We start from the raw sequence: 288,358 nt of genomic DNA on the forward strand, positions 1-288,358 counted from the left end.
ACTGATGGCAGTTAAGCTCCATCCACAAAAAAATTTAATCAGCCTTTTTTTAAGCCACTTCATCAAAACCTCTCATAATGAGGGTGGGGGAACGGATTCCGACAGCTGTTTTTTTGCCGTCGGATTCTGTTCCCCCCCTCTCATTTTTCTTAGCAGTGAGGTTCAAATACTCAACAAACTTTTGTTGCACTTGTCCCCTATAGCCTAGTAGTCTAAGCACTGACATTTAACACTTTTGGGATTTTGACGACCAGAGTTCAAGTCCCGGGTCATGTTTTTTTTTTTTTTTTTTTTTCATACTTTTGGGATTTTGACGACAGGTCCCGGGTCATCGTTTTTTTTTGTTTTTTTTTTATACTTTTGGGATTTTGACGACAGGTCCCGGGTCATCGTTTTTTTTTTTTTTTTTTTCATACTTTTGGGATTTTGACGACAGGTCCCGGGTCATCGTTTTTTTTTTTTTTTTTTTTCATACTTTCCTATCATGGTTAAAAGGCTAAATATATTCTTTAAACTGATGGCAGTTAAGCTCCATCCACCAAAAAATTGAATCAGCCTTTTTTTAAGCCACTTCATCAAAACCTCTCAAAATGAGGGTGGGGGAACGGATTCCGACAGCTGTTTTTTTGCCATCGGATTCTGTTCCCCCCTCTCATTTTTCTTAGCAGTGAGGTTCAAATACTCAACAAACTTTTGTTGCACTTGTCCCCTATAGCCTAGTGGTCTAAGCACTGACATTTAACACTTTTGGGATTTTGACGGCCAGAGTTCAAGTCCCGGGTCATCGTTTTTTTTTTTTTTTTTTTCATACTTTTGGGATTTTGACGACAGGTCCCGGGTTATAGTTTTTTTTTTTTTTTTTTTTTCATACTTTCCTATCATGGTTAAAAGGCAAAATATATTCTTTAAACTGATGGCAGTTAAGCTCCATCCACCAAAAAATTGAATCAGCCTTTTTTTAAGCCACTTCATCAAAACCTCTCAAAATGAGGGTGGGGGAACGGATTCCGACAGCTGTTTTTTTGCCGTCGGATCCTGTTCCCCCCCCTTTCATTTTTCTTAGCATTGAGGTTCAAATACTCAACACTCTTTTGTTTTGCTCTTGTCCCCTATAGCCTAGTGGTCTAAGCAATAACATTTATAACTTTTGGGATTTTGACGACCAGAGTTCAAGTCCCGGGTCATCATTTTTTTTTTTTTTTTCATACTTTCCTATCATGGTTAAAAGGCTAAATATATTCTTTAAACTGATGGCAGTTAAGCTCCATCCACAAAAAAATTGAATCAGCCTTTTTTTAAGCCACTTCATCAAAACCTCTCAAAATGAGGGTGGGGGAACGGATTCCGACAGCTGTTTTTTTGCCGTCGGATTCTGTTCCCCCCCTCTCATTTTTCTTAGCAGTGAGGTTCAAATACTCAACAAACTTTTGTTGCACTTGTCCCCTATAGCCTAGTGGTCTAAGCACTGCCATTTAACACTTTTGGGATTTTGACGACCAGAGTTCAAGTCCCGGGTCATCGTTTTTTTGGGGGGGTTTTTTTCATACTTTTGGGATTTTGACGACAGGTCCCGGGTCATCGTTTTTTTGGGGTTTTTTTCCATACTTTCCTATCATGGTTAAAAGGCTAAATATATTCTTTAAACTGATGGCAGTTAAGCTCCATCCACAAAAAAATTGAATCAGCCTTTTTTTAAGCCACTTCATCAAAACCTCTCAAAATGAGGGTGGGGGAACGGATTCCGACAGCTGTTTTTTTGCCGTCGGATTCTGTTCCCCCCCTCTCATTTTTCTTAGCATTGAGGTTCAAATACTCAACAAACTTTTGTTTTGCTCTTGTCCCCTATAGCCTAGTGGTCTAAGCAATAACATTTATAACTTTTGGGATTTTGACGACCAGAGTTCAAGTCCCGGGTCATCATTTTTTTTTTTTTTTTTTCTTACTTTCGGGATTTTGACGAGAGGTCCCGAGTCATCGTTTTTTTTTTTTTTTTTCATACTTTCCTATCATGGTTAAAAGGCAAAATATATTCTTTAAACTGATGGCAGTTAAGCTCCATCCACAAAAAAATTTAATCAGCCTTTTTTTAAGCCACTTCATCAAAACCTCTCATAATGAGGGTGGGGGAACGGATTCCGACAGCTGTTTTTTTGCCGTCGGATTCTGTTCCCCCCCTCTCATTTTTCTTAGCAGTGAGGTTCAAATACTCAACAAACTTTTGTTGCACTTGTCCCCTATAGCCTAGTAGTCTAAGCACTGACATTTAACACTTTTGGGATTTTGACGACCAGAGTTCAAGTCCCGGGTCATGTTTTTTTTTTTTTTTTTTTTTCATACTTTTGGGATTTTGACGACAGGTCCCGGGTCATCGTTTTTTTTTGTTTGTTTTTTTATACTTTTGGGATTTTGACGACAGGTCCCGGGTCATCGTTTTTTTTTTTTTTTTTTTCATACTTTTGGGATTTTGACGACAGGTCCCGGGTCATCGTTTTTTTTTTTTTTTTTTTCATACTTTCCTATCATGGTTAAAAGGCTAAATATATTCTTTAAACTGATGGCAGTTAAGCTCCATCCACCAAAAAATTGAATCAGCCTTTTTTTAAGCCACTTCATCAAAACCTCTCAAAATGAGGGTGGGGGAACGGATTCCGACAGCTGTTTTTTTGCCATCGGATTCTGTTCCCCCCTCTCATTTTTCTTAGCAGTGAGGTTCAAATACTCAACAAACTTTTGTTGCACTTGTCCCCTATAGCCTAGTGGTCTAAGCACTGACATTTAACACTTTTGGGATTTTGACGGCCAGAGTTCAAGTCCCGGGTCATCGTTTTTTTTTTTTTTTTTTTCATACTTTTGGGATTTTGACGACAGGTCCCGGGTTATAGTTTTTTTTTTTTTTTTTTTTTCATACTTTCCTATCATGGTTAAAAGGCAAAATATATTCTTTAAACTGATGGCAGTTAAGCTCCATCCACCAAAAAATTGAATCAGCCTTTTTTTAAGCCACTTCATCAAAACCTCTCAAAATGAGGGTGGGGGAACGGATTCCGACAGCTGTTTTTTTGCCGTCGGATCCTGTTCCCCCCCCTTTCATTTTTCTTAGCATTGAGGTTCAAATACTCAACACTCTTTTGTTTTGCTCTTGTCCCCTATAGCCTAGTGGTCTAAGCAATAACATTTATAACTTTTGGGATTTTGACGACCAGAGTTCAAGTCCCGGGTCATCATTTTTTTTTTTTTTTTCATACTTTCCTATCATGGTTAAAAGGCTAAATATATTCTTTAAACTGATGGCAGTTAAGCTCCATCCACAAAAAAATTGAATCAGCCTTTTTTTAAGCCACTTCATCAAAACCTCTCAAAATGAGGGTGGGGGAACGGATTCCGACAGCTGTTTTTTTGCCGTCGGATTCTGTTCCCCCCCTCTCATTTTTCTTAGCAGCGAGGTTCAAATACTCAACAAACTTTTGTTGCACTTGTCCCCTATAGCCTAGTGGTCTAAGCACTGACATTTAACACTTTTGGGATTTTGACGACCAGAGTTCAAGTCCCGGGTCATCGTTTTTTTGGGGGGGGTTTTTTCATACTTTTGGGATTTTGACGACAGGTCCCGGGTCATCGTTTTTTTGGGGTTTTTTTCCATACTTTCCTATCATGGTTAAAAGGCTAAATATATTCTTTAAACTGATGGCAGTTAAGCTCCATCCACAAAAAAATTGAATCAGCCTTTTTTTAAGCCACTTCATCAAAACCTCTCAAAATGAGGGTGGGGGAACGGATTCCGACAGCTGTTTTTTTGCCGTCGGATTCTGTTCCCCCCCTCTCATTTTTCTTAGCAGTGAGGTTCAAATACTCAACAAACTTTTGTTGCACTTGTCCCCTATAGCCTAGTGGTCTAAGCACTGCCATTTAACACTTTTGGGATTTTGGCGACCAGAGTTCAAGTCCCGGGTCATCGTTTTTTTGGGGGGGTTTTTTTCATACTTTTGGGATTTTGACGACAGGTCCCGGGTCATCGTTTTTTGGGGGTTTTTTTCCATACTTTCCTATCATGGTTAAAAGGCTAAATATATTCTTTAAACTGATGGCAGTTAAGCTCCATCCACAAAAAAATTGAATCAGCCTTTTTTTAAGCCACTTCATCAAAACCTCTCAAAATGAGGGTGGGGGAACGGATTCCGACAGCTGTTTTTTTGCCGTCGGATTCTGTTCCCCCCCTCTCATTTTTCTTAGCATTGAGGTTCAAATACTCAACAAACTTTTGTTTTGCTCTTGTCCCCTATAGCCTAGTGGTCTAAGCAATAACATTTATAACTTTTGGGATTTTGACGACCAGAGTTCAAGTCCCGGGTCATCATTTTTTTTAAATTTTTTTTTATACTTTCCTATCATGGTTAAAAGGCTAAATATATTCTTTAAACTGATGGCAGTTAAGCTCCATCCACAAAAAAATTGAATCAGCCTTTTTTTAAGCCACTTCATCAAAACCTCTCAAAATGAGGGTGGGGGAACGGATTCCGACAGCTGTTTTTTTGCCGTCGGATTCTGTTCCCCCCCTCTCATTTTTCTTAGCATTGAGGTTCAAATACTCAACAAACTTTTGTTTTGCACTTGTCCCCTATAGCCTAGTGGTCTAAGCACTGCCATTTAACACTTTTGGGATTTTGACGACCAGAGTTCAAGTCCCGGGTCATCATTTTTTTTTTTTTTTTTTTATACTTTTGGGATTTTGACGACAGGTCCCGGGTCATCGTTTTTTTTTTTTTTTTCATACTTTCCTATCATGGTTAAAAGGCTAAATATATTATTTAAACTGATGGCAGTTATGCTCCATCTACAAAAAAATTGAATCAGCCTTTTTTTAAGCCACTTCATCAAGACCTCTCAAAATGAGGGTGGGGGAACGGATTCCGACAGCTGTTTTTTTGCCGTCGGATTCTGTTCCCCCCCTCTCATTTTTCTTAGCAGTTGAGGTTCAAATACTCAACAAACTTTTGTTTTCCAGTTGTCCCCTATAGCCTAGTGGTCTAAGCACTGACATTTGACACTTTTGGGATTTCGACGACCAGAGTTCAAGTCCCGGGTCATCATTTTTTTTTTTTTTTTTTCATACTTTTGGGATTTTGACGACAGGTCCCGGGTCATCGTTTTTTTTTTTTTTTTTCATACTTTCCTATCATGGTTAAAAGGCAAAATATATTCTTTAAACTGATGGCAGTTAAGCTCCATCCACAAAAAAATTTAATCAGCCTTTTTTTAAGCCACTTCATCAAGACCTCTCAAAATGAGGGTGGGGGAACGGATTCCGACAGCTGTTTTTTTGCCGTCGGATTCTGTTCCCCCCCCTCTCATTTTTCTTAGCAGCGAGGTTCAAATACTCAACAAACTTTTGTTGCACTTGTGCCCTATAGCCTAGTGGTCTAAGCACTGACATTTAACACTTTTGGGATTTTGACGACCAGAGTTCAAGTCCCGGGTCATCGTTTTTTTGGGGGGGGTTTTTTCATACTTTTGGGATTTTGACGACAGGTCCCGGGTCATCGTTTTTTTGGGGTTTTTTTCCATACTTTCCTATCATGGTTAAAAGGCTAAATATATTCTTTAAACTGATGGCAGTTAAGCTCCATCCACAAAAAAATTGAATCAGCCTTTTTTTAAGCCACTTCATCAAAACCTCTCAAAATGAGGGTGGGGGAACGGATTCCGACAGCTGTTTTTTTGCCGTCGGATTCTGTTCCCCCCCTCTCATTTTTCTTAGCAGTGAGGTTCAAATACTCAACAAACTTTTGTTGCACTTGTCCCCTATAGCCTAGTGGTCTAAGCACTGCCATTTAACACTTTTGGGATTTTGACGACCAGAGTTCAAGTCCCGGGTCATCGTTTTTTTGGGGGGGTTTTTTTCATACTTTTGGGATTTTGACGACAGGTCCCGGGTCATCGTTTTTTTGGGTTTTTTTTCCATACTTTCCTATCATGGTTAAAAGGCTAAATATATTCTTTAAACTGATGGCAGTTAAGCTCCATCCACAAAAAAATTGAATCAGCCTTTTTTTAAGCCACTTCATCAAAACCTCTCAAAATGAGGGTGGGGGAACGGATTCCGACAGCTGTTTTTTTGCCGTCGGATTCTGTTCCCCCCCTCTCATTTTTCTTAGCATTGAGGTTCAAATACTCAACAAACTTTTGTTTTGCTCTTGTCCCCTATAGCCTAGTGGTCTAAGCAATAACATTTATAACTTTTGGGATTTTGACGACCAGAGTTCAAGTCCCGGGTCATCATTTTTTTTAATTTTTTTTTTATACTTTCCTATCATGGTTAAAAGGCTAAATATATTATTTAAACTGATGGCAGTTATGCTCCATCTACAAAAAAATTGAATCAGCCTTTTTTTAAGCCACTTCATCAAGACCTCTCAAAATGAGGGTGGGGGAACGGATTCCGACAGCTGTTTTTTTGCCGTCGGATTCTGTTCCCCCCCTCTCATTTTTCTTAGCAGTTGAGGTTCAAATACTCAACAAACTTTTGTTTTCCAGTTGTCCCCTATAGCCTAGTGGTCTAAGCACTGACATTTAACACTTTTGGGATTTCGACGACCAGAGTTCAAGTCCCGGGTCATCATTTTTTTTTTTTTTTTTCATACTTTTGGGATTTTGACGACAGGTCCCGGGTCATCGTTTTTTTTTTTTTTTTTCATACTTTCCTATCATGGTTAAAAGGCAAAATATATTCTTTAAACTGATGGCAGTTAAGCTCCATCCACAAAAAAATTTAATCAGCCTTTTTTTAAGCCACTTCATCAAAACCTCTCAAAATGAGGGTGGGGGAACGGATTCCGACAGCTGTTTTTTTGCCGTCGGATTCTGTTCCCCCCCCTCTCATTTTTCTTAGCAGCGAGGTTCAAATACTCAACAAACTTTTGTTGCACTTGTGCCCTATAGCCTAGTGGTCTAAGCACTGACATTTAACACTTTTGGGATTTTGACGACCAGAGTTCAAGTCCCGGGTCATCGTTTTTTCGGGGGGTTTTTTTTCATACTTTTGGGATTTTGACGACAGGTCCCGGGTCATCGTTTTTTTGGGGGGTTTTTTTTCATACTTTTGGGATTTTGACGACAGGTCCCGGGTCATCGTTTTTTTGGGGTTTTTTTCCATACTTTCCTATCATGGTTAAAAGGCTAAATATATTCTTTAAACTGATGGCAGTTAAGCTCCATCCACAAAAAAATTGAATCAGCCTTTTTTTAAGCCACTTCATCAAAACCTCTCAAAATGAGGGTGGGGGAACGGATTCCGACAGCTGTTTTTTTGCCGTCGGATTCTGTTCCCCCCCTCTCATTTTTCTTAGCAGTGAGGTTCAAATACTCAACAAACTTTTGTTGCACTTGTCCCCTATAGCCTAGTGGTCTAAGCACTGCCATTTAACACTTTTGGGATTTTGACGACCAGAATTCAAGTCCCGGGTCATCGTTTTTTTTTTTTTTTTTTTCATACTTTTGGGATTTTGACGACAGGTCCCGGGTCATCGTTTTTTTTTTTTTTTTTTATACTTTCCTATCATGGTTAAAAGGCAAAATATATTCTTTAAACTGATGGCAGTTAAGCTCAATCCACAAAAAAATTGAATCAGCCTTTTTTTAAGCCACTTCATCAAAACCTCTCAAAATGAGGGTGGGGGAACGGATTCCGACAGCTGTTTTTTTGCCGTCGGATTCTGTTCCCCCCCTCTCATTTTTCTTAGCAGTTGAGGTTCAAATACTCAACAAACTTTTGATTTGCACTTGTCCCCTATAGCCTAGTGGTCTAAGCACTGACATTTAACACTTTTGGGATTTCGACGACCAGAGTTCAAGTCCCGGGTCATCATTTTTTTTTTTTTTTTTCATACTTTTGGGATTTTGACGACAGGTCCCGGGTCATCGTTTTTTTTTTTTTTTTTCATACTTTCCTATCATGGTTAAAAGGCAAAATATATTCTTTAAACTGATGGCAGTTAAGCTCCATCCACAAAAAAATTGAATCAGCCTTTTTTTAAGCCACTTCATCAAAACCTCTCAAAATGAGGGTGGGGGAACGGATTCCGACAGCTGTTTTTTTGCCGTCGGATTCTGTTCCCCCCCTCTCATTTTTCTTAGCAGTGAGGTTCAAATACTCAACAAACTTTTGTTGCACTTGTCCCCTATAGCCTAGTGGTCTAAGCACTGACATTTAACACTTTTGGGATTTTGACGACCAGAGTTCAAGTCCCGGGTCATCGTTTTTTTTGGGGGGGTTTTTTCATACTTTTGGGATTTTGACGACAGGTCCCGGGTCATCGTTTTTTGGGGTTTTTTTCCATACTTTCCTATCATGGTTAAAAGGCTAAATATATTCTTTAAACTGATGGCAGTTAAGCTCCATCCACAAAAAAATTGAATCAGCCTTTTTTTAAGCCACTTCATCAAAACCTCTCAAAATGAGGGTGGGGGAACGGATTCCGACAGCTGTTTTTTTGCCGTCGGATTCTGTTCCCCCCCTCTCATTTTTCTTAGCAGTGAGGTTCAAATACTCAACAAACTTTTGTTTTGCACTTGTCCCCTATAGCCTAGTGGTCTAAGCAATAACATTTAACACTTTTGGGATTTTGACGACCAGAGTTCAAGTCCCGGGTCATCATTTTTTTTTTTTTTTTTTTTTTTTTTATACTTTCCTATCATGGTTAAAAGGCTAAATATATTCTTTAAACTGGTGGCAGTTAAGCTCAATCCACAAAAAAATTGAATCAGCCTTTTTTTAAGCCACTTCATCAAAACCTCTCAAAATGAGGGTGGGGGAACGGATTCCGACAGCTGTTTTTTTGCCGTCGGATTCTGTTCCCCCCCTCTCATTTTTCTTAGCAGTTGAGGTTCAAATACTCAACAAACTTTTGTTTTGCACTTGTCCCCTATAGCCTAGTGGTCTAAGCACTGACATTTAACACTTTTGGGATTTCGACGACCAGAGTTCAAGTCCCGGGTCATCATTTTTTTTTTTTTTTTTTCATACTTTTGGGATTTTGACGACAGGTCCCGGGTCATCGTTTTTTTTTTTTTTTTTCATACTTTCCTATCATGGTTAAAAGGCAAAATATATTCTTTAAACTGATGGCAGTTAAGCTCCATCCACAAAAAAATTGAATCAGCCTTTTTTTAAGCCACTTCATCAAAACCTCTCAAAATGAGGGTGGGGGAACGGATTCCGACAGCTGTTTTTTTGCCGTCGGATTCTGTTCCCCCCCTCTCATTTTTCTTAGCAGTGAGGTTCAAATACTCAACAAACTTTTGTTGCACTTGTCCCCTATAGCCTAGTGCTCTAAGCACTGACATTTAACACTTTTGGGATTTTGACGACCAGAGTTCAAGTCCCGGGTCATCGTTTTTTTTGGGGGGGTTTTTTCATACTTTTGGGATTTTGACGACAGGTCCCGGGTCATCGTTTTTTAGGGGGTTTTTTCCATACTTTCCTATCATGGTTAAAAGGCTAAATATATTCTTTAAACTGATGGCAGTTAAGCTCCATCCACAAAAAAATTGAATCAGCCTTTTTTTAAGCCACTTCATCAAAACCTCTCAAAATGAGGGTGGGGGACCGGATTCCGACAGCTGTTTTTTTGCCGTCGGATTCTGTTCCCCCCCTCTCATTTTTCTTAGCAGTGAGGTTCAAATACTCAACAAACTTTTGTTTTGCACTTGTCCCCTATAGCCTAGTGGTCTAAGCAATAACATTTAACACTTTTGGGATTTTGACGACCAGAGTTCAAGTCCCGGGTCATCATTTTTTTTTTTTTTTTTCATACTTTTGGGATTTTGACGACAGGTCCCGGGTCATCGTTTTTTTTTTTTTTTTTATACTTTCCTATCATGGTTAAAAGGCTAAATATATTCTTTAAACTGATGGCAGTTAAGCTCCAAAAAATCACAAAAAAATTGAATCAGCCTTTTTTTAAGCCACTTCATCAAAACCTCTCAAAATGAGGGTGGGGGAACGGATTCCGACAGCTTTTTTTTTTGCCGTCGGATTCTTTTCCCCCCTCTCATTTTTCTTAGCAGTGAGGTTCAAATACTCAACAAACTTTTGTTGCACTTGTCCCCTATAGCCTAGTGGTCTAAGCACTGACATTTAACACTTTTGGGATTTTGACGACCAGAGTTCAAGTCCCGGGTCATCGTTTTTTTTGGGGGGGTTTTTTCATACTTTTGGGATTTTGACGACAGGTCCCGGGTCATCGTTTTTTGGGGGTTTTTTCCATACTTTCCTATCATGGTTAAAAGGCTAAATATATTCTTTAAACTGATGGCAGTTAAGCTCCATCCACAAAAAAATTGAATCAGCCTTTTTTTAAGCCACTTCATCAAAACCTCTCAAAATGAGGGTGGGGGAACGGATTCCGACAGCTGTTTTTTTGCCGTCGGATTCTGTTCCCCCCCTCTCATTTTTCTTAGCAGTGAGGTTCAAATACTCAACAAACTTTTGTTTTGCACTTGTCCCCTATAGCCTAGTGGTCTAAGCAATAACATTTAACACTTTTGGGATTTTGACGACCAGAGTTCAAGTCCCGGGTCATCATTTTTTTTTTTTTTTTTTTTTTTTTTATACTTTCCTATCATGGTTAAAAGGCTAAATATATTCTTTAAACTGATGGCAGTTAAGCTCAATCCACAAAAAAATTGAATCAGCCTTTTTTTAAGCCACTTCATCAAAACCTCTCAAAATGAGGGTGGGGGAACGGATTCCGACAGCTGTTTTTTTGCCGTCGGATTCTGTTCCCCCCCTCTCATTTTTCTTAGCAGTTGAGGTTCAAATACTCAACAAACTTTTGTTTTGCACTTGTCCCCTATAGCCTAGTGGTCTAAGCACTGACATTTAACACTTTTGGGATTTCGACGACCAGAGTTCAAGTCCCGGGTCATCATTTTTTTTTTTTTTTTTTCATACTTTTGGGATTTTGACGACAGGTCCCGGGTCATCGTTTTTTTTTTTTTTTTCATACTTTCCTATCATGGTTAAAAGGCAAAATATATTCTTTAAACTGATGGCAGTTAAGCTCCATCCACAAAAAAATTGAATCAGCCTTTTTTTAAGCCACTTCATCAAAACCTCTCAAAATGAGGGTGGGGGAACGGATTCCGACAGCTGTTTTTTTGCCGTCGGATTCTGTTCCCCCCCTCTCATTTTTCTTAGCAGTGAGGTTCAAATACTCAACAAACTTTTGTTGCACTTGTCCCCTATAGCCTAGTGCTCTAAGCACTGACATTTAACACTTTTGGGATTTTGACGACCAGAGTTCAAGTCCCGGGTCATCGTTTTTTTTGGGGGGGTTTTTTCATACTTTTGGGATTTTGACGACAGGTCCCGGGTCATCGTTTTTTAGGGGGTTTTTTCCATACTTTCCTATCATGGTTAAAAGGCTAAATATATTCTTTAAACTGATGGCAGTTAAGCTCCATCCACAAAAAAATTGAATCAGCCTTTTTTTAAGCCACTTCATCAAAACCTCTCAAAATGAGGGTGGGGGACCGGATTCCGACAGCTGTTTTTTTGCCGTCGGATTCTGTTCCCCCCCTCTCATTTTTCTTAGCAGTGAGGTTCAAATACTCAACAAACTTTTGTTTTGCACTTGTCCCCTATAGCCTAGTGGTCTAAGCAATAACATTTAACACTTTTGGGATTTTGACGACCAGAGTTCAAGTCCCGGGTCATCATTTTTTTTTTTTTTTTTCATACTTTTGGGATTTTGACGACAGGTCCCGGGTCATCGTTTTTTTTTTTTTTTTTATACTTTCCTATCATGGTTAAAAGGCTAAATATATTCTTTAAACTGATGGCAGTTAAGCTCCAAAAAATCACAAAAAAATTGAATCAGCCTTTTTTTAAGCCACTTCATCAAAACCTCTCAAAATGAGGGTGGGGGAACGGATTCCGACAGCTTTTTTTTTTGCCGTCGGATTCTTTTCCCCCCTCTCATTTTTCTTAGCAGTGAGGTTCAAATACTCAACAAACTTTTGTTGCACTTGTCCCCTATAGCCTAGTCGTCTAAGCAATAACATTTAACACTTTTGGGATTTTGACGACCAGAGTTCAAGTCCCGGGTCATCGTTTTTTTTTTTTTTTTTTTCATACTTTTGGGATTTTGACGACAGGTCCCGGGTTATCGTTTTCTTTTTTTTTTTTTTCATACTTTCCTATCATGGTTAAAAGGCAAAATATATTCTTTAAACTGATGGCAGTTAAGCTCCATCCACAAAAAAATTGAATCAGCCTTTTTTTAAGCCACTTCATCAAAACCTCTCATAATGAGGGTGGGGGAACGGATTCCGACAGCTGTTTTTTTGCCGTCGGATTCTCTTCCCCCCTCTCATTTTTCTTAGCATTGAGGTTCAAATACTCAACAAACTTTTGTTTTGCTCTTGTCCCCTATAGCCTAGTGGTCTAAGCAATAACATTTATAACTTTTGGGATTTTGACGACCAGAGTTCAAGTCCCGGGTCATCATTTTTTTTTATTTTTTTTTTATACTTTCCTATCATGGTTAAAAGGCTAAATATATTCTTTAAACTGATGGCAGTTAAGCTCCATCCACAAAAAAATTGAATCAGCCTTTTTTTAAGCCACTTCATCAAAACCTCTCAAAATGAGGGTGGGGGAACGGATTCCGACAGCTGTTTTTTTGCCGTCGGATTCTGTTCCCCCCTCTCATTTTTCTTAGCATTGAGGTTCAAATACTCAACAAACTTTTGTTTTGGTCTTGTCCCCTATAGCCTAGTGCTCTAAGCAATAACATTTAACACTTTTGGGATTTTGACGACCAGAGTTCAAGTCCCGGGTCATCATTTTTTTATTATTTTTTTTCATACTTTTGGGATTTTGACGACAGGTCCCGGGTCATCGTTTTTTTTTTTTTTTTTCATACTTTCCTATCATGGTTAAAAGGCTAAATATATTATTTAAACTGATGGCAGTTATGCTCCATCTACAAAAAAATTGAATCAGCCTTTTTTTAAGCCACTTCATCAAGACCTCTCAAAATGAGGGTGGGGGAACGGATTCCGACAGCTGTTTTTTTGCCGTCGGATTCTGTTCCCCCCTCTCATTTTTCTTAGCAGTGAGGTTCAAAGACTCAACAAACTTTTGTTTTGCACTTGTCCCCTATAGCCTAGTGGTCTAAGCACTGACATTTAACACTTTTGGGATTTTGACGACCAGAGTTCAAGTCCCGGGTCATCGTTTTTTATTTTATTTTATTTTTTTCATACTTTTGGGATTTTGACGACAGGTCCCGGGTCATCTTTTTTTTTTTTTTTTTTCATACTTTCCTATCATGGTTAAAAGGCAAAATATATTCTTTAAACTGATGGCAGTTAAGCTCCATCCACAAAACAATTGAATCAGCCTTTTTTTAAGCCACTTCATCAAAACCTCTCATAATGAGGGTGGGGGAACGGATTCCGACAGCTGTTTTTTTGCCGTCGGATTCTGTTCCCCCCCTCTCATTTTTCTTAGCAGTGAGGTTCAAATACTCAACAAACTTTTGTTCTGCACTTGTCCCCTATAGCCTAGTGGTCTAAGCACTGACATTTAACACTTTTGGGATTTTGACGACCAGAATTCAAGTCCCGGGTCATCGTTTTTTTTTTTTTCATACTTTTGGGATTTTGACGACAGGTCCCGGGTCATCGTTTTTTTTTTTTTTTTTTCATACTTTCCTATCATGGTTAAAAGGCAAAATATATTCTTTAAACTGATGGCAGTTAAGCTCCATCCACAAAAAATTGAATCAGCCTTTTTTTAAGCCACTTCATCAAAACCTCTCATAATGAGGGTGGGGGAACGGATTCCGACAGCTGTTTTTTTGCCGTCGGATTCTGTTCCCCCCCTCTCATTTTTCTTAGCAGTGAGGTTCAAATACTCAACAAACTTTTGTTGCACTTGCCCCCTATCGCCTAGTGGTCTAAGCAATAACATTTAACACTTTTGGGATTTTGACGACCAGAGTTCAAGTCCCGGGTCATCGTTTTTTTTTTTTTTTTTTTTTCTCATACCTTTGGGATTTTGACGACAGGTCCCGGGTCATCGGTTATTTTTTTTTTTTTTCATACTTTCCTATCATGGTTAAAAGGCAAAATATATTCTTTAAACTGATGGCAGTTAAGCTCCATCCACAAAAAAAATTAATCAGCCTTTTTTTAAGCCACTTCATCAAGACCTCTCAAAATGAGGGTGGGGGAACGGATTCCGACAGCTGTTTTTTTGCCGTCGGATTCTGTTCCCCCCCTCTCATTTTTCTTAGCAGTGAGGTTCAAATACTCAACAAACTTTTGTTTTGCACTTGTCCCCTATAGCCTAGTGGTCTAAGCACTGACATTTAACACTTTTGGGATTTTGACGACCAGAGTTCAAGTCCCGGGTCATCGGTTTTTTTTCAGTTTTTTTTTTTCATACTTTTGGGATTTTGACGACAGGTCCCGGGTTATCGTTTTCTTTTTTTTTTTTTCATACTTTCCTATCATGGTTAAAAGGCAAAATATATTCTTTAAACTGATGGCAGTTAAGCTCCATCCACAAAAAAATTGAATCAGCCTTTTTTTAAGCCACTTCATCAAGACCTCTCAAAATGAGGGTGGGGGAACGGATTCCGACAGCTGTTTTTTTGCCGTCGGATTCTGTTCCCCCCCTCTAATTTTTCTTAGCATTGAGGTTCAAATACTCAACAAACTTTTGTTTTGCACTTGTCCCCTATAGCCTAAACTGTTTAGTTTACTCTTGTTTAGATAGCTCTCTTTTGTTTTGTTTAATAACTGCTCCATTTGGATTCAGAAAAAAACTTTTCTTATCATTATCAATGTTGAAAATAGTTATGCTTATTTTTCTGGCAGATACGGAAATACATTTTTGTCAGGATTCTTTGATGAAAGTTCAAAAGAACAGCATTTAATTTCATTTCATTTCATTTTTTTTTTTTTTTACATTTTAAATGCATTTACAGTCACTTTTAATCTAGCCTATATTTGTTGCATCATTAGTGAAATCTAAAAAAAAAAAAAGTTTGTTAAAAGTAACCACAGCACCCAATGGACAAAACACATAAATTTGAGTTTGTTTTTGAAATACAAAACAATCAATGTATGATTTAATAATAATGTCCTACATGAAGCAGCATCAGTCTGCACTTACTGAACACTGGTTTATGAATTCACTGAGAACAGAATGAGTCATTTGTGTAAGTGCACTCCATGATTTCCTCCAATTTCTACCTCTTTCATCATCTGAAAAGGACAAAATAAGGCACAATAATACTTGTTCCTTTAGTCGTTGTGAACTGCTCTGTGCAACTGTGTGCATCCTGTTTTTGTTCTTTACTGCAGCATCTGATTTAAGTGTATTGATTACACACAGAAGTACTTATCTGCATTACGTTCTCATAGCAATTATAACCTCTTGTTTTCCCTCAGTTCAGGTGTGGGAGTGTTTGCTTTCCACCTTCTTCTCCATCTCAGAGGCATGAGTATTCTGAATATATTTGATATAAAAGCACAATTAAAATGTATGTATAGTGGGAGATTCATTTCTAATGGCTGAAATGCCACAAGCCAAAACTGTATTCAGCTGAACTTATAAGAAACAGTTCTCCAAAATGAAAAGCTCTCATTATTTACCCGCTTGCTCTCATGTTTATTTCCATAGAAAATAAAGATATTTTGAAGAATCATCACACACACACAAAATAAAATAAAAAAACGGCATAAAATGTTGGTAACACTTTTCATTAAGGTTTCAATTGTTAATATTAGTTAAGTTAACGTGAATGTGGCATTTATTAATCTTAGTTAATGTAAATGTCAATAATACATTTTTTTAAGATCAAAAGTTGTATCTAACATTAGTTAATGCATTGTGAACTAATATGAACATTTGTATTAACTAACATTAATAACAGTAGGAATATACTGCTTACTGTTAGTAAGTTTTTAGTTGTAAAGTTTTACCAAAGTGTCAATATGACTATTATATAGAAAAAATATATAAATTTGTGTTACATGGGAAACAGAATATCATGCAAGCTTGGAATGACTGAAGCTGAATAAACAATGACTAATTTATTTTGGGGGAACTCTTCTTTTTAAAGTGAAGAAAAATACAGTAAAAACAGTAATGCTGTGAAATATTATAATTTTAAGATTTCTGTTTTCTATTATTATAATATAAATTAATTCCTGGGATGGCAAAGCTGAATTTCAACAGCGAGTGTGTAATTTCACATTCCCATATAATAAATCAACAGAAACAACTTCCAAAAAAAAAAATACCTTAATTTCCCAAACACTTTGCTTGTATAGTCTATTGATTTTTTTAATAAGAATACATTATCATCTATAACTCATCAAAACATAAGATCGTGTAAGCTATACAGTCTTGAACATATTTTTGGGAGAATGCACTTTCTTGCCAATCAACAAAGAAATAACCAATGAAATGTAGAATTTCAGGACAAGTCTGTCCCAGCATGTTCACTGTAACGCAGAGACATCTGGAGAATAAAGGGGAGGGAAAGCAGAAGAAAGTGTCACAGGGACTATAGAGAGTCATTGACAGACCATAGGACAGACTGCACATTATGCCCGTCTTAATTCACATGCTGTTTGTCAATAAAGAGCACCAGGGCAAGTCTCAACGCTTCTACAGCTTACGATGTCGAAAGCCGTTTCTAACTAATTTTATTCAAATGCACATTTGAGCGAAGACTTATTTTAGCCAAAATCAGCCATATTTTGGCCAGTATCACTGATCAATAATAGCGTTCAAGTGGTTAAAGTTATAGAATACTATGAATATTCTATTTGAAGTTTGGTCACATGAGCTAATGAAGCAAGATTGATTAGTCCTCCACGATGAGCAGATCCCATATAAAAGACTGGGAGATATACAGATAAAGCAGGGATGTCCAAACTCGGTCCTGGAGGGCCACTGTCCTGCAGAATTCGGCTCCAACCCCAATTAAACACACATGAAGCGGCTAATCAAGACCGTGTGTTGAGGCAAGTTGGAGATCAATTCTGCAGGACTGCGTTTGGACACCCCGGAGATAAAGCCTCTCAGGAACATGATACAAATGAAATCAAGAAAGGATCAGGTAGAGAAGATTATTTTAAAGAAAATGTTCATCCAAATGGCAACTTATGTCATTATTTAATCACCCTCATCCCATACCGCATGCTGTATTTTTTTTTCTGAGGAACACAGATTTCAAAAATAAATAAAAACACCATTAAATGTACCATACAAGAAGTCCATGTGTGTACAATTTAACTTATTACTGATAATGGTTTATACCGTCAACATTCTGAAATGTATTTAGAGTTGCAAGATTAAAGTAAAAATGGACAAAACATTTTTTAATGGAATATTGCAGTGTTTATTACGAATAATTTTTCCGGACACATAATTTTTTCACATAAACACATAATTATGTCCTCATAATCTATATCAAAACAACTTCACCCTCTCACAGCGACATCACTTCTCTTCTCTGACATGTTTACTGGTGCGAGGGCGGGACAACCTGTCACTCACATGAGATCCACCAATAGCAAACCACAACCATCCAATCGATTCCAGAAGTCCCGCCCTCCATCTTTTCTTGTTTGAGAAGCCGTTTCACTCTGATAAATTCACAATATGGAATATGAAAAATACATGAAAAAATCATGTCGCAACTTCTGTTTCATGACGAATTTAAAAATAAAAAACTGTCCTGATGATTTTGAAACATGCTGTAACCAAGTGTGCCACACACATCATGAAAAGTGAAGCCAAAACATTTTGATCGACCCCTGGTGGTTGGCTGCAGTATAAGTCATAAAACATACCATCTCCATGTAATCGAACGGTACACAAGCCAAATCGAATTACTCTTAAAAATTTTTTTGATGTTCAAGTGTTTGTTCTTCTATAGCAAGTTTGGTTTTAGTTAGTTATTTGATACTATAAATAAAATGGGGTGTAACATTGTGATTGACAGCTATGCTTGCAATTCTGTCTGCAGGAGCCCTAGAATATTTTTTTTGTATAAATATCTGAACATGCAACATATCAAAAGAAAGAACAGAGCCTCTGCTTATATTTATATTTATATATATATATATATATATATATATATATATATATATTAATTCTAACTTCATGAGGGTTGAAAATGGGTCATTTTTATAAAAAAAAAAACTTAATTTTGAACAAAAAGCTGAGAAAATCTTGTTTAAAAAAAGAGAGAGAGACTACAACGTGCATAAGGAATAATTGTATTGTTTGTTTCTGCTCCTTTTTGCCTGTATTTTGATCTGGAGATTCAGTACTCTTTCAGAAGATGCATAATAGCGTCCTCTACTGTATAACTGAAAACAAAGTAAACCGGAAAATCACGTCAATGGCAGGGAAGCATTGTCATAAATGACAAAAAATGTCATCAATGGCAGGGAAAGAGTTAATGTCAGGACAGACTGCATATTTAGCCTGTTGGTATACTCTTAAAAAGCTTTTGAATGAGTGTTTTTTGTAGTGACACCATAGAAGAACAACTTTTTGTTCCCCAAAGAACCTTTAAAGAAGTATAAAATAAAATTAAAGCACCTTTTTCTTCCTATATTGGAATTTAAAAAAAAATCCTATGGATGTTAAAAGGTTCTTCATGGAACCATCAATGCCAATAAAGAATCACTATTTTTAAGAACGACAGAGTTTGGTAAATCTGCTATTGATAAAGATACTTCGAAGCTTTTCTGAAAAGAGTCTGCATGCAAACATTATCGGATTTGAATATGGATTGCGTTCAAAGAGATTTAATGCATTTCATTCAGCAACAGGATCCATATTGTTAGGAATCCTTTGAATTCAAATCAACAGCACTGAAATCATGGTCCGACTGGTCCAGTTCATTACTCATCTTCATAGAGGACTTCATCAATAAGAATATCATGTTCACCCACTGGGACTTCAGCACACAGCTGCTCTTTGAAAGCCAAGGCAATGGTGTACGGCTTTCCCTTAGGGTGCGTCCTACAGCGCTCCAAATACGTGTCATAGAAACCCTTTCCTCTGCCAAGCCGATTCCCGTTCTTATCAAATCCCAAACCAGGCATGAGGATAAGATCTAGTCCTCCTGTAACAAAATTAGAAAGGAAAGACAGTAATTAAATAAGATTATGTGGATTATGCAGATTTGTTTCTGGAGCTCAAATTACAGCACAATACAGTGAATTTTAAGTTCTTAAGAACCAAAAACATGCAGAGAAGCCAAATATTCACTAAGTAGAAATTTAGACAGCACAGACTAACATCTGAGTGCTTACAGACAGGTGTTGGAAAGATACATGTGTTTAAGAGAATCCACATTCTTTTCTGTTTTTTTTGCAAACATATTCTGGTTATTTGTATGCATCATGCATATTTCCTAATTGACAGATATAATAACCAATGCATGTCTACTTCTGACTTAGCTACTTGATAGTTGCAGATGCAATGACAGCTAATTAGTGGATAAATGTGGTATTATACAAGAATGTACCAATAAAAACATTGTAAAATGTAATTTAAACTAAAAATTTAATTCTGAAATAATTGTTATTCTGACATTGAACCTCTCGAGGAAGAAAGCTTGTTTTGCAGTCTATGCATAGCCAAAAAACATTCTACTTTCAAACTCACACAACGAGCCTCATGAAATGTGATCACATTTCTGTTAACTGTTTATAAACCCATTTGTATGTAAAAAGTGCAGTGCAAAGGTTCGCTTGCGTATAGGCGGATCTTTTGTGATGTCATTGTTTATGTTTGTCACGTTGCATCATGGGAATCGTGTGACAGGAAACACCGCTAGATACCTGTAATTTGATTGTTTTGCACGTTTGGAGGAGGATTTAGACAAGAGGATGGTTCACTCTTGCTGTGTGGTCGAATGTATGGCTCGTTGGGGACCTGATAAAACGTTTTTTCGAATTCCATCCGAAAAGGATCGCGAAAAACGAAAGAAATGAAGTGGTTGTGTGCAATTAGGCGATTGAACCTGGACGCTCCGAAGAAGTTCCTGCAGCTTCTGATCGAGTTTGTGAGGCTCATTTGTTCATGGTTAATCTTAGTAACTATGTATTTATAGAAGATTGAATAAAAAAATTAAATAAAACTGAGTCAAATCAACCGAGTCATATGTTTTCGCGTTCTGATTCAGGTGTCTTTTAGCACGATCACTGCTTTCTGTTTGGCAGAAAAGACCGGCCCAACTTTTCGAGAAACAAAATAATCATAGGCCTCCAGACTTTTGAAAGCCTTTAATCTTTCATGAGTGAAGGGTCCAGGGGTTTCTATTAAATAAGAATAAATGTCTCCCCAGCAGATTGGTGGCCAAGACACGGGCGAGTCGGACCAACGTTTTTTGTCATCCCAGATCTCATATGGGCTTTGAATAACTTTGATTTTGTCACCAATACAAATTTTGAGCTTCTCTCCAAACCTCCTCCGGCCTTAAGATGTTAAAGTGCTTATATGTTGTGGATTTCGCCCGCTAACTCTCTTGAAAGTGCTCGTCGCGTCTTTACAGCCCACCATACTGTTTGTTTTGTTGCCACACAACTACTCGCGCATGTGTACAAAGATGTCAACAAAGATCCTCCTATAGATATAAGATATACACTATACATTTCAAAATCACTCTTTGGGCCTCAAACAAATTGTACAAATCATCCGTAAATCCATATGTACGCAAACTATTTATTTACAAATGGATTCAAGCACTGATCATGTAGCCAAAAACACTATACAGTTTCATTTCACAATTTGGAACCATGAGTAGAACAAACGTATAGGTAAACAGTTTGTAAACCAATTTGTTGCAAAAGAAAGGCAAGTGGAACCAGTTTATGCATATTATTCATACATCCATTAGTATGTAAACGGTCTCTGAACTGCATACACCAACTTATGTACAAATGACTTTACTTTCTGCTTGTGTAGAGAAGCAAACAAACACTACATATTAAATTCACACAACCAGCCTCCTAAAACACGAGCGGATTCCTGCATTAACTGTTTGTGAACCCATATGTGCAGAAGTGTTGCATAAATGTTGCATTCAGTTCAATACAAATAGATCTGTGTTCTGCTGTAGCCAAAAGAACTCTACATTTCTAATGAGCATTCATGAATAATCAATGATTTTCTGCATTTTTGTAAATGCATATGTATGTAAATTGTACTTGATTTAAGTACAAAAGGATTTACGTTCTGTCTACATAAGGCCCATTGGATATAAAGGCCTTACAAATTTGCCAATTTTGAAGATAAAACAAATGACAGTGGCCAGACAGTCTGATATATGGTTTACATGAAATATGTTACGAGTACTGAATTTCAAACACAAGCAAAACCATTAAATATTAATATCAATGATCTCACAATTGCAGCCTGTTCCTGCACCTCGTTCCATATTTCACTCTCGGCTCTGTTCTAATAAGCCTGTCTTCAACAGTCATTAATAATGTATCTACGCAGAATTATTACATACATATTATTCAACTCATACGATTGTGTTGACAAATCGTAAAGAGTCGCTTTAAATAAAAAGTGTTATTAATGAGCCTGAACCAATTAGACCATCTCCAATATAAACAAGACAAGGTATTTAATGTACAAGCCATCACAGATCCTATTCTTTGACCAGTTCTGCAAAACATGTTTCTCAGGCCTGCAGGCTTCATCTCAGAGCAACACCTACTGTCCAATACCTCCAAATCAATCCCCGTTTTGTCGCCAAATTGCTCAAGGTTTCAATCTGAAAGCGCATCAGTTCTTTGCTGGATTTCAAAAATTGTTCTTGTCTTTTTATCTCTTCATCTCATCTATTTATGTGCCGATCCCAGTTCACGATCCTCTGGTGTAAAAGGTGAAGTAGAAAGGATCTGAAGAAACACAGGAGTTTGCCGATGGGGATTCCACAGCTTTTTTCCTTTTCTTTTTTCACATTAGATGAAGAGCACGCTTTTATGATTGCTTTCATTTTTTTCCCAATGATAAACCTTTAGTCATATTGTGCTGCTAAAATGATAAAAGAGATAAATTGAGAATATTCTGCAATACTCTTTTTGCTGTAAATACATATATATTTTATATATATACATATGTATTTTAAAATTAAAATGAGTACATTTAAATACATTTTTTATAAACTATATATACATTACACTACCGAGCAAAAGTAACAAATAATTGGAATAATTAAGATCTCAGACTCACCAAGGCTGCATATATTTGATCAAAAATACAGTAAAAACAGTGAACAGTAAAATGAGTAATGGTTCTTATTATTATCAATATTGAAAACATTTGTCCTGCATAATATTTTTTGTTGAAACTGATGCATTTTTGATAATTTGATTTCAAGTTCAAAAACACATTTATTTGAAATATAATTATTTTTATATCATGCCTTTACTGTCAATTTAAAGCAAACTTGATTATTTAAAAGTATTGATTTGTTCTTTTTTTAATCTACTTACCACTTACTTTTGAATGGTAGTGTATCAAGATTTCCACAAAAATATTAAGCAGCAATAAATTACAAAATGTAATAAATTACATTTTAATTATTCAACAACAACAAAAAAAACTATAAAAAAAGGTATTTGTAAGGTATATATATATATATATATATATATATATATATATATATATATATATATATAAACATATTTGTATATATATATATATATATATATATATATATAAACATATTTGTGTAATATTGTGAAATATTATCAAATAAATGCAGCCTTGGTGAGCAGATTTTTATTTTTATTTTAAATGACCTCAAAATTTGGAACGGTGGTGCATTACAAAAATTAAATAACATTATACAAGTAATCCACAAATGGTACTTACAACTAAAATTAATATACTACCTAAATAAATTATAAATTAATAAAATATACAATGATAAACAAACCTAAAGGCTATAATATTGATAGCAATATTATATCATAGATTTTGATTAGAAAAATCCCTAATTCAGAAGTAACGGTGTTTAATATCAGGAACTAACTCGCTTCTAATAAACTATCACACACAGATACACACATTTTTCAACAGCCACATTTGTGCGAGACTCATTTCATACATAATACTAACAGCTGCATCTATGAGATGCTTTTACAACTGCAAACGGAAATGTGAAAGTCATTTTAACCAGACAGCACAGGTCATTAAGTCCAAATGTTTGTTGGAATCTCATAAAAACTTGTTGATTTACAAGCGGCACCGTTTGACCTTAAGGGAAGACAGGTATGGAGTGTTATTGCGGTATTAAATGCTATCGGAGCACCTCAATCAGACACACCAACAGATAGGCAATGAAGTGCACTTCGGTGGATTCAAACCATTCAGTCTTGTTAGTACTTAGTGTCACAGTGATGTACTACCAATACAAGCGTGCAAAGATTGGTCAGTTTACACACACAGATTCAATGCTTGTCCCTCCTTCAAACACACACACCTGACATTTTCATCTAGTCTCAGCTCTCTTTCATTTCTTTTTGTTGGCAACATTTAAAATCAATGTCACCTTAATCATAATATTAACCTCAGGGAATTCCATTTTCTTTTCAAAATTCCATACTTTTCCAGAATCAAATTTCCAAACCTATCTGTAGATTTTTCAGACCATATTTAAAATGGTTCATACAGCATTATTTTCAGCATTATATTTGGTATATAGTACGGTACTCTGTAACATTTTTATTTGACCCCCCCATGCGCTTACATGATGAGACGAAACCTAAAATGCTTTATAACCTGCATGATTATATATAACCTGCTTGCAAGACAAATTTATTTTTTAGAAATTCTTAACTTTATATTTTAGAAAACTGAATAGTCTCGAAACACAAATATTTTCCTATACTTATCCAGACCTGGAAATTACTCAAATCAAATTCCATACTTTTCCAAACTGTGTAGGAGGAACCCTATAACCTAAAAAAAAAATCTAAATAGCTATAATAAAGTTCATATTATATAAAGGAAAGTGATTTCAGAGGTTAGATTAAAATAAATGAATAACGTGCACTGATGAATTATCCACAATAAAGGTCCGTTGAATCACACCAACAACAATAAATATAAAGATAGCATTTGCGATAACTATATTAGCGTCCACACCAGCGGACAATATCGTTCGGTTTATTATAAGCACTCACTGCAGTTTTGTCGTATACTCAAGCTCTTAAAGCAGGTTGAATTCTGATTGGCTGTCAATGTTTTTATCGTTTATCAACTGGGACATTTTTTTTCTCAAACTGATTCCAACAATATTGTTATCAATATTGTGTCGTGATCATTATAGTTGTGGTGTGGACTCTGCCATTCTTTTATATTTAGAAAGATTTTTAAAAATATAAGTTAATTTGTTATCGTCCTTGGTGCGAACGGGCCTAGGAAAACAAGTAAGGTCTTTTTTTTATTTTTTTTTATGTTGACTTTAAAGGCAAGTAGCATTAAAGTCCAAAGAATGTCCCGAGCTCAAGGTCACGGTTTCACTCTGCGGGAACAAAATGCACAAAAACACCCACCTTCCTCTCACACTGGGACAGTTCAGTGCGCTTACACCCCTTCCCATGCGTGTTTCACATATCAACCCCCATTTCTATCGCAGTTTCTCCTGAATGGCTGTATTTTTCATCCGCTCCTCTCTCTCTTTAATGCACATATACACAAACACCCCATCAAATGTGTGTCTAAAACACACAGACTTTAATCTCAGAGTTATTACTTACTCAACAGGGGCGAGAGGCTTTGGTCTGCCTCTGCCGTCCTGTAACACCTGCTCAGATCTGCCTAGTTTATATTCTCCACCACATCGACACAGTGAGACGGGGTGATTTCTTTCCTATTTGCTTTATAAAACAAGCATTTCTGCTAAACGTAAGATTTGACTTAAGCTATAATTAGCCTGATGATAAATTACAGAGATAAAGTAAACAGTACAGTTGTATCGATGAAAAATTAGGACGATTCGAAAAAAAAAAAAAAAAGCACGTCCTTGGTAAACATAAACAGTCCTCAGTCACAAACCCCATAAATACTAGATGTGTGCAGGAAACAGCATGATTTATGAGTCATAATTCACTTACAGCAATTAAATGTGGGGGAATAAATTAAATATGATGGTAAGTTCCTGACTCAGGCACTATAACATAATATACAACACGAGTCTAACAATAAACAATCGTGTCAATTAGCCTACTAAATCACACATTAATGAAGAAATAATACACTCATTAAACCTCCTGCTAATGCTTCAATTTCAACATTTATTTTCTTAATACAGATATCTGGCTTATTGTGCATGATTCATTGGGGCATATTATTCGAAAGAAACAAATACACCATCTCTAACCACCTGATTGATTCCCTTCTGGTATTACCCACTTTTCACCATCAATTTATGAAGCAATTTCTGCATTCATTGAAATATAAAAAAATTATGGAAGTGAAATTTGTTTCAAAGTGCATTTCATGTTTGATATATGACTTTAATCACACATTAAGAGAGAATATATTGGGATTACAGTAAAACTAGGTGCCGATGTGGTCTTTTAGTCTATTTCTAAGCCGTAAACTCATAAGGGACTTTAAAAAACATGATTCGAGCAGTTTGGTGTAACTACTACTACTAGTCAGCATGTGTAGTCTATAACACTGCAATGCAGTAACCCACCTTTTCTATCTTGTGCAAATGCTCAACCACAATATGCAATATTACAGTATCAAACTGTAAATAAATAAATATCCTAATGTTAATGTTTAGATGCAAAATATTGTGTTCTATTATACAAAGCATCAAAATCTGATTATACTGTAAGAAGTGAATATGAAGCCAAATGAACCTGTGGGGTGAGAGCACCATCTAATGGTACAATACATTTCCTTTTCCACACTTCATACCTTTATAACACTTTCCTCACATTATAATTATAATATATATGATATAATTATCAATTATAATAGCTTTGCGAATGTGTGCTGTATTTTGAATTTATTTTTGCACATTTTATTACAAGTAAATTAAATAAGTCCAACAAGGAGAGGAGCTCGCACACATAATAGTAGAAGATTTCTTACAAACAATACTTTATTTAAAGGTCAAATGCAATGACAAAACGTTTGTGTATTATGTGTGTGAGCTCCTTGCCTTGTTGAACTTTTGAGTTTATTAAGTATTTTTTCAGTATTTCACTCGGACCTTCTACGGCCTTTTGGCTGTTTTCCCTGTTTTTAAGTAAATTAATTAACAGATGTTTGATGGGATCACTTCCCCTCACCTTAATATATGTTACAAACTGTGTTTTAGACTAAATTAAATGCAATAAATCAGCTAATAGTTCCAACTAAAAGTATGAATTAGGTTGAGAATATAGTCAACAACACAATATCTGGACAAATGTGCAGCATTCGGCTGTTTTTTAAACATGCTTTTTATTTTACGCGTAATTTAAAAAATTGTAAGAGGGTAGTACGGAAACTGCCACAGATATATAAAAGGTAAGTGTGGCTTTCTATCTCACAATTTGAATTTCATATACTGACAAATGTTTGTTTAGAATTTGCAATTCTGAGTTTATAACTGAACTTCTGAGAAAAAAACCCATTAAGAATTGTGAGTTTATATCCTGCAATTCTGACTTTATTTCTCGCAGTTCAGTTTAGAACTCTTATTTTACCACAATTACTAGTTTATAGCTCGCAATTCTGACATTTTTCTCAGAATTTAGATATAAACTTGCAATTAAAAAAGGTAACTGCGAATTTTAATCTTCCAATTCTGACTTTTCTCACCATTGCGAGTTTATATTTCACAATTCCAACTTTATTTCTCACAATTAGAAGATTATAACTCGTAATTCTGACTTTTTTTTTTTTTTTACTTTTGTGAGAAACCCTTTTTTTCCATGGCAGAAACAAGTTTCTATAGGGCAGGTCCATTGTCTAAATCTTCTGGTCTAACCCACCTGTATCTAGGGCTTCCTCTCTGTCGGTGTCCTCGTCTGCTGGCTGCCGGATGTCCCAGGACGTGAGGGGCAGCGTGTTCATGTCCTCCATGTCTTGAAGTCGTAACATGTCCATATGACTGCTCTTGGTGAAGTATCTGGGAATGAAGCACACTTTGCCCCTCTTGAAGATGTCCTTGATGATGTCCTCTGTGCGCACCTCATCATGCATGTTCAGGAAGACAGCGACACGCTGGCTGGACAGGTATTTGGGATGCCTGAACAACTAGACATAAGTTTGGATAGTAGTTAATAAACACAAACCATATTTACAATCATTTATTTATTTTGTAACATGCTTAACATAAATGTTTTACTGCTATATATGATTACAGTAACATAGGCCGTGTTTCTTAGTTGTATTTTGCTCCATATATGATACTGTATGTAATTACGTAATGTCTCTCTTTATCTCTTTATGAAATAATGTATTTCTCCTATACACATTGACCACAATTAATGGGATCCTTTTATTGAATACTTCTTGCAACCGTTTGCCAAGGTAACAGCTCTGACTTTAACAACATTAAAGATCCAGCCGTATGGATCTGGATCAGTATGGATGGATAAAGCCTTTTTATCCCTGTTTGCACCAAACCAATCTGGTGGGTTTGCTGCCAAAAAGTTATTTTTTTTTCAGTTTCATCTGACCACAGAACCAGGTCCTGTTTGAAGTCTAACTTCTGAATGTGTGTGTTTTTTTTAAAGGAGAGCAGAGGATTTTTCTTGAAACCTTCCCAAACAACTTGTGATGATTTAGAGCACCTATTATATATTTGTAATGCTTTCTGACCCCAAGACTCAACTATTGTTCTGCAATTCTACATCTGTGATCCCTGAAGAGTCTTTGGCCACTCAAACGTTCATCCTCACCGTGCATTAAGACACACGTCCTCTTCCTGGCAGATTCGTAACATTTCCAGTTGTTTGGAACTTCTTAATTATTGCCCTGATGGTAGAAATTTGGATTTTTTTTCCCAATGCTTTAGTTATTTTCTTACAGTTACTTTCTGTTTTGTGAAGGTCAACAATCTTTTTCTGCACATCAGAACTTTATTCTTTGGTTTTACTATGATGGATTATTATGGGAATTTGGCCTTCATGTTTCCTCATATTTTTACTCTTGTGAAATGACAATTTCATGTTCCTAGTCACTGGTGGGCTAAAAACTGTAAATATGAAGAGGAAATATACAGAGACTTTACTCATACGAATTTCTAGGGGTACCTATAATTGTTGCCAATGTGTATTAGAGAAAAAACATTTATTTCATAATGTGAATTTCTTCCCACATTCATTACTTTTACTCTAATGAAAGGTTGTTTTTTTGTGTGTGTTTTTTTATGAAAGATCAAAAGGATAAACATTGCAAGTTTATTTTCACAGCATTCATTGATTATATTTACCATGGGTTCCAATAATTCTGACCATATATGCGCGCATGTATGTATATGTATATATGTACACAGTAGCTACTGTGCAAAAGTCTTAGGCACGTTAGTATTTTCACACGCACACAATTTTTTGTTTAAGCCAGTCATTTAAATGTTCTGCAGTAGTGTGTCCGTAGGAAATATCAGTTTACATTTCCAAACATAATCAATTTACGTTTACATTTCCAACCATTATAATCCAGTAAGATTTTTGTATGCACAAGGAGACTGACAACAGCCGGTATGATCCACACAGAGATCTGATCTCACCATCATCGAGTCCATCTGGCATTACATGAAGAAACTGAAAAAACTGAGACAGACTAAATCCAGTAGAACTGTGGCAACGTCTCCAAATCGCTTGAAGAAACCGACCTGTATAGCCTATATTTATTTAAATACATTTATTATTATCTTATTTTTAAATGTATTTATTTTTTTGTTTTCCTCTAAACATTTCCACCAACACCCCTAGCACAAAAGTTTGAAAACCTCAGTGAAAACTGTCCCTATACAGGGACAGAAAGGTAAAGCCATTGAAGAAGAAATGAAAAGAAAAGAACAGGTATGAGACCAGGAAAACTCGGTGCAAAAGTCATCTGCAGAAATACGACTTATTTTATATCCAAAATCTCAAAAGGAAATTGGTGGTAGTAAAATAGTTGTTAATAACGTTAAAAAAAGAAAGAAAAAAAGTGAGACATTACATATTCAACATTATAAATAATAAGAAGTTAATGTATTTGTGCATATTTGCTATGCTCTAAAATGTTTGCAACAAAATAACATTTTTATGGTGGATATAAAGTTACTAAGTAGCCAACTAGCGCGTCTATATGTGAAAAGTATAATCCAACTACTGTTCCGTATTACAAGACCCCTGAAAGATCGTGTCGCTCAGCTGACACATCGATGACATTTACCTTTTGTGAGACAACTCGAGACTGTCTGAGTTTCTCCTGATCGCTCACTGCAGCCACTCGACTCTTGATTTCTCTTCTTAAAGCTTGTTTTGCTGCACGCAAAGCTGCCATAATGAATCTGCACTGCTCAAATCCACTCAGACTGCAAACAGACACATTAAAATACAGATCGTTGTAATCATTGTAGCAACTCAATTAATTATTAACTCGTGAGAAAGTGATAACATCAGTGGAGTCTGCACATGTGCTTCTAATCTATTCATACAGGATAGATTAGTCGTCCTGAGTTGGCGTGACCAGTGTAAAAATGGATTAGCCATCCTGAGTGGGCGGAGTCAGTTTACAGCTCATGCCTTTCGAGGAAAGGTAAACATTCAAGGGAAAAGCCTCACCCCCAAATTAAAAGTCTTTTGAAAACCCTCCCTCATGTTGTTACAAACTCGATTTACTTTAATTTATTCCGTGGGACACATAATAGGATTTTTGCCAGACTTTTAAGGACTGACAGCCTGAGTTGCCCTTCTCTTTTTTGGCACAGACCATTTGCCCAACCTTTGGTGGACTTTATTTTACCAGGAATATGTCCCATTGAGATAAAAATCTCTTCTTCTAGGAAGTCCTGGCCAAGATGACTGTACCAATAGTTTCACATAAACACACAACACAAAATACACATTAAAATAATAAAGTATATGTGTTTGTAACATCATTAGGGTGACAGCGAGTACATGATGAGAGGATTTTATTATTAATTTATATTATAATTCAGACTAATTATTGTATGATTCATATCATAATCATAATACGAAGCAATTTTGAGGGTTATGTTTATTAAATAATTTCAAATTTTACCTGGTAATAAATATACATTTTTTTAAAAATTCACCTGAAGCTTACATACATGTTTGGACATCATACTTGGTTTTGTTCAAAAAGTAACTTTAAAAGAATAACAATACAACAAGATTCTGGACTAAATATATTAACAAAAAGAGTCCAAAATATGTTTTTATAAACGAACAGTCCCAAAGAGATACACATATTCATTGGGAGTGTCACAAAAGTGCCTCTATGTCTATACCTTAAAAAAAAAAAAAAATTAAACATGTGAAACGATGATGTGTCACATGGGACAGTCTATACTGAAAACTATAAAGTCCCATCATGACGTCACTGGGTAGGTTAAAGTGGGGGCTGGAGTGTCAAAACTAACAAACAGGCTGTTTCTCGGTGGGGGAAGGGAAGCTGGTGAACGCCGAAAACACTTCGCAAACATTTTAATAGTGCAAGACAATAAACCAAACTCTTTTAACCCAGCGATATTGATATAGTACTCGTCAGGAGTCGGGAGGTGAGTGTAAATGCGAATGTTAATCAATTGAATCAGTGAAACAGCTGCGGCGTTTTGTGATCTGTTAGCCAACTTGACAAGAGCAAAACCTGTTGTTGTATAATATGGTCGCGTGGCGAAAGCTACTTAATACTTACTTATTTATTCGTAAGAGAGGAAATAGTCGTTAGTTATAAAAGCTAGTGTGTACCTTTGTCACTAACAAGCTAATGGCGAGATCATTAGTTGGAAAAGTAAACTAACATTGGTGCAATGGTAACTAGTACGTTGTCCATTTGCTAGTTTGTATACTGCCTTTTAGTTTACAAGGTCTGTGCAAAAAACTGTCTCTGTCTACAAGAAATCTGCATGCCAGATGTTTAAACTTCTCTTTATATCTTTAGGGAAGTAGCTGTGATGTTAATAAATTTTTTAACATTTCCCATATATTGTGAGTTGTTGCTGATAATCCGTAATGATCCCAAAACCGTCCACGACATCAATCAACATGCACCTTTCTTTAACTTTACGCGTAAAATAAAGAAAATAGTGATGTCTGATTCGTGAGGAATCGTTCTGCGGAGTCGATTCCAACCAATGAATAGTTTAAACCCGTTCACAAAACGGTCTGAACGTTTCTTTACAAATCGGACCGAATTGACCTTTAAATGAACTGTTCAAATGAACCGATTCGCTAAAATGAGTCGGACTTAACATGACTGGAAGGCTATCGTGATGCACGTGGGCGTGGCTTACAGTACGCAGCCAATAGCGTTTCGGTGGGCGTGTACTACGTAACCCTTTCTATTATTACTCAATGTGTTTTACGATGTCCAGCTTTCATTTAAACAGCTAGCGACGTTACTTAGTAGATAAACAGAGGTGTTCACTATAAACCATTTACCAGGTAAGGAAGGCAAACGTATCGACATATGAGCGAGATATTACGTTGAAATCTGCGTCTTGTGGTGTTGTCATTTACAGTATATGATTATTTAAACAAAGGACAGTGTAAATAGTGCAAGAGTTACCGTGGAAACGTGATTACCCCCGTTGCTCAGTTCCGACTGTTACAAGTTTTATTTGTAGTCAGTCTAATTGATAAAGAAACAAACTCATTGTGATTAAAGAAGACTATAGGCTTTGTCCTAAACAGTGAGTATTTACAATGCACTCAATTCTGACTGCAAACCTATTACAATGTAATCACATTTGTTTGAAAAATCCAGTTACACAAAATTTGGACAATGTTTAGACCTGGCTTTATCGCATTTGTTATTGGATCACCTGAGACAGATGTCCATTCTAATTGTAAATGAGATGAGTTTCTGACCTTAGGAAATGAAATGCGCTCAACTTCCCTGTTCCCTATGTATGTAAAGTACAAGTAAATAATTTAAAGTATGTGACAAGTTACACCCCAAAGTTTAATATTCAGTGTTAGTAGTTCATATTGAACTCGAGCAGTAATAATTTTGATGGTTTTGGTTAGTGTTCTTGACTTCTGTGATCTTCTGTTGCATGGAGCTGGAGAGAAACTGAGTGTCTTTATCTGACCTTTTGATCTAGTGCCAGGGCAGGTCTTAATAACCTTCTCACAGGGCAACACATGTGAGCACAGCGGCTTACTGTACACTAGCCAGACAGTGTAGGTTTTTCTGCACCTTGTTTTTGATGAGTATGATTTTGAGTAATTTAATTGTTCTGAAGCAACTTCAATTGCTTGGCTCGTGTCAGCTCTAGGTCCAACTTAAACCTGTTTGAAAGTTGATTTAAAGCTGCTGTTTGGCTTAAACATTGACTGAACTCTGATATGCTTAAGCATTGTGTTTAGTTTCACTCTAGTGCTACTGAAATCTATTGAGTGTTTGTGTAATGCTAAAGTCAACATGGAAGCAGTAGTGACTATTTTCTTTTTTATGTTTCTAGTGTTGTTTTGCATCTATATGGAGTTGTACCTGTGTTAAACGAAAAGCATCCATCTAGTGTGATCCGATCTCAAGCGGGCAGGCAAGACAGATCAGTGTTTATACCTTGTATTTTATTTAATAATACTTTTATGCATATTTAATCAAATATCTGTCTGTCTATTTTTCTTTGTCTCTCTGTCTTGGCCTGTCTACCTGTCTGTCTGGATCTATCTTTCTGTCTTTCGCTCTATCAATTCAATTCAATTCAAAATTGCTTTAAAATTCTATCTATATGCCTGTGTCTGTCTGTATCTATCTGTCTGTTTCTCTTTGTCTATATGTCTCTGTCTCTCTTAGTCTATGTCTGTCTGTCTGTCTCGGTCTATGTCTGTCTCTGTCTGTCTGTCTCGGTCTATGTCTGTCTCGGTCTGTGTCTCTATCTTTCTGTATGTACAGTGTGTATCTTTCTATCAGTTTGTTTGTCTCTGTCTGTCTGTCTGTATGTATCTTTCTATCTGTTTGTCTCGGCCTATCAGTCTGTCTGTCTGTCTCTCTCGGTCTGTCTGTCGGTCTAGATCTATCTTTCTGTATCTTTCTAGTATCTATCTGTCTGTCTCTCTCTCGGTCTGTCTGTCTCTCTTGATCTATCGGTCTGTCTGTCTGTCTCTCTCTAGAGCCCCTTTCACACAGCTCGTTGATCCTGTGAAATTGCTAGAGTGCTAGATACACTTTATCAGTGTATTTTGCAGAATCTCTGTGTGAAAGGGGCTTAGGTCTATCTGTATCTATCCATTTATTAATGCCCCCTTTCTCCCAACACAGCGAGGATACTTCCTGTACAGTATGAGTGTGAGACAGCTGTAGAGGTAGTCTTAGAAACAGACAGACCCTTACAAGCAGGTGCAGGGAGACAGTTAGAACATGTCAGAGGAATATCAGATAAGTGTCTTATTCACTCAAACATCTGTACAGTGTAATTCAGCCATATACTCCGTATTCAAAGCACAGATCGTAGACTCAGAGCTCTTTTAAAGTGAAACAGACCATTTGTTTCTCATGCATGCAATTGTCTGTTGTCTAGCTCCAAAAAGGATAAATTCATGAATTATGGATTTTGCCGTCAAAGTAACTGTTACTCCGATGTGACCAATTTATTGGTGAAAAGATTTCTAAAATGGTACCACATACAATTGTGGCTTTTTAATATTAATCTCTTGTTTTGTTCTCGCCACAGGAAAGGGATATGGCTCAGGAGACCAATCAGACCCAAGTGCTTTGTTCTAATGGTTGTGGGTTTTATGGGAACCCACGTAATAACGGCATGTGCTCGGTCTGCTACAAAGACTCCTTACAGCGGCAGAACAACAGTGGCAGATCCAGTGATCCAGGTGAGTCAGAAGTCTTACAAAAATAGACTCCTTTCCAACTGTTCTGTGTTAGCAAGTACCGTTTTACTTTTACATATGTAAAAATACAATGGTATTTGATCATGTCAGGCAGTGGCATCAGTTCACCAAAAGCTAAGGTATGGCAAACGCTGATAACATCATCAACTCTTACTCCCTCTACATGACAGTCCCACATGTTTTCTTTCATGCATGACCCTATACATGCTGCTGCAGCAGCCATCCTCAAATATCACAACAACAAGTATACATCTAAACATATTGAAGCCATTTGACAAATTGAAATGCATGAAATTTAAATTCATGCAAAGGTATAGCTATAGCGGAGAGAAAAACAACCAAAATGCTGTTGACGAGAAGAACACCAACCTTAAAATACGACAAGTGATGAATAGATTTTTTTTTTTTTACATTAGACAGTAAAAGCCTTCTCTTACTTTTGATCAATTTTATGCATCCTTGATGAATAAACTGGTTAATTTCTTTTTCAAAAAAAAATACTCGTCCCGAACTGCAATGTGTCTATCGCTAACTCTGAGATTTTGTTCTAATTACTGACACTCAACAGAACATTTAGTCTCATTATAGTCTTACTTATAGTGTGTGTGTTGTGCTGTGCAACACTGCCCACAATGAAATATCATTGGACCAAAATCCTGCTTATCTACATCAAAAAGTTTTTGATAAGCTGCAATTTAATTATTCTCTACAGCATTTAACCTTCATTCAGGAATGCAATGCCACTGGAAACTTGTAAGTTGTTCCGTCATGCCTGGTCGGGACACAGTGTGATTCTGAAACGGTGTCTCAAAAAACAAACCCTCACATAAGGAGAAGTTAAATTGGAAGTGTTGACATTTTGGGTTTCCTGCTCTTTCATTGCCTGCAGTGTCTTCCAGCATAAGCAGTAAAGGAGAATCTATGACTGTACAATCGACGTCACAGCATGAACAAAACAGGTACAACATCTTCCTCTTTACCACTCCTCCAAAATGTATCATAGCAGTTGTGTAAGTTGTTGCAATTGCATAGGATCTAGTTTATTCGTGCAACTTTTAAATCAGAAGCTTGTTTTCAGCCCTATGTATCATTCTGCTCTACCATTCTATATGGGTTCTACGCAGTATGGAAAATGTGGAATTTGATTATTTTCCAGGTGGATAAGTATGGGAAATATTTGTGTTTCCAGTCTATCAACCCTATTCAGTTTACTAAAATATAAAATGAAGAATTTCAAAAAACAACAACAAAAAAAACAAAAACATTTATCATACAAGCAGAGTGTTTTCATGACAAAAATTTAGTGATCCTTTTGTGATTGCCGAACACAATTGAATAAATTCAAGGCACACTTTTATTATGTAAAGCTCTTTGTCTTGTACCATAAGCGAGTCTCTTTTGAACTTCACTAAATGAATGTGCGTGTGTCACTCAAACCAGCAACAGATAAAGGAACGAACAATCATCTAAATCAGACTGTACTTTGCTGTTTGGTGATCATTCAACATCAAACCATGATTACAGTATCAAACCGATGTGAGGTGAATATATGCAGTTTATAAAGTGTTTTATGTTTTGGTTACACTTTATTTTAAGGTATCATTTAAGTACTGAGTAATAATAATTAACTACATGTACTTACTATCGGGTTAGGGTTAGGAATGGGGGTTGGTTTAGGGTTAATTGCATGCAATTATGCATCATTTATAGTTATTACTACAGTAACTATATGTAATGTGTAACAATGACACTGTAAAATAAAATGTTACCTAGGTTTCTTCAGATCATGTAAGCGCATGTTATCACTTCGAGAAAATCAAAGAAAAAAAACGGGGAAAACAATATTATATTTACAGATGACTGTCCTATATAACAAATGTAATGCTAAAAAATAATGCTGTATGAACCAACAAATGTGGGCTGAAAAACCTAGAGGTTTGGTCATTTTAATGTGGAAAAGTATGGAATTTTGAAATGTAAAATGTGTAGGAAGTTTGGAACCCCGTATATAACTATAGATATATTTGTATGGTTATCAGTGGGCAGTTCTAAGGTTTTGATTCTTTTGTTAAACTCTGGTATTACATATTGCATAACGTGAAACTGTTTTTGCCCTGATGCCAGACTTGCTCATTTATAAAATGTCCAGTTCCAATTAAATGTACAAAATATGCCAATCAAATGAGTACCATTTATTTGTAATGTATTCAATTAACAGGATTATCCACAAATAGGCATTACAGCATGGTTATTAAAATATTTTTATATTTATTTTTCCAGCTGCGATATAAAATTATTCATCCTGTGATATAAGGTTTTGGTCATAGCACCCACTCCCACATGTTTTACATTGTTATGATGTATTTTCACTTATATAACATAATCTTTTCTCATCATCATCCTCTCCAGTCAGTGTTTCTCAACAACAGCAGCAGCAGTAGCAGCAGTTACACATAAAGACGGTGCTTCAGTAGCAGCTCAATCAGGCCTGAAAATGCCAGGTACCTTCCTTTTTTCACTTTGACCTGTTTATTATGTCATCCACCGCTCCAAAACCAGACACTGAACAGATTACCATGACACAGAAAGACACAAAAGCTCTCCAAAATTTCATAGAAACAGCCAGACATCATCTTTCAAATGCATCTGATTGTTTGCTTTGGGACCAGGCTAGAAAGTGTTCAAAGTTCACTTTTTACATTTGATTACGTCGTCGTCTTTTTTTGGGGGGTAAACGGGCGCACATTTCTTTGTCTACTGATTTTACTGATCATAAGACTCTTGTTTGTTACTTAATTAGGTAGAGTTGTTTATTAGAGAGATTCATTATGAAAGTCACTAAATAGAGCACACTGGTTTAGCAAACTTAACTTTTGCTAGCAAACTAATGCTAGTTGAGTAGTTTTTTACATATGGGCTGTCCACATTTGAAATTGTTCATCCAGGGTCGTTCATCGGGTGTATTCCCTTCGCTGTACTGTTTGCAACACTGACACTGTTATTGATCTGAATTGAATTAACATTTAACAGACTTAAGCTGAATAATGGCACCATTGTGACACCTACTTATGCTCTTAATTCCTATGGAAGCAGTAAGGGTGTACTTCGTTTTTCACACATGGCTTCTCCGTTTTGGCCTAGTTTTTGTTAAATAAACCATGACACTGTGTAATGTCATGTGGTGTTGTTCATCTGAAGCTATATTTACCTAATTTTAAGACCTGCCAAGGACCAGATGTTTTTTTATTATTATGTCCTGATACGTAAAACCATCGAATTCAAAAGGGTGTACTTTCTTTTTCACATGACTGTAGCTCAATTAAACTAATTTCATAATAGATTAACTTTGCAATATCAACACAGTTATTGAACTGAATTGAAACAATATTACTAAATTGAACTGAATAATGACACTATTATCTTCTGTAGAGCTGCTTTATAGTTGAATTGGACTTGACTAACATTTCTTATTTGCATATATATATATGAATCCGAACATAGCAGTCATCAAGTTTAGTACATCATGAATATGTAATACAAAAAAAAACAGTCTCAAGTCTCTGAGATAATGGACCCTTCGTGCAGATTCTTTAGGGAAAATGACTGCATGTTTGTTTGTATAGAAGTATCATGCAGTAAACTGGCGAGAAACGTTCAGGAATCCACCACGGAAAAGCTGCTTACGGCAGGTAGCTCTTCACTGGAGGATGGCACATCGAGAGGAAAGAGAAAGTTAGAAGAAACTTCTGAACCCACGGAAGCAGTGTCCGGTGAGTACAGAGTTCATACTTATCGGTTTGATTCATGCTTGCCATAACTTATGAGAACACACGTTCTGATCAGTAATATCGGACTCTAACCTCGTGCCAACAAAGAATTGTTGATTGATCTTTAGAATCTCATTGAGATGTTCTTCTTGTTAGCAGCATTTCTAAATCTTTGCCACCTGTATTAAACTCTTAACAGCCTCAGAATTAGATGTCTCGGAGCAGACCTCAGATGTGCCAGAGCAATCCAAACCCAAGAAGAACCGCTGCTTCCTCTGCCGCAAGAAAGTGGGGCTCACAGGTATGCAAAATTATATACTTTACATTATTGATTTATATTTATACCATGGTCTGTCTGAATACTCTATTCTGATTGGCTGGAAGGTGTGCATTAAAACCGTCTGATGCACAGATCGTTCCAGTCAGTTTATTCTTTCATTAAAGTGCACAAGTCACTCACACAGCGGAGATATACCAACTCTCACACACACACACACACACACACACACACACACACACACACACACACACACACACACACACACACACACACACACACACACACACAATGTCTGATTCAAAGCTGGCAGAATGCTAGATTTAACGAGCCGTAACTGATGAAAATAACTGTCATTTGTACCCTTACGATCGAATATTGCGCTGCAAACATCAATAACAGCTTTAACTTGTCAATGCTGGCAAATGACCATGGTATAAGAGAAGCAATCCATAGCTAGCTGTGCATTAAACGATTTGAATGCACTCCGCTTGGCGTCGGGGGGTTCTTTGCCTCCACGTTGTGCATTAAAATTGTTCAATGCACAGCTAGCCGTGGATTATCCCTTACATACACACAGGCTTTGTTACAAAACCTTGTTAGCTACCTAAATGCTTTGCTGAGATTGTTGCATTTAAAGTATATGACCTTTTTTTTCTCTCTGTATGAAGGTCTCTAACTTTTGTTTCTATCTGACAGGCTTTGACTGCCGGTGTGGACAGTTGTTTTGCAGCGTGCACCGATACTCAGATGTTCACAACTGTAGCTTTGATTACAAGGCTGATGCAGCTGAGAAAATAAGGAAAGAAAACCCACTTGTCGTTGGGGAGAAAATCAAGAAGATTTGAGCTGAAGATTGCTGAGAATTTTTTTTTTTTTTTTACCCTTTCCCACAAACACCCTTTACAAGATCTTGAATTGTGCATGCTACAATGAAACATTTACGCAAATTTGTTTTGTCCCTTTGTTTCATTTTACACCTCAAATTTATTTACTTACAAAATATGTTGGTATGTAAACCGCAAAATATTTATATAATTGCAGTAATTTAATTTGCATTACTAAATAGGTCTAAGTTCTCACGTTAAGACGACTTTTCGGGGTGGCTGTGTATTTCTGGTGATGAACAAAGCTTGCATGTTAAAACCATTGCCAGAATGTGTCTTTATTTTTATTTTTCATCTTTCTCAATAAGGATCGTAAGCAAGAAAATGAGACAATTTACTTAATATAAAAGAATACATGTTTTTAATATACAAGTTATTATGTGCGTGACTGCGATCTCTGGTTTAACAGATTTTTTGCACTTCATTACAGACTGTGATTTACATTTTTCCTATAGTTCATTTATCGGAGTGAGTGAAAGTTGCGAGTGATATTATTTATGTTTGTGAATACACTGTGTTCATGTTGAATAAAGTTTTACACGTCAACTGTAGTAAGGGCTCTAGTGAATCAATTTAGCTCAGTGTACATGCCCTGTTTCGTTTAATTACATTAAATTACATACATCTGTGTATACTGTTAGTATTAAAAGTTATTGTAAGACTGTTACTTAAACTGCTGAAAAATCTTGCCTTTGGTTTGCACATTGTGTAATATTACCGTTTGGTTTCTGACAGTACGTTGAATATAATCATTACTACATCTGTGATATCATTAGTAGTAATGGTACATCTACTACTTCTACATGTCAGTTGTGGATTATAAAACTTTTTAAAGATGAAAGAAAAACAAACCCACGGAAAGGTTGAAATGATCTGCCAAAAAATGTTTTAGTCTGAATGACGGGAGTAGAAAAGTGTGAAACATGACAAATTGTAATGTAGTACTTGCCTTGCGAATGCTGTAAAGGATAATTTACATATTGCATGCGTCTGTAAGATTGTCACACTATGCCTAACCCTGGCTTGTATTTATGAACCATGAAACTCACTATTCAGGACATTAGAAGTAATGAGAACGTAAATTCTGTGCTGGATGGGGGTTTATTAGTGTTGGGTAAGTTACTCCAAAAAAAGCAATAAATTGCTAGATACTATTTACATTTTCAACAGTGTAAATAGATTACTGTACTAAATAATCTCTCTAAAAGTAGTGCCTTATTTACTAATTACTTTATACAGCTGATATCAACCTCAACCAGTTGAACAATACAAGAATAGAAATTAAAGTACTCCTTTAATTCCTTCAAATAAATATTATAAAATTGCATAAATTATTTGTGAACTGACCAACTTTTTAAAGGAAGGTTACATAAAAAAAGTGCATTATATTCATGTAAAATCCATATTGTTTATATAGAATTGCTCTATAGTCTATATAGTTTTAATGCAATTACATCATAAGTAATTAATTAAATTATAGATTTTTTTGTATTCTTGGTAATTTTTCAAGGGAAATGTAATTAAATTACAGTAAATAATTACTAAGTAATGCATTACACCAGACACTGGTGTTTATTCAATGTTATCTATCAATGGGAATGTTAGCTAGTTCATGGTTATAAAAAAATCCTCAGAAAACTGTTAGACAATGTTATGTTGTAAGTAACACAACAACTGTTTATGGTTACCAAAAAAAAAAAAAAATCCTAAAACATTAGAAATTGGTTAAAAATAATGGGAGCTATTGACTGGAGCTTAATTAATTGCAGAAAAGTTTGATTAATGATAAATTGTAATGCAATAGCCACTTGCCTGGTAGGTGCTGTATATGATCATTTACATATTACATGCATCTGTATGATTTTCTTATACGCTTTCCCCTGGCTTGCATTTATGAATCATGAAACCTTAGGCTTAAAGTAATGTTCTTAGGGAGTTAGTACAAGGTACAGTAGTAATTCAATAACTCTTGGTTGTGTTCTATTGGTTATACAAATAAATAAAAGCTAAAACGTTAGACAACTGTGTTTTTAGGTTGTCATAAAAACAGTTTACCAAAAAGTATGTTCCTAGAAAATTAGGAATTTGGGAATAATTGACTGGAGCTTAATTAATTGCAGGAAATTGTGAACTATGACAAATTGTAATTCAATATTTAATTTGCAGGTGCTGTAAATTAATATTTACATATTACCCTACAAGTATGATTTGCTTAACCCTGCTTGTAATTGTAAACCTAAAACGCAACATATTTAGAGTGTTAGAATTAAATAAATAAAGTTTCAGTGTTGGATGGGTGTTTAGCCAATTCAGTCTATCAAAAAAAAAAATATATACTCTGCTTCTTTTCTTGGAACATTAGGTCGCCACATGAAAACCGCTTATGGTTGCTAAAATTAACGTTCCTACAACATTAGTAATTGTCTAAAAAATAATGAGAACCATAGGGTTCCGTTCTGTGGTTGGTGTTTTTCTGCTGAGTCACGTCGAATCGAGGAAGAGTTCTTGACGTTGGGAGGATAGAAGGGGGCGTCTCTGATTGGCTCGCCGCTTCGACACGTGAGGCGGTAACTTTCATATGTCTCAACTGGGCATCTGGAAGAAGTTACTTGCGCTTTTGTTGACTCTGAGAAGTATTTCAGAGTACCATTGTAACTTCAAAATGTCTTTCGTAAAAGTTGAGGAGAAAAGTGACTTTTCTTATCACAATTTGCCTTACGGAGTTTTTTCCACGCCAGATAATGTGAGTAACTTGCACAGTTTATTCAATCCTAAAAATGTCTATGTAACGTTAGCCTATGTTTGGTCGAACCCAATTACTATAGTCTTGTTATGCAATGAGAGTGTGTTAAACATTATACAACTAAATGATTATTATACTTAGAATATTACTACTTGCACTGCAATTCTGTGTGTGGACACAGTTGGTTTCAAGGGTCAAGGAACACATTGAAAATCAGGATTTAGAATCTAAAGTAAACCCTCTCTGTCAACAAGGCTTTATTTGGCATGATTGTCAGCATTTAAAATATTGCCTTAGCATATAATTTAAAGTATTAAAGTAGGCAGTGCAAAATGATAATAACATTTGTGACCATGTAAACTCCTTTATGCTCTTTGAAACATGCAGAAGAACATTATGATTGTTTTTTGAGAAAACTAAAGACACTCAGAAATTCATGCAGAAATGTTCTAGTCACAAGATCCTTCCTAACTTGTATAACATATTTGGTTATAACAGCCAAGGCGCAGAGTCGGCGTAGCCATTGGAAACCAAATTTTGGACCTTAGTGTTATCAAGCATCTTTTCAATGGACCAGCTCTTGGGCCCCACCAGGATGTTTTTAAACAGGTGAGCTTCATCAGTTTAGCTTTGTATTACATATTATGTGTTATTATGCATGCTTACACTTGTTTTTCCCCCCCATCAAAGCCCACACTCAATGCATTTATGGCTCTGGGGTATGACGCTTGGAGAGAAGCGAGAAAGTGCCTCCAGATGCTTCTGGCTGCAAATGAGTCCACGCTGCGTGATGACGTCAGTTTAAGAAGCAGGTAAATGTCCCTCCCACATTATGACTATTAGTCTATTCGTTAGTGTACTTTATATTGGATATTATTACTAAGAATGCACTGTATACTGCCTATAATAAAAAAAAAAAACAGTACACATTATGCAGCAACATCAAACATTTTAAATAGTAGTATGCATTTTATTATTATATAGCCTATATATATATTATTCTTTTTTTGCTTATTTAACATTTATTTATTTAAATCAGGAGATGACCTTTAGAAGAGAAGCTGAAGAAATTTCATTATGGCATTCATTATGGTGTGTGTGTGTGTGGTCTTGGTAAACCCTATGTTAATAAAGATGGCAATATTTGAAATCCCTGTCCTTATGGGGACTTTTTTTCTGGTCCTCATGAGGGAAAAAACATATAAATCATACAGAATTTGTAAAATGTAAAATTTGTAAAATGTAAAAAATGAAGAAAGTTTTCTGTAATGGGTAAGTTTAGGCTTAGAGTTATAGAAGGGATAGAATATACTGTTTGTACAGTTTTAAACATCATTATTTTTCTATGTAATGTCCCTGTAAAGCACTGGAAACCCAATGTGTGTGTGTTTGTGACTTTGTGATCTCCAGGGCGTTTGTTCATCAGAGTTCAGCAGTGATGCATATCCCAGCTGAGATAGGTGAGTGTGTGATGGCCTGTCTTATACTCAAACTTCATATTTCCATAACATAGAACCATATTTCATCTATTACTCGTGTTTTATATCAACTCTGCTCCTCAATTTAGATTTAAAGTTGACATGAAATGCATTTTGCAACTGTTTTACTTCAATTATCATTTGTATTTCAGAATAAAACAAAATAATCATCTGGAAAAAAAAATGATGGGCGGGACTTTTATTTTATCCATAAGTAATTGATGGATCATCATGACATACCAAAATTAGGCATGCCGGTGAAGAATTAAAACAAAAGGGTCTTGTCATGTCAGCCAAAAACTAAAGTTGTTTTAGAGGCAGGGCAGGTTATTTAAGACATTTATTTTTTTTACTTTGGAAGAACATACACTCATGAATAATAAATAATCAACACTTTCATGCTGACTCTGAAGTTAAAACAGTCTTAAAAAGTATTTGACTATGAATTGGATCGTTTAGGATGCGTCATACAACTAGTGTAATTTATGGTTATGTTCCATAATGACCACTAGAGTGCACTGTTCACTAACTATAGCTTTCAGAAACCTTAAAACCCTTTCTCATGCCATAGAAGATAACATTAAAAGTTACTCATATATTTAATTCACTGTAAATAATTTACTTTTTGTCAATTTTGCCATGTCATTCCAACCCTGAATTATTTTCTTTCTTTCATGAAACTTTCTTCCCCTGCACCGGAGCTCTCAAATCACTTTTAGGAACGTTGCATCAGAATTTGCATAACTTATACCTCATGTCATTAGTTATCAATTGTCACGTGACCAATTACAAACCTAAAATTGTGAATGAGATTTAAGACCGCGAGGTGGCGATTATAAGTGAATAACTAAAATAAATGGAAATTTCAGACATAAGTATAAAATTCATTTTCTCACACAAAGCGATCATACATCTTTGAAAAAATGTATTAACTAAATAACATTTTTCAGTCTAGTGCACCGAAAACAGAACTGAATTCTAAAAGGTACATGGGGGGTCAAATTATGATTTTTCACTCCTGTCACTACATGTGTTTATTTTTCCTCATTAACCCCCATACTCATTTTCCATCATCTTTTATTCTCCCTTCTCTCCAACAGGCGACTACACAGACTTTTATTCATCAAAAGATCATGCCACCAACGTTGGAATAATGTTCCGTGGAAAAGAAAATGCCTTGATGCCCAACTGGTACGTGACAGGCCATTAATATTCCTCACCCTCTTAAATACTAACATCCGAAGCAAACAGAGGAAACACAATCACATCATCACCAGCTCCTGCTGACTTCATTTCACTCATCTTTTGAGTTAGCAACCATATGCGTTCAAGCTTTAAACACCCAGCAAAGTTCCTCTAAGTTATACCCATAAACAGTCTCTTTATTCTTTCCCAGCATACGCCTGTCAGGCTAAATAATGCACCTGCGTAGTTTCCAGCTCGCTGTGAAAAATGTCTTTTAGCAATAACTCTTCCCTCCAAAACAGAACTGTATTTCTTGTCACATTTTCACTTACAAGGCCCAGAGAGGGGGTTATTCGCCTGGAGACAGAACAAGGACTCGTGTGGAAATGGAAAGGGAATAAAAAAAAAAAAAAAAAGAAGTAATTTCAGTCACCTACCTGAAGTTCCCCTCGCTCAGTCAATCTGTCACTGGGACTTTTCAAACACGAGACACTTCTTCAGGAAAAAATGAGAATTAGTCTGGAAGGAAATGTATAGTTTATTTACAAACGCGGGCCTGGGGTTTTGTTTTCTGGGTGATCTTTGGAGTTGGATGAAATGTACAAGGTCACCCACAAGTGTAAATTCTGTCGATATTTACTCACCCTCTAGTCACTCCAAACCCGTTTGCTTGTAATTTATTCTGTGGAACAGAACAGGTTTATATATTATTATTATTTTGCTCTTTTCCATACAACAAACCATGACTAAACTCAAAGGTGTAATTTTTCAGACAGATATTATGCATTTATGTTGGTTTTGTGCTTTTGTTGTTACTCGTGGGTCTAATACAGTAAAAAGGTTACCCTAACCCATTAAATTACAACTGAAACCATACTTATGCTAACTGGAAAGGTATACATTATTTTAAAAACCAAAAACAGGAATGATTGGAATTCACCTGCATAGAAAGTATATCTGACCATTTTTATTTGTAAGAAAAAAATGACATGACATTGAATATGTAGAGAATGCTTTTTTTTAAATGCTTACGGTTTTATTTTTATATACGATTTTTATCTGGAAGCCTAAATACATAATGTTTAGGTAACTGATGAGCCTTTACTCCCTGAAATTTAAAGAGGACTTTTATATAAGAATGTTTATGTATATGAAATGTGTGTGTAATAAAAATAAAACGCAACTGGTTCTGATTAGCTCAAATGTGAAGAATGAGATTTATGAGCAGAGAGGATGATTTTCAGTTAACAGCTCATATTTATAAAACTTGCAATATTTATAAAACCATAAATGCATCAAATAATAAAACGTTGAAAACTACACAACACTGGGCAGTTTTTCTAGATAACTCTTAGCTCTTTTCCATTAAACATGATTAAGAGAAAGAATGGTTATATAGTTCACCCAAAAAGAAGATTTTTGAAAAATGTCTCCATGTTGTTGTTTTTTTCATACACTGAAAGTCAAAATTCCTTATAATATTTTCTTTTGTGTTCTGGAGAGCAAAGAAAGTCATACAGTTTTATATTGGAACAAAAGAAAGATTATGATGTGTCGTGTTAAAGGGAATGACATATTATCCTGTCCTGTAGGCTGAGACTGCCAGTGGGGTATCATGGGAGAGCTTCCTCTGTGGTGGTCTCTGGAACACCAATCAGAAGACCTCAAGGACAGATGAGACCAGATGCAGGTAAACAAAGGACGTTGGACAAGCTGTGGACTTGTTAACAGATGTTATTCAGCTGCGAGGTAGCTTAGAATTGATACAATTGAAAATAAATGCATGTTTGCTTGCACATTAAAATGCCATTAAAAATCTTTTTTATATCCTTAATTTTTTTTTAAATTGGTCCTAAGTTACCCAGCTAACAGGGAACATTCTCAGAACTTTGTCTAACATTCTGGCAAGATTCTTTCAAAGTTCTGAAAAAAAAAAAAAAAAAACATTTTTTCCAGTAATGTTAATAGAATATTTGTTCAAAATTATTTAGTCATTGATAATGTTCACAAAACAGTTTTCTTTGCTAAATATTTTTAGTTTATTTTTGCAGTTAAATGCAAATTGAAACATTCTCTGTTTAAATAATATGTTGTGCATTAACATACAGCACAGTCAGCACATTAACAAAACTAGACATCATAGCAATGATTAATGGCATCATGTTTTATGAAGAACCTCCATGTGGATGATTGGGCTGTTTTGATATTTTCACTTATGTTAAATGATTGCTTTCATTGGTCAGCAAACCCGTGCTGTTCATTATTACAGCCTTACTTGAGAACTGATCTGACATGTTTAAGTGAGAACTATAAATTTGAGGTAAATTCAGTCTATAATGCACTCTGCTGATTTATCCATTAAAACAGCTGTAAATCTGTTTGTTTCATAACTATATTTCTCTGTCTTTCTCTTTCAGCTCAGCCGCCCATCTTTGGGCCTAGCAAACAGCTGGATATAGAGTTAGAGATGGTGAGTAAATGTTGTATGTGATATAGTTCATTAGTTTATTAGTTGAGCATGTTATCATAAGTTCTTGCTGATTCAGTCCTGTGCAGAAAAGACTTATATAGATCTCATTCCTTCCCCATTGTTCATATAAACAAGGCACATAATCTCAGGAGAAATGTCTTTACAATAAATGTACTTTCAGTGGAAATGTTCCCTAAATGGCACTCAATTTATTGATTTCTCCTTTCAGGTCTTAATGTTTTGCAGCTGATGTTCGATATGCACTATATTGTATTTGCTCTGAAATGGCTCTAACTGATTTTCTATGCAACAATGAAACATTTGAAAATTGTGCTTTTACACACATTGCACCAGGTTTGGTGTTTTTCCTGTCACTTTTCCCCCTCCTAAATATAGCCTACAGTGGCGTTGTGATATTTTTGTGCATGTGGTGCAATATCTTATGCAAGTTTTAAGAAAGAGGAATGAAGGATGTTTTTGTGTTTGTTTTTCAGGCGTTCTTTGTGGGAAAAGGGAACAATCTGGGAGAGCCCATCCCAGTGGAGAAGGCTCACGAACACATCTTCGGCATGGTGCTTATGAACGACTGGAGTGGTGAGAATACATGACTTCTGTCTTCTGCAATACATATTCTCCCACATCATCTTATATGATTTTATATAGGCTTAAAGTGCCCCATTTATGCTTTTTCTGTTATTAACTTTGATGCAGTGTGGAATACAGCTGTTTGTGAATGTAAAAGGTCTGGAAAGTTTCAAATATCAAATTGCACAATACAGTGGGGAGAACAAGTATTTGATACACTGCCGATTTTGCAGGTTTACAAAGCATGTAGAAGTCTGTAATTTTTATCATAGGTACTCTTCAACTGTGAGTGACGGAATCTAAAACAAAAATACAGAAAATCATATTCTATGATTTTTAAGTAATTAATTTGCATTTTATTGCATGACATAAGTATTTGATACATATCTTGAACTTCTTCCATTTTCTAATAATTGCGCCAACAGTTGTTACCTTCTCACCAAGCTGCTTGCCTATGTCCTGTAGCCCATCCCAGCCTTGTGCAGGTCTACAATTGTATCCCTGATGGTCTTACACAGCTCTCTGGTCTTGGTCATTGTGGAGAGGTTGGAGTCTGTTTGATTGAGCGTGTGGACGGGTGTCTTTTAAACAGGTAACAAGTTTAAACAGGTGTAGTTAATACAGGTAATAAGTGGAGAACAGGAGGGCTTCTTAAAGAAAAACTAACATGTCTGTGAGAGACGGAATTCTTACTGGTTGGTAGATGATCAAATACTTATGTCATGTAATAAAATGCAAATTAATTATTTAAAAATCATACAATTTAATTTTCTGGATTTTTGTTTTAGATTCCGTCTCTCACAGTTGAAGTGTACCTATGATAAAAATTACAGACCTCTACATGCTTTGTAAGTAGGAAAACCTGCAAAATCGGCAGTGTATCAAATACTTGTTCTCCCCACAGTAAATGTAGTTAGATTCTCCCTAAAGAATGAACCGATTGTGAACTACCTGAAAGGAGGTGAGAATTTTTATTTTTGGGTGAACAATCTCTTTGATGGCCTACATATGGTTTTCATTGGATGCCCTCGAATAACGTCTACTTTGACCCGCCCTCAAACACTAGTTGTAGCTGAGGCTTAGAAGAGTTTGGTTCGTGTTGTCAACATTTCAAGGAGACGCTGGTTTCTGTTCTGCAAGAAGAAATGCACTTTGCATGCACTTCCAAAGGATAATTACTCTCACTCGAATTGATATGGTAAAACGGACGCCATCGTTACTCATTTTATCGCTGTGCATCAGCAGAAATTCATGTTCATATGGTAATGGCCGTATCATTTCCAACAAGCGCTGTAAGCGGTAGACCATTCACAACAGACAGGGCCGTATGACCAATCAGAGTAGAGTAGGCTTGTGGAAAGGAGGGGTTTAGAGAGACTGGATTCTTGATCAAACTGTTTCAGACACTGAGGGTAGAGGTGATGCTGCTATGAGAAAATGGAAAAAAAAAAAGTGTTGGTAACACATAATTAACAAATTTTGATGGTCCCTTTTGAACTTAATATCTGCTAACTCTTTTTTTTGTGATGGTCCTCCAACAGGCATTCTACTGACTATAAGTAACGTTGCAACTACATGTCAACTTATTCTAACCCTACCATTCTTCTAATACTCTCTACTAACACTCTAATGAGAGTTAGCAGACATGTAGGTGCAATGCTACTTATAGTCAACAGAATGTGTTAAAGGGAACATCAAAATAAAGTGAAACCAAAGTGTTTTTTTTACCTTGGATGCATGGTGGAGACTTTAAAATAGCATAGTAGGGCCACTTTAAAGGAAGTTTTCCCCCTAAAATGAAAGTTTTCCCATCATTTACATAGTTTTCCCAACAATAATTGAATACCAGCTTGAAATTATATAATAATATCAAAGTGAAATGTAAGGCAGTAAACAGAACTGGATGATGATTTAAGGACAAAAAATACTCTAAAAAGATCATAACGGTAGAATCAGTATGAGATTACAGTATGTAATTACCGCAGTCTCGAGATGACAACACGTGATGCTTTATTCTGAGCTGTTCTCAGACTGGGAACTATGCTTTTCTATGGCAAAACTATCAGCACCAGGTGGTGCAAGTAGGAGCTCTCAGAAATTCCCCATCTTACAAGCGAGGTCGTGAACGCTTTCTGCAAGTTTAAATCTCGTAATTTTGGTATTAAAACATAGCATAAATGCACCTATATTCCAAATCTTCTGATGCCATACGACAGCTTTGTACGGAAAATAGCACAGGAGATTTGAGAGTGACTGAAAAACAGGATACAATTCCATACAACAGTATTATCATGCACTGTACTTGTATAAAGGACTCTTGTAGAGAAGTTCCTGTCATAAAACCATATTGCACTTGACTATCTGACAACCCCTATCTCTTCCCAAACCTATATGGTTCCTTCTTGAGAACACTAAACACATTGCATTTTTATGAGCCGTTGAGCAGATTTCGAAAATGAGAAACACTTTAGGCCGAGAAGGCACTGGGTGATGCTTGGTGAAGCACGCATACGTCCATTTACACAGCAGCTGTTTAGCTGTTAAGTTTCCATTCACAGAATACTGTGTTTTGCAGCAGAAAACTCTTTTGACTTTGTAATGGGGAATTTGTACCAATTGTATTGTATTTTTGAGCAGTTAATATTGGCTGACATCAGTATGAAAGCATTAATATCACAAGATGTTTGGAAATCAAATGTATCCATTTTCAGGATATTTTTTTATTTGCTTTTTATATTTTATATTTGCTATTATTTTGCACATGCATTACTGAATGCATCTGCTCGGTTTCAAAACAGTGAACAATTGTTACAAAACTGTTCTGAGTAGAACTGTTCTTATGGAGATTACTCTCCATAAGAGTAATCAAGAACAGGCAAATGGTAAAAAAAACACACTGCATGTTACATGGATTATTTTGACTACAGAGTCCAAGAAACCGGCAAACAGCGCAATCCAGGACACAAGCAGAAGCTAAAAACAAATGGACATGAATCTAAAGTACAAGTGCTCAGAAATTCAATCAGACCAACAAGACTTCGCAAAGTGAGAGTCAACACACAGGGCTTATATAGGCAAGCGTTAACAAGGTACTGACACTCAGCTGAACGTAATCACACCATAATGAGCACAGGCAATGGTTTATGGGAAATAAAGTTCATGAGGGGAAAGCAAAGGAGTCTGGAGGAGTGCCCTCTGGTGGATATCATGGGCACTCTAACTGGTGGATGTAGACTGCAGAGGAGAGAAATACTAATATATACAACATTTAAAAAATAATATTTTTGTATTATTGATGCAAAATACATAAATAAGTTGTGCATTTTAGTTGCAGTTTAAAAATGTATTAGTGCATTTTTAATGACAGTCTCAGGAATGCTGAGGACTTTTTATACTGCTTCATTCCAGATTTTACTTTACATTTATTTTTCATTGCATTTTTATTTTTTAGAAAACCTCTCTTTCATCTCCAAAGTTACTTCCTCACCAGCCGCAAGCATTGCTTAGAAATGCTACCTGTCTTCTAGTGAGATTCTCTCAGAATTATGCAGAGGGTAGATATGTGTATTTTATATGAGTACAGCTCAGAATATTTTGTCCTGTTTGGAACAGATACTAGAAACCGTCTGTGTACATGCAGATGCAATGACGTCTTGATGGTGCGTATTAGTGTCTCTTTGGCATCTGTTCTGCGTAAGGCCATGAAAAATACTCTAAAGCATTAATCTGGATGGGATTTCTGGGCTGTATCAATTTCAGATGTATGAATGGATTTGAAACGCAATGAATAAATAAAGAACTGACACGGTAAAGAATATCAGTGTCGTGAGGCGGCAGACTTTATGAAAGCTTGCGGGTTATAAATTCAATAATATTGCTCAATGCGATCAAATTTATTTGTCTGGACAAAAGCTTTATAAGACTTTCTTTGCCAAGAAATTATGTAATATATTAAATTATATTGCACTATAATGCATTATGGTGAAATGCGAGAAATTATGCTGCAGCAAATTATTCCTTAAACAAATCAAATGTAGTTTTGGAGAGTTTATCACTAAGATAAGGCTCATATGCTCTGCTGCAAAAAACTTAGTGAACTACATGGGCAGCATTTTAAGCGATCATACATATTCCTAGACGGCAAGGCAGTTCGCTAGGTTTTGGAACACAGCTTTTGTGCCTCAGTAGGGATATGTACAGTGAATAATTGTACATTTTATTTGAAGAAACTAATTGAATTTAGTCGAGGAAGAAGAAATGCCACAAGTAATGATCCATACCCGTATCCAGGCAAGAAGCAGAAGAGATCAAGTTTAAAGAGAAAGCAGTGAGAAGATCATTTCACTAAATGGCATACAAGTTTCAAATGTATATGCATCTAGTTATTCAGGACACAGACATTTAAGATGTTTTCTTACACAAAATAAAGGATTAAGGGCCCAAGTAATATTTTTGCAGTTTTTGAAGAAAGTTTAAGTGGTGTTTTCTCCTGCAATCCTCGCCTCCACAATGGCATTGCATGATTTGTATAGATTTCTTGCTGTAGTGTCTGTTTCTCTCTGTTGTTGCAGCTCGGGATATCCAGGCTTGGGAATACGTTCCTTTAGGTCCATTTCTGGGCAAGAATTTTGGGACCACCATCTCTCCCTGGGTTGTTCCCATGGAAGCACTGATGCCCTTTGTTGAACCCAATCCTGTCCAGGTAAATTGGGTTAATTCTGATAATGAAATGACACTGTAAATTCAGACAGTTATTTGTTAAAATGAGTAAAAAAAAAAAAAAAAACTCTGACGTGCATGCACAATACATTGGCTTGTTTTTTTTAGGTTTTGGCCAAGATTTTAGTACAGATGTATAAGGGCCATACCATCAACATCATTTTCATATAAATGCTGTTCTTTTGAACCTTCTATTCAGAGAAGTATCCTGAAAAGAATGCATCACAGTTTCCACAAAATATATTAAGCAGCACAACTGTTTTCAACTTTGATAACAAAAATATTTGTTTCTTGAGCAGCAAATCATATTAGAATGATTTATTGATCATCTGACCCTAAAGACTAGAGTAATGATGTTGAAAATTCAAATTTGAGTTAACATTTTAAAATATATTTGAATAGAATACAGTTATTTTAAATTGTACAAATATTTCACATGAAATGGTCTTGGTGAGCATAAGAGACTTCTTTCAAAAATGAAAACCTTTTCAAAAAGCCTTATAAGTGACTGATTTGGATCTCTCTACATAGGCAACAGCTCTGTGTCACGCAAACTGCCCTTCTTCATGCAAAATGGATGGGTGTCTTTAAAAGGCAGCATATTTATGCTTCTTGGTAGCAGCCCTTTTGCGATCATGCTTGTGTTGCCTTTGAAATGCTGCCTACATAGGCTTTGGACAAAGTACCCGCTTAGCACCTCAGCAAGGGCCATTGCAAACCCATTATCTTTAAAAATGATAGTCAGAGTTTGCTTTTATTCCTCTTTACAGTCCTGTTACAGCTCTGAGGAACGGACACGTCATCATCACAGACGTCAGAGTGCAGACTTTGCATATAAGCGGGAAATGAGACGTGCTAAAGGCCATTCTTTGAGTTAACTACTTTCTTCTTTCTGTAAAAAACCAAACCACTATAAGCGAATGAGGCAAAAACACATCTTTATTCTCTTTGATGCATTCATTTGTTAGATCAGTGATTCTCAATCGGTGGGTCGCCACCCAAAAAATGGCTTGCAGGTCTGTTCTGATGCTTATTTTCCAATGTCGTTCTTTTTCAATGAGTTCAACATGGACTTTTTAACAGCAAATATTTTTTACAAAAACATTCTCTTTTTCCTGCATACGGATGTAGTTTCAGTATCTACAAGCAGGGCTATTTGGACCAAGCAAACCTGACAAAACCTTGACCTCTTGATGCAAACGTTGAATTCGGATGAGTCTCCATATACTGGCCAAGATGTGCACTTAATGTTTGGTGGGGTTTTTCTAATGTTTTTTATTTATTTATATGTATATCATTTTAGGATCCTGTGCCTCTTCCATACTTATGTCACGATGACCCCTACATGTTCAATATCAACCTCTTCGTCACTGTGAAAGGTGTGTGTCAGCATCTGTAACATCTGTCTGTCATTGTGCTGCTTTTGCACATGTGACACTTTAAACCTTTAAGTGCTCAGTCTCGTTTTCTTCATCATGTATTTCTCATCCGGCCAGGTGAGGAGATGCAAGAGGCCGCCACCATTTGCAAGTCTAATTTTAAGGTAAGAAATGTTTTGCATTTGTTTTGCGTTTATACATTGCTTTTTCAAGAGTAACAAACTCATACTGACAAGTAGGGATGCACCAATACCACTTTTTCCTGAACTAGACTGATACCGAAACTTTTAATTTAGTACTTGCCTTTACCGATATACCTGTATATATATTGCATTTGTAACTTTTAATTATATTAAGTAGAGAAATCAAAATAATATGAATCATTTTCATTGGTTTAATCATGCTGTTAAAAGATATTGTACATGCTTATGTTACTTTCGCTGTTCATTCTATTGCTCTATTATATTTTATCTTTCATTTAATAGCACAGCACGTTTTAATAGCTGCTGCTTCAGCAGCGTTCAATGCTAAGGATTTTTTTCCTACTGGCTAGGAAACATGACATACTTTTGTGTGAATTCGTCAGTTCAAACGCAAGTAGAAGTGAAAGAGAATTCAATTCAGTATTCAAGTACTTTCTGAGACACGGCTTTCTGGGCGCATGCTTCTGATGTGTGTGCTCACTAAACTTCTTGTCCTGTATTTATATACGGAATCACTTGTTATACATAAATCACGTAACAGTTCACGTTTTTACTTGCGTATACGATTTAGTTTTAATCCAAATGACACGTGTGCTAAGTGAGCTCTCTCTCTCTCTCTCTCTCTCTCTCTCTCTCTCTCTCTCTCTCTCTCTCTTTACCGTCATGCTTAATCCACTCCACGTGTTTCACTTATCAGCTCGTGCACAGCGTAAATATTTAATTTGTTTACCATTCTATTTATTCGATACATTTACTTCATAGACATCCTTCTCGGATATATCAATTCTGCTCTCTGTTTGCTCTGTTGTCTGTTTCTTTGTCACAAGCACCGTACTCTACACGCTGTGTAATATCATTTATTGGTATCGGAGCATTTTAATGACTATGAGTATTGTACAGGAGTGCAGTACCAGACCCTACTGCATCCTTACTGACAAGTGACAAGTTACTCTTACTGTGTAGGCTATCCATATGATTATACATGAATTTCCCTGGAAAAACTCTAGCACAAGCCAGATGAAAAATATATAGAGGAATTGCATAAGGCAATGACAATTATACTACACAAATATTCAGACTGGTTGGCCAACATATTGTAAGCACGTTGTCATGCTAGGACAAGAAACAGCAAACTACTGAAAACGTGGGTAAGAAAATATTTTAGCATTTTTATTTGATCACCATTTGAACCCATTAGAGATTATTTTTATCCCAACTGGGATTGTTTTCGGTGTCTTTGTCTTTCCATAAATACATCAGTGCATGTGTGGTTTTGCATCTGTTTGCCTCGCCGTAAATTGCCATGTGCAAGATTTGCAACTTTGCACCATTGCCTGATTTGCATAACTCCATTAGTGAATCAGGCATTAAAACAACACAGGCTGTGCAGTGCAAATAAACAAAGCAATTCATTCTTAGTGAACCCCGCCTCTATCTCTCAGCGCCTGCTCCGTGTTGGGCTCCTTGTGTTATCAGTTCTGGGAAAAACCCATTCCGTTGCAGCAGACAGAAGAGATTACGCCATTCTTTCACATACAGAGAAAGACGTTTTCTCTATTTGTAATGGACACCAGCTGCTTGTAATGTGTTGTGTGTCTTCACAGTACATGTACTGGTCCATGAAACAGCAGCTGGCACACCACACAGTCAACGGATGCAACGTCAGAGCGGGCGACCTGCTGGCATCTGGCACCATCAGTGGAGCGGTACGCGTGTGTGTGCGAGCATGTCATTGATATAGAGTATATTAAAGAAAATAGTTCACTCGAGAAAGAAAAGTCTGCTGTCTCATGATGGGCCTAAAGAGACAAATTTGTTATGTTATGACCTTAAACTATTTTTTTTAAATTAATTAATTCAAGTAGACACACTTGAAACCACATTTATATATTTATTTTATTTCAGTCTGTTAAATTAGTCAATTGTATGCAATAATTCACTTTAATTATTAAATGTAACTATAATTATGAATAATAATTGTAAATATACAACTTAAAATGAACTACACTGGAAACCACATTTATATATTTTTATTTCAATCTGTTAAATTAGTCGATTGTATAACAATTACCATAAATTATTAAATGTAACTAATTATTAATAATTATTTTAAATATACAATCATTTATGAATTTCAATAACTGCACTGGAAGCCACATTCATATTTAGTTAGATTTAAATCTGTTTTATTAGTAAACTGTATAATAATTAACTTTTATTAAATGTAAATATAATTATTAATAATAATTTTTAAATGGTTAATTTAAGTAACTACACTGGAGACAACAGTTCTATTTTCTTTATTTTAATCTGTTATTTTCAGTAAATAATATAATAATTAACTATACTTATTAAATGTAATTATATTTATTAATAATAAATCTCATTTCAATCTGTTAAATTCAGTGAATAATATATATAATTATTAACTAATTATAAATTTTTCTATACTTATTAATTATAATAATACAACTAATTTAAGTAAATAAACTGTAAGACACATTTATATTTGTTATATTATTTCAATCTTTTAAATTTAGTAAAGAATATAACTTAACTTGTATAACTTTAATTATTAATTTGAACTATAATTGTTTATAATAGTAATATGTCAAGCTTGTTCGTTTTCTGGAAAAAAAAAAAAAAAACCTAACTAGCATATTTCTGCACAGAGCTGTATTGTACAGTACTGACTCTGTGTTTGTGTGCACAAAGGATCCAGAGAGTTTTGGCTCTATGCTGGAGCTCTCATGGAGGGGATCCAAGACTATTGACCTCGGCAATGGAGAGACAAGGACCTTTTTGAAGGATGGAGACGAGGTCACTCTCTCAGGTGGGCTTTTAGAGTCTGTGTGCGTGTGAATGTTTGAGGGTTTCTGCCACATCGTTTTTTACCTGTTGTTGAGTTGGAGAGCTATAAGTTGATAGAAATGTGATCCCTATTGCTCTTTGCTGAAGGATATGAACTCTCTCTCTCTCTCTCTCTCTCTCTCTCTCTCTCTCTCTCTCTCTCTGTGCAGGTTATTGTGAGGGCAGTGGCTATAGAGTGGGATTCGGTCTGTGTGAGGGGAAGATCCTTCCTGCTCTGCAACAGTGAAGCACCTCTTGCTCTCCCTCCCTACTGTAAGCCAGACAAAACACATGGCATCTACAGTATTATTCATCCTCTAGTATTCATAACCTGTTTAAAACCTATTTAAAGGTCTTTAGGACTTTTAAAAATTACGTAAAACTCTTTTTACACTTGTAATCTGGTGAATTTCTGGGTGAAACAGAATTCATTAAGAAAAAATACAGGACGGGACTTGATTTTGTCCATCGGAACTGGTTGGATTGTGAAAAGTGGGTGTTAAATATCACAATGAAGGAGCTGAAATGTATAAGTGATTGTCAAACGTTTTCTTTAGATACCTGAAAATTATGGAAAATCAGTCTTCATGGGCTTTAAAGCAATTCAGCTAGTTACTGCAGAAATGACACGCATGAAATCGTTTGCTATTCTGTTATTGAAAAAAATAATTAAATAAAGTTACTGATTCCTTTTAAAATGCCTTAAGTCATGCTTTTATTTTGTAACATGATGTCCATAAAACATATGCATGTTGCTGAGCTATTGACTCAATACAATAAAATGCATGGCACCACACAAATACTGCGTAAAATACAACAACAAAAAAATTACACTAATAATTATTTTTTTTTACTTTCTTTTTATTGATTGTTGCGAACTCCATGACACATTAAATGCAATCTTAAAGTCTTGGATTCAACCAGCATTGTTCTTGTTGGAGTGACAGGGCCTGGATGTCAGAGACTCTCAAACAGGTACAGTGAAAAATGCTCCCACACGGAGAGATTGACTGGCAGGTCACTGCTTGAGCCATTTGTCTTTGGTTGTGGTTTTGTCTAGGATCAGCACAGCATTAATGAGCCTTCTCAAGCCTTTGACTGAAGTGAATGTTTCTGTAATTACCGACGGAGCAGACCTGATGTGTGTATCGATGAACAATGCTCTCTAACTCACACTGTCAAATATTACCTGGGAAATGTAACAGTAAATAGTGGTTCTTGTTAAAGTAGGCATTCACTGTGATTTGCAATTGCTCACATTTCAGGTTAAACATGTTTTTTGACAGTAATATTTTTTGTACTATGATCTATTCCATGGTACTACCTTGTTTTTGTTTGTTTGTTTCGTTTTTTGGACATGTACCATGACAATAACTCACATATATTCCACCGGCCGTTAACAAAAGAGGGCACTCAGAGATCTGGCAGAGGAGGCAGAAAGAGGGAGATTCTGGAGGTCCGTCAGGCAGCGATTTACTGCCATGTCTTTCCCTCCTGGACGAACCTGCTGCACCACCGTACTTCATTTTCTCTCTTATATTTTTGACATATGTTGTTACCATGTCTTTTGGACTTCTTATTTTAATTTATTTACCATATTACAACACAGTTCTTTCTGGAAATGTACCTGCACCATGGTTTTACTTTTTTTTCACTCACATGTCCTATGGTTCTACAATGTTTTTGTTTGTACATGTACCATGACAGTACCATTTATTTTGCACATTTACAATTTTTATCCCCAATTTTTCTGGACATGTACTTGTACCATGGTACTACTTTTTTGGCATATGTACCATAGTACAACCATGCATTTCAGATGTGCACTATGCCAATACAGTTTAGGTGTTTTTCACAAGCTATTCACTGAATTATCTCTGATATTTTAAGTATTTATGGTATAGTATCTGATGCCATGGTATCACCACAGTAAGGGCAGGTGGCACATTTAAAATGACAACTCAAACTGAAAAATAAAACATACGATGTGAAATATGCTTATTATAAATAAATTGTTGTTACAGGCCCTTTCATTAGGACTTCCTCTGCAGTGAATCATTTCTGCTGTGTTCTCATGTCCTGCTAACAGATGGTGCTGAGCGTTTGGAGCCGTGCTGCTGGAGATCACGAGGGCCCGCCTGTGAGTCATTGAGACATCAGAGGTCAGATGGTCTGTGATTCTGTGCTGGCATCCACGACTCTTTCAGCGTATGTGTGAATGTGTTTTGGTTTGGAAACAGAGATGGAGGGATATCCACCTCACTCTTACTGTGTGTCTCTCCCCCTCTGTGATCAAACCTTTATCGATGTGTCTTGTCGGCCTCACAGATGCACTTTAGTGCTTTGACCTTTCACTTACTGAAGGAGAGGCAAGCGATAAATCTCTGAAAACAGTGTGTGTCCTGTATACTACCAATAAGACCGGTACTGTGTGATGGTGTTTTTATCACCCAACAGGTGCGTAAGGTATTTTATTGAACAGATAAATTGCTGTATGTAGCTCTCTAACAGAGTTCATTGTAAAGCATTATCTATTGTGATTATGGTTGTTTGTTGCGCTGTCCTGGAATTTATCGTGTCTATTACAGTTTTTTTGGATTGCTTACACACTAAAATTAAAAGTAGTACACTATTAGCAAAACCTTACACTCAAGAAGCAAAACATCAGCCCATATTTGCACAACTATAAGCACATTGTCAACCTCACACTTGTTGCAAAACTCTACACACAGTGATTTGCAAAACACTAAACACACTTAACATACATTACACACAAAAATCTATCATGAAGTCACTTCCTTGCAATACCAAAGCACTGACTGTCAAATTACCGGACCGTCAAACCAATTGGTTCAACACAGTCATCAGGTGTGCAAACACTTGTTTGCTTAATTGTAGACACACCAATCAGGTGTATAAGCACTATAAAAAGCAGCAGGTGAGTTCATCGGTCTTCAAGCACAATGGAAAGAGTCAGATAAAGAGTAAGACGAGGAGGAGAATTAGGAGAACAAGGAGGAGGAGGAGGAGGAGGAGGAAGGGGAGGAAGATGAATCAACAGAGGAAGAGGAAGAGATGGAGGCCATGCTGGAGGTAGAGGAAGAGGGAAGACAAGAGGGTGCTCAAAGAGGACCGAATCTGACAAATGAGATCCGCGCAACACTGGTTGACCACGTTGTCAACCACGGCCTGACGCTGAGGGAGACTGGGCTGCGAGTACAGCCAAATCTAAGCCGATACACAGTGGCAAGTGTGATAAGAACATTTCGATTGGAAAATAGGTACTAGATCTACACTGAACTACACAATTTTGCCTGACACTGTTCTTCAGAGAGTTTTACGAATGGATGGAGAGGAGATCCAGCATGAGTTCATTTACGTAGATGCGGCTGGGTTCAACCTGACGAGAACACGAAGGAGGGGAAGAAACATCATTGGCCACAGGGCTATAGTCAATGTCCCAGGGCAACGTGGGGGTAATATAACACTGTGCAGCCATTACACAGAATGGGGTCCTCCACCGCCATGCCCATATGGGCCCTTACAACACAGCACTCATACTTACATTATTGGACCAATTGCACAACGTTAACAGCAGCAAATCAAATCGATCATATGCAGAGTTCATATGCAATACATTGTTGTCTGGGACAATGTGTCTTTCCACCGCTCTGCTCTGGTTCAGAACTGGTTTCAGCAACATCCACATTTCACCGTCCTATATCTTCCACCATACTCTCCATTCCTCAACCCTATAGAAGAGTTTTTCTCGGCATGGTGGTGGAAGGTATATGATCTCCGTCTCCAGGCTGAGATACCCCTCATCCAAGCCATGGAGGAGGCCTGTGACCAGATGGAGGTAGCAGCAATGCAAGGATGGATTCGTCATTCAAGATGTGTCTTTCCAAGGTGTCTTGCTAATGACAACATTGCAACATTGCTTGCGATGAAATTCTCTGGCCAGATCCAGCTAGGCGAAGAGACAATGACTAGTTTATTTTATTTATTTTATTTTTTTACAGTAAACTTACAGTACAATACGTAAAGTGACATTTTGTTACAGTATTATGAATCTCCATGTCAACATTTTGGGCGTGTTGAGAAATAAATGAGTTTCTTCAGTCTGCAACATTGTCTTGTGTAGTGTTTGGTGAATTTACATTATATATACTTTGTTGATGGTAGCCTACTCTAATCATAGGGAAGTAGAAGTGCTAAAAGTGTTTTAGGTTTATCACAGCAGAGTGTAACTCGTGCAAACAGAGTATAGTAATGTGAAACGTGTGTGTTTCATATGGTAACAAAGTGTGGTTTTTAAACAGAAGTGTATATTTTTTACAAGTGTGTTTAATTATGCAAAGGATCTGTAGTGTTTTGCTAATTGGGTGTGTGGTTCTGCTAATTGTGTGTAGTGTTTTGAAAACACGGGCCCTGTTTTGAAAATCGTGCTTAAGCAATCCAAAAAAACTGTAATGGGTATAGCTACAGTGACGTCTTCAGCTAGTCAGTTTGAGATCCTTTCCATCTAAACTGGTTTTATCTCTTAATCCTATAGTGCATGTTTTATGATCAGTAGGAAAACCTCTCTCGCTCTTTTTTTATTTTAGTTGTGAGAAAGAATCATATTCATCTGCTAAGTCACGCAGAGACAAAGCACAACCAAAACAATGTCCTTCCACAAAGAAAATGCAGTTTTGTTTTTTAACCACTAGAGGACCAAAAGTTATATAGTGCACCTTTAAACTAAAAAACAAAACACTTAAATTAAAAAACAAAAAACTTTGCCTTGGGCAACTAAATTAAATATATCGTTTACTGAAATATATTGGTTTAAGTACTAAAAATAAAAGAAATATTAGAGCTAAATAGAAATATAAAAACCAAAAACATCAAAAGCACATATAAAATTTCTCAAACTTAAATTAAAATAAACACTGGAAATGGTCTGGAATAGTTTATTACTATTTTGCGGTACTATACACAACCTCCAAAGAAACAAAACTTGTAATACTTTCATAGTGGGGTTGATTATTAAGCTGTGTGTGTGCGCGCATACGTGTGCGTGTGTGTGGTGTGGTGTGTTGTGTGTGTGTGTGTGTGTGTGTGTGTGTGTGTGTGTGTGTGTGTGTGTGTGTGTGTGTGTGTGTGTGTGTGTGTGTGTGTGTGTGTGTGTGTGTGTGTGTGTGTGTGTGTGTGTGTGTGTGCTTTGAAATGCCACCAATCAATTGGGCCCCCTGGATCAGAGTGTTATATATGAAATCCACGAGAGGCGTATTTAATCAATGCAGAAGTACATTATAAATGCAAATGTACAAAACATGAATCATTTTCATTTCACACTGTATTTCAAAACATAATAACATCAGATTCCAAGCACACAAGTACGTTTAAAGATATACAAAGGGCTATAACAGGTGCTAACAGCATAGCTACAGATACTTTTGAGACTTTGTTCCATTTTCTTTTTTAGAAAGGACCTTTATTATTATTACCATCATTATTATTATTAGTAGTATTGTAATTATTATTATATTTCAAATGATGTTCTGTTAAACTTTCTATTCATCAGCGAATCAAGCAGAAAATCTACATATTCGAATTATGAAGGGTCATGTGACACTGAAGAGGTGAGTAATGATGCTGAAAATTCAGCTTTGACATCACAGGAAAAAATTACATATTTAAAAACATATTCACGTGAAGGGTTATTTAAAAATATTCACAATATTATTGATTTTACTGTATATTTTACCAAATAAATCCAGCCTTGGTGTGCATAAGAGATTTCTTTCGAAAAAATGGTACTGATCCTAATCTTTTGAATAATAGTGTACATCGGCCTTAACAGCAGCACATGATTACTGTTAGCATAATTCAGTTAGCTCTGCTGAGAGCTTTTACCCAGCTGCCCCTCATGAATCATGTCCTTATAGTTACTGTTACTGTGCCTCTAAAGTTAATAGAAGTATTGATTTGTGTGTGTTCTGTGGCAAATGGAGCAGTGCTGTTGTAGTGTGCGTGCGTGTGTGTGTGTGTTTGGCTGAAAGTTCTGTTAGTAGCGCACAGCTAATCTCAAAGCTTTCAAACAATTGCCTGAACACTGATGTAAACACATTTACACTGATTGGAAATCAAATAATTCAAGTATTTATAGAATGGTGACATACTGCACACTGTGCATGTTTTGGTAAGATGATCATTCCTACTATGCAGTACATGTTGATGTTCTATCTTATCATATATTTAATTTTACTTTTTAAAGATGTGTTCTTTTATCACAATACCAGTTTAATATTTTTACATATTTCTGTCCTTTCTTGAAGCAACTAATATAGAATTCTCTATTTCATCTAAATATAGAAATAAAAACAAAAAGTTAAATAAACTCAAAACTTAATATTGTTTTAGGTATTGTTGAACTTGAAATCTTTCAAAATTTCTTAAAAATATTCCCCCATATTTATATTTATGTAAATTATAAAAATTCCATGATGACATCCTCCTCCAGAAATTACATCAATTTGGAGGGAAAACAGATTAATATTATAGATTATAATTATTAACAATGGATTTGATGAATTCTGTGATGTGTTTTGTAGTTATATTGTGTAACTTTAAAATATTCAATCTGTTCTATAAAATTATGAAAATATGGTTATAAAAATGGAAAACACAACTGGAGCCGCCTCTCTGAAATTCACATTGGTCAACAAATGCATATCAGAGTGTCTATCCCTATTTTTGTAAAATAATCCCTCTTCTATCCCCTCTTTTTAAATACATCCTCCTGGTCTTATTATGCTAAATCCATCAGTTTGTGTTAAAAAAACAGAATTTTTGACAATTTTAGGCTATGAAAACCAGGTCTGATGCATTAGACACATAGCCTATGTTGAAGTAAGACCTCAAAACAACAATTATCTTCTCATTTGATTACTAAATGCTCCATTTAGTTTCATACTGGAAGTTGGACATTATTATAAAAAAAAGGTGACCAAACATTACTGGGCTACACTTGATGAATATTTCCATTAGATGAATGTACTCTTAACAAAATAATTATATCGAATGTAATTGAATCCTTGAAAGTGTTGATTGATCATTTCAAAAATGAACTTTGCATCATGAACCACCACCTGTTCTAGGGTAATGATGTATTTTTGTTGTATTTCAAATCTGGACAGTTTAAGACACCAGTTTGTATTTGGACTGCACAAACTCTGTCATGAATGGCCCCCCACCCCTAACTAAAATGCAATGCAAACATAAGAGTTAAGTAACATGTTGGCCACACTGCCAGGAAATGTATTTGTAGCATTTAAACGAATTGAACCGCAAATAAAAATCTGAGGTATTCTTAGCTTGATCGATCGCCCATATGGCCAAAAAAAAAAAACGTTGAGAGGAAAGAAACTTGTGGTTCTTATGATGGACAACAAAGGCTCTCACTGTCACTGTGCTGAATCATCGGGTCATTTTGTAGGCAACGAGATAAGGAGTTACGCGAGGGAAAAAACATCAGTTTTTAATGAAAGAGATCATAACACAGCAAGCGAACAGAATTTATGTCACGCTCCTCAATGCTGCTGTATGTGAATTTACAGCATATGCAATTTGTTAGTGTAATCATGCTTTATTTTGTAATAAACTCTACAAGAGAAAAGTTAAAAATCAACAACCAAAGCACTTCTGGTTGTCTAGATAAAACCTTCTTCTCAGATAAATGTCTTGAGGTGCTGTAGACGTCAGAACTTTGATTCGTTGTGTCAGCGAGGCTTCCATCAGTGGATGACATATAGTCAAACCAATCAGTTTTGAATGGATTTTTTCAATAACTGCTTCGTATTTAGTTCACCCCAAAAAAATGAAGATTCTGTCATCATTTAATCGCCCTTAAGTTGTTCTAAACCTGTATGGATTTCTTTCTTCTGCTGAACACAAAAGAAGATATTTTGAAGAATGTCGGTAACCAAACAGTTGTGGGGCACTATTGACTTCTATTTTGTTTCCTAAATAAACGTTGCTTCACAACTGATTGGTTTATTCCAAATATCTTCTTTTGTGTTCAGCAAGTAATTCATACAGGTTTGGAATAACTTGAGGCTGAGAAAATTATGACAGAATTTTCATTTTTGGGTGTACTTTCCCTTTAATGCAACACTGAGGTCTTATGCATATTTGACAGAAAAATGTACTCATCAAGGCCACCTACGATGTTCTTCCTACACCCAAGAATCTTAACCAGTGGGTTGGAGATGATCCAGCATGCCCTCTCTGTCAAACCCCAGCAACTCTCAGGCACATCCTCACCGGCTGCAAAACCAGTCTGTCCCACTCCCAAGACCGTTACACCAAGTCCTACGCCAACTAGCAGTCATTCTGGAAGGAAGGAGATCCTCCATCAATGCCCTCCCTCACCCAACATCCAGACACTCATCCACTATCCCCTTCGTGAGAGCAGGACAATGCCCAGTGAACAGCAACCTTTTGGATGCCGCACGGGACTGGGAGATGCAAGTGGACCTAGATTAGCAACTCAAGGTTCCACCTGAGATTTTAAACACCAATCTCAGGCCGGATCTTATTTTGTGGTCAACTTCACAGAAGTCCCTGTTCATCGTAGAACTAACTGTACCATGGGAGGCTGCAGTGGGAGAAGCGTATGAATGGAAAAAGCTGAAGTACACTGAGGCAAAACAACAAGGCTGGTGTACACAGGTACTTCCGGTGGAGGTTGGTTGCAGAGGATTTGTGGCCACATCCATAGCCAGGCTCCTGAAGGGGGTGGGAGTTCGGGGACAGGCCTTCAGGAAAGCCATCAGATTACTGTCGGAGGCAGCAGAGTGAAGCAGCAGGTGGATCTGGATAAAGAGGAAGGACCCCAACTGGGCTGCAAAGAACAATAAAGAGGGGTAAAAGCAGATGGGGGCTCACCTGGGATGCCAGGAGTTGCCGTTGAGTCCTCTGGAGGTGTCGTGGGCCTATCAATGAAACACCGGTGAAGGAGGGTATTAGTGGTGTACGGTGTGGTATTAGTCCCGCCCCTCCTCCACGCCAGCCGCGTGAAAAAACACTTTGGTGAACACACGGCCTTACCCCTCTCCCCACTTAAAACAAGGAAGTGCTGATTACTAGGGATATTAGCATCAAGTCCTATGAGCTGAACTGCTTATCGAGTCAAGTATGTTTGGTTCAAGTAACATTCTCGGTTTTAGGAGTTGTGAGTTAATTGTTCATTCAAGAACCACTCGTCTTGCACTGATTCATCACGAGTGACTGAAATGTTACCCTGAGAATCACGGATTTTAAGATTCGCAGTGTATTCACCAATGGTTGGTGATGGTTCACCAAAAATATTGGAATCAATATAATATTTATTGTGGTTCAGTACAGACATGTAGCACAATTGCATTTTCTCATCAGACAGGACACATTGGCATTTTTTTTTTCTGTGCCCATGTATGAAAGATACATTCATTACTTCATTTTTATGACTTCAGCTGAGGCACTTGACATCATGCAGTGCAGACTATAGCTCTCTGCAAATGCGTACAAAGACAACAAAATCAAACCACATCAGGGAATCAGATTGAGATCGAAAGAGACCGATACTCTTGTAAAAACAATGTTAAGATGAATGAAACAGTTTGTGGTGTTTTTCATCTTAAGTATTTCGTCCCAAGGTTTATCAATGGATTGCAAGTATGCAGTTCCATTGTACAAACTCCACTTGTAGGGGTGATTACAAAGTACTCAAGGGGGCGATAGAGTTAACTGCAAATCTGAATGTCTAAATAAACATGTTTACTAACTTTGCTCCACTATAAGTAAGAGAAGATTGACAGTAGAAGAAAGTTCATGTCTGCTATTGCACCCCTTGTGGTAATGCTAAGAATGCAGCTTGGTTTTGCGTACAAAATGTAGCTTGCGTAGCTAGAAGTGTGTTCAGGTGTGTATATCATTATGTAATATAAAAATATAAATTTTGCTCCCATGTTTCTTATTATAAATTCAGGATGCATTGGTTGTGAGAACAGCTGCATCAGGTGTGGTTTAGTAGTGTCTGATTTTGGTTTGTTTGGTCTGGTTCTCCGGCCTTGTGCGCTTTCGGTTTTGGAGTGGTTTCATTGGGTGTCATTTCAGGATTCATGCCTTCTTGTTTAATAGAGTTAGTTGCAAAAAATTAAATTCAGTTTCCATAAAGATGTCTTCAGCTTGGGAAACTTTGTGATCGTTATAGCAGAAGATGACTAGCAGCTTAGATATCCCATAGTCATCTTGTACTGGTTGAAACATGGTGTTGGTGCAGACTCGGATCTGTTAATCATCCAAGTGCTGCTCCTCCCAGGTGGACGTGGGAATGGCGCTGTATGGGTCCATGATGACTTTGGCACAGCGGATGATCATTGCCACCAGCAGTAGACAGAGGAAGGCGATGCATGCCAGGGTCAGACCCTGGTCCACATCCACAAAAGCAGGGTCTGGTGTTGGCTCCTCCATCGCTTCGGTCTGTCCTCATCAGTCCAGGCCTCTGCTACCATCCTGATCACTTATCTGAGGGTGGGAAGATTGAGAGACAAGTAAATCTCTGCCTGCCAGAAAGTCCAATAAAATGAACTGGTTTAACCAATCTGTGGCCATATGTGGCCTGTTGTCGAATTACCACAGATAACATTGTAAAATCTGAAATTGATTTGTAAAGGGGCCATTTGCTCAGGATGTGTCCGTTTTTACATTCAGTCTGAGCTATCTTTAAATTATTTGACATTTGAAAGATTTTCAGTGTCTCTATGGAGTGAGAGAGGAGTCATTTGTGCATATGATTGTAGAACTGTAGAATTTAGAGACCAACAACCAATTTTAGCGCTGATGTGTACATGGTTTTGAACTATAAACTTGTGACTAACAGTTCTAACCCTTGCCATATTGAGTTGGGCACAATTATCAGCCGATGCTGATAACTTTAAAATGGCAAAATATAACTCCATTAGATATAAGGGGATAAGTTTGCCTTTTTGGCACATAACAGTAATTTCCAAAAAAATGTCCAACAGTCTTGTCAATGGATAGAGCAGGATAAAGCTTATTTGTGTATATTTTATTAATTGTTATTAAATTGTATTGTTTATATACGGTATATTAAATTGCATTATAAAAATTTTGCCTGGTTAGAAATGAAAAGTTTGGGGTCCGATTTTTTTCCATTAATATTTATATTCAGCACAATGCATTACATTTAAACACATTTACAGTGTAATTAAGAGGCACAACTGTTGATAATTGATAATAATCAACATCGATAATAATAAGAAATGTTTCTTGAGCAGCAAATCAGCATATTAGAATGATTTCTGAAGGATCATGTGACACTGAAGAGCAATGATGCTGAAAATTCAATACATTACTTTCTAAAATATTTATTAAAGTAGAGAACAGTAATTTTAAATTAGTCATATTGCTGTTTACTGTATGTTTGATGTGTGTGTAATAAAGTCCACTGAAGACAGGCTTGACGAACCCAAATGCAGTATTTAACAAACGTGTACAAAATAAACTGACATGACATGACAGTGGTTACACGAACAAAGCTAGACAAAGACAATGGGAACAAGAGGGCTAATTATCCACATGGACTAATTCATTAAACAAGGAACACCTAAACACAATGAACCAATAAACCAGTGAGGAAACAACTGAAGAACCACATGACTAAACCAACTAATGAGAACAACACATGAACCAAGGGAAGCACATGGCAAACAGGAACCGACTAAACTTCAAAATGGAAGACATGCAAGCAAGAATGAACAAAACCTAAAGTGGAGCCGAGGAGACCCTGGGCCGTGGTGCAGAGGCGGGCCTAGATAGTGGAGTCGTGGCAGGCCTGGGTCGTGGAGCAGTGGCCAGCTTGTCTATGGACCTTGGTACACATAGGCTATGACGTGAAGGGGCTCAGGCTTGGCGGCCATGTTGGCTGAGGACCCTTGCGTGGTGCCCATGGCGAGGCTCTGGCGTGGCATCCATGATTGTGATTGCAGGGCACCTCATCCACAGTTCCCACAGAAAATGATGAGCCACTGAACAGCAAAGCATAGTGGAAGAATTCGGCTAAAGAAAAATGGATTTTCCCTCCAGGCATCCGGGAACAAATGGGTTCACTCAAACCCTTCACAAATATCTGAACGCCACATCATTAAAGTCCACCATATAACAGAGTCCACAAAATTCCTCGACATAAGCCTCTAGGGGACGATCCCCCATGTAAGCGGTCTAGCTTTCTGTGATAAAGTCCACTGAAAGCGAGCTTGACGAACCCTAAATGCAGCATTTATTTAACATAAGTGTACAAAATAAACACTTGACTAAGCATAACTTGACATGACATGACATAGCATAACACTCACCAGTGGTTACACGACCAAAGCTAGATTATGGATAGTGTATGTATGTATATATGGAGAGAGTTTAGAGTGCATTATATATATATATACATACATATGTATTATTTGATCAAACATACAGTAAATGGTAATTAAATATTATTACAATTTAAAAGAACTGTTCTCTATTTTAATAAGTATTTTATAAAGTACTTTTTTAGTTGAATTTTCAGCAGTTTGACTTTTAATTTTGACTGCATTATGCACACATCTAAAGACTATTCTCTTTGCATTGCACCACCTTTCGTGTTACTTTCTCTTTTTGGCGTTCTTTTTCTTCCTTTCATCATGTTCTATTCTCTGTCAAACAAATAACTGTAAATGTTTATTTGTCATCTGCTGTTTTACCATAATGTGTTTTATAATTTGTAATCATGCCGTGTGCTGCATTTTTTGAGTTTAACATGAATCATTGATGAGATCATTAAACCGGTATTATGAATGTGATGTTCAGCCATAATAGTGCCATATTAGTAATTCAAAAGAAGTGCATGCATAGTGATGAAAATGTTTTGCATGATAAGAGTGCACACAAAACACGCATTAGTCACGTTTAGTTCAGTGCAGATGGCTGATGTAACAGATGATTACTCACTAAACAACATTAATTCAGATACATCATTGAGCGAAGATGCCAAGTACAATTTTATAACGATTTTATTTATGTCTAGATATGAAGACAGGTGTATAATCGATTCCTTTTCTATTAGAAGCGGGTTGCTTGCATGTCAATATCTGCCGCATCAGTCAATTTCATTGTCTGCACACAAAAAGGAAATAAGTACGGTTGCTAATGCATTTCTTAGAAGCATCGATTGACTTTTTACCATGCTTTGATTATGACTGGCTGTGAAGTGGATCTGGTAATGGTTACTGACTCTAGTATATGTTGCATGAACTTCATCTGTTTAAGGACGCTTTTCTCATCAACAAGTGGTAGTTAAATATATTTACACAAACATATTTAAAACATTAAATATACAACAAATGCATTAAGATGGGTGTAGCTTTTTAAGGGAGCATGGTAAATGTTGATTTTCATTTGAGAATGTCTTGCTTTCTCATGATCTCAAGATAATAAGGGCTTCCATACTAAATTTCATTCAGATATAAGTTAGGAAAGTTCTATATGCGGAGACAACTCAAACTTCTAACTCAAAAATACAACGTTATTTTATTGTACTTTTACAATAAACTAACTTTTATTTACAATAAAACTAGTTATTGTTTATTTACAATAACTAGTAACTTTTACTATATGTATTTTATAGGCAACACTGACCCTAAAATTACAGATTTTTTTCTTTTCTTTTTCTTCTTCTTCAAGGTTTGTTATGATTCATCTCAGAGCTGGTTGTGTTGGTTATTCTCTTTATTGAAGATGTTTTCATATCTGTGGAAATAAAAGAATGGGGAGATGTTTCTGAAACCAGGAGTGCTGAAAAAGTCACAGTTGCGCTCCATTAGTCCTGCTGGGTAAGTATGTTCTTTTGTAGACAACAATACTGAACATGTACAGACATTGTCTGAGATCATTTTAAGTGACGTTATGTGAAGTTAATGGGGGAACACTGAAAGGATTTAAACATCACTTTAAACCCAAAACTCTCTCTCTCTCTCTCTCTCTCTCTCTCTCTCTCTCTCTCTCTCTCTCTCTCTCTCTCTCTCTCTCTCTCTCTCTCTCTCTCTCTCTCTCTCTCTCTCTCTCTCTCTCTCTCTCTCTCTCTCTCTCTCTCTCTCTCTCTCCTTTTTTAATGCAAGAACAACATTTATTTTTAAATATCAGTCTTGTTAAAATGTTAATTTAAAAAAATGTCCCAAAGAGCCTTAGATTTCTTCATATTGTAACTGTATAGAAAATCTCATTTATCACAGTGAATCCCAAATTCAATACGTGATGCTTCGCCGAATCTTCACGAGGAGGCATGAGGATGGATATAATCATTATGATGATAAAGCGCTATTTCAAATTTCAATTTCAGTACATTTAACCCTTAAATTAATGAATGTTTCAGAAATCATTATTACATATTCAGGTCTTTAGCGACCCAGATATCCAACACGGACGGATCTCTTCCTGTCGCTATACTATAAAACTCTCTTGATATTAGAGTAACAATTACAGGAGAATAAAATAAAGCATATTTTGTAACCTTTTAGAGGTGGGAAGGGTTCAGTTTGAGCAGATATTTTATACCATGATCACTGTCCTCGTCAGAACTCATTTCCCAGTGCATTCAGCATGGCTCATATTCACAATCTCAAACATATTCTCAAGACTATCATTTTCAACATCTTCAAAATCAATATTTTGATCGCTGACAGCTTCTTCACCAGATCCACCATCAAGTGACAGTGACATTAATATCTCATTGTGTTCAGTACTTGTAGCCTAAATCGCTGAGCCATTTCAAGTTTTGTTGATGATACTTCCTATTCTTTTGTTTTCTGCCTGCGGCAACTATGAGTGAAATATCTCGTCATCATTGTGTATCAGACATTGCCACCTTGTGGAATAAAAATTAATTGCATTTATTCAGTCACCAAAGATTCAATTATTGTTGTGCACACCTCGGGTCTTTAGCAACCCTATAACATTTTTACAAAAAATAAATGGGAAAACAGGCATTCTTTTATAATTTTACTATTTATTTTCTTGTTATATTATAATTAATTGACTGCGAAATACTAAGAATGTCTAACTTTAAAAAATATGTCCCGGGTCACTAAAGACCCGAGGTATGCGTTTAAAGGGTTAACCATAGAATACTAAATAAATATGCTGGTATAAGTAATTTTATATCAAATGATCATGTTGATATAGTTCATTCTACTTTAAATAAACATTGTAGTGTGTAGTTTTAGATGGTTCAGTTTTTTTTACTTGGAGCTTGATGGACACAAATTAGAAGATTTAATAAATAATTTTGATTTATTTATAGGGTTGCATTTTATTTTACAGTACGCAGACTTACTTGTACTTACCTAAGAAAGTACTGGTTTTAATAAGTAATACATTTGTTATAAATATGGCTATAATAAGTACAAGTACATGGGGAACAGGACTGTAAAATAAAGTGTTACCATTTATAATTTAAATTGTTAAACGGATACTTTCAACTCTACATTCTGATTGGATGAGCCATATTCAAAGCTCATATTTACACATGTATTCACAAATCAGTTGAATCCTATATTAATGTGAGTACTAATGTTACTCTGCAAATGTTTGTTTGTAAGCTCTTCCTTATCTTGGCAAATCTCACTCTGTATTTTTGTTACTCAATGTTTTGGCATCACTTTTGCGAGTAAATAATGTAAAGCAGTACTGAACAACCTGATATCCTTTCAGTCAATATCCTGTCTCATTTATATGACCCTTAGCGCTATTGAAAAGAAATCTACTTTAATTCTGAAACAAATTTCCAATCTGAGAGGCCTTGTCTGGAAGAACCGTACCACATTCCACCTCTGTCAGCATGTTTGTGGATTATCCCTGCATTCATCAAGCCCACGAGCCCTTTCAGGTCTTCGGTGAGGTCTGGTCTTTAAGCGGACATGCTGTTTGGGAACAGTAATTAGTGTTCACTCAAGGACGCAGGCAACAGTAACCATGGCAACGGCATTAGCAATTTAATGGAGAATTACAGCTGTCCCCTCCGACCAGGACATGGAGAAGGAAACCTTTCATCTCCGAATTAACCCCGGTGTGGACACGGGCTGCGGCTTTGAAAAAGAATCCCTAAATCATTTAGAAACCTCTTTGTTTGGGGAATAAAGCTCAAACACAGATAGTATGAAACTAAAAGTGTCTGCTCAGAGATTCTCTCCGATAACCAGCTAATGATGACTTCTCCATTTATCTATTCGGTCCATTTCTGGAATGGTCACATTTGAAATGAGATGAAAACCTGATAAATTGGTTTACTTTTTCGGTGTTTCCTATTGAGAATCAAAAGCAATTATTGACAAGCTGCTTTAAAAAAAAAAATCACTTTCAATATGGTGCATCAAGCAACTCTGAGAATATATCAAACAGACTAAGGCAAATTTTAGTCTGATTAATTAAAAGCAAAAAGGAGACAACACAGAAAAAACACAGAGCAATTCATAGAGTCTACTGTCTAAAACCCAGAAATTAGCATTGTTGCACTTCATACAAATGCCACAAAATATCTTCACATTTTATTCTACGGCATAAAATACATCATTAATACCCTATCCGTGAGTTTTTACATGGTTGATAACAAGTGACTAAATGGGACTACAGAGGTTGTCAGGGACATTAAAGGAATAGTTCACCCAAAATTTCTGTCATCATTTACTCATCCTCAAGTTGTTCCAAACCTGTATGAGTTTCTTTCTTCTGCTGAACACAAAAGAAGATATTTTTTAAGAATATGGGTAACCAATCAGTTCTTGGGCCCCATTGACTTCTATAGAAAAAAATATAATATGGAAGTCAATGAGGCCCATCAACTGTTTGGTAACTGACATTCTTCATAATATCTTCTTTTGTGTTAAGCAGAAGAAATTCATACAAGTTTGGAACAACTTGAGGGTGAGGTTCATTTTCGATCGCTGACACGAGATAAGTGCTTTAAAAATTCTCACAAGTTGTTAACTCCATCTCTGTCAAGATGCAAGGTCATTGATTAATAAATCTTTCATTTTAAATGATTATTGTTCATCAAAAATTTTGGTTGTGATTGAAATGTGGCTTGATGATTTGAACCTAAGTCGTTTATTGAAACTTTCTCCCTTTAATTATTTAGTTTTTTAACTCTAGAACTTCTGGGCGAGGTGGAGGTTGCAACAGTGTACAAAAATAATTTTGTCAATGTTGTCAGATGCCATCTGGGACTTTTACCAGCTTTGAAATGCAATTATTTAGGGTTGACTCTGCCTCTTCGTCACTATATGTACTTATTTATAGGCCTCCAAGGTACAATAAGGAATATATTAATGACTTTTCAGAGTTTTTGTCTTTCACAGTTCCTGTCACCTGTGATCATTTTCTTATTCTTGGTGATTTTAATATGCGTGTTGTCCTTCTAACCCATTGGTTAGTGAATTTTTGCAGTTTGTTATAATATCCTTCCTCGGCTGTTGTTGTAGGTACTACTATTCAATCTCTTTTTAATAGTGATCAATGAAAATGTTCCTGCCTGTTTTAAACATGCAGTATGCAGCCACTTTATACTATAAGAAACCAAATTTAGATCGTACAGTCTTAAGTAACTACCGACCTATATCGGAATTACCTTTTTTATCGAACATTTTAGAAAAGGTTGTTTTATCACAACTTGTTCCATACTTAGATGCTGTTATAGATATGTTCCAATCAGGTTTTAGGTCCCTTCATAGTACAGAATCTGCCCTCCTTAAGATTTTTAATGATATTTTATTAGCAGTTAATTTTGGAAAGGCAGTTATCCTTATTCTACTCGATCTCACAGCTGCCTTTGATACCATTGATTATTGATTATTGAAGATATTGGCATTAAAGGGATAGTTCACTTTAAAATGAAAATTCTGTCATCATATACTCACCCTCAAGTTGTTTCAAACCTGTGTGAATTTCTTTCTTCTGCTGAACACAAAGAAAGATATTTTGAAAAATGTCAGTAACAAAACAGTTACCAGGTCCCATTGACTTCCATAGTATTTTTTTTTTCCTAATATCCCTTTAAGGGTACAACCTGGTTTACATTGTAGTGTGCAACAGGGTTCCATACTTGGGCCTATTTTATTTTCTTTGTACACGTGCTCTTTATAGGCTCAATTTTTCGTAAATATTATGTATCATTTATATGCAGACAACATTCAGTGATAATAGATCCGAAAGGCTCTCAATCTTTTGATGCAGATGTACAGTGCTTATGTGGGATTCAAGCCCAGTTAGCAATTTTCTTCATCTTAATAACAATAAGACTGACTGTGTTGTCTTTGGACCCTCTTCTGCCTCTATAAAAATAATAAGTAGGTTGGACTCTATGTCGATAAGTGTTTCAGATCATGTCAAGATTTTTTTTAGATAAACAGGTCTCTAGTGTTGTTAAGGCTGTTTTTTATCAACTCAGAACTATTTCTAAGCTGAAACCAATTCTCTCATTTAAGGACATGGAGACTGTTATTCTTGCATTCGTATCATCGCGCATTGATTACTGTAATTCTTTATATATAGGTATCTCACAGGGTCAATTATCTCGTCTACAATTAGTGCAAAATGCTGAAGCCAGACTTTTGACTCGTAAAAAGAAGAGAGAGAGAGAATTACCCCAGTTTTGGTTTCTTTACACTGGCTGCTTGTAAAATTCATAATTGAGTTTATGGTTCTGTTGATGGTTTTGCCCCAAAATGTATTGTTGACCTTTTGATACCTATCTAAACACAAGAAATGTGAGATCTTTTAGTCAGAGGATTCTTGATGTTCCTAAAACTAGATTCAAATCAAAGGGTGATAGGGCGTTCTCTGTGGCAGCTCCACGCTCATGGAAACCTCTTCCAATGCACATTAAATCTTCCCCATCTGTGGAGGCTTAGTAAAAGTATAAAAGTTGTGTCTTTCATATGGCTTTTAGAACTGATTGAGTGAACAGGATTTCCTTTTTGTTGTGTGACTTTATGTAATTGCTTTTGTTGTATTATCTATGCTGGTAAGCACTTTGGTCAATGGCAGTAGTTTTTAATATGCTATAGAAATAAAAATTTGTATTTTATTGTTTTGTATTTAAATGTTTGGGTGAAATATCCCTTTAAACATCATCACGGCAAACAGGTAAACTCATCTACTCACTAATCCACTTCACAGCTTCAATGTGTTTAGAATCACACACTCAAATTATTCTAATTCAAAATGTCCAAATTGTAGATTTCAAATAAAGATTGAAAAGTTGTCAAAGCTTAATGCTGGCGATGTTAAAGTCATGCAACCATGCAGATCATTTATAGCCCAACTTTAGCTTTTTACTTCTGGTGATTGTATTTATAGGCTTCAGATTTCATAAAAGTAATCCAAAACGCAATGGAAAAATCCTATTGGTTTTGGTTAAGAGAACCAGGTTGAAGCTATTTTCCGGGTTAAACTACAAAAATATATCACTTCAGCTCTCTATTAAAGTGTGCTTCACAAATGGAAGGCTGCATATCTCGGCTGCCATGTCATCAAGCGCCGCCGAAGGCCGTCTCAATTCGAAGGATCCTTGGAAGGCAGCCTTTGCTCTGCGTCCTTCATTCAGTTCATTTAGAAGGATGGATCAAGTGAATCCTTCACGTCTTTCAATCACCTACAATCCTTTGCACACATTCCAATTAGCGGAAAATAACTGAGCTTGTCTGAGTTCATTACGAAATGTAAGACAAAAAGGCTTAATTCCTGCATCAGGTTGTAGTTACAAAATAAACCAGCGGGTGCAAACTTGACCCACTGGTTTTGGCTCATTTTGACCCACTCATTTTCTGCAAGGACATTATCCGTTAGTTTACAGACATTTCATTTAACCCTAAAAAACAAAACAATGCAATGCTTAAAGCTGCAGTCCGTCGTTTTTCCTCTTTGTCGCCATCTCTGTTAGAAATCTGCAATTGCAGTTATTCGCGGAATTATTAACTGTGCGTGGGTAGTAAATCGGCATGAAACAGCGCGGATGAACACAATGTATTGAGGCTGTCGCGTCGCTGTGGATACTGTAACGTTACTGTCATCAGCAATCTCAGAGTATACTTTTTGAAAGTGTCAACATTAGAATTTTCATCGGAAAATGTCATCTGAACAAGTAAGTAACATACACGTTTGTTCTGACCAAATTCGGGGGGTGGGGGGAAGCATTGCAGTAGGCTATATCATGCTGATTAAATCTAACGATTGCTTATATCACGTCAAAACGTGAAAAATATATTTTTTCTGTAGCCAATCTGAAGTCCGAAGTCTTTGGGTTTTACAACTGGTGAATCTCCAGTTGTTCCTGGTGATTGTCGCTTTAAACTTTCGGGATCCGCCATACCAAGTGCTAAGCTAAACCTCCACCATCATCCACACACGCTAGCCGGGGACTCCTTCTCTATGTGTACAGAAGTGACGTAATGACGCAAAGACATGCTCGAAATTCCCGCGGAAATCCACCAGTACCACTGGAATTAAAATCATTATTACAAGCTTACCGTTTTGAATCGAGGTAAGGCAAGCAGATCGTTTTGAACACTGGCTGGTTACGTTTTTTTTCAAAAATGTCTTTTTTGATATTTTTAAACCCAAAAAAGTGCCGGACTGCAGCTTTAATTGAAAATGCAAGTAAAACAAGATCAAGGAAAATTCTTTCATATTAATAGTTACTTACACTCTGTATGTTTTTACACTCATTCCAAAGTCGTGTTTCAATAAGAAATAAAGAAAGACAATTGGCTTGATGCACAGCTGCACTACTTCCTGAACTTCAGGCAGCTCCTTCGTTTCCTGTCTGTCATTATTGGACAAACTGATTAATCCAGGTGTGCGTGACCAATAACAATAATCAGACACATCTGGATTAATCAGTTTGTCCAATAATGGCAGACAGGAAACAAAGGAGCTGCCTGAAGTTCAGGAAGTAGTGAAGCTGTGCATAAAGCCAATTGCATTCAGCAAACTATTTAATGGTGGTTTTGATAAAAAAAAGCATGCAGCATTTAAAAAGCGCCAGCTTCTCATTTCAGTAGCACAAATGATTCTGATGAGTTATAATCAGAACTTGATTATCCCAATCAAACACTGCATATATTTTAGCATAATTCTGAAACAACAATGCAAAAAGTTTTAATTGTCAGTAACTCACAACATTCAGGTGTGAGAGTTATTAGTTAATACAAACGCTAATGCATCGCAATCCTTCAGAGAAATCTACCATGGCAGTCTAGTTTTTGGCCAAAATACCATACTCCAGTTCTAATTAATAAAGTAAAACTGTGGTAACTGTGGTCTGAAACTTTAAAGGGATATTTACCCAAAAAAATGTATTCTTTCATTTCATCGCTCCAAACTCATAAGACTTTCGTTCATCTTCAGAACACAAACGAAGATCTTTGTGATGAAATCTGAGAGCTTTCTGTCCCTCCATCGATAGTTACGCAACTACCAATTTGACACTTCAAAAAGTTCCTAAAGAGTTCGTAAAACGAATCCATATGAATTGGTCGGATTAAACAGATTAAATGTAAACTTTTATTTACATATAAAAATGTATCAACTCACATATCAGTTGTGGTAAACGGAAGCTCAAACATGTTCTGATGTTCGCTTGACGTCCAAGAACCAATGAGGTTCATTCTCGTGTTACGCAGCACGTTTGAGCTTCTGCAAGAACCAATGAGGTTCATTCTTTGCGTATTACGCAGCACGTTTGAGCTTCAGTAAGAACCAATGAGGTTCATTCTTTGCGTATTACGCAGCACGTTTGAGCTTCAGTAAGAACCAATGAGGTTCATTCTTGTGTTACGCAGCACGTTTGAGCTTCAGTAAGAACCAATGAGGTTAATTCTTGTGTTACGCAGCACGTTTGAGCTTCAGTAAGAACCAATGAGGTTAATTCTTGTGTTACGCAGCACGTTTGAGCTTCAGTAAGAACCAATGAGGTTAATTCTCGTGTTACGCAGCACGTTTGAGCTTCAGTAAGAACCAATGAGGTTCATTCTTGTGTTACGCAGCACATTTGAGCTTCAGTAAGAACCAATGAGGTTCATTCTTTGCGTATTACGCAGCACGTTTGAGCTTCAGTAAGAACCAATGAGGTTCATTCCCGTGTTACGCAGCACGTTTGAGCTTCAGTAAGAACCAATGAGGTTCATTCTTTGCGTATTACGCAGCACGTTTGAGCTTCAGTAAGAACCAATGAGGTTCATTCCCGTGTTACGCAGCACGTTTGCGCTTCAGTAGGAACCAATGAGGTTCATTCTTTGCATATTACGCAGCACGTTTGAGCTGGTGAACTATCCCTTTAAGGCGAGTATGCGAATGAACGCACTAGGCCTACTAGTTATGAATATGTCATACCGCAATTCATAATGCAATAGCATAAACTGTGTTCATCTTCAGTCAGTTTTCTCTTTCAGGCCAATTACTGTCATAGTAGAGCAACAGTCTGAAGAGAATCTTACTAAGCATAGGTAAAAAGTTAAACCGTCAACATATTACAGCTGCCTGAATAAAAAAACATTTTGTCACAGATATTATCACCACAACAATGCAAGAGAGCATGTGAGAATATTCAATGCACACTTGCAATGTATTGGCCAAGCATCCAGGTACTTGCATCCAGAATGTTTCTGGCCTTAGTTGAGTCTTGTACCCACATATTTCTGTGTTTAAAGGGTCTAAAAGCTGTCACTGGAGATAAATTCTTTTCCAGACTGTTATCATTTAAGCTGTGATAGTGTGCGACATTTGCAGTATTTTGATAATTGCATGCTGTGATTAACGACTCAGCCATTGAGGGTGTTAAGCTGTCGAAGCTGGGATGGGAGATAACGGGAGTGTGTGTGTGAGAGAGTGAGAGAGTGTGTGAGAGTGAGAGAGAGAGAGACCACAGTGCCACTCAGGCCTGACATGAAGAACAACTCAATTTACGAGTGACTAGAGGGGAAATACATTCTTGGACCTCTTTAGACACTCTTGTGTATAAGCCTTTGTGTGTTGGGTTGTGTTGCATGGAAAAAATGGAAGCTAGCAGCTAATAATATCATTCACCATGGCAAGGGATGGGAATCGGAGGGAATTTTACCATTATTCTGACTCGGATTAAACTTTTCCATTTTTTCCATTTAAAAAACTATTCCTTAGGCTTTTTTTAAGGAAAACGTCCAATATTTATTTCTAAGTGTCCTAAACAAAACTTCTGTAAAAAGAATAATAATAAACATAAATATTCATAATTTTTATTAATTAATTCCATTATTCATTTTAATGTATTGTCTTTTTTTCACCAGTTTTCCAGTAATATCTTTAAATCCTTAAAAAAATACATACATTGTTTGAGCTGCAACACTGCATGCATAAAAGATTAAAAGCATACTACAAATAACAATATGAAAAAGCAACTCATGTCACAAACTTTAAATAAATATAAACAATTTAAGGGTGATTCATTAATCTTTCTGACTGATTCAAGAAAAATCATTAGTTCATAAGAGTCTTTTGTTCACGGATCAGACTACACAGGTAATGTTTTATGGTTCCTGTTGTGTGCGACCAGTGAAAACAATGCAATGTAATGTTGTGAAGAATTACTGAAGTCTTTTTAATGTATTGTGTCTAACAGTTTTTTAAATTCAGACTGCATGCTCAAACATCATTTCTTTTGTTGTTTGGTTGTGGATTCAAATTATGCTGCTGGAAACACAGAGTATATTTTAAACATTGTGCTGTGTTGAAAACCCTGTAACACCTTTTGTGTTTCCCGTCAAAAATGACCAGCCGTTTAAAAATAGCTTTTAAATCGTTTGTCATGCTATATTATCACAAAATATTGGATTCAATATTTTTGTCAACTTGTTTTCTTTCAATTAGGTGACTTTGTGCCTTTTTGTACGAGATACAAGCGTTTCAAAACAAACTTCCTGGTTAAACATTAAAGCACATTAGTGTGATCATAATTTTTTAAAATTTGATTCAATATTTCCAAAATGACCAACAAATAATGCTTTTTTTGGTCATACATTTAGGTGCATAAGCTCAGATAAAGGAGGCCTATACGATCAATCAGATTAAAAAATAAATACAAAAGTTGACAAAAAGATTGAATCCAATATTTGGTGATAATATATAGAGTAATGAGATAATTGTGTATGCCTCTAATAAGGAACACAACAAGTGTAACAAGGTGGGAAACTCACAAAAAATTACTGAAAATATTTATACCTTAGGTGTGAGTAAAGTCCGTAGGTTTTAGTGCAATGCGCTAATGTTAACTAGCATTTTCGGGGAAAAGAAAATCCTCTCCGGGTCAAAATGACCCGAACACAAATACAGTGTTCCATGCGCTTTGGCAGCAGAATACAGACGTTCAAAACTGTTAATCAAACTGAAAGTCATGGAAATCATTCTGTTCCATTACTTTTTAACAAATGCAACTGGTTTCCAATTCCCAGCTGTAATCATGGCCATCTGTCAGAGATGAAGACCAGAGAGAGCGCATCTGTTTGGGACAATCCTGCAGCATCAATACACACTCACACTTTCAGTAGCGTAACCTAACCTTTTCTTGCGTACCGGCACTTCTCACATGTTGATATAGTTATATGCTGTGGACGATATCAGGCCTTAAGGCATAAGTTAGAAAGAGCTTTAAAATATGGACCTTCTTGAATTATCGACTAAACAATTGGTTTTCCCTATGTGTGTTCTGCTAATAATGACAGATATTAGGAAAAACCTGCTTTCAGATATTCCATGAGATGACAGGAAATTAACATGTTCAGTGATTGTTAACTATAGGCTACTTTATTGCAGTTATGTTGTCAACCAATTTGCATGTTTGGACCATTTTGCAAAAGACCATTTTGCAAAAAAAATAATAAAATAAAAATAAATAGACCTCACGAGGGAGCATGTGCCCTGGGACCCTGTTAAACGGTTCACACTTCAACACCCCAATGTTCAAACCAAAACTACTGAGGGAGACAACCAATCAAAGCCCCGCCCCCTTTGGTGAGTACCGGCTTTATTTTCCCCACTTCAAGCACTGATTACAGTTCTGTTTGTTAGTGTGTTTGCATTCAACTCCAGGGAACAATTCTATTGCTATACCGCACACTTTTCCCTTCACCCTCCCCTTTTCCTCTTTATTATGTTCAATCTTCTCTCTCGCTCTATTCCCACTTGTTTCTCCCTCACATTCTCTCCTCTTTCCACAGGATCTATCTGTCTTTCAAAAAGTACTGCATCATCAGGTTGTTCCAAACTCATTTATTTTTAATGTAGCACAATAGGAGAATTTTATTAGCACTTTTATGTTACAATTCTGGGTCCAATAGTTATGTTACGAGTCAAATTGATCCTGATTGAATTTAATACAATTCAACAAAGAATCACATTATGAAAACCATCAAGAGCAAAAATCGGGTAAAACAGTGAACCTTGCACATTAAGAAATCTCACACATTACAAAAAATGCAAACATGGGAACATGATTTTTAAAACTGTATTTACTGTAACAACAGTTACAACATTTATTTTTCACAAAATTAATCATATGAACAATATGTAAATACCTTTTTATTTAAAAATATGATTAATGTGTGCTGTCCTAAAGCTTAAACAGTAGAGCTTGGCGCTAGCAATGCCAGGATCAAGGGTTCGATTCCCAGCAGATTTTGGGTGTCTTTTAAAATTGTAATATAAATTTTGCATGCACATTCCACAAAAGAAATAGTCTCACAATTTTCCGACAACTCAAAAACGTGTTGCGGGTCAAATTGACCCGGAAAATAACACAAGGGTTAGAACCATGTTCCTGACTCATCCTTCCTCCAACCGCATCGATAGCCATGCACACATGCTCATGATGCATTGACACAGTCAACATAAGATGTACTGTAAGACACAATCGAACACTGGTCTTATAACACTTCACAGCTTCCGATCATTTGATTTCACATGCTTCTCTGGATCAAATAAATGGAGGCAACTGAGTTGATGTGATGTGTTTTAGCAGAGTGAGTGGGGAATCCAGCCAAAAGGCCTTAAATCAATTCCTCCACAATCCCAATGGCAATAAGCCCACATGAGTTCACTTTTTCTCACTTTCCTGCTTCTCATCAGGATAAGCGAGCCTACGGTACTGTTCTTCTGACACAGAAAAGCCTACAATTCAAACAAACGGCTTCATATTAGTGTCAGGTGTAGATGTTTAATATAACATCATTCCTGAGTGAATTCCCAGGCGGACTATGGGATTTGTATACTGATTTGTAAACTTTTAAGTCACTGATTCAAGTCATTTAAGGTCTAAGGAAATATTTGGCTAAATGTTGCTACCTGTTTATTGCCTGTTTTTAAGTTGCATTTAGTATAATCTTGTTTGTTCACATTTAAATGTTCTTAATTGAGATCATGTTTATTCATCTCTCCCCTGTGAAGGATCCCTTTACCACTCTACAGATAAAGCGTTGTCGGGATAATTTCGGTTTCGTATATCTACCCCGAAGTGATAAAATTCCGTTTTAAAATTTTAAGGCCAGACAATTAGTTTAAAGCTTGGTTTGTAGGGAATTACAAACCTGCGCACATATATTCAAATGGGCATAACTATAGAATTAATTCTTAATGCGCACGTCAGCGTCATCAGTGTTTCTCATAGGTTCGCGTTTAAAGTCTGTGTAGAGAGAACAGTGTCGTCTTAGCGGTCTCGAATAACTAATGATCCTTGCGACGGAAGTGAATCAATCAAAACTAACTTTAGCTGGAAAATATCTTTATTCAAGAACCGGTATAAAGACAAAACAATCTCTGTTACCTTAAATTATTTGTTTATCTCTGTAAAGCTGCTTTGAAACAATCTACATGGTTAAAAGCGCTATATAAATGAAGATGACTTGACTTGACTTCATAAAAAAAAAACCTTACTAGAAAATACTGTTCAAAGTTTTGGGTCGGTAAGATTTTTCAAATGTTTTGAAAAGAAGTCAAGACTCACCAAGGCTGCACTTATTAAATAAAAAATACAGTAAAATAGTAATATTGTGAATTATTATTGCATTTTAAAATAACTTTTTCATACAAAATAAAATTTTCAATTTGAATATATTTAAAAATGTAATTTATTCCTGTGATGCAAAGTTGAATTTTCAGCATCATTACTCCAGTCTTCAGTGTCACATGATCCTTCAGAAATCATTCTAATACGCTGATTTGCTGCTCAAGAAACATTTCTTATTATCAATGTTGAAAACAGGTGTGCTGCTTAATATTTTTGTGGAAACCATGATGCATTTTTCCCCCAGGATTTTTTAATGAACAAAGTTCAATTTATTGTATTTAAAGTTCAAAGTATTTCCAATAGAAATATTTTGCAACATTATAAATCTCCTTACTGTAACTTTTAATCAATTAAAAGCATTCTTTTTTAATAAAAGTATGTTAAAAAACGTACTGATCCCAAACTTTTGAAAGGTACTGTATGTTTAAAAAGATACTCAAATGTAGATATCCACTTTTTTTTAGTAGCTTGTTATGTACGGTACCTAACTTTATTTTTCAAAGGGAACGTCACCATTGTAATGCCTGAGGGCTGCTTTAAAGTAATGAGCTGTTACAACGTTTGGCTGCTACAATCAATCCACAAGAGAATCATCCAGCTCCTCTGGGCCAGCAGGGATTTTTAATATTGACCGCGGGACAACATGAATTTTCCTAACCCTCAAAAAAGAGATGGAGTCTTTACCCTCTAAAATTATTGGCTTTTATGCAAGTACACAAACACAGACACAATCTCCCATTTTACCTTATTTTGCATAATGTGTTTATGTTTGTCTCTGCGCAAGTTTAGGCTATAGTTAACATTTCCAGTAAAGCACACACACTTCATTTTAATTGTAGTTTAAGATTGAGTCATTTTTATGTGCTTTTGTCATTTTTATCAGTAAAAAAAAAAAAAACTCTTTATCGGGACTCTCCAGACATAATCATCTATCACATACAAATTTTCAGCATTTTAACATTTTCAAAAATATCACTTAGTATGATTTATTAACTGTTTTCCCCATGGGGACCAAAATATGTCCCCACAAGGACAAAGATTTCGGATATTGCCATCTCTGTGGGGATATTTTGTCCCCATAATGTACACAGCTACACACACACACACACACACACACACACACGCACGCACGCACGCACACACACACACACACACACACACACACACACACACACACACACACACACACTTATAGGCGTGTTTCCAGGAGAGCATTGATCAATGTCACATCTGTTTCCACCTAGTGCTTATTCCAGATAAATCACATGCCAATATTGATGCGTTTAATCATTTCTAAATAGCAGATGGAGTCTTATACAGATCCTCACATTGGCAGTCCAATGGTTTCATTCATTATTAAAGCTGCAGTGGGTTTTACTGCATCCACCAAACAGAAAATACCATTTTTAGCTGCAATAATAGGGTTTTCAAAAAAAAAAAACATGACCTGCCAATGTCAAAACAAAAGAAAAATTGGTTATGCTATTCAACTTGATGAAAGCACACATTTTATGGTTCCAAGAGTGTGCATGCATGTAAATGCAAAAATACAATAAGTGCAATGACAAGCTAAAGAAAAGCTATACAAAAAAGGGATAATGCAATTAACATTAGACACTAATATTTCAATATATTACTGATGTTTTCTAGTGACATATTCTGTTTTAGAGGCTCTTAAAAGCATGAAATGGACTTTTAATTTAATTTGTAACTGAAATTGCGATGAATGAGAATGCTAACATTTCTTTCCAGATATTATAGACTTTCAGGTCATTTAAACAAACACTCTCTGTCTATCCTAGTGGGAAAATAACTATAAATGTATTTAAAATACATTATTTCATACTAAGTAACATTAACATATTTTACATAATACTTGAGGCTTACTGATAAAAAATATTTTAATTAAAATTTGGATACTTCTTTATTGCTCAATACACATTTCTTGATATTAAGCCTAAAGTGAAGTTTTGATATCACTAGTAAAGATAGCATAATATCTCTGTATGATATCAGTCTTTAAAATTCAAGATATTTAAAGTGTACCTAAAGTATAACTGTCATGAATTGCATGGAAGCAAAGGCGGTAGTCGGATCTAAATGCAGGAGACTTTAATTAACATAAACTCAGAACACAAAGATACTCGTGGAGCGTACATACATTCAATAACTGACAAGGAACAAAAGAGTACACAGGGTTTAAATACACAGAGGGGATCAGGGAATGAGACACAGCTGGGGCAAATGAGAACAACGAGCGGGACCATACAAACTAATAGGACAACACACCTGAAACAAGGGACCTAATAATTAACATGACTAGGGATAGTTAACAACTATAACAATTAACAAGGCAGAGAAACAAGGTACAAACTGAATGAAAAAACCCAAAGACAGTGAAACCACAAACATGATATAATAAACAACACTGTTACAATAACAAAGGAAAATTATTTGTTACAATTTATCAGACTTTAAGTATACAATTTAGTATACTCAGAGTACAATTGCAGGGTATTTATATTAAGTACATAATGTAAATGTTTTTGTAGTATACTTAGCATAAAATAAATGTATTTCAAATACATTTTGAGAGATTTATTTTTCACTATAGGGCTCTTATTATTTAGTCTCTTATATATTATCTCTCTCTCCTTTTTCTTCAGATCTCTCTGAGAGGATAGTTCATATCTTGGTGCCCAGAAAATATTCCGTAAATTAATTTCCTGTATGACCTCCATTCACCCCAATAAACCTCAGGTCCAAACTGGAGAGTTTAAAGCGCAATTTCCATTTTATCATCATTGCTAAAGTCTGCTGACTATAAGCGTCTTTACTTCCACAGGTTTAAAAGACTGTAAGACTGGAAAAACTGGTTGGAGAGATAGACTGGTCTATGAGGAAAGACCAACGGTTTTATTTTGAGGAAGGAGAACATTAGAGCTGATTCAAAATTTCCAATGAGATTATTAGCAAAAACCATCAAAGTGTGAGTTCAAAAGAAGCAGGCAACACTTTGATCTGGGGAAATAGTGAAGGTAAAAATTATTAAGCTATGGTTTAATAAATCATATTCGTCACGATTCCAGGCACAAATCGATGAAGTGTGTTTGCCAGTATAATCTTTCATCTTTAATAGTCTGGCACCAACACACATTCTCTATGAGGAACATTCTTGTTGTCAATATAGGCTCTCTGTTAGAAAATGGTGCTTTGTTGTGGTTATTTCATGCAATAACAGAGTACATGTTTCATATTAGCAACTATTAGTGGAATTTCTCCTCAGTGTGCTTTTTCTTTGGCCATTAAGTCTCGTAAAGACTGTGACATTAGATTATTTCTTATCCTTCATTATGTTGCCACTCGTATTCCATTCAAAGTCAAGAACATTTTGATTTCCATAATTTGATGCATTTTCTGATACAGAATAATGAAGGACTGTATATTTTTTCTGATTGGATTGTGAAATGTGTCTTTTTTGACGGAGGGGAGGTGACGGCTGAGGAAAGCTGTTTCAGAGACAGAAAAACTGCACGATTTTTAAAGGGATAGTTCACCCAAAATGTTTAATACTGTCATTAATTACTCTTATGTTGTCCCAAACCCGTAAGATTTTTCTTTATCTTTGGAATAATGAAGATCAACTGAAGATATTTTTTATTAAATCTTTCTGTACTCTCCATATTAGCAGCTACGCAACTACCACTTTGACCGTTAAAAAAGTTCATAAAGAGATCGTAAAACTAATCCATATGAATTGAGTGGTTTAGTCCAAATTTTCTGAAGGGACACGATCACTTTTATATGATGAACAGATTGAATATAGGCTGTTACTCACATATTATCATTGATCAGCGAAAACATAAACAGAAGCTCAGAACCTGCTTGACGCGCGAGACCAAACCTCTTGCTGAAGCTGAAACGTGATGCGTAACACGAGAATGAACCTCATTGGTTCTTGCTGAAGCTGAAACGTGATGCATAACACGAGAATGATCCTCATTGGTTCTTGCTGAAGCTGAAACGTGATGCGCAACACGAGAATGAACCTCATTGGTTCTTGCTGAAGCTCAAACATGATGCGTAACACGATAATGAACCTCATTGGTTCTTGCTGAAGCTCAAACCTGTGTAACACGAGAATGAACCTCATTGGTTCTTGCTAAAGCTCAAACGTGTATAACACGAGATTGAACCTCATTGGTTCTTGCTAAAGCTCAAACGTGTGTAACACGAGAATGAACCTGATTGGTTCTTGCAGAAGCTCAAACGTGTGTAACACGAGAATGAACCTGATTGGTTCTTGCTGAAGCTCAAACGTGCTGCGTAATACGAAAATTAACCTCATTGGTTCTTGCAGAATCTCAAACGTGTGTAACACGAGAATGAACCTGTTTGGTTCTTGCTGAAGCTCAAACGTGTGTAACACGAGAATGAACCTGATTGGTTCTTGCTGAAGCTCAAACGTGTGTAACACGAGAATGAACCTGATTGGTTCTTGCAGAAGCTCAAACGTGTGTAACAAGAGAATGAACCTGATTGGTTCTTGCAGAAGCTCAAACGTGTGTAACAAGAGAATGAACCTCATTGGTTCTTGCTGAAGCTCAAACGCTGCGTAACATGAGAATGAACCTCATTGGTTCTTGTGGAAGCTCAAGAGAAGAGAAGAAGGAAGCTCTCAGATTTCATCAAAAAGATCTTCATCTGTGTTCCGAAGGTGCATTATTAATGCTATTACTATTTATTAAACTTATCAGGTTATTAAAATTAACTGAAACGAAAACTAAAACCATAAAAACATATTTTTGTGGTTTGAAATACAATAAATGTTAATTAAAATAAAGTAAAATGTAAAAAAATTAAGTTAACTAGTCAGCTAGTTGCTAAGGCAACATTTCTATTTTCATTTAGTTTAACTTTTGACATACAAAAATAACTAAATCTAAAACTTAAATAAAAATGAATAAAAACCATATAAACATAAACAAAAGACAAGAATACATAAACTAAAAGTAACTTAAATTAGAATGAAAATGGGAAATATACAAATAAAAACGAATTTAAGATATTCATAAAAATATAATAGTATCTCAATGATACTACACTAATAGTTTCATGATGATTTTAATAGCGTATCTAATTAACTATATAATCGAATTATCTGTGTAATACATTATCTGTATTATGTGTGTGTGTGTGTGTGTGTGTGTGTGTGTGTGTGTGTGTGTGTGTGTGTGTGTGTGTGTGTGTGTGTGTGTGTGTGTGTGTGTGTGTGTGTGTGCGCGCGCGTGCATGCGTGCGTGTGTGCGTGTGTGTGTGTACATGAAATGCAATTTTCATTTGATTGATAACTTCTAAAATCGATCTGCAGTATAACGTTCCTACTGTAATGTTTCTTTTTTGTGTGTGTTCTCAGAACATTTTCAGCATGCTCATGTCACTCATGTATTTCTGTGCTATATGTGATCATTAATACAGCACACCTTGAAAATGTTGACGGTCGGTTTTTAATGCCAGAATAATGTGTTTGAAGCAGAAGTCTATGAGAGACATAATTTTCAAGATATTTTAAAGATTCATTCTTTCAAATCAGTCATGCAATTTGTATTTCAAAACTAGTGTAGTGTTATAATTGTCCTCAAAATCGCAGCTATCAGCAACAGTTAGCATGTATTCTTATTAAATATGAACAAAAGATCAAATAAACAGTACATAAGTTTTAATTCAAAGGCATCAACCCTTTAGACAGGAGAAGAAACATCCTAAGAAAAAAAAAATCAAAAATCAAAAATCAAATAAAATTTCTCACAGAGTAATAAAGTCACAGTTCATTTCCTCAGACAGAAAGATTGTATGATAAATTGTGAAATTGAAACGGTTACAAATGCCTCTGGTCTGACTGAACAGGTTTTTTCATGGCGATTGCATGAAAGATTCACAGGCAAAAGCATCACAGATGCTTTCAATCCTCATTTAAAGATTGCAAAAACTTTCTGCATTACCTTGGCCATGAAAGACAACTCAGTTATTAAAACAAGATGAAGTCGACATCCTCAACATCATTATCCAGCTTTAAACAGGTAAAAGTGCTCAAACCACCTCTCATTCAACGAAACATGCAACAATTATTTGGTCCTCTTACAGGAATAAGACGAGAAACACTGTGACCAGACTCCTGGTTCTGGTTTCCCAAGGCGGATACGAGGGATCGGGAGCAGAAGAGAGACATGACAGAAGGAAAGAAAGGATATGGTCCTACCTGAACTCACATCCCGTGGAGCAGAAAGTGTGGATGAAGTGTTTCTTGATGCATGCTGCAGAGCGTCTGACACTGAGGCTGTGGATCCTGCTGCAGCTCAGAGCTCACTCGTACTGCATTGCTTCTTAAAACAGACTGAGAGAGAAAGAGAGAGAGAGAGTGTGTAAGAGCACGAGTATTTGGGAATGGAAGTGAGGGACTCCCACTCCACATACTGTACATACACTTACAGACAACATTTTCTGGTTGTGACCAACGTTTGAGCATATCTCACTGTCTTGACATCTGTCTGTCTATCCACCATTCTATCTATCTATCTATCTATCTATCTATCTATCTATCTATCTATCTATCTATCTATCTATCTATCTATCTATCTATCCATCCATCCATCCATCCATCCATCCACCCGTCTGTCTAGTATTTATTAATCTATCCATCCATCCATCCATCCATCTATCTGTCTGTATTTATCCATCTGTCTGTCTGTCTGTCTGTCTGTATGTCTGTCTGTCTGTCTTTCTTTCTTTCTTTCTTTCTTTCTTTCTTTCTTTCTTTCTTTCTTTCTTTCTTTCTTTCTTTCTTTCTTTCTTTCTTTCTTTCTTTCTTTCTTTCTGTCTGTCTGCCCATCCAAGGTATTGCAAAATATTAATATGATGCAAATATAGTTTGTAAAAGATGTCTGTCTAGCACTTGTTTACATACAAACACAATAAAAAGGAAGTGCAGTGGAATGCAAAAATGCCTTCTTTGTGAATTGCCCCTAACGAGTATCATGTTTTTCCTGATAAATTATCGAAACATAATTGAAACAAAAAATTAGGGCTGCACGATATTGAAGAAAAGTGCGATATGCGATAACTCATTAAATAATGCGATACTCGAAATGCGATACGATAATGCTTTATTTTACACACTTACGATAAGTGTGTAAAATAAACTTAAATTATCTTTAAAATATATTTAAAATGAGATAACCTGCAGTTATTTACTGTACAATAAGAAGTGTTATTTTAACAGAAGAGTAAACCACACGGTTTAGGGTTTCAGGTAGGCTTAGGTTTATTTAACAACATAAACTGAATAATCAAATGTAAAAATAAAACACTGCTTAGTTTTCACTGTAAATTAAATGCTGAATCTTTTTAAAGCTACAAAAGTTATTCAGCCAAGAGTAGTGAGTGATTTTCTCTTTGTCTTTTATTCATGACCCCAGTTATTGCAAGCTGATTTGCGATATTTCAATTAGGGCTGTAAACGATTTACATAATATAAATATTTGTTTACATAATATATGTGTGTATTGTGTATAATTATTATGTATATATAAATACACACACATGCATGTATATATTTAAGAAAATGTGTTATTTATTTATAAAATAGTTATATTTATATATAATATAAATCATATAAATATATGCAGTATATAAATGCAAACATTTCTCAAATATATACATGCATGTGTGTGTATTTATATATACAAAATAATTATACACAATACACACACACATATATTATGTAAACACAAACTTTTATTTTGGATTCGATTAATCGCGATTAATCGTTTACATTCCTAATTTCAATAATTTCAATATAGCCTATTGTGCAGCCAAAAGCAATGGTGCTTGATTTCATAGATTTTATGTCAAAATATTTTTTCCCTTATTTATACTTGGGACATATTGAAGTGACATTCTCTAGTAAAACATATTTCTCAATACTTAGGTCATTTTTTTCCACAAATCTCTTCACACAGCTAGCACAACATCAGTCTATGTGAGCTAAACAATGGATTATTTATCATTGCTATGGCACAAAAAAAATCCATTCAGTGACTACTTCTTTCAAATTACATGAATTATTTTCTTACTTAGACACAACACCACCAAAACGTTATGTACTAGGCCAATTTGCACATGTAGCCTACTCTTTTAAAACTGTTAAACTTAGGCTACTTAAGTCCAAAACCTACCATAATAGGCCTACAAAAATGAAAAATACATAATTTTGCAACATTTCTGCAATAGGCTACTATATTGAAATAAATTATGAATCTAAAAAATCAAACACTATCAAAGCAATATAGGCCTAAACAAGGACGCAGCCATCTTTAGAATATTGTCTTTGAACCTCGTTTTGCGGTCGCTCTGTGTATTTCAATGGGATCGCTGTCCAGGAGTAATTCGCTTTTAAAGTGGATATACTTAAATGTAAAGTTAACGACATATATCATGAGGATTGTAATGTTTGGAGCAGATGTCTTAACAAATGTCAGTAGACCGAGAAGATTTTAAAACGAGCCGTTCATCATTCATAAATAGCCTATGCAAGATCGCTGTGAAAACACAGACCGGAAGTCAAAAGACAACGCGCGCAGAGCTGAAAAGGGGCGGGGCTACATACGGTCAGGTCTAAATTTTATGAATGACAAAGTGTGTTTGCTGGGTGTTATGAAAAAATGGCTTGATTTGATATGTGAAACTAATTGCTGTACCAAGTTGAAAATTGTTCAAACTGTTTGAAGAGTTTTGGGGAAAAATACCCAAGTATTGAGAAATGTGTCCTAGCGATTGTGAAAAAAACCCTGTAATATTAATCTTATGTAGCGATATTTGAAGAAAATTTACTGGAAAACCAGTGGAAAATCACTGACATATACAGAAGCAAATAGGCTACCTCAGAGCTCATGGCAGATCATAAGATGTTTACACGGTCTTGAAACATTTACATATATGACATAGTATCACTAAATCATAGTGATAGTTTGAAGGTGGGTGTGATTGTGACTGCTGTGGACTATTAAACCCACTGAACATGAGGTTATGAGCGGTCATATGTATCAGAGAGAGGCCTGTAGTGCTAATGGAAGCAGACAAGCAGAGGAGGCACTCTCACCATCCTCCTGCATTCTGGATGTTTCTGTCAGCAGTTAGTGCTGTCGGTACAGGTGCGCCACTCTGTCTGCCTGTCCCATAAACATGCTGCCTAACAAGGACAAACAAGAGAGCTTTGAGCAAGTGAGGTTGGTGCAGTGTAGAAGATCATTTTAATGCACTTTGTCATTTGCTGGGTATCTCGATCTCATGGTGAACAGTGTAAACAGAAACTTGCACTTAGTCAATATCTTTATGGAAACTTGCACGTAGTCAATATCTTTATATCGACATTCAGAGCTCAATTTGCTACCTGACATTATTCAAAATTGCAAATGTGCTTCAGGGACTTTTCAACATGGCTGTTTTCATATATTCCAAACTGATGCATAAAAATATGACATTGACTTTTGCTGCTCCCCTGAAGCTTCTCAACAATGTCTCAAAGTGAGCGAGTTGATACCAAAGTATAAAGTCTCAATATAAACTCAAACATTTCTCATCAAATAAAACATGTTCTCATCTTCCAAAACCAAGTAATCGGTGCTCCAGTCCACAGTATACTCTTAATGTATGTCAACAATTGTTAATGTTCAATACTATTTCTCTTATTTTAGGATTTTAGGAGAAATATCTAAGACAAAGTTATATATTATTTATACAATCGATATTAATAATAAATGATTCTTGAGCAGCAAATCAGCATTTTAGAATGATTTCTGAAGGATCATGGGACTGCATAACTTATAATATTTCACATTTTTACATGTTTTTACCATACTGGCCAGTGCCACAAACATTTGAATGTAGTGTATAAAAAAATGGAGAATGAAACTTGTATAACCTTGACATGTAAGAAATTGATAGCTAAATTTTAATTTTAGGGTGAAGTATTCCTTTATGCTTATCAGTTGGTGAATTACTGAAGCAAGTGCCCAGAAAGGCCATAATAGTCATTCAATTGGGATCAAAAAAGAAAAGTAAATGGAATTCCTTTTTGAAAGCTGTTCTTTGATTGCTAAAATATAATCTCAAGATTAAAATGCGTATAAAATTATGTCCGTTCTTATATTTTACAGAGGGGCCGGTGAGATGAAGACGTTGATGGATGATGTAACAACATGCAGTAATTTCACTTTTGAAGTTTACAGGGCTCAAAGTTTGTTCTGACTGCTGAATATTAAAATTCAATGAACACCCCTCGTTTAGTTTGGCTTTTCAGTTTGATCTGTCAACCCTGCCTGTTGTTAAAGCACAGGCTAGTTTTTCTTTGCCCGGAAAGCATGTTTAATAAAGTAGAGGTCAGCAAAACGTCTTATGCAGGTGTTTGCAGTGCAAGAGCTTATTAAACCAGGTCAGAGCAGCACTGCAGAGAAACCAGAGGAGGAAAACTAGCACAAACCTAAACACTGCTGCAGAACACATATCTATCTATCTATCTATCTATCTATCTATCTATCTATCTATCTATCTATCTATCTATCTATCTATCTATCTATCTATCTATCTATCTATCTATCTATCTATCTATCTATCTATCTATCTATCTATCTATCTATCTATCTATCTATCTATCTATCTATCTATCTATCTATCTATCTATACATCTATCTATCTATCTATCTATCTATCTATCTAGTCATCCATCCATCCATCCATCCATCCATCCATCCATCCATCCATCTATCTATCTATCTATCTATCTATCTATCTATCTATCTATCTATCTATCTATCTATCTATCTATCTCTGTAGCCAAAGTTATACCTTTTACCTGTAAAACAAAAACGCACTAGTGTAAACAGGGCCTTAGCAACACCCTAGGAACATCATAGCGATCACTCAGAACTCCATAACAACCACCTAGCAAATGTCTTGCAACCACTTGGAACACTTCAGAAAAATCCCTAGCAACGCTCCCAAGTAACCATCTAGGACACCCTAGCATCTGCCTAGCAACACTCTAGAAAATAATCACAACATTCTAGTGTATCAATGGGATCTCTTTATTGTCCTGATTATATTACCTTCCAACTTCAAGCTTTTAAAACTTTCAAACCAGGCTATGGCAAGCATTACAATTTTACCTTGACAAACTTTTTTTCTCTCTCAAATTCAGACTGTATATATAATTAATCTAAAAGAGTCAAGCATTGTGTCATCATAGTGTATACGTGTGTGTGCATTTTCTTAAAATGTCCCCATAAGATCATCCTCCAGTGTTGATCACTCATTGTTTGACCCTCACTTCATCTAGAGGGAAATTGTTTATCATAAATCATAAAAAGAGTTACTGTATGGAACACTGGAAGATTAATGTTTTCACTGTGTTTGTGTTTCATCATCTTTATATAAAAAGGGCACCATCACTTCTGTGTGTCGGTGTAAGAGATCTGCATAACAAGATGGAGTCGACTGTTTCAGTCCAAAACAATGAGCACTACTGTACCTCACATCTGTTCTGATAAAGGAACCTGCGTTTTAAAGACACTAACTTTGATTTAGGGTTTAGGATCTTATTCAGACTAACTTGCGTTGAACAATTTGTGATGATAAATGATTTTGGAGAAGTGTGATATGAGGGGTCACTGTATGACATAATTTTAAAGCCAGGGGATTCCTTGGGAACTTGACCTCAATAGAAATCTATTCACGGAATTCATCATCAGATCGTCTCCAGGCACATTGTTAATCAGGTAAATCCCTATGGAAATAATACTAAAATTACATTACACTCTTGATGTTCTGATCCCTGTCACGATTTAGCTCAATTAGAAAAACTAGATCATGTGACAAACAGATTTACAGGTTTTTTTTTTAAATGCTTATAAACTTGAGGCCCACTTAGTGAAATCATTCACTCATATACCTAATTTTTAGACCAAGTCTGCAAAACTGCAAGCACATTATCTGCTTTACACTCAGTTTGAAATTTTGTGAAACAAACTTTTTTCAAAACTCTAGTTCTAGACACAAAACTCAAAACTACCAGCTCTTGTGTTTCATTTGGAAATCACTGCAATTTAAATGCCACACTCGTTTACTGATTACCTACACCGATCATGTGTGAAAACATTTGTACCTATAATTTTGTTCACTTAAAAATCAAAACTCAATGTTTTGAGAAAGAAATGATTTATTTTAACCCAAGTGCATGTCTGTTGATAGTGTAAATAGACATAATTTGATCACTTAGAAATCAAAACTCAAATGTTTTGAGAGACAAATAAAATGTTCACCCTTGGATTTCTGTTTATTTTGTAAATACATGCATACAAGTCAAGTCACCTTTATGTAGCACAATACAAATTGTTTCAAAGCTTCACAATAGTAACAAATTCAAATTCTTCCTCAAAGCAGCTCTAACAAGTGTCATTATACAGGTCAAGTCAGTTGTGTTGATTCAGTTCAGTTCAATAACTGTCAAGTTTATCAACTGTGCTGCAAATATAGTATAAATGATATGATCAATAAGCTATGACAACAAATGTTTTTTACATTGCTCATCAAAATAAGTTAAGCCATTTTCTACTTTTTTATAAGTTATACAATAATACAATTCAAATAAATTTGGAAATAGGTGTGATAATTGTATTAAGTTAGACCAACAAGCTATTTTTTTGAGTGTCCTGTACCTGTGAGTGATAAGACAAACTCCTGTACACTCGACTGCAAACTGAACAAACAAAAGACACAAGATAGTAGTGTTTTACATTTACAAATCTGTGCGTTTGGCGTGTACGTGAGTGACTAATCATTTAATGGTTTGTGTGTATTGTCACAAAAACAAAATTTTAAAAGAGTTAAAATAGTTTTGAATTAAGTGTTTGCTTTTGCATCTTGTGTGCATGTTTTGTGGTTATGTGTGTTTTGAGAAATGGAGCCATTGTTTCAGAAATTGGGTGTAAGCAATTGAAAAAAAAAACTGTAAGGGAAATTCAAGACCATATTAAACACTGCAATATAGAATTTAATTGACGCAAATTAGTTTACATAAACAGACATGCTTTTGTATATGACAGAAAATATTATAAAATGATGGCATAAATCGCATTATGGACACAAGTCTAAAAGGATTGACAAAACAAACAAACAAACAAACAAACAAACAAACAATTATAGACAGCATCATTGTTGCCCAGGAAAAAATCTATAGTTCATTGAACACACTGACCATTTACACAGTGGAATAATAGGCTATGATTGATCCATAATTAATGGGTTTTTATTTAAACAATAAAACTATGAAAATTAAAACATTTTAGAAAAACAAATAACTTCGCAAAAAAATATGAACACATTTTCTAATAAACTCATGGTTTTTAACTATGAGTCTGAAACCAATATACAAAATAGAAAACTCTACATTTGACTATTATACGGATCTCAGAATAGGCAGTGATGTCTAAGCGCACACGGCCATAGCAAAGCAACAACGCACGAGTGTATTCCAGCCCGGGCTGAAGTTCTTGGAGGGCAGAAAGGCGCCGAAGCTGCTGCCTGGATCCTGCATTCATTAATTCAGTGAAGTCTCGCGGTGTTCACGCAACCTCTCAGACATCTTGCGTTTGTCAGACGAACTGCTACATGCACGAACAGAAACGCAGTAAAATCTCATCCAGCATCGCTCGAACGCCATCACCTCTTCACATGCGGGGCTGAACTGAGTTTGCGCGCTTGAGACACTCGGAGAGGATCGCGTGCGGCGTTATTTTCGTATTGTGCGTCATTTCTGCATTTCTGCGTTTCCACCCAGGCAATATGGCAACACCCGCTGCTGTAAACCCATCGGGTGAGTAGCAATTTTATCGTTGTGCTTTTAAATATATTGTGTGTGGTGTTTAAAGGGAAACCGAACGTCGGGGTTTTCCCCAATATTGTGTATTCGCCTTAACAAAAGAAACCGCGACGGTTTAAACGCACGCGAGCACCCCCTCCCCCCTGCACAAGTAACAACAGCGACATTTAGAATAAATATTGAAATGCTAGGCTACTGTATCACGGCTAAATCGTGAATATAACGTTTATTAATTCGTGACTATAGAACATCGCGCGACTGTATTGTGACGTCAGAACGAAATGTATCACGTTTGGCGTTATTCTGCCGTGGCTTGTTGCTAATGCAAATTAGATGCTGAATAAATTTCCCCAAGCCAGTACGTGATTTGATTTCCTTGATACGCAGCTATGAATCTGATACGTTGCTTATGGGACTATAATTGTGATGTGAGGTTATTTGTTATGAGCTGCTTGAGTATGTAACACGCATACACAGCTTTACTTCCTCAGCCTGTTGATTCCGTAGCCTGTTAACCAAATATGTAATATGTGCAGTTTAGTATAGCACGTGAGATTTTTAATGTTTCTGTGAAACACTTAAAAAGTCAACTGGCAAAAATGATCATGTAGTACAAATAGCAATAAAATAGGAGCAAGAATATGAAACAAAACGATAAAGTGACAGTGCGAGATGTAAACACGAGCACTGGATTGTTGTGCAAGACTGTCCTGAGCTAATGTAAGTTTACATGAATGTGTGACATTTTTAGTTTGTCACTGAATATTTAATGGTGCTAAACTGTTGTGCCACCACAGTCACGATTATGTGGGCATTTGTGGTCTATTTTAGACACCACATAATGTTTCAGGTTTAGTTGTTGACTAAGAACAACAAGCTGGATGGAAAAGATGTAACGTTAGAAGGCCAAATTATTAAATTAGCAGGGTCCCACAGATATAGAAATGTTGCTTCAAAGTGAAATCAGGCATCACATTTGAACCCTTGAGGAGGAAAAAACACCTCAGTTGTATTCAGAGGCCCAACCTGAGCAAAAATATGCAATTTGGTGCAGATTTTGTTATTTATATGGCCAAACAGTTGATATTCTAATAGCGTAGGCTAACTGAATTACACAATATGCATCAGACAGTTTACACAATATGCATCAGTTGTCACTCTATATATCCCAATAGTATAATATAAAATGCTTAGTTTTATGACCAAGGTTCTGTAGGTTTTATTGTGGGGGCAAAACATATAATGCAATGCAATACAATTATGATTGAGAGATGTACGTTCCTCAAAAGCCTGATGTATCATATCATATCGTATATCATAAAAAAGTATAGCTAATCAAGTTAATCAAACTGGCTTCAATCCAGTAATTGTTCATCTTGAAATATTTTTAGCTGTATGGAAATGTATTTAATGTTTACTTTATAAAAATAAAATATTTAATAGCAAAAAGACATTTTCACAATTAGACTAAAAGGGATTTTACTTGCTAAAAACTGTCAATCAAGTGAAACTGTCAAAAACTGAATGCATGTAGTAGCCATGTTGATAATTTAGAGGCCCTAAAAGTTCATATAACAAATATGTTTTTACATACAATAAAAATAGTCTGAATTGGTAGTAAACTTTATGCAACAAACTTGCTGTACAAATCAAACAAACTGGGTTAGTGATTGATAGAAGCATGTCACAGAAACCTACTGCTGCTCAATTTATTCAGTCTGCACTTGCTAAAGTAAATTACCCCATGAACACTCTTTTCCCCCCCAGCGGGCAATTCCTTTCCCGCCACCTCATTTTAAATGCAAATGAGGTGAAATGAATAAAGAATGTGTGTGTTATTAGCACCTGGTTGACACACAGAGCTGCCAAGCGTGCTTTAAAATGCACGAGAGCATTCTGGGCTGAAGTCACATGATTGTAGTTGAACTCAAGGGCACTTTGTTTTAAAGTCAGCTTGCTTTTATTTTGCTTGGTTAAGAAATATGTAGGCCATCTGTACTTGTACCGTTATGCCCACAATGCTTAACAAAAGGCCCCGGTTGCAGCATGGCTGCGATAAGAACGTGTTTCGTACAAATAGCAGTTGGCGTTTGTCAATGAGGATTACAGGCACAGTTGATTAGCAACAGTTCAGACTGTTTGCCGACCTCTTGTGTTTGTGAAGGAAGCCTTTCTATTGAGAGGAAGGATGGATAACAGGGCTGACCAGAAGTGTAGCATTGCTAAGAAATACTTGTGTGTTTCTAGAGCATATGGTGTGCTACATCAGCTAGCAAATTCGAATCACCTGTTGACAGGATTGACTTTATTTTTCTTGATAGAAAGGGCTGAGTATATGAATATATGATGTATGTAATGTGAGACTGTAGAAGTGTCAACCTGTAGATAGTTTGCTTTACCGTTTATACCACATTCAACTGATGTATGTCACTGGTCTGTGTACACCACTGTTCAAAAGTTTGGGCTCAGTAAGATTTTTTTTTAAAGAAATTCATAACTTCTATTCAGCAAAGGCACATTCAATTCCTCAAAAGTGACAGTAAAGGCATAATGTTGCAAAACATGTCTGTTTCAAATAAATGCTGTTTTCAACATTGATATAATAATAAGACATTTTTCTTGAGTAGCAAATCGGCATATTAGAATGAAGGATCATGTGACTGATGCTGAAAATTCAGCTTTGATAAAATTGCATAATAAATATATTCAAACAGAAAACAGTTCACAATATATTCAAATGTAGCCTTGGTTAGCATAAGACACTTCTTTCTAAAACATTAAAAACAAAAAAATCTTACCGACCCCAAACGTTTGAACGGTAGTTATTGACTGCTTTAAATTTTATAGTCAGATCTACTCGTTTTATAATATTAGTTTCACTGTTTTGAGTCTCTTGTGTTTAGCTCAAATGTTTCATAATGTACATTTTGCACTGATGTCTTAAAGGATAATTCCGGTATTTAACACCTTGAGTCTATATTGTAGTTTGTTTTGGATGAACAAGAGTGGTGGACAACATTTTTTTGTCAATGGTTCCTCTCTCGAGTTTTTGACTATAATAGAATTGGCCATGGACCCATTTAACATTGGAGTCAATGGGCATGTCCGAAAATGTCATTAAAACAGCCAATAATGTTCGTTTACAAAACTGTTAAACTCACCGAGTGGTTAGTGGTGTTCGTTGATGATTATAAACAATATATCTTCGCAATATATGATTCCAATCCGTTTATTTTGCTATAGTGGAACTATTTGTTCAGACACTTCACAACCGTGTAACTTCCGCTCAATATTTGAATCTGAAGCGTTAGCACACTCCCGACCACTTGATGGCGATAACCGATGTTTATGTCTCGTGGGACACTCACGGTCACAGTCGAGTTCAACTTCATATTGCACTGGTCAGTGGTCACGTCTTTCAATATGGTTAGAATTTTGTTTATTTCGCTTACTCTCCCGGAGCACAGTTGCTCTGCTCGCTAGCCTTACGAGAAACGGAAGCGAGCAAAAAGACTACATCGACCAAATGTAAACAGCCCCCTTTCCGTTTCCGGTAGCGCATTTATATTAACGAGCACTCAGTCCTTCAACAGAATTCAATGGGATTTTACAAAATGACGAATAAAACACGACAGAAACTGTATTTCGCAACACTTTTTGTTTCTGGAACATCAACTAACATCACTAATCACTCGGTGAGTTGCACAGTTTTGAAAACTAATGTTAAAGGTTGTTTTAATGACATTTTCGGACATGCCCATTGACTCCAATGTTAAATGGGTCCATGGCCAATTCTATTATAGTCAAAAACTCGAGAGAGAGGAACCATTGTCAAAAAAATGTTGTCCACCACTCTTGTTCATCCAAAACAAACTACAATATAGACTCAAGGTGTTAAATACCGGAATTATCCTTTAAGCGTCAGCCACGCTTGGGGAAAGTGAGTGAGAACACACACAAACACACAATTTTATCAAATCGTACATCATCAATATCGGTTCACTTCTGCGATTTAGTACAGTTGTGTTCATATCAGCAGTAAACTGGCTGGAGTTCATATGAACCGTATACCCAGACCACCCTTTTTACGTGGACTCTGGTACGGTTCGTGGGTGCGCACCCGAGTTCGGAAAACAAGTTCACATCATCCAAACAAACCGAACTATGGCGTCATTTGAACCCAGATACGCACCAAGTGTAAAAGCACCCTAAGAGAGTGTAATTGTAGTTCAGTTGTTTTGGTCCGGACCAAAAAATAAATAAATACATTTAGTCATGGTGCGTTTAGCGTTCACACTGTAATTTTAAGACCGAACCTAAAGATAAAAAATAAAAAAAGCCTGTATTTTGCAACGGAACTTAATGAACATCCAAAACAATGCTGTGTTCTGGACTAAATGCGATCGTTGTATGTGCGTACACTACATATGATGACCAGCTGAGGGAGAACTCATGAGGAGTTTATAAAATGTGTAAAGGAGTCAAAACAGAGGCAGGAATTCCTCTGTAGCACACAAACAAAGACCTGCAAGGAGACAGCGTTTGGTTTATTTAGATGTCTTTGGTCTGTGTTGCGTTCAGTCGAACCGCACCAGAGTTTGTTTGGAAGCGGACCGAGACCCATCTTTTCAGGGGACTCTGTCCGCTTGTTTGTGGGTTTGGATGGCAGCGTTCACACTTAATCAAATGAACCGCCAAGTGTGAACACACCCTTCTATGTAAATGCCTGTCTGTGATGAAAGACGGCAGTATTTTAACTTGCATTTTTATGTGCTGCAAGTCCAATATAGATTTTTAAAAACGGCTCCATTCTTCAACAACAGCCTGTTTGTAAAGCTGCATGACATTGTAACTGATTCCTAAAACAACGATGTGGGCGAATCAAGTTTCTGATCAGCCAGGCATTGTTGACTTATGTTGTTTGTTAATATTGATTTACCTGACATCAGAAAGTTGGATTCTGAACAAGTCGGTTTTGCAGCTTAGTTTCAACAAATGCTTTCCCAAAGTTTTTAGCTCTGAAAGTTACAGTATGTTTTCATAGCTTATTGAACTCTTTGAAAATTGACATTTGAATGCTGAGTCCATTCTTGCATGAAACATTAGTAAGTGATGTGAGTTTTTATGTGTGTTTTAAAAAAAAAAAACTTCAGTCAAGAAATACAGCATTCATTTCTGAAAACTCTTGAAATTAGAATAAAGCTAAAAACGTTACTGAGGTCAATTGCACACGCATGCATTATTGAAGAATCTCCGCATGTTTCCGATTTTTCTGCTGACCATCATGTCTGAAATATGTAGCACTTTTGGCAGCATGAACTTTGGCTGTGTAACAATAGACCAGAAGAGAAGAGAAGAGTCATTGTTCTTGACATATTCGTGCTATTGGAAAAAAGGATTTGATCATGTTAATTAAATCGTTTGTAGATTCTCCCTTTAAACTTCTTACTTTCTGATCCATTCCTGCTCTGAATCACTGAATTGAGAAACTCTTTTCTGCACGGAAATAGGACAAGTGTCCCTTCAAACTCATCTACACCCTGAAATCATAATGCTTCAGCTGCACTGAATCACCCTTTTCACTCTCTTTTTAGTGCTGGTAGAGAATAGAAACTAAGGGGCCGCTTAGACGAGACACATTTTTATGCGTTTTGGCTGCTCATTTACACATCAGCGGCATTTTGGTGCACTTCAGAGTGCAAGTTTTTGAAAACGAGACCGTTATCATCTCTGCGTAAACTATGGAGTCAAAATAGGGCCATATATATCTGCAAAAAAAAAAAATGTTTTGCAAAAAAAAAAAATGTTTTGCAAAAAAAAAAAATGTTTTGCAAAAAAAAAAAAATGTTTTGCAAATAAAAATAGAGTATTGAGGAAAAAAAATGTTTTTTTTGCAAGTAAAATAAAATAATTGCAAAAGAAAAGTTAACCACTGAGAGAAAAAATAAAGTTTAGCAAAGTAAAACTTCAGCAGCATTGACTGCAACACATATTTCCCTTTGCGCCGCTCCTTTAAATCCGCGTTTCTGTCATCCGTGCCTCTGCGGTGCACGCTTTCCTTTGCGCTTCCTTTTTCTTTGCGCCTCGCTTTGTGTCCCTGATTTGACGTGGGGGGTGGGGTCAAGAGGTTGGGGTGTGTACAAGGGACGAAGGCGCGTCCTTCTCGCCTACGTCATCAGCGCGAGCCCCAGACCGAGTGGATCGATCGAAATGGCGGATGGGTGATGGATCACAGGTATGTATTATTGATAGCTTTCTTATTATTATTATTAGACTCCTATATTATTAATAACAGATACTGCTAAATACCACCCTCTAGCCGGTCTGAAGTATCTGTTATTAATAATATAGGAGTCTAATAATAATAATAAGAAAGCTATCAATAATACATACCTGTGATCCATCACCCGCATGTCTCTGCTCCGTAGAGTTGTGACGTTCGCGAACGAACCGATTCTTTTGAACGGCTCATAAACATGAACGATGGGAGCCGAGTCGCGGCTGGAGGGGAGCCGTTCTTTGTCGTTCTTTTTTTCCTATGCGTGTTTCACACAGATGCACACAAAGGCTGTTACACTTGGCATTAACATGCGATCACCATGATCTGATCAAGCAGATCGGATCATTAGCCAATCAGGACACCGTGCGTTTACATTTGTTCATATTAACAAATGTATCTGGATAACTGATCGGATTTCTGTTTCCTGCATAATATTTAAATTATGTCTGTAGCACGACACCAATAAGATAATACAAATTAAGCAATGTCCCAATTGCTTTCACTCACTCACTTTACTTTCCTGTGCAATCTCCATCCTTAAATCAAATTACGTTTTTTGAATGAAGGAATATTTCCAGAGTTGATCATACATAACCATATAAGTTACATCATCGATCATCGGGTGATGTCCTATTTGCAAAGTTTACAGTAGTAATAGTGGATTGTATGTAGACATTTCCATTTTATTTATTCTAATTTCATCTACAGTATATATTTAAAACTTTAAATATCTTTTGTTTTTTATCAAAATGTTCTTGTGTGGAAGTGTTTGTAGTAAAAGCTGTTTTGCACAGAAATTCATTGCAGCCGGCTTTGTTTTTGATGTTTATTTGTGAGTAACGTTAGGTATTGTATGAATAACATAAGTCAACATAGCTTTACACATACACACACTTTGTACTAAAGGAAAATCCAAAATAGTGATGTCACTTCCTAAGCAGAGGGATGTTGTGCAATGGAATATAGTCCACACATGACAAATGAGGTAATAATCAATATTTCAGAATAATTCAACTATTGGTGTGTGATATCTGAGTTTTAATTATTTGACTACAAATCTCACCTCATCATTCCTCCCAGTGAGGATAAACTAAGATGCTCCCAAGCTGGCTTCTTAAAACTGACTAAATATTTAAAAAGAGCCGTTCTTTTGAACGGCTCTTTGAAAGGAACGGATCCCCTCAAAGAGCCATAAATCCCATCACTACTGCTCCACCATTTCGATCGATCCACTCGGTCTGGGGCTCGCGCTGATGACGTAGGCGAGAAGGACGCGCCTTCGTCCCTTGTACACACCCCAACCTCTTGACCCCACCCCCCACGTCAAATCAGGGACACAAAGCGAGGCGCAAAGAAAAAGGAAGCGCAAAGGAAAGCGTGCACCGCAGAGGCACGGATGACAGAAACGCGGATTTAAAGGAGCTGCGCAAAGGGAAATATGTGTTGCAGTCAATGCTGCTGAAGTTTTACTTTGCTAAACTTTATTTTTTCTCTCAGTGGTTAACTTTTCTTTTGCAATTATTTTATTTTACTTGCAAAAAAGCATTTTTTTTCTCAATACTCTATTTTTATTTGCAAAACATTTTTTTTTTTTTGCAAAACATATTTTTTTTTTGCAAAACATTTTTTTTTTTTTTGCAAAACATTTTTTTTTTTTGCAAAACATTTTTTTTTTTTGCGAAACATTGTTTTATTTTGCAGATATATATGGCCCTATTTTGACTCCATAGTAAACTACAAAAACAGGAATCTATGAAAATGGTGAATGCCTGTGTATTATGTGTCAAAGTTACATTGCAAACTCATGTCCTGGCCTGGCAGTGCAATGCAGCATTTTTAGTCGTTTTCATGGATCCATGTGAACGGGGATCGTTTTGACAACTTTTGTCATCTGTACAAAGAAAACACTTTTCTTTATTTTTGTGCATAGTTGTTGTGTAAATGTTTTGCTACCAAACCTTCCAAGTTGAAGAGGTTGAGCAATTTAGCTAATATATTCAAAGTTTTAAAGTCCATTCTTAAGTCAATTCAGACTTTTATTTAGTTGTAACATTTCTATGTTTAGCTTATATAATAGTATACAGGGCTGAAACTTCTGTGTGCTCTGCGACTGGGGACTTTCAAGGACTAGAGAAAAGGTTTTTATTTTTAGTGTTTATTTGTTTTTCAAATAAGCCTCTTTTGCTCACCAAGGCTGCATTTATTTGTTAAAAAATAGGGAAAACAGTAATATTGTGAAATGTATTTATTACCCCAGTCTTTACCCCAGACATCTGATCTTTCAGAAATCATTCCAATCTTCTGATTTGCATATGAAACATTTCTTATTTTCAATGTTAAAAAAACAGCTTATATTTATGTGGAAACCGTGATACATTTTTCAGGATTCTTTGATGAATAGAAAGTTCAAAAGAACATAATTTATTTTTTTAACGTTACATGTGTCTTGTCACTTTTGATAAATTAAATTCATCCTTGCAGAATAAAAGTATTAATACTGACCTCAAACATTTGAACAATGGCTCTCAAGCATTGGCTATTGCAACACCAAAATCGACTGACACTGCCGCAGCACAGACCCACAATCCAGTGCTGAACCTCAAGTACCGGTACTGATAATCCAGACCTGAATCATCCCTTCAAATAATCAATTTATCTAAGTTTAATCTGTCACAGCATCCATAAAGATGGCCACGGTCCAAGAGACCGTGGTGTTCTGGGAAGGTTTCCTCTACACTTTGATTGAAGTGTTTGTTTAATTTGGCCTGTTTTTGTCTCGATGTAGTTCACTTCTCACGCAAAACACACATGAGGCGTGCTGTCCACATTTCTAAAGAGCTCAGACATTACAGGCGGGATCCCAATGGACGGGCGCCATGTAGATGTTTTGTTTTGGGGCAGATCTGGATGGCAAACGGGCCTTTGACATTAGAATGAATGAGTCAGAGGAGAGAAAAGAGAGAGCGGAGCACGAAAGCTGTTGAGTCCGTGATTTAAAATGAGAGACAGCAGCATCCTATCTGTCGTCTATCCTTCACTCCATCCCACGAGACAGATTAATGAGTTTGTGACCTGAGGGCTTTCTGAGAGACAATGACTGAATGAGGGACGTTTAGAAAGTTCTGGAAAGCAGTAAGGCATTTACAATGGAGATATTTTGAAGAAGGATCACACAGCTTTTGCTATGTTGCAAACAAAATAGCATTGTTGATACATCAGGCTTTTTTGGCTCATGTAGTATAGTGAGAATATAGAGCTAATCAAGGAGAAAAATCCTACTTTTTTTTATTCAGAGATCCAAACTGTGCAAAAATATGTGATTTGGTGCAGTTTGTGATATTTATGTGGCCAAAAAGTAAGATGCAATTCTGATAGCTTGTAATGTAAATCATTTAGATCTTTATAACTGCATAAAATGCATATACAATTAAATTTGTAACTATATCACCCAATAATATGATATTTAAATGTTTATTTTTATGATCAAAGCTTTGCAGTCTTTAGTGTGGGGGCAAAACATATAATGCAATGCAATCCAATATAATGATGATTGAGAGATGAAAAAATAAACATTCCTCAAAAGTCTGATGCATCATATTTTAACACAATTATTCTAAACAAAAATGTACTGATAATTAAGTAAACACAAGTTTCTTCAGTCTAGTAAATGTTCATCTTGATATTCTTGATCAATCGTTCAATATTATGGACAGTTTTTCATTTTTATATTTACTTCATAAAAATCAGTAAATATTTCACAGCAACAAGACTTGTGCCACAACCTTAAAGGCAATGTTTTTACAATTACACTAAAAGGCCTTCAAATATGATACCATAGGCTTTATTAGGGTTCCATTACATCATTAAAGTAGTCAAAAATGTGTGCATTATAGTTCAAGTCTTTTGAAGTCTTTCAATTGCTCATTATTCGCTGAAAATCCCACTGCTGCAAACATCTAACGTTACTTAAATGTTGGTATTTTCATTTCAACGTTTTATATGTCTTCAGAAGACATTTGTGCACAAGTAGACTAGGTGATACTTCTTTTATGCTCAGATAAAGTTTGTGTATAATTTACTGATAAACAAAAGTCTAGTTATGAGGCTAATTTAATTCAAGTCAAAATACATATTCTGTCATTTATGCTGCGTTTACGGCACGTGCTATCGTAAATGTCCTACTCCCACTTCTGAAGTCGTGATTACGAGCTCATCGAATTAAAATTTTTACTTGAGAGGGTTCATGTCTAATGTTTTAACTAGGAAACTAGTATTTATGATAATTCCGATGATTATGATTTCTCACCCTCATATCGTTCCAAACCCGCATCTTCGGAACACAAATGAAGATCTTTTTGATGAAATCTGAGAGCTTTTTGTCCCTCCTTAGACAGCTACGCAACTGAAACTCTAACGCTTCACAAAGTTTGTAAAGAGATCGTAAAACTAATCCATATGAATTAAGCGGTTTAGACTTAATTTTCTGAAGAGACTTGATCGCTTTAGGTGATGAAAAGATTGAATTTAGGCTTTATTTCACATATAAACATTGATCAACGAAAACAGAAGGCAAGGCAAGGCAAGTTTATTTATATAGCACATTTCATACACAGTGGTAATTCAAAGTGCTTTACATAGAAGAAATTGAAATAATTACATAAATAATAAAAGAAATAAGAATAATTAAAACAGTTTAGAAAATAAAATACAGTGCAAACAGTCGGACGAACAGTGGCACAGTGCTCATTCAGTGCAAAGCTAAGCAGTGGTAATTCAAAGTGCTTTACATAGAAGAAATTAAAATAATCAAAAGAAATAAGAATAATTAAAACCCTATCTGAGATGGAAGTGATTGAGCAGGTTTGCGGTGCCACTGGACCTACAATCCAGGGACGTCCTCTGCTGGGGTGGTGTCCCCCACAGAGCACGTTCCCCTTTTGCTGTTTTAAACAAACAGCGAACCTCTATACTCTCCGTAGTATAGATAATCTTCACTCGCCTCATCGGAGTGAAGCTCTCCCGTTCCCCTTCAAAATCTCTTCCAATCAGACAGCCCTGATAATTAATAAAATCTTCCTGAATCACAGTTTGGAAAATAAAATAATAAAATACAGTGCAAACAGTCGGACATAAATTACATCAACCGGTATCTTTCTTTTAAAAGGATCTTCTTACGACTTACATGTATCAACTTTCTTTTCTCTTTCAATCTTCTTACGACTTCCATCTATCAACTTTCTTTTCTCTTTCAATCTTCTTACCATCTATCAACTTTCTTTTCTCTTTTAATCTTCTTTTTTTTATGTTCAACCGATAAAGCTTGACGTGCGAATCAAACATTTTGCGGAAGCTCAAACATGCTGCACTGGAGAGTGATCCTCATTGGTTCTTGCAGAAGCTCAATCGTGCTGCGTAACACAGGAATGAACCTCATTGGTTCTCGATCCGAGAAAATTCGTAGCAAACTGCTCAATTTTATGATCTCTTTATAGCTTCAGACTCCAAGTATGTTGAACATTTGTGAATGGAGGGACAGAAAGCTCTCAGGTTTCATCAAAAAGATCTTCTGAAGATGAACAAAAGTCTTATGGGTTTGGAACGACATAAGGGTGAGTAATGACAGAATTTTCACTGCGTTTTTCCACATTTTGCATAACATTTTAACATTAAATTTAACTAAATTAAACGTTTTGCAACCTTAAATAGTCGTTTGCCCATCTGAATTTGCTCTTTGGATTCACGGTTTCTCTTGTACCTTCATATGAACTAAGGTTTGAAATCGGGTGTAAGTTTGTTAACCTCATAAATGAATTGATGAGAACTCACTGAAAGGCTTTACTCAGCTTTAGAGTACAGGAGAAGTGGAAGGCAGACTTGAGGGCAGATCAAATATTAATATGATTCTTAAATCAATGGTGCTGAACGTGTCAGTATGTGTTCATTTTCTTAGTCAACTGCTGTTGGCAATGTTAGTCTGAGCTGGTGTGTGTTACTTATACTGATGCTATAATGGTTTTTGGTGTATTTGTGTCTTGCTATGTGACCAAAAACACACAAATACAATATTTTAAGCTATTACTTTTATTTAAATAGGGATACATTAAATTAATGAAAAGTGACAGTGAAGTAAATAATACACTTATAATGGTTTCTATTTCAAATAAATGCTGTTATTTCTATTCATTAAAGAATCCTGCATGTTTCGTGGTTTTCACAAAAATATTTATCAGCACAACTGTTTTCAACATTGATAATATTAAGAAATGTTTCTTGAGAAGCAAATCAGCATATTATAATTAAATTAAATTCACATTTATTTGTATAGCGCTTCTCACAATACACATAGTTTCAGAATGATTTCTGAAGGATCGTGTGACACTGAAGACTGGAGTAATGATGCTGAAAATTCAGCTTTGCATCACAGGAATAAAATAGAAAACAATTCATTTAAATTAATTATATTTCACAATATTACTGTTTTACTGTGTTTTGCTCTCATAAATGCTCAAAATAAAATGCTTTGGTGAAAATAAGAGGCTTCTTTCAAAAACATAAAAAATCTTACCGATCCCAAACTTTTGAACATGTTTGCACTATGCCTGGATTGTCTGATGGGACTGATTTCACTTTCATTTAAATGAATGAAGGAGAGTGGGAACATAGAGTTGGTATGCATACAAGTTTTAAGTTTAGTCAACTTTAAAATATTTGTATAGCAAATATGCGTCTGATAAAGAATACAAACAATGTATAAAGACTAGGTGGTATATTTACCATTTATTTGAAATATATTACTGTTTGTGATTTTATTTGTGGGTTCATTTCATATCCTTAAAGCCTAACCTGACATGAAATTTATTGCATTTATACACCAGCTGAATGTATGTGTAGTCATAGTTTCACGTTGTTGATTGTGAAGATGTTTTTGGTCTTTTCAGAAATGGGCACGGATCTGCCGGGTTCGGTAGCCATGCCAGGCGCTGTGGGCGCGGGCCAGGTCAGGATGGCGGGCACCATGCCAGGGCGAGGAGGCAAGCGGAGATCAACGGGGTGAGTTATTTTGCTAATCATCGTATTATTTTCATATTTACAGATTCTCTGTTCAATATCACGGTTCAAAGTTCAATTTGGTGTTTGCAAATAAAAAAAATATTCGTACAATGTCAGAATGATCCATTTTCAGCTGTGTGGTTTAGTTGTTTGAGGGGGGTGGGGGTGGTGGGGAGAGACAAAAAAACATATTTTTTATGAAAAATCAAATGTGAAAAATATCTCATCATCACAACATAATGTGTAAGAGAGAGAGATACACAATTAATGTGTCATTATCCATTTACACACATTCTGAATTTTGACTATTAGACTGTTGTTATTATTATTATTATTATTATGTTATTATGACTGAATTAATAAATTATGAAAGGATTGTTCATTCAAAAAACAGCCCTCATAATAATCACAAATACACTACATTTCTATAAATCAGTTTTTATGAATAAATGGCTTGTTCTAACTGTTGCTCTGGTCTTCGTCAACAACACACGCTTGCACCCCCTGCTGGTGAGGTTGATTAACAGCAGATGGAGATTATGCTCGGTAATCTACTGCTTTTCCTGCAGTTCGTGGATGTCAATGTTGAATTTACTGTCGAATTTCAACCACTGAATTTGTGGAAGCGAATTTATAAAGCGAAATAAAATGGACCGAAAAATTGCTTGTTGAATATTGTAGGTTGTATTTTTAAAGTTTAAATATTTTGGAAGTGAAATATGAAAGGTGAATATGGATTATTGAATTTTTATTAATGAAAATGTGTTTGAAATGTTTTTAATTGAAATATTCACAGCTTAAATATACAACCATGTTGAATTTCAGCCCATAAAAATGCAAGCCCTAAAAATACAATGCATTAAAATGCAAGCATGGTTAATGCAATGCATGTTTTTTTCAAGTAGTGCAATTCAACAGGCTTTTTTATTTAAAAAACATTTGGCATTATTTTACTTCCATAGGACTACAGTTCCCAGAATGCACCACAGCATGAATAAATCATGCAAACTACTGCTCAGTTCTATACTTATTAACTGTGTTGTATGTGCATCATTATAATAGTTTGAATCTAAAATGAAGAACGTATGGTCTTTTTTTTTTTTTTTTAGGTTTTCATATTAGAAAAATCACTCACACACACACACACACACACACACACACACACACACACACACACACACACACACACACACACACACACACACACACACACACACACAGCGGTGGCTTTGAATGTTTCTTTTTGAAAATGTATTCCTACTATAAATGTAATAAAATTGATGATGGTCGTGATCGTTCTTCTAAAGTGCTGCTTTTGAGTTCGGTGCACATTAATATAGTCCACTAACATGATATGGTTTTCATAGAAAACAACCTTGACCTGCCCACACAACAACATCAGACTGGTTTCGTTTTGAGATTGTGCTACTTTATAAAACCTCTCTCATAGTTTATGACTATAAGCCTTGGTCAGATTAGATGCCATATTTAATTTATTACTAATGAAAGTAAAAACACCTGCAAACTTCTGTCCCTCACAGCCTTGTTGTCATTCACATCAAAAATAAAGCAAAATATGGTTCCAGAACCTCCTTGTTGTACTTTCTGATATTGGACAACAAGCCAAGGTATCCATCTGCAGTATGTTGATCGTATTTTATATAACTGACTGTAGAAGTTTCAGTGTTACTAGCTAGTGTAATAATCTGCTTTTTTGTTGTCGGTTTATGATTGTCTGCTCTTAGCCTATCTGTATTTGTTTGATTGCCTTTTCTGTTTTCTGTGTTTAGCCTCTCTGTTCTATTGTTATATTTACTTTGTCTATTTACTTTAAGTATATGAAGCAGTTTTTCTGGTGCATCACCTGCAGATATTGTTTTTTATTGATGTAGATTTTTTTTTTTCTGTACTATGATGGATGTATACCACAAAATCAGCCCTGCTATGCAAAATTTATATACAAATTCATGTTATTTTCTTTTTTAGGATGGAATTTGATGACGAGGACGGAGAGGGACCCAGCAAATTTTCAAGGTAAACTTTTCACATGTTTGCAAGCTTTTTTTCAGACAAACGAGTCAGTCCATGCGCCATGTCCTTTCTTTTATATTTTCTATTGTTTGACCATGTCTTTCAGCTGTGCCACAGAGTTTGTGCCATTTCAAGACATCTCTCATGTTTTGTTGCCCTCAACTTATGGTTTCCTTTCAGTTCATGTTCTTTTTAAAGGAGCTGTACCCATAGTTGCGCTGCGACTGACGGTAAAGATGCTTCACTGTTAGCTGTAGCATTAGAGTGGAGACACTGACTCCTGCTGGTGGAGATACAAAAAACACTCCAGCTATTTACACCTAGAGGAATGAACTTACTAAAAAATAAATAAAATGCTGTCTTTATTTACTAAAACGTTACCATTATCTTGTTCCAATCCAATATGCCACTCTCTTTTTCTTTTTGGTTCAATTAAACGGACCAAACCAATGCAGAAAAGTCATTCCCACATGTGTACTATATTTCTAGGATTGAAATTTATGTTGTCAATGACCAAGAACTTTGATTGACATCATAAATCTCATAAAAAACAACAACAGCACACATGTTTGGAACAACATGAGGGTGATTTAAATGATGACATATTTATTTTAGACTAGAGTGAGCTTTTCCACTTAAACATTACAAGATGGCCATATATATTTAATATGTAGTCTTTTAGGTTGTTTGAAATGTACTAGAAATGTGTCCCTTATTAAGTGGCATAGTTACAGACATTTTTTTTTCTTAATCTCTTTCATTTTTCAAAATTCTTAAATACAAAGGTGCCAAAAAGTATTTTCTGCTGACTAGCTTTAATATTTTATGTAATGCAATGTCAATTGTTTTGTATATAATGCAATACATTTATACATTTTTAAGTGTGACTGAAGCAGGGTTATTATAGTGTTAACTAAAATAAAATTACAAGCAACATTTCTCATTTTCATTTAGTTTAACTTGATAACAAACTATAAAAAATATCAAAAAATCTCAATTAAAACTATTCGAAACTACATATATATATGTGTGTGTAGTTTCGAATAGTTTTAATTGAGATTTTTTGTTATTTTTTATAGTTTTACTAATATATATATATATATATAATTAGTAAAAATGATAAACATAATTACTAAAACTTTAACTAGAATAAAAAAGGGAAAATACAAAAATAAAACTAATAGAAAAATTATATATATACACATTGTAGTAGTCTCTAAATTATACTATATACTTCTTTTCAAGCAATTTAGGCAAGATTAGATTATATTCTGGGATACAGACACCTCAGATTGTTTAGTTTGTCTTTTTGTTTTGTTTTTCATTATCCAGTGATCTCAGTCCATTATTATATTACCATATTCACACACTATCTTTAAGTCAAGCCATTCAACATCAATAAATATAGTTCATAATCATTTCATTTTAGCCGCAGTCCTAAAACGTAAAAAATTATGTGACGTTTTCAGGCTTTTTTTAATTTGAATCTTCTTCTTTTTTCTTCCATCAGGTATGACGATGATCAAATTCCTGGTGATAAGGAGCGTTATGCCAGGTAGGGCTGTCTCGGGGAAGTTCCCTCAGGATAGCTTGAACTCAGGCCCCTGCTGATGTCAGGACCAACCTCATTCTCTCAACCTCAAGCGAGCGCCTCTGTTTAGATCTAATCTTAAATGGATATTTAATTGTCCTCCGCTGACACTTTCTTCTGAAATTGTTGCGTTACTTTGAGCCATTGCACTCTGTGGAGTAATACAGCGTCCTGGCTTCCGAAGATTGGTTCGCATCTGTCAGCGTTCAGTTTATTACTGAAGTCTCCGCTAAATCACAAGAATGAAGTGAAAAAGTCTTATATTATACACTCTGGCACTTTTTTTAAATGAATGTTTCGGGTGAAGAAGTGTTGCAGTAGATCAATCCAAATAACTTTTATCAAAATTTGACAGGAAAGCACATTTTTTTATTTCTGTATATTGAAAGTAAAGAGCCCTGAACGCCTCCTTTACTATAATTCTTAATTTTTTATTTATCAATCAAAGTTAACGACGAATGCATTTAAGTACGTGAGGGCAGCCATAAGTAGGTGGCATTTTATTTTTACAATTGTAATTCCACAAGTGAAAGAAGGGTCTCAAAAATGCTGCACACTCACAATATTTTTACTCTGTATAAAATATAAATCAAAGCTGTCGTTTTTTAAAAATAAAATCAAGCTGAAGTTAATTAATATGATATGATAAATTAAAATATAATTTAAAAAGAGAATGTTTTCTGTAGTAGTGCTGTTATATGTAGTATATCATTTTAAAAGATAACATTTTAAATGTATAATTTTATTTATATATATATATATATATATATATATATATATTCTATTAACATTATGTATAACAAGAATAAATAATATAACGTATATAGAAATTGTTAATGCTAATATTTTAAAATCATATATTTGTATAAGTGAATATTAAATATTATTTATATATTAATAAAAAAAATTGAAAAAAATGGGAGTTTTGACTTTTGACATCCTTGATGGTAATTGTCCAGTACTGGTGGTCCAAACATAGTTGTTGTAAAAATGTGTTGTGCGTCTCATTACATGCTAATGATGGCAGTATTGTTCCTCTCTCCATCCAGAGAGAACCACAGTGAGATTGAGCGTCGCCGGCGTAATAAGATGACCCAGTACATCACAGAGCTGTCGGACATGGTGCCCACCTGCAGCGCTCTAGCGAGGAAACCAGACAAGCTCACCATCCTGCGCATGGCCGTCTCACACATGAAGTCCATGAGGGGAACGGGGAACACGTCAACCGACGGCGCTTACAAACCCTCCTTCCTGACTGAACAGGTGACGAATGACTTGTGTGAAACATTTGATAGACATCAGTGCATCTCAACTGATTTTGCTTGGTTTAATTTTTTTTATTGAACACAGGACAAAATCAAACATTAGCATTTATTAACCCTTATTGCTTATTGTATCATATTTGATACGTACATTTCTAAAGCCGCTAAATTTAAATAGACATGATCAAATTTGCTGAAAAGGCTACCATAATTTTATCTTTATGGCCATATAAATAATAACATGCACTGAATTGCATATTCAAAATGCAAAACTGAGGCTTTTTCCCTCCTTGAGTATGAGCTCCATATTCTTACTTTATCATACTGTATTAGCCATAAAAGCCTGATATATCAAATATGATACTCAACACAAAAGCAGTTTAGTTTTAGATTTTGTCCATTCAATAAATATTGTTACATTTAAAAAAGAAATAATAGATTTTTTTCAGACTATTTTTATTTTATATGTCAGGCTGTACAGGGTTAATATTACCATGATTTGCATAGACTCAAATATATACAAAACGTGCAACAAAACACTGTTTAAATAGGAGAATTCAGGCATTATAGATACTCAAAGGCTGCATTTACACTGCAGGTCTTGATGGCCAATTCCGATTTTCTGACTATATCCGATTTTTTTTGACGACCCTCTTAAATCATCTTTTAAAAGTGACCCGTAGCCGATATTTGCATTTACACTATACACTGCCGAAACAACCCAATGTAGACGTTCTGACCCGGAAAATTAAGTAAAACAGCGCGATATGTCAAGTAATAAAAATAACATTCTGATTAATTTCGGGTGGGTCGCAGGTGGATATGATAAATCATTATTAACGAAAATATGAACTACATTCTCTCAAATATGAGCATGTTCCATTCCAGTTTAAGTTTCAAGGGAGTAAAGCCTGTTTATGCCATTAAGAAAATTAAATTCTGTCAAATACATTTTGTTTTAAAGAAGTTAATTTAAAAGCAGCGCTCGCAGTGTATTATACCAGAGATGCGCGCATCAACCGTCGCTGAGTCCACTTTTAGAGATCCATTTATCCTCACGCGTTACAACACATAAGAATAATAGTAATTTGACCAACAGGTGCGGATACTTAAATAAGAGAAAATGATTGGTGCGGGTGAGTGGCAGGTGGATGATTTGTTTTTGGCTGCGGATTCGGGTGACGTTGGAGCGCATCCGTACATCTCTAATTATCCAGTGTTTTACTTTCCGCACTATTTTCAAAGGTCAGCAAAACATTGCTCTCGTAAGGTGGAGAAAAACTCAAAGAGTTTGATAAGTTGATCACAGTTATCTGAGTTGACGTCCCCTTTTTAATAACGTACGACTCGCATTTACTGGGGAATATCCGATTTGTGTGCTTACATGGCAGACGCAAATGCACGTATCTGATTCATATCCGATTTATTTCCACATATGAGTGAGGCCTGAAACCGATATGAGAAAATCGGAATCCATTTGCTTTATTCCTGCTTACACGTTCGCCGGTCATATCCAATCTGTGTGCCACATGAGAGAAAAAAAATCGGAATTGGGTCACTTGAACCATGCAGTGTAAATGGGGCCTAAATGTCTCTTGAAAGTCCTATAGATGGCATTTGAAACTCTATATTTACTGTCACAGGAACTGAAGCACTTGATTCTGGAGGCGGCAGACGGCTTCTTGTTCGTGGTGGCGGCTGAGACGGGTCGTGTCATCTACGTGTCGGATTCTGTCACTCCTGTTCTGAACCATCCGCAGGCCGAGTGGTTTGGCAGCACGCTCTACGAGCAGGTCCATCCAGATGACGTGGACAAACTGAGGGAACAGCTGAGCACATCTGAGAATTCAATGACAGGTGAGAGACAGACACTTATTAATGAAAGATGCTTGGGAACAGGAAATGATTGGGCTTCTCTCGCTTCAGTGCCGCAGCTCAACATGTCCGGAGCACGAGCACTAACTGCGAGACAATGGCTACCATAAATGTCAAGCTTTAGTCATGGTGTCAGACTCAGCAGTTTGGAATTAGCTGATCCAACACATTTCCATCCCAGTCTGGGTGAATTCCTGGCAATTCATATTTTTGGGGGCCTACAACTTGTGTGTTGTCATTTGCAATTTACTACCTACTGTCTTTACTATAACTTTTGATCAATCCAGTGCATCCTTGCTGAATAAAATTAAAAAGAATTTATATATATTTTTTATATCTTACTGACCACAACATTTTAAATGGTTGGTGTGTGTGTCAACAAAGATGGCAATATCCAAAATCCTTGTTGTCCTTGTGGGGATTTTTTTTTGTCCCCATGAGGATAAAAGCTTATAAATCATACAGAATGGTTCTTTGAAAATTTAAAAATGCAGAAAGTTATCTGTGATGGTTGTGTTTAGGGGTAGGGCTAGGGTTAGGGTGGGGATAGAAGAATAAACAGTTTGTACAGTATAAAAATCATTATTTCTATGGGGAGTCCCCATAAAACATAGAAATCCAACGTGTGTGTGTGTTTGTTTTCACATATACATACAGCCAGCAGTTTGTCGTTTACTGCTCATACTCTGTGCGTGTCATTATATATTGTTTTTATCTGCCTCAGAACAGTAAAAAGTGGCCATATTGTTTTAAGTCTGTAGTGTGATTGGCTTATGATATGGAGATCATCAATATAAGTAACAGGGTTGAGAATCCCCAGCGATGCTTGTGAGTTAAAGTAGCAACAAGACACACAAGGCTAGAAGTAAATTATGACCATTTTATTATTGTTGATGCAAGAAGCTTTTTAAGTGAACATCAAAGATGTCCACTTGTTCAGCAAGAGCTGAATATGTCCTCTTTAATATTTCTCCGCAGGGAACATTCAGACGCCTCATTAGTATTTGAGGCGAGAGCGAGTCAGCGGTAACTTTAATCAACTGTGAGATTTTCTAACAAACCGCTGCTTGTTTATGACAATTTGCATTCAAAGTTTGAACAAACAGTTGAAAATCGAGCTAATGAACTTTGTATTAGAACATAACTTGAAAAAGTTTGCTTTTCATTTGAAAATAATGAAAAGATTTTTTTGAAAATAAAATAAAAACGTGTTTTTCATGTACATGATCAGAATCCTAAAATTAGTTTAGTACCAAAGGATTTAGTGAACTTAAATGTATGAAAGCCATTCAAGACTAACAATGTTGAGGTAAATGGATGATCGTATGCAGATGTTGTACTGTAATGTTCAAGTACAGATTATTCATTTAAATAAAATGGTTTGTTTGTGTAGAATTTGCTTTGATTGAATCTCATCACAGAGGTCAGGACTTTGACTTTGACTGGCAAACTCAATCATTGTGAGGTTGCACGACCCATCTTATTTTTTTTTTTGGTGAATTTAATCATAGACAGATGCTTAGACATTTTGCTGCCGGATTTACTGGCAGAATTACATATTTCCTCTATGCTTAACACCATGCTTTGCAGTTCCAGTGAGGTTTTGGTGTTGGAACCCCCTGATTTATTTTCTGCAGATATAAAGCTTTGTTTGTTCTCCAGAAACGTTTGTTTTTATTTGTGCATTGTTCATGCAAGATCGTTTTTTCCATCACCGAATAAAACAACAAAATGGTAATTGTGACGAGATCTTTTTTTAAAATCACAATTCCGAGTTTATATCTTGCAATTCTGACTTTTTTTCTTGGAATTTAAACTCTTAACTGTTTGGGGAAAAATTCAGATTTGTGAGATAAAAAGTCTCAATTACCTTCTTTATTTTTTATTTTTACTAAACTAGTCTTTCCATAAATTACTTTTTAGAAAGCAGTATATATATTTTTTCATTATAGAACCAATGAAACAAAATGTATCTTCAAGTTGAACAGGCTTTTAGTTGGCTTTGATTACAAATGTTTTTATTGGAGTGTCTAAATGATTGTTATTAGATGAAGATTAGATCAGATTTTTTGGGCAGATGCAAAAGTTTAGATATTTGTTTTTCTACTCTGTACTCCGTGAGGTTTGAACAATTTCCCATTTCCCAACCACACAAGGAGTTGTATAATATCAAGAGAAAGCCACCCATCAGCATTCCCATTCATCTTATTTGCAGTTGAAGACCTCTCTCATGCAAATGTATTCACAGGCAAAGAGGGTTTCTGTTTGGGCGGACCGCTCTCCATTCTCTTTTTGTTGATTACTGAGGCTAGTGATTTCTCAAGACACCTTTTTCCATGATATCTGGCATTTTCTCCAGAGTAGTCTCCAAAATTGCTTGCAGCACCTTTAATGCTGGTTATTTTTTATTTTTTTTAAAACGAAATGTATTTTCAGACTAAACTGTCTTTTGTATATTATAGGAAGATCAACGGCTTAACCTCCGTGCAAAACAGATGCATGCTTATTGAATCAAGCACATGTCCTCAAATACTCCAAGTTGAACTTGCCCACAGTAAATGTTTCTCCACTAGATGGCGCTACATACATACTGCAAACACAGGGTCTTTTCTTCTTTGTGGACACCCACGTTTTTTTATAAACCACAAGATAAATTATTCTCCTCAGATACAGAAAACATTTTTTTTTACTGTGGGAAATCTTTCCATTTCGTCCTCTTTGAAATGCGGATGAATATTTTGAGGGACTCATGTAATTTTAAACGCATTATCTGTGAGATATTCCTCTAAACATCAGATATGCAATGGCAAGGTTATTGTAGTGTTGCCTTTTTGGTTTTTATTTTTAATAGTATTTTCAGGTTTAAAATTCAGAGTAGATTCTGAAATGGCTTTGTTAGTCTTGGTTCAGCTTTTATATACGGGACAAATTTATATTTTAACAAATTTTTTTTACTTTTATGCATTGGAAGACACTGTTATCCTAAGCGACTTACCGTACATTACATTCAAGATGTGCATTTCATCAGTTCAGGCATTCCCTCATTGTATATATTTTTTCTATTACCGGTATATTTATTTCAGTTTCCGTTTTAGTGTTGTAGTGTTTCAATTAGTTCATTGGAAATGGACCATCAAGTTGAGTGCATTGAATTGTGGGAAACTGTTTTCTCCCCAGATAGTGCTTTGTTGTACTCCAAATGTTGTATAGTTCATCCAGGTATTCCATCCATACAGAAAATGTGCATACTGTACACACAATAATTGCAGAAATTGTATGTTTCAAACATAGTTTTACATAAAAGATAGTTTTTATTTTTAGTATACGATAATTACCCTGAAACGCTGACCTCCTGAAGCATGCTATGACTTTATAATTTAATTATAGTGATAGTTGGAATGATCCAGTGTGGTCTCGGTCTCTCACAGCCCTTTTGTCGTTCTTGTCTGATTTTCCCTTTATTAAAAAGTTTCAGTGAGCCGTATGATAATATCCACCCAAGTAATAAAATGTCTCTACAGTCAGACAAGGTGCGAGCAGGGCATTGTCACAGTTCATTATGCCAACCAGTCGTGAGATGATGATTATTTTGAGAGGACCAGTCGTTGATGTGGCTCAGACCACATTTAAATAAGACTCGGGGTCAAAGTGTCTGCTGTTACTTACCACAGTAATATGAGCACTGTCAGAACTCGGGGGATTCACTTTAAATGCAAAGAGGCATCTGTATTCATCTCTGTATGATTTTAGTTGTGTAATTGTATTCAGCACATCTAGCTTCCTGTGGTTTGGCTGTGACATGAAACACACTAATGTGTTTGTCTGTAATATGAAAATGATCATGTTCCCGGTGCCTATTTAGTGGGAGCCAAAAATCTGAGACTGCGTTGGAAAACTGAGATTTCTTTTATTTAGTGCTGGGCAACGATTAATCGCATCCAAAATAAAAGTTTGTGTTTCCATAATATATGTGTGTGTACTGTGGATAATTATTTTGTATATATAAATACACACACGTGCATGTATATATTTAAGGAAAATGTGTTATTTATATATACAATATTTATTTTTATATATAATATAAATTATATATAAATCTATACACAGTATATACATACAAATATTTCTTAAATATATACAAGCATGTGTGTGTATTTATATATACAAAATAATTATCCACAGTACACACACATATATTATGGAAACACAAACTTTTATTTTGGATGCGATTAATCATTGCCCAGCACTAATTTAATTTAAATATGTAAATGTAAACCTTTTTAAATGTTTTTGACTTAAGTCTCTTATCCTCACCAGTGCTGCATTTGTTTGATCGAAAGTAGTTATAAACAGTAATTATTATTATTAACAGTAATATTGTGAAATATTATTACAATTTAAAATGCCTGTTTTCTAATTTAATTGATGTAATCTATTCCTGAATAAAAATATTAATGGGACAGTTAACCCAAAGATAATCTTTTACTCACCCCTATATTGTTCTAAACCGGTATGATTCCTTATGTTTCTTTCTTCTGTTGAAAGAATGTTAGTAACCAGACAGTTGACAGTAAAAAAAAACTGTCCTACTATGGAAGTCAATGGCTTCTGTCAACTGTCAGGTTTTGACAGGTTTCAACATTCTTCAACATATCTTCTTTTTAGTTCAACAGAAGAAAGAAACTCCTACAAGTTTGTAACAACTATTTTGAATTGAATATTGTACAAATGTGTGCATCTCCAGAAAAGGGTTGTCATTTTTCTTTTGAAATTTCCTTTCCCATCAAAGAAACTTGCAATTTTAGAAGGAATTCCGTTCTTGCAGAAGGTCCAGATAAAATATTGCGGATAAAATATGGCGCTCTTGATGAAGTTTTGATAACCTCATATGTTTTAGTGATAAAGTGATCAAATGAAGCGGCCAAGGGAGATATTTTCCACGTCTCCTCAAACTATGCTCCACTAATGTGTTCTCTGTGCTGGAATGTTAAGGGTTGGCTCTGCATACATAATTGATTAAGAGTGATTTTGGCTGCTGTGTGTGTGTGTGTGTGTGTGTGTGTGTGTGTGTGTGTGTGTGTTTCCCCCTGAAGTGGGAAATGATGGCTGGAGACATCAGTGAGATCTTGCACACCATCCATCAGACCACACAACACACCTGTGTGAAACTACACAATCTGTTCTTGTCTCATATACATATTAATATATACCGGTACATGGAAAGCTTTACATGAAGCCTGCATATGTAATGCATCAAAGTACTATCCTTTATGCATTGTGATTTTATATACAACACTTCATAATCACTGTTAAAATGCATTATAACCCGTTAATGGTTATGCTTTTAATGAGTGTTCTGAATTGCAAAACATAATATAATATAAATAACACAACAGATTATGTGTTGATCTTAATGCATTATACAATTTAAAGCTGTAACTATTAATATAAAAGTATTACCATGTTTCACTAGCACATGGAACTGATCCTAATGTGTATTATAAAGCATAATGAATGGCCCACGGAAGGCATTTCTGCCATTAAGAGCCATTTTTACATAACATTAGTTATGCACATAATGCCATGAGTCACAAATTCTGTTGAACTATCAGAATTTTTACAATGCAATTCATCTTCATGGTGACAAAATAAAATATTTTCTCATCACTTATTAAAGCGAGCATTGCGACATGCAAAGAATGCTCAAATTAGTTTTTGTTGCCCGTAGCCTACGTATCTAACCTGTTTACAAGTTTTGTGAGCTATGAGCTGTAACATGGCATGAAAACGAATGACTAATCTTAAGACAATAACTGCAAATATATGAGAAAGCGGCTGATTTGAATAATAATATATGTATTATTGTTTGTAAAGCATGGTGCAAGCGTTTGCCAACATCACAGTGTTGATTCCCAGGGAATGCATGGATTGATGGAATGATGGTTGAATATAAATCAAAGAATAACAGAATACAGCTTTCCTTAAGGTTACAGATTCAAGCAAAATCCTGACCAACAGAAATTCTCTGTGGAAATTAAATGTGATTGCCAAATTTAAAAACCATTTCAGAGTGCCTTCAAACAGTGTTACAGGACTTAAACTCAAAAGAGCATTCTTTAGTCGATGACTAAACTGACCCATTTTTCCTCAGTTTATTTTTATAAACATACTTTGCTGATGAAGATAACGTTCCATTCGGATACATCCTTGAAGGACAGCTATTATTTCTCTGGCAACACTATTTGTTTGTCCTTCCATCTACGACAGTCTTGTCGACGGCGACTGCCTCCTAAATATTTAGCTTGGCTGTGGTTGGTGGCCTGGGATATTTGCCATTTTTTGTTGCTTTGTTCATTTTTAGAATAATAATGATACACTTGCCCACAGAGGAGAAACAATGGAGTCTGTGTGGCAAAAATGGGATATATATGTGCTACGCGGCCCTTTATGCATTCTGTAATGCTAATGAAACAGGCCTTTGCCCAGATTCCACATTGTGCCTTTTTCTTCTCTGAGGATTTGGGGATTTTGCTTGGAAGTCCTTGTGGTTCTGGGACCGATCTGGGAGTTCTGGCTAACATTTCCTCGTTCCTCCAAGTGTTGTCCTTAGATCCCCTTCAGGTGGTCACGGAGTTGAAGTTGGAGGACTCATGCTTGTCAGGAGGTGATGTTCCCATGCCTGCTGTTGGAGTCCTTCAAAGATCAACCAAAGTTCTCCGTTGTAGAAGCGTCCAGGGATCCTGCTCCAAAGCAAACACCACCTGCTGAGCTCTGCTTTGGGAAGCAGGAGGCTGAGAAATGGTCATCCAAACCCACGCCGGTCTTCAAAACAGCAAATCACCATGCATATATGACTAGCACTTACTCATACCAGTGCAAACAAGAAGATTGATTGAGATGCGATCAAAGAGAGTTACTGTAAAACCGGTCAATGGCTTTTATGAGGTCATGGCTTGAATAAGTTATTTTTACCAGGTTGTAGGTGCGGCCATATGTATCTTGAATGTGGCTTTTGGTGTCATTCTTTTCCAGTTATTTTACCTGTACCAAACTGTACCTGTACTTACATTTGACAATGTCGTGTTTATATTCTGGGCTAATCTGCTTGCCTGTATCAATCTTATTTTGCAATGAAGAGTAAGCTATTTTCAATGAATTTGCCAGACTTTCGATTCATTAGCCGCTATATACCTAGAAGAATATCAAAGTGCAGTAAACGGTAAAACTATTTGCACTACAGACTATTGTGTTTTGTAATTACGACAGTATTTGAGGTGTGTGAGCCTTTAACCTTAGACACATTTTTATCAGTAGCTGATAGAATTTTTGAATACCAGTTTTCAATATTAAGCTGCATAATAGACTTTTTGTACAGCTAAAATAACTGGAAGCAGATGAGACTGGAAGCTAGACACGTTAAAAATGGCCACACCCTTAAAATGAATATAAGGTGAAAATACACATGGTGCCTTGATGTTTCGTTACTTTCCTGTGTTATCTTGAAGCATTCAGTGCCAAACTTAGTGTTGGCACTTTATCACAATTTCTTGTCATCCCACATCACACAAAATCCCATTTCGACCACTAGAAGAAGTCAGAAAGTCAAAAAAGTTCAACGTCGGGGAGGCCGAGAGGTCAGAGTTATTGTGGAGGTGATTGTGGAAAAATTCCTGTCTAATTTGACATCACTAAACTGTTATTATATTGTCCTTGAAAAACCTTTTAGCGTTTGAAATATTTTTTCCCATTTCCAGCGAGGTTTGCCTTGTTGAAAGGCTGATATTACAGCATGTCTGACCTATTCTGTGTTATTGGGTTGTTGGTAGCAGCGTGCGGCTGTACTCAGGGCAGTGGGTCGCCATCTGGAAGATTTACGATCATAGTCCAGCTTCGTTTATCATCTCCATCTAGTTTTTCACCCAATTGTTTGTACAACAACAACTACCAAGGGCCTCTTTCTTGATGTTCTTGAACTTATTGAGTGGTTGTGTTGTTATCCGTCTTGGAGAAGAGTATTAATAGGTTTTAAATGCTTCCAACGTTCTTGGCGTCTGTCCTTCAGACTGGAAAGACTTCCCGACAATTAGATCTGCTCCTGAGGGCTTTCGCAGCTGTCACTGGATCAGTTCGGAGACCGCTTCTTCTCCGCTGAAAGGCATGTCAGCTAATTTGTTTATGGAAATAACTTCAGGCTTCAATAATCCTGAGCTTTTGTCCTATAGGTATCAGCATTCCGAGAAGTATAGCTCACGCTTTGAATATTGTTGTGGGTGTTTTGCTAAGTCAATAACGTTTTTTGGCTGCTTTGGATTGTGTTCCTCCCTTATTCTAGCTGTGCTGGATGGGGAAAAACAACTTTAAAATTGTTGTGATTTGATTATTTTATCCAGTCTTCTGTGCCGTATAATCGAGCAGATGTTGTAGCAGTGGACGGGATGGTCATAACACTTAGCGTGCATCTGAGGGTGTTTGTGGGCGCATTTGTTGTTTGTTATGGGGTGCATCAGGATTGAAAGGCCCCTGAAATGCACTTCTGTGAACTGTTACTGTGGTATCTTAGAAACGTATTTTGTAACTTGAGGCCATCATGGTAATGATTTAAACTAAGAATGTGAACGAGTAGTCAAGTAAAAACTCAGTTCGAGTAACACACATAGCTTTTCCTTTGTTTCCTACGGCAGGCAAATACACAACTTATAGCCCAGCTAAATTGCTCACAAAAATCTTATCTTTAACGCTAAATGTGCTGGGTGGCATTGTGGATGCATGATGTTGAAGTGATATGAGTTGATAGCAGGTGCATCCAGTGATGAAGGCGTATTAGCTGGAATACGTTGGTGTGTGGATATATGTAAATGTTTTTTTAAATGTTATAGCCATGAATAAATAAAGGCTTTTTATTTTTTACAAGTTCTCGAGTGCTTGGCCTTATATGATTTTTGCTGGTTGTGTGGCAATATTTTGATTTGTATTATTGGTATATGCGGTCCTTGATATAATCATGTATCCCAACGGATGATGATACACCTTAATGGTTGAAAGAACGTGTGTGAAACCAAAAATGTGGTAACCTTTTTACATGTGCATAACCCTAGTGACATCTATATATTATTTTCAGTTCTCCTGGAGTGTATTGTATTTATTGGAATGAAGTGTTATTTTTTTTTTATTAAAACGATTTTTAAAATAGTCTCTTAAACTCACCAAGGCTGCATTTATTTGATGCATGAATAATGAGGTAATAAACTATATATATAATGTGAAATGTTTTCAAATAAATGTTTTCTATTTAAATATATTTTTAAATGTAATGTATTGCTCTGGGACAAAGCTGAATTTTCAGCTCCAGTTTTCAGTGTCATGTGATTTGCTGCTCAAGAAACATTTCGTCTTATTATTAATAGTGAAAAAAAAACCCAGTTGTGCTGCATAATGTTTTTGGGAACCGTAATACACTACCATTCAAAATTTTGGGTAAGTAAAATAAAAAAAGAAACAAATGAACACTTTCATTCAGCAAGGACGCATTAAATTGATCAAAAGTGACAGTAAAGACATTTATAATGTTATGAAATACTTCTATTTCAAATAAATGCCGTTCATTTCTATTCATGCTTTCTATTCATCAAAGAATCATGACAACAAAATGTATCATGGTTTTATAATATTAAGCATAGTCTAAAATAGAATATTTTGAACATTGATGATAATAAAAAAAAATATAACAAACTTTTGACAAGTAGTGTTTATAAATATTTGAGTTATTTTATTGGCGATGTAACATTTGTAAATAAAACATTTACATTTTCAGGTAATTCAAGTGATTTTGATAGAGAACTGTACCACAAAATATGCCATTTGAAATGACCATTCCTAATTTAATCTATTACGTCTTTTCTCTTTTTTGTTTGTTTGTGTGTTTATACATTTTAATGCATATCCAGGGCGTATTCTGGACCTAAAGACGGGGACGGTGAAGAAGGAAGGACAGCAGTCCTCTATGAGAATGTGTATGGGATCCAGACGTTCCTTCATCTGCAGAATGAGGTACAGTTACAGTCTCAATGAGCTCACAGATCTCATAATCACACGGGGTGGTATGATGTCATGGTTAAAGTCAACGGTTATAGTCTTTTCTTCCCAATTTGATGATTATCTGAGTGAAAGGACTTCTCGAACAAGAAAAAATTTACGGCGGGACTTGATTTTGTCCATGGGGAATTGATTGGATGGTTGTGTTTTGCTATTCGTTGATCTCATGTGAGTGACCGCTTGTCCCGCCCTCACGCATCATCAGAGAAGAGATGTCACTGCAAGAGGGAGGGGACGCTATTTTGATAAAAAAAAAATTCAAGGCATGTGAATTAAAAAATATATATATATGCACAGATAAATTATTTATAATAAATACTGCAATATTCCATAAATATAAGGATTGTCAGTTTTAATTTCATGGTGACTTTAAGAATCAGGACTGGTTATGGAAGAGAATAACCTTCTTCTCAAGAAACGACGTGCCCTTTTTGTTTAGTTATTCTGATACCTTTTAGAACTTTTATCAGGTTGGACTATTTCTTGTGGTGTGCCGTTAACATTTATATCACTGCTTATAAATAAATCCACACATAGGTTTATTTCGGCGTGAAATTACTCTCTACTCGAACAAAAACGTTGTGGAATCACTATTATCAATCTGCACAACATTAATAGACTGTCTGCATGTTTCCCTTGCAAAATGATCTTCAATTATGTTTTGTGTTGATCCTTTATGAAGTATTTCCCCGTTTATCCAAGTGTTGTTTGTTCATCTGTTATTCTGATCATAACAATATAATTTTGCGGTTACAGTTTAAAGCCTGCATGACTTTCAAGACAACAGAATGCATTTATAATAGGATTTTTTAGCAATGAGACAAACAGAAACCAAGACTATTATTGTCGCTGAAAATTCCTGTCCATCCCGCATTATGTTTAAAAGGTGTTTTCAATTATGATGTTGTTTTGAAACGGTCTATATTTAACAACAGATGGAAACACGCATTTCCCGAATTTGTTTCAAATGTCCTTGCTAGTTCAAGATATAAACCATGACGTGCAAATTCCGACATAACGTATGATTAAGCCTCATATGTCTTTGTGCTACATTCAGCACATAAGTATGAGAGTTGGCAACATCAAGAATGTGTTCGTGTTTAATGTTTTCTATTTGTGGCCGTCTTACAAATTGAAACCGCATGTTAGCGGATGAGCACATTTGTCAAGTGTGTGTAAAAGCACTTGAGATAAACAGAACCCCTTAAAAACATGATCGTCATTCTTAAAGGTTTTTATGCAATAGTTTATGACATCATGACTCCGACTCTGAAGGACGTTTACTTTCTTGTTGTGATCGAAAAATGTATGTGCTGTTTATTTGCATACCTTGCATTCATGAACACTTGACAAACTATTTGACAAAGACCTGAGGGACAACAGATTTTGTCATGCCAGGTCTAATGGAAATGAATGTGGAGGAATAAACAGCTCAAGTTAAAACAGATGTGAACTATTTTCCCCTTTAACAGTGTCAAGAGATCTCAGGTCACTCGTATTGTCTTTACTAGCTGGATTCACAAGATAACAGTAGATAGATATAGTCCTATAGACGTGTATGGTAATTAGAATATTAGATATCTTGGTAACGCTTTACAGTAAGAGTAAGGGTTCATTTGTTAACATTAGTCAACTACATTAGTAAACATGAACTAAGAATAAACAACTTTTATAGCATTTATTACATAATGTGAATCTCAACATTTACTACATATTTTACGTATCTGTTAACATTAGTTATTGTGAACTAACATGATTTTTTTTTATAAACTAACATTAACAAAAGTTAATAAATGCTGTAAAAATATGTTGCTCATTGTTTAAACTAATTTAACAAATGAGACCTTATTGTAAAGTAACAATATATTATATTGTATCTAAAAAAAAAACTATATTATAGTCACTAATAATGAACTGGGTTGTAAAAATCACATACACTTTTTTGCCTTTGCCTTTCCTTTTAAATGTGTTAAATTACTTTCTGGTTAATGCAACTCGGAGTACATTTTATTTAAACTGAATCTTCTTTACTGATTGTCACATTCTAATTTTATATTTGATCTTTTTTATTAACATACAAATGTTAAAATCTTTTTTTAATTGTAAGTGATAATTTGTGCCATAGCGTATCATAATTATGTTGAGGTTTCCGAACTTTAAAGTTTAACAAAACAATTTAATTATCTGTCTAATTATCTGTCTAATTTGTTAAATTAATTTCCAGTTTTTCTCTTAGTACATATTATTTAAAATGAATCTTTTTTTGCCGAAAGTACCACACTTTGATCTTTTTATATATATATATATATATATATATATATATATATATATATATATATATATATATATATATTATTTATTTTTTTACATAAAAGCTTATAATTAAGTTGAGGTTTCCAAACTTCAATGTTTAACAAAAATGTATTTGTGTTCTTTTTAATTTATGATGAGAAATTAACTGTTTTTAAATGTTTCTCTAGGTGTGGCAGTGCACCATTGGATCATATCTCACTGAATCGGTTGTCTAGCATGAGAAAGAGATACAGGTATGGATCTCTCTTTTTCCAATGGAGTTTTCAAATCTTAAATTTGCACCCAGTTCTGCAGTTATTCAACTCTACTGTATTAAACAACATCCTCGATTTCAAAATAGAACTTATGCAGTTGTTCTTAGCATTACTAATTCAATTGTTATGTTTGGCCTTACTCTTATTTGTTTGTTTGTTTATTAGGGACAATATATGTTAATGAACATCAGTCTAAAACACAAAATGTAAACATGTCGGATTATAACAACATTGCTAATTTACATCCATAGTCCCAGGCAGGTAAAACAAAGACATTACCAGAGACCATATATAATTATACAATACATAGATGGCACACATACAATTCCAAATACCCAAGGTCATGAAAAAACACCTGGTCACTTCATGCATTTCTTCTGATCAGCTATCGGATCGTGAAAATATCAAGTGTAAATGCCCTCCGAAACTGATTTAAATCACTCAAACCACTTCAGGAAGTGGTCTGAGACGCATTCCAGACAAAACTGGACACTTGAAAATGCAAGGTGTATATGACATGTTATAGCCCGATATGACAGCGTTACAGATGCAACACGCATCGCTGCAGATGAGTAGCTGAGTATCTCTCCAGTAAACAAAGGCGCAAATGAAACTGAAATTAAGTCGCAGACGCTCAACTCCCAATCGTCTTCATTAAACGTAGTGAGACTAAATCATCTTGCCAGTGTTGATGCCGCTCTTTCTCCTATTGCGTTTTTTGATCTTGAAATTAGCTGATAAATAAAATGAAGCGCATCTCTGTTGCTTTCGTAGATGTGAACGTAAATTTAGCACGGGAATTGAATCGGATTTATATTCGTTTTGCAGAGACACATTTATTTGGCCAGGTGTAAATGGAACCATTTCAAATCAGATATCTATCCGATCAGTAAAAATGCATTAAGTGACCAGGTGTAAACAGGCCTTTTTATGGAAAATCTTATCTGGGAATCACAATTTGTCTTGCGGCACTTTTCAGCGTCGATTTGTCAACTAGGACAGTTGGCATTACATTCTTAGGAACGACTTCTAGGAGTTTTGTTTCTTCAAGAAATTTCCTAGAATTTGTTCTAGGATGTATACTGAGAATACCTGAGAATGTAACGCCAATGTTCCCATTCATTCCTCCGGAAATTCGCCCTTTGACCCCTGATGCTGAACCCACTGCCCTCCTCTCCACAGCAGGCATGTTGTTTGTCTGCATCAAACTTGCAGCGCTGTGTGTTTTGCGGGCCATAACAGCTCTGGAATGCAGGAATCACCTCTTCCAGGAACATCTGTGAGAAAAGTACATATCAGATGTCTAAATGATAAATGGCGTACGTGTGTCAAGCTTTTATGCAAAAATGAATAAGGGCTGTCGTACAGTTCACAAAACACACAGATGTGAGAAGTACCAAGTGGATGAGGGATGTTGTTGGATAATAAATCTTAAACAAAATAAATATTCAATATTTCAATTCACCCATTTTGCAGATGCTTTATCCAAACTGACTTGGATTTTGCATTCAAAGAATACACTTTATCATTATGTGTTTTCCCTGGGAATCAAACTTATGATCTGGTGTTGCTTGCGCAATGCCCAACCAGTTGAGCTCATAAACAAGAGTTAAATAATGAATTCAAGGTAAATGCCATGGCGTAGCTAGCACCATGCTCTGCTACTTGAGCTAATTAAACATTAACAAATGAATTATAGCAAATTAAATGGAATAACTATGACTAATCTTGGCTGATTTGACAGGGGGGTGGGAGTGTGCACAGAGCGCATGAAGAACATTATGAGAAAGGCACACAAATTTCTTTGTAGTAATGGATTGAGTAAAAAAATGTCTGACTCCGGGTTTATGGATATTGTGAAAATTTGGTTACCCCTTGCTTTTTTAATATCTCCTAAGCTCAGAAGCGCCGAGTGAATGTTATTTTGGTTCCTCAGGAGATTGCTCAGGTGAATTATATGTATATACTGGTACCTACCATTAAGGTCAAGACCTCTGCATTTTTCGGAGGAGTATATAGTGAGACTTATAGAAATAATTGGCCAGTATTAACTCTACTTTAGTGCTGCAAGGATATTACACAACGCCAAGATAACTACCCTTCTCACCTGAGCTGCCTCCGCAGTCAGATAGCGCTCGTCAATGTCTAAATGTTTGAGATGACAAATCAAATGAAAGTAGGCGGGCTTTATGTTAACAGAAGCTTCTGAGCGCAAATTCCACCGCGATGCTTCAGTTCATAAAAGTGCGAGATAAGATGCAAGTAGCTAAACTAAAAATTTAATATTTGACAGATGTTTTACGATAGTTTATTTTACGATAGAAATTTTAAACGATCAACCGAAATAATCAAGGATGCAAACTAATAAACTTTTGTCTAATATCACCATTTTGAGTTGATAATATACTGCATAATTTACGTGAATCGTGTTATGTAATTCGTAACTGTCAATGTGACGGGACAAGAAACATTAACAAAGCTGTTTTCATCATATTAGGCGTAAGATTAAAATTAATTTGCACATATTGTTAATTCATTTAATAAGTTACTTAATTTTGCCATACATTCTGGTACCTCTGTATTTATAAAACCCTTTATAAATGTATGAAAAAAACATTTATAAAAAAAAATGCAATGTGTCAGTACTACAATTCATTACAGTTTTTTTCTATTCATCAGAGAATCCTGAAAAAAAATTATCACAGTGTTTTCGCAAAAATATTAAATGTTTCTTGAGCAGCAAATCAGCAAATTATAATTATTTCTGATGGAGCATGTGACTCTGAAGACTGAAATGATGCTGAGAATTCAGCTTTGCATAACAGGAATAAATTGCATTTTAAAATATATTAAAATAGAAAACTGTTATTTGAAGTTGTAATAATCTTTCATGATATTACTGTCTTTACTGTATTTGTGATCAAATAAATGCTGCCATGGTGAGCAAAAGAGACTTTTCAAAAGCATTAAAAAATCTTACCGTCCCCAAACTTTTCAACAAAGTGATTTGAAGATGGTATTAAAATACAAACTTTGGAAAAGCAACACTGAAATAATCTTGATGTTTGCAGATAGCCATGTTGTTGTGCTTCTGTGTTATATTTTGATGTGAAACGTTGAAGGGAACATTTTTGCTGAGGTTCGTGCCGGCTTTCCAAATCAGATCCTGCAGACCGTTATCCTAATATGACCTGAATGCCAACTTTAATGTACCAAACACGATTACCAGACATGTTTTGTTTGTTTCATTTCTCTTTGTTTCGCAGAAATGGTCTTGGCCCATCTAAGGAGGGGGAGGCTCAGTACTCTGTTGTGCACTGTACTGGCTACATCAAGGCCTGGCCGCCAGCGGGTACGTACACAAACACGCTCACATCTCTTTCAGTTCAAAGCCACTGAATCAGAGAGAAACTAACAAATATACAAACAATTCTGAGAGACACAAAGAAATACTCAGAAGTGTAACGGTGTTGTGTAGTAACTAGCTAAAAGAACACATGAAATCAATTGATGCTAATCTATAAGCTAGTGTACTTATTTGAAAATATTTTTTTATTCTATTGATTTTTTTTTTTTTTTTTTACATGAGTAACACTTGACAACAAGATCCTGTTAAATAATATTAGGTAATGGATTAAAGGTGCTGTATGGAGTTTTTCTACTAAAATGAATCCATTTTTTATTACCTGTGTGTAAAGGGGTTGTAATCTCACAATAAAATGATCCACTTGGCGGGTTTTGCTATTACCTCTGAAAGCAAGTATTCCTATTTCTATGTGAAGTCTCCGGGTCTGATTTGCCGCGAAATCCAGTGACGTGACTGAGACCTGCATGCGCGCTCCCGAGCGTCTCGCCTCGTCTACTGACTTTGCACTCAACAGCGACGACACTGTAACTTTATGACATGGAGTCTGCTAATACTAGGAAATGACCAGCACAACAGACTCCAACACAAACTCCACATAATAATAAAAAACAAAAGAAAGCACGCGCACGAGCACTCGCTTGTAAACGTTTTGGTTGCAATTTGAAACATCACCGCTAGATGCCGCTGAAAACTCCATACAGCACCTTTAACTAACAATGAGCAATACATAAAATTTCTCTGAATTTAACCAGTGTAACATCCCTCCTCAATGCATCGACTGTCAATGTCGTCATGTCCGCTGATCCTCTGTTTCCGCTTTTACTGCCGTAGAAACCATGGCAACACAGTGTTGCTGCATCCAAAAATCTAATTCTTCCCTACTATATAGTTTTCGAAAAACAGTATGCCAAAATAGTAGTATGTCCAAATACATAGTATTTGAAAAACAGTTGGCGAAAAGTCCTTGGATGACTTACTACTTCTGGCAAGATTGTGAAGTGTGCATTTGATGGACCATTTACTATCCCGTGAGGCCACAGAAGGGTATTTATGAATGGAATTAAAGCAACACAAATTATGCTGGTAGGTCACGTGACAGTGACAACATGGCGGATGTAGTACGTCTGAATTTCATTCATACTATATAGAGCGTACTTTTTTAACGGCCATGAAATAAATTCAAATTCAAATGTAGTACCGGTACCTACTCAGACATTATGCAACTTCGGACGCAGCGTGAGTCTCATGAAAAAATGTCTCATAAGTAGTAGTTATAGCATCTAGCACATCACTCTGTTTTGAATATACGACCTCTAGTGGTGAAAATTACATACTGTGCCTTTAAGTGTTAGTTTATGTTAGCTCAGGTCCTTTAAATAATATTAACAGATACAGCTTTTAATTTTAAAAATGGATAACACTTTAGTTTAGGGTTCAATTCTCTCTATTAACTAGTCGCTTATTAGCATGCATATTACTAGGATATTGGCTGATTATTAGTACTTATAAAGCACATATTAATGCATTATTCTGCATGACTAGATTCTACATCCCTTAATCCTACCCAATACCTAAACTTAACAACTACATTATTATCTATTAATAAACAGTAATTGGAAGTTTGAGGCAAAAGTCGTAGTTAATAGTGAGAAGTGTGACCTAAAAATGTATTAGTAGATGTTGAAATGAACATCAGCTAAAAGTATTAACTAATATAGTTAACTAATATTAACAAATGCAACCCTATTGTGTTCCCGATACATGTAAATTAACTGGTTCCAAAAAATATTAATTGAATCATGTTTTGATGTTAAATATGACTTAATCAATATCAGAATCACAAGCAGATGTATTGTGGAACTCACAATCTGAATCCTCGTGGCAGACATTGAACATGTGTTTGAACTCCTTGACATATTAGAACTCTGGAATTTGGTGTTAAATTCTTTTAGAGTCCTCCGGTCCACAGAACTGTCTGGAGTTTTGGATGACTCCCATATGACACCGGCACGCAAGATCCCCCCCGGCCTGCAATTCCTATTAGTACAACAGCATGTGTGCTGTGTGAAAGGAAGACATTGACAGAGAAAGAGCAGAGAATTGAGCAACCCTAAACTCAAAAGCCCACATGTGAACTTTTTGCCTCATATCTTATCTGGAGGTTCTCCAGGTATCCTCCGAGCACATCTCCTACAAATTTGCCATATGTGTGTGTCATAAAAATTAATCGCACATGCACGACATCCTGTTTGTTGCATAACGGCACAAAGTAAGGATAAAAATAACCTGCAACACTTGATTGTCAGCCAATATTGTGTCATATTGGAATGTGGTAATCTAAGCTAAGATTGTATCATTTTCATCACACTGAATGTTAATCAGTGCATTAATGGTTAGTAAGCGCTCTGGCCACACCAGATGTTCCTGATATGGATTGTTGATCGGTTTCATATCGTTCGCAAAACACATTATGTGCTCTTTATTACTTTATTATTATATGCGACCAAATGAATCCTGTCTGCTTGTATAATGTCAGTTTTTAATGTCAATTAAAGGCAGTAAATTAATTCAAAACTTTGGTGCATCTGTCTGTAGTATGCAGCCTGTTTGTAGAGAAGTTTTTTTTTCTTTTTTCTGAATGTCATTTATGCAGAGTAAACAGTGATGTATATATATTTATATATATATATACAGCTGTTCCTGTTTATTTGTATTACAGAGTCATTCGTTTTGGAAACTAGCGTTCCTTGCACTGCCATGCGCCTCTGATGAATTGAGTTGTGTTTTACTCGAGGTGACAGTTTGCAGTATGAATGTGGTAACAGACCATGAAATAATGGCAATGAGATTATAAATGTCCCATACTATACATGTATTATTCTGTAAATATTTATATGTTGTCTTTGCTGGATGCGCATAAAAACAAACATGCAGTTTCATGAAGTCTTATGAAGGGATTCTTTAAATGAATTGACCAGAATCACAAGCTACTGGTTTGAAACCATCATACCTTGAGAAATCTATCCACCATTGAGTGCAACAGTGCCTGGCCACTTCTTTAGCATCCTTGGTTTCAGAAGTATTTTTTTCCCATCATTTTTTAAAAAAGTCTTTGTGAAAGAGTTGCCATTAACCAAATCAACCAGTTATGAGGTGAATCACAACATTACAAGCTTTCCTGATTGGTGGAGATTTCAGGGCAGAATCAATGTCGCTTTTCATGGATTCTCCTGTTCATAACACTGTCATTTAAAAATGTTAAAATAAAGTGGGCTAATGGCTTCAACAAAAGCATGTAACATCAATTAACAGCCTCATAGCTCACAGTAGCTCTGTCTTAAAAGGTTTACCGGTATATGTTATTGTTCAAAATCTAAATTCCTTTATAGAGAATTTTTTTTTTTTACTTCCGCAATCCATTGCATTCTATTGGCTGGACAACCCAATAGTCTCGCCCCTCTGTCACATGATTGGTTGAGCCCAATTTTTTTTGTATAGAGTTCTTTTGAAGATAAAATAAGCTAAAAATAGGCATTTAGTGTAAAAAACATTTAAAAACATTATTTTTAAAAAGGTATTTTACTTCTTTTGTTCTTTCTCACTCTCGTATTTGACTTTTATCTTGAGTCATTCACAAAGACCCTTGTATCCTGAAAAGCTTTTTAGCCATCAACCGTAATGAGGTCAAAGCTAAGAAGGAAGTGTGTCAACGAGAAACCGTTAATGTAATTAAAAAGAGATTAAACGCTTTGTTTTTGCTTAAACAAAACTCCAGGACAGGAATCGCTCCTCCGCCCTGATCTCCATCTGCCGTGACTTCATGTAGCGTTTATTTCCGATAAACACGGCATGGCAACGTCCAAAAACAACCACCTTGCTACTGGTTTTGGGCGAATAAAGTAAATCATTACGCATAAAAAAAAAACTCCTGGTGACTCAGGGAGACATTTACAAAACAGACAAGCAGATGCTATTAGTGGGATCGAAAACACGTTTTGCGCAAAGATTCCCAAACAGGTCCTTGTGTGGTGTTGCAAGAGTTCTTCTCATTGGAAAAAGGAGTTACGAATAAACAGTTTAGACATCAGGACAACGCTAGAGCCAGCCAAACTGTGACTATTTCAGATCTCTTCACATGTCTTCAGTGTGACATCAGTGCTTGTTCGGACCAATGACTGTTCTTGTGTACGTGTCTTTTTCAGGCATGACTATTCCGGATGAAGATACGGAAGCAGGTCAAACCAGCAAATACTGCTTGGTTGCGATTGGAAGACTGCAGGTACGTATGCCAACCTTAAATGCTGGGATATCTGACATACTGTATATGGCAACAAAAACATGGATATTATCAACAAACTAGAACACCCCATCAACCGCATAGCGACATATTAGAAAGCCTCCACAAAACCCTAGCAAATGGATTAGATGAGAACTGAACTGAGCTGCACGACGACATCACTGTTTTTCCGCAGAACTGCTTTATAGATGAAATTAACTCATTTAATAGTTGATTATCTTTACAACTGAACTGAATCAACACTGAACTGACTTCAGCTGAACAATGACACTATTTTTGGCTGTACAGCCGAAATGAACTGTTTGCATCATTGAATATTTTTCCTGTTATCACTGTAAAGCTGCTTTGAAACAATCTGTATTGTATAAAGCGCTATATAAATAAAGGTGACTTGACAAACATTGCTTGCTAAAACCACTCATAAAAGGCATAGCAATGTCACAGTTACCACCCACATCTCCATAGCATTGTTTTGCATATGCAAGCACCACATTCATTGCCTTCATAAAATGTAAAAGTCTATTTTATTTTCTTTTTTTACAACTACCGGTACTTCTTTTCCAATAAGAGAACCCAATTATCTAAGGTGCATTTATCTTTGATTCAACTTGTTTGTGAAAATGATTTATCTCGATGAGTTATGAGTCTGGGATTTCAAAATGTAAGTAATACTTTGCACAGAAGAAATATTAGGATATGTTGATTCTGTCGTTTACCAAAACGTATATTTCTTGGCACATGCTTTTTCTGGGAACTTAATTCATCTGTCATAAAAAAGTACCTCGTCAGCTCTCATATAACAAACTCATTTGTTATACTCAAGTGTCACTGCGGAAAAGTATTTCTTGCTTTAATAAATATCAGCAACTTTTGAGTACTTAAAGGTGCACTATGCAGGATTTGCACAGGAAGTGTAGACTCATAAAAAAACAATGGCTCTTAAATCATTATTTATGATCTATTAGAAGTGTGTGATGGTGTTTGTGTCTAAAGACTGATCATCCTGACCATCTGTTGTGTAAAGATCCCTTTATCTTGTTCCTCAGGTGACCAGCTCTCCAGTTTCCATGGATATGAACGGACTATCTGTGCCAACGGAATTTCTTTCCCGTCACAACTCGGATGGCATTATCACGTTTGTGGACCCTCGTTGCATCAATGTGATTGGCTACCAGCCTCAGGTCATTTTGATTAAACGTACAGCATTATATTATTGCACAGTTGCAAATTATTAAGGCAGTGTTTTGACAGTATTTATGTCCTATTTGTTTATTTGTGATGCATATATGTCCTTAATCACAGATTCATTTTCTGAATAATAGAGAACAATGGAGGCTTATCACTGCTTGAAATAGTCCAAATGTTCCAGTTATTATTCATTATATAACCCTGATGCTGTATATATATATATATATATATTATATAGTCATATAAATCAAGCATTCATATGACTGTTCATTTTAATTGTTTACACAGGATCTTCTTGGGAAAGACATTCTAGAGTTCTGCCATCCAGAGGACCAGAGCCACCTGCGAGAGAGCTTTCAGCAGGTACGTCAACCAGACCACACCCAACAGCCAATGCTGATCTGGTCTCACACACACACACACACGCACACACGCACATTGGTGGTGGTTGAGGAGATTCCCCCCCTTCAATGTAAAGCACTTTGAGGTCTCAGACAAAGCGCTATATAAATGTAACTAATTAATTAATTAATTAAAAGTTGTATATTTGTATATTATGTAATGGACCTGTGTTGACATTAACTAACAATGAACAGCTGCATTTTTATTAACGTTAACAAACACTGTAATGCATGTATTTCTCATTGTTCGTTAATGTTAATTAATGATACCTTATTGGAAGGTTTTAAATCTTCTTTCTTAAGATTTTCTGAAGAATCTGGCCCAAAGGCGTATTCCCTTTAGATTGATTCCTTTAGATTCCACAAGAAAGAAAGAGTGCAAATGAATGCAACAGACCGCTCCAACCATCTTGAGATAGGCTCTTTAAAAAGAAATATTTAAAATACACTTCACATTAGAAAATGCGGTGCTGAGTGCTGAACTCCGTTAAGTCAGTCGCATTGAAAATAGTGTGCGCTTATTGTGATTATTCCGGTAATCTGAGAGCAACGCAAGAAGTCGACCTTTGGGGTGTTTTTCATGTGATGTTGTTTCATGTCAAGAATTGCAGTTAGTAAGAATTCTCCTTATTTCAGGAGAAACTTCTAAGACAAGGCTACATAACTGAGAACTTGATTGTCTCCAAAGCTATGAAACGGCAACCTCTGAGCTCTGGGGTGACATTGTGTGAACTTTGCTTGCCAATAAAAACAAATTCTTCTCAACACGCCCCACACTCCTTAGCTTCCCCTCTCCAGTCAGCACTAGGAAGTGAACTCAAGTGCTGTTTGGTTAGTCATTCAGTACCAGTAGCTGCGGCTCTCCTTGGAGTCAGATAATAGGTGTTGATTGGCCACCGTGAGGGTTTCTCAGAGTCCGCCGAGTGCCTGTGGAGTATGGCCAAAGGGTGGTCGAGTGGTCTCTTCCACGGTCCTCTTCCGCAGTTTTCACCATTTCTTCTGTTGGATTTAGTCTTTCTCTTGTATCACTTTGCCAATTAAACCACAAGCTGGTACTCCACACAGGTCTTTTTGGCTTCGCCTCTTACTCTTCCTGTCGGGTCGTGTTTTTCCCTGCTCTTTTCCTCATCCTACCTCTTTATCTTTGGTCTTTTACAAAAACTCACTGTCTTTCTTTTATCCTGCTCTTTATTCCCCTAGCTTTCAGTCTTTTCAGCCCCTTTTTCTTTGTCTTCAACTTCCTGTCAGCTATCATCAGTATTCTCTTCACATCCTGATATCCACACACATTTATGCCAACTGTGTGTGTGTGTGTGTGTGTGTGTGTGTGTTGGTATTCCACCCCATGGGATGATATTGTGGGCACTTGAAGGTGGGCTTTACTCCCTAGATGATTGTGCCCTCTATATTACGTGCTCCGCTTCTTAAAAGACCCTCAAATTCTCCGCCTCGCTTTTCCCAGAAGGCCAAGGTTGAGTGGTCAGGTACGCCACAAAGAGATTTGTCAAAGTACTTTCCCCCGTTTCTCTGCGTAGGTCTGTTGACGGCTGATAAAGACCCCTTTGGCTGATATCCAGAAAAGCCTTCAGATAACTAGACTCCTTCGAAACTCGAGACCACACATATACGTTGTCGTGCACAAGCAAACGCTCACATAGACACCTGTTTCTGAGTCTTATCTGTGTCTTATCTTGTACTTTTGAAGCCAAGTGGAACAAAAGTCGACAATTTATGCGTAGCGAGACGGTGAAAGGCTGGAGATTGTGTGTTATTCTTGGCCTGTAGTTTCGATATTAAGTCCCGGAAGATGTCAGAGGCTAGAACAATATACATTCACTGGGTTGCTCAAAATCATTTGATTTTGAGGACTACTGGATTCTTACTTGACAGATTCTTTACCACGTGAAGAAGATGAAGAGACCATTTGTCATAAAAGAATGAAGAATGAAATTCATAGAGAGATATAAATCTAAGTTCCTGCCCTGATATATCACAATCCAGAATTCCCTGAAGTCAACTTAAGCTTTAAATTGACCTTTCAATACACATTCCTGGTTTTATAATTTTTATCTAATCTGATTTAATAACACTTTGATATTAAAAAGTTTCCCCTATTTGGTGGAAACCACAAATCCCTATTTTTCAGCGTCCCACCCTCAAACTCCCATCTTCATTCTGGTTAATGTTCACAATCCATTCAATTGCAGATCGGTAAATCACAGCTAGGGAGGCAGTATATCTGCGGTCATGTGACTTAAGTAAAATAATAAGCTGATGCATTTAATATTTAATTATAGGCAAATGGTCATGGGACATCATATTCATTCTAATTGGTCTACCTATTTTTAACCACAAATTAAATCAAATGTTTTCTTGGAGCCTGTAAGATTTTTTTTCCCCCCTTTGCACCCAGGTATTTTGTTGCTTTCTTTGTTATCAGGGTAATATTTGTATTATTTATATGCTATTTTAGTGTTCATTCATATTTTAATAACTTTTAAAATTAATATTTCATCATTATAAATAATTTATAATACAACTTTTTTCTATTTTAATTTTAGATTAAGTTTTAGTGTTTTGTTATGTGCTTTTGTAATTTTTTTTCCAATATTTCTATTTAGCTTTAATTCAGTTCTAGTAATTTTAGTACTTCAACCTACTTAACTTTTTTTTTTTACCTATTTCATTTAGTTGCCAAAGTAACATTTCTCCTTTTCATTTAAGTTTTTGAAGTTTAAAACTTTCAGCTATTATTTTGTTTTAGAGTTTTATTTCACTTAATGACATTTATTTTTAATTGTTTTATTTTTAGTTCTAACACCAACAACACTGTTTGTTGTACATAGGCATGTATCATTTCTTTAATCCAGTGGTCCATTGTACGCATGCATTTGCTAATTGATTCAATTGTTTTCTTTTGTTGCATCGGTTTTAAAACTAAAGGCCATTTTTCACTTTACATTTATTATAAGGTGAGCATATTTTTTGTTATCAGTCTCAAAGAATGTAGATTTATATCTAAAATTAACCAATATATCAGTTATTGGCTTCAAAATGCAAATGATTATCAGTATTGGCTATAATTTCCATAGTTGTACTTTACATGACATGATTTACATTGATGTTTTTCCCAATATATTAAACTCTGTGGCATGGAAATTGTAAATCTTTGAGAACACGCTTAGTAAGGCTTTTTTACATTCTGTTCTGTCTAAAAGCAACCACCAGGATGTTTTTCAGTGTTATACATGTGCTTAATGAGTACACTTCTCAGTACTTACTACCAAGATGTCTACTATAAAAATGGCCCTTTAGTGACTTCAGACACTCTTATAATATACTATAATATAATAGATATAATAGAATATTATAATATACATATATAATATAAATATAATAGAATAACTTTTTTTTGGTTTTCCAAAGAACCTTTTTCTTAAAGAACTTTTTTTTTCTTAGTGTGAAGGACATTTTAATAATCTAAAGAACCTTTTGTGGAATGTAAAGGTTCTATGAACATTAAAGGTTCTTTAGACCCATTGATGCCAATAGAGAACCTTTAGTTTTAAGAGCGAGTAAAAAAACAACAACATAAATGTCCAAACAGCGCAAGGTGCTTCTGTTAAGAGGTCCGTGTGAGTCATGTGACCTCAGGTTTGGTTTAGCTCTGACACTATGAACTCTGGGTTCTGTTTCAGAAGGAGGTGACGTTCTGAAAAAAATGTTTGTGTCTTTCCCTCCCTCCTGAGATTTCTCAAGGCTAAAGGGAAAGTGGACTCTTGTCGCCAAGAATAATATTCCATATCCTCTCTCCTCTCTCAAAGCAGGATATACATCTAAAAAAGTCAAGTTTCTCTTTATTTTCTTTAAACTCACTGTATTTTTTATTTGACTCACTTGAAGTGCTGCCGGCTGTGCTGTTTGTTTAAGAGAGCCATTTTCGCCAGATACTTTATAAGGTTTTTGAACTTAGAAGATCTTTCTTGTTGTCTTTCATGCTCTGTTGAGTGGAAAGTTGTTTTCTCTGGGCACAGCTTTTTATTTAAAGCAATCTCTGTACTTGGATGGGCAAACATTGCTTTAAGTGACAATAGAGGTGACTGTGTGGCGAGCGTGTGGATGCAGTCCAGAGTCTGACATTTGCTCGAGATGAGCCAGTCTTGTTCCTCATACAAATGTTTTTTGCATCCGTAATGTGAGGAATACTCCTCCTCATGCGTTGCCTCGTGGAGCTCTGAAAGGGAAAACCCCCTTTATGCATCCACATAAACCAATAATGGTAAACGTTAGTCGTTGATGTTGTCTGTAGAGGGGTTTGTTTGTCTTCTGTATTTAATTATTAATTATAATTCTTGCATAAAGCATGTACAATTTTAATGTTCTTAATTCCTGTGTTCACAATTGTAATACTCTTAATTTTGGTTTCTGGTGGGGTACCTTATTAATACATTTGGTATTTGCTTTAGGAACCGTTTGGTTAGATTTAGCTTGTTCCTTATGTCGAGCATGGAAATAAAGATCAGTGTATATGGTTGCACCAGCTATTCGTAAGTTCTTACATAAACTGGAACATAAAGTCCACACTAAGCTTTGTAAATAGCTAGTTTGTAACTAACTCTGTACCAGTGTTATTTTAGTTTTATTATAGTTTCATTCATATTTTGAATTAGCTTTTATTTTTATATTTTTAGTTTTCATGTTTTAGTAATTTCATTATGTGCTTTTGTCATTTTTTTATTATTATTATTTTAAATAGCTATTTTAAATTTCAGTTATAGTTTTTATTTATTTCCAGGTGAAAATTGTAGTGCGTAAACTTATTTCAGTTTATTGCCAAGGCAACATTTCTAATTTTAGTTTACTTTTACTTTTAGTTTTTAAACTAATATTTATATTTTATTTTATTTTATTTCATCTTTACCTCAATTAACATAAATATTTTTTATAGTTTTAGTTAATAACAATAACCCTGCTTAATTTGGTTTCACCCTTAGTTCTTAAGGCAGGTTAGGGGTTAGGGTTAGATCGTAAGGAAAATTAAATATGTAGTTACATATTATGTTTTTTGCCTTCAGTAATGCAATAGCATCCTTTAATTTGTGAGCAGAAGTCGTTTAAATGCTGTGAATTTCAGTTTATCCTGCTTAATCTTTTGCCTCACATAACTAACAGTAAAAATAATTTTCCATTAAAATACGAACAATACTTGGTGATAAAATAATATGTATTTTATATGTTAATGACACTCAGAAATTGTATTTGAAATTAATAAGGAGCAGTAAATATAAACAGATACAAAAAAACGTGAGCGGAACGATGCACACATGCACACGCGCTGTTTAGAGTCATTCATTCACATAATGTTCTCTTAACGTAAACGAGTGTAAACGCCAACATCATCATATCGTCTAAAGGGTTTAAGTCAGTCAGGTAAAATATGAGCGTGTTGATGCAATTTGATCACTCTACAGTTCTATTCCAACATTTGCTCCTGAGTCGGTATGAAACTGAAATTGTGATAGTCTTTTGAAACTGCTTCTAGAAAAAGAAAAAAGTCAGGATGGGGCTTGATTTTGTCCATGGGGAATTGATTGGATGTTTGTTTGCTGTTGGTCGGTTCAACAGTGAAGAGATGTTGCTGCAAGAGGCAGGGGACGTTATTTTGATTAAAGATTATGAGGGCACATGAATTTTAAACAGATAATGATGTGCACTGATTAATCAAATACTGCAATTTACCATAAAAAGGCAAGAGGTCTGAATTTTGTTTTAATTACGACTTTAACACGAACACATTTAGTAGTGCATAAGTTGTAACTTAGTGCCCCTTTAGAGCTACCCGGCGCCCCCAGTCTGGTTCAGGACAGTCTTACACATTTAAATTTCTAAGATGTAAGTGCATGTGATGTGAATTGATGTTCCCTGTCCTCCCGTGTTTCTGTTGCGTTCAGGTGGTCAAGCTGAAAGGGCAGGTTCTCTCAGTCATGTACCGGTTCCGGATGAAGAACCGAGAGTGGATGCTCATCAGAACCAGCAGTTTCACCTTCCAGAACCCTTATTCAGACGAAATCGAGTACATCATCTGCACCAACACCAATGTCAAGTATGTCCAAACCTTTTGTCATCTCTTTAAAGGCTGTTGCAATAGATTTGTCATACTTTGTTTGGAACAACTAAAATCCTTACTGATAATATTATTTCAAATATTGATACCCTAAAATTTTGGCAACTACAAATATTTGGCTGAAAATGATTTTTCGGTTTTGAGGGCCGAAATAATTGTCCGATGTGGTCATTCAGCTTTTCTCCAATGGCACGTTTTGAGTCTGTCAGCATCTATTATGTACACACAATGTGGATAAACAACAGCAAGCTGTGTGGAAGCCAGGGCTGGGTTAAAAATATCGATTTCTTGTTTTAATGGATCTTCATTTTGATGAACCGGTGCTGTTTTCAGTTGATGCATGAACAAAACTTCACTAAACATTATTTGTAGTGTGCCTACCATCCAGTAATCGTACTGAAATGTATCATGTCTCATGTAATTGCTACAGCAGTGTTTTAGCTGCAGAAAGACTTCAATAAAAGTGTTTGTCAGCAATATAATGTCACATTTACCTCAGGAAAGCCATTCATTGTCCACAGCTCGATAGTCAGCTAGAAAAAATCACTAGAGAGGTGCATTTTTCTAAATATATGCACTATATTACATTTTTACTTAAACTGTTGTCTTCATTATTTAATGTAAGTTTAAATATATCCGTCTTTAAAGTTTTTATTAGAGCCACAATTTAAATGTTCATATTTCAATAACAAATTTGAGTAGAAACCTAATTATATAATTGACATGTCTGTGTACGTATTATTTAGGGGCCAAGCACTGAAGGTGCGGGCACCTATTGTATCTGTTCCCGTTCTTCTTCTTCTTCTTTTTTTTCTTTTTCCGACTGGGCGTCTATGGCAGCCTATAGAACCGTTTGCGGGAAACTTATGAAAATTGGCACAGTGATAGAGGACAGCCTGAACTATCACCATAGCAAATTTGGAGTCTCCAACTCATTCCCTCTAGCGCCACCAGCTGTCCAAAGTTTCACTCATGTTTATGCTAATAACTTTTGAACCACAAGGGCTAGAAACAAAATTCCTTTTTCCTCTGATTCCTGACTGAGCTCACGACGATTCGAATGCATCATATGACGTCTTTTTCCGTCATAATAGTTTTCCCGCCATTTTGAATTTTCCGAAAAACCTACTTTTTCGAACTCCTCCTAGGCCGTTGCTCCGAATTTCACGAAAAATGAACCAGATCATCTCCAGACCTTGACGACCAAAAGTTATGGAATTCAAGTTGATTCGAATTACCGTTCTCGAATACCGCGCAAATAAATTTTACGTAGCGCTTCCGAAAACAGACGTAAGGCCGTATCTCCACAACGCTTTATCGGATTCAGACCAAATTTGGTACATGTCATCACAAGCATGACCTGAGGCTACATGTTGCGTTTCGGCGCAGCGCCACCTACTGGTCCGGAGATATGAAGAATTTATGTTTTTGCTTATAACTTCTGAACGGTTTGTCCAAAAATTACAAAAGTGGTCTCGTTAGATTCAGGGCGTCGTGCTGAGTTGACTGATATTCAATTTCCCCATATCGGCCATTTTGGCTGTCGGCCATTTTGAATTATGTGCTAAAATGCTGTATTTTATGAACGCATGAACGTATCGTTACGAAACTCAGTGTGGGTCATCAGTACAACGCCCTAAAGGTACTCAAAAATTTATGAGACAGCGCCACCTTTTGGTCAAAAGTTATAATGAAATTTCCAAAAATGCGAATAACTTTTGAATACATTTGCCTATAGTAATGACACTGATCTCAATAGATTCCTTGGGTTATGCTGAAAACATAGATGCCAATTTTGCCATAGTCAGCCAAACTTCCTGTCCGCCATCTTTATTTTCTTTTAAAACCTACTTTTTCGAACTCCTCCTAGACCGAAGGTCCGATTTTCACCAAAATCGGTTCGTGTCATCTCCAGACCGTGCCGAGTAAAAGTTATGGATTTCGTGTCGATAGACAAAACCGTTTTTGTATACCGAAGATGCAAAGTTGAGGCATGATGCCAAAATGACTATTCAGGCTTTATATCTGCAATGCCTTGACATATTGACACCAAACTTTGTATGTGTCATTGTCACTTCACTCTGACCACATCACATCAGTTTTGTAACTGCGCCACCTATTGGTCGAAAGTGAAAATCTTTTAAATCATATTTTTAAGTTAATGCATGTGATTTGTCAACCATTTTGCCAAAATTCATATTTAAATGTCTTCAATTGCTCCTTGCTGCAGTTGATCTCTCACTCCCAGCCACTTTGGCACGTCTTGTCGTCTTGCCTTGCGCTTGGCCCCGGTGATTGCTGCTTGCAGCTATATTTGTGTTAATTATTACAAGTGAATAATTAACTAAATTATGAATTAAATAAACGTTATTTTTGGTTTCAGTTCAGCTAAATGAAAACATTAATTTTGGTTTCAATGTTTAGCTAAAATGGTGTTGGTGCATCACTAATTCCAAACAGGTGCTCTTCTTCTGATGACTGATGGTTTTAGGTAATTTCTGTAATTAGCACCAGTCAGGCACATCCATGTGACCTGCCTCGAGACATTTGGTCCTCCGGCATCAGGTCTGAAATCAATACCATTCATTCTCCTTCTGTTTAACACTTTTGAAATATTTGCCTGTTCAGCTGGTGTTGGCAAAATGGGGTTGATTTATGCCCACATTAGTCCTGTGAACTTGTAGATATGCATTTAAAGCAGGTTGTTTATAGTTTGCCCTCAGGTGCTACTTTGGATATTTATTTATTTATTTATGTCTTTTAGAATGGGCTTATCTAAGGACATGGTCCAGCGAGGAGAATATAGTCACCAAATGTACTTTGAAAATAGAAGCATTTAGTTCGCCTAATCTAACCTGTCAATGCACAAAACATAACCTGTTGTCAGCTGGCTTCTGAAGCTGCTTTCCACTATCACTATTGACTGATTGTTGCATTTTTGTCGTCTCGTGGAAGTTGCACTGAACTTTCAAATTGGTCGTGAAGGAGCCTTTATCCTCCACTCCGAAAGTGATTGAGCGTGAATATATATATCCACACAAAACAATGATGCCAATAGTTTTGAAAGCATAGTTGCTTTTTTAGGGCCAATGAGCATAAATAATTATAAAATATTCATTACAGACATAATTATTTATCAAATAGTGTAAGGATTAACGCTTTAGAGGAGAACAGTTTTTTGCTCTCATATGATTAGCATACATCACAACCAGTCTGGTAGTCGCATACGGTCAAGCTGAAAAAGTTCCGATATTTTAACGCACCTGAAGCTCAAGCTGAAGTTCTACTCTCCATTTGAAATTAAACCTCATATAAGTGACTAATTTGGCAAAACATTTTGATTTGAGTTTGATTTCCACTCCCTTTTAGCCCATGTTGCTAAGCTAACAATGGAAAAAAAGCTCTGAAAGCTTAAATAGTGAATAAAGCAGTTATTTTTTTAACGAGAATTAGAATGATCTCTCTCTTTATACTTTTCAGTTCTGCATGAGTGATATTTAAAATTAGCATTTCTCTCCGCTTCATAATGAAGGCTGTGTAATTTTGCTACCTGCTGTTTGATGCCTTTGCGTCAATAGCATTTCAATGATGCTTAAACATCTAACTATGGTTTTGAAACAGAGCTTGTGTCCCTTTCTAATCCAGAATCAGTTTGAGGGAAAACTCTGTGAGAAAATACTATTAAACTTAACTTCATTGTCAGTACAGGAGCTATGTAGCATATAGCATAGCTTCCCAGTAATTAGCAGAGTCATGATGTAGCATGAATACTGCTACATTTCTTGGTATTTTGAGCGAGTATGAGCAGTCAATTATGGGTATAGCTTGGCAAACAGCGGTTGCAAAGTAGCTTTCACAGCACTGCTAATGAATGCTACTGAAATCGAGTCTGTTACAAAATGGACATCCCCCTCTTCCATGGTCAATAAACTTTCTCATCATTTCATAATTTCCTTGCCAGTAATTCTCTTCACACAATGGAAAAACAAGAGAGTATTTGCACATTGTAATGTTTGAGCTCTTGTTAGGTTCGCTGTGTGTTTGTTTTGTGTGTGGAATAAGTGTTCATATCCTGCTCTCTATTTCCATGTTACTAAACACAGAAAACAAATATGTCACCCACGAGAGAACCTGCCTTTTCAACAATTTTAGGTTGTATATATTATGAAAATCAGTTATGTTTGGGAGAGTAGTGTGCTGAAATTAACTCGGGAATGCTGTAACTAAAGTATTTTGATACCTCTTTTTTTATTTATGAGGTATTTTAATAATGTTGTAGATTGTTTCAATCAAGTTGAACAAAAAGCCAAACAATAATATGTTGTTAGAAACATTGGTTTACTTTATTTATTTGTGTAAGCAATCCAAATATTTAGCTTTTGGGGTGCTGCGATCCACATCCTTTGTGGAATAAGGTGTGTGCGAATGCAGCACTTCAGTTTGTGTGCCTGTAAACTCCTGAGTGATTGTGTTTGTGTGTTGTACTTTTGGGAGAGTGTGAATATATGGGAGACATTCATCACACATGGCATCAGCTATATCCCAGACTCCCCAGTCCATGACACGTGGAAGAATGCTAGAATGAGTCACCCTGGGGGCAAGAAAGGCAGATCCTCCTCAAAAATTAAATTGGATGATAAAATGATCATTTTTTTCCACAAAAATGCACAAAAGGCAGATACTCCTTAAACAGCGAGAAAGGCAGATCCTCCTTAAAATAGAATTGGATGAGATAATTGCAAAAATAACAAAAAATAACAAATATTGCAAAATATGGGATTAAATGGTGTGTTTAATGATTTTTAGACAGCAACAAAAGCAAATGAAGGCCTCTTTTGATCTTGAAATTCAGGTGGAAAATCCTGTGATAGGAGGCAGTGTTTCCAGAACACTGTGATTGGCTGATGGCAGATCTATTATTATTTTTATTTTTTTATAGGATAAGGATAAACATTCAGCGAGAGAAACAAGAAAAATATATTTACCAATAGGGTAAGAATAAGCTTAATTCTAGATAAATTAATATCTTAATATCTAGTAAATGTAAATTCATCTTATTTTGGAGTCATTGAGATATTTTTACTGGAAAACGAGACAAATAATGATTAAGACAATGAGTTTTTGCAGTGCGCAGGCCAAGAAATCCCAGCATGAAAGTTATTATTAAAAGGTTAGAAATAAACAAAGTTTTTCTCACATTAGGTGTCATTTTCCTCGTATTGACTTTGAGATTATGGGTAAATAATAAGAGCAGCAGGTACCAGTGAGATGAATATTCATGCACAGCAGTGCCAAGGTGAGACGGCAGCTTCAGGGCTCCAGACTGGCAAACTGCCTGCAGATAGACAGTAATGCTGTGGGTGAGAGAGGGCATGGAGAGAGGAAGAAGGTGGAAAGGCACCGATAAACACTCACCCCTCAGACAGACGGTGTGGTAGGTAAGCAGATAAGATGCAAACAGCAAGAATAGAGCCAAATGCTTGGTGTCACAGACTGACGTGCTGCGTTTAAAGGAATTGTTTAAGAAAAAGGCAATTCAGTCATTATTTTCTTTCCCTCATGTCGTCCCACACCTGCATGCTGCTGTTGTTCTGTCTATATCTTCTCTGCACAATGAACGTCTATAATGACCACGTCTGTCAAGCTCCAAAAACACCATAAAAGTAGCTCGTATGACTTGTGCTCTATATTCAAGTCTTCAGACATCTAATTTAGGTTATTTATAGAAAATCCCCTGTGCAGCCGTTCTCAAATCTCATTCCTCATTCTATATATTTGAACAAATGAAAGAAGCAGTGACATTTGCCATAAATGATGTCAGTCTCTGTGCAATTGCAAATGAGATTTCAGAGTGTCTGCAGAAGGCAAGATTATCATTGAATTACATGTCTCATTAAGAAGTCTCTTATTCTCACCAAGGCTGAATTTATTTGAATAAAGTACAGTAAATACAGTTATTTTGTGAAATAATATTACAAATTAAAGTGACTGCTTTGTATTTGAAAGTATTTTAAAACGTAATTTATTCCTGTGATGCAAAGCTGAATTTTCAGCATCATTACTTCAGTCATCAGTCACATGATCCTTCAGAAATCATTCTAATATGCTGATTTGCTGCTCAAGATATTACTTTCAATTGTCACTTTCAATTAATTGAATGCATCCTTGCTGAATTGACCCTTCGCAGGGAGTTTGATTGACCGGCGATCTGACCAATCAGTCATTTTAGTTTTGCAGCTGGGTTTCCATACAAAACTGTATTTATGGTTTGATGTCAGCCCAATTCATTTCATGAGCATTTCTCTTTTAGTTTGCACACTCCTTTGTTTAGCAAAAGCACATAACTCTGCAATAATACATCAGCACTTTATATCATAGTATCAAATGTTCTCTCAAACAAAAAAAGTTCACAGTGCAGCACCTCTGAATACTATCCATTCATCCAGCGCACTCGTCCAGCAGCTTTGACAGTGGTGTGATCTGTGTGTCTGTCTGGCGCCTGTAAGAAAATATCGAAACTTTTGTTTCAGAGTTACTAATGATCGGTCTATTTTTTTCTGTGGTGTTTTTTCTCAACGCCCTTTATATGGAGATGTCTCTAGACAGGTATCTGGGTCTTGTGGTGGTGTGGCATTACGGTTAAAGCTGTAAACACAAAGACTGTTGATTCAAACCCCAGAAGAACTCCACTGATTCATCACTGTCCCCTTGAGCAACCCTGCTTAGAAGACAAACATGGCTGGTCACTAAGGCCAAGCAATATAACAACAAAAACCCTCAATATGTTTCAGCCTTTTATATATAACAAAAGACTGAAAAATACAGTGTGTGTGTCTAACTTTGGGGTCAGTAATACTTTAATTCAGCAGGATTTGATGCTCTGATATGAAGTGTTGGTGTATTATTGCAGAGTTGTTTGCTTTTGCTGAGCGAAGGAGTGTACAAACTAAAAGAGAAATGCTCATGAAATGAATTGGGCTGACATCAAACCATAAATACAGTTTTGTATTGAAACCCAGCTGCAAAACTAAAATGCTGTTTGCCAAAGATACTTATTCTTTCTTCAACCAGGAAGAAACTGATCCAGATACAGGTTTTTAGCAAAGGTGAAAGTTTGTTTAGTTGTCTCAGAATTATAGCATTATTAATGATCAATTATCATTAACTATAAATAATGATGATTAGCCTATCAATCCGGATGAGACCAACATGACATTTGTGTTTTGAATGTGAGTGTGCTGGTGTCTGTTTAACAAGCCTTACCATCAAGACTTAAACCTTCTAGAAAGAGCATGCTGTCAGCTCATCTTCACCAGTCATGATTTAAGGGTGAACAACATGGCTGTTAGCGATGGCTCAGAAGGACTAGTCATTAGATTCACATTTTCTTTTAAATAATTTATTTCAATCTATTTTTAGCAGAGCAATTTAGAGACGCAGTTTATAATTGATTTAAATAAATTCTCCCGAACCTATGAGTAGGCAGGATCTAAAGGCATCAAATATGCATTTTTGAATCAAAAGTTAGGCAGTGTGATTATGCTGAGACACCATTGCATGTGTAGACCGCAACCCCATAATGCATTGTGACAGGAAATGTATTGTAAATATATTGTTTTAAGGCGAGACACTACAGGTGAATAGGGTACAATTTTAAAATAATAGATATCACCATGAAACTTCCTCAGTTGATTACTTACACAAGTTCATAAAAAAATGTATTACAAGTTTTTGAAATTTGTATGTTTAATTATGCAAATTAGGCATTATCTCATTAAATATGTGCAATTTTGCATATATTTTCGGTAGATAGATCTGAACATATGATAAAGCCAGGTGCAAAATTCTTTTTTCATTTTGATTACACACAAGATGAAAAAAGATGTTCAGAGGGATTTCAGGATATATGCTTTCATTACCTAGGAAATCAAAATATACTGTCCATAGCCTTAAATCGATTTTCGCCATATTTTTTTTTATTAAAATGTCACATAAATCAGGCCAGGAATGATTTATTAACAAATCCCTCTGAACATATCTTCAGAATACTGCTAAGTGTATAACTGGAAAGTTTGGTGTACATAGGTGCTACAAAAAAAATCATTTTGAGAAAAAGGCATTTAAAGATTTGTGATGTAAAAAATCATACTTTTTTAGTGGAAACAACTATTTACTGACACAATATCTTATCAAATCATTAGCAACAACAATACAAACCACCTAAATCACATCAAAACTTATAAACACAGCATTTATGGCCTGCAACTGAGCAGAAAAAGTCAAAAACACAGATCTAAATGTCAGAGCGCGTCACGTGATGCATCTGAACCAATCACGTTGTCAGAAATTGACATCAGCCAATGAGATTTCGCTTTTAGAGTTAAATGTCCATTATACTTTCACGATTGGTTGCTGATTAAAAGGAAATGACCATATTTTGATCCGACAGCATTGTAAAGGAGAGAGAGCGCTTTCCAACGATGTGTGAGATTAAAGGAAGCAGAGAGAGATCGCGGAGCAGAGCGTTGATTTAGAACGCCAACTTTTGTTGAATTTCGGAGAAATCTACAGACGTAAATAGACAAAGTGTAGTAAAATACTTTTGTTTTTGCCTGCCGTGTCTCGCTTTAAATCCTGTAAATCAATAAAAATAGTTCAGTCTAATTTAAAATGGACTATTTTACTCAATATTTGTGTGCTTTGTCTTTATAATAATATATTGATAAAATAAGTAATACAAATAAATGCATACAAATAATAAAAAAATTTTTTATTATGAATATTTAAAGATGCAGCTGTAGGATTTTTTTATTATTTGTCATCTGCCCTATTAAAAGACTGATTTTAGCATGCATATATTACCAAGACATTTGTCAGTGTTTGGTGGGCAGCAAACTTATAATTAGTCTTCCTTAAGGCGGGACACGGCAGGCAAAAACATCGGGGGGTTTTTTTTCACTGGTCAATTTTGAGATTTTGGGCTATTTGTCTTCAATAACATGTCTTCTTTCAGACTTGTGCTGAAAAAAAGTCCAAAATACACATTTAGGTCTTTATTTTACTACACTTTGTCTGTTTGCGTCTGTAGATTTCTCCTGTTCTGTAGACAAAAGTTGGCGTTCTAAATCATCCCGCTGCTCCGCGATCGCTGTCTGCACCCTGTCATCACATACACAGTTAGAAAGCTCTCTCTCTCTCCTTTACAATGCTGTTAGAGCCGAATATGGTCATTTCCTGTTTATCAGCAACCAATCATGAAAGTAAAATGGGCGATTTAACTCGAAATGCTTATCTCATTGGCTGATGCCAATTTCTGACAACGTGATTCGTTCAGAATCGTCACGCGACGCTTTTTTCAATGGTCAGATTCGTCACTTCAAAATATATGCACATTAGCACATATTTAATTAGATATAGCCTGATTAGCATATTTAAACATAAAATTGTAGAAAACTTGCAATTCATGCGAGTAATCAACTGGTAAAGTTTCTTGGTGATATCTGTAAGTTAAAAATGTTACCCTATTCACCTGTAGTGTCTCGCCTTAAGACCAAATAGTCAGCTAGTCAACCCAGACAACCCACCAACTAGCTGAGCAACAGCTGTGTGTTTCAACAAGGATGTTGAGCTTCTGGAAATAATGAATCAGTGAATGTTGTTCTCTTGTGTCTTGTCTGTCTGCTTGTCTCAATTTATATCTGTCTCTCTCAGCATGCATGGTCCAGTTTCGCGCTGCGTTCTCCTCCCTTGTTGCCATGACAACCGTGATCCGTCCTATAGGTTCACTTACACTCGCATCCACCGAGACTCTTCCCATTCAGAAACGTGTGGCAGTCACCCAAGCACAGGCGGCACGTTACCGGCTCATGATTTCCCATGCCGAGATGAAAGTACTGTGGCGTCCTTGTAATCGTTTTTCATATTTAGAGACATAGTGAGTTAATTGCAGAGGGAGGCAGGGGAGAGTTTGAGTTCCTGTGGAAACTTGGATGCTTGGATGTTTTTGCCCTTTTTAAATTTTTGTTTCAGTTTTTCCCCTCCGTTCTTTCTGTTCTCAAGAAGTTCAAGTGTAGTTCAGTGTTTTGGGTTTAATCCATCTCATTCCACTGTTGGTCCAGGTGGCCTAGTGTGCTCTCAGAATGTCTGCGCACATTTCAAACCGCTAATATCTGGGTCTGTGTGTGTTTTCATGGGCAATTTCCAACCACCTCTTGATATAATAGGTTTTTTTTCTTTCCAGGGTAATATGATTTCCTTTAGATAGGAAAAGCACCCCTTTTCATTTGCAGATATATTTGAAGCTCTGACACGTCTTATTGATAGTGAAACTGAACAAAGATATCTTATAATAAGAGCTTTGCTTCTCAGTAGGGAATTTCCATTCAGCTCAAAAGCAGCCAGAGAATCTGTTTTCCTTAGAAACACATCAGCTCTGTTCTAAAACCTAGTGAGCGGGCCACATAGGCAGGATTTTAAGGCATCGAAGATGCATTTTTGATGCAAAAGTTAGGCAGTGTGATTATGCGGAGACACCATTGCATGTGTAGTTTCTGCAGAGTGCAACCCCATAATGCATTGTGACAAGCTCTCTGTTTTTCAGTCCACCCAAGATTGCATATGAAGTGAAAGACATGCTGATTGTTAATATATTGTATTCAATCCTATAACATATTAATTAAAATAGTGCTATTTTCCCCAAAGCCTAAAACCTCTGTGTTGCCAGTTAAGAAATTAATCCACTAAACCACACAATATTCTATTCTATATAATACTCTATACAATTATATGAACAATATTATAGTCCATATTGGAGTATTACAAATACATAGTCTACTGTCTACATTGGCAGCTGAATAGGTGGCCTCCTAACTGAAATGGACCCTCATAAGTAACCAACTTGGTGCACTCTACATAGACAGCAACTCTTTCTTATTTAATGGGACGCACAAATGAAACTGTGTGGTTGGTGTCAATAACATTTGCTTTTAGCATGTACAGTCATGTGAAAAAGAAAGTACACCCTTTTTTATAGTTTTACGTACTAGGGCATAATAATAAAAAATCATCTGTGCCCGGTTGCATAAAGCACCTTAAGTGTAATTTTCCCTTAAGTTCACCCTTATGTTTCACTTAAACCTAAGGGTGTTGCGGAAAGAAAACCCCTTAAGTGTTACTTAAGGGTTTCTTTAAGTGAAACGTCATAAACACTTTGAATTTCCCCTAAATGCTGTTTTTTCACTTAAGTAATCCCTTAAAAAGCGTTAAGTGTTGCATAAAACCCTTAACGGTCATTTCCCTAAGTATAACTTAAGGTTTGGAAATCGTAACCTTACACCGTGTCCTAACTACACGCGACGCGATAAAATTCCAGCGACAGCAAGTGTGTCTGTCCACACTAGACGCGACGCGACTGTGAGACAGCACACGTCAATCAAAAAATCACAGCCATTCAGAACAGCGTGTGGGCGGAGTCTCTCTGTGAAAGCGCACTGCTGGCCCGCACTCGCATTGGAAATGGGTAAGGACATAATCAAATCAAGAAATAACATTATTAAAAATCAAAACATTAACAAAATATACTTATTGACTAATTTTGTTATGAAGTACAGTTGTATGTTTGCATAGAATTCAGTTTGAACGCTATATTAGGCTATAGGCCTATGCTTTCAAAATCTGAGGTAAATTATCCATTATCGCTTGTGGCACACGGCACAGTGACCTATTTTTAACTAAAAATAAATAATGTGTACTCATAACCAGTGTAATTTCTTCATATGACAATCAGTTTATTCAATGAGATCTCTGTGTGGGCGGATCTGTCAGCCGCGACGTCGCAGAAATAGGAACCGTTTCTAAATTAGAAACTTTGCGTGTCGCCGTCGCGTCTGGTTAGGACAAAAACTCTGATTAACATGGAAAAGATACCTTTTATCGCGTGTCGCGGCGTCGCGTCGCGTGTAGTTAGGACATGGTGTTACGAGTAACACGGGCAAAAATAAGACTACATGGCTGAATTTATGGAACCAGCTCAAGATCATTATGTGCCAAGAATAATTTTTAGGGATAGGGAGAACCCTTTGGACCATCTTAGTGATGAAAAATTGTTGCAAGAATACCGATTTGATCGACGCGCAATATTTGACATCGCTAACAAACTAGACAGCGACCTATTGGTCAGTTTTGTAATCGTTAGGTCTTAACACTTAACTCTTCACCACGGTGCGGTGCATACAATCTTAAAAGCGTAGTCTTGCTTAATCTTACCTGTTTTGTTGGCTTCTTTCTTATAAGCGCTCAGCTCTTTTTTTGCGACCACAGAGATGTTTTCGTATTTTTTAAGGGCTTCCTGAACCGTCCTCTTCACATCAAGATTCCGCAGTTACATTGGGATTTTGTTTGCTTTTCAAAATTGGTTTTCGTTTACCATATTCGTCAAGAAGAATGCATTTCTCCTCTGTCCAAGTAGGCTTTCTTTTTTTGTTTTCTTTATCCATTCCGATATCCTAGCCTACTTTATTTAGTGTTAGTGTTTTGCGTATCTATGGCAACAACAGACTTTTATAACGTGAATCCAGGATCGCTGTCGTGAAACACTTAAATGTTTCCCTTACCTAAGAGATTATACCGGGCACTGGACTCTGACTGGGCCAGTGCAACACCTTGATTATTTTCTTTTTCAACCATTCTGTTGTAGATTTGCTGGTATGCTTGGGATCATTGTTCTGTTGCATGACCCAATTTCGGAAATGTTTTACCTGTCGGACAGACAGGTAAAAGTGTTCCACTTTTGACACTGGAATATTTTCATATGCAGAGGAGTTCATGGTCGACTCAAGGTACCCAGGTCCTGTGGCTGCAAAACGAGCCCAAATCATCACCAGTTTAACCGGTATGAACTGTTAAGTCTTAACAGTTGGTATGAGGTGTTTTTGCTGATACTGTGTTTGGTTTTTACCAAACGTGGCGCTGTGCATTATGGCCAAACATATCCACTTTGGTCTCGTCTGTCCAAAGGACATTGTTCCAGAAGTCTTGTGGTTTGTTCAGATGCAACTTTGCAAACCTAAGCCGTGCTGCTATGTTTTTTTGGGTTTTTTTTAGAGATAAGAGGCTTTCTCCTGGCAACCCTTCCAAACAAGCCTTGCTTGTTCAGTCTTTTTCTAATTGCACTGTCATGAACTTTAATATTTAACATGCTAACTGAATGATTAAATGAGGCATTTATATAGCGCATTTATGTTCTACTGTTACAATTGTATCAGGAAATCTCCTCAACCACCACCAGTGTGCAGCATCCACTTGGATGATGCGACGGCAGCCACAGTACAATGGCGCCAGTGCGCTCACCGCACACCAGCTACAGGTAAAGAGAGCAGAGAGAGAGTGATAGAGCCAATTTGGTGGATGGGGATTATTAGGAGGCCATGATTGGAAAGGGCCAGTGAGTGGAATGTGGCCAGGGCACTGGGGTTACACCTCTACTCTTTACAAGAAGTGCCAAGGGACCACAGAGAGTCAGGACCTCGGTTTAACGTCTCGAAGGATGGTGCTCTTTGACAGTATAGTGTCGCCATCACTATACTGGGTGTTAGGACCCACACAGACCACAGGGTGAGCGCCCCCTGCTGGCCTCAACACCCCTTCCAGCAGCAACCTGGTTTTCCCAGGAGTCTCCCATCCAGGTACTAACCAGGCTCAGCCCTGCTTAGCTTCAGTGGGAAACCAGTCTTGGGCTACAGGGTGATATGGCTGCTGGCGTTGGAGTGTTATGTATGTGATTGATCTGTTTTAACTGAAATCGAATATATATAATACATCTGAGGTCGTTTATCGGACTAGTATATCTATCTACTTGCTCAGTTGATGATGCCTTTAATCAAACTGGAATATGATAAACAGCAGGTGTTGATGTTAAAGTTGTATGTTGGTTGTGTTTTATTCCAGGCAGCTTCAGCAGCAGCAGCAGGCCGAACTGGAGGTTCACCAGAGAGATGGACTGACTGCTTATGACCTGTCGCAGGTGCGCATACACACTTTTCTCTTAGTTTGTCATTTAGTCACCTAACCCTTACAGGTGCATTACTCTTTTTAGCTTGTGTAGTATGTATAATTTATCCTCCTTCATTTTATATGCAAGTCCCTCCATTAGTGTCACAGCTGAGCCTGTTCTAGATTTATAAAAACTGAATATCAGACAGTGAAGCTCCCAGAGGAAAATTTTATTCTCTAGAAGTGCTCTTTAAAACCTCGAGAGACTTAACGGAGTTAACTGTCATGTTTCATCAACTTCGTTTCAGATGTTTCTCAGAAAATCCCTTAGTTATTGTTGTTATACTATATACTTTATACTAAATAGTTTAGAGCTATAAAATTAATGTGGATTATGGCTCAGATCGTTTGGTTTTGTGGGCGTTTGATGAGAAATGAGAGTTCATATTGAGATATATGATGTTTGATTGTCGATTACTAAATCTGCGGAAACTCTAGACCAGTTTTTCTCAAATTGCGCTTTGTAAGTAAAATGAAAAGCTAATAATTAATACAATCATAAAAAATTTAAATAAAAATAAATAAATAATAAAAACAAAATCAAAATGAAACGCTTGATAAAGAAGATTGAATATTTTATTTGTTTAACTGCCTGTCATTGTCATGTGACCATTTACTGACATCAGAGAATTGTGAACATGCAAATATGTTGTTAAATTATTGAAATATTTACTTTTTTCATAAAATAACAGACTTTAGCAAAAGTCTCCCTTTTTTCTCTATTTAATCTTATTGGTGTCTAGGAGAAACAGTGATTGTAGAAACAACTGAGATTTTAGACAGATCTTTTACCTTAGCTTTTCTGTTGTATCAAAGTGGTTTTAGGTATATAATCAAGTTAATGCAATTATTATTATATTTTTTTAATTAGGGAAATTTTGTCTTAAATATCTTATTTAATTTATTCACGTTTGGTTTTTGTCATGAAAATAGCCAATATTACTGGTTAAATTCAACATATAATTTTTTACACTAAGTGAAAAGACACTTGTACTTGTACACTAATTGTACACTTGTTTTTAATTAAATTGTTATTTGCTATGTTTTGTGGTACGTGTAATTCATTGTCTTACAAAAGAATTTAAAGTCAGCATGAAATCAATTTTGACCCTATTTATTTTTTATTGTGAACAAATCATACATGCATTTATTTGATCTTTAATCAAAATGTCATAACTTGCTCATCCTGTGATATGCTCATTTGATGACGCGCTGCATTCAGTTCTGCCTTTATTCAAGTGTGCAACGCTCACTTTTTACAATACAATCACCAAGCGATATTTTTACCTCTTTTTAATCCTTGTTTGATAAAATGGAAATACGTCACAATATGGTAGTAAAATCAGTTGCAACTTTCATTTCATGTTTACTTTAAGTACTTGTATGTTTTTTCTGAATTTCAAATACTTTTTTGCATGTTGTGATTCATCTCAAAGCTAGTTGGTTTAATTCATGGCTCAAAATTATTATTATTCTTTTTTCATTTGAATGGATAAACTGTAAAAGTATGAGGTCACTATTGTGTGCTTTATGCTTCACGACATGTTAGTTTGCTTGGTATGCGTGCTAGAATTGCTTAAAGCACTGTATGTCACTGTGGGTAATGACTGATAAATGCAATAGAGAATCTGCATAATTTTAGCTGTGGACTGTTAACTCCCTCTCTGTGGAATCTGTGTTATAAAAATAGGACATAGCTATGAGGTGAAGTCACCCGTCGTTTGGAATATGCCCTCTGTCTTTATCTTTCACAACTTTTACAACTTAATAATCTACATTTGCTTTGAGTCATACGTGATAATGTTGTTATGCTATATCATATGCTGTTTATGTTGAAGGGGTCATTTGAGTCAATCTTAATAAAGCAGTGAGGATTATTTGTTGAAAATAGATAACTCCTCACACATGGGATCTTGGTGCAATTTAGAAAGAGACTTTTTTTTGGTCATCATTATTGATTCCTGAGCTTGCAGTTTAACACTTTCAGTGAAGTTACGTTTGTGATCCTTGTGGCATTGTCTTAATCTCTTATTTAGCATTTAGTTTTCATTCAAGCTAAGTAATCAATAACAAACTGACCCTCTCATGTTGACACCCACAGGTGCCGGTTGCCAGCGTGCAATCCGGCGTTCATGAGGCGGGCAAGACCATCGACAAAGCCGATTCGCTGTTCTCCCAGGAGAGAGACCCTCGCTTCAGTGACATGTACACAGGGATCTCTGGATGTATGTTCTTAGATATATTACATGTGACTAGCACTCCATCACACACTGATTTTAATCTAAACAAGCAATTTACTGTAATTTCGCTTAATGTAATTACAAAGCCTGCGCATGTCTGCCAGCTAGAGTTCATACACTATTTTAATGCATGGTATGATATGTATACAATGTATGATTGCTACAGTTGGTAGGTATTACAAAGAATTTACAAAGAAATTAAGTCGGAAATTCCAGCTAAAACACGTACTGGAAAATCCAGCTTCTGATGGTCAGAGTCAGTTATTTAGGGTCATTAGCTGGTCCAGGCTGGTTTAGCTGGGCAATTCTGTTAACGTTACATGTCTTTCCTCTGTAGTTTGTCTCTATTATTATAAAAAAAAGTATATAAATATATGTATATATATAAAAATATACTTTTTCTATACAAAAAAAAACATTTATTATATTATTGCATATGCAAAAACAAAAATGATTCCAAGCTGGTTTTGCGGAGTAATTTCGCTGTTAAAATTTAAAAAGTTTACATGTTTGTCTGTAGTTTTCTCTTCTTTTTCATCAGCGTCTTTGTAGCCGATAAATATGATGCTGTGATGTGTTGTGTGACTGTCTCATTTCGTAAATGTAGTCATTCAATAACTGTGCGCTTGATAAGGATCTTTGTTTATTGGGTTTGTTTGTGTTTAGCTGATAAAAAGATGATGGTTCCCTCGTCCACTGCTGGTGGGCAGCAGTTATACTCTCAAGGCAGCCCGTTCCAGCCCGGACACTCTGGCAAGAGCTTCGGGTATGAATGAACATATTTCACTACTTTAAAAACCTGTTCACAACAAGTTTTCAAATGAAATGCAAAAACACTCTGGTATTATATTCTTTTATGCAAAATACAACCCCTGATTGCAGTTTTTTATGTGCTATATTTTCATTGCACAGCAACTTAACATTGCTTTATTCGCAAATGTTTTATGCGATATTACAGTTTTGCACATACCGTAAGTTAAATTTGCAACTTTGGATGGAAACTTTGTGATAAGTTATTCTTGAGCAGCAAAATAGAAATAGAAATAGAAAACAGTCATTTTACACTGTAATAATATTTCACAAAATGACACTTTTTTAATCAAATAAATGCAGCCTTGGTTAGCAGAAGTCAATAAATCCGCAAGGCATCGTGAAAGCCTGCAGCTCTGAATGTCAAAGTGAAGAAATTGAATGAAGCGCGTTTAAACGGCGGGAGTAACTATGACTCTCTTAAGCCGGTTGTAAAAAAAAAAGCATAAACAACTTTTGAACGCTAGTGTAAGTGTATGTTGTCACATTCCTGACACAAAGTGTTGATATTGGAGTATATCAGGATGTAATGTTAATTATCTTTGGAGTCAATGTTTGGTGAATTGAGAACATTTATTAATTTCTTGCTGGCCATGACAGTATTTGTGGCATTATTTCATTAGATTAACCTATGATGTTGTGCTTTGAAGGAGACTTTTGATGGGGAATATATAGTTTATTTTTACCGTCACTGTCAAGACCCATCATGATTTTGTTCCTAAAATTCTTTGTTTGGATGCAGTGAATGTTGCTTTCATGATCATTATAAATGGTGCATTGTTACAGGGCCTGGTGTAAAAGGGTTCTGTAGCATTTTTGAATAGTTTAATGCTTAATTTTGGCAAAAATCTGTGCCTGGTTTGAATAAGCCTTTAGACGTTTGACAGAGAATCCAGAGGAATGTCATAATGTGGTGCATGTGTGTCTTTCAGCTCATCTGTGATCCACGTCCCAGGCGTCAATGACATCCAGTCCACAGCTGGTTCAGCTGGACAGAACCTAACCCAGATATCCCGGCAGATCAACGCCGGCCAGGTGTCCTGGACAGGAAGCCGACCGCCCTTCTCTGGCCAGGTGAGAATGAACCCATCGCTGCCTTTGCATGCGTGCGCCGGCAACTGGCGCTCTATTCTCCATCAAATTAATTCAAGTAATGGAACTGAACATTCCTCTTTAGCATTGTGATGGGAGAATTGAAACCAGATCCACGTTTGGATGTGGTGCAGTGGCTAAAAAAGATCAGTCAGGGCAAAGCAGTAGTAAAATGTATTTTAATACTTGCCTTACCAAAAATAATGTGTATGTACAGTATATTTAAGACAAATATGTATAATTATATATTTTAAAGGGCACCTATTATGACATTTAAAATGTTCCTAATGTTGTTTAGGGAGTCCCCAACAACAGTTTTACGTGCATGCAATGTCAAAAAACACTTTTGTTGTCGTATAATATGCATTTATTTTTACATGATTTGCTCACCAACTCCCAAATGATTCGTTCAACGACTCACTTTACCAAACCCCTCCTTTGCGCGACGCTAATCTGTGTTGATTGGTCAGATGACCCAGCAGTGTTTACAGAGATAATACTTATTTTTAACACGGAGTACAATGATGCTTTTATCAATTAAATTGTGTTATAATAATGATTATAGTCCACTGCTTTGTAGTTTGTAGTAAAAAACGAACAATAAGATAAATAATTTAATGTTATGTTAGCGAGCATAGCCCAGAGTTCATATTGCAAAAGCACAATCAGTCTTTGTTTGTATTAGCCCGATGCATAAACACAACGTTTTTACACAAAAAAAATGCAGTTACGTTACTACGAGGTATTACTCTATTCTTTAGACAACTCCGAAAACAACGACAAACACTTCACATATCTCAATACAATTGCCATTGAAGACCTAGAAGCTAAACGGTGCTTACACAACAAACAAAATAATTAAGCATGCTACATCAAATATAAAAGCAAAAATTATTAATAACACTTACAGGTTGTGATACGGAGGAGGAAGCTGATGCAAATACACTTGAAACTGAACCTTCCTTCAATATCAGTCGGCTCGCGAATCCAAGTTTGATTGCATTTAAGTTGGTAAAGCAATCGTCTTCAAAATGGCGCGAACAAAGCACAAGGCTCTTCTGTGGTATAGTTATATGAATTGTAGCCACTTAGTCTTCAAATGCTCCTCCTTGAGCAGATGAAAAAAGTTGTCTTTTGAGCCGCACTTCAGATCACAGGATCTCATCGCCATGATATTTTCCCTGGCCTTGGAGCGCAATAAGTGGGCGTATCGTATTCAAATAACTTTACAAGTTGACGTCATCTAGTCAGAGAAAAAGCTTCGGTCTTCTAACGATTCATAAAAATGACTCTGAGTCGACTCTTACTTTTGAAAGACAATAACTTTATATACGGTGCACTTTCATATTTCAAACTTTGCAGGATGTTTTTGTTCACTTAGATCTATGTTACACACTACATGAAAGGTAAATTTCAAAATTCCATAATAGGTGCCCTTTAATAGTAAAAATAACCAAAAATATATTATTTTTTTATTCCAAAAATAAACAACTACAAATGATTTATTATTTTATTAAATATACAAAAAAATATAGTTTTTATTTTCAAACTGGATAGCTGTATAACTGCAAACATTAAGTGCAACTAAAGTAATTTGAACCAATAAGAGGAGGGAGGGAGATATGTTAAATAGACTCTTAAATAGTGTTTTAGGCCACGCTTAGTGTCGAGTCCTGCCATTAGAGAAGGTTACGGGGGGTTATGAAGAACATTGAGTGTGGCGTTCATGATATGTGTGTTTTAATAATCTCTGATGACTGTGTTTGTGTATGCTTTATGGTCTCTCATCTGTGTCTCTTTAGTAAGCAATAAATTGCATGTATATCATTTTTGTAATATCTTAAATAATAACATATGTAAAGTCAATCCCAATATTAAGCCCTTTGTTATGTAGAAGAACAGAGAAATGCTGGTCCACAAGTAGCTCTGCGGTTCTCCATTGATTAAAAGTAAAGGTTGTTGTCTGCAGCTGTCATTGTGTGATTGCAGTGGTTTCCCTTCTGCCCAGCTCAGTTAAGACTTTTAGTTTGATTGTAAGATCTGATTTACGGCTGTCTTGAGTTGGACATGAAATGGAAAGTGTTGAGGTCCTATTTGTTCTTAAAACACTTTAAAACAACTGTCCTAACCGAGTTTGTGATGAAAGTTCAAATAACAGTGTAGCAAGGTTAGTTGTTATGGGAAGGAGACGGCGGGAACCGGCAGACATTGAAAGACTTTTTAAATAAATAAACAAATAGAAAGTATGTATTCCAGCCCCTAAAGTTAAGTAAGAAAGTAAGTAAAGACTGCAGCCCCTCACGGACGACTGCTGCCACACATAATAAAACACAACATACAATCCAGGCATGGGCGTCAGTTTGGTTTGAAATGTGCTGGGGACAGAGACGCATTCGGAAGTGCATTTTCAGAAGTGCTGGGTACAATGACGAATTAATTTTTTTAATCTTTCGCTTAGGTCATGTTTTGAAAGACGATGTCCTGAAGCTTACTAATGTAAGCTCTGCAAGCTACTAGCCTATGCAGTGGCGGCGTTTCACAAAAACCTAGTATGGCAATTGCCTGGGCCCCCGCATTTTAAGGGGGCCCCCGAGGGCTGATCATTTAAACAATCCGAAATATTAATATAAAGACGCAGCAACATCAGTGGGGCCCCTCGCTACGCGTTATGCTTTTACATTTTTCAAACTGGTGCAGCGCTTAGCTACTCGCGGTAGGTAGAAAATGCATGATTTGATTTGTTAAACATGAAAAGGACTTATCCATCTGGCATGGCAGCTCGCTCTAACTTTAACCTAGATAAATGTTCGCTATTAGCCTATATGGATATTAGGTGCATATCCAAAGTGTGTGTGCGGAGTATGTAGCGCGCACTGCATGGCAGGCGTCGGCGCGAACACTTGCATTTTCCTATCAACAGAGGAAACAAGTAGCCTACTTTTATTTGGGTAAACTCACAATTACAAGAAAACGTTTTGCTTTTGTAAAATAAAATAAAACAAACAGGGCGCGCCTAATTATCTCCATGGCGTGAACTAGAGCGCGTCTCAATAATGAACTGAAATGCAGTGTAGCCTATAGCCTCAAAAACGTGATGAATATTTCTATATAAAGCTCGAAATATCCACTTTTAAACGAAAACATTTGAATCGAAAGCAAATACCGGCTGATTAGGCTGTAATCCATATGAAAGGTGCATTTCTATCTAAAGGCGCATCCACTTTACAGTGGAGATGTATATAGATATGTTTGGAGCCGACACTGATTTAGAAATATATATTTTATTAATAAACAATAAAAATGCCTCATTATTTTTCAGACATATAGCCTATCATTAGCCTGTTTTTGCCGGTGCTTTGCGGCAAGATTTATGCATGCGCTTGAGCGCGGAATAAGCTATATTCCTCCATACACTCATTATTTAAGCAGAAATTAATATAAACGTGAGAAAAAAATAAAACGAGCTCCACAGAACATAAAATATTAATTTTATTAATATTTTTATTTAGTTCGCATTTATGAGGAAAAAACAATGTTACGGACGTGACCGCTCTGAAATCGGCACTAAAATAGGCTATGCTTTAAAACTTTCACAGACCTCAATCAGAAAGCACAAAGCCTTTCTTTAAAGTGAATTTCGTTTTGTATTAATTGTATCTTAATTTTAATCAATGTTTCATCAACCAATTGCCTGGATTTAATAAATAATAAGTAAAGCAGATAATAGCCTATATCACGACGACACGGAGGCGCCTGCGCATGAACTGGAGCTCGTCTCATAAATGAACCGAAACTCAGCACAGCCTTCTTGCCTCACAGACCTGATAAATATATCTATTATCTAGCCTACAGAACGCTTTAAATCATACTTTTTAAACATAACAATTCAAAACGAAAGAAAACTATGTTATCCGTATGAAATGTGCATTTAGCCTACTCTCTGCCGCGTTCATCGTCAACTTGATCTTTGCAGCGACACAGAAAACACTTGTTTATTAATAAAAATGTCTCCTTGCTATATTTGACATATTCAGATTACTTTTGCCAGTTGTTTGTGGCAGCTTTTAGGTGCTTTATTGGCAGCCCCACCCTTATGCCTATATGTTACATGAACGGGTCACCACTGCATCAGCACCGAATTTCTTTTTATTTTATTTTTAAATCCCCCAAAAAATCGTGATACGAACTGAATCGTGGGTCAACCATTGTGATACGAACCGAATCGTGGGTTTGGTGTATCGTTACAGCCCTACTAGCAACCCTAAAAAGTGGTGGGTACAAAATGACTCATGACGAAATCTGGTGGGTACGCGTCCCCCCCGTCCCCCCCGAAATCGACGCCTATGAATCCAGGCCTGTCCTCTCTCGTCCTTCACGATCGCCGCTCCTCCTTTTATGCCTCCGCTCCTCCGTGAGTGATACGAGACCGGTGCGTCGCGCAGGTGTTGCTCATCATCAATCACGCCACCGGCCTCGCGCAGTTCTCTCACGGCCATCGGCCTCGTCCTGCTCGTCACAAACAGCATTTATTTAAAATGAAAATATTTTGTAACATTTTGGCTCTGTTTACACCTGGTATTAAGATGCGTTTTGGTCGATCAGATCACAAGTAGACGAGGGAGACACATTACTGTTTACACCTGCTGTTTTAATCTCTTTTGTCTACTTTCAACCACTTCTGTCCTGATTTCTTCAAGGGGAGGGTCTTTGAGCTTGTGAATATATGGGCTTTTTCAGATCTTTCCGTCTATTAGACAACATAAGCTCACGCAATTTATATATGAACGCACCAGGTTGACATTGAATGGTAAAACAGAAGAGCATCAGCTTTCGTTTCTGCTCTGAAAGCCACAAGACCATGCCGAAAGCTGTGAGTGCATGTTAGAAATAAGGAATGGTGAGAGAACATTGTGCTTGGTACGTTTTTCATCTTTAAACCAAACTTGGGTCTTCAGCCAACAAAGTTTGAATCCCCTCTGGCTAGCGCGCTTCACATAATGTTTACGCATTAGGTCAGTAGGCGTGGAGTAGATTCTTTTGTGACTGTTAGAACACATTCAACCACATGAGCGTCTACACTGCGAAAGCAATCCGGTCGAATGTGTTTTCGACTACCTCTGAAAGTGGACAAACTCAAAACGTTTTAGACCCTGTCCACACCTGTATTCAGCGTCGTCCACTTTTGATCCAATTGACCAAAATGCATCTTAATACCAGGTGTAAACAGGGCCTTATAACTGTCTTTTATTGTCACTTTTGATCAGTTTAATGCATCCTTCCTGAATAAAAGTAATAATTTCTTTCCAAAAAAAAAAACATACTGACCCCAACTTTTGAATGGTAGTGTACGATTTTCCACTGTATATTAACATCATCATCATGTCTCCTGTCATTCCACCACAGCAGCAGATTCAAACTCAGTCCAATAAGGCTCAATCCTCACCATTCGGCATTGGCTCCAGCCACAGCTACCAGGCCGACCCGTCCTCATACAGCCCTCTGTCCAGCCCCGCCACCTCCTCGCCCTCTGGAAATGCCTACTCCAACCTGGCCAATCGCAGCGCTGCTTTTGGTAAGATCTGTTCATTTATGACAATAAATTGCTCCATTTTGGTGCATACGTGTTTATTGCGCTAACATTGCTATAGGGGTCCTATTATTCTTTTTTTGAAAAGGTCTGCAAAGTTACAAAGCATGAAGTCACTCCAAAGGGAGTTATTCTCTATATCAGTGCGTTTCTGAACTCCCTCAAACAGTTGGGAGTCATTGTAAACAGTCAAACAGTCCCTCATTGTAATCTTGAGTTTTCTTCCGGGAATGTTCCTCACAATATTCCTTATTTAAACAATTCCTGCTCAAGGCATTTGCAAAAAAAAGATTTGTGTCAAAATATTGAATTTGAGTGTATTTTTTTTTATTTATTTTTTTATTATGTGATTGCTATTGATTATCAATTAAAGTATTGGTATCAGCTACTGACATTTTGGTTTTGTGACAACCCTCTGTTTTTTACCTGAAACGGTCAAATGATCTCACCACATGATTGACAGAAGATCCCTGGTGCGCTTCAAACAGTGATTGTTCCAGACTGACGTCAGTCTTCGATTAACAGGCATTCATATGGAGGTGACATCACAGCACCTCTGGGAAACACAATCCTCCCACGGGCCCTTTCAGATGCCTTTATAAACTGTCTTTTACATGTACAGCGATTTATAGATTTCCGTATAAAACACAGACTATAACACACAATGACTGAAACAGACATTTGTCTTCAACAAAACAGTCTTTGTCTTTGACAGCAGACAGTGTGAGAATTGTATGGCATCCATAGTGAGACAAACAGTTTTGTTGTTTTGGTTTCTCTGGATTGGCCGCTTAATCTCTATTATAGACCGGATAAAAAACAGATTTCTGCGGTTCGAGTGATCACAAAAACAGGCGATTAGATGTTAGTTTTGAACCTTTTAAATCACTTCTCAATAGAACAGCGACTTTCAACCATGACTGTTACACAACATGAATAACTTATTCAATAAGTTTGTAAAATTGCTTTTTAAATACGTTTATGTAATCAAGACGTACATCAAGAAAGATGTAAAAAAATAAAATAATAAAATAGTAAATGGGTGTCCAAATCTTTTTTTTAAAGGAGTCCAGATTCGATGAAGTGGACACACCTGTGGGCTGGTCACTTCTCCTTCATGATATATGTATAATTATTGTGCATTCATATCGCCCACTCCTATTCTATCTTACATCAGTCAAACTCACTTGCTCTTGCGTGTCTGTCTTTTGTAATGTGCAGGGCTTTAAACACCCTGCAGTGTGTTTAATTAATCTGTCATGAGCTGCACCTTTTAACTCATGCTACAGAGATCTGGTTTCTGAATCCTGACACTTTTAAGTAAGGAATTTGACCAGCGTGACACGAAGGGCAAAGATCCACCACCACACTTGTGCAACTTTTCACATTCTTCGACCGAAGGCAGAACATGCTGAACGGCTTAAAGGGAGAAACTGTAGAATCGTTGTTATTGCATTACATCCGTTTAAAGCCGCCTCGAATTTCTCCATCACATTCAGGTCTATGAACCGAATTTAATTTGAAGCAGGGCGTACGTACGGAGGCTTACAGAATGGTATTTTTTCCCATTGTTGTGTCCCTTGAGGGGAACTCTCTACCTTGAACCTGTGATTAGTGTGTCCATTTAATAAGTAATTTATGTTAAAGAGGTGACATTAAAACCCACTTCAATTTCGAGTGTATCAGACTCCGAATGGCTTTCCAAGCCCTGAAGACTTTTTGCCAGCCGCTTGAAAATGAAGCCATGTCCAGATAATTCTTTTTTAATATGGTGTCATTAAAGAAAATGGAACATTTATCTTCACCTCCTCACATGGGCAGCCCTTGAACGCGTAAAAGGAGGAAGGAAGCCGAGACTGCAGGAATGTCTTTTTCTGTGTTTGGAATTAATTCATTGAATGCCATTTTTCCCCCAGCAAACTGAGCACATTATTGCATTGTAATCCTTAGTTAGTGAAGGGATGTGCACAATTGTAACCAATGAGAATCACAAATTGCCCATTTGATCGATAAGACAAGTTTATTTGATCAAAAATAACTGTTTTAATATACATTTTAAAATGTAATTTATTCCTGTGCTGGCAAAGCTGAATTTTCAGCAGCCATTACTCCAGTTTTCTCGTGTTACGTGATACTTCAGAAATCATTCTAATATAATTCAATTATTATCAATGTTGAAAACGGTCATGCTGCTGAATATTTTTGTGAAAACCATGATAATTTTTTCAGGATTATTTCATGAATAGAAAGTTTATACGAACAGTATTTATTTTGAACAGAAATATTTATAATTGTCTTAACTGTTAATTGTATACATGTATGTAACGTATGCATATGTTACATGCATAAATCCTTTTTTTTTTTTTTTTTTTGCTCATGTAATCTTATCCTTATGAAATCTTCATTGCTTTTCCCAAATTTGCCAGAGTATATGTATGGCCTTGTTCCCTACCCAGACTTAATGACTTCCCTCTCTATGATGAATTCATAAAAAGTAAAGTTGTACTTTGCACCTTTTCCAAAGAACTATTTTCATATTTCATATTCAGTTCAGTGACAGGGGAGCACATCTCTTCCAGAGCAGCAGTTTGAAGATCAGAAATGTCATTAATTTTAACATTTTTTATATCATGAACTGAGGGCAGATTTATTAGGTGACATTATCAAACCACTGCATATTTCAGAAATTCAGTTTCTTTTTTTATCTGTATAGGTTTTAAGTTAATTGACCGCTATTGTTTGCTGAAGGCCATGCAGGATCTTTTTTTCCAGGACATGTGATCAATATATTTACACAGATTAAAACTTAAGTCTTTGTGTCCAAGTGTCCAATCAGTCACATACAAGTAGATAAAAGAAAATAACATCGGCAGAGTAAGAATAAGATAATGATCAAGTAACTCTTAATCCCAGTCATGTAAAAACATTCACATGAAATCAATGCAATCTTTTATTTACAGATTAAAAAACAGCTCCTGTTAGATTTGTACTTCATAGTTTGTACAATCTTCTTTTTTGAAACTAATGCAATGCATAAACAACCATCATACTGCCTTCATTCTAATGTTTCATACTGAGATAATGCTACATTGTGACTTAATTGCAGTCTTTATATGCTTACGTGAAATTGAGCATGCTTTCAAGAGCTGCATTTATCACTATGAAAGCGAGAGAATGTGCTTTTCAATCCTTGCATTGATTTGAAGAGCACTTGGGACTAACTGCAAAGCCCGGCTCTTTGTTTGAAATGTGTTTGCTTTCGTCACGCCGGCTTTTTGCGCCGTTACATCTTTAAGAATCATGTTTGATGGAGTGGTCAGAGAATAAGCGGCACCTAAGCTCTACAGATACCGAGGGAAAACGTGAAGCACGCCGATTTCAGATTGATGGGGACGGAGAAAGATGGCTAGGGGAGACACAGACAACGAGAGACGAATAGGAAAATTGATAGAGAGATATACGAGGCGCGTCAGTGGAGCCAAACAGCCGAACCTTGAGGGAAAGACAGCCAGAAATCGAGCCAGAGAAGGGACGCTCTCGGCTGAATATCGTCGTCCGCGTGGCAAGCGCTAACACAGTAGGGAAATGAGAAGTTTGACCTTACATCACTGCCTCATCAACATGGAGAATATGAGAAACAACCCGAGGGCATCGCTGTGCCATCTTGCAAAACACCCACCCACGTCGTCACCTCCGCCTGCGCCCACCGCGCATTAGTCTTCTCGACTCTGCTCGTTTCCTAACCAAAGACTCGGGCCCCGCGGGTGAAGAGACTCTAGATGTATGCGTTTAAATGATTCTGTCAGCCTGTAGTAAATGTGTTCCCCTCCTGTGCGACAAATCGAGCGAAATGGAGGTCGTACGGTTGAAGTGTTTTACACGCACGCTCGATTGAGATGCTGCAAAAGTAGACGTGTGTTGGAGTCAATAGTGAAAGTTGATACCGCAAATTATAAACATGTTTGTTGAGAAGTGGTGGAGGATCCATATCAGAACATTCTTCCATCATTGATTCACCCTGAATGTTTTTTCTTTCTTTCTGTAGAACACAAAAGTTTTTTTAATGAACTTTTAAATGATTTTTAATAGTTTTAATTAATAACAAGACATTTTATTTCAGTTGTTTTATTTTTATTTTGTTCAGTTTATAATTTTCTTTTGAGTGTTTCATCTAATATTTACATTTTATTGCAGCTTTATTTCAATCAACAAATAATTTTAGAGTTTTTGTTCATTTTAAGACATTTTATTCCGTTTATAATTTTCTTGTAAGTTTTTTTTAAGTTCACATTTTTCATCTAATATTTACATTTTTTTTTTCATTTCAGATTTTTTTCAATCAACAAATTATTTTTAATAGATTTAGTTAACAATAACATTCCACAGCTCTTTCCCATACAACATTTCACTGGAATTCCAATAAAGAACACTGTGAAAAAATGATTCTAGAAGTCTTATCTGTTCATCTGTAAGCTCAAGACGTGTTGGTTTCTCCAGATGTGTCAGGTGAAAGCAGCCAGAGCGGAGGGCAGTTCCAGGGTCGTCCGTCTGAGGTCTGGTCCCAGTGGCAGAGTCAACACCACAGCCAGCAGGGTGGAGACCCACATCCTCATCCTCAGTCCAGCCAGACGGAGGTCTTCCAGGTGAGCGCTTGACATCAGAATACACCGGTGTTCAGTTCAGCACATGTAGAGTTGCATTGGTGGGCAGCAGAACATTTGAAGGCCTGTGATCGTAAACCATATGCGAACCAAACTAGAAAATAGAAGTAAAGATTTAAAGGAATAGTTCAAATGCTTATTAGAATAAGCATTTCGTTCAAAACTTATTTTATTTTAGTTAGTTGCCAAGGCATCATTTCTAATTGTATTTCATTTATTCAATAAATTCTAAAACGCTAACAAAACTGATCATTACTCATAATGGCCATGTCTGTGAAGCTCTAAAAAGAAATCTTTTAAAATCATATGATTTGGTGAGAATCTTTTTCACTTGTAGCTCTTGAATACCATTTCCATTTATTCAAATATGCCGCATCAATAGCTGGGTTTCCATCCGAACGTGAAGCAAATATTTTCAAAGTTCACCAAAAAAAAGAAGAGAAAAAAAGCTAATTAGGTGCGTTTCCATCAAGTTGCTCGAGCAGATGACGTGGGTTTAATGTTCACTATGTCAGAATTTATTCTGCAAATGCGTTTCCATTAACTATTTTTCACCAAAGTCCAAAACCACCTCAAGCGAGCGTAAAAACGTTTTGCAAATTAAGGGCTTTTTTCCCAAAAAATTTGCCATTTCCATTACCGTTTCTGATGCGATACTTAAAAATGTGCATAAAAACAGGGTGATGGAAACAGCTATTGATGCTTTGTAATAAGAACATATGTCAATGTATGTCATTGACATCAAATAACCTCTGATGTGAATCAGCCTTTGCAGTTACACTGACTCACTGGCAAAAGCAGTAACTGAACATAGCTTGTCTGATTCAACAGTGCGCTGTATTTCTGTCCCACAGGATATGCTGCCGATGCCGGGCGATCCCACTCAAGGATCAACCAATTACAACATTGAAGACTTTGCCGACCTCGGCATGTTCCCACCGTTTTCTGAGTAAATGGAGACTGGTATATTTGTTTGTTTTGTTTTGGTTCAGACTGCAGTACCTTTATCTCACATGTGACGCACATGCCGCTGCTGAAACGCATTTCTCAATTCACTAACACACTTACACCCTCTCTTGACTTGATCATTCATACACGTACACAAGATATACCCCATTCTTGATGTTCCTCCTCATTTGATCATCACGCGATGATTAACTGCTGCCATTATCAATAGAAAATATACGTAAACAACCCTTTTAATAAATACATTTGCATTTACAGTCCAATTTTTGAGAGCGATAACAGTGTAAGATTATAATTTACTTTAGTTAATAAAGCGCAATAACTAATAAGTCTAATTTACATAGAAAGCTGGTGAATTTAATGCCTGGTGGGTGAAATGTGAATATGACGCAGGATTTTGAGTCAAAATGACTGTATGCTAAAGTTAGATGATTCATGCTGCGACCTCATGTCAGGACTGTTTTCACACACACATACACACAGGAATCCAACAAAAATATAATGAAGAGTTTTTCCTCTTTTTTTGACGTTTTTATCGTACAGAAGTATTTTCAGAATCTTTCATGATGCGAAGAATCTTTTTGTCTTCAAGTGTTGCACCTCATTTTTCATTGCCAAACAGCGTCATGCTGACAAAAAAGCTGAGATATTTTTACGCTTACCGTGTAAAATGTAGTCTATGTAGTGATGTCTATAACCTAGTTAAACTAATAATAAATGTAGGCAGATGTAAAGAAAAAAAATCAGTATTTGATTTAAATCGAAAATTGCTTTTGCAACTTTTTTTCTTTTCCTTTTCCTTTTGTTGTTCTTACAAAAACACTTGCAACAGTGTCACTTTGTGAAGTAATCGACACCAGCCTCATATGAGAAAATGCAGCATAAAAATAAACAATGTTCATTGTAATCTTTGTGGCAGCTGCAATTCTTGCTATTAACTTTTGGACTAATAACGTGGACTTCTCGTTTTCATGATGAAACTCGATCACGCCACAACTATGGACTGATGGGAAGACGTCGACGTGAAATCTAAACCTTTTTGCAAAATCAAATGGATGTTTAATGTAAATAATGTGATTTTTATGTCGGACCATGTTTCATTTGACATACAGCTATATATACTTGTGTAGGTTTAATATCATTGTGTGCAATGTGAGTACATATTTAACTCCGGTACTTAGTTAGCCTGTCCATTGTACAATGAGTTTAGGATTGTATAAATTGTGCAAATGTGTTCCATTATTTTTGTGTAACTTTATGACAAGAAATTGTGCTTGTGACAATAAATTCTCATCGAGTATGTGCATTTCAATCAAATAGACTGAGCTGTATTCATTGGGTTGCTCAATACTCACATTTTTAGCATATTAAATGTTCATTTTGCCAGTTTGTTTTAACAGGTCATAAATTGTGTAAATTTAATCCTGAAAATGATGATTTCTCTCCATTAATGCTAATCTACATTGGTTTCATGTTGACTTTATAGCTGAAATTAGCTTTTTGTATACCTACATAATGTACAGTAAAACTATTTCATTAAGCGTAGAGTTATGGTAAATAGCGTTTTGTGCCGTATATTAAATGGTCTGCATGCATACAAATTTATTTCTGCTCCAAGAAACATCAATGGACAAATTGAGACTTACTGCCTGTTCATTTATGCTTCCTTATCCTGCTTATTTAGGTTGTTGGTCAGGGAACAGGAAGGGGATTTGACCACAGGGATTACTCATAAACCGCAGTAATGCTAAATACGCTTTCTGAATTCATTTGGACATTCAAACCCCACAGAAGAATAGTGAAAGCCTTTAAAGCTGCGGTCGCTCACGAGGACCTGCTCTGCCCTCATCTGTGTATGTCAGAAGTAGTATTTCCTAAACTCTATCTAATTGTTTAGTTTTTTTGCATCCAGTAATAGGTGCTATTGATGCTTTCAAGTCCTCCTGGGAAGGTCCTTTTTTCAAGTGCATTTAAATGATTTTGATTTAAAGGAACACGCCAACTTTTTGGGACTTTAGCTTATTCATCGTATGAGTTAGATGAGTCCATACACACCCTTTTCATCTCAGTGCGTGCCGTAACTCTGTCTGACGCACCCACCGCTAGCTTAGCACAAAGACTGGAGGTAAACGGCTCCAGCTAGCATGCTGCTCCCAATAAGGGACAACATAACGCCAACATTTTCCTATTTACATGTTGTGATCTGTATAGTCACAGCGTGTACAAATAACAAGGTCACATGAGACAGCCATCTTCTAACCGTATACATACTGGGAACTATATTCTCAGAAGGCGAAGCACTGCTACTTGGGCGGAGTGATTAGCGCAATCACTTATTGGGAGCAGTATGCTAGCTGGAGCTGTTTACCTCCAGTCTTTGTGCTATAGGCTAGCGGTGTGTGCGTCAGACAGAGTTACGGCAGGCATTGAGATGAAAAGGTGTGTATGGACTTATCTAACTCTGGGGGATACGGTGAATAAGCTAAAGTCCCAAAAAGTCGCCGTGTTCCTTTAACTTGGAGCAATTTCTTTCTTGCTTTTTCTCTTCCTTACTGGAAGCACCAATTCAACAGAATGAAGTGCGAATGATGTGCTTTTGGTTTGTATTTGACATGTTTGTCTATTGTATCATATTCTGCCAGAGAGGATGATGGGACATGTATTTTTGTTGTGCAACCTGTTGCCTCATAACCCAGCTGGTCAATGACTAGCTAAATAAATAATAGGCCTACAGTAACAATTCACAATTACAACCTAGCAGTGTTATTTTAATATTATTTATGTACTATTACATTGTAAAAAGTGATCAGTTGACTTAACTTAAAAAAGTGAGGAAACTCGATCGTTGCCTTAAAATTATTAAGTAAATAAACCTCATGCGTAATTGGAAAAAAATGTAGTTATGTGGAATTGATGTGGTTTGTGGTAACCCATGTGGTAATGTTCATTTGCGCTTATCTTGTGTATGACATGACTTGAAGATAGCAAATCGTTGTTGTTTTTTAGCAGGTGGTTTTCTACTACGTGCATGTGAGCGTGGCAAGAGACCGTATCAGCTTGTCATATAATTGCATTTCTGTACACTGTCAAAAATGTTAATGTTAAGTTCCTTCTGGGTGAAGCATGACAAGACTTGACTGGCTAGAAGCATAAACAGCAGCTCCATTAAATCACGTTCATTGCGTGCGTCTCAGTTTAATGCACAAGTATACTTTTCAGATGTTCAGCATTCCAGCGGATCTCGATGCTCTTTGATTAGACTGTCTGAATGCTCGGATGACACCTCAGATCTGTTTAGTAGGGGAACTTGAGATGTTCTGCAGAGGTCAACCGCGTGAAATCTGGCTGCATTCACCGTCATCTGCATGTTTTGACTGTTTTGTAACAGCATGAAAAGTTTTATCGAATTGGATTTGCTTAAAAAAGGAAAGTTTATCTTTTTTTTGTAATGGACAATTGCAGTATTTATTATAAATTATTTATCCATGCACATCATTTTGTTTTTAACTTTTAACTCATAATCTTTAATCAAAATAATGTCCTCTACCTCTTGCAGCGCCATCCATTCTCTGATGATGTGTTTACTGGTGCGAGGGCGGGACAACCTGTCACTCACATGAGATCCATCAATAGCAAACCACAACCATCCAATCAATTCCCCATGGAAAAAATCAAATCTCGCCTTATATGTGTTCTGGTTCAAGAAGCCACTTCACTTATATATACACGTCACAGTAAGGAAGAAAAGACTAGCAAATTCTGTTTCATGGCGACTTTAAATAATGTGGTAACTTTATAATTCCATCTGTTAACATTAGTTAATATGAACTAACAATTAAAAATAGGCTACTTCTAAGCATTAGAATCTTAATGCTTATTTCAACATTTATAGCTTGATTCAATGCATTAATGTTATGCACTAATTGTAGTTTTATTAATATTCTTAAACTTTTCTGGAAGTCAAGTTTTCAGCTTTTCTATACTCCGGCTATATTATTTCTTTATTTACCCTCTTCCCATCATGCACCCTCATAAATAGCATTGCATTGGTTGGCTGTTTGCTAGTTTTAATTAGACTTTCGTTGATTTATTGTCACGTTTAGTAACTTCAGAATGAGTTTATTACTCTATTTGAAATAATTGGTTAGCTTAACACTTTACAATAAGTTTACGATAAGTAGGCTATCTCTTAACATTAGTTGCACAATGAACTAACATAAACAATGTTAAACAACTCCACTGACAAAAATTATTAGATGTTAAAATATATTGCTCACTTACTCTCATGTTAGTTTATACACTAGCTAAAGTTAACAGGTGAGACCTTATTGTAAAGTGTTACCGTCTGTGTAGTTTTTGTCAATAATTTAAGACAACAAGCACATATTTGAGAAAAAGCACAATGTTGCACCATTTAAAACATGCATAAATAAATGGAACAATTCACATTTAACTCTGTTCATTTGACCCAAGAGCTTTTTAGACTTAATCTAAAGTTCATTGAATACATTTATTTAGTATAATGTAGATGATTTCAACTACAAAAAGTTTTTTCCAGTTCTGAAGTAGTGTGTAGTAAAAGTTGAATTCCCCATGCACCTTACAGGCCTGCAGCGATGCAATCAAACCCTGTTTTTGTTTTGGAGCGCTACCAGTGCATTCATTTAATGTTGCGTGCAATACATTGTCATATCTGACAGGATCAGGTTAGGCCCTGTTAGGATTTGCTCATTCAAAGTGAGTTTTGCAATAAAACCATTAACAAGTTGTAAGAGTGACAAATAAAAACATTCTGCCCTGTTGTTTTCAGGTGTGCTTTTGAATTGTTTAGTTTGACGGCCAAATGATTGATAAAGAAGATGATATGGGTTGCTTTGATATCATTCCATTGACTTTATCGACACCTTGGCTTTGCCAAAGTTAGACGCACACTGGGTCAACATATTTTGTCGATCCTGGAACAAAATTCCGGTCCGAAAATGTATATCCCTCTAAAGCTAACCCTATACCCATAAGTTATCCCTAAAATCAGAGGGAGATTTAGAAGCACCTAACCCTGGTTGTGAGCCTAAACTTGATATAAACTGTAAACTTGTCCCTCAAATCTGATTGGTTGATTGGAATGTTGTTCCAGGATCAGCAAAGATGTTGATCCAGGAACGTGTTGTACTTGGTGAAATCAGGTTCTGCAACTCTGAGTGTCCGCCCGGGATATAAGTTTTCCCATTTATGTTTGTAGGTTTGCTCTGCTGGATTCAGGATGTTCCTGCTGTCTGAACACTGGAAAACTGATGTCATGAAAACGCTGACTAATGGCACGACAAGAACACACACAGTCCCAACCATTCACTGGCGACTGTCCTAAACTGTGATGTCAAAGACTGCAGACAGGGAGAAAGATCTGCCCATTCTGTTTAGGTTTATGTCCATCCTTTGTGTGTTCATTTATGTAATATTCTGGCTAATTTGAGTGTGGCTAACTACTGTAAGAGGCACAAAATCTCTCTCTCGGACCTTCACCATGACTGTTCCCTGCTGGTGGAATGATCTGCCTAACTCAACCAGAGCTGCTGAGTCCATTTTTAAGAAACAGCTGAAGACGTATCTTTTTCGGCAGCACTTGATCCATTAATACTAACACTTCCTTCTCTATTCTAACTTCTAACTTTATTCTAAAAAAAAAAAAAAAAAAAAAAAAAAAAAAAATGATTGTGTAGGATTGTACTGTGAAGGGTCATAGCACTTACATACTGTTGTCCTACTGCTAGTTTTAATTGCTTCTATTGTTTCTCATTTGTAAGTCGCTTTGGATAAAAGCGTCTGCTAAAAGAATAAATGTAAATGTAAGTGTGTACTTTCAGCTCTGTTTAATATATTTTACCCACTCAAAAAATATTCAGTCCTAAATTAAAGATGGCGGCATTTGAAATGTATATAAAATTTCCATCCATTTGGATTACACTGTTTTAAAGGGATAGTTCACCCAAATATGACATTTTTGGTCCAGTGCATGCTTAAATATGCCACATAATTCTGCAGATTTTCTTTCCAAAACTGCATGCAAAATGGGGGAAAGGTCTCCATTCTATGCCCCCCCTCCTCTTTTTAGACTTCTTTAAGAAATGCTGCACATGTCTCTCAGTAAAGGCAGCATTTTTTTTAACTTAATATTTATTTGTAGCTAAAAGAATGATTGCCCTTTAAACAGCTGTGCTTGTCCTGATACATGACATATGTTCAGTGATGTTTCTTTTCTTTCTGATTTCTCAGAAATTTCAGAGGCCCCTAAAATAACAACCCATCCTGCTGCGCAATACTTGCCCTCAGTTCCTGTTCAGTTACAGGAACATTCTTCTTCTTTTTTTCTATGTTACAAAAGATACTGGCTCTGTTATAAACATAGTCAGGTGCCTACAAATGAAGCATTATATTTTATTATATTATTATTATGCTGTATTATACCTTTTTTTTGGCTAAATTCTAAAGCGACAGTTTTTATCCCATCATGAAACCATTGAAAAATCCAACATTTAATTCTGTCATTTGTTACCCAGTGCATTGACTCTAGCTTTGGGAAGTCAAAAACTACTTCATTAGAGGAGAACAAGCTCAATCTTGGTTCCGATAAGATTCCCAGAATCTCCCCAGTACCTTAATTAAGTTACGTTGGTGTAACCTCCATGTGTGTAATGTGAGATGGTTTCTGGTTCCTCTTGAATATAAGTTGACCTGCTTTACCTTCCAAAGTGAAACCGTGGTGTCAGTGATCATTAGCTATGAGAATCTCCCATGGGCGAAACTTTCTTGAGGTTCATCCACATTGTTTACAGCTAAAACTCTTAAGAAGACATCAATTACCCGGAGGACCTGAGGCAAAGCTGTGATGGACACGTTGGTGAAGATATTTTGACAACCTCCTCCGCCTTCAAATCATTCAAAGAGAGGGCAGCTGGCCCCTGAAACATTTTCTTCACTTTGAATATGGCGTGATGGTTTAACAAACAATAACTCATTCCTCTTTCTAGGAACTTGAGACAAGAAGATTGACGTTTTGACATGTTTTTTCTATTATTTTGGTTGGTTGTTTTTCTGCTTACTGTACGTTTGTTGGTTTATGTGATTGTACAAGAAACTAGTTTCTGTATAAACTAAGGAAGACCTACTGGTTTGTCTAATGACAAGAAGGCCAAAAAGATAAGAACATATCTATCCTACATATTCTTGAATTTCATTTAAATTCATCAATCCAATCAAATTTGATTTCAGATTCTGAAAGTACGGTTTACAATGAGCACTGAAGTCAGAATGCATGCAGTGTCAGTTGTCGCATTTTTGCTTTTATGACATATATACAAAAATTATACATAGCCTACATCTCAGAAGAGCTTTTTCAGCAAATGTTGATGTCTTCTTCACCACCAAGTTCAGAAGTAAATAAATGTAGGCATGTTAGTAAGATTAAAACATATGTAAGCATTTGCATCATGGTACTGCATAGGTGTGCAAGGTATACGATGGAAAAAGTGGTTGGATTCAAAACTTTTTTTGCTTGTTTTTCCATTACAATTAGATGATGTTACTGTAAAGCAGATATTTTCAAGCTGGGGTCTGGGGACCCTCACATGAAGATGATCAAATGCGTGGGTCCGTAACATCTAAGACTGAATACTGGTCTAAAGTCATTTTTGGAAACAACAGCCTACTCATTGCCTGACTTTCGAAATTACACAGTTGCTAATATTTTTACTTTTCCCATCATCCCAGTGACTGAAAGTGTATGTAAACCCTTCATCCTGTGATATTAGCACAACATATCACAGACATGCAAACATTTCAGCTTTCAATTCACACAAACTACAATGCTTTCAAAGATAACATGCAAGTCCTGGGTGAGGGGCTGCTCACTTCTTATGTAAATATTGTTATTGTGTCCAGACAGCTTTCTAAAGCCGTTCAATAGTTCTACAATGACTATCAGATGCTAAAGGTCATATTTTAAGACACATCGCACCAGTCCATGGCATATGATTGGCCAGCTCTCCAGCTAACTTAATTTGGTTAAAACCAACCATAACATTACAGAAAACAAAAGCCAGAGCATTCCAGACGTTGGTAACATAAGCTTCCAGTCAGTTGCTGTCCATTTGAGTAAGACCTTTTTTTATTGCACCATCTGGATAATTTTGCCTCTGTCTCATTGTATTAGCGTTTGATGGAAGCATATAGTGAGAACTGAGAACATTCCCAATGTGTTCTGATTATATTGTTATAGAGTTCAGAGCCAGAACTTCAGATCCTACTGGGACACTGTGGAAATGACCAGGCAGAAGTGATGAGGCAGGGGGGGTGATGCATGGTGGGAAAGTAACAGGAAAAACAGTCCTGTGACATCACTGTGTTTATTTCCTCTAAATATTATTCTCCTTAGAATTGGTGTGTTATTGGCATCTATTTAAAACAACATTTTCCACATTATATTACGCCATGTATAATGACGTGATGATGACTTAGGCAAACAATTACAGTTTACCGGAATAATTGTTGTCATCATTTCACCCTAATGTTGTGTAAAGCTCGGAAATCGAGGTTAAATTTAGAATTTTTATTTAGAATTGAATTTTATGTCACTAATACCAAACACCATCAGTGAAAGATAGCATACATTTTGGTGAATCTCCACATTTGCATAAAGAGAATGAGACTGTGAGATTGCATTGTGAAATTGTGTTATGACAATGAAAATAAATGTTTACATATATATTTAAATATATGTATATATATATATAGCCTATATATATATATATGGGTGTTTCTGCAACTATGGGCACTTTTGACTATCCCAATTTAAAAAAAATCATTTGAATCATCACAGTCTGTAATACATATAAAAATGTACACAAAATTGAATGTAGTCATTAAGAATTTAATCCGGAACATGTTTATTTTTTATGTTTTTCAGGTCATCTTCTTATAAAGTGTCACCGCAACGTTACAATAACGTTCATTTTATAAATTTTTCTTTATTAACTTCTATAAAAATGTCATATATTTTAATGGATTTTTAAAATTTGATGCAGTTTTGTAAATACTGATATAAAAAAATAATATACAAAATAGAGAATTTCATGTTTTTTTTCTATGCCATGTAAAGATTTTACAGTAACCTTAGACGTCAATTGTTTCCATACACACAAAATATAACATATTTAACTTTTTATGACAGATGTTGCTATTTCAATGTGTAAATCATCTCAACTTAAGTGCAAAAATATTTTTTTGCAAATGAAAATGTGAAAAAAAAAAAGAAAATAGAGTAGTGCTGCGGTAATGACATGTTGTGTCGGTAAGGACACAATGTTAAAGTCTCATCTAGTGTTAAACAATGGCATGTTTATATATATACTAATATATAATATATACTTCAGTACTAATAATATACTGAATATTTGTAATTGAATATACAGTAAACCTTTAATTTGTCTCTACCGCAACACAAGGTCTTTACCGCAACACCCAAATTTGCTGCGGTAAAGACATGTTGCGGTAATGACATTTTTGCTAATATTTTAGCTAATTGGCAGCTAGCAAGACCTACTACATTAGTTTGGACTCTTAGCATCTTAATATACATGAATTCAACAGTAATATACATTTATTTTTAAAATGTAGTTCAAAATACACAATTATTTAGCTGAACGGTAAGGACGCACAATAAATACTAGAGCAGAAAAGATGATGTTTACCTTATATTCTTGGTATCTTGTGAGTGAGGTAGTGTGGTGGCCCAGTCTGTCAGCAATATGCTCAAGTGATCATTTCTGTTTCCATAGAAACTAGACTTGTTTGTGTTTGATAAAATTTCATAATAAAAGCTTTTTTTCATAGTTGCGGTAAGGACTCAAAAGTGTGGGACAGGCACATTTAGTTAAAAAAAATCATAAACATTATCAGTAAATAATACAAAGAATTTTAAGATGCTGTAAATGAATCTGCATATTAAACAATTACATTTGAAATAATGTCAAATTGTAATTAAATTAGCTTATTTTATGTATCTCAACATTAAGACCACAGGTGTGGGACATTAACAAAAATGGTGTTTTGAGCTATAAATGCTTCATAATATTATATTAAATCACATTAATCAGTAATATATTTTTTGTCAAGGTATTGGTACTGTGCATATATTTATAAAGAATCATATGACAAATTTTAACATAAATCAAAAATTTCACTGCTGGGACATAAAAGGGCCCGCAGTTGCAGAAACACCCATATATATATATAAATATATATATATATATATATATATATATATATATATATATATATATATATATATATATAAATGTCAGGTTTATGTTTTTATTTAGTTTTACGCGTTCCCAGTTCCTGTGTTTATTTCCTGTCTTCTTAGTTTTCCTAGTGTGCCTGTTAGTTACCATAACAACCTATTGTGGTCACCTGCCCCTTGTTAATTTGCTCATCAGTTTGTGGATATCCCTCTTTAGTTCAGTTTCTTGTCCATTTTTACATCTATTTAAGTTGGTTGTTCTGGTCCTGACTCTTTATCTCTGTTCTGGGTGTTTGTTAATTTGAGTTAGTATTTTTATTAGTGACATGTGAAGGCCAAGTATGGTAACCTATTCTCTGAATTTGTCCTCTGTATTTAACCCATCCAAGTTAGTTGCACACACATTAGGAGCAGTGAGTAGTGAACACACCCGCAGTGAGCAGCCATTCACTGTGGTGCCCGGGAAGCGATTGAGGGTCAGGTGCCTTGCTCAAAGGTCAAAAAGTAATTTCCTGTTGGTATTAAGACTGGAACCCGCAACCTTTGGGTTACAAGTCTCTAAACCATTAGGCCCCTATTTTAGTTATTCTTTATTAGAAGTTTCACTGCTGCAGCTAGATTCTGCTCAAACTCATCTTTGCTTCTAACTCATTATTGCTTTCCCTGAGAGAAGAACAGACCAAAAATATGAATCTGGCACCAGTTTACTCATCACCCCTCTCCCTTGCACAAGGTGGCATTCCCCTGGAAGACTACATGGAGGAGTTGCTTGAGCTAGCCACCTGAAAACCTGTTTCTGGAGTGGTCTGGATGACTATCTTTTCCCACCACTGCTAGCGGGAGCTGGCACAATACATGGACTATGTGCGTTGGCTGAGTGGCTCGCCATTTACAGTTGGCAAGATGCATGTTCCAAAGCCCACCAAGCACCTAAAGCCTGAGCCCACTATAGACACAGAGCTCGGGCCTGCCTCAAATCCAAAGCCTGAGCCAAACTTCGCCCCGGAGCCCGAAGCCAACAGTGGCAACAATGTTCTGTGAAGAGGGCATTTGAGTAGAGTACAAGGGCATGGAAGGCAGCCCTGCCCATACTCCCGCTGCTGAGGGTGAGCTGCATCTGGCCTCGAGGAGTTATGAAGATTTGGAAGAGGATTTCCCCTGCATCTCCGCTGATCCTGCCCAGCTCCAAGTCTACTGCATCTCCAATGGTCACACCCAGCCTCTCTCTCCTGCCGCCTCTGCCATGCCTCCGCTGGCTCCCTTTAGTCCCCTGTCCTCTCTTGTCCTCTCCTAAGTTAGCTCCAACCAGCAACTCAGATCTGCCTCCCCTGGCTCCACCTGGGGCCGCCGAGCTCATCAATTCACTTTCGGCTTGTCGACCAGCCGGCTCCACCTTGGCTCCTCCCTCCCCTGGCTCCATCTGGGACCATCATCCTTATAGCTCCACCGGCCTCTCTAGTCCTTCCAGCTCTACCTGGGTCAGTTGTCACTTTGCTGATGCCACAGACTTCCAGGCCTTCGGCTCAATCAGGTTCCGCATTCCCTCCAGCTCTGCCTTGTTCCACAGTCCTCCCGCACCCTGGCTCCACCTCGGCCGCTCATCACCGCGTCTCCGCCTTGGCCTCTAAGACCTATGGCGTCACCCAGTCTCTGTGCCTACTCGGCTCTACCTGGGTCTCCAACTCTCCTGGCTCCACTGCTGGTGGTTGGACATATGACTCCACATAGGCTCCTCACATCCTTGGTTCCTCCGTAGGCCTATATTCGGGCTGTGCTCTGGGTCACTCCCTTGCTCCTCCCTCCATCATCTCCTCCCTGGATCTTCCCTCCACCGTCTTCTCCATGGTCCTTCCCTCTGCTGACTCCCCCATAAACTCTTCTTCAAATGGAATTGTTTTGTTTCCCCCCCTGCTCCCAAGACTAAGGTTTACTTTCTGTGTATGGCTTGAGGATGCGCCATTCAGGAGTGGAGAATAATGTCAGGTTTATGTTCTGTTTTGGTTTAGTTTTGTGTTTTACAAGTTCCCAGTTAGTTTCCTAATGCGTGCCTGTTATTTACCATAACAACCTATTGTGTTCACCTATAATTCTCATTTAGTCTGCGTGTAGGCCTATATATACTCCCTGTTTTGTTCAGTGTCCGTTCTTATGTCTATATGTATTTGTATAGTGGTTGTTTTTCTCCTGAATCAGACATTACCTGTTCATGACCGGTTTCATATTCTCATAGTTTAATTTGCAGGATCTGTTAGAGTGGTTATATTTTTTCATATTCCCTATTTTCCAACTTTATGGAAACAATTTTCATATAATGAGATACTTGAGTGTGGCAGTGGATGAAATTACCTGTGGTGATTGTTGCAACAAGAAAGAAAAAAGCATGTTGTGATGAAGTGTTTTTCCTGTTTTTTTATCTGCAGGTTTGCTGCTCTCACAACACTGCTGTCTGATGCATTAAAACCCAATCCTGTGAGGTTCATATGACCCTGATAATACTGCGCGTGATGGGCTCAAGTCTCCTGAGATCAGAGGAGTCAATGCCCAGAATCCAGCTGTCTGCTCTTTCATTTAGACACATGTACAGCACTGCAGACACAAAAATCCATTTCACAACCAACAGCTGAAAAGTGAACAGAGTTTGGTGTTTTACCAACTATGTGTTTTGAAAGGCTTACAGCAAATGTCTGGTGTCACGTCTCTTTGAGAAAATTGCTTTGCATTCTTTTGAAATTTATTACAAAGTTCAGAGGGTACAGCTGCTGAATACACATTGTGTATTTTTTAATGGCATGTCAAATAACAGGCCAATAATGTATCATGAGAAAACTGTTAAAAAACAAAATGCATTTGATAGGATTTCAATCACACCATCTGATTCTGTTCATTAAATCATTTGAAATAACTCACTAACAGGTTTTAAGCAGTTAAATTGCTGTGCTTTATAACCGCTTACTTAAAGTCTCCCAAATATCATCTTTATTGCCTTGATAACACGATTTATGGTGCATATGGTGATGGAGATACAGTTTGTAGGTGAAGCCACGCTGAATGAAACACACAGTGAGACCTGTCCTTTGACCACCAGTCTGTTTTTTTTTTCCATTTAATGAAAAGTTATGCATGGGAGGAAAAAATGGGTGCACCTTATCTTCTTGAAAATATAAAACGCAGACGGAGCCAGAGCAATCACCCAGGGCATTTCCCATGCATCCACACTTCTTCTGAGCAGGTCCCACAGTGCATTTCTACTTCCAATGAGCACATTATTACTATCTAGGAAATGTGCTTCATCCTCTAGGGTATGATAAATCCATTCCACCCCAGACTCCATATGCTTTTTACTGATTAGGTGAGAATATGAGGAATGCCAAGCCAGCCTCTCTCATTCCCTCTCCCATTCCATTCAGGACATTCCCGTCCCAAGTGTTGTAGTCAATGTCATACATTTCTGCCATATTATGACTGAATTTTCCCACTGAAATCTGATTAATGAAAAACTGCACGTTTCGAAATATCATGGGAAAGGTGAAACACTCACAACAAAGTTAAATGCTGAAACCTCTGGGGTTGCTGTCATGTTTCCTCCATGTAAACTCAACAGAATGTTCTTCAAATGTATAATTTGCTCAAGGATTTTAGTAACCACTGGCATTCAGACAAGAATGATAAAGATGTATTTTTTAAAGTTTCAACTATTTTTCACTAATGTCATGTCAGGGAAATATTTAAATTATATTAATTACAGATTTTGTTGGCAAAAACATAGTTATATATTTGTTGTTTAATTGCTTGCATTGTGTTTCATTGGGGCTTGTTGTCACAAAAGCATCTGTATCTTTTCCCCCCCTGGACTCATCTGTTTGAATGTGTTTAATCTAAAGGCTTCTGAATACATTTTTGAAAATAGTTTTTGTAGACAAATATAAATTGTTCCTACATTATTTATTTCTTTACAAAAAAAAATGACAGCATACATACAAACCGTTTAAACGCATCTTAGCATGTACCTAATGAAGGTGGTTGAGTGAGTATCCAGAGTGTGTGAGATAAATTAATTACAATAGATTAATTATTTAGGCTATATACCGTTTTTATTTGTTTAATATTTGTAAACATAAACATATTTTCCATATTTACTTTTTTTATTTCACAGTTTTGATGACTTCACTAATGTCCAAGTCCTAGAAAAAAAGCACCATCCTAATTTTCCTGCATCTCATCCAAGGAAAAAGCTTGTGACGTCGAGGTCAGCCTGCGGGAGCCGGATATCCGCCATGACCGGGAAAATCCCATATTTGGGCATTCTTAGCAGGAGCAATGGCAGCTTACATTGTATGTGAACGGCTAGCTTGACGCTGAATATTGAGTTTTAATGATCGATTTTTTTAAATTTTCATTCCATGATCGAGACGGATAAGTGGTGAATTGAAAAGTATATATTTTAAAATGTCAAAAAGCAAGTGCTAGTGACTTATCCACCGTCAAACCACTACCAAACCGAAACCACTTAGCACGGCTTTAGCATCCTCGAGAGTCGAGCCCGTTCGTGTATTTTTTCTGCTATTCGTAACCCTCCGACACATAACCGGTATCGACCGATCTCCATGCCCGAGCAAGGCCCGAGAATGAACAGCTTCTCCCTCGGTGAGTTGTGCTGGCTCTTCTGCTGCCCGCCCTGTCCGAGTCGCATCGCGGCCAAACTAGCGTTCCTGCCGCCCGAGCCCACGTACTCCGTCCACACGGACGCGAGCGGCGCGACCAGCCTGCATCTCACCGAGCGCGCCGACTGGCAGTACTCACAGCGCGAGCTGGACGCCGTCGAAGTGCTTGTGACCCGAACCAGCCGCGGAAACCGGGTCGGCTGCATGTTCGTCCGGTGCGCGCCCACTAGCCGCTACACGCTGCTGTTCTCTCACGGGAACGCCGTGGATCTGGGCCAGATGTGCAGCTTCTACATCGGCCTCGGGTCCAGGATCAACTGCAATGTGTTCTCCTATGATTACTCGGGTTATGGTGTCAGTACCGGGAAACCGTCCGAGAAGAACCTGTACGCTGATATCGAAGCGGCCTGGCAGGTTCTACGGAACAAGTGAGTGTTTCTGAACAGGTGTTTGTGTGCCAACTAACAGTTACGATTGTTGAGATGTTTTCATGCATTGCACATGTATTTCAAAACACTGTCTAATGCTTTGCTGTTTTCCTTCTGCTATTCATGAATGAATGGCCCATGAAGTTCCTTATTTTCTTATTTGATGTCTTGAAAAAATCTGCATTGTCGTTGAGCTCATCCTATTTCATGAAACGCCATAATATTGGGATTTTTTTTTATAGAGACAAACTGGTGATCGGTTTGTGTGAATATCGGTTAAGAAATATCAAACAAGTGCAGAATTGTCTATCATCTTTGCAACAAAAATGAAGCATTATTATTATTATTATTCATTTTTGTAGTTGTAGTAGCCTAATGTCAAGTGAAATTCTGCATGACTGTCAGATGCTCAAACGTGTCATTATTGGCATCAGTCATAGAAAGTAGGGATGCACGATGTATCGGCCACCATATTGGTATCGGCTGATGTGTTATTTATTAATATTATCGTTGTCATCCGATAAGAAAATTTGGCCAATATATTAAACCAATTGGCTAAATTATGGATTATTTCCTTCAGCTGAGATGCATCAGATGAACACCGATCGTCATGATGGTTTTGAATGGCTTGACATGATTGAAATAACTTCAAAAAGTCTGCCGTAAAAATTGATGTGGCTTTTAACTTTTTTTTTTTTTTTTTTGTAATCGGGTTTCAAAAAGTATATGGAAATTTAGATTTATCAGCCAATATATTGGTTATCGGCTTTAAAATATAGCCTAAAGAATTATCGGTTTTAGTATCGGCCAAAATGTTCATTGGTGCATCCCTAATAAAAGGACCATGATGTTGAGGCCCGTTCACACCAAGGATAACAAAGATATACAAGATAACAAAAATGTTTCTAAATTTAAAAGAATATCAGAGTTCACAAAAAAAAATATTTTTTTCCAGTTGATGACTAAAAAAACATTGACAGCCAATCAGAATCTGTCTGACTCTCTAAAGGAGCTTGAGAACATAAAGTGGTACTGCAGTTCACACTAATAATAAACAATGTTATCGTGCGTTGATATGGATGCTAATAAAGTTATCTTTAGTTGTCTATCTTGTTGTTTCTTTTAGTGTCCGGTTGATTTAAATACATGGAACTTCTTTGAACCAGCTCACTTGAGCTGAATGATGACATAACTAAGTTATTGCATAACCACTCAAAAACACATCACATCCCTGTCTGTTAGTCTTGTAAATTAAGTTTTAAAGGGCACCTATTATGGAATTTTGAAATTTACCTTTCATGTAGTGTGTAACATAGATCTAAGTGAACAAAAACATCCTGCAAAGTTTGAAATATGAAAGTGCACCGTATAAGTTATTGTCTTTCAAAAGTAAGAGTCGACTCTGAGTCATTTTTATGAATCATTAGAAGACCGACGCTTTCTCTCTGACTAGATGACGTCAAGTTATTTGAATACGACACGCCCACTTATTGCACTCCAAGGCTCATGGCGATACTGTCTATGGTTCAAAAGCCAACTTTTTTCATCTGCCCAAGGAGGAGCATTTGAAGACTAAGTGGCTACAATTCATATAACTATACCACAGAAGTATAGTCCGAGCCTTGTGCTTTGTTCGCGCCATTTTGAAGACGATTGCTTTAAATGCAATCAAACTTGTATTCGCGAGCTGGCTGATATTGAAGGAAGGTTCAGTTCCAAATGTATTTGCATCAGCTTCCTCCTCCGTATCACAACCTGTAAGTGTTATTAATAATTGTTGCTTTTATGTTTTATGTAGCATGCTTAATAATTATTTTGTTTGTTGTGTAAGCACCGTTTAGCTTCTAGGTCTTCAATGACAATTGTATTGAGATATGTGAAGTGTTTGTCTAGAGTAATACCTCGTAGTAACGTAACTGCATTTTTTTTTTTTGTAAAAACTTTATATTTATGCATCGGGCTAATGCAAACAAAGACTGATTGTGCTTTTACAATATGAACTCTGGGCTATGCTCGCTAACATAACATTAAATTATTTATCTTATTTTTAGTTTTTTACTACAAACTACAAAGCAGTGGACTATAATCATTATTATAACACAATTTAATTGATAAAAGCATCATTGTACTCCGTGTTAAACAATAAGTATTATCTCTGTAAACACTGCTGGGTCATCTGACCAATCAACGCAGATTAGCGTCGCGCAAAGGAGGGGTTTGGAAAAATGAGTCGTTGAACGATTCATTTGGGAGTCGGTGAGCAAATCAGGTAAAAATAAATGCATATTATACGACAACAAAAGTGTTTTTTGTCATTGCATGCATGTACAACTGTTGTTGGGGACTCCCAAAACAACATTAGGAACATTTTAAATGTCATAATAGGTGCCCTTTAACAGCAAAAATATTTGAAAGTTAGAATTTGACTGTTTTTCTGTTTGTTTGTTTGTTTGTTTTATACATTTTCCTCTATATTGATTGGTCATCATTAGGTCATAGTTATCTGCTGTCTTTCATGCTGATTCAGCCCTTTGGTCAAGTGGTTGAGGACTGAAGTCTGGTGCACTAATGGGTTCTCTTTAGTATATCTCACTAAATTTTTTTATGTCCTAAACCTATCAATTAATCAGTTTAAACAACAGCTGACCTCATGTTTTGGTCCATGGACAGGATTTTAACCATTGGACTTTCTCCTAACCACACATAATAGCTTAACCAAACCTGCAAACCAAGACAAAATGCCCTTAGAGACTGTTCTATAATCCTCTTACAAACCCATTAGAAAGTTGATTTTGGCAGATTGAAGACAATTGCATAAGGTGCCGTGTCTTTGATAATATATAACAGGGCATGTTTACACTGGGGAGTGTAAATGTCTGTAATTATTTTTGAAGTAGGAACATTATCATTTATTCGCACATCTGGCAGCGGAGGTTGGTTGAATACAAAATATGAATGGCTTGGTTTGTTGCTCTGTAGGCACTAGTAGGGCTGCTCGATTATGGAAAAAAATCATAATCACGATTAATTTGGTCAGTATTGAAATCACGATTATATAACACGATTATTTCGCATGATACTTCATACGTTTTTTAATAATTCCCGCAGGTCTTCCACTTATGTGGGAAATTCCCCTGCAAACATTGGTTCACTTTAGCAAGTAGATTGTATGCCTAAATGAATCCACAGAAAGGCTACAAATGAAATAAGCAGGGGTTTTTTTAGGTGCTAGGCTAGTTTGTCAATCGAGCTTTCCAGGAGACCATGAGGAAGTTAAGTATTTTCATTATGGCCACAATGAAGCTCAAATAGTGCTTACTAGTATGTTCATCTTTGTACGGCAAATGCTCATTGAAACTGTTGCTAAGAAACTGTTGATACTCTGCTGAAAACAATGCTACTTCAGAAAATTAGATTGAACTGTTTCAACATGAGCATTTACAGTACAAAGATGAACATACGAACTATGAATCTGACTCTATAAAAAATTGATTATTGCTATATGAAGCACTATTATGCTATGAACTATATGCTCAGAAATAAAAATAAAGAAAAACGCTAAGCATTTCTTTGTCAAAGTAGACATTGGGTCTCATTCACTAGTAATTGCTTGCATTATTTCGTATTTGTACGCACAGGAGAGCTTCTCACGGAAAATCTGTCAATTACCAGACATTTGATGCTCTCATTTTGGTTCATCAACTGCCATATTTTCAGCATGTCTAATTGTAACATTGGCTAACATTGTATCATTTTTATTCAAAACTGCGTTTTCTCGATTTAAAAAAAATAAAATCGCGGCAAAACATTAAATTGGAATTACTCAGAAAATTGCCCAGCCCGTCTGACAGGGTAAATTACGTCGGAGTCTGTTGTATGTTTGCTAGCGTAACAGTAGTAAGTAATGGCATTCTTTGTAGATTCCAGAACATTTGCTATAGATGTTAATGTCATGTTTATTTGCTGATGCAAAGATCATAATCACACTGAACTGTATTTCAGAGTTGACAGAGTAATTTAAAATTCATTTGATTGTGAAATGAGTTTAATATTAGGTGAATGCCAGAAACAACAGTCCGAGGACCCTCAGTGCTGCCTGCTGATTGTGACATTTTGAAATTGTTTTATCAGGTCTCCAATGTTATTGGATAGAGCTTTTTAAAAACCTTTTTTTTTTAAAGAAATGAAATTGGAAAGAAAACCATTAGTCCAATCGCAGTAATACTCGGCCATCAACAAAGCCGTATTATTTGTGTCTAGCAATAACTGTGCAGTACGAGTTACATGATGATAAAGTATAATATTTTGGCTATTTTTTATATATTTTAATATTTTCTCATTTTAGTGATGCTTGGCAATTGACATTCTCCATTACGGATGCGAGTTTTAAGTTTAATAATCTGAAGTTGAACTGTTATGTTTGTATTCAATGCAAAGGTGGAAGCCTTCAAACTCATTTGAATAAATTAAAACTCATTAAACTGAGAACATGGCTCTCAGTACATTTTTAATGCTAATCTGTTTAAGTATTACCATATCAGCACCTGCCACCTTTTTGAGGCCATTTTCTCCTTCCAAACATTTGCCCGGATTTATCCGGGGTGTTTGCTCAAGTAAGATAATGCACAAAGGATTTGACTTTTTAATGTGTCATTTACCTCCTCCGCTCTTCCTCCTGGGGTTTCTGGCCTGTATTTGGTCCATTGTGCATTGGCAAGTCCTTTTCTGTTTATGGAACGTAATGCATTTCAAATAGGCAGAATTACTTGGACAGTCCAGAGGAAAATGGATCCTTTTTTGTCCGATTTGAATGCCATGGTCTGTTGGGAGCATTTTCTCCAGCTTATGTATGGTGAGCAGTTCTATAACCATAACTTTTTGCTTCTTACCATTAATCTGTTGCAGTTTATGGTCTAGAAGTAACTTGTGAAATGTCTTATTCATTCAGTCAGCAGTGTTTCAGTCTTACGACCCTCTTCAGGCGATGATATTGTCTGTATTCTGTGCACCTGCTTGTTACTGTCCAGGTGTGTGCGGGGTAGCAGGGGTTTATGCACGTAATAAATTAACTTCAGAGGTTTTCTGAGGCAAAAAGTGCATCAATTAAACTTTCCTAAAGTCATCAGAAAAAGGAAAAAATGTTCCCCATAACAGTTTTAAAACTTAAAGTGTTCATTAAATTCAGCCTGACAGTGCAGGTTTCGCCGTAGCACTCCCAGTGTCTTTCCCCTTCTCGGTGTGAATTATTTACAGTGCACCTAATGAACCAGACAGAGCTGCCGCGGGATGTTGGATGGCAAATTCTGAGACTCGGTCTGTTACCTGCAAGTCCAGGGCTATGGTTGAGTGGTATGGTTAGTGCTAAACTTGAGGTTTAAAAGGTAAGAAAAGTAGCTGGATATTGCCACACTTTTCACTTTTGTGTATCATATTTTCTTCTCAAAAGTACAAGTTAAGGTTTCTTGCATCAAAACCATAATTTAGCTTTACCTGATTAGTTTCCACCCGATTTCTCATTTCTTTTTGCTACTATACTGACTTTTTAGACTTTTAGAAATGACCTTATGATTGGCTAACCTCTGTGTAATTGTTCACCAGGATTGGTCGAGCTGCTGATTTCTGAAGAGTTGTTGGTGTATCAAACTATTATTTTAAAAAGCACTATAGAAAAAATCTTTGTCCATTTTAAATCTCATTGCTTTTTTTTGCATTTCATGCAGTCCTTTGGCAGTGTCAGAGCTGAATTTCTCTAGTTTGTGATGAGACAAATTGCTGCAACTTTATAGCTTTCATTGGAAATGCGACAGTTACCTTGGAGTTATGGCACTTCTACACGTGTGCACATTTTATTCAGCTTTGCTACTGTTCTAGCCCCAAGAGCTTGGGAGAATGAAACGAGTCTAAAGGTTTTAGAGGACAACGCCATGATAACAGCACGTTCATTGTATGCTCCAATGTAGTCTGAATACAATAGTATTCTTATTAGATAAGAACATGGAGTTACATAGACACAGTGAGCAGATAAGCTAGGCGAGTTTGCTATTATTGTTTTATGTCCTTGTGTTAAGGACACCAAGATGTCGATCAAGCTTTTCCTGAAGCTATATGCAAATAAAACTATTTTTCCACTTAATGATTTTATGATGCTCGTATCGAACCATACGATCCACTCAGAATGCGAAATGCTATTAAAAAAAAAAAAGCATACAGCCTCAATGTTTATTTATTTGATTTATTTACCTTCAACCTTCAAGGTTACTGTTTCAACTGCCTATGTTGAAACTGCATTTATTTTAAGGCAAATTGTTGGCATGTCACGCAGTCCTTGGGCAGTTTCTGTTAATACATATTTCTTGCTATATTTCTTGGTCAATTTCCCTGTTATTATATTTGAGGAAGGGTGTAAAAAGAAATCAAATCTATTTTCGCTCACTCTTGCTACTCTTTTCTTTAAATTCTGTTTCACCTTTCACTAGAAAGTGTTTTTCCTGCTTTTAAAGGCAAAACTTTCTCTGTAATTACTGTACTGTGCACTGGTCCCTCAGTTTGACTATTTGAACCTTCCTCTTTGCTGACAGCTCTGCCCTGAAAATGATCTGCATGGCTGATCAATGGTGCACTCTTGGACAGATAGATTTGTACACTTTTCTTGAATTCTGTGATATTTCGTGCCCATTTAGCAGTCCGGAATGAAAAATGTTCTTTCCAAGCCTCAGACGCTTATCGTTTATTGGTGGAAGCAGTAATTCAAGTTTACATTGAACTCACTGCGGACCATCTTTAGCATACAAATGATGGTTAAAATGATTTAAGTCTTAAATATTAAAAGCAACTAGAGTTTTATATTTTCTGAAGAAAATGTGAGTGTTTTGCCAATGCCACAATGCTAGGATGTTGAGTAGAATGTTACTTTGTGGTTGAAAAGGTTTTCTTGGTGGTTGCTCACTGGCAATTCTCTCTGGTGTTTCGGTATAAAAGGTCCCTCCTTGTCTGCAAGTAGAAAATCATAACCCTGCCCACGTAGAACAGTCAGTAAAGAAATAAGAACAGATAATCAAAGTATGAGCAATAGCACAAATAAATACAATTGAACAAACATGCATATGAAATAAACAGTGCTTTTCATGTTTTTCAGATAGGTCTAGCAGTAGTTTAATCTAATGTAAAATAACTGCATAGTCTTCACTGTATAAATGTAATAAAATAATCCTTTAGTTACAAAAGTTATACAGTCAAGAGTAAAGTGATTTCACCCCCCACACACACACACACACACACTAACACCTCTTCTCAATGAATCACAATGTTTTTCAGGTTTCATTCATGTTTTAAGTTTATTTTTTGGGGTTTGAGATTTCAGATCCCCAAGTATGAGCAATAGTAATTCTGACTTCAAACATATACCATACCCAGGAGTGAATGATCTTCTGTTTCTGTGGAGACCCTGCCCTGTCTATCGCTCCAGTCACTGGATCAGCATTTTCCCATTGTCCCATCCGCTCCCCTAATGTCTCTGTTAAGAGTTGGTAGGTGTGTGCCTATTCATTGCGTGCCGTTTTTCCATGCCTGCCAGTTCATCTAATTTCAGAGCAACATCTTTTCATAATTCCCAGGAGGATGGACAGCAGTTTTAATCAGAGAATGTTCACCGGTACGATTTATCGGATAAGCTTGAGCCTGAGACTTACATGGTCCATGGCTTCCCATCCCACTTTCCCATTTCAGATTAAGGTTTTCCTCCCTTTGAACACAGGACATGGGGCTCCTACTAGTAAACTGTTTACAGCAAAGCAGTAAATCCCAAATGATAAGAGGAGCAGCCGGTCACTAGAACCTTCCAATAAAAACGGCGGCAAACTTACAAGGGTAGTTTCAGTGGTGTGATGGACTTAGATTGTTTTGCACCGACCAAATAGAAAAGGAGAAATGTGCTTCTATTAAATTACTTTGAGCTCAAGGCAGCATCCAACTAGCTGACTCGAAACAATTTTAGTAGGGGATGTCCTACTGACTTTTTTCTGACATCTCGCCCTCATCTGTTAGGGGTCGGTCATGCTCTCAGATTCAAAATGAAATCGAGGTGATGGCCTAAACGCTTGTCTTACTCTTAGATGTTTCTTTGTTTCCTTCTGAAATAAGAACAGAATAACTGCACAGCAGAGGGGATATAAATATATTATTTAATCTTAATGTTTCAAACCTGAATGCAAAAGATATTTTGAAGAATTTTGGGTTCCAAAAAAACCCATTGACTTTAATTGAATGGACCGATATTGATTGAACAGTCTTTCTACAAAATATCTTTTGTTTTCTAAAAAAGTCATACAGTTTTGGAATGACATAGATGAGTAAATTACAGATAAATGCGTTTCCACTGAAATTACCCAGAACAATTTGTCCCAGGAACTTTTTTCCTCCAGACCTGTTGCGTTCTGCGAAGATTAGGCCAATTAGACATTGAAAAAAAAAAAGGTGGTTGAAATTAAATGCTGCGAGGAGTCCACCAATCAAAATGCGGCATGAACTCAACCTATCAGCATGTTAAATGCCTAAGTTGCACCCCCTGAAAGTTCCTGAACTTTGAATAAATACTACCTCGCAAGCAGGGACTTTCTGAGGGGGGGATTTTTACCTGCAACTTCATTTAGACCTTGGTTCCTATATGGTCGAAACTCGCCAAAATTCCTAGTACCTGTGTAAAGTTCCTGTAGTGGAAATGTGGTAATAGTTTACAGAATTTTAAATTTTGGGTGAACTATCCCTATGCTATATCTATAGTATATTTGTGTCCATAATATTGAGTGCTGCGGGAATCCAAAAATCTGGAAACTAGTTTCCATTTTTTGGTTAAAAGCCTAAAATAAGGTCTATAGTTTACACAAACTCAAGATATTTTCACGTTTTCTATGACGCACAGTACATCAGTAAGACTACATTCGTGATTTAAGCGTTTATGTCTTGAAAAGGTTCTAACATGTGGATAAATATGACTACAGAGGCCGTCTGAGACGTCTTCACGACAGGTAAACTTATCTACTCACTAGTTTACTTTCATAGCCTTGTTGTGCTTATAATCGTGCACTTACTGTTTTAAACTGTTTTAGCTCAAACTTTCCAACTTGTAGATTTTAAATAAATATTACAAGTTGTCAGATGCTTAATGACGGTGATTTTGAAGTCGTTCAATCTTGATGTATTCCGTTTATAGCCTAGTTTTAGCATTGTATTGTTGATTTTTGAAGATTATCTTGATGAACAATTATATCATCTTGCGATAATACAAAAGCTAATGGGAAAATCCTGTTCGATTTTTGTGGTAGAAACCAGGGTGATGCAGACTTCCAGGTAAGGTTGGCACATAGTCATCCCTGCAGCTCTCTATGTGGCAATTTTAGCGAGGAGGATAAAATATTTATATTCAGTAAAAAGACTGTTCTGACCTTACTTTCTTATTTTGTAAGTCTTTTAAGTTTAGTTAAACTCCTCAGTATAACAACTGGCATTTGCTGAGGGAAACGTTTAGACCAGATCCAAGAAGGACAGTAGATTATCAGTTCATCAGTGTGAGAAGCAGCTCAGTGGTCTCAAAGACCTCAAGAGGCCACCACAGACTACTTTCAAGCTCGTCAGATCTTGTGTTTTGAGTCAGCAGGGCTAATAACTGCTCACCCGCTGAGATGTGCGGTGTGAGATGTATCTCCGTCTGATTCATCTACTAGACTGTCAATGAGGGTTATCTTATGACTGAGAAATGGTTAGTGAGAAGCTTGCATCACAGTGTGAGCGTTGAGCTGAGAAAGGAAGCAAGTGTGTTCTGCAGTGAAGCTTGGACTAATTTCTAACTGCCTAGGCGGGTTTGTGTGACAGACATGGCAGCCATAAAATCGGTCTCGTCCTCCCTCTGCTTTTCACACCTACACAGTATTTACCACAGTTCATCTCTCTTCACTGATCCTTTTAAATTGGCTTCCTTCACTTCTTGTAGTCCTTCCCAGTTCTGTGAATACGTTTCTGTTGCCGACTGCATGCTAACTAGACCTGCATGCTCAGGCAGGTGTCTTTTATATACTGTAGTCCGGATGCTGGAATAACACTCTTGAGGAACTGAGGTCAGGAAAATCAGCTCTGATTGGGCCTCCTGTGTCGGCTGTTGATTTTCAGTTGTGACTCTTGGACAAGGACACTAGGATGAAACTTCTGTTTATGCTCTTTATTACTCAAGCATTTACATTGAAATGAATTCAAGCTAGCTTATGACAGATATTGTGGTGGTTGTATTAATCTATAACGGTGGCTCTCAACCTTTTTTACTCAAAGGACCTTTGTTGTCCAACACAGTATTCAAATGCCCCCCATGTAGGCTAAAGCCCTATTCGGGCAGATTAACTTTACAAGGGTAGATGGAGTAATGTAATTTTACCACACGACGTCTGTAATATTAATGGCTAATTCGCACGGGATAAGATATCTCAGTAAACCTAGCAGAAGTGGGAGGGGTAACTCGATTTGCACACCGGCATCACCCTCTTGTCGTCGTGTGTATTACTTTGCTTTCTGATATCACGTGCGCAAACACATAACCTATATATAAAACGGTTATGTCCGGTCGAAAGATGTATTAACTTCAGATTGGATTGTGTTGGTAATAGGCACTTACCTAATGCTAAAAGATGTTTGTGCCTCTAACAAGTGCTTTCGATCTTTTTTCTGATCTGAATGGTATGTGGAAAACACTTGAGTTTTGCCAGACTTGTCCCAGCGTCTAGAACACAACTGAATGCTTTTTCAAGCGTTTCCATACTTGAAAAACCGTGGGAAAACTACCTTTTAAACAGGAAATGACAAAATATTTACGTACATATTTACAACGGTTTCTATTCGCACGGGATTAGTATTACCTGAGGTAACTTTTCCGGAAAGTCGCCGTAATCTTTACTGACATTTACTGAGATGGCACATTCGGACGGGACTAAAATCACAGAGAGGCTCTGGTAATTATTACTTTACCCCACCTCTCCATGTTAAACTAGTCCCGTCCGAATAGGGCTTAAGATGATTTACGTATTTCTGCTATAATTGAGAAACTGTATTGAAATAGGAGAATTTATATATTTAAATATGACTCATTTTGTGATTCTAGATGTTCCAAGAACTGTGTTCTTAAATTAATTAATAGTTATTGAGAGGAAAAAAATACATTATTTCAGTTTACATCTTGATTTTATGCATTGTGTTAGCATTTTAATTTTGACATGAGTTAGATTATTGTAATGTTTTAATAATGCTATTCATTTTCAATACTTTTAAAGGGCACCTATTATGGAATTTTGAAATTTACCTTTCATGTAGTGTGTAACAGATCTAAGTGAACAAAAACATCCTGCAAAGTTTGAAATATGAAAGTGCACCGTATATTAAGTTATTGTCTTTCAAAAGTAAGAGTCGACTCGGAGTCATTTTTATGAATCGTTAGAAGACCGAAGATTTTTCTCTGACTAGATGACGTCAACTTGTCAAGTTATTTGAATACGATACGCCCACTTATTGCGCTCCAAGGCTAGGGAAAACATCAGGGCGACGAGACGCTGTGTTCTGAAGTGCGGCTCAAAAGTCAACTTTTTTCATCTGCCCAAGGAGGAGCATTTGAAGACTAAGTGGCTACAATTCATATATACAGGGTGCGATTTGTGAAAAAAACAGAGGGGGGGATAAAAAATTTAGCCGCGCTAAACGCCTCATTCGCACCGCAGGATCTCTAGACGCGCGTCTTTACATTGAAATCACTCGCGCCAGCCTCAATTGAGTGAAACACCGTATGTGTAACTTCGGCCATTCTCAGTGGTGTGACTGGGACACTAACTCTGGTTGTCTTCATAGAAACAGATAATCAGATTGTGATGTTTATTCCCGCTTCAGTAATATGCTGAATATGCTGCCTTCCTTTCGACACACACTGCCCAGCGGACCTGCAACTGTCTCGCAAGTGTTGATAGGCTATTACTCGTGAGGTGTAACCAATCAGATAGCGCCGTGGGCGGGACATTGAGCATCAGAGCCAGCCAAAGTAGCGCATTTTAAAATAAAATTTACTTTAATCAAACCACGGATCCGTGACCGTGATAAGTTTTGTGATCCGTCTCGCCACTAGTGTAGTTGCACTGTTCAATTTGAGGGGGGGATAAATTTATCCCCACCGGGGATAAAAATAATTAAGCAGAGACAGGGATACATTGACCAGAAAGGGGGAAATCCCACGCATCCCCCCCCCGGCAAATCGCACCCTGCATATATACAACGATACCACAGAAGTGTAGTCCGAGCCTTGTGCTTTGTTCGCGCCATTTTGAAGACGATTGCTTTACCAACTTAAATTCAATCAAACTTGGATTCGCGAGCCGACTGATATTGAAGGAAGGTTCAGTTCCAAATGTATTTGCATCAGCTTCCTCCTCCGTATCACAACCTGTAAGTGTTATTAATAATTGTTGCTTTTATATTTTTATGTAGCATGCTTAAAGGTAGGGTAGGTAGGATTTATATAAAAACTTTTTACCAAATTTGATTAAACTTTCTATATATATCAATCCATAATTAAAATGTTAGTACTCTGATAAAAAGAGTATAAAAATCGAGTGACTCTAGACCGTTTAATCTTCATTAAACACAGCTCATTATTTCCATTCGGGACGAATCACAGGATTGGCTTGCGCGACTGTCACTCTCCGTCGCCATGACTACCGCTGCTATTACTGGCTCTGCCCACGTGCGTGCAGTCGCGCACCCGTTTTTAGGTGGGAGTGAATGGAATTAATGAGCTGTGTTTATTGAAGATTAAATACACTAGAGTCACTCGTTTTTTTTACTCTCTATTTCAGAGTACTTGCATTTTAATTATGCATTGGTATATAAAGACAGTTTAAACAAATTTGAATAAATTTTTTTTTTAGACAATTCTGACCTACCCTACCTTTAATTATTTAGTTTCTTGAGTAAGCACCGTTTAGCTTCTAGGTCTTCAATGACAATTGTATTGAGATATGTGAAGTGTTTGTCTGTTTTCGGAGTTGTCTTAAAGAATAGAGTAATACCTCGTAGTAACGTAACTGCATTTCTTTTTTTTTTTTTTGTAAAAACGTTGTGTTTATGCATCGGGCTAATTCAAACAAAGACTGATTGTGCTTTTACAATATGAACTCTGGGCTATGGTCGCTAACATAACATTAAATAAATTATTTATCTTATTTTTAGTTTTTTACTACAAACTACAAAGCAGTGGACTATAATCATTATTATAACACAATTTAATTGATAAAAGCATCATTGTACTCCGTGTTAAACAATAAGTATTATCTATGTAAACACTGCTGGGTCATCTGACCAATCAACGCAGATTAGCGTCGCGCAAAGGAGGGGTTTGGAAAAATGAATCGTTGAACGAATCATTTGGGAGTCGGTGAGCAAATCAGGTAAAAATAAATGCATATTATACGACAACAAAAGTGTTTTTTGTCATTGCATGCATGTAAAACTGTTGTTGGGGACTCTCAAAACAACATTAGGAACATTTTAAATGTCATAATAGGTGCCCTTTAAGTCATCCGCCGCCCCCCTTGGAAGCTTGTTGAAGAACCTAGTTGCCCCTGGCCTCCTGGTGGAGAACCCCTGGCTGGTCATTTACTCAGCCTCATTTTCATTCCAAACGTGTATATATGATATTTTGAAGAACGTTTGGACCCCATTGACTTATTGTATTAGGCGACAACCTTCTGAGACATTCTTCAAAAACAGTTTAGAATGGCATGAGCGGGAGTAAATTATTTCAGAATTTTCACCTTTTGGGTGTACTATCCCATTTTTTTTAAACCAGGAAGGCAAATATTTGTATTTGATTTTATTGCATCTGTGTGGTGTTTGACTGCTCCATTGTGAGAAGTAATCTCTTGAACCTTGAGGTAAGCTGGTGTTGGTAGGTCACTCCTGACTGCGCAGGAAAGCAGTGAAAGGATTTTAAAGTGCTTTTGGAGCTTGTAAATGCAATAAATTAAACCTTTTTTGCAACATTTACATGTGGAGTGTCTCTTTAAAGAGACGTGTGAGGTCAGAGGACATCCTCTTAAAACAACCGTTTCTTACTGCCAACACAGACAGGTGAAAGCATGTATGTCACGCCGGATTACCGAACATTTATACTGGATGTGTTACATGGGTGCAGTCCTTTTCTTAGAGAATAACGTGCCCTGACAGTTTAGAACTGAGTCTTTGGTGTCAATTGTGGGATTGAGGTTTTAGGGTTATTATTTGTAATTGCAAGTGGGATTGGCATGTTAGAATGAAACTCATGTCAGGCTTTGTGACTTTGTTACTTAGTATTCAGTAGTTCTGTTCTAAAACAGAATGAACTGTCTACTGCCTACATAGGCAGCATCCTAAATGCAATTTTGCGATTGATTTGGAATGCAATGGATGGGTAATGACTATCTGTGAATCATACAAATAGCGCTTCTCGCATTCATTGCATTGGATAATCAACTCAGAATTGATTCCAATAGAGTTTGGGATTAACACTGAATTGCTTTCAATATTTGTTCAATATTAATATCAGTATTTTTAGTACTGAATATCTATAATCAACATTTCTCACTTTATCATTGTTGCACGTACTGTATGTAGGTGGCTCACTTGGATTTGGAACTGATCCAGTATCACGCATGATGTGAATAAAGTCTTTAAATAGTTTCAGAGCTGTTTGAAAGGGGCTAAACAAACGTCCCTGAATTGTAACCTTCCTAGCATTTAACTGCTTTGGATTCTTCTCACAGTGCACTGGAGCTATAAAGTTTTTGTCTGTGCAAGGACAGCTAATGAATTGCCTGAAAATTAGTAATGGATAAAGCTCAAGTTATTATCAGTAATGCCAGCTAATTAAAATGCCCTTTTCACCCACAGCTAGGAACACTGAACCACATCCTTGTGACATTCATTTACTGCAGAGACAAAATGGCATGTGGATGAAGATGCATGGAGTCTTCTAATCCTGCACAGCTGGGTGGCCATGCTAAGAAGGATTTCGCCAGCAAATTAACACCAACTTGTTAACTTTTTGTTGTTGTTTGTGGTCTTGTTCAGTGCACATTTGAAACTTTTCTCATAGTAACTCATATTTTGCCATTTTCAACATAGGAGGTCATGAGATTCTTTTTTTTAATGTCGCTCAAGTGCAGGGAACTTATAAAGTTTTTATAGATAATATATAGCCGACCTTAAAGGGATGGTTCGGAGTAATTTCAACCTAAGTGTCCTTTGCACCATGACCTCGAGCCAAACACCCCCCTTTTCCCTTGGTCGAACATTATTAAAGTTAGAGCTTATTTAGAGATCTCAGCCGAATGGCTTAATGCAGGGCAGGCGCTAATGGATCTGAAGGTTGTATCTCGTAAATTACCCCACTAATAATGCCCGGAACGGTACCAAACTTCTACAGTGGTACAAATAGGTTCTGTACTCATAAAACGAGCACTGGAAAGTTTGTAAGTACATCAGGAGTTTATTTAAATAACACTTGCCTGATGGCTTATGCTACCGCTAACCCGGACGTCGAGAGGTCACTTCCGTGATTTGGGAAAAGCTCGTAAAAGTCCTTCGCAAAGCTCACGAGTGTAAGGGAAAAGCTAGTGTTTTTTTTTCGTTTTTTTTCAAAGTGTTGACAACTTAGTGTTAACTAATAATTGCTGCAAACTGGTACTACCAACAAAATATTAGTGCATTCCTGGAACTGGGTGTTGTTACACTACATCCTTATGCATCGCTTTCTGCCAGGACTTTTACGGGGTTTTCCCAAATCACAGAAGTGACCTCGACGTCCGGGTTAGCGGTAGCATAAGCCATCAGACAAGTGTCATTTAATTAAACTCCTGATGTACTTACAAACTTTCCAATGCCTTGTTTTATGAATACAGAACCTATTTGTACCACTGTAGAAGTTTGGTACCGTTCCGGGGATTATTAGTGGGGTAATTTACGAGATGCATCCTCCGGATCCATTAGCTCCTGCACTAAGCCGTTCGGCTGAGATCTCTAAATAAGCTCTAACTTATGTTCGACCAAGGGAAAAAAGTTTCTGGGGGGGTGTTTGGCTCAAGGTCATGGTGCAAAGGACCCTTAGGTTGAAATGACTCCGAACCATCCCTTTAATCTGATTTTAGCAAATAAAACAAGTTGCATCGTTGTTTTGTTTTAAAGGGGTCATGACATGGTTTTTTAAATTTTATTATTATGTTCCCTTAGGTGCAATTATAGTATTACTATAGTTTTTTTTTACAAAGAACTTTTAAAAGGTAGTGATTTATAACCTTTTCCCACCCTGTTTCTCATCCTCTGATTCAAACAGTCTGTTTTGGGGGTGTTTCCCCTTTAAGAGTTTAGTGTTAACGCCCACTGTTATGATTGGCTAATGTCAGTGCCTATGCATCAATTATTAACGCCCCAGCCAGAACATTTGCGGATTCAGCGTATTTAAAAAGTAGTTTAAAGTTTTAAATACATTACTTACAGTTTGCGTCGTCGTTGTTGAGCCCAGAATAGTTGGCACGGACTTATCTTTGAGCAACAGTTTTCTGGCAAAGCCAGCATCATTTTGGGATTTGTTCTCAAAACAGTCATCCTTCAAATGTATAGAACAAACGCTTAAACTAACACTGCCGTGACTGAGACGTCCGCAAAAAAATAGTGCATCCTTTTTCCCCTGACGACTGGATCTTTCGCAGAGTATTCAAAGATGTTGTTTGTCCACAGCCAGGAACAGCACATCTGCGTGGCATCGTAATTTTCCTGTACACAGACCCACTCGCTGTCCGTCGACTGAACACTTGTGAGGCGCGCTGCGCGCGGGCGCGACTACGATACGAAATGAGCATAGTTGCCTTGTGCTTAAAGCGTAGTTGTCTTGTGCTGGAGGCGGTCATTATGCAAACCATCAAATCATTTATTTGATTAAATAAATGATTCGGTTATAATGGGGAGGAAGTCTTAAGCTATGAAACTTGCAGGACGTTTTAATGGTACAAAGACCTCTTATATACCAAAAGATCTAGGCAAATTTGGTTTCTCATGTCATGACCCCTTTAACATTTAAAATATGTAAAGGTGCTGCCTGTATGCAAAGCAACAAAATATCACATCACTGACTTTATATTTGATGGCACACTTGTCTGTGAAAGCCATTGGCTCTGTGAACTTTAAGAAAAGTTGACCACAGGTTGTGTGGTCCAGCCAGTCAGAAGACTCGACAAAATTAGATTTGAAGCAAAAAAAGTATTTGAAAATCAGGTTAAAGGCTTACAAGTTAAAAGTTGATTCCCCTATGGAGACAATTAATTGGATTTTCACTTCCCGAAACCAGCCTTTTTCAGTCCAAGTCAGTCATATACAGAACAGCTAACAACATTTCTTACAGTTTGGTTAATGTTGCTTTTTTTGCATGTGACACAATGTTTCTAGCATGAAGTACTTTACTTTAAGCGGAAACTCATTTTCAATTGTGCAATTCATGCCAAGAGCCCCCTAAAAAATTGTTTTGCCAGAATGCAAGGCAACTTTTGTGTAGCCATCAATTGTGCATTTCTATAGGATAACATTAGACTTCCTCCTGTAAGTAATCTCTGCTACTCCATTGCACATATCAGTGCTCACTTGAAGCATCATACATTTGCATATCCATAATTCATATGCATATGGATTACTTAAGAATTTGTTAGGCATAGACATGCATCTGTTTCCATTGAGAACCCAGCAGGGCATTCACAGCAAGCGAGAGGAGACTTATTTTCGGGGTAAACCTTTTGGGTTGGCAACAGCATGCGGATTTCAGCCCAAAATCCATCTGTAAATGTTTACTTTGGCGGAAGGACGGTCTCGCGAAACAGACTACTGTGTGTGCGCCGTACGTCCTGTGCAGAATCGCCGAGCTCCTTTTTTTTGTTTTTTTGTTTTTCAGATTAACATATGCACACAAAAACACACATCTCTTTCCCGCTCTCTCAGGTTTTTGTATTGTTTCAGCTCGGGAAAACATGGCAAATCACTTGCAAGTCTAGCTGTTTGTGCCGCTTTGGCTATAAACACATAAATTTGGGTTTCGTTCCAGTTGTTCCATGGAATCGGACCCTGATGCTTGTTTGGACAAGCCATTTCTCATTGCCTTAATTCAGGCTAAGGAAACACAGCATTTGCATCAACTTGTGTGTTTTCACTTGTGTGCACATGCTTGTGTTTTCAGTAGTTTTCCACATAGGAAAAAAGGGGATGTTTGTGCTAGACGCAGCGTGTTTGTCCTGGCTCGAAGAGTTTTCCCTCTTTTCAGAGTTTTTCGGATCGATTTCTGATGTTTTCTCTGTGTATGGAAAAGGATTTGTTTTGGCAGATCCTTCAGGTATTATTCACACCCTTTTTCTCGCTATCTCACCATCAACGTTTGGATCTTTCCTGAAATGTGATTTTTTTTTTAGTATCAGAGAATAATTAACTTTCCTGCTTGTTGAGGCAAAGGTTTTTTTTTTCTTTTCTCGTTAACACTTCATAATGCATTATACAAAAAGGCTTTATGTAAAGGTATTTATAATGCATTTTTGTTCTAAGCAAAGTTCAAATGCATTAATATTTGCAAAATCCTTGGTACACCTGTTTGTCGTGTCTTAATGCATTGTACGTTCTAAAGGTGTTCAATGAATAGAAAAGTATTATAATGCATCATAACAGTGGTTAGTTATTCATGAGTCCATAGAATACCTTAAGGTGCATTACAAGACATTAATACAGTAAAAATCCCTTTATAATACATCATATATATAAAGGCTTTAAGTAAAGGGTTACATTTCCTCTTTTCAGACAATGAACTAGCAGCTCTATCTGCAGTCTGTGCATGAGTGACAAAGGATATTGAGGCTTGAAAAGAGCCCGGTTCCCTTTCCAAACTGCACGTTTGCTCATCCATACTAATTTTGACTCATCCATATATCCTGATATCCAGCTATGTTCCGTCCTTCTCCAAGAGTTTGTTTTCATCTGGGCCTTCAGCAAAAATGAAGTTTCTTGTTTCTGTGATGTAGTTGTTGTTCACACCAAGGGCGATAACTATATTCTTTATAAAGATAAAGATGTAGTTAAATGTTCTCTATAGCAGAGTATAAAAACAGAATATAGTTATCTTTATAGTTATCGTTCTTGGTGTGAACAGGCCTTAACCTTGTGTTTTGCGTCATTGTTGCATTTACTGATGATTGTTTGAGTTTATTCCAGCTTGACATCCTTCTGGAGTTTTGTGGTGTGCTGTTTTTCTCTAAACATAACAGCATGTACTTTTCACCAGAAAGTTCAACTGTTGTCCTCTCCGTTTACACAGCACTGCAGCAGTGGTGTTAAATGCCTTGGTGGTCTTCTGCAAGTTGTAAGATGGACAGCAATATGTTGTTTTTGTTCTCTGTAACCACCTGTGAGCAACTTCCTGTGTGTGTGTGTAGTGTTTTTCCTCGGGTCTTGGTAGATCAGTGAATTATCAAGAGATAAGAGATCTTGCAGGTCCTTTGAGAGGTGCCTGAACACGCAGACTCTCTGATCCTCAAACATAAATGTAAAGTATGACTGGAAGATCCTCTTGTGGGACACCAGTCTTAGCTGTCATCCAAGGATGTCTGTAACTTCTCTGAAGACTCCATGACATGCCCTTGGATTCATCTTTATAGGACACTTCTAGGAAGTAGCAAGTGTGATGACTTCCTGCTCAAATTTTTTGTAAACTTTTATTTTTTTCAGTTCTAAATTTAGTTCCATTTGGAAAGTTCTTGTGTCCGTTATATGTTGTGACAGCATCTGTTTAATTCATGAATCTTGTAGAGCTGTGCTATTTAATCTAAATCGTAACAAAAAAATCGGGATGTGTGACACAGTGCCAGGTAATTTACATGAACTGTCAAACTATTGTTGCGGCGCCACAAGGCATTCACACAGAATGTGTTTTTGTGGTTGAAAACATAAGACGCAGGTCTAGAGATGTTTTTTTTTTTAGAAACTACTTTTACCTTGAGCGCTACGTAGAAACTAGGGATGTCAATTTTCACAAATTCCCATGATCATTCGTCATTTAAATTAACGATCAATTAATCGTTAGCCTTAATACTGCACTATGCGTCTGCTGCAGTGGCATATGGCCAACAGCATGGCATGGTCTGCAAATGCTGCTCAAAATGACATGTTGTCAGAATGTGTACGCTCTTCGGAACAACGTGCCGAAAACGACAACTAAACTAGCGCGTTATTTAACTCAAAGAAACGCATCCTATATGAAATTAATCAGATATACAAAATAAATATATTATATTATATATCTGCGCAAAATGATGCGAATGCACAAGTGAACTTGAACTAATTTACGTGCCATTCAGAATGACTGGACGCTCTTCTTGGAGCAACGCGATGAAACGCCAACTAAACCCAAATAATTCACAATGTTTTATCACAATATTGTTCTCTTTATACGACAGTCCCAATCATAGTCATTCTTTACCTTAACTGAACAGCTTCGGAGTCATTGGAATGGTTATATAACTTTTTTCCAGTTGAATGGTGGTCGTCTCACACCCCCCTATCGCCTGTGAGCAGAAAAACCACCCTTGCAACTTTGGGCCGTCGCATCAGAAAGCATTGCGTGATATCAGGTCTCGCGATGCAACGAATTGCTTTACGGCAAAAAAAAATCTGCTAAAATTGTCATTGCGCTCCCTCACGCTGTTCGAACCCGAATGAAGACGACGTTTTAAAGAATGTCCCGTCTGCTTTGTCGTTGATCTACTAGCCTCTGGTATCTGAGAGTCGACAAGTTTTTCGACAGTGTTGTCAAATATCTATTCCGAAGCTGAAGGGGGAGCTCTATAGAGAAACCTGCGAGAATACAGTGTACAGAATACAGAAATTCCCAAAACTGCATAGCCCTGCTTTAACCAAATTCATCCTATATGAGATTAATCGGATATAGATAGGCCTTCACAATATTACAGCTTACATTTGCACAAAACAAAAGGTTGCGAATGCACATGCAAACTAGTAGTCATGATGGTGTAATATGGTCCCAAACAAAACAATTGGCACATTCCAAACCAGGGGTCCGCACTTCACACATGGATTACTCCATTAGCTGGATTTCATTTGTTGACGATTTGGCATGATCCAAGATTGTTAGGTTCTTCGAAGCTCATCCTGGAGATGCGGTCATAGCAAGACTTAAATTAATTGCTAATTACACCATTGAAATAAAAATGTACAGCCTGTTCAAATACTAGAAATCGTGAAATAATGGAAATAATTGGGAATCATGTAACAAAGTACATATTTCATTTATCTATTATAACTTGTGTGTGGGTTTTGGTCGCTTGGCTGTTTCCTTATATGGGTCCAGAAATTCAGCAAGTTTTTCGTCAGGTGTGTGATGTTCTTTTTTTAAAAATATGTCATTAAGTTGCTGTCTTGCCGCCACATTGCTGATCATGGTTTCGAGTAGCGATACATCTGCCCTTTCTAATGAACACAAGAACACGCAGTAATCTCAGACAACTTAATCCAGATATTTTAATCAAATCTGCAAATTCGTAGAATCAAATTAGCCAGAGATCGGTTTTCACGATGAATTAATCTGAGATGATTTGACAGATGCCGGATCTTCTAAGCAACATACGAAGAACGGACACTTGGTGAACAAATAAAAATAACACAGGCTTTTTCGAACTGGTAAATTGTTCCATCATGGCTATGGAAGATTGTGGTATTATGTTCTTATTAATGCATTTATTAATTTTTCTTAATTTATATATTTTCTTATTTATTTTTCTTATTTTACTGTTTACCTTAAGCAAGTCAGTTAGTTAAACTCACGCTTTGACAACTCAGTGACTTGAATGGATTGATTCCCTTGATTTCAGTGCTTGGCTTGCTTAAAGGGGGAGATTTTTGGTGAATAACATTTTAAATTATAAGTGCTGTCACATGGCAAGTCCATATATATCTAATATCATATTTTTATATGATGTCAGTCATTGACAATTACTACTTAGTACTTTGGTTTAACTATATCTTTAAATAAGGTTTCAGGTTATAAGCCATGCTTATTAAAAATCCAGTTCGTTTAATATGGTTCACAAACACTTTTTCCCAAATGTTAGCTGACTCACAATGTGGATTGTTCTTGATGGAGATGAATTACCTCGTTGATGTGTTTTCTCTCGGCTCTCATCTCCAGAAACTTGATTTTCAAGCCTGAATTTCACACTGTCTATCAGCTTGGTCACATGGGTGGTGGTTTATTTACTGGAGTGGTTTCTGCCTCCTCTTTTCACCCTGTAATGTCTGTCTGTGTGGGAGATGGAGACTTCATGTTCTGTTACCTGATAAAATCTCGCCCAAAGCTCTCGCAGGGGTTGTCCAGTTCAGAGGCTTGTGTACCCAGCAGTCTCCACGGTACACTTTTGTATCGCTGTGTGTGGATGGAGGACTTCCAACTCACGGCTGTTTTGTTTGTCTACCTTGTCTCACCCGGCCCTTGGCAAGCCTATGATAAATCTGATCTGAGGTCAGACGTCAAACACGTTTTCTTTCTTTCGGTGACCCCGGTGCACACCTCGCAACCGCTGACGCTGATCAGGTGTCAGGCCTGACTGCAAAACCAGCCAGGAAAGTCAGAGAACAAAAACCTAAAGTGCATTCTTTCTTTCTCCATCTAAGCCTTGAATTCTCGATCACTGCCTCTAGCATTTCCTTTGAGCGCATCTTAAAGTGTCAAATAAAGCTTAGCCAAGTCCTGTGTTCACAAGCTAAGGAACTCGTTCAGTTCTTTTATGGAGTCTGAATCCATGCTGTCGGTTTAATTCATGTTTCTATTTTTAACGATTTCTCTTCTAATTTTGTCCAATTGGATTGTCTAAATATGCCTTGATGGACATTTATTTAGCCACAAATCGTATTGTTGCTATAGACACGAGTGTAATTCAAAGTAAACCGCTCAAGCTGTTTGTTGCGATGTAATTTCTACCGAGTTCACCCACATAGACGAGGATGCCAGATTTGTACCACGCTTGGAATTGTTGATTTGAAACGTGATGATTTACAGCTGTTTTTCTTTCTTTTTCCTTCTGAAGGTATGGAGTGACCCCAGAAAACATCATCCTGTACGGTCAGAGTATAGGGACGGTGCCGACGGTAGACCTGGCGTCCAGGTACGAGTGTGCGGCTGTGATCCTTCACTCTCCTCTCATGTCCGGCTTGCGTGTGGCCTTCCCTGACACCCGCAAAACATACTGCTTCGATGCCTTCCCAAGGTAAGATGCAAACATCTGTGATCCAGAATGTAATGCTTGTGAACGCAGGCTCTTCTAGCTGCACTATTGTTGAAGATTTTTCTTTTTTCAGTAAGAATGCTTTAAATTGATCAAAAGTGACAGTAAATACATTTTGGTAATGCTTTACAGTATAGGCTACAGTAATGGCTTTGCAGAAAATATGCCTCACACCACTCAAGCACACGCATAAAGCTTGTCGCAAAGCACGGGCAAAAGTAATGATTAATAAACTGTTTCCTTATTTTTTTTACTTTTTTAAACTTGTGTTTTCTGAGTCCATATCGACTGCAAAGATGAAGTTTACAATGCTGACACGCCATCTCCAAAGTATATTGGATGCGCCTTTAAAGAGAAATGCAACTTTCATATGGATTACATAAGAGAGTATTTGTTTTCTATTCGAATTGGTTAATTTAAAAGACATTTAAGCTTTCTATAGATATATTTCAAAAATTTCGCATTTGAGGCAAGGATATGCTGAGTTTCGGTTAATTTGTCACTCACAGCCATTCAGATGATGGGTGAACATTTGTATTTACTGACTGGCATTCTGCAATTATCACAAGGACCCGCCATTAACAATCTGGAGGTTTTTTTTGTCTGCAACTAACAGACTAATAAAATCTTGGTCGACTAAAGCCCAATTTATAACATGTCGTAGGCTCTCTGTAGCATGCGTACCCTGACGCGCACCAAAATTTTTATAATATATTTAAAATTTTATTTATGTGATTGGTCTGCTAAAACCCCTCCCTCGGGTTTCACACGCTCCCTCTGCATGTGTAATTGCGCATCAACGCGGACAGCGACGGTTAAGCGTTACAGGCATTTTTAATGTCGCAAAATATTTAGATTTCAAATAATTGCTGTCCTTTTTGAACTTTCTATTCAAATAATTCTGAAATGTATCATGTTCCTCACAAAATTATTAAGCATCACAACTGTTTTCAACATTGATAATAATAAAGTGTTTCTTGAGAAGCATAGTAGAATGATTTCAGGATCATGTGACTGAAGACTGGAGCAATAATGCTGAAAATTCAGCTTTGCATAACAAAAATAAATTCCATTTTAAAATATATTCAACTAGAAAATGGTTATTTTTAAATTGTAATATTTCAGAATATTTGTCTTTACTGTACTTTTAATCAAATAAATGCAACCTCGATGAGCATAAAATAATTTAAAAAATGGAAAAAATATCAATCTCAATCTTTAGTGGTTTTATGCGTTGTTCCAATTTTGTGTGCAACATGCTTTAGATGATCCATGAATGGACTGAACGGTTAGTTGGGATCTAGGATCAAACCAGTAACTGGTAACCGACTGAAGCTGTGCAGTTCATTGCGTTACCAACACAGATGGTAGCAGGAAACCCAGCAATCTGAATGAGACACGAGTTGAATCGGAGTTAGCCATCTTCTCTCAAGCTTTGTTCCCTTACTTCCTCTTTTCCAATTGTAGTTTTGTTTTTACACTCTTTCGGAACTTCTCTAAAAGTTTTTATAACTCTGGAAGTGGCTTACCTCTTTTACCACACTGGGCTAGAAAGTGTTTAGTTCCCATTTTCCTTCCTTTCAGCAGTTCAAGTGATGGCTTTCAAGTATCTGGCTGTCAGCTATTTGAGATTTTTTATTTATTAAAATACAAACTTGTTTTTGGACTAGAAAACTGCCACTCGTAAAAAACGCAACAGGTAGTTATGTATTGATAAGATACAAATCTTAAAATTAGATTTTTAAGATCTTAAATCTTAATTTTCAGCATCATTCTTAAATTTCAGATTTATTTTTATTTTTTATAGTGTACATTACACATCACCACATTTTTCAATGATTCTCAAATGACTCGTCCGATAATTCAGTCTTTCTAAATCCCTCCTTTCCGTGAGCCTACTCTGCTCTGATTGGTCAGATAGACCAGTCTGTTGTGATTTTGGTCTTTTTACAGCGCTTGTCGGAAACCAAACAACCTTCACCATAACTGAATTTCAGCTCAGGAGGCTTCCTCAGGCCTCAGCGATTGTACACACTCTAAAGACCGTAATGATAACGTCGATGCTAGTCATTTTGATGTACATGAGATTTTGCAATGTAATTCCTCACCATCAGCATTCACAAGAGTATGTCCTTCAACAAATACGTGTATATTTTTTATTTATTGCGGTGCACATGCGGGAACTGTATCAATAACGGTGCATGCGTTAGCCGAGCACTAACGTGAATGACTGACGTAACATACACGTTTGTAAAACAAATCTTGCTCCATCCATTATCATTACTCAAAGTTGTAAGAACAGCAGACAATCTGCATTAATAGACACAATTTTAAAGGACAAGTTTGGTATTTTACACTTCAAGCCCTGTTTTCAGATCGTTTCTGATGAAATAGAACGGTTAAGTTTAAAATTTGAAGACAAGCTGCTGTCCCGAGAATTTTCATTTTCTTTCGCTTCCCCCCCACCTCCACCCCCACCTCCACAATGGCTGCATAGGTGCACAGGAATAATCCTTCCTAAAACGCATTAAACTTTCGTTTACAAAGACGTGAAACTCACCGAGTGGTCAGGGGTGTTAACTGATATGCTCACACAAAAATTGCTGCAAAAGATGCTTTCCAACAGGTTTTATACAATTCGTTGTAAAACTGGGGACCTATTTTTCCAAACGCCTCACACCCGTAAATTCTCCCGTTGAGAGCTTGAATAATAGACTCTCCACTCCAGTTGGTGGCGGAGTAATACCATACCTCACAGCACATCCAATACAAGTCAATACAAGTTATGCTATATTACTGTTTTTTTCCTTTTCAACTTTTGATCAAACAAATGCAGCCTTGATCAGCAAGAGACTTCTCCCTAAAACATTTAATAAATCTTACCGACCCCATGCTTCCGAACTGAGGTATATCCTGTCATCATGATGTGAAATGTGGATGAAGGAATATAACACTACAGCATAAGAGGGAAAGAAATGAATGGCTGCCTATTGTAGTGTTGCTATTCTAAGATCTGAGTGAGGGAACTTTTAATGCCGTGCCTAATATGACAGGTCAGCAATTAACACTTGTACATCACTTATACAGTATAAGTGCGCAAATACGCTCACGCACAGGTTGAATTTAAGTCTCATTAGCAAGGAGATAAACTTTGGCCCTTGTTGTCAAATGTAAATCTCCCGCTAAGTCTACTCTGACAGGTGTTTTTGCTTGGACTTCTATATGTGTAATTGCTCTTAAAAGCCACCCCTCTAACCGGTCACACAACCTTGAAGGACAACATAACTCCATTTTCTCTTGTACGGTTATATTACACAGCTTGAGACATGTCTGATTACACAGATTATCTTCAAGTATTCCTGGTAAAATCAAAGTAGTTATTTTGAAACCCCCAGTCGTGATAGTTGACAGCTTTGCCTGTTTTTGTCAATGCGCATCACTTTTCCCTGAAAGTGTCAGGTGACACGCGCGTTGTTTCCGATTCTCATTCCCTTCATCTCTGGCTGTAACTACCATGTCTGGCTGCCGAGATAAAGCTGGTGAAAAACAGCCGATGCGTGTACAGCTCACCTGTGCAGCAGAGGACACCTATATTTATTCCGCTATCCGCACTCACTTACTGTATATCAGCCGTGATATACCCTCATCACGACCCGCCGTGGAACTTGGCACGTAAACCCTTTCGCTTCAGCTTCCTGCAAGTTCTAGTTTATTATGCCTATTCTGGCAGTAAGATTCTCCTGCTGCAGTATTCATAGGTAGCTTCATGCCTCATGCAGCTGAACTTTTTAAATTCAGAATAACTTTGTTACATGTCGCGCAGCCAGACCTTCAGACTGACGGCAGAAGGTCTGGACTCCATAGCAGCTTTCATTGGCCAAGGACCGCTCAGATGCCGTCTGACTGACATGCAACGCAACCAATCACAGTTCGTTTTGTTCCATGGAAAAAAAAAATGGAATGTTGATGTCCCTACAGTAACAGACCGGTGTGTAAAAACTCTTGGATGTTTTTGAGTCTATGCCACCAACTTTACATACTTCACATACTTTTGAAAATCCAGTGCTCATTGAGACAGTTGTAAACACGACAGCTTTATCCTTCCATGAGGGGGTTTGGCATCACCGCATCTTTGTTTCCATACAAACTGACATGCACTCAACATGCACGTCTCCCAGAAATCCTGTACAATTCATCCATTCAGATGACGACTTCGAAACTCCTGAAGTGAGACTACATGTCGTGAGACTTTTTTTGGTGAATTCCTGCTTTTTTTAAATTAAATGTTTCAGCGGAGACGACCACCAATCAATGAGAAATTGTAAGGAAGTAGGAAGCAACTGTAGCACAAAAATCTCACATTTCAGGCACTCCATTGTCCTATTATGAGTGCGCTAGCTGGACCAGAATGCTTTTGTAACTTTTTAGCAAAGTTTGATACCGTTTATGTCGGATGAAATTGCTGAAACACATTTTGAGACCTGTTGGGCCAAACATAAAAAATACAATAAGCCTTTAATTAGCTTTTGATTAGAATAATTTTATATATATATATATATATATAATATTGAGCACAATAACTTTATTTTAAATAAATATGATTTTGCAATAATAATAAATGTTTGGGGTCTGTAAGCTCTTTTTTAAAATATTTATAAAGGCTGCATTTACTTAATATTTAACAATTTTACTGTATTTGACGAGTGTCACATGATCCTTCATAAATCATTCTAATATGCTGATTTGATGCTGAAGAAACATTTATTATTATCAAACATTGTATTTTGTGCTCTGCTTAATATTTTTGTGGAAACGTTTTTTGTTTTTTTTTTAACATTACAAATGTCTTTATTGCCATTTTTGATCAATGTAAGGCATCCTTGCTGAATACAAGTAGTCATTTATTTCAGAGAAAAAAATCATACTGATGGATGTGCATAAAAACAGCAAAGTGACCTGAAAATATCTATCGAATAGATTTTTGGACAGTGCAAGCACATCTGCATTTGAAGTGCCACATATTGTGCGTGCACAATTAGGAAGCGAGTGTAAACTGAATTTGCAATCAGTGAGACGGAGCGCTCGCTGTCCATGTTGATATCTCAGTGTGCATCTCATAACACATCAGACGTGCACGTCGCGTCATCAGTTGTAAATTAACTCTTTCTGACGAGATATCGCCACCAGCTGGCATTTACAGTTAAATATGATGACATGGAGAAAAAGCAACATGCACGTGATCCCAAAGACATTCATATTTTGGCTATTTTCTGCCTATATTTTATTTTCAGGTAAAAGGCTTCAATACATGCCAAGTGAACTGACTTGCCTTAAATGGATTTTGGTTTCACTTTTTTGTCATTAACTTTAGTCTTCGAATTCTACTTTTGGGCTGAGATCAAGTTTCGCCCTTAAGAGGCATCACAAAAGGTCTACGGGTAACGCCTCTAAGGAGCTCACATGACTGCTCATTTGGATGTTGACCCGATACTCATGGGTTTATTCTTCAAGGCCTTTTTAAAAATGCTGGTGGAGGTCAAAGGTCTTCAATCCCTGTGTTTAAACTTGCCAAGTGACTATTCATGAAAGATTTTCTTGATCTCTTTCCGCAGTACTTGAAGGGATAAAGGAACAGAAGGAGGTCAGAATAATAAAATATCAGAGTCATTCTTTACAAGTCAAGCCTCGGTTAAGCTGGGTCTGAATCGGAAAGCAGAATGCGGATTTCTGGATTAAACGCGATTAGACGGTAGCGACCGGTCTGGAACCTCTCTTAATCGCTGATCCCGTTTTATCCGACCTCATATTTAAATCTAATTAAATTGCGACAAGATCAAATTGCAAGATTAAGGGCTGTAATGGGAAGATTACAGCCGTAGCTCTCAGACAGAATGTTGTTGAGGCTTTAGAAACATGTCGACAAAACGAGGATGGCGGAAACCTCCTCTGTTTCGTTTCTCGTCTGGTTTCGCTCACTCTCTACACCAGTCTGGGTGAAATTAGCGATGGCCGGGGGCGTGCTTCATTGTAATCAAAGTGATTCTCTCTCTGATGCAGATGCTCTTTTTCTCGCTCTCTTTTGGGTGATGAATGGGAGGTTGAGTGGCCTGATTCTCTCCTACCCCGTCAGCACTGTCAGTGTTTCATAATGAGAAGCTACAGTCATGAGAGATTGAACCGTCTCTGTGTTCTAATAGCTCGCCAGCCGGCCCCGTCAAAGACCCGTAATGAACACGAAGCCAGCTGACGGGAGGTGTTAATGAGCTAGCTGTCTTGACGCCGGCTTGCAATTTGTCGAAACCATTATGGTTTAACACGTCGTCCGTTTCCCTTAATAAAATGTGAAATCTTGGAGTGGATTCAAAAGATGCCGAATCAAAAATAGGATTTTTTTTTTTTTTTTAATAAGGGGAGTTGTTACTGAAGGGGATTAGCACTGTTAAAGTAAATCGTTTTTCCTTTAGATTGAGTTTTACAGAAGTCAAGTGATTGTGCTAAAGGTCAAAGTCTGAGGCTTCGTTTGGCACTGTAAACTGTACTCATGTGGTTTAAATCCTGTTTGTTTGTTTTTCATAGAGCACCAAAGGAAAATTTTAATCTCCATGTTGCTCTTTCCATACAATAACAGTTCATAATGACCACATCAGCTGGAACAAATCTACATAAAAAGCACCTTAAAATATATATTTTTTGCAGTCCTCTTAAGTCATATGATGGTGAACGTTATTTCACCAAGTACAACATGTTCCTGAATCAACATCTTCCTGGATCAACATTCCAGTAATTTGAGGGACCAGTTTACAGTAAAAAAAAAAAAAATTGGCTTACCAGGGTTTGGTGCTTCTACATCAGTGTTAGAGATGCACAGATTACAATTTTCCAGGCCAATTCCGATTTTTCATTGAGTTTGACCTGCCGATTCCGATTTCATTATTTCTAACCGTGCACACACAAATATTTATTTTCTATCTTTTCTTTAAAGGAACACTCCGACTTTTTGGGACTTTAGCCTATTCACCTTATCCCCCAGAGTTAGATAAGTCCATTCATACCTTTTTCATCTCCGTGCGTGCTATAAGTCTGTTTGACGCACCCACCGCTAGCCTAGCTTAGCACAAAGACTGGATGTAAATGGTTGCACCTGAGACGCGCCGAGGTGAGGAGCAGAGAGTCCGTTCAGAGCGCGTCTCAGGTGCTGCGGTTATCACTCCGCCCAAGTAGCAGTGCTTCGCCTTCAGAGAATATAGTTCCCAATATTTATATGGTTAAAATATGTATGTGTCTCATGTGACTTTGTTTTTTTGTACACTCTGTGACTATACAAATCACAACATGTAAATAGGAAAATGTTTGCTTTATTTTGTCACTTATTTGGATTAGTATGCTAGCTGCAACCATTTACATCCAGTCTTTGTGCTAAGCTAGGCTAGCGGTGGGTGCGTCAAACAGACTTATAGCGCGCACGGAGATGAAAAAGGTATGTATGGACTTATCTAACTCTGGGGGATAAGTTGAATAGGCTAAAGTCCCAAAAAGTCGGAGTGTTCCTTTTAATAGAACATTTTTTGCAGAGAACATATAGATTTTTTAAAAAACAGATAATCGCTATAAAATAGATCTATATAAATTACTCCTGGTGTGGGAAATTAAGTTATTAAAAGAAAGCTTAACCTGTATATTCTGACTTACTCATTTATTTTATAAAACACCATATACTTTTACCCAAACTGAATAAGTTTAAATGGGTACATTTTCTATAAATATTTTTGAATCTTCATTTTCTTTTTTGACATAGCCTACTCCAGTTCTTGTTAAAACACACAAGACATGCAATTTCTGAGCATTTTGGGCACTTTTTGTTTAAAATAACATTTATTTTGTCCATCAAACCTGTGCTTTCACTTTAATTGAGGTGTGAAACGGCCGTAATTCACGAGGTTTCCTACATGCGTGTTCCGTGTGCACGTGTGATGCTGATGTTGCGCTATGTTAATCATGCGGCGCCCGAGTGCATTTGACCGGCATAAAATCGGCACATGTCAGCCGGCCGTCCGCCGGTCATGACCGATCACGTGAAAATCGACCAATTCCGGCCACCAGTCGATCAATCGGTGCATCTCTAATCGGTGTTCACCGATCATTTCCCTCTGATTTTAGGGATGACTTATGTGCAGGGATAGGGTTAGCACTACACTTTTGGACAGGAATGTTGTTCCAGGATCGACAAAGTGTTGATCCAGGAACATGTTTGTCTGGGTAAAATCACAGTGACCATCATATGATAGCTTTTTGTAAGTATTAGACCAATATTTTGATCATTATTCACAAAACAATCTGTCTGTTTATCGTGCAAAGCTATTGTATGGCTTCAGAAGACTTTAAAAATAGTGCATGAATTAAAAAAAACTCATTGTTTTGTTTTTGTCCTTTGTCCTCCTTGAGCTTGATTTTTTTTTTTTTTTTTTTTGTGATAAAAACAAAATAAAAACAAACTGTTTCCTGTGCTTGTTTGTAGGGCTGCACAATTTGGCAAACAATTGTTTTATTTATATATCAATATGACTTCACAGTGATACAACTACTACATCTAATAATACTACTACTAATCTTCCTTTTGAATTATGCACAGAATGTTATATTTTAAAGCGATATGAAGGAGATTAGGAGGGAATTGCGGCTTTACCGAGCTCAGCGGCTCTGGCCGAGCTGTGATATACACTAAACGCTATTGGCTAATTGAAAAAGGAGAGGAGTTGTTCGATATGTCTCGCCTTGACGTAATTTCCACTGAAACAGGAAGACAACTCATTAAATAATGCTGCGCGTTTCAAGGCACTTTAGTGGGCCTTTTAAAGACTGGTGTTTCATAATTAATATAGACTCATCAGTTATTTGATTATCAGAGTGCAATACAGATGTTCCTCAAGTGTTTTGCAGAACAACAGCTGCCCCCCCTCCACACACACACACACACAACCATTATGCAAACGAACCAGTGTTGAGAGACTTTGCAACCGAAGCAACTCTGCCATGAACCTGGCAGAAGGTGTTAACACACTAAACGTGATTTAAACATTCCAGGTCTCTGTTGCGAGTAGGCATTTGTTCTCAAAATCTATCAGGCAACAGACAACTTTCTGCACTAGTTATCACATTGCATTGTTGAACTTTACTCTACTTTCTCCAAAAGTCGCTCTCGCTCAGTGGAAAGTGCCTGCCCTCATTGAAAACGGTTGACCTCAGGTCGCTTTAAGACGCTGCCAGTGCGAACACCCCATTCAAACAAACTAAAACAACCTGAACAATCCTTAGATTACAAGCCTGGAAGCAAATCCAGTGGTCTCCATTCTGAAAGCCACCACTGCCAAGTCCATGATTTCTCTTCCAGTCACTGATTCCAGATCCAGCGGACCAGTGGAACTTAGGAGTGGGAGTGTGTCCGTGTGGTTGGGTTGGTGGATGTTCGCAAAGGCTGTGAATGGAGAGTCAGGCTGAATGAAAGTTTGATGACTCGCCTGTCTCTGTAGATTTGCAGGCTGCAGTGTGGCATGGTTTGAATATTAAAATACAGTGAGGGAGAGCCAGTGATGATTGACTCCTATAGTCAAGGGGTAAAGACAAACAGAGATATGCTGTGTGTGATTAGTGTCATCTTGAACTGGTATTGCTTCCCTTCTCTTCTCTGCGGGCCATGTAGCTCTTTTTTTTAATTAACTTAATTGAAACATGGGCATCTTTTTAACCCCTCTTCCAGGCAGTAGTGTTGGCGAAAATATAGATTTTTGAATGCATGTCGATTCTGAATATTTGAGATTGTTTTTATTATACATTTTATGCAGTATCGATACACCAATACCAGCTTTGCTTTGTCACGTTTACAAAATTTCCAAGTTTTTTGTGATCTTTCAAGCATTTCCCTTGATTTGTAAAAAAAAAAAAAAAAAGTTTAAAGGTGAACTATGCAGGTTTTTTTGATTCACTATTGGAATAGTTAATTACTTTTTTCGGGTTGAATGGTGGTCGTCTCACACCCCCCTATCGCCTGTGAGCGGAAAAAAACACACTTACAACTTTGCGTCAAAGTATCGCGTGATATCAGGTCTCTCAATGTAACGAATTGTTTTATGGCAAAAAAATCTGCTAAATCTGCTAAAATTGTCATTATTGCGCTCCCTCACGCTGTTCGAACCCGAATGAAGAAGACGTTGTAAAGAATGTCCCGTCTGCTTTGATGTCGTTGATCTACTAGCCTCTGGTATCAGAGTCGACGAGAAGTTTTTCGACAGTGTTGTCAAATATCTATTCCGAAGCTGTAGGGGGAGCTCTATAGAGAAACCTGCGAGCAAAAAAACGACAATACAGCGAAGAATTTCCCGAAACTGCATAGCCCTGCTTTAAGGTCTCCCTGCAGTTTTCATCCAAAATTAAGTGAAGAAATTAAGACTTAAGTATTGTAATTTTACTACTGTACAAATTTTTTTGTATTTTTATACAAATATTTATTGTATAAGAAATATTGAAATACAGTTGTTATAATAATGCATTATTATTATGAAATATTTAATATTTACTTAATATACTATATTAATTTTTAAATTTGTAAAGCACCCATGAAAAAAAAAAAAATCCAGAAAAACGTATTGAAATTGAGTGCGCACATGCATGAACGCAATATAACCGACTCGGGAGTCAGCCTGGTTTTCTTTACGTTAGTGCTGTTTTGGACATTGTTTTAATGAATTATCTTACTGAATCATTGGACTCTGAACTTTTTCAGTTTAGAGGCTTAAAATGATCTGATCACAAACAGAGAATCGAAATCAGGTTTAAGTCTGTAAATTTCCACCTACCAGGGTTACAGGTGCTTGTGCCTGTGGAATCCAATGAACTTGGATAAAATTGCCATTTCAATATTTGTCAAGGTGTTACAAGTTAGAACTTCCAGTACTACCAACACTACCAGTTCATGTGCAATCTTAGTTGCAAGAGCGAAATGTCAGGTGCAAATCCAGGAATGGATGGAAAGTCCAAAGCTAGGCAAGAGTGAATCATTCAGAGTGGAAAAAGAAAGAAATTCTTTTGGATTAAGTGTGCTGAGGTGGTACAGTTTTTAATATGAAAAAGATGAGCTAGGTGAAGTCAGCCAGTTCCTCGAATCAATTCTGCTCCCTTACAACATGAAATCGAAGTGCATTTTTGTGGTTTTTAGTCTGTTTGTTAGCTTTGAGGAAATCTATATGCTAGTATGGCAGATATGCCTATTTAGCATTTACAGTTCTCTTCACAGAGTGAATATATTGATTAATAGTCTTGTTTACAGTGGTTTTTCACATTTGTTCAATAAAATGTTCCACTGAATGTAAAGTTCCACCTGCCTCTGACAAGCAGTATCAAGTAGCTAATCCTAGTTCACAGCAGTGACATAACTAAAGATTATTGGCATAAAAAGGTTTAATCCCTAACCAAACTTTCAGTAGGAAATATGCCAAGTTAGCATGGTCAAATTAACCCCAGCTATGCCAGTACTGTGCCATTGGGGGGTACAAAATAAACCTGCTTGGAGTGCCCAAAAGTAAAGATGGCAGATTTCAATCATGTGCTGTGTGCGTAAAGATTTCCAACCTTCATTTTGAACCTGAAATTATCCAGTTTTAAGAGGCGGCTCCTTTTATTCTCATGTCATGGTCCCTTTAATTCTGTTACTTTCCTCTTTACTTCTGTGAAGCTGCTTTAAAGAAATGCTGTATAAAGCGGTATAAAAATAAAGATGACGACAGAGGCAATGTTTTTTTAGCTGCTGTGTATTATAGACATCATTGGTCGGCAAGTGAAAAGTGTGCTCAAGCGGTTTCTTGGGGTCTTTAGGCTTTGCTATCAAAGCCCACCAAAAGTAACTGTCATGTTTTGCATCCTCCTATTTGAACTGAAGAGGGAACATTATAGCAAGTAAGCTAAAGACCAGAAAATGCTCCTTTTAATGAGCGTTCCCTCCTATCAGTTTAGCAAAGCATGCTTGCTGTTTGTTGCATGACAAAAATACAGTATTTACACATTTGTCAGTCATCCATTGGAATGTGCTGGGTTGAAAATTATGCTGCATGTTTATTTGTGTGGCGTTCGGATAACGGCGTCGTTCTTCATAGGCGGTGTAATTATTCCATCAGCCAGTGTCATGCATTAATCTCCTCGCTTCCTCAAATTTGATTGCCTGTGCACCAATGAGGAAAATAAGCAACAATTAAGCATGTTGAGCGAAAAATTAATTAGTATGCCTGTTTGACTCCTTTGGACTGAGGATCACAGAAGCGAGTCAGCAGTTCTGCGTAGCCGTGGTGAATCTGGTGTGGATATTAAACCTGTGATCACCATTACCTGTTTACTGCAATTATATGACTATTGACAATATGCAGAGTAAGAAATTCCGGTGTAAATGGCATTTTTGTGATGTTTGGAGTGTTTAGAATATTTATTCCTAATATTTTTGTGGAAATTGTGATGCACTTTTTGAGGATTCTTTGTTGAATAGAAAGTTCAAAACAACCGCATTTATTTGGAATATAAATCTTATGTAACATAATAAATGTCTTTACTGTCTCATCACTTTAATGCGTCCTTTCTGAATAAAATAAAATTTCTTAAACTTTTTTTTTTTTTTTTTTTTTTTTTTTTACTTTTGAACGGTACTTTTCTTTTTTCTTTTTTTTAATGGTTAAACACTTTATTTATACACAGTATTCTTCATCTTCAGCATATTCGATATATATTTTGGATGCACAGTGATTGTAACAGTGCTTTTTCTTTTGTGGTATAATTTCACATTTTAAAAAGAGAAACTGTTGTTGATCACTTTAAATGTTGCTTTACATGCCAGACGGTCTCTTCCTGCCTTAGTTTGACACTGCTTGACCAGAATAAGTTGTAAAGTGGATTAGATGTTGTGCCGCAATTAAAACAAAATTATAAATTCTCAAGCTTGCAAAGCACTTGACAGAAAAATATCAGCCAGCGGCATTGATTTACTTGTGTCTGATACGACTTCTATGCGTCTTCATATGTTTCAGCATCGACAAGGTCTCAAAGGTGGCATCTCCAGTCCTGGTCATCCACGGCACGGAAGACGAAGTGATCGATTTCTCCCACGGCCTGGCCATCTACGAGCGATGTCCACGTGCCGTGGAGCCTCTGTGGGTGGAAGGCGCCGGGCACAACGACATCGAGCTTTACGCTCAGTACCTCGAGAGACTCAAACAGTTCATTACGTTTGAGCTGGCTACCTCCTGAAGACACGGCAGGCCGAGGCACACACACACACACTCGCACGTGTCGTGTAGGGTTCCCCTTTACCCACGGCCGAGGACGCCATCAGTACTTGCACTTGCTGAAGGAAAAAAAAAAAGCGGAAGTCTCTCTCTTGATCTTTGGGAGAGTTTTCATCCCTACAGGGGAAACGTGTTTTAATAATTTCAAACCACTTTCTATTCTTTTTATACTTGATGAAGAATTGCTGAAGTTTTGCACCGCATTCAGTACATTGCGTTTTTGATTTAAACATTTTTCTTCCTTTTTTTTTATTTTAATAATGCTCCTCAAGGATTAATTAAACTGATGCACTTTTATTGTGCAGATATTTTCAGGTTGATCTATTTTTGTTTTCGATGATCTTTTTTTTTTGTTGGGGGCGGGAATTATGTCATGGCATTCCGTTTTATTACGTTTCTAGTAGATTAGTACAAGATAAACCAGTGAGTGACTTTTTACATGGCCAGTTTGTGTGTCTGTGCGTGTGTGTGTTTAGACGCGTTCATACGCACATGCGTTTGTGTGGTAAAGGCCACTGACTCTTCGGTCGAAATAATTGTAGCTTGGGCTAATTAAAACAGGAAGACCCGTGAAAAACACTTGACCCGTAAATAATGATGTACTGTCCGTGAATACAGTGGGAAGGGAAGGGAGGGGGGAGGGGGGTGCTTTGGTGAAACATGGTGCTTTGTTGCAACAGCATTCAGGGCATTGTTTCCGCATAAACACTTAAATCGTTTTTACCGTGGGTTGTATAAAAATGTGAAATTTCAAGCTTTCTCTTTTGCTTTTAGCATTGGCGTTACAATAAGCCTTATGTTCTCCGACATTTCGCTCCGACATTCCTGTCAATGATTTCTCGGAAATGGGATTTTAAAGATTTTCTCTGGGCTCCCGCTCGCTGCTACTCTAATGGGAAAATCACTGTGAAAACTGAACCTAGATCTAAATAAGGTATCACACCTCACCATTTTGAAGTTTATCCGCTTTTCCTGACATTGGACAAGTTACGAAACCCAGTCGCTCATACTGCAAATGAAGGACTGTGTTTGTAGACATTTCACCATAACGCTACACAACAGAATGTTTGGAAGTGTTTTCCATGTTGATGAAGGACATCGATTGCTACCAAACTGGTGCGATCGTCCGATTGTATGTTCGTTAACTTGACTTGTTTTTTTGCTGTAAGGTTATGCAGTGGCGGTTCAACACACTGTTGTTCAGAAATGAAGCTCTTCCGTGCTTGACCTCAGTGGACTTGACACCCTCTTTTTAAGGAATGGCAGAAACTGATCACATCTGAGTCCGTCATTGCTTTTGATACTGACATTTTTACAATGTTTTTTTAGTAATTATTAATATTTACACCTCTTTTAATGCTGGTTTGTAAGATAACTGTACTGTACACCCTCTCTCTCTATATAAATATATAGGTATGTAAAATATGAAGTAAATGGTATTTAGCTTTGATTTTTATTGACACTGGAATCACAGTATGCAAATATAATGCAGAAAAAAATTTAGTTGGTACAGACTTTTGCTTGTAGGTTTTTTTTTTTTTTTTAAATATATCTTTAAAGCCTTAAATGTGCTGCGAGGCAGATTATTGTTCTTTCTGTTGGTTGTTGCTTCATTGCAACACAGTGGATATTGTACTGCTTATAAAGGAATAAAGGATGCATGGAAACCCTAGCTTAACATGTGAAGTCTTTTCATTTCTCAGGTTGCTGGTTTTTATTTAGTTTGAAAAAGTTTACCTGCAGACAGCTCTGCATGTTTTAGAAGTTCAGATGTGTGCAATTGTTCAGCTCGAGTCGTAACATTTCAAGTCATCTTCATTTATATAGCGCTTTTAACAATGTAGATTGTTTCAAAGCAGCTTTACAGTGATAAACGGATAATTTAAGGTAACAGACATTGTTTTGTCTTTATAGCGGTTCTTGAATAAAGATATTTTCCAGCTAAACTTCGTTTTGATTGATTCACTTCCGTCGCAACAATAATTTGTTATTAAATAATGAATTATATAAGTAACAGTGTTGTGCAAGACTCTAAAGTTAGCGGTTTATTAGTTGCAGCATTAACATCTTCTGGATTATTAAAATAGCTTAACCAGTGATCATTTTATATTGGAAGCTGCACATTTAAATAGGAATACAGATATCAATGTATAACTACTTAGTTTGATGGCTAACTTAAAGCAATGTGAGATGTTTCATTTTTCCATCAAGAGCTTGTTATATTTTTTTAGAATGAAATCTATATTTTTATTTGGCAAGGATTTCCAAATTGTTTCAAATAAATGCTGCTCTTTTGCTCTTAGTTCATTAAGGAACCCTGAAAAAGGAAATCATGGATTCCACAAAAATCATTAAACAGCACAACAGTTTTCATCATTGATGATAACAAAGAAAATGTTTCTTGAGCAGCAAATCAGCATATTGGAATGATTTCTGAAGGATCATGTGACACTGAAGACAGGATGCTGAAAATTCAACTTTGCATCACAGGAATAAATTCCATTTTAAAATATATTCAAGTGGAAAATAGTTATTTAAAACGGCAATAATATTTCACAATATTACTATTTTACTCAATTTTTGATTAAATGCTAGTTTAAAAAGTCAAACCAACCCCAAATGTTTGAATGGTTGTGTAACTAATACAAATGTAAGAAACAAATCCAGCTAGCTATAATTTTATGATCATAAAATAGAAAAAGAGTGTGACATTTGTAAACCATTTGTGTCAGACTTGAAGGCGAGAATGTCTTTTTGCAGTGCATCAAAAATAGAACATGGCCAACTGCAGATGTCCATCAACTCAATGAGTGGCGTGACACAACAGATGCTTCCAGCGCAGACAGTGCTATTGGTTTTAATGCTACTGCTCTAGTTTTGATGTGCCACACGTCTTCCTTATGGACACAGTGTTACTTTCTATTCTGGCGAATTGATTTCAGAAACATGTATTGAATTATTTCTACTGGTAGTCACTTTTTGCCAGAGTAAAGTCTTTTTTACTTTTACAAGCCATGAATTCAAGTTTGTTATACCATGTTTGTGCTTTTTACCTTAATCTGTAATAGTCAACTGTATTACATCCGGACTTGTCCTCAATGTAGTAACAATGGGAATTATATATATTTTTTTTATCTGCTTTGATCTTTCAAACATCATCTTAAATTTTGAGACCCATCTTTGTAATTATATGTATATTACAAATATATATTTGTAATATGTTTGTGTGCTGCTGTGCTGTGCATAAAAAGCAAAGTGTACGCGTGTTGTGACCCGCCTATAGGCGCACATTATACTAACGCGCTCTTTAAATAAATAAAAAAATATTGCGCCATTCACTTTATACCAGGTTTCAGTTGGTCAATGGCGCAGTTTATTTCAGTTGCCTCAAAATAGAAGGATGTGAAAATGATAACCGCGTCGGGCTGAAACTAGCAAAACACACTTGTTTCACGCTTGATGCTGCATTGCGCCGAGTGTATGATAGGGCCCTTAGAGTACTTTTACACGACAACAATGTACTAAAAAAAGTTGTACAAAAATGTCGGTGTTTTTCGCATACAGACAACAATGTCGTCAAAATGATCCCCGTTTACATAGATCTTCGAAACCGACTAAAAACACTTTACTCTAGCACTTTACTATACTGCCAGGCTAGTTGTTGGCGATGTCACTTTGTCAAGACTAAATAGCCTATGTAATATGCATGCGCAAGATGTCATCATTTTTCCGTTTGAGATGATATTGGTGAAACCAGTTCTCAAAAGTTTTCGTTTTCAGGCACCTAAAACTCTGTTGTCGTGTAAATGAACGACCATAACACAAGTTTTCAATTTTTGTTTAAAGGGGTGTATGTAAACAGCCCCATAATTAAAAAGGTTCAATGGGGTGCTATATAGAACATTGGGGTTTTTGTTGCCTCAGTTTTAAAGAACACCTTATGCCTAAAATGTTCCAAGGAGAAATGCCTTTAATAACACTTTCATGTTTAACAGGTTATTTCAATTTTTAGTTATAAAAGTTAATAAAATAATGAAAACTTAATCTATAACATGATTTCATGATGGGGACCCTTTTGCATCTTTAAATTGGTTTTTATTTTAATATCATTATATGAAGTGCCTGACAGAACCCTTTAGGGTTCCATTTAGAACCTTTTCTTCTAAGAGTGTAGCCTTTTTTTCTTTCTTTTAATTATCTATAAATAAATCTCCCAGATGGTTTCTCTCTACAGTTTCCATTGTTCCCTTGCTCTATCTCTCTCCCTCAATCCATAAAAGCCATTTTCTTAGAGGAAGGCTGTTAAGTTCTGGAGGTGTCTCCCGCTCTTCAAATGCTGAAACGCGACAAGCAGGTGGAACTGGAAGCGACCATTAAGCCTCATCTGTTGGAGCCAGCAACAGTTTACATTGGCCAGGGACCAGATGTCCTTGTGAGGGTGAGGAATTGGCAGAGCTTAAGGTTGAACTGCTGATCCAAACGGGTGGAGAGCGCCAATTTGGAAGTCCAAGAAGCAGTTTTCACTGGGTCAGGGGTGTGGATACATATAATAATCTGATTTCTGTGGGCTGTAGGTGTGTATGGGTGTTTTAAGGTAAACATGGAGGTATATAATATGATGTATTGAAATAGGAGATGTAGTGAGGGGAAATGTATGGTCTAAGACCAGAAAATGAGAAGTCAAAGGGGGTTTGTTTTTTACTACTTTTTAAGTTATTCCTGAAGACTGAATACTGGACAATGGAACACTGATGCAAAAACTGCTGATCAAACTACAACACAACAAAACTATACAAAAAAGAGCTAAACACTGATGTAACAAACTGCTAAAATGAAACAATATAAAGAAAAGCAGAGTGACCAGGGGGCTCCAGTCAATATATATTTATAAATAACTTAAGAGCATCCTAACCATGCTCTCTATTCCAAGTCTTTCGAAATCAAATGATAGTTTTGTGTGAGAAACAGACCAATATTTCACACATTATTTGATGAAATTTTCCCCTCGTACAGCAGCTCCCAAATATTTATTTTGTACATTCAAACATGTGACATTAAATCCAACGATGTTTGACATCTAATGCTTCAAATGGCATATTTAAAAATGCAAATAAACAGTGTTCTCTATGACATAAGGGCTACAAAAATGAAGCAGAACATCTTACAATTAGTTTGGGTGGTGTAGAGCTAGGTCTGCTCCTCTGTTATCCGCTGTCCCACATTCCTAGGAGGACTGCAGGAGTTCCCACACTTCACTGGGCAGAAATCCACCCCAGATACCCAGACAAGAGGCATCTCAGTCCGCCTTGGGTAATCCACCACAGGAAGTTTACCTTTCCGGAGAGCATACGCAGGCCGTTCTTCCAGCCTTGGATAAGTGACAGATTCTTTGGCAATGGGAACCAGGCTCACACTGCCTGCTCTACATTTGCCAAACTCTTTATTGGGGAATTAAAATATATTTAACCAGGACCGAGTGCAGACTTTCCAAATGAAACCCTCAATCATCAAGACAGAGATTGATTCGGTTGCATATGCCACACCATCTTGAAGGGGGTTGTATGATGTACTTTTTTTCTCCCTGAGTTCAGGTGTTTTATTTTGTAATTACTTTGGTGAGTAGGAATTTATATATTTATAAAAATGTTTATTTATTATATCGATCCTTTATATAATCATAATTTATTTTAAAGTGTAAATAAAAGTGCACACTGATAAGCCAAAACATTATGACTAGTCACAGATGAAGCTTACTAAGAAGGCCACATATTAATGTCTAGGTAGATTAGGTGGTGAGCAAACAATCGGTTCTCATAAATCAACGTGTTGGATACAGGAGAAATGGGAAGGAATAAAGATCTGAGTGACTTTGACAAGGGACAAATAGTTATGGCAAAGCAAGGCAAAGTATCTCTGAAACGGCAGGGCTTGTGGGTTGTTTCTGGTCAGCAGGGGTGAGAATTCACCAACAGTGGTCTGAGGAGGGACAAACCACAAACCAGCGACCGGGTGTTGGACGCCCAGGCTCATCGATGCAGCCAACAGAAGGTCTACTGTGGCACAATTCACAAAATCTTAATGATGGTTATGGGAGGAATGTGTCACAACACACAGTGTGTCGCACTCTGCTGCGTATTGGGACTGCGTAACTACAGCCTATGATGACCCCTGTCCACTGTCGAAAGTGCCTACAATGGGCAGAACTGGACATTGGAGGAGTGGAAGAAGGTCGCCTAGTCCAATGAGTCTCATTTTGGACAGCCGTGTATGTGTGCTGTGTTGGAAATGATGGCACCACGATGCATTGTGGGAAGATGACAAGCCGGTGGATTGAGTGTGATGCTCTGGGCAATGATCTGCTTGGAAACCCTGGGTCTGCCATTCATATAGACATACATCTGACAGATGCCACCTACCTAAACATTGTACACCCCTTCATGACAGCAGTGTTTCCTCTTTCAGCTGGATAAAGCACCCTGCCACACTGCACTCATTGTTCAGGAATAGTTTGAGGTGATGAAAAGTTCAGGGTGTTGCCCCGGCCTCCAAATTCCCCAGATCTCAATCCAATTGAGCATCTGTGTGATGTGCTGGACCAACACGTTTGTTCCAATGCCTCCACCTCGCAACCTACAGGACTTGAAGGATCTGCTTACATCTTGGTGCCTATCTTCTGGTGCAATATGGCTGCCGTCGCATCATCCAGGGGGATGCTGCACATTGGTGGTGCTTGAGGAGACCCCCCCCCCCCCCCCCTCCTATGTAAAGCGCTTTGAGTACCCAGAAAAGCGCTATATAAATGTAACGAATTATTATTATTTATTATATATATATATATATATATCATTTTTTTTAAACATCCAGCATATCCTACATCCCAATTATCATTGTTCACATATAAATACTAATGTATAAAAACGTTTGATTGTGACTGAATTCATTTGAAAATGAATCCCTTTTTTAAAAGATCAAGAAAAATTTGAGAATTTTTTTTTTTCTGTCTGCCCCATATCTTGAGTAAGAAAATTGCATGCAGAGCACCAGAGACCGACTTGCATTCGACCTCAGGGGCCATTACACTTCACCTTTTTCAGTAGCCGGGAGGCTCGACTAAGTGAACTCAGATGTACTCACGCTTGAATGCAAAAGAGGACAAGGTATTTACCTATCTCAGCAAGCCATTGCAAGACAGCGCAGCGTTTCTGCTGGGATAATCTCCTTCCAGGAAAAACAATGTGCATTCCAATTTTCATCACTCCATTTAATGAGCCCCGGGGTTGCATTTCTGTCTGTTTTTGAGTCCTTAGAGAGACTTTGCTAATTCAAATAGAAATGCTGTTGTAGTGCTCTCATATTTGTTTGCATAATTCCAAATAAATATTCTCAGCCTATATGTGTGCCATGTGTGTGCGCGTATTTGGTTGTCTGTGTCCTACAGGCAATAACACTGGGATTTTGAAGTCCATGATGTATGGGTGAAATTTAAATCCCGAGAGATTTATTTTAGATTTCTACAAATTTTAATGCATCATTCATGGAGATGATACCATCATGCCTCTGTGAAATTAAATGTGGCCATATCACAGCCCTCCTGAATTTACAAAAGCAAAACTACAGAAAATGTTGCTCAGTTTTGGTTGTAAAATAATACTGCTCTCGTTGCATAATTTTATGTTTACATTTTAACGCCCATGCTATTCCTTGAATTGTATATCCTTGTTATTCTCTTTAAAGTAACCAGATCTTTACTACCGCTAATCAGAAATATACAACTTCCCCCCATCAACTAGGCCAGAAGTGAAGTCCATCTGTTATTTAAATAGATCAAAACCCTCCTGAAAAGAATGCATTACATTTTTTTTATTTCTGTAATGATTTAGTTCATCATACTTCTCAAAGCAGTTTCATTTTACAAGAGTGTAAAAAAGATATGAAGCTAAATGCATCTACATGATTCATTTAGGAACACCTGTTTATTTGGACATTCCTTTTGAATCCTCAAGTCAATATGAATCACACCAGTATGTCACTTTATTAAGTTTGATGTCTTCTGGAACAATGATAATAGCGACCTCTATGGATTAAATCTGATAACTGTTATATTCATGCAGTATGAGTCAATGTTCTCTCTCTCTCTTTCTCTCTCTCGGGTCATAATTCATAATCATTATTATTCTATAGCAGTGCTGCGCGTTCCACAAATGTAGACAAAACTACTTGCACATTTTCCCTTAGTGAATAGAGTGACTTCTATTGTGTTCCTAGTTTGAAAGTCATTTTGGATGAAGGCATCTGCTAAATTAACATAAGTAAATGAAATAGAATCACTTTTGTTGTTGTTTTGAATAAAAACACCTGCTGAAATGTGGGTAGAATAGAATTGAAGTCTCATGATCACCTGTTACTTCGTATTATTCTGAATGGGACACAAACATAAGTGCTGTTTTCTATTTATTCATTTTTGGCCGTGACCTTTTATATCTATCCCTAATGACTTTTATAGTCCCAATCCTTTCGAATGTACTTTTTTCTGAACTGGAAGCTCCTGTCACTTAGACAAATTCCATGTTGTGAGTAAATTGTCATTAAAGATAATTCTGATTCTGATTAATCATCTCATTTACAGTCAGAAGGTTGTCGAATGCATGTAAAGTTTTCAGTTTGGAACGGCAGATACTGTACATTGAGTTATTGAACCGCACAGGGACCCAGTGAGCCAATCAGTATTAAGTAGGCGTGCCTTCGGATTCACCTGGCCAATCGTCGCGCAGTGGGCTTGGCTTCGCACCGGCGTTGTAAACAGTGTAAAGCAGGAGACTGGAGGTGTGTATAAATATCAGTGTGTCGCCAGTGCTGTCTTATGAACTCATGCCGCGCATCAGCTGCTTGTAGTGCGCACTGTTTCCGTGGAGCTGATCTGCAATCTGCTCATGCTACAGGTTGGTCTGCACTTCTGGACCTTTATCTTTGTGGATTTTGAAACTCATGAATGATGCCACTGTTACATATAGCCTACTTTCAAGGGTACAACCCGACATGTGTACTTGAGTGAGACAAGTGCGCTTTGATTTCTGCGGATTTGATCTCACTAGTGGCGGTGAGAAGCTCGTGCGTCAAGGTGCGTCTTTTCTCATTTCATGCCATCCATTACGCGCTCTTGTCTTTTACCCATTGCCATTTCTGTGTCAACAAACCAGCGCGTTTTTGCAGGCAAGACTAGTCATACTTAAAACAGAGAAACCTATTCCAGTTATGTGAGTTTGCGAGTGTTTGCGGCAACATGTTTCACCGGTGCAAGTTCAGACATAAAGAGCATTAACAGCTCGCGATTATGACGCGCATCATTTCACCTGAGCGTCCGCGCGCCATCCGCACCTGATCGATTTGACAGTTTCATCTGATGTTTCATTAAATAGCGAGGATAAGTGATTCAAACTTTTACAATGCAATTTACATTCTCATATAATAACTGTGGCATTTAATGCGGTATGAGAATGTGATAATATTGTAATGTACAATATCGTAAGGAATAGTATAACGTGCAACAGTGTATAATAGTGTAGCAGAATATAATAGTGGGATACAATGTAGTAATGTATAGGGCTGTTTAGTGAAGCATAGTGCAGTGTACTTCACATAGGCTAGTGTAGTATATTGTGAAGTATGATGTGCTACAGTGTTGTATTGTGTAGTGTCAGTTTAATATTGTGGTTGATAGTATAGTGCTAAATACTATAGTGGTATAATATAGTCAAATGTGGGATCATATTATAGTGTGCACTTTTGAGTTTCTAATATCATATACTGTAAATATATAAGCATGCACCGTTTCCCATGACACCTGGAAAGTAGGACCCCGTGAAGGACAACAACAGTTTCCACCCATTTCATCATCATCATCTTGGAAATCAAGGTATGCTTTATAACTCTCTATTGTGCATGTGAACATATTAAAATGCATGCTTCTGCTGAAAATGGTGTATTAGTGCTCAGTGTGTGAATCATGTGAATAAGCACCTGATGTTAGCAGAGGAAGAGTTAGATCCACATTCCTCTCAAAGAGACTTTAGGTCTTATTCCATGTGATGCTTCAGACTGATATCCAGTATCAATCGGGTATCAACGAGGATGAGTTCGATGCTGCAAATAGTATGAAAAAGGTCCTTGTTATGGCATCTCCGCCTCTCTGTCCACCAGATGAATGGGAATGGTACCAAAACCACAAGTTGATGTGCGGACTGAATCCGTTGCATGCTGCTGGGGCATTGAGACTTTTCTGTTTCTAAACAATGCAGACTGGCAGCAAGTTCTTTTCATGCATCCGTGAAATGACAGCCAAGTGGGCAGATGTTTTTTTTCAAACCCCATTCATCAGCCACTAAATGGTGTGTGAAATTGTAAAGGGCAGATCTTTCTCTCTTAAGCTATGCTGTGTGAGAGGGTGGGAGTTTATTTTAGAGTACTTGTTTGAGGAAACAAGAAGTATTAATCATTTGTGCACAATTCATACCGTTTCTGCGTTCGGAATGCTATTGCTAACTTATGGTTTTGGTATCTTTCTGCTTCCAAATGTAACGTTTAATTCAATGCGTTACTTGGCGTTCCTTGAAGTTGACTAGCAAATGTCTGAGTGAGAATTGTTTCTACACCAACTTTTTATTCAGTGTAGATGGAGACCAGAATATCATGGAGACTCTTTGAAAACAGTGTTGTGATAAAATCAGAGCACATGACGTTACAGTGTCCAGATATTCATGCCGATCTGTATGATGGCGGCTACCCATGCTTGAACTTGAAGCGGTGGCATGCACTTTTGAACGCGCTCCAGCATCACAGCCCTGCACAGTTGGATGTTTTATTGAGAGCTTTCGGGCTAGTCGTAACTTGTGCATTGTGGGCAGGGGTCTTGTGCAAGTGCCAGTTATTTTAGCTTGTTCATTAAACACCTATGAGATGCAATGGATGGCTTCAGGCTGACCTAGTTGAAGACCGGTGGAGGCGGACAGATGTCCTGTTGCAGTGTGTGTGCATATATGCATGTGATTTTTGGCCAGTACCTTCCTTTTGCAACAGCCTATGCATCAGGTGTGCGTCTGTCATGTCTTGAAATGAGCTTAAAGGGTCGTAGAGAATTCTATTTCTATTTCAGTCGCTGCCTTAGAAGGCAGATGCCTATGTAGTTAGTAGACAGGAAGGCAGCTTACTAGGTTGTGGAACAGAGCCCTCTGTATTCCCTGTTGTCTAGCTCTTATTCTCTCTCTTTCATCCTTACTCTTGCCTCTGGGCTAAATCTAGGTCTGAGTTATAAAACAGCTTGTAACCACAACCATGCCTCCTGACCACAACAGATAAAATCCTTGAAATATCACTAAAGACTTATGAAATAGCGCATGTTGTGGCACCTTATCCACAATGACTCACGTTTCAATCTGCAGCAGTGTCAGGCGTGTCTAAAGCGCTGTGAACCTTTAGTTCATGACTAATGAATGAAGTCATTTTTTTTCCCACTCGGTTCCCTGATAACTACATTAGACCTACCTGTGGTAGGTTATGAATGGAATAGTTCACTAAAAATAAAATTTCTGTCTTTATACTCACTTATTTTTTTACTCACTTATTTACTCATGTTGATCCGAACCTGTTTGCTGATTATTATTATTATTATTTTATTTTTTTAGTGGAACACAAAATATGAATATGTGAAGAATCTTCATGCAATCCTTTTCCACACAATTAATGACAGTTCATAGTGAGCATGACTGCCAAGAAGTGTTATTTTACTATTATATACTATTATTAATATTTTGAATTTAATTAGTTTTAGTCATCTTATTTTGCGCAACTGTTCTTTAATATTTATATTTCACCGTAATTTCTTTTAGTTTTAGTTGTACTTCAGTTTAAACCTAATCTATTTCAATATGTTGCCATACCAACATTTAAAAAAAATTTAAGTTAAAGTTTTTCATCTAATATTTATATTTTACTTTATTTCAGCTTTATTTTAATTAACGAAAACCATATTTGGTCCCACTTTATATCAAGATGGCTTTAACTACTATGTACTTACATTGAAAAATAAGTACAATGTACTTATTGTGTTCATGTTGTATTGTAAAATACTGTTTCTGCTATTGAGGTGTAATACGGGTAAGGTTAGGGACAGGTGTGCTGGTATGGGTAGGTTTAAGGGTGGTTTAAGGTGTAAGGGACAGGTCAACAGTGTAATTATGTAATTACATAAATGAATTACCGCTTAATATAAAGTGGGACCCTATATTTAATAATTTCAGTTTTTGTTAACAATAGCAACTCTGCTATCAAGCTCCAAAGAGAAAAAAAAAACACAAGTAGATTTTCACACACGTTCTTGTGTTAGAAAACACCTAGACGTAGCCGAGCGGAAGGGAATAGAATGCAGGGGTCTAGCTATTTTTAACGTGGCGTCTTAAAAATGTGGTGCACATGGTGAAAAAGCATCGAGATGCTTCGAATGTTGAAATACGTTGTCTAGCGCATGCTTGCATAGACCAACAATCTAAATATAGCACTGTGAAAAAAATAAAAACATTGATTGAAACATTGATCTCTAAAAGTCTCATAAAAGAAATGAATCGCATGAAGCCACGTGGTATCTTTTTGTGAAGAACAAATTTGATCGAAACATGCTCATTTTTAAAGCATAATGTGTTAAGACGGCACTTTGAATCTAAATTTTGATTCCACAAATGGGAAGATTATCAGTGAATAACTACTTATATTTTGGTCTATTACTCACACAAAGCTATATATGACTTGGAATATAGTGCACAAGTCGTATGGACTTTATTTTTTGTCCTTTTTTGGAGCTTGGCATCCATAGACAAAAGGATAAAAAAAGAAAGGTTCCTCTTTTTTGTGTTACATGGGGAAAATAACAACATAAATAAACCTTGTGTTTTGTATGTACAGTGCATATGTGAATGTATGTGATATTTCCAGTGCTGTCTGAGCTTTGGCTTTACCCTGCTGCAGTCAGGGGGATTGCGGCGTTCGTTCATCCACATAATGTCATGACACTTACCTCAGCTCATTTCCATGTAAATGAGTAACTACACGGGATTTGGAATATTGACATGAATATTGAAAACAGGGAGAAGATGGCAAGTGAATGTACTGATTTATATCTACAAGAGGCCCATCTCTATTTATCAGTCACAGAGTTGGAGTCATTGGAAACATTTAAACGAATTTGATTTTCTTATCATGTGCTTGAAATTTGATGGATGGGTTCATTTGAGTTTGAGGTGTAAATGGAGTGTCTATTAAGGTTTGCTAATTAATTCTAGGTTCTGGTTAAAAGCCGTACCTGTGTTCTGTCAAGGGTTTATAAATGCATTTCACTGTCAAATTGTACCGCGTAAGAGTACTGATTGAGCTATAAGGCTTGAGAGGCTGTGCATGGTTGACAGTTGTTGCTTTATAATAGGTGGCAATATAGTGAAATGATGTGTTGATCAAAACGGAGTCACTATAAGAGCAAGTCAAATTGTAATACCGAATTAATTTTATTGGTTTAGTAATTTGAGCTGATATTTGTTGTATTAAAGATCCCCTATTATGCTATTTTAAAGGTTCGTAATTTAGTTTTGGATGTCTCCTGCAAAGTTTACATGCATCCAGGGTCTTTTTCTTATAATATACATTGCATAATATACATTGTTCCAAAATTCAGTCTCCCTAATCCCCTCCTTTGGTCAGACGGCCCAGTCTGTTGTGATTGGTCTACCAATCTCTGGAAACGAAAACGCCTATTACCTGAATTTCAGCTCCGGAGTCTTCCTCAGCAAATATTAACTATATATTTGGGTTGATTTTGCTAGCGATATTAAATTTACCAAAATGTGGACACACTTTTTATTTGGCCATTAATAATAATAAAAAAAAACCTCTTACAGGTTAGAGTTGATCAGTTTGATTAAGTTCCATCCATGTATACTTTACGTTAAAACTGTTTCGGCACATTCATTCAAAACAAAATGGTCGATAGATTATTTTGCACCATGCAAAGAACGTGTCTGTGTAGCATTAGATGAATATGCCTGTTTTGATATATTGGTGCATGTAAATGTCAATATGTAAAATTATGTAAACCAATATGTAAAACATGTCTTAAATAATAGTTTTATAAGAATTTGACTTACATGTTGAGTCTTCTTGGCAATGACTGTTTGAAATGATAGTTTCGAAAAAAATCTGAAAAGAACACAATTGTATGCCATTGTATGCCAAATATTGTACATAAAAACTGAGTTTCTGAATAAGCCTGTTTAAATTTGTTATGTCACCCAGGCCTATTTATAACATGACAGGAAATCGTCCATAACAAGGCAAATCAGTGATTTAAATAACCTGGCATATCTAGATTAGTCCTGAAGATGGATGGGTTCTTTGGTTGCTGTATAAACAATTTGATTTTGGCCATATGGGCCTTACAAAGCGTGCTGGCGCGTTCACGCATCTGCGCGTTTACAAGATCGATGAAAATCACCGCTATGAAATTTTTCACCTTGATCCTAAATGTGCAGCATGAGGATGCCGCATATGTGCATTCATTAATTATGACCAAAAAGTGCTTGAATCCATCCCGAGGAGCCTCAAGGTTATGAATTTGCAGGTGTACTCTGACAGCGCTATATCTCTCGGACTCCGTATAATCTTCCGGTCGACCAAATGAACAGCAGGTTTGTCAGGCCTGACACCTGTCAGAAGCTAGAGTAATTCATTGGCTGTCAGGAGGCAAGCAACAACCTCGTTTTCGATGCAGACTGTCAGATGTTACCGACAAACAAGGTAAATTGAGGGGGCTTGAGGAATATCAACAGCTCTCTGGAAAATAAACAAAAATAAAAATGCATTTGCTTCCGTTCAGCAATGCATTTGTGGCACTGAAGACATTTGATGAGTCCTGTAGTTAGTTATGCAGTGTCATTTCGCAACACTAACCACCAATTTGTAGTAAAGCAGGTAGAAAGGAATGCAACATAGACTTGACTGCTGTCAGGAAAATGACTGGTGACTATGAACCTGGCGTATACCTGGCAGGAGCAAACACCTGTTCCAGGCTGCTAATGTATGGGTTTCTTGGAAAGACAGCGAGATTGCTGCATGAACCTGTAATAATACAGACACTAGTATTCCCCCAGGATGCATGTTAACAGAAGAGTTGCATGCACAAGGGCTGCTCGCTTTCTCTAAAACTGGCCCACAGCCCCTCGAGGTATCTTTGTTCCCCTGGATGGGGTGTTTTGGAGAAGTTTTCAGGCCTCTTATCGCCATCTTCATCTGGTTGGGGTTGGAGCTCCGCCATCTGCTGACAGACAGAAATGAAGCCATATGTCTGAGGACACACTGACCCTCCTCAACATGCGTTGAGTGACTGATACGGCTGTCCGTTATCCTGGCATCCTGGCAGTGTTTGTGTTTTTTTGCAGATTCTCGCTTCCACAGTTGCAGGGTTAAATTATAAATAACGAAGACAGCTAGAAAAGAATGTGCAACAAAAGATGATTTATGGCATGAGAGATGCCGCTCAAGTGTTTTCTCATGCGAATCGCTTGTGTTTGTAGGGATTCTGATTATTGATTCTGAGGGGGGTTTGTTTTAGGGGGGAAAGCAGATGATCTGTAATTCAGCTGTATCCTGATAAAAAACAGCAGGGGGGTTTGTTGATTTGGAACTGTAGTTGAGACGGATCTTGGAAAATGGAAATCAGAATTGATTGTTGAATTTTTAACTGAACTGAAATGGTTCCAGTGATGCACGCAAAGTAATTCCAGACTTTTCAAATTTATGTCTTCGTACATGAGTTGAGAAACTATAGGTGTTTTTAATATTAATTTTTTGTCTATCCGTTAGGTTTAAGTGGTTGTCAGAACTGTAAGGTGTAACTGTACTACTGTAAGGTGCCAGGATATAAGCTGATACTGGCAAAGTAAGTGACAAAAGTCAATGGGTTATGATCCGGTTGAGTTGCAATGTAACGGAAGTAGCGATCTTCAGATCTTTTCTTCCATATTGTGACGGACTATCAAAATGTAGAGCGGGGTCTTAGTTTTGTGTATCAGTTGTTGATTGGATGGAGGCAGATCTGAAAGTTGATTTTTAAGAAAGTTTAAGGTGTAAGTGGACGAAATGATTGGAGAGTCTGATGTTATTTTGTTTAAAAATGACAAGGTAAAAAAAAAATTAAACATGCATGGATGAATCATTCACAATAACACCAATAACATGTATTTAGAACATTGATAGGGTGAACTTTCATTTCATACAGACTCAAACCAAGTTTGTAAAATGTTTATACAGTGCACCAAACAACATGAAGGTATCAATCTAGCTGCATTTAGAAGCCAAGAACACAAAAAAGTTAGTGTTGGTCAAGGTGTGATGAACATTGCACAATTTTAACTGATTGAGCATTATTCTATTTTCTGTTTACTTTAAAAAAAGAAAAGAAATGTAAATTCAACTTAAATCAAATTTACCTGAGTTATTGCGTGGGCTATTGGCAACAACAAATACCCCATACCACCACCTAGTGCCCAGCAGTATTAAAGCCCGTTCACACCAAGAACGATAACTATAACGAAAAAAATGGGCATTACCGGTATACAGTATTTGGTTTGTGCAATGATGTGAAAATTATGAGAGATTTTGCCTTAGAGTTTTCGGTCCTCTAGAAGTCTGCATGTGGTTCAAAGTGGTTGTCTAAACTTAAGTGCACACCAGCTAACCAGTTCACCTGAAAAGTTGGTGTGGGCGTCACATTAATTATGCATTTCTCATTGTTTCTTGCCTCTAAATAAATTGCCTTTGGAGAGCAGCTTGTGCTCTTCACATCTGTTGCATGCATTTTGTCAGTTAATCCAAAGGGACAAATGTTTCAATAACACAGTGAAACTAGCATCTTCTCTTCTGAACAGCTGCCGTTGTTGATGATGCTAACGTACCGTACAGACTCGAAATCAGACTCCACTTACTGAAACCATCTTGTTTGCCTTATGTCTTCTTTGAGTTCCTAAAAAAAGCACCTGCTGCGGAAGATGCATTGCTTAAATAAGCACTCTAAAACTCAAAGCTAAAGCCGCTTCCCTGGGGCAAATACAGCATCTGCTTGTTCCACTTAGCTGGATGCTAAAATGTGCTTCATATTTTAGTTTATGACCCCTAACCTTTCAGGGCATGTTTAAGGTCCTGTAATATATTGCAGCTTGCCTGAGACGGAGAGCTAAATATAGTCATTCAGCCTTCTTATTGTGCTAGCAGGGAGGCTAGGCTGTAGTTAGCTGCTAACAGAAGTTGCATTTAACCTACATAGTATTCTGATACATATGTCCTTGTGAAAAACCTACATATAAAGTTATACTGTGACAACTTTTGATAAGCATGGTAGCTAATTGCTAACCTGCCATCACAGAAGGCGGCATGCTTTAATCGTTCAATGTATAACATACAGCACATTTTATTTCGCCCACTACTCAATTAGCTTACCTATCAATCCAGTCACTGTTAGGAAGTGGCTGCTTCATGTGTCTAATCATATTTAGGTATATGCTTATGAGAGAATTTCTGCTAATCTGCTAATCGTAATAGTTTACTATTTACATTAAGCATGTCTTAGTAATGTAACCCCTGGAATACATGCAGCGCTGAGAGTTAATTGTCTCTCTGTGGTGACAACATTAGCGGATGATCGAATCATGGGCATACATTTAGCATGCTTGTTTTCCCTTCAGATTTCCGCCAGCATGTTGAAGACCGACGGGAGCTTAAAGTATGTTGCGGTGACATGAATGGCAAATAAGCTCTGTGTTCTTTTGGTGTATGTCAAGCATGTGTTTGCCCACTGCAGTGACACACCCATTTATCAAGTCCTTCAAATGCAATCTAGCTTGTATTGTGTGCAACTGAGTACATTCCTTACTAGAGGCCACCGACTGCCTTTTTTCCTCAGGGAAATTATTACAGACAAGACAAGGTCAAAGTTGATTCATGTCTTGCTTCAGATCATGTTCTACTTACTGTCTGGCTAACATTTTTCAGGAGCACAGAACACTGGGCAAAGAAAGCGATGGTATCATAAAAGGCGACTGTAACTGAATGGTTTTAATGATGTTTGGTTCTGTTAATGTCTGTATTGTTCTAAATGATGTGGGCAAAAGACTGTTTCACAATTCTCTGACAATGTTTCCTGCACCACTGCTGAATCTAGAGCACGTAACATATTGGTAAATATTGTTATTTTTATTATTTTAACTATACACCTAGGACACTTTGGTACGCTTATGCTTAAAGCAAGTAATATAATTTGTCAATTAATTGTGACATTTTCTTTTAATATTTTTCTTTTCTTTGTGTGTGTGCATTGTCTTGTACACACGTATTATCTTACACATTTTTACTTATCAAGTATATTTATATAAGACATTTAGATATTAGAAAACAAGACAAAGATAAAGGGAATTGGCCAAGGACAAAGATTTATTGTCTATTATTTTTTTGATCTTGAACATTTCATGCTCATCTTTTAACTTAGACGGCAAACTCACAACTGCAGTAAAGCATACTGAATGTTTTTTTGTTTTGTTTTTGCCATTATGGTGTAGATTCGATGGCACAATAAACACTGTCTGAGTACTTTAGTACAGTTGTCAGATGTTCAAAATCTGTTAATAACATGGAAATAATTCAGTTTCAGTATCTTATCAAATAAAAAATACAACAGATTCTGATAAAACAATCAGGTTGATTACCATTGGCATCTATGTGAGTCAAAAAAGGTTTCATCAACCAAGAACCATAACAAGAATGACTAATATGTTCAGTTTTTCAACAATACTTCTGTTTACAGATTTGAAGGCTTCGATCAATTAAGATAAAGTTAAAGACCTACTAGTTAGTGACTAACCTAACTAGTTGAAGTGTGAATTTTACATCCCAGTTTATGCTGCAGTACCCAACTCATAAAAATACAATTCCAAACTGGTGTTCTCAATATCTCAATTTCCATTCATAACAAACCCATCAATCAAAAAGTTTGTTGGCAAGTACTTGAGAGCATTTTTTTTTCATTGGGAGTATAAAAACAAGCGATTGGCGGAAGTAGAACGTGGCAAAGCTCGGGCAAACGGAGCGATGAGTTGATCTACGGCCTTAATTTCCACCATATGGCCTTGAGTGTAAAAGTTATTGCTTGATTTCAAACACATGCTTTCTCAGGCCAGTAAACCTACAGGATTGTGGGATGTCAGTCAAGTCTGCTCCCAGTGAAATGGAATCGGCTATTAGGCAGCGTGCTACGTTGTGTAACTCCGTCTTTCGGCTGGAATTTCGTCCAGGCGTTGAAGCCAAGAATGAAACCCTGGAGCTCCACCATGAGATTTCGCTTCAGATAAATGTTTAATCCATTGTCTGATATGCACAGCTTTATCATAGACTCCATTGTCATCATTTCAGGCACTTCACAAGCACAACCTTCGTTAAAAACCAATGCCAGGTGACCACCTCGGGCGACTTAAGCGGATTTGCAATTAGAGTAATGCACAATCATCCATGAAATCTTATAAAACAACATTGAATTAAAGAGAGCTACAAGAGACTGAGCAATTTAAGTGGGAAAGGTGGTAAGAAAAACTAATACAAAGAACGTCTGAAAGCGATACTTAATCCAGGCCTATAACCTGATTTAAGGGGTCGCACGAGGTCTGCGGGGACAAGAGAAAGATTTGCAAATCATTAGTGGCTCTTAATTGAATATTTTCCACCTTTTGTTAGGAGCCGTTTCATTTACAGGCCGCAATCGCTCTACCGTTCGTGCTTCCAGTGTTTTTAATAAGATTAGCACTGCCGTTTAAGGTGCATTCCCTGCAGATAAACACTTCGTACACTGGAGAGTTTGAAAAGTATGAGATGATATTGTGTTTCGAAGTCAAATGTCGATAACTGTGCAAACGTTGCAGCATTATGATGAGGTATTGACACTCTTGAATAGATGTTCAGTGTCCATAAGGATCTATTTTTTTTGTCTGTCTTGGATACTAACATTTTTTGAGAAACCCTTGGGCAAACTTTTGTCTGTATTCATGAATGCTCATCTAACACCCGTGACATTTTTACATACTGATTGACTTTTTATTTGTTTGTGTTTTGTTTCAGATGCATTTTTTTCCCCCTGTGACCTTCAGCCTCATGCACTGAACAGATTTAGCCGTTTATTTGTACAGTGAGTCACACTACTGCTGACGTGTTGGCTTTGTGCTTATGCGAGTTTCTGTTTGAGATAACCTGGCAACTGTCACTCTCTCTGCTTGGATTTATCTGTTTTCTTCGTCTCTCTGGCACTCTTTTTCTTTCATCTAAAAAGGCGTCTAAAGTCAACTTTATCCCCTATACGTCTTTACCTTCTCCTATAGTGGCCTTAAACAGTATTTGAACACTTACTGTAGAAATGTCATTGCATTAGATAACTAAATAAACCAAGTTGCAAGTTTTTCTAACTTCTCTTTTCTTCATCCTTCTTGCTCAATGACTTTTAATCAACTGGTGTTTTGGTGATTTGTGAGTAGATGTATAAAGTCAGTTCTCCTCAAGTTCAACCTCAAACTCCAACAAAACAAGCTCAAACAGAAGCATACACAATATTTTCAGATTCTGCTGTGAATAAACACAACGGTGTTTAAAGTCATGGACTTCTGTCTTTAGGAAATTACAAATAGTTATAATTTCAAAGTGTTAAAGGAACTGTAAGTGATATATCAGTATTTTTGAATTAGGGGCCGTTTACACGACACTGTTTTCAACTAAAACGGTAAACTTTTTATGCATTTTGGCTGTTCATTTACGCTACAACTGCGTTTTGAAAACGGGTTTCAAAATGCAATTTTTGAAAAAGATACCGTTATCGTCTCCATGCAAACAACAAAAAACAAAATACACATGCGTATTACGTGTTCAGTCTACAACCTGGCAGCACAATACAGCATTTTTAGTCATTTTCGTGTATGTTGCGTTTTGACAACATTGTCGTCTGCATGCGAAAATAATTGACAGGCACATGTTGGTTCTGATTGGTTCAAAAGTGCTTGCCGCTCCCCCTGACTATCTTGAAAAGTGTTGTTTTTCTTTAAAAAATGCCATTTGGTTTGACATTTAGACATTTGTAAGTGTAACTTGTCCAAATACTTCTGTGGATTCAACTCACCCGCATGATCCCAAGAAAAGCCCGGGCATCGGGAGTTTTATGGCTCATGTAATCAGCTGGCTGCTTGGACTGACCCGCGGGTCAAGTCAATAGTCTCTCTGAAATCCTCACACATTGCTTACAGCAGCAGGTGCCGCTGGCAATTCAAAAGGCCCAGCCGCGTCGCAGCTGCAGTGCATCAGCAGAAAACACATCACCACGCACATCTGGTGGTGTAAATCTCAGCTCAAGTCTGCCAAGATACACAGCTCCTATCTTTCAGGAGGCTGTGTCAGGCAGTATACTTGTCCTTGAGGGTGACTGATCTCTTTTGGACAGTTACATGCTCTAATGGCTCCTTAACACCTGGGGAAAGGAATAACAATCTTAATGAGTATCTAAAATGTTTAAATCGTTTTTTTAATTAATACCATTAATAAAGGCTTTTCGCAACTCACCATGTAAATACGATATTCATTGAAAATAATTTAAAATCATTGTTGTGTCATGGTGCTATTTATTTAAATATAGTTTACAAAGTTAAACACATTATTCATAAGAAAAGCATGCACTGATTAATCATGCAATAAGTCTAACATGCGGACATAATTACGATAGTGTGTCAATTTTGATTTCTTGTTGAATCAGTAGTGCATATTTGAATAGCTGTCATAAAAAATATCATTAAATGTCATAAAAATAGAGAGAGAGAGATATGTGGGAGCAGTATCAGTAAATTTAGTGATTGAGATTTGAACTTGCAGCCCATTTGAGTACCACGGTTCATTAATTTTTAATTCATATACAGTACTTTCAAATGTATGGTTTGAATGTACAAATTAAATGAAACCACAAATTTGTTCAGCTTTGTAACTGACTGGTTTGTAACTGAAGTGTTACCATCTAATTTAATGCATAAGTTAGTGGTTGAAATGGAAAATATGCAAGCAGTTTGTATTCACCCACCATTCAAAGGTTTGGGGTTGGTAAGATTGGTAAGAAGTTGGAAAGAAGCCTCTTAAAAACAGCAAGGCTGCATTTATTGGATCAAAAATACATAAAAAGCAGTAATATTGTGAAATATTGTTACAATTTCGAACAACTGTTTTCTATTCACACATATATATATATACATATGTAATGATGCAAAGCTGCATCCCCCCCCCCCCCCACACACACACACACACTTTTCAGCATGATTCAGCCTTGATCCTTCAGAAATGATTCTATGCTGATTTGCTGCTCAAGAAACATTTCTTATCATCAATGTTTTTTATGATTCTTTAATGAACAAAGTTTAAAACAACAGCATTAATCTGAATATCTTATGTATTTACTGTCACCTTTGATCAATTTAATGCACCGTTGCTGAATAAAAGTATTAATTTCTTTTTTTTAAAGACCCCATACTTTTGAATGGTGGTGTATGAAAAACAGCTTCATTTAAAGATGGATTAGTGCATGTCAGAATTGTGATTCACATTGGTGTGTCTCCTGCGTAATGCAGGTCACTGTTGGAGGCTGGACAGGGCTTCTGCCGGATGCCTCCAGCGGTGCGTTCAGAGAGCCGTGGGGAGCTCGGGTTAGTTACGCTTGTTACAGTATGTGAGCCTCATGTATGGAGAAACAGACCGATGCAGGAATACCTCAATTAAGCCTGTTTTCTTTTAGATATGTAACATACAGTATCTAATGAATTTAACATCTTTTTTTTCAAATGATTTTTCCACCAGCATTTTCTGATTAGTTTTGATCCCAGGGCGATGGAAGAATGTAAAAATTGCAGGGTAAAGGGTATTTACGGGGTTGACGAGACCAGTGTCCTTTCACCGTACCAGTTTACAGCCAACACCCTCAACCAGAAGACCTCTGACTGTCTGAGATTCTGTTAGATTACTCAATATCAAATTACTGCTCAATGTTGCAGTGTACTCTGCATTTGATCAGAATGCATGATCCCTGGGAATCAACTCATGATGACATTTTTGATGACATAGCGCATCTCCATTTTCAGCTAGGCTGAAGTTCATGGCGTCATTACACAACATTCCACTTGAATTATGAATACAAATTATCATTTGTTTAATTGCAAAAAAAAGTGTTTATGAAAAACATACCCCAGCTGTAACTCAAGCCATTTCGGGTTTTTCACATAATGCTTTTCGTCTTCTCTTTTCCAAAAGGGTAATTTTATCTGCTTTTCACCACCGTTCAACTTGGCCTGATCTTTCTAAAATGAGCCTGTCCTAGTCCGCTGTATAATTAGCAGCTTTGGAGATTTGAGCGCAGTCATCCATGGAGCGTGTGATTGTGATGCTCTGGTTGCTGCGCAATAGTGCCGTTCAACTGCGATTCTGGATCTCGGGCGGTCGCGGTAATTACCGGAAATGATTTGACTTGATCATGCCATCTTTTCTATGGGCCGCACATCTCGCTGCTGCTCTACCTCTGTTTTTTTTGTTCGTTTCTCAGCGGTGGAGGTGGCTGGAGCTCCGCTGGTATTCCAGCACATAATTAGGAGTCTACAGGTGCTACAATAGCCCCAGTGGAGAGCTGGAAGAATGATTGACGCTAATGAATTTGGTACAATGGTGTAATCAGTGCTGAACATGGCCATGTGGGTGTCTCTCTCTGTGTGTGTGTGTGTGTGCGCGCGCGTGTGTGTGTGTGTGTGTGTGTGTGTGTGTGTGCGTGTGGCTTTCTGAGCTCTTTTGTTCTGTGTGAGTTCTGTCCAGGTCTGCAGGGATACTCACTGCACCGCGGCGGTCCAACATCTCAGCCTTACCTTCACACAAATGCCTTTCTTTCTCTCCTATTCTTTCATTTCTCTTTCCTCCTTGCCATCTCTTTTACATGAGGTTTTTCACATTCAGATTTCTCTCCTTCACCTCACAGCCCTTATCTGCTGTCTGGAAGCTGTATTGTAAAGTGCTAAAATATGTGTCTGTTCCGGAAGGTGTGTGTGTCTGTGTGTGTGTGTGCACTGGATGTCTCTTTGGTAAAACGATAACGATCTCCTCCACAGAAATGGCAGTCTTTCTCCTCATCACAAAACCCTTTTTTTTTATAGTCAAACTCGCCTAAAGGAGTAGTTCATCCAAAATAGAACAATTACAATCACTATTCTCTTATTCCCATGTCATTTTTTTTATTCTGTGAAACACAAAATGATTTTTTTTTTACACAAAAAAGATTTGAGAGCAACAGCAACTTAAATGTAGGCCTAATTGTTTTCCTCTGATGAAGTTATTATGTCTTTAAAATATGTAAATTATATAGTCAAGGTACTGTACTTTTAAATGAGGTAAAAATGAGCCATAAACAATCATTGTATGGAAAACAGAAGCTCAGACTTTTTGCCTTACATCTCATTGTGTGTTCCACAGAAATAAAGTGAATGTAATGGGGGTGATTAAATGATGACAGACTTATGTTTTTGGTGAATTATTCCTTTAATACCAATACCCATAAGTAAATCTTTCATTTAATGTTATTCAGGGGAAATCATTTCACATCCGCTTAGAAAACCATTCGAACTTGACTGTATATTTATTCAACATGAACCTCAGTTGTAAAAATACACTTGTGATTGAGTCAAACTGCTCTTATAGCACTTTTCCCTCTGTTTGTCGCCATGTAGCCAGACACTGACCCACATATCTAACCTTTTTCTCCAGGGCTGGTTAGGCTTGAGTAGCTGTTAGAAAACACCAACCCTGCACTTTGTGGCTGCTTTAGGATCTAATTTTGACTCCGCGGTTATGCTTCAAACCCTCAATAACCGAATACTTCAGAGACCACACACATTTCAAACATACCCTCCGGTATTAAAAATATACTTGTGCCATTCACAAATATGAATATGACTGTGAAAATAGCTCACAACCTGTGTTTGCGGCCTTGCATTATTTCGAGTCCCTTTATGTCTGAATCTTTGGAGTTCTTTAATCACAGATTCTGTGTTCCTCAGGCACAATCACGAGGAGATGGTCCCTGTAATCAAGGTCAGTCCACATGACAATCATAAGATACACCGTGGCCTTGAGTAAAGAACATAATGCCACTGTTTGTCTGGTTCATCATGTGTGAGCGTCTTCCACAGCTATGCAGGCCAATGTGAAATCAAATCTGGGCCTATTTACCCACATTTCTTGGAGAATTCTGGTTTGGAATGTTAATGTCAAGTCAGGTCACATTTATTTATATTATTTATATAGTTCAATATTTGCAAAGCCCACAGACACATGTAAAGGATGACCAATAATAGTAATGATTTGTGGAAACAAAAGACGTAATTTGAGGTTTACAGCCGTCAGCGAAGTTATGTTTTCTTATAAAGATGTTTTTTTATTTAGACTTAAAATATGGGAACTACGGTTATCCGGACCACACGTGTATCTTTTAGTCCCGTATAGTCCGTATAGTCATCCCTGATTGGTCTTAACCCCAGTGACGGGTAGGTTTAGGGGCGGGGTTAGGGGTAGGCCATCGTATGATTGGTCTTAACCCCAGTGACGGGTAGGTTTAGGGGCGGGGTTAGGGGTAGGCCATCGTATGATTGGTCTTAACCCCAGTGACGGGTAGGTTTAGGGGCGGGGTTAGGGGTAGGCCATCGTATGATTGGTCTTAACCCCAGTGACGGGTAGGTTTAGATGCGGGGTTAGGGGTAGGCCATCGTATGATTGGTCTTAACCCCAGTGACGGGTAGGTTTAGGGGCGGGGTTAGGGGTAGGCCATCGTATGATTGGTCTTAACCCCAGTGACGGGTAGGTTTAGGGGCGGGGTTAGGGGTAGGCCATCGTATGATTGGTCTTAACCCCAGTGACGGGTAGGTTTAGGGGCGGGGTTAGGGGTAGGCCATCGTATGATTGGTCTTAACCCCAGTGACGGGTAGGTTTAGGGGCGGGGTTAGGGGTAGGCCATCGTATGATCGGTCTTAACCCCAGTGACGGGTAGGTTTAGGGGCGGGGTTAGGGGTATGCCATCGTATGATCGGTTAACCCCAGTGACGGGTAGGTTTAGGGGCGGGGTTAGGAGTAGGCCATCGTATGATTGGTCTTAACCCCAGTGACGGGTAGGTTAGGATTCATCTATGCGTGTTATAGAAGTAAAATGTGTTGAGACCAGCATTTCATGTTAAACACAACACATTTAAATCTGCTGTGTGTTTCTAGTTGCAATAGAATATTCAGCAGTAAATTACATAGAATAATGGCTTATTAAAAAGTGATACATTTTTAATGAAAGATTACATTTTGTTTTATATAATACAGTATGCACATGCATGCACTGATCATTCGTGCACAAAAAGCCCAGGAGCATTTGTTTCGCATGGATATAGGCTCAGTTTTGATTTCATTGTCTTTAGGGTACATTTGCATTTGCATCCACACGGTCCCACACATTCTCTTTATTTTCTGGCTTGATTTTTTTTTTTTTTTTTGCGTTTAATGGATAAGTCTGAGAAGAGGCAGCACAGGCGGCAGGGGTTTTGTTTTGTTTGGCGGTCCTGTGGGACTTGTGTGTTGTTTTACGGTTCCCCAGCTTTGAGCTTTAGGGTGCTCGGTGGGATAAGCAGAGTGCGTGTGGCATTTTCTCCAAGGAATGAGGAAGGCAGTGCTTTCCCACAAAATTTGAATGAGAAAATAATCAACGGAACAAAAATAAAACAAAACAAAACAAAACAAATATTATGTAATATAAGATCAAATAGTGTGGAAAGCACTCAGTTCTATAAAGTTACACTTGAGCGGATAAAGTTTCAGAAGGAAGCAACATCTGTATTGAGCTCATCTGGTCCCATAAGACATGCTTACATGCAGCCTAATAATCCGACTGTAATCCGAGCTAAAGCTCAACAGGGAAAAAAAAAACATGGAAGCACCTCAGTGTGAAAAAATTATCCACTTGAGCTTGATCCAAATGAATTTTTTTCCCCCACTGAGAGAGATGGTGTACATCTTAAATAATCTTAATTAAAATAATAATTGTCTCGTAAACCTATTTTTACAGTCAGATTCTACTGCAGATACACTGTTCCACATTTAAACATTGCAGCCGGGTTGATTTCTATTTATCACATCCAGTCTACAAATCACCCTCTATTGAAACTTATGTAAATGGATGAAATACATTTTTTTACAGTATTTTTGTAATTCATTTTATTTTAAAGCAGCATGAGACTTCGAATAAAAAATACACTTACTGAGATCAGGGAGATGTTTTTTCAAATAAATTAATATTTTTATTCAGCAAGAACATTACATTGATAAAAAGTGTTTAACAATGCATTGTGTTCTGAAGGATCATGTGACATCGAAGACTTTGGAATACATTACATTTTAAACCATATTCAAATAGAAAATTGTAAAATATATTAAAATGTATAACACACACACACACACACACACACACACACACACACACACACACACACACACACACACACACACACACACACACACACACACACACACACACACACACACACACACACACTCCACCACAAGTAACTTGCAATTTATGTTTCAGCCACAGATGGTGATAAAGAGGGAAAATTGCTGTATTGCAGATTTAACACAAAAATATCAGCAAGTTTCCTGCTAATGGCGTAAGATAAGTGTCCTCGCGATATGATATATTAATCCTGAAAATAACTGTCAAATTAACTGAAACAACTTGAACCCAGAGTGAAGACTTTTCGCTTTATCTTTGCTGTGCGTGCGTGCGTGTGTGTGTGGTAAAATCGAGAAATCAATGTTTCAGGCTGGCATCTGAGTGGTGTCAAGAAGGAGAGGGGGCAGCACTGGCAGAGATAAAGAATGACTGACACATACTGAAAAATGAGAGATATGGGAGGAGTGTAAGATGAAGATAAGACACACGACAAAGTCAAGAAAGAGATTGGTGGCACCGATGCGTAGACAAGACGGACAGGCGGATGGATGGGAGGAAGGAACATGGTGTGTGTCTTAACAGGCTGGTCATACTGTGTCCTCAAGTTACTTCCTTATGTACAGCAGACTGAAATGTGAAATAGAAGACGGACAGAAATGTGAGGCACAACTGCTGTCTGATAATAATAACCGATAAATGATGCGTTGTTGAAACATTATATGCCGAGCTGAATAAGGGAAGGGAACAAACCAATCAGTCTTCATGAAAGTCTAATGCTGTCGCAGTGGCCATGATACTCTCATAATCGATATTTCCCGCCAGCTGGAGCTAAGTTTAGTGTACGGATGGGATGGACAGGAGATAATAATCAAGACAAAGGGAGGTATCTTTTACAGAAAGAGTCGAAGAGACATAATAATGCACAATCGATCACAGTTTCTCCATTACAAAGCACAACTATTGATTGCTTCAGCATGTTTGTTCGTATTTATTGCATGGTAGTGATTGTTTACACGTTGCATGGCAGTCATAAATCTGACCTTCACATTGTTGTAGTGCCATTATTGGTATTTGGCACGGCTTGAGCCTACTTTACCGTTTCTGGCTCTAGCGTGTCTTTGAACAACTGCCAGTGTGGTATTGACTTGGATTTCGTTGTCAAGCGGGGCTGTAATCACCAAAGACATAAAGGCATGACCCCTCAATAGTCAGATTAGTGGTTGATCGATGTGAGTTTTTTTTTTTTTTTTTTTTTTTTTTTTTATAAAGGCAGCTTGTTAAACTTTTACATTTGGTCTTTCATATTTGGTTTGCGAAGCTTTCTTTTTTTCAGTCAGATCTCGTTTATGGGTTTTCTACGATTTCTTGTGAATAATCAGCAAAGTTATACATGAATTTTGAAAAATACCCGTTCTTGTCTTAAGACAACTTTGATGAACTTTTTTGATCCACTTCAAATGTTGACTACTGTATTATATTATAGGCAATGACTCAGGAAACGTTTGCGCATGAAGGCACCTCACAAAACTGATTTTGGACAGACCAGAGGCAGCGTAACCGTTTAATGATCTACAGCAAAATAGAGCAAACTTTGGTGAGAACTAATATTTAATTACTACAGTAGTCATTTCTCACTAGAAATGACATCAGAAGTGGAAAACGTTAATCAAAAACATACATTTACACACAAACTGAGCAGCAACCACAACTTTTAGACACCATATTTATTTTTCTAGTCACTAAATGGAATATCAAAGGCAGCGAAGGATACATCTATGCTGCCTTCAAAAATGGATCAGATGAAGGTATCTCAGGAGACAGGAAGTGAAGCTTACATTGGATTCGGACGTGCCTTGATGCCGTCCTACCTTGGAATGCGTCTTCCGAAGGCATCATTTTTAATTTTTCGGGTGCAGCCCTAGTTTCCTAGTGTCCCAGTTTGTTTCCTTGATTACGTTCACCTGTTTTTCATTTAGTTTCCTTATCTGGAGAGTCTCAATTCACCTCAATTCGCCCTGGAAGTATATACTGTTTTTGTGAAGAAAAAGTATATACTTTTGTGTGTGTAGCAGAAGAGTCGGCAAGCTTTGGGATATTCTACTTGCGTCATAATTGCGTCTTTAATAAACAGCTCTGCCACATAGTTATGTGCATTCTGTCAATGTTTAAACTGCCCTGTCAATCATCTTGTCAAAGTTAAAATCATCCACATTCAATTTAATTTAATTTCGTACCGTTTTGGCGAGAAATGTAGTGACGCATTGATCTGGCAGTCGTTGGTCTTTCATGCAGAGAACTCCTCATGTGTTTGCAGTTTGCATAATGATGCATTTAAAAGTTAATGACCAAGCGTATCATTACAAAAGTTCACAATGCTGTTGCAGATCAAATATAATGTTGATAACATTGAATAAATATATTTTTGTCAGGTTAGATACTGATTATATTAATCACTCAAACCCCTTTATCTAAACCTCTCTACTTAAAAAAAACTACAAACATGGCGAATGTGCGAGTTAACACTTTTTATTCGTGTTTGTTTTAATCGAATCCTCATAAAACGCGCAATGGGTTCTGGGCAATATTAGCCATTAGAGTGTGCAATGTTTGGGCAGATACACGTTTAACTTATTTAATTTGACTTCAGTGTGTATTTTGAGTGGCTGCCAATGTGGTATTGAGTTGGGTTGTATTGTCACATCTCAATTACAGTCTACTACTTCATGCTAACAATGGATTGTACTTTGAATCATGCAGCACTAGGAAATCCCTCTTTATACTGAACTAGAGCTCAAAAAGTGTCCACTGGTAACAAAACATGCATTATGTGGTGCTAAAATACAACTATTGATCACTTAAACATATTTCTTTGCATATATTGCATTGTGCTGATTGTTTACACCTAAAAATGCTCAAAATATATGTACCATATTGAGACTGAATATTAATTATGCACGATTTTTTTCCCCAGTGTTTTACTTTTAATTTATTCAGACATAATATAATTTCAATATTGCATGTATTTCTTATTGGCCATAACATGAATATAATGATTAGCTTTTTATCATATCTACGAGAATCTATGCATCCATACTTTACGCATAGCATGAAGTTGCATGACATTTACAATGTACTCTAGCTGCCAATGTGCTATATTGACTATAAATGTCACGTTTTTATTTAGATCTCAATTACTGTACTACTTTTTGCTAACAATGCATTGTACTTATTTAGAGCAAATCAGAAAAAGATTAATCAATGGGCAACATGCTACTGTTGATCACCTGAGCGCGTTTCTTTGCATTTATTGCATTGCATGACAATCATCATTTTGATCTTTAGTGTTGAATTTCCACTTGACAGACCTAAATAACCATTCTTGGCTCTTGTGTTAAATTGTTTTTTAGTTGCATTGTCTTTATTGACTTCAATCTCATTAACAGTTCGTCTGCTACTTCATATGAATGCATTGTCATTTGTTTTGTCTGCCATTAGACAAGTTCCTATTTAGAGCTCAAAAACATCTCTGTGGAATGTCCACATGTGTGTTTTGACATTTGCTGCTGTCAGTTGAAAATGCAGAGGGCAATTAGTTTGGTTTTCTAGAGACGTTCAAGAGCAATGGGTCAAACATATCAGGTTGAGTCTTGCTGTACTCCTTACTGGTTATCACGACTTACGTAATGTTTTCTGTGTAGACGTGGATTGGACTGAGAGCGCCTGTATACATGCAGCGACTGCGTGTGGGAACTTGCCAGAGAAACACAGTGGCGCAGCCAGTAAAAATGACAGCAATGCAAAGCTGAGTCCAAGAAGCCTAGCCTGCAGTTTCTCATGGCTTGTGTTATGACTGCTTTCCGATGCTCTTGAATCCCTAATAAGGGACACACGGTACTTTGCTAAGCTTGCTTTAAAAAAAAAAAAAACGAAAAAAAATTGTTATGCATGAACATCAAAGACGTGATTTTGCTCCCGCCCCTCGAAACACAACAAATATGCATTTGCACACACATGCACACTCCCGAACTTCACAGCTTTGAGTTTCACCCCCACTACCTCATTACGTACATTTTATAATTAGTGTCTGCTCTTAATTGGCCTCGGAGCGGTGGGTTGCATGTTAAGATCCATAACAAAATATTCCACCTGCTTTGAGTTGCTGCCCTGCCATGACCTGATTATGAAGAGCTCCTACAAACGCTTCTCAAAGTTCAGAAAAAGTGTAACGTGCCGTGCCACGCTTCACTTAGAAAAATGTTGCTCATTACGAATTTACTGCAGTCTAATTTGGAAAACCATTGGCGGGGAGACAGAGACAAATTGTGGATTGATGAGTTTGTTTTCGTGTGAATGTGCAAAGGTGTTTGCCGCGTTTCTGTGCGCAACGCGCTCATTTGTTTTGACCCCAGGTCCCACTGACCAGACTATTACCGGTGCATGTAGCAGTTTGCATGCCGCGCAGCGGGACAGCGCGTATAAATCAAAGTGAGCAATTGAACCTTTAAACGGCAGATGGGGAAAGAGGGATGCTGGACTCAAGTTTCCCCCAATTTATTTGGGTCAGATCGCTGGCTGTCTTTGTTTCTGTCTCCATAGACCTCTGGAAGGTCATGAAACGCTCCTCAAATACATTTGGAACTCCTCGCCTTTGGCTTGCATTGCATGCGCATGAGTGCAAAACGTTTTTATTGCAAGCATGTGTCTAACAGTAAATCGTACGAATGCTGTCAGAACATCCAATCAGTATCTAGTCACTAGGTTTTACACTACAAGAATACTAATAACCATAACATGTTTTAGCATTGCATATTATGTTGACATATTGATACTTTTCTTGGCGGCAGGGCCACTGACCGGAAGAACTTTCCATTTCAGCAGGAACCATACAGCGGCACATTTGTCCTGATTTATACATTGTGACATAAATGAAAAGACCATAGACAGGACTTTTCTCTGTAAAGATCTTTTTAAAATCCAAATCAGACCAAGGGAAAAGAAGGACAAGAAAACTGCACAACTGTTTTTGGGCCTTTCCACTTCTGTCGCTCTCCAATTGAAAGTGCTTTCCCCTGTAGCCGTGTAGTTAATAACACGGCTTCAGTTCAGGCACAAAATAAGTAATTATACATTTGAGCCTCAATGTGAAAGGGACACAAATAGCCCTGTCAAAAATGTCCGCATCAGAGAATGAATATGCTATGCAAATAGCCTCTGTCAGTAGTGGCAGCAGCACGCAGACTCATTTGTCGCCAGCGCATGTGGCAGGGCTTTTTTTCAGTGTCTAATAAATAGATCAACAATAACCAGAGCAACCGTAATGAGCAAATTCCTCTGTAATTGGGATGACTTACAAACTCTGATTTAATGAGCTTTTTAAATAAACATTTTATATTCATTTCAATTTAACAGTGGATAGCCGATGAAACTTTGCAGAAAGTCATAAGGTAGTAGCGGTACCATACAGTAATGAGTTTTTTTTTTTTTTACAGGAAGTTATGGAGTAAAAATAGGAAAAGTAACAAAGTTATTTTTGCTGTAAATTAATTAAATGGTTTGTATGTATTATTATATTAATTTAATGTATAACAGAGGGTTAAAGGCCCACCGAAGTGCCTTGAAACACACAGCTTCCTGTTTCAGGGGAAATTACGTCAACGTATCATACAAAACTAAGGCGGGACATATTGAATGGCTCCTCCCCTTTTCAAATAGCCAATAGCGTTTAGTTTACCTCACAGACTGCAAGTCGTACTTGACAGCAGCATGGAAGCGAATCCGAGTGTTCAATAGTAGAGGATTCATTCATTTCATTCTTAACCAACTTACAGTTGGAAAACAGAATAAAACTTGAGCGTTTGAGCAACCGAACACACATCTCCAACCCATATTGCTTTGTTACATGTCAACGGTCGCTTTGCCCAGGTGGTATTATAGCATAGGGGACGGGACACTTTAGATTCTAGAGAGCATTTGATTGGACAGAAGATGTGATGAGAAGTCCGCGGTGATGTCATACAAATCCGCGATCCATTTTAACGAAAGTGAGAGACTGTAAGTTTTGAATGCTTATATCTCCTAAATGCGAGTTTTGTCATTGTTTTGAAACACACCAGCTTATTCATAACCTTAAGGCTAACATATTCATACTAAAAGCTAAAAAACTTAAATTTTGATTTCAGGGGGCCTTTAACAAGATAAAAAGAGCTCTTTGGTCATGTGATCTCAACATTATAACCTTTAGCCATGTCACATGTGGTAATGCTTTTTTATTTTTTGGATAATCCAGATAATTCATTACTTCAAAACTTTTATTCATATACATGTTTGGTACAGGTCCTTCTATGTATTTCCGCATTATTCCATGTTTCCCCATTGTTCTCACATAAGCGAACCAGTTCTGCCTATTGATATCCCATGTAATGTGATGTAAACTGTTTAGCAAAATGTCTTGTTGACACATTTCTAAAGTACATAATACTGTCATACCGTGCACCAGCCCTAATAGTTATACATTGTGATTTCATCCTGAACCACACTATTTTTTGCTGGCATTGTCTGAGGCCCAAGATTATCGAGTTTGCACGTCCATGGGAATTTAGGTTGTGATTTAGGAATTGCAGCGTGTTCTCCAGTGCCTCAGGCCCTGCGGGTTTCAGGGAATCAGGGGCCACAGATACGTCTAATGAATGTCTCTGTCTGTCTGATACACGTTTCTCCCCAGTGGCCACTGGTCACCATGACTGCAAGAACAAATCTCAGAAAGCAGAAACCGAAGGAAGTGAGTGACTCTCTGGAGAAGTGATGCATTGTTTGTGTTTTTCTTCTGTCTTGGCACTTAAAGGAATTGACCGTCTCTTCCAGGCAATTAGAGTGGTGTGGTAAAGCTCTTGAGAGCAGTCAATAACAGATAGCGTGAATAACTGAGGGTCTTACGGGCACCGCACAGCGCTCCTTAATCAATTAGACTCCACAAAGGCCCTTTGAATCAACGGCACAGTCATGATACTCGGCTTTTCCCCTTTGCTAACGAAGAACAATGTGACTGAGTAGAAAATCATTGCAGGGCAGAGACGTGGATCGCTTACATCCACTTACACTTGCTTGTTTGCCCTTTTTAATCTGCTGCTTTAATTTAAACAAATAAAAATATACAACTGATTTATTATTACCGATATATATTGAATATGTGTGTGTGTATAAATACATATATTATACAGTAGTGCCCAAAAGTGATGTTTGACCTAAGAAAATACACATCTTAACCCTTTATTTTAATATTATTTAAAAAGTAAGCATATTGCGTAGTTGTGCTTGAAGTCAATTGTTTTATTTTATAACACAATGAAACATGCCAAATCTGCTGACATAATTTTTTTTTTGGCATATTATAATAAAACCTGTAACTAGTTTGCCTTTTATTGTCGAATAATTTTGTCATATAAATACCTTAACCAATTATAGTGTTTTTTTCCTCATGTTTAAAATACTAAAATAAAATAAAATATATATTTTTTAGGGCTGTCAAAAGATTAATCGCGATTAATCGTATCCAAAATAAAAGTTTGTGTTTAATATACGTGCGTGTACTGTGTATAATTATTTATATATATATATAAAAACAAACACAATCATGTATACATTTAAGAAAAATTGGTTATATTTATATATAAAATATTTACATATAATATAAATTATATAAATGTATATACAGTATATAAATGCAAATATTTCTTAAATATATACATGAATTTGTGTGTATTTATACATAATAATTATACACAGTACACACACATATTGTCACGGGTATGGTGTGGATGAAGACAGGCCGAGGCACAATAGTTCCAATTCCAACTTTTACTAATAATACATTTACACAAAAACGGGTACAGGCAGCTGGGTAACACATCCAATACAACGTAACATAAACAAACACAAACATTGACCGACAACTGAAAGGTGAAAGACAGGAACTTAAATACACAGATAACGAGTGACGACAGGTGATGATGATGATGATTAACTGATTAACTAGACAGGTGATGAAAATGAACTAATGAAAATGACGACAGAGATGAAGAAAAACACTGAATGAGAAAAACAACCTAAAAGTCCATGGAAACAACAGAAAACACATTAACAATGTGACAGAACCCCCCCCTCCCCCCAGGCGCGTCCTCGCGCCGTAAAACATCCAAAGGGGTGGGAGGGTGGGCGCCCTGGAGGCTGATGAACAGGTGGCCGATCTGGAGCAGGAAGCCTCCAGGGCGGAGCAGAACGTGCAGGTGGCCAGGGCGGAGCAGGATGAGGGCGTGGCCATGGCGGAGCAGACGGACCCTCAGGCGTCCATGGTGGTGAGGACCCTTCGGGCGGCCATGGCGGTGAGGACCCTTCGGGCGGCCATGGCGGTGAGGACCCTTCGGGCGGCCATGGCGGTGAGGACCCTTCGGGCGACCATGGCGGTGAGGACCCTTCGGGCGGCCATGGCGGTGAGGACCCTTCGGGCGGCCATGGCGGTGAGGACCCTTCGGGCGGCCATGGCGGTGAGGACCCTTCGGGCGGCCATGGCGGTGAGGACCCTTCGGGCGGCCATGGCGGTGAGGACCCTTCGGGCGGCCATGGCGGTGAGGACCCTTCGGGCGGCCATGGCGGTGAGGACCCTTCGGGCGGCCATGGCGACCGTGTCGGCAGGGCCTCCACGATCCCCTCAGAGGACTTATTGCCCCCCCCCAAAATTTTCTTGGGGAGGTCAGCACTGGACTGGACCCGCGGCGAAGAGGACTCTGAGCTGACCGGGGCCAGCGGCGAAGGCGGTCCTGGGCTGGACGGGACCAGCGGCGAAGGCTCTGGGCTGGACGGGACCAGTGGCGAAGGCCCTGGGCTGGACGGGACCAGCGGTGCAGGAAGCTCTGGGCTGGACGGGACCAGCGGTGCAGGAAGCTCTGGGCTGGACGGGACCAGTGGTGCAGGAAGCTCTGGGCTGGACGGGACCAGCGGTGCAGGAAGCTCTGGGCTGGACGGGACCAGCGGTGCAGGAAGCTCTGGGCTGGACGAGACCAGCGGTGCAGGAAGCTCAGGGCTGGACGGGACCAGCGGTGCAGGAAGCTCTGGGCTGGACGGGACCAGCGGTGCAGGAAGCTCTGGGCTGGACGGGACCAGCGGTGCAGGAAGCTCTGGGCTGGACGGGACCAGCGGTGCAGGAAGCTCTGGGCTGGACGGGACCAGCGGTGCAGGAAGCTTTTGGACTGGACGAGACCAGCGGTGCAGGAAGCTCAGGGCTGGACGGGACCAGCGGTGCAGGAAGCTCTGGGCTGGACGGGACCAGCGGTGCAGGAAGCTCTGGGCTGGACGGGACCAGCGGTGCAGGAAGCTCTGGGCTGGACGGGACCAGCGGTGCAGGAAGCTCTGTGCTGGGCAGCGATGAGGGCTCTGTGCTGGGCAGCGATGAGGGCTCAGTGCTGGGCAGCGATGAGGGCTCTGTGCTGGGCAGCGATGAGGGCTCTGTGCTGGGCAGCGATGAGGGCTCTGTGCTGGGCAGCGATGAGGGCTCTGTGCTAGGCAGCGATGAGGGCTCTGTGCTGGGCAGCGATGAGGGCTCTGTGCTGGGCAGCGATGAGGGCTCTGTGCTGGGCAGCGACGAGGGCTCTGGGCTGGACGGGACCAGCGGCGAAGGCTCTGGGCTGGACGGGACCAGCGGTGCAGGAAGCTCGGAGCTGGACGTCAACCGTCCAGGGTCGAAGAGGGACCAAAGCGGAGAATGGTGTCGGGGTCCATCTCGACCACCGCCTCTACTGCGGCCTCCACGGGTCCCGCGAAATCTGGCCAGACGGGTTCCCTCAAACGACCCTCCATGGGCAAAGGCTGGGAGATCTTGGCTCTCCTTGGCCAGGACGAAAATTTTTATCCAATCGTCCATTTTAGGTTGGTCGGTCAATCTGTCACGGGTATGGTGTGGATGAAGACAGGCCGAGGCACAATAGTTCCAATTCCAACTTTTACTAATAATACATTTACACAAAAACGGGTACAGGCAGCTGGGTAACACATCCAATACAACGTAACATAAACAAACACAAACATTGACCGACAACTGAAAGGTGAAAGACAGGAACTTAAATACACAGATAACGAGTGACGACAGGTGATGATGATGATGATTAACTGATTAACTAGACAGGTGATGAAAATGAACTAATGAAAATGACGACAGAGATGAAGAAAAACACTGAATGAGAAAAACAACCTAAAAGTCCATGGAAACAACAGAAAACACATTAACAATGTGACACATATATTACACACAGTACAAACACAAACTTTTATTTTGGATGCGATTAATCGCGATTAATCTTTTGACAGCCCTAATATTTTTATATTATATATGTACTTATTTTGCGAGCGCTTAAAAACTATGTTCTGTATAATATAAATGTGTGTAATATGAATGGAATCTGGACGTACTACATTCGCCATGTTGTCATTATCATGTGACCTATCGCGTCACTGTTATTCACAAATCCTCTCTTGTGGACTCATGATATAGGAAAGTGTCCATCGTACAGTATGCACACTTCAGAATCTGGCTGTGCAGTAGGTCACCCTGGTACTTTTCCCCTACTCTTGTATGAGTACTGTGTATTTCGACATATTTTGTCACATACTGTTTTTCGCCTACTGCATAGAGAATTAAGTGATTTGTGAACAAATCAACTGAATGAATGACTTAATGATTCACATTGATACAATAAATACAGTCACTTATTGCTACCTGGTGCATTGATGTAGCCTGCAGAGGCATTGAAAAGCAAAAATACATCTTTGTAAGGTCATTACTTGAATCAGTCTTGTTCACATGGCAACGTAGTAAAAGATAAATAGGAGTTTCAGAGTTTTAGTGTAAAAAAACAGTATGTGGAAAAATGTGTATTGTTTTAGTTGAATTGTTAAACTGTAAGGCTTTTTAACACTTATGTGTTTTTTTTTTTTTTGTAAAGGGGTTCACCGCAAAAACAAAACCCTGCATGAAACCCTGATGTGATCTATTAGAGAAATGGCACATTTTTGGCTGGATAAAAACTAAGAAAATTTATTACACTCCGTAATCAAATTCCATGAGCAGTTCTCTCGGTCCAGCACTCCTGCCCTCATTCCATAATCTGACCTTTCGGGTCACAGTGGAATTTTTTTTATTCTTCTAGGCCTGGCATGAAAGATTTAGACCTCTATAACAATTCACTGCAGTGTTTTTCATGTTCAGCTTACCTCACGAAATACTCGTCCTTGAGCATGTTGAAAAATCCTCGTTCTTGATTCATTTTTGAATATTATTTTCAGGTCAGGCAATGGAGGATTATTGTAATTAAATGTGCAGCACTTGCAGCTGGCATGAATGGATATTCCAGTGTGCTTACTGAGCACCTCAGAAGTCCATTTATTTGCTTTTGTGTGAACATGATGGACAATTAAAGGGCCTTAATACTGAACTGATTAGGACCTGAAAAGGCCTGATTGGTGGTGAAAAGTGGTACCTGATTATTTGAGTTGAATGGGGGTTTTCCTGGGAATAGGGCTGGCAGAGCTGTAACGGTCTGGCCGTGGTTTCAGTGTTAGACAATTTCTCCCGTGTAATGAAGTTAGACGTTATAGGAAGGAGGCGGGAACCGGCGAACGTTCAACAACTTTTAATAATAAAATAAACCAATACAAAGTGAAAGTAAAGACAGCAGCTCCTCACGGACTACTACTGTCACATATAACATAACACAACATAACCTCAGGCCTGTCCTCTCTCGATCTTCACTGTCGTCGCTCCTCCTTTTATGCTTCCGCTCCTCTGTGAGAGATACGAGACCGGTGCGTCGCGCAGGTGTCGCTCATTATCAATCACGTCACCGGCCTCGCACCGTCCTCTCACGGCCCTCGTCCTGCTCGCCATGTCCCGTATGTGGTTTTGGTGGCTTTTTCGCTTTCTTACTTTGACTAAGAACATTTAGAACCTCACATGGCTGCAAAACACTTGAAATGTGCATCGCTCAAACAGATCTGAGCGATCTACATTGGAGTGTTGCACACTTAAGTTATAATAGCTAATTATTTTGGAAGAGGCAAAGTAAAAAAATAAAAAAATAAATGTAATTTATTAGATAAACATGTTATATCAACCCGGACGCACTAAATGCAATTTATTTAGTGCAATTTGCAATTTATATGCGAAAATTAGTTTTTACGTGGATACGCATGGGTAGGTTTAGTAGTGGTGTGCATGTGTATTATACGTTTGGTTAGGATTAGTGGTGTGGGGTGGTGTATTACACGTAATAAAGTGCGTATAAAATGTATGCGAAAACGTAAAAACTAATTTGCGTGTATAAATTGCACGATAAACACAATGCGTGCTATAGAGATGCATTTTCATGAGATCAGGCTGGTTATAGCCTATATATATATATATATATTGCAAGTTTACTCATCTGCGTGATCCTCTTCATTGACTGTACAAAGAGTTGCATTATTGGAGGGTGACATGGTTTGAGTGCTGCAGAACTTTAACTTAAGTGTTTTACTGTCATATTCATCATCAAAAGCAGATTTTAATTTAACATGAATTGCTATTAGCGTCTATTCCCACAGTTGACATCACAAACTGCTTATGCACTTAGTGGCCCCAAGAGAACTAACAGTCTGTCAGACACAATCATCTCTATCGAGCTCTTAAGTACACACCTTTTGTGCTGTCAACGGGACAAAAAAACGCGACTGGTCATAAACACGAACACTTGAGTTCGCCAGGAAACAACTAAGTGTGGGAAGTTGAACATTGTTTAAAGCGTTAACCTTCAAATTTGTCACTTGAGAGTTTTTAGAGCTTTTAAGTGACTCAGTTCCCATCTGCAGACCCACCAAGTGCGCATGAATGCATCTACGGATGCGAAGGGCCAGCGCTGAAAAGCACTGCAATGTCATGGAAAAGCGATTTGCACAGGAACATCTCTTTCACAAAGAACCTCTTTCAGTTTTCTGTTTCATATAACATCATCTTTTTTGAAAAGATGATCATCCTATCTGAATTTTAAAGCAGATGAAAGTGACAAAGTTGAGTCTGCAGAAATGCTGCGAAGACGCTCAAGCTAAAATGCCATGCTGAAAGACTGAACGCTTTGTGTGGACACTTACATCTTTATTAATGGTATCATCTTCATTCAAATGTCTTTCTGGTAAGATTGCCGTGGCATCCAATAGCCTTTTTCTTTCATTCTTGGTGTCATGTTCAATATGCTTCTAGTTTGTAATTGTTGATCTTGATCTGTGACCTGAAGGAAATGTAATCACAGCACTTTTAGCATCTGTTTTTCAGCATTAGTGAGTGATAATAACAGCTGTCACTCCAGTTGTGGTGTTCAAGGCTAGTGAAGGATTTGCTTTAAAAGAAGATGCTTAAAATAAACAATAAGACATTTAGTTTTTTTGCAGATGCAGATTTCTCCTCAAATCATCCTCCCACTCCAGTAAAATACATCCCTAATCAGCAACCAAGTCAGAATATTCAAAAGAAAGACAAGCGACAGCTTAATTTTTGCCCACGACAAAAAGACACCGTGTCAATTTTTTGGAGCGCAGAATATCTTTCTTCATTTTATTGGCCTTATATTAAATTCTGCATGTAATCTTGTCCTCCTTACCATTATTTGATATATAATCATGCTTCTTCTGTCAATATACAGTACTATTTAATGCATTATTATAGTTATATACATATTATAATGCATAAAATAGTATATTTACCAAAAATCTATATATAGAGCATATATTTATGTATGTATGTGTCAATTTACTTTTTAATATTTAATAAAGTTAGTTATGTATTATATAAATATGTATTAGTTAAATTAATATTACACAATTGCACATTTATATACATATACACACACACACACACACACACACATATATATATATATATATATATATATATATATATATATATATGCATGCATGATTTGGGAAGTGTGTAATTTCTGAAATTTTCTATCTCAGATTTTTTTTATGTTGTCGCAGACTTTTTGAACCCACTGTACATATGAAATAGCTGACTCCTTTTCAATAGAAAGAAGATTTTTAGATTCAAGTGCAACAGCTGAAATGACAGCGGTGGAAAGAGACCAGACACGAACAGATGAAAAAGTACGATAAAGTATGAAAGAGCAAGAAATCGAGCGTTTCTGTCTCATCTAGATTCACCCCAGGGAAGCACACAAGTGCTAGTATGTGTCCAGTGGACAAAACACAGCATGATAATGGCTTCAATCAGAATGCAGATTTGGGTTTTTGCTCACTCTGAGCTCTCAACCTTCCCCGGCTCCGCTGCCCCCCCGTCGTTCCCGTAGCCTGCCGGCGCTGTCACTTGCCTTCACATCTGATGGGCGGTGTTTACCTGTCCAAACCGTTCGCTCTCTGTAAGGTGCATCAGTACTGACAGCGGAACGACATCCATCTATAGCTGCTACACAGTCATTGGATGAGATTGTGGGAGAAAGAGGAAGAAAATGGGATCTTTATTTGTCAACACAGGGGTCAGGGCCGGTGGAAATGGTTTCCAAAAACTTCTTGTACGATAATGTTGAGTGAAAGATCACCTAGGTCCTAGAGAATCCAGAGATTAATAGTTCACCCGAAATGTAAAAATCTATACATCTGTAAAATCTGTACCCTTAGTGTTACACTGCATTTCTTATCAAAAAGTGACAGTAAAGACATTTATAATGTTGCAAAAGATTAATTAATAAATCCTCAAATATGAAGTAGCACAAATATTTTCAACATTGATAATAATAAAAATGTTTCTTGAGCAGCAAATCAGCATATTAGAATGATTAGATGATTTTAAAATACATTAAAATGGGAAAAACATTTTAAATTGTAATAATATTTTATTAATATCTATTTTATTTTTGAACAAATAAATGTATCCTTGGTGATCATATGGTCATAAATGAATTTAGACCTTGCAATATTATGAAATATGAACAAAGAGTCTGTTATAGAAAACAAGTCTATACTATTTTTCAAGAAATTTTACACATAAAAGCACAATTCCAAGTTGTTATTCACTGATACTCTTCCCCTCCACTCAGAAATATCAAAAAACAACTTTTTTTTTTTTTACTGATGTGGCGATTTGTGAATTGTGGCTTTATAGAAAAGAGTTTGGAGTACTGTAATTAGTGACAGAATTTTTCTTTTAATTACGGTATCTTTGTTGGATACAACATGTCGTCATTATTCAGTTTGTTTAAGAAAAAGTATCAGTTTGTCAAACATGAGTCTGATTCATCAGTGCACCCTCCAACAAGGAATCTCAAGCCAAGTCCTCGGCGCATCACTTCCACCTGGCACCTGTGCGGGACGGGTAATGTATTCTGCACGTCCAGCCTTCAAGCCCCACTGCATTACAAACTTAAGATGATGGGAGTCGAGATTAATGGGAAACGCGGTGAATTTCCATCATCTGCGGCGTGTCAGGACAGCGCGCTAACCAACTGTTTAATACGATGGATCAGGCTTGGAAATGTGCTTGGCTTGGAAACGCCCGAGCCTCTCCATGCATCAGGCACATGGAAATGAGGTGAGCTTGTTAAGAGAGAAAAGCCCGGCTGAAAAGTTATCAGCGGCACACATCACTTGTGTGACGGGCAATTCATCAAATGTTTAGCTAGGGTTATTTGCCAGCTTGTCAAGGCAACTTTGATGCAAGGCAGTTTCGTAACCTTGCGAATGATGGGGCCTTTAAAACAAATCATTTGTACTCCCTTTGAACACTCTACGAATGTTGATCACTAGGCCTACATACGTTTGTGGCGAAGGATGATCGGCGACGTCTTCTTACATGAATAGAGGACACAATAGAAGACAATCTGTATGATTGCACTTTACTGTGACTGTGACCATCTTCCGCAAGTTAATTTGATTGCAGTCGCATGTGGCAGAGGTAGCGGTGCTCTGATTTGGAAAGATTTGATTTTTTTCTTTGTGCGTGTGTTTAAGGAAGTGTGACTGCCTTCTCTTGTCTTCAATGCATGCAATCCATTCTTTGAATTCCTAAATGCAAGTGGCAGAGAAAGGGGGGGGGGGAATGTGAACGCGCATCCTGAATGCAAATGAAGACCTCTACCCACTTTTCTCTGGCGAGGGTGGCTGCGTTGTTATCTCTTATCTTGCTAACTATGTCAAATGATTAGTGACTGCCTACATCTTCACAATAGCTCAGAGTAAGAATCTATCAGCACATGTTGAGCAAACTCTCAAAGCCGTCTCACCCTTTATCCCAGAATTCTCAAGCGTCATCAATTGTGAACATTTAAGATGTGCTCGCGTATGTTTGTAGGCAATACAACCCAGAAACCAGTTACATTCAGTTTACAGCTGTTGTTTTTTGGTTAAATGTCGGAAATAATGTCAGTGGTTAACACAAACTCAGGATTTATTCTGGTTTTTACAAAAAGCTTTTAGTTCCATTAAAAAAGGCGGTTGTTAAGTGGCTAAATGGGACTATAGACGTAATTAAACATCATGACACCAAAAGTAAACTCAACTACTCACTATTGTGTTTATTATCAAACTATTCCAACTCAAACTTTCAATTTGGAAGCTTAGTGACTTTGAGGTCATGCAACCATAGTGTAGTTCATTCATTTGCTTCTGACGATTGTATTTAAAATTAATAGCTGTGCTTGTGATGATTATCTTCATATATTAACAAAACATGTAAAAATCATATACTTTTGTTGGTCACAGAGCTTATTTTAATCTACAGTAATCAAAATGGCTTTTTGTTGTAGGGAACCAGGGTGATGCAAACCTCTGGGTTGACCTACAAAAATACGTCGTCACTCCAGCACTCTTTGACAAGCATGAGATAATCTTTCCTTTTTCTTTAGAAGAATCTTCAAATAGCTCTTTTCCCAACCTAAGCTTGTTGTAAAAATGTGCCTTTGGTGCCAGTTTTGCACAGTGCTTCTTACATATTTTGTGACACTTCTAAAGCAAAATGTCCAGTGAGTGGAGCTAAAAGTGAAAACGTACTGTATAAATTAACCTGGCAACATTTTAGTATGTAGGTTGATGTGTGTATTGCGGCAGTTTGTAAATGAAATGTCCGATAAATGGTGCTAAATGGCTCATTTGAAAATATGTCTAACCGATAGCGTTTACAAAAGCAAATGTGAGATGAACGCATTTGCTGAAGCTGTTTCAAAACCAAGCAAGTGTTCTATGTCAGAAAAGCCATAGAAATGTATCTGGTTATGTGATGCAAACGTATTAGTTTACTAATCATGCACTATGGTGAGAATGTTTTGAGGTACCGCATGAAGATTTGTGTTTAAGAATCAATAATCTACCCCATTTAATCAGAATTAAATGACAGAATTTGTCATTTAGAAAATGAAATGAAAATAAATGAAAGTGGTTGGTGTTTTACTACCACTAGTGGCCTTTTCAGATGGAAACTGCAGTGATTTGTATGTGAGTTTTTGGAATTTCGCAAAAATGTAGTTGTGACTGAATTATCTTTTTTTTTTTTTAGCGGTGCAATGTCCCTTTAAATCCAGCTATAAAGCGGCATTATGTTGTTGTGAGTGCTGAAAAGCTGTTGTGATTGGGTTTGTCATTGGTATACAAGGCAGGATTTTCACTTATCTGAAGCCAATACTCCAGTCTCTCACTCTCGCTCTTTCTTTCTGTCTTTTTTAATTAAGCCCGGGCGATGCTTGTAGCGTACTGGCAGATCTGTGATGTGCTTTGTGGGTTTGTGTTCCCGTGATGTGTGTGTCAAAGGTGTTTACCGCGCGCATTCTATTTATCATGCATTAACGTTGCTATTTTTTTGCTTAATCTTAACGATGATTTAAATCTTTCTAACGTGAGAATAATTAGCCTGCGCGTCTTCCTCCCAGGAGGATTTGCAGCTTCTCTGGAATTATTTCGTCATTAACTCAAGTGTTTTTACTGAACCTGCACCTGAAATTTTCTGACCCCTCATGTGATACGCAATGCTTGATTAATAAATGATGAGGTTCCAGAATAAGCATCTGGTGACCGATCCAGTGGTTGAGGGGATACCAAAAAGAGTGTGTTTCTCAATAGACTTGTCTGTCTGTCTAACTGAAATGTCATCTATCTATCTATCTATCTATCTATCTATCTATCTATCTATCTATCTATCTATCTATCTATCTATCTATCTATCTATCTATCTATCTATCTATCTATCTATCTATCTATCTATCTATCTATCTATCTATCTATCTGAATTCAGTGATGAATGTTGCACACTTTTGTTATGTAGTTCGCTCACTAGGTTTTGGAACACAGTCGGTGTCTCCCAGTACCTCTGAAATTATACTAAGTGATATTAACTATTGTACCATTGCCACAGCAACCAAAAAGTCATTACCCCCCATTTCTAATAAGATCATACTTTGTTAATTATGGTCCACTTCCTGGTGCTTATAAGTAAATGTCTCAGCCGCTTGTTGGATCAGCAGACAACAATCTGATCCAGCTGACGCCTGTTTACACACCACTGCTAAAGCGATTAGAGATGAAGATCATCGAAATATGGACTGCGTCCAGCACTGAAGCGCTGCGTGCTTTGGCTGCAAAAAGACTGTTTGCAGTGAAAAGGCATGTGATGGTTTTGCAGGTCATGATTCATAACTGTTCATTGAACTCATCTGAAAGCTGATCTGGCCTCTGACACAGAGGTGTTTAGACATCTTCCCGTTCTGTAACCCTCAGATGTGTTGAACATGAAGTTTAATTCAATTCTGCTTCACCAGCACAGCTGAATGACACCATGAGCCAATCATATCATGGCTGAATCTAAAACTATTTTTACTCCATATAGAAGATGCATCAGTGTATCAAATGTGTTGTTTTGACATGGCACTTATACAGGTGTTAAAAGGGGTCATGAATTGAGGAATAAATTTTTTCTTGATCTTTTGACATACGAGTTTACTATACTATACAAATATGTTGGTTTCAAAACTCAAAACTTCCTCGATAGACCAAAAACAGCTTTTATTGAAACCAAGCTGCCTAAACGATTCATTTTGAAATTTGTCATGACGTAACCACCTCTGAATAAGAATATCAACGTCTACTCACCATTGCCTCTTTAGCCCCGCCCACCGATTCACAAATGTCATGTAGTAGTAAATACAGAGAGACACAAACACAGGATTACTCCAGCAACAAAACCATAGAGATGTCTCTGAGGATTACAAGATGTTTTGAAGTACCACGTTGTGGAAAAACACCGTTTTTACATTGCCTTGCTTGTGATCCTAACATTAAGAAAGTGGATGAACTGTATTTTTAACAAAGTTCCAGATTGAACCAATAAGACACTGTTCGTTTGTTCGCTTCATTTTACTGTGGATTAGTTTTTTACACCTTAATACAAGGGATTCCCGTATTAACCCTACAGTCTTTTTCCTTGTCACTCACTAAAGCTTTGTTTAGCTCTGTTGCTGCCCTCTGGGGATCAATTAGATTTTTTTTATACTTGTATCTTATCATGTTGTCTTGAGTGATAATGGTTCACAGGTTCACAACGCTTGCCCTTTTCTTGACAAACCACCACTGGCATCCTGACTTAACTACTCATCCTTTGAGAGCACCTAATTAAACAAAAACATAGTTACTGCACTTTTATGTTCTTTAAATGGGTTGGAAACAAGCAGAGTTAAAATGAGAGTCCCAAGTGCTGTTTTAAAACACAACCGTAACGTTTTAGCTGAGTTTTTTCCTTCGTTGGTTTGAGAGATTGGTGACATGTCAAAACAGATTAATCACAACCTCTTAGCCTGATCTAATTCTCCATATACATCAATTAGCGCCTGTTCTCCACTCAGTTCTCACACAGTTTGGATTAGTTTCCGTTATTTCTAGAATCTTTGGTAACACTTTCTTCTGAAGCCATCAGTGTTATTTTATTGTTATTTATAAATAGTATTCATTTATATTTTGAATTAACTTTTATTTTTTTTATCATTTTAATTTTAAGTTATAGTTATTTGTCATGTGCTTTTGCCATTTATATTTCAACTTTATTTAAATTAACGAAAACTATTTTTACCAAACAATATTTATTTTATTTGAATTATAACATTTTATAATGTAGGTCTGTCAATCAATTAAAAATATTTAGGAATATCTCATAATTCTGTCAGCGTTATTGCGGATTATATGAGCTTCATAAAACAACTGAAAGATTTTTGAAACTGCGTATTTTCACTTGTCTCACAACAGTAATGTCCTATTTTTTTTAGGCCAAAACTTATTTGGATGGGGGCAAAGTTTTTTTGTGTGTGTGTGTAATTTGTAATTTATGCTGTTGGATTTCGTCAAATTTTCATTTACCACCATTTATCCCCTCAAACCTAAATATTAAACCTCTGTTGCTTTGGGGCCCTGAAGGTTTTTTTTCTTCTTTTTTCTTCTTCTGTGTTTCTTAGTCTCTATATTGAATATAGGGTGTTTTTAGAAAGGTTTCATCATTGAGAGAGATTTTAAAAAAAAGAGAAAAAAAGTCTGTTCCCTCTCACTGCTGATAAAATGATAGCTCTACACTTTGTCTTATCTACAAACAGAAAAAGAGGCTTTTGGTTCATTGTCAGCGGTGGCAGGAATAAAAGAATATGCCTTCAGTTGAATTTGACAGGTTTGAGCCTTTATTTCGCACATCGGAGCTTATACTGTACACCCTCTATTACGCGAATGCAGCTGAATAGTATACATGACTGTGTTTGGAAGAGAGATAATTATATTAGTTTTGATTCAGCTTATTTAATGCTTCTGTGGAGAAGTTTAATTTGATTTTTACACAGTAAAAAATGTCCACCTATCTCAACTTAAAAAAAATAAGTTCAGTTGCTGCCTTAAATTAAGTATAATCAACTTAAATGGCATTAGACTGACTTCTTGCATAACTTATAAAAAGAAAAGTTGAAATTGCTTGAATTATTTTGATTATTTAAAATAATGTAAAAACATATGTTGTCCTGACTTATCGAGTAGTCAAAAGTTCCCACACATGGGTGTGAATGTGCATTTAATTATCATGCAGGATTTTCAGCAGCTAGATCTCATAGTTTGTCTCTCCTCAGGTCATATCCGTGAGCATGTGTTGTGTTTGTGTGTAAGTGTGTGTTTTAATGACGGATCTTTCAAATGTTCCTTGGGTTGTGGATTTTGCATTGGGCGTTCCCTCCCTCCCTCCCTTCCTTCCTTCCCCTCACAGCCGTGACCCTTCAAATATGCTTGACCTTTGAGAAGAAATGTTTCCACCAGCTTCTGCCTTATTCTGTTCAGTCCCAGATGAAAATTGTATTTTTTCGTGATTTTTCTTTCCTATTGGCAGGCAGCAAATTTACATTTGTATAAAACCTACATTGAGTTTGTGCTATCATGAAAACGGTTCCCTGATGCTACAAAAAGCATGTTTTGTCAACATTTTGTACTTTTAAAATACGTCAATTTAATGTTTGTGGCAGATGTTTCATAATGAGGGATAACTATCTATAGTGCAATAAGCCTTGCTGCATCCCTGTGTCACACCTGCACAGCCCTGAACACCTGGATCCCATTGGATTCTCATGAACACACGACTGCTTTTTGACACTCTTTAGGGGAGATGTACTGAATATACTGACAATATGTCCTAATTAAAGCCCACATGGTCACTCCAGAGTCAATGCATTGCAAAACAAAAAAGTACAAAAACATTAGTGTTTTGGAACCATAATTGTCACATTAGGGTTTTTTTTTTTTTTACCATCATATATATATATATATATACATGTTATACACATTAGCCACTAATTGTGTTCTACTGTCATTCATTTGAGAAAACTGAGAATGAGCATGAAAAGCCAAATTCACAGTGGCTGATATTCAGTATGCCACCTGTTGGGTTTTGGAGAAAGTATGAAAAGGAAAGCAATGAATTTCCTGCCAGTTGTCCTGCTGAGCATTGGGTTAGCAGATGAGATGACATGAGGAATTAAAACACTTTTGCCACAGGGTTACCGCAGCGCTGATGGCTTTCTTCTCACCAGTCGACCGTATCAGTGCTGGCTTTCTGAACCTTCTTATCTCCCCATCACAACCTCCGATTCGGTACCAGCTGAGCCTGTCAGAGAAAGAATCTGAAACATTCTGCTGCTGCCTTTTCACATGCGTGCTGAGAGATTTACCCCACGCAGGATCCGTAACGTTTGCATACAAGTTGTTGTGCAGTGTCATAGGCGAGCATGCACCCACAGAAAAACGCGATGTGACTTTGCCAATTTTCACCTCGCTTTGTGTTGTTACAATGTCTGTAATCGGGAACGTGTATTGCGTAAGGCTAGCTTACACTATGGGAGAACTCCTTTTCTGGAGAATATTGAATCAAAATTATCCTTATAATTTTATGTAAAACGCAGTGCAGCTGCACAGCAGACCATAGCAGAGCATTCTAGCGCGCTGATTGGCTGTGCTGCAGCAACTGCACAAACCTATATGGCGAGGCGGCTGAGCCACGTGAACCTATCAGGTCGCTCCGCGCCCTGTCACGTCACAGCCCGCCAATATGGGCGTGGCTTAAGTCTATTAAAAAGGCCATTTCCCGCCATAGGAAATTAGGTTAAATCGACTGAAGCGATCAACCCGATCTAAGCACAATTGCACGGCGGGTTTCGTATTGTGTAAGGCTAGCTTACGCTATGGGAAAACGCTGTGCGTGCTTACAAACCCACACATACTATGGCCCGGGAAGATAGCCCGGGGCCCATAGAAGAGTAAGTTATGACCCCAAAAGGAGACCAACGTCGGTGGGCCTTATAAGGGGATATGTATAACTAGACCAGACAGTGTTGGGCCTATAAGTGTTATATAGTGCTTAAACGTTTTTCTGTATGGAAAGAACCTTAGCTTGCAAAGCGGGAACCTCCAAGTTATAGAACTTGATAAACGTGGACGGAGAGGCCCAGCCTGTCGCCGCACCGATATCTTTAAGTGGTATTCCACTGGACCAAGCCCAAGATGAGGCCATGCCTCTAGTGGAATGAGCTCTGACGCCCATGGGGCAGCAGAGACCTTTTGACTCATATGCCAGCGAGATAGCATCTACTATCCATCGCGACAATCTCTGCTTCGTGATCGCGTGCCCTCTGGTGCGACCCCCAATGCAAACAAAGAGCTGTTCCGACTGCCTGGATGCAGCGGAACGCTCCAAGTAAACTCTAAGAGCTTTACATTCAGAGCACGCTCGCCGTGAGCCGGGGAGCTGGTTAACGGGAAAATCTGAATGATTTTGCGACGCTGTGTGAACAGTGCTTATGTGCAGGGCTGCAAACTGTGTGGTGGGCACACTGCCTACATTGGGAACAAAGAAAAAACTCTTTCTGTGTTTTGTTATGTTCGTCGTTAAAACAGCGTTTGTGTGCAGGCGTGCATGTTTTATGACAGGCTCGTTTACTGCAGTGTTAAAATCCCCAGCCGCCTGAATAGAGGGGACTGGGAGAAGTGCAGAGAGAGTTTGTGGCGTTAATCCGGCCGCGGCGAGATTTAACCACTGTCTCTTTCATCCTGTGGTTAGGAAGGCTTTGGAGGCTCAGAGTTCGACGCAGCTTTGGGTCGAGGTCCCATTCGTTTTGGGGGACCGCGGCTTGCGGAATGAGAGCGTTAGCGAGACTTTGTCACAGGCCACAGCTGAAAAGGCGGCGGCGCTGTCTTAGAAGGCTGAGGAGGTGCGGCGGTCCGAAGAGCTTGGGGAGGAAATGGCGCATGACTTGTGATGTCCAAAGGTGGCGCTCTGGCACAGTCAAATTAGACATGTTCCTGCCGCGGTAACCTTCGTTGCACGCAGCGCCATAGTCAGTAGCGCTACGCAGGTCCTTAACGGCGGAATGTTGTCATAAACCTTCTCTTTTGCGCCGTCGAGATTGTCGAAGAAGCCGAGGATTTAAGACGAGAAAGGAGAAAGGAGCCTTGCATGACTTTGTCTGTTCGTCATGAACTTCAGGGAAGAGGCCCTTTGCGGAGGAGCTTGACGGCGTCCTTGCAGGAACCACTCGTCTAGCCTGCTTCGCGAGGGTTCTACAGGCTGAGACCAATCCAGTCCGAGGTCTCCCACGGCCTTCCCTGACGCCACCGGAGCTGTCCTGAGTTGAAAACGCGGGGTCCGTGATAGAGCCCGATCACTCCTCACTCTGTGACGCAGCAATGGAAAAGCTGTCGTCTTCATCATCCTCCACTTCCGGTCCGCCGAAGGAAACAGGAACGGCCGCTAGCTGAGAGGGGTGCTGTTCATCCTGCATGAACAAGACCTGTGAGGGTGGTTCTGAGAGCGTTGCACGCGGGGGATATCAGGCGTGGGCTCGCTCATGCGCTCTGGCATTCTCTGTCCGCGGCGCTTCTTCCTGCGCGGCCCGAGCGAGAGATGAGGGAGAGCGGAGGGGACGGAATCCTCGTTGAAAATGGCGAGTCGAGCCCACAGGGTCGACAGCGTCATTTCGTCGGGCAGCCGCGCTTGGAGAGTGCAGCATCGGCGTGGTCATGGCCCAAGCACACGGTGCAGAGGATGTGACGAACTCCGCCGGATAGAGGGCCTCTGCACGAGGCACAGGATGTACGAGGCATTTGAAACAACGCCTTGCTCTTTTTGTGAGTGTGTGCGTGTTGCAGCGGCGAATATAAAGTATATTAAGTATATTACTTTTAAAGGATATTGGCTCGCCGGATGGCAAAGCAGAACAGCGGGCTGAAGGCGGTGTCCAGGAACAGGAACCGACATCCCCAGAGCTGCAGTGCAGGTGGCTCCTTCTGCTGAAGGCCTTTTCTGCGGCGGCGGCTTCTCAATCCGGAGGTCAGCGTCAAGGTACGTGAGCTGAAGGAGATTAAATCTAAATTCCTATGGTGGGAAATGGGCTTTTTATGGGATTAAACCACACCCATATTGGTGCGCTCTGACGTGACAGGCGCGGAGCGACCTCGCCATAGGTTTGTGCAGTTGCTGCAGCACAGCCAATCAGCGCGCTAGAATGCTCTGCTGTGGTCTGCTGTGCAGCTGCACTGCGTTTTACATATGTAAAATTATAAGGATAATTTAGTCTTCAATATTCTCGAGAAAAGGAGTTTTCCCATACCGTAAGCAAGCCTTACGCATCACGAGAGTACTCTCGAAAGGGAACATGTGTTCATGGTCTTCCAGTTTGAAGTAACCGAAAGTAACGTTTCTCTCTCTCGCTCGCTCTCTCTCTCGCTTTTAACGTTTACTCTTTGAACTTATGCGCCCGGGAACATTAGTCAACAGCATTATGACTAAAAGTTAGCTAAGAAGGATTTCCTACTAAAACAAGCTGCAATTTGACTCTTAAGAGTATCCATAGCAGACTGGTGGGAGCGGCCTTGGATGGCAACGTGCACAGTGTATACTGGGTGTTGAATTTTTCCTATTTGGCAAAAGGGGACGTCAACAGCATTTTTTTTCTTGGTTTTCTCTAGTCAGGTAGCATCGATTTCCTTTGTCTTTCTGTATAGGCAGCCGTGTTTTATTGAAACGTGAAAAAAAAATGTTTTGTTTGGCTGGTATTGAATTTGCAGGCAGTGTGTTTCTCTAAGCAAGACACAAAGAACTTTTTGTGAAATTAATTCATCAAGCGCATCTTTGCGCAGAAAAAAAAAAGAGTAGTGTGGGCACCCACTGGCAGAAGCATAAATTGGCTCCTATGCACAGTATGCACAATTGCTCAATTAGCTTCAAAACCAGCTGCATCATGCTGGTTAAATCAATGATCCTGCAGGTGTGTAAGTGGGAAACTGTTGAGCAAAGCTCTTTACTTCTTCACCAGTAGCCTACAGACTAAGGTGTTGAGGTGTAACTAACTAAAAGCAATGCTACTAGCATGCATTGCATTTTTCAGTAGAGTTCCGCAGTAATGTGCACACAGCTTTACAGCTTCACCATGGCAATAATTCAATCGTGTTGTCAAATATTTAAGGTGGGAAATTAAAACATACCAGCAGCTAAATTATGTTTTTTAGGGCAGCAGCTGGTAATTTTTGTCTTATTTGCCAGTCACTGCCATGAAAATAAAAATAGATGCATTTGTTGAAGAAAGATTTGATTTATATTTTAAACAGATAAAAGAAAAACTGGCGAGATTCACGTCTTCATTGTTCGTTCAGATATTCAGTAGCACTTTACAGCTCATGCATATAAGGGGATTTGAGATATTCATAAGCCACTGTGTCTGAAATAGTTAATGCATATAAAGTCCATTTTCTCTCATGTAAAGTTTGATTCATCAAATTAGTTTGTTCAAAGAGTCAAGATTCACCAATTCGTTCAAGTCCCTGTGCATTTTTTTTATTTACATTTTTTTATATAAAAGTAAGAACTTTAAGTTTAGGCAAAATGTATTCAGTGTTGTTTTTATAATATTAAAATGATTAATGCTTTGAATTAATTTTAGTTTAAGTTTTAGTAATTGAATTATGTGCATTTTATCAGTTTCAGCTTTAGATTTGGTCATGTTAGTGCTTCACTTTACACTTTTATTTAAATTAGTTGCCAAGGCAACATTTCTAATTATATAGTTTTCCTTTGTTTAATTTTTACATGCAATGTTATTTTTTATTTTATTTTTCAGATTTATTTCAATTAACGCAAATGAAATTGAATAGTTTTAGTTAACAATAACGACATGTATGTAAAGGTATAATGTGACTACCAATCAATTCACATTATTTAAGTGGGATTAGTCTCATTATTTGGTAGTTCATACATTTACACAATTACCTCAAGCGGATGATACTTTTTGCAGGTTAGCCTATATAAAGATGCCTTGTAGATTTATGCAACTGTGTTTTTTACTCATCTCACAACAATCAATTTCATTTAACTGAATTTAGTATTAGTTTAAGTTAAATTTAGTTAACAGCAATGATACACACATTATATGTAAACATTGTCCAAAGCAGTCACTGGATAAGCAGGTAATATCAGTGTAATTTCTGTGACAATAGTGGCAAAAAGAAATGCAAAAATAATGACTGGTTACAGAAATGGCGCACTTCACTTTTAAGGTGGTCAAACACGCATTGCTAGATGGTAGCTGGTTTGTTGCTGGTCCAAGGTGGTCTACAAGTTTTAAGCAGCTTCACCATCTAATCAGCCCCACCATCTTGTCCCAAACCTCATTAGTACCTGGTCCAATAATCCTTTGAGGATGACCTCCACCTCACGCTGCGTTTCCAAAGTGAGGTGGCCAGTCCATCAGTGACCTCCGTGAGTTTGGGAGGTGTCTCAGGTCAGAGGTGCAGTGCTGTGTTGGCAGTAAAGGCTCTATTGTACTTGTCACCGTCAGCACAGTGACGCGTCCCAGTCTCTGCTGGATTACAGAGTCCTGGAGAGAGCAGGCTGTAAAAATAGCTGTTTCAACACCAGCTCTTTCTGAAGGCTCAGATTCCCCCTGGCCTCCGGAGAGCGGCTATAACCTTCACCATCTTCCGCTCTCTTCCCGTTAGCACACACACACACACACACACACACACACACACACACACACACACACACACACACACACACACACACACACACACACACACACACACACACACACACACACACACACACACACACACACACACACACACACACACACACACACACACACACACACACACACACACACACACACACACACACACTGCTCTCATTGAATTAATCATCACTGCTCATCACCCTAGAGGCCGTCGCACCTTTAGCCCAGCTCGCTTACGATCCGGCACCACTGAGAAAAATTAGGGTTTTTTTTTCCACTGGCCGATGCATGGGTCTTGCAAACCAAGTTAAAAGGGCATATATGCTGATCTTGGCAAGATATTAATGTGAACAGCCATTTATGTCTGAATGTAAACAGATGGGCCCGAAACATCTGATATGTCATAATTGATCTGTGCATCAGGTGTAAATGCTCCATAATAGACCTGATCCTCTCTGTAATGAGATTAAAAATAATCAAACTGCTGACAAGAAAAAGAGATAATCGCTCACTGCTCTTGTGTGGATGCATTTAAAAGCTTTAATCAGCCTCTACAGTTACATTATGAAAATCATCTAGAGCTCTCTTTGTTCTTTTGTATGTCTTTTTTTTAGTTTTTTGTTGCTTTGTTCTTCATTTTTGTTACCGACTGTTTATTTGTCTATTTTGAAGCGAGGTTTAGTTAATTTAAAAAAAAAATACTTGAAAGCTAGATGCGGTTGTTTTAATTTATTAATTTATTTATCATTGTTTAAATAAAAGTGCATAATAAAAGTTTGCAATAATAATTCACAGTTTTCACAGGCAAAAAAATAATAATTAAGCAGCAACATTTATACATTTGGCAAATGCTTTTATTCAAAGCGACTAACTTTGCATTCAAAGTCAACTTTTTAATGTGTCTGATTCCCAGTTTATGCATTCCCTATAGGAATCAATTAGCCAGGTGCTGATTTAGCTACAGGAACATAAAAAGAATCAAATATTTACAAATTGGAGATTAAATTTTGTTTGTTTTACATTTACGCATTTGATAGATGCTTTTATTCAAACCCACTTACATTGCATTCAAAGTAAACGTTTTATATCAGTTCATGCATTGCCTGGGAATCAAACCATCGCTGCAGTCTAATGCTGTTTAAAATGCAGGAACTTTAAAAAAATGTTTTGCTGCAGTGTTGAAATTGAGAAGAATCGTGAAATTTCACTGGTATTGGTATCGGAACAACACTACTTCGGCATATTCAAACTGGCTGACATCTTTTATGTCAAAAAAGCACCTCATGCAGCATATTGAATATATGCAAATGTGAATTATATTTAAAATGCTGTCTCGTTGATATATCTTGATCCATTTCTGTCTTTTTCTAGTTGGACTACTTGTCTTTTATTATGTGTCTTTTGCATTTTAGAGCTTTACGTCCCCTATAGTCACTGTCATTGTATGTAAAAAAAAAGCTACTTTAACATTCTGTAAAGCTCTCAGAGAAAATCAAACAGCTCTGGAGCGACATGAGGGTAGGTAAATCATGTGAGAATTGTCACTTTTGTATGAATTATTCCTTGAAGGTGTCACGTCAGCAACTTTCTCTGCCTCGGAACCTTCCAGAAGAGACTCATTTTGATGTGCCTGAGAGCCTCTGTTTGACCCAGTAGGCTGATGGAAATGGCTTTTAATCTGCTCCACTGTAGTCAGTAGTCCCAAGACTTTTATGGGCTATGGTAATTGCATTTATATATTAAAAGCTTGTGGTTCAGGTTTCCACTGTGCATGTTTCTTACATCATTACAGCAACATGCGCTCAAAAAAAGCTTTGGATTATACAACCGAATGCTGCAATTAAATAAATGAGGAGTTTTCCTATCTGACTATCCTGCTGAAGTTCATCTACAGTGTTTTCTTGGAGTGCAAGTGGAGCATGGAGGCCCGCCGAACTCGTAAAGCCTCCTTTAACTGCTGCTCTGGGTCAATCCTGTTTGCTCTCGTAAAAGTCAGCCAGTAGTTTGAAACATATTTCAGGGTAATGAAAGGGAAAGGAAAAACCTCCCATCCTCTTGTTTGCGCTCCCTGATCAGGACTCGCGTTAGTGCCGGGCGGCCTGACTGTATATATCGTGCAGCTGGAGACGTGGCGGCTATTTGATATTTTATCTGTAGATGTATTTGTGAAGATTACGTTATATATATATTACGTTTATAAATAAGAGTGATTAAGAAAAATGGGGAAATGAGAAAACTGTTCAGGCTCTCTCTCTCTCTCTCTCTCTCTCTCTCTCTCTCTCTCTCTCTCTCTCTCTCTCTCTCTCTCTCTCTCTCTCTCTCTCTCTCTCTCTCTCTCTTCTCTCTCTCTCTTTGTGTGTGTGTAGGCCTACTGTATAAAGTTTGGGGTTGTTGAGATTTTGTTTTTAAATGTTTTTGAAAGAAGTCTCTTATGCTCACTTGATCAAAAATACAGTAAAAGGGTAATATTTTATTGCAATTAAAACATTAAATATTTTAAAATTAAAATTTTTCCCGTGAAAGCAGCATCATTACTCCAGTCTTCAGTGTCACATGATCCTTCAGAAATCATTCTAATATGCTTTGGAGACATCTCATGCTTTCAAAGCTAACTTGCTATTGCAATCCGAAATTGCCTACCATACCTTTAATAGTTTGACAAACTTGACTGCAAAATGTCTAGTAGACTTCATACTTCATTGTTCAATGGTATATAGCTAAAGCCATTTCTATTCCTCTGCAATATTTTCTTATTGTCTTGTCACATTGATATATGCAACTAATTACTATTCATTTGATTGATTTAATCTTCATTTGATTCGATTAATTCCATTTTAATTGATCGATAGACCTAATACCAACCGTTTTTCTTCCAGCAGCATTCCAGCTATATCATGACTGTTACTGCGATTAGAAATCGCTCACGTGAGCAGCGGAGACGGCAGACTTTGTTCCGTGAGTTCTGCTTGCTCTTTTACTCTGTGCTGATAGCACAGGGTCAACATGAAGGACAGGGGTGGAAGTGTGTTATCTGCGAGGGCCACGGAGGGCAACAGTCTCTGTAAGAAGATAGGCAGCCCAGGAAGAGATATTTAGTCTCAAACGCAGATAGCATGGGGAGGTAAAGCCGAGAGGCGAGGTCTGGATCTAAGCGAAGCTTGTCTTTACAATGGTGATGTAATGTTTTGGAATAGACTTTCTCGGTGTTGGAGATTTGTAAGGAAGTCAGAAAGCGCATGAAGGAGTGGAAGAGCAGTCTGAAACTCAAGAAACCCAATTTCTACGCTGTCTGGAAAAGCTTTATTGTGCAAAACTGTGGGAAATGTTGTGGGTCATTCCTAAGGTTTTTGAGTGTTTGCTAGATGAGCACATCTTCAATTCTACAATGATATCTGCTCTCTGGATAGGGCTTGGGTTCCTCCTTTTGGTTGTTTTTCCCTTGCTTTGTCTGCCCACCAAATAAATAATTTACATTTTTAGTTATGCATCCGGCAGATGCTTTTATCCAAATAATAAGTCTAAATGGGCGAATAAGGTAAAAATAACTAATAGATATAATAATTTTTCCCAAGTGGATTAATCACAGTACATTAAGACAATTATGTTCTAAAATGTTATGTTTAAATATGCAAATAAAGCACTCTCTAATTAAATATACACTCATTTGCATACATTTCCAGAACAGACATATGAATATTGTTTCATTTTGTTGACATATAAACATTTTTTTGCAATGGAAATTTTGGATAGAAAAAGTAAAATCAAAAATGTGTTTAGCAATAAAATGTTGTATAAATCAGGCGATTGATATGAACAAACCCTTCAGTAAAAACCTTCAGAATATAGATAGAATAAAATGGGAAAGTTTAGTGTATGTAAGTGCTGTTGAGATTTCTGGCTCGGTGAATGAGGAAAAAAAACTCATTTTGAAAAAAACGACCTAGAAAGATATGTTCTGTTATTGAAATCTACAGACACAAATAAAGTGTAATAAAATAAACATCTTCTTGGTTTTCTTTCCACTAGTCTTAAAGAGGCGAGTTACGGAAGCAAAATAGACTAAAATCTCAAAACTGAACTGCGAAAGCTATGGTTTTGTCTGTAGTGTCTTCTGTACACTTCTCCTCAACAAAATGTGTCATTCAGAGTTATCGTTCATGTATGTATAGCACAAATGGTGATGGATGACTTACATCCCAAATTTATATAAGTGGTTTGTTTATATCACTAACTATAAGCAACACTAATAATGATGCTTGATTTAGCAACACTGCTAATTATCTGTGCAATATTATCTTCAGATGGCCATTCTGTATGCATTACATCATGGGCCGGCTGGCTAAAGATAGATATGTGAGTTTTCATGCAACATTCAGAAAACCAGTCCACTGATAACACGCATACTGTAGGTAGAAGATTAAAATGTGCTTATAAAGAGAAATTGTGATTGTTAATGATGCACATTTAAAAAAATAAATAAACATGCATGCTGAGCTGTGATGAAAGATACATGTCACCTCTGAACGGCTCAGTATGCGTCCGCCTTGTAGATCTAGTGGTATTTGGCTCGAGGGAATCTACGTGCATTAGAAAACCTAATAAGGGGATTTTTTTCCCCCTGTCGATTTTCACAGAATTCCATCACGCCAGGCACAAAGTCAGCGTGATGAAAGCAAAGGAGCAGTCCGCGGTCTGCTGACTTTTACGCTTTAACTGCAGGGAAAGGGAAGGAGGTGCTATTTTTGTCGATCTACACCATGACATCTATTTACCTGCAAAAAGTATTTTCTCTCGGTGTGCTGCATATCTAAATGTGATTATGAAATGGCAAATTGCGCAGTGTGACATGGATTTACAAACTCTAAAATGCAAAGTCAGATGTTTTTAAACGGTATAAGCAATATATAAAGTCACATACACGTGTGTGTGTGTGTATATTATATATATATATATAGTGAAATATTATTACAATTTAAATTAAGTGTTTTCTATTTGAATATGTTTTACAATTTATTTAATTCCTTTGGTAGCAATGCTGAATTTTCAGCTTCATTACTTCAGTCTTCTGTGTCACATGATCCTTTAGAAACAGACAGAAAGTTCAAAAGAACAGGATTTATTTGCATTTTTTTTAAACCTTATAAATGTCTTTACTGTTACTTTTGATCAATTTAATGCATCCTTTCTAAATAAAATGATTAATTTCTATCAAATTAATTAAAGTTGCGTTGTTTTGTTTGGGTTTTGTCCATAATGACCTCTGTTCTCTCTTGCAGGTCTCGTGCGAAGCGTCTCATATCTGGGATCTAAAGGGAAAGGCTGTGTTTGGCCCGACGATGCGGCACCTGTTGTCACCAAGTCGACATCTGATCGTAGAATAAATGACCGTGTGGATCATCCTGGAGATTCAAATAAACTTCCACTCCATCCGCCACAGGCTTGTGTTTTCATTTTTCACCCTGTTATTGCCAGCGTCGTCGCAGGCATTGCTGTGAGACACATTACATTTCCTGCTGTGCTATCAGACGCGCTCTAATCTTAAAGGAATAGTGCACCCCAAAAAATGAAACTTCTTTCATCATCCACTCGCCCTCTTGTTGCTGAAAACACATAATTTTTTTTTCCATTTTCAGTGCAACACAAAAGAAACAAAATGTCTGTTCTTTTCCATACAATGGGAAGATGGTCTGTCAAGACAAAAAAAGCACCATAAAAGCATTATTTAAAAAGCCCATATGCCATATTCCAAGTCTTCTGAAGTCATATGATAGCTTTGTATGGAAAACAGACTGAAATTGAAGTTGT

General features: G+C 37.2%; 7 protein-coding genes across 22 annotated transcripts in view; 5 read left to right on the forward strand and 2 right to left on the reverse strand.

The window, feature by feature from the left end:
- Positions 1-18,291: 18,291 nt before the first annotated feature.
- mthfs (5,10-methenyltetrahydrofolate synthetase (5-formyltetrahydrofolate cyclo-ligase)) lies at positions 18,292-29,734 on the reverse strand. Its single transcript, XM_079638207.1, has 3 exons — positions 29,453-29,734; positions 27,058-27,322; positions 18,292-19,163 (listed from the first exon to the last, which is right to left on the reverse strand). The coding sequence occupies exons 1-3, from the start codon at positions 29,561-29,563 to the stop codon at positions 18,940-18,942; spliced, it is 600 nt and encodes a 199-aa protein (XP_079494333.1). The 5' UTR covers positions 29,564-29,734; the 3' UTR covers positions 18,292-18,939.
- Positions 29,735-30,631: 897 nt separating this feature from the next.
- On the forward strand, positions 30,632-39,658 carry zfand6 (zinc finger, AN1-type domain 6). 10 transcript variants are annotated; one of them, XM_079588865.1, is made up of 8 exons: positions 30,632-30,803; positions 32,712-32,792; positions 33,927-34,080; positions 34,988-35,057; positions 36,508-36,599; positions 37,722-37,868; positions 38,065-38,166; positions 38,842-39,658. In XM_079588865.1, the coding sequence occupies exons 3-8, from the start codon at positions 33,936-33,938 to the stop codon at positions 38,988-38,990; spliced, it is 705 nt and encodes a 234-aa protein (XP_079444991.1). In that variant the 5' UTR covers positions 30,632-30,803; positions 32,712-32,792; positions 33,927-33,935; the 3' UTR covers positions 38,991-39,658. The 10 variants fall into 10 exon arrangements, with proteins under 10 accessions (XP_079444991.1, XP_079444997.1, XP_079444992.1 ...); XM_079588871.1 differs by having other exon boundaries at positions 37,725-37,868; XM_079588866.1 differs by having other exon boundaries at positions 32,712-32,788.
- Positions 39,659-41,482: 1,824 nt separating this feature from the next.
- Positions 41,483-57,439, forward strand: fah (fumarylacetoacetate hydrolase (fumarylacetoacetase)). The gene is made up of 14 exons (XM_079591606.1): positions 41,483-41,772; positions 42,271-42,381; positions 42,463-42,584; positions 43,183-43,232; positions 44,351-44,441; positions 46,028-46,125; positions 46,853-46,905; positions 47,400-47,499; positions 52,062-52,192; positions 53,513-53,588; positions 53,706-53,752; positions 55,396-55,497; positions 56,507-56,624; positions 56,812-57,439. The coding sequence occupies exons 1-14, from the start codon at positions 41,608-41,610 to the stop codon at positions 56,886-56,888; spliced, it is 1,341 nt and encodes a 446-aa protein (XP_079447732.1). The 5' UTR covers positions 41,483-41,607; the 3' UTR covers positions 56,889-57,439.
- An 8,566-nt stretch (positions 57,440-66,005) lies between these two features.
- ctxnd1 (cortexin domain containing 1) lies at positions 66,006-92,379 on the reverse strand. Of its 2 annotated transcripts, XM_079604791.1 has the most exons (4): positions 92,203-92,379; positions 90,070-90,204; positions 70,364-70,474; positions 66,006-67,195 (listed from the first exon to the last, which is right to left on the reverse strand). In XM_079604791.1, the coding sequence occupies exon 4, from the start codon at positions 67,139-67,141 to the stop codon at positions 66,962-66,964; it is 180 nt and encodes a 59-aa protein (XP_079460917.1). In that variant the 5' UTR covers positions 67,142-67,195; positions 70,364-70,474; positions 90,070-90,204; positions 92,203-92,379; the 3' UTR covers positions 66,006-66,961. The 2 variants fall into 2 exon arrangements, with proteins under 2 accessions (XP_079460917.1, XP_079460916.1); XM_079604790.1 differs by lacking the exon at positions 70,364-70,474.
- A 4,959-nt stretch (positions 92,380-97,338) lies between these two features.
- arnt2 (aryl-hydrocarbon receptor nuclear translocator 2) lies at positions 97,339-176,588 on the forward strand. 4 transcript variants are annotated; one of them, XM_079638289.1, is made up of 20 exons: positions 97,363-97,737; positions 110,962-111,073; positions 113,060-113,107; positions 114,615-114,659; positions 115,745-115,958; positions 117,601-117,814; positions 127,777-127,879; positions 130,405-130,470; positions 133,758-133,843; positions 138,061-138,137; positions 139,202-139,336; positions 139,632-139,706; positions 145,696-145,847; positions 159,813-159,888; positions 162,019-162,142; positions 162,824-162,923; positions 163,900-164,041; positions 169,463-169,631; positions 174,144-174,289; positions 175,162-176,588. In XM_079638289.1, the coding sequence occupies exons 1-20, from the start codon at positions 97,707-97,709 to the stop codon at positions 175,258-175,260; spliced, it is 2,214 nt and encodes a 737-aa protein (XP_079494415.1). In that variant the 5' UTR covers positions 97,363-97,706; the 3' UTR covers positions 175,261-176,588. The 4 variants fall into 4 exon arrangements, with proteins under 4 accessions (XP_079494417.1, XP_079494418.1, XP_079494415.1 ...); XM_079638290.1 differs by having other exon boundaries at positions 97,489-97,737; positions 169,466-169,631; positions 175,162-176,587; XM_079638291.1 differs by lacking the exon at positions 114,615-114,659 and having other exon boundaries at positions 97,339-97,737; positions 175,162-176,587.
- Positions 176,589-189,640: 13,052 nt separating this feature from the next.
- On the forward strand, positions 189,641-229,021 carry abhd17c (abhydrolase domain containing 17C, depalmitoylase). Its single transcript, XM_079638363.1, has 3 exons — positions 189,641-190,656; positions 213,834-214,013; positions 227,093-229,021. The coding sequence occupies exons 1-3, from the start codon at positions 190,172-190,174 to the stop codon at positions 227,310-227,312; spliced, it is 885 nt and encodes a 294-aa protein (XP_079494489.1). The 5' UTR covers positions 189,641-190,171; the 3' UTR covers positions 227,313-229,021.
- Positions 229,022-236,154: 7,133 nt separating this feature from the next.
- Positions 236,155-288,358, forward strand: part of cemip (cell migration inducing hyaluronidase 1) — a 124,409-nt gene continuing 72,205 nt past the window's right edge. Inside the window, exons 1-3 of one of the 3 annotated variants that reach the window (XM_079638245.1) lie at positions 236,155-236,289; positions 237,203-237,263; positions 287,830-287,990. The gene's annotated coding sequence lies outside the window, so the exon portion shown is untranslated. Of the gene's footprint in view, positions 236,290-237,202; positions 237,264-287,829; positions 287,991-288,358 lie in introns of those variants that run through there. The other 2 variants (XM_079638244.1, XM_079638246.1) reach the window with 2 other exon arrangements.

This window comes from Phoxinus phoxinus (genome assembly GCF_949152265.1).
Source record: "Phoxinus phoxinus genome assembly, chromosome: 2".
Classification (NCBI taxonomy): domain Eukaryota; kingdom Metazoa; phylum Chordata; class Actinopteri; order Cypriniformes; family Leuciscidae; genus Phoxinus; species Phoxinus phoxinus.

What these genes read in the sequence shown, in the direction of transcription:
- fah (XM_079591606.1), top strand. Translation starts at nt 41,608, where the DNA reads ATGTCTCAACTGGGCATCTGGAAGAAGTTACTTGCGCTTTTGTTGACT. An exon ending in TGGATATAGAGTTAGAGATG is followed by an intron (nt 46,906 to 47,399) that starts GTGAGTAAATGT and finishes TTTGTTTTTCAG; the next exon opens with GCGTTCTTTGTGGGAAAAGG. An exon ending in TTTGCAAGTCTAATTTTAAG is followed by an intron (nt 53,753 to 55,395) that starts GTAAGAAATGTT and finishes GTGTCTTCACAG; the next exon opens with TACATGTACTGGTCCATGAA.
- zfand6 (XM_079588865.1), top strand. Translation starts at nt 33,936, where the DNA reads ATGGCTCAGGAGACCAATCAGACCCAAGTGCTTTGTTCTAATGGTTGT. An exon ending in TCACAGCATGAACAAAACAG is followed by an intron (nt 35,058 to 36,507) that starts GTACAACATCTT and finishes CATCCTCTCCAG; the next exon opens with TCAGTGTTTCTCAACAACAG. An exon ending in ATCAGGCCTGAAAATGCCAG is followed by an intron (nt 36,600 to 37,721) that starts GTACCTTCCTTT and finishes TTGTTTGTATAG; the next exon opens with AAGTATCATGCAGTAAACTG.
- ctxnd1 (XM_079604790.1), bottom strand. Translation starts at nt 67,141, where the DNA reads ATGGAGGAGCCAACACCAGACCCTGCTTTTGTGGATGTGGACCAGGGT.
- mthfs (XM_079638207.1), bottom strand. Translation starts at nt 29,563, where the DNA reads ATGGCAGCTTTGCGTGCAGCAAAACAAGCTTTAAGAAGAGAAATCAAG. An exon ending in CTCGAGTTGTCTCACAAAAG is followed by an intron (nt 27,323 to 29,452) that starts GTAAATGTCATC and finishes ACTTATGTCTAG; the next exon opens with TTGTTCAGGCATCCCAAATA. An exon ending in AGAGGAAGCCCTAGATACAG is followed by an intron (nt 19,164 to 27,057) that starts GTGGGTTAGACC and finishes ATTTTGTTACAG; the next exon opens with GAGGACTAGATCTTATCCTC.
- arnt2 (XM_079638289.1), top strand. Translation starts at nt 97,707, where the DNA reads ATGGCAACACCCGCTGCTGTAAACCCATCGG. An exon ending in CGCTGCTGTAAACCCATCGG is followed by an intron (nt 97,738 to 110,961) that starts GTGAGTAGCAAT and finishes TGGTCTTTTCAG; the next exon opens with AAATGGGCACGGATCTGCCG. An exon ending in CAAGGCCTGGCCGCCAGCGG is followed by an intron (nt 133,844 to 138,060) that starts GTACGTACACAA and finishes TGTCTTTTTCAG; the next exon opens with GCATGACTATTCCGGATGAA.
- abhd17c (XM_079638363.1), top strand. Translation starts at nt 190,172, where the DNA reads ATGCCCGAGCAAGGCCCGAGAATGAACAGCTTCTCCCTCGGTGAGTTG. An exon ending in TGGCAGGTTCTACGGAACAA is followed by an intron (nt 190,657 to 213,833) that starts GTGAGTGTTTCT and finishes TTCCTTCTGAAG; the next exon opens with GTATGGAGTGACCCCAGAAA. An exon ending in TGCTTCGATGCCTTCCCAAG is followed by an intron (nt 214,014 to 227,092) that starts GTAAGATGCAAA and finishes CATATGTTTCAG; the next exon opens with CATCGACAAGGTCTCAAAGG.